The 287,082-nt window shown below is 45.5% G+C and overlaps 44 protein-coding genes across 44 annotated transcripts; 23 read left to right on the top strand and 21 right to left on the bottom strand.

Annotated features, from left to right (window-relative positions):
• Positions 1–5,690: 5,690 nt before the first annotated feature.
• J4E88_010113 (uncharacterized protein) lies at positions 5,691–6,345 on the top strand (the record flags this gene model as incomplete). Its single annotated transcript, XM_049403708.1, has 4 exons — positions 5,691–5,699; positions 5,733–5,841; positions 5,867–6,031; positions 6,083–6,345. The coding sequence occupies 4 exons, from the start codon at positions 5,691–5,693 to the stop codon at positions 6,343–6,345; spliced, it is 546 nt and encodes a 181-aa protein (XP_049250488.1).
• Positions 6,346–8,699: 2,354 nt separating this feature from the next.
• Positions 8,700–9,332, bottom strand: J4E88_010114 (uncharacterized protein; the record flags this gene model as incomplete). Its single annotated transcript, XM_049403709.1, has 1 exon — positions 8,700–9,332. The coding sequence occupies one exon, from the start codon at positions 9,330–9,332 to the stop codon at positions 8,700–8,702; it is 633 nt and encodes a 210-aa protein (XP_049250489.1).
• A 1,218-nt stretch (positions 9,333–10,550) lies between these two features.
• Positions 10,551–11,081, top strand: J4E88_010115 (uncharacterized protein; the record flags this gene model as incomplete). Its single annotated transcript, XM_049403710.1, has 2 exons — positions 10,551–10,563; positions 10,633–11,081. The coding sequence occupies 2 exons, from the start codon at positions 10,551–10,553 to the stop codon at positions 11,079–11,081; spliced, it is 462 nt and encodes a 153-aa protein (XP_049250490.1).
• Positions 11,082–13,390: 2,309 nt separating this feature from the next.
• J4E88_010116 (uncharacterized protein) lies at positions 13,391–14,453 on the bottom strand (the record flags this gene model as incomplete). The annotated part of the gene is made up of 2 exons (XM_049403711.1): positions 13,391–14,203; positions 14,268–14,453. 2 exons carry the CDS (start codon positions 14,451–14,453, stop codon positions 13,391–13,393), a joined length of 999 nt encoding a protein of 332 aa, XP_049250491.1.
• A 3,702-nt stretch (positions 14,454–18,155) lies between these two features.
• Positions 18,156–19,234, bottom strand: J4E88_010117 (uncharacterized protein; the record flags this gene model as incomplete). The annotated part of the gene is made up of 4 exons (XM_049403712.1): positions 18,156–18,285; positions 18,338–18,415; positions 18,466–18,873; positions 18,921–19,234. The coding sequence occupies 4 exons, from the start codon at positions 19,232–19,234 to the stop codon at positions 18,156–18,158; spliced, it is 930 nt and encodes a 309-aa protein (XP_049250492.1).
• A 714-nt stretch (positions 19,235–19,948) lies between these two features.
• J4E88_010118 (uncharacterized protein) lies at positions 19,949–21,607 on the bottom strand (the record flags this gene model as incomplete). The annotated part of the gene is made up of 4 exons (XM_049403713.1): positions 19,949–20,772; positions 20,860–21,053; positions 21,116–21,340; positions 21,405–21,607. 4 exons carry the CDS (start codon positions 21,605–21,607, stop codon positions 19,949–19,951), a joined length of 1,446 nt encoding a protein of 481 aa, XP_049250493.1.
• Positions 21,608–22,281: 674 nt separating this feature from the next.
• Positions 22,282–23,337, top strand: J4E88_010119 (uncharacterized protein; the record flags this gene model as incomplete). The annotated part of the gene is made up of 3 exons (XM_049403714.1): positions 22,282–22,290; positions 22,425–22,562; positions 22,624–23,337. The coding sequence occupies 3 exons, from the start codon at positions 22,282–22,284 to the stop codon at positions 23,335–23,337; spliced, it is 861 nt and encodes a 286-aa protein (XP_049250494.1).
• A 7,841-nt stretch (positions 23,338–31,178) lies between these two features.
• Positions 31,179–32,036, bottom strand: J4E88_010120 (uncharacterized protein; the record flags this gene model as incomplete). The annotated part of the gene is made up of 2 exons (XM_049403715.1): positions 31,179–31,839; positions 32,032–32,036. The coding sequence occupies 2 exons, from the start codon at positions 32,034–32,036 to the stop codon at positions 31,179–31,181; spliced, it is 666 nt and encodes a 221-aa protein (XP_049250495.1).
• A 401-nt stretch (positions 32,037–32,437) lies between these two features.
• On the bottom strand, positions 32,438–33,460 carry J4E88_010121 (uncharacterized protein; the record flags this gene model as incomplete). Its single annotated transcript, XM_049403716.1, has 1 exon — positions 32,438–33,460. One exon carries the CDS (start codon positions 33,458–33,460, stop codon positions 32,438–32,440), a length of 1,023 nt encoding a protein of 340 aa, XP_049250496.1.
• A 4,068-nt stretch (positions 33,461–37,528) lies between these two features.
• On the top strand, positions 37,529–38,299 carry J4E88_010122 (uncharacterized protein; the record flags this gene model as incomplete). The annotated part of the gene is made up of 2 exons (XM_049403717.1): positions 37,529–37,534; positions 37,679–38,299. The coding sequence occupies 2 exons, from the start codon at positions 37,529–37,531 to the stop codon at positions 38,297–38,299; spliced, it is 627 nt and encodes a 208-aa protein (XP_049250497.1).
• Positions 38,300–38,710: 411 nt separating this feature from the next.
• J4E88_010123 (uncharacterized protein) lies at positions 38,711–39,559 on the top strand (the record flags this gene model as incomplete). Its single annotated transcript, XM_049403718.1, has 2 exons — positions 38,711–38,718; positions 38,764–39,559. The coding sequence occupies 2 exons, from the start codon at positions 38,711–38,713 to the stop codon at positions 39,557–39,559; spliced, it is 804 nt and encodes a 267-aa protein (XP_049250498.1).
• A 302-nt stretch (positions 39,560–39,861) lies between these two features.
• J4E88_010124 (uncharacterized protein) lies at positions 39,862–41,055 on the bottom strand (the record flags this gene model as incomplete). The annotated part of the gene is made up of 1 exon (XM_049403719.1): positions 39,862–41,055. One exon carries the CDS (start codon positions 41,053–41,055, stop codon positions 39,862–39,864), a length of 1,194 nt encoding a protein of 397 aa, XP_049250499.1.
• Positions 41,056–41,574: 519 nt separating this feature from the next.
• J4E88_010125 (uncharacterized protein) lies at positions 41,575–44,556 on the bottom strand (the record flags this gene model as incomplete). The annotated part of the gene is made up of 1 exon (XM_049403720.1): positions 41,575–44,556. One exon carries the CDS (start codon positions 44,554–44,556, stop codon positions 41,575–41,577), a length of 2,982 nt encoding a protein of 993 aa, XP_049250500.1.
• Positions 44,557–45,268: 712 nt separating this feature from the next.
• On the top strand, positions 45,269–46,812 carry J4E88_010126 (uncharacterized protein; the record flags this gene model as incomplete). Its single annotated transcript, XM_049403721.1, has 2 exons — positions 45,269–45,811; positions 45,859–46,812. 2 exons carry the CDS (start codon positions 45,269–45,271, stop codon positions 46,810–46,812), a joined length of 1,497 nt encoding a protein of 498 aa, XP_049250501.1.
• A 3,408-nt stretch (positions 46,813–50,220) lies between these two features.
• J4E88_010127 (uncharacterized protein) lies at positions 50,221–51,138 on the top strand (the record flags this gene model as incomplete). Its single annotated transcript, XM_049403722.1, has 1 exon — positions 50,221–51,138. One exon carries the CDS (start codon positions 50,221–50,223, stop codon positions 51,136–51,138), a length of 918 nt encoding a protein of 305 aa, XP_049250502.1.
• Positions 51,139–52,290: 1,152 nt separating this feature from the next.
• On the top strand, positions 52,291–53,748 carry J4E88_010128 (uncharacterized protein; the record flags this gene model as incomplete). Its single annotated transcript, XM_049403723.1, has 1 exon — positions 52,291–53,748. The coding sequence occupies one exon, from the start codon at positions 52,291–52,293 to the stop codon at positions 53,746–53,748; it is 1,458 nt and encodes a 485-aa protein (XP_049250503.1).
• A 1,706-nt stretch (positions 53,749–55,454) lies between these two features.
• J4E88_010129 (uncharacterized protein) lies at positions 55,455–57,227 on the top strand (the record flags this gene model as incomplete). The annotated part of the gene is made up of 1 exon (XM_049403724.1): positions 55,455–57,227. One exon carries the CDS (start codon positions 55,455–55,457, stop codon positions 57,225–57,227), a length of 1,773 nt encoding a protein of 590 aa, XP_049250504.1.
• A 6,000-nt stretch (positions 57,228–63,227) lies between these two features.
• Positions 63,228–63,926, top strand: J4E88_010130 (uncharacterized protein; the record flags this gene model as incomplete). Its single annotated transcript, XM_049403725.1, has 1 exon — positions 63,228–63,926. One exon carries the CDS (start codon positions 63,228–63,230, stop codon positions 63,924–63,926), a length of 699 nt encoding a protein of 232 aa, XP_049250505.1.
• A 450-nt stretch (positions 63,927–64,376) lies between these two features.
• On the bottom strand, positions 64,377–65,630 carry J4E88_010131 (uncharacterized protein; the record flags this gene model as incomplete). Its single annotated transcript, XM_049403726.1, has 1 exon — positions 64,377–65,630. One exon carries the CDS (start codon positions 65,628–65,630, stop codon positions 64,377–64,379), a length of 1,254 nt encoding a protein of 417 aa, XP_049250506.1.
• A 1,572-nt stretch (positions 65,631–67,202) lies between these two features.
• Positions 67,203–68,879, bottom strand: J4E88_010132 (uncharacterized protein; the record flags this gene model as incomplete). Its single annotated transcript, XM_049403727.1, has 2 exons — positions 67,203–68,297; positions 68,361–68,879. 2 exons carry the CDS (start codon positions 68,877–68,879, stop codon positions 67,203–67,205), a joined length of 1,614 nt encoding a protein of 537 aa, XP_049250507.1.
• A 1,922-nt stretch (positions 68,880–70,801) lies between these two features.
• On the bottom strand, positions 70,802–71,974 carry J4E88_010133 (uncharacterized protein; the record flags this gene model as incomplete). The annotated part of the gene is made up of 1 exon (XM_049403728.1): positions 70,802–71,974. The coding sequence occupies one exon, from the start codon at positions 71,972–71,974 to the stop codon at positions 70,802–70,804; it is 1,173 nt and encodes a 390-aa protein (XP_049250508.1).
• Positions 71,975–74,176: 2,202 nt separating this feature from the next.
• J4E88_010134 (uncharacterized protein) lies at positions 74,177–75,444 on the top strand (the record flags this gene model as incomplete). Its single annotated transcript, XM_049403729.1, has 3 exons — positions 74,177–74,185; positions 74,254–74,670; positions 74,719–75,444. 3 exons carry the CDS (start codon positions 74,177–74,179, stop codon positions 75,442–75,444), a joined length of 1,152 nt encoding a protein of 383 aa, XP_049250509.1.
• Positions 75,445–75,841: 397 nt separating this feature from the next.
• On the bottom strand, positions 75,842–76,513 carry J4E88_010135 (uncharacterized protein; the record flags this gene model as incomplete). Its single annotated transcript, XM_049403730.1, has 1 exon — positions 75,842–76,513. One exon carries the CDS (start codon positions 76,511–76,513, stop codon positions 75,842–75,844), a length of 672 nt encoding a protein of 223 aa, XP_049250510.1.
• Positions 76,514–82,268: 5,755 nt separating this feature from the next.
• Positions 82,269–83,470, top strand: J4E88_010136 (uncharacterized protein; the record flags this gene model as incomplete). Its single annotated transcript, XM_049403731.1, has 2 exons — positions 82,269–82,738; positions 82,789–83,470. The coding sequence occupies 2 exons, from the start codon at positions 82,269–82,271 to the stop codon at positions 83,468–83,470; spliced, it is 1,152 nt and encodes a 383-aa protein (XP_049250511.1).
• Positions 83,471–84,852: 1,382 nt separating this feature from the next.
• J4E88_010137 (uncharacterized protein) lies at positions 84,853–86,567 on the top strand (the record flags this gene model as incomplete). The annotated part of the gene is given in 4 exon segments (XM_049403732.1): positions 84,853–84,858; positions 84,894–85,362; positions 85,381–85,645; positions 86,207–86,567. 4 exon segments carry the CDS (start codon positions 84,853–84,855, stop codon positions 86,565–86,567), a joined length of 1,101 nt encoding a protein of 366 aa, XP_049250512.1.
• Positions 86,568–87,135: 568 nt separating this feature from the next.
• J4E88_010138 (uncharacterized protein) lies at positions 87,136–88,602 on the bottom strand (the record flags this gene model as incomplete). The annotated part of the gene is made up of 1 exon (XM_049403733.1): positions 87,136–88,602. The coding sequence occupies one exon, from the start codon at positions 88,600–88,602 to the stop codon at positions 87,136–87,138; it is 1,467 nt and encodes a 488-aa protein (XP_049250513.1).
• Positions 88,603–92,781: 4,179 nt separating this feature from the next.
• On the top strand, positions 92,782–93,930 carry J4E88_010139 (uncharacterized protein; the record flags this gene model as incomplete). The annotated part of the gene is made up of 1 exon (XM_049403734.1): positions 92,782–93,930. The coding sequence occupies one exon, from the start codon at positions 92,782–92,784 to the stop codon at positions 93,928–93,930; it is 1,149 nt and encodes a 382-aa protein (XP_049250514.1).
• An 11,929-nt stretch (positions 93,931–105,859) lies between these two features.
• On the top strand, positions 105,860–108,396 carry J4E88_010140 (uncharacterized protein; the record flags this gene model as incomplete). The annotated part of the gene is made up of 3 exons (XM_049403735.1): positions 105,860–106,150; positions 107,099–108,115; positions 108,187–108,396. The coding sequence occupies 3 exons, from the start codon at positions 105,860–105,862 to the stop codon at positions 108,394–108,396; spliced, it is 1,518 nt and encodes a 505-aa protein (XP_049250515.1).
• Positions 108,397–111,461: 3,065 nt separating this feature from the next.
• J4E88_010141 (uncharacterized protein) lies at positions 111,462–113,084 on the bottom strand (the record flags this gene model as incomplete). The annotated part of the gene is made up of 3 exons (XM_049403736.1): positions 111,462–112,326; positions 112,374–112,743; positions 112,775–113,084. The coding sequence occupies 3 exons, from the start codon at positions 113,082–113,084 to the stop codon at positions 111,462–111,464; spliced, it is 1,545 nt and encodes a 514-aa protein (XP_049250516.1).
• Positions 113,085–115,325: 2,241 nt separating this feature from the next.
• On the bottom strand, positions 115,326–116,499 carry J4E88_010142 (uncharacterized protein; the record flags this gene model as incomplete). Its single annotated transcript, XM_049403737.1, has 2 exons — positions 115,326–116,404; positions 116,460–116,499. The coding sequence occupies 2 exons, from the start codon at positions 116,497–116,499 to the stop codon at positions 115,326–115,328; spliced, it is 1,119 nt and encodes a 372-aa protein (XP_049250517.1).
• A 4,393-nt stretch (positions 116,500–120,892) lies between these two features.
• Positions 120,893–121,651, top strand: J4E88_010143 (uncharacterized protein; the record flags this gene model as incomplete). The annotated part of the gene is made up of 1 exon (XM_049403738.1): positions 120,893–121,651. The coding sequence occupies one exon, from the start codon at positions 120,893–120,895 to the stop codon at positions 121,649–121,651; it is 759 nt and encodes a 252-aa protein (XP_049250518.1).
• Positions 121,652–122,075: 424 nt separating this feature from the next.
• J4E88_010144 (uncharacterized protein) lies at positions 122,076–123,002 on the bottom strand (the record flags this gene model as incomplete). The annotated part of the gene is made up of 1 exon (XM_049403739.1): positions 122,076–123,002. The coding sequence occupies one exon, from the start codon at positions 123,000–123,002 to the stop codon at positions 122,076–122,078; it is 927 nt and encodes a 308-aa protein (XP_049250519.1).
• An 11,269-nt stretch (positions 123,003–134,271) lies between these two features.
• J4E88_010145 (uncharacterized protein) lies at positions 134,272–135,644 on the top strand (the record flags this gene model as incomplete). Its single annotated transcript, XM_049403740.1, has 4 exons — positions 134,272–134,727; positions 134,824–134,950; positions 135,014–135,187; positions 135,223–135,644. The coding sequence occupies 4 exons, from the start codon at positions 134,272–134,274 to the stop codon at positions 135,642–135,644; spliced, it is 1,179 nt and encodes a 392-aa protein (XP_049250520.1).
• A 1,810-nt stretch (positions 135,645–137,454) lies between these two features.
• J4E88_010146 (uncharacterized protein) lies at positions 137,455–138,213 on the top strand (the record flags this gene model as incomplete). The annotated part of the gene is made up of 1 exon (XM_049403741.1): positions 137,455–138,213. The coding sequence occupies one exon, from the start codon at positions 137,455–137,457 to the stop codon at positions 138,211–138,213; it is 759 nt and encodes a 252-aa protein (XP_049250521.1).
• A 2,579-nt stretch (positions 138,214–140,792) lies between these two features.
• Positions 140,793–142,254, top strand: J4E88_010147 (uncharacterized protein; the record flags this gene model as incomplete). The annotated part of the gene is made up of 4 exons (XM_049403742.1): positions 140,793–140,800; positions 140,990–141,034; positions 141,470–141,512; positions 141,562–142,254. The coding sequence occupies 4 exons, from the start codon at positions 140,793–140,795 to the stop codon at positions 142,252–142,254; spliced, it is 789 nt and encodes a 262-aa protein (XP_049250522.1).
• A 5,681-nt stretch (positions 142,255–147,935) lies between these two features.
• On the top strand, positions 147,936–148,844 carry J4E88_010148 (uncharacterized protein; the record flags this gene model as incomplete). The annotated part of the gene is made up of 1 exon (XM_049403743.1): positions 147,936–148,844. The coding sequence occupies one exon, from the start codon at positions 147,936–147,938 to the stop codon at positions 148,842–148,844; it is 909 nt and encodes a 302-aa protein (XP_049250523.1).
• A 5,471-nt stretch (positions 148,845–154,315) lies between these two features.
• J4E88_010149 (uncharacterized protein) lies at positions 154,316–155,000 on the bottom strand (the record flags this gene model as incomplete). The annotated part of the gene is made up of 2 exons (XM_049403744.1): positions 154,316–154,515; positions 154,580–155,000. 2 exons carry the CDS (start codon positions 154,998–155,000, stop codon positions 154,316–154,318), a joined length of 621 nt encoding a protein of 206 aa, XP_049250524.1.
• Positions 155,001–157,438: 2,438 nt separating this feature from the next.
• Positions 157,439–159,133, top strand: J4E88_010150 (uncharacterized protein; the record flags this gene model as incomplete). Its single annotated transcript, XM_049403745.1, has 2 exons — positions 157,439–157,583; positions 157,635–159,133. The coding sequence occupies 2 exons, from the start codon at positions 157,439–157,441 to the stop codon at positions 159,131–159,133; spliced, it is 1,644 nt and encodes a 547-aa protein (XP_049250525.1).
• Positions 159,134–170,860: 11,727 nt separating this feature from the next.
• On the bottom strand, positions 170,861–171,385 carry J4E88_010151 (uncharacterized protein; the record flags this gene model as incomplete). Its single annotated transcript, XM_049403746.1, has 2 exons — positions 170,861–170,977; positions 171,032–171,385. The coding sequence occupies 2 exons, from the start codon at positions 171,383–171,385 to the stop codon at positions 170,861–170,863; spliced, it is 471 nt and encodes a 156-aa protein (XP_049250526.1).
• A 527-nt stretch (positions 171,386–171,912) lies between these two features.
• On the top strand, positions 171,913–172,878 carry J4E88_010152 (uncharacterized protein; the record flags this gene model as incomplete). The annotated part of the gene is made up of 1 exon (XM_049403747.1): positions 171,913–172,878. One exon carries the CDS (start codon positions 171,913–171,915, stop codon positions 172,876–172,878), a length of 966 nt encoding a protein of 321 aa, XP_049250527.1.
• A 16,103-nt stretch (positions 172,879–188,981) lies between these two features.
• Positions 188,982–190,835, bottom strand: J4E88_010153 (uncharacterized protein; the record flags this gene model as incomplete). The annotated part of the gene is made up of 3 exons (XM_049403748.1): positions 188,982–189,065; positions 189,598–190,242; positions 190,755–190,835. The coding sequence occupies 3 exons, from the start codon at positions 190,833–190,835 to the stop codon at positions 188,982–188,984; spliced, it is 810 nt and encodes a 269-aa protein (XP_049250528.1).
• Positions 190,836–260,763: 69,928 nt separating this feature from the next.
• J4E88_010154 (uncharacterized protein) lies at positions 260,764–261,357 on the bottom strand (the record flags this gene model as incomplete). Its single annotated transcript, XM_049403749.1, has 1 exon — positions 260,764–261,357. The coding sequence occupies one exon, from the start codon at positions 261,355–261,357 to the stop codon at positions 260,764–260,766; it is 594 nt and encodes a 197-aa protein (XP_049250529.1).
• Positions 261,358–271,275: 9,918 nt separating this feature from the next.
• J4E88_010155 (uncharacterized protein) lies at positions 271,276–271,746 on the top strand (the record flags this gene model as incomplete). The annotated part of the gene is made up of 2 exons (XM_049403750.1): positions 271,276–271,280; positions 271,449–271,746. The coding sequence occupies 2 exons, from the start codon at positions 271,276–271,278 to the stop codon at positions 271,744–271,746; spliced, it is 303 nt and encodes a 100-aa protein (XP_049250530.1).
• A 2,411-nt stretch (positions 271,747–274,157) lies between these two features.
• Positions 274,158–275,618, bottom strand: J4E88_010156 (uncharacterized protein; the record flags this gene model as incomplete). The annotated part of the gene is made up of 2 exons (XM_049403751.1): positions 274,158–274,918; positions 275,153–275,618. 2 exons carry the CDS (start codon positions 275,616–275,618, stop codon positions 274,158–274,160), a joined length of 1,227 nt encoding a protein of 408 aa, XP_049250531.1.
• Between the last annotated feature and the right edge of the window lie 11,464 nt (positions 275,619–287,082).

Here is a 287,082-nt window from a genome sequence, read left to right on the forward strand (position 1 = left end):
CCCCCCCCCCCCCCCCCGTTAAGCACGAGATGCAAATTGTGCAATGGCTGAAACCTATAGGAGCTTCAATAGTAGTACATAAGTCACTTTACCTTATCTCACGTACCAAAAGCAGTCAAATAGAGAGTTTCAAACTCTGAGTTTTGTCGACCAAGTTGACGTGCCGCATGCGCATGTTTACTAGGAGCGAGACCAATGTGTACAACAAAAAGCGCAGCGGATCGTGCAACAGGGGATTCTACTGCCCGCAGATACTAACGTCGTTCCTCTCACCATCCTCGTTTATCGACCCTAGAGGCGGTCTCCCACGTGCGTGATTCACCTCCCATGAATGTATCGAAGTATTCATCTTACCTCCAACCTCTACCGTCTCATCGCATCACGTTCCCACGCCTGTAGTGTCCGTGTCACAACCATCTGGTCTTGATCAACCACACCTTTGGCGAGAAATGCCACCTCGCTATCACCCTAAGGCTTTGTCAACTACTGAGGGTATGTTGCCTCCAGTCATTGATCAATTCACACAAGCTCGTTCTATTGTAGCGGATATCTCCAGCGACCGTCACTCACCTCGACTTTGCTTTCGGCAGGTGCGTAACCACGCGAAACGTAGGGACGCGTTCACCTCACCCGATCTGGGTGGCTAACGTGTGCATTCAGCTTTTGCAATTGCCCAAGTTTCCCCATCTCCACCGTCTATACTCGTCGCGGCGTGGCAAAGCGGGAATAATGGGTGATGATCACATGAAAACATGAAGCGTCCAAGCCGACCATGCGAGTCGGGACGCACGCGGCACACTCTCCAAACTACAAGGGTAAGATGCGAACCATACATGACCTCAGCCATTCGAAAGCACACCCATCAGACGGTATCAGTCAAACGTCTTTGATCGTGTCGTGATGTCAACTGAAGCAACTGCAAGAGCATACGTTGTCGGCTCGTTTGCAAGAAGTGCGCTTCGACCAGGGACAAGCACCAGGCGCCCAGCAAATCATCAGCACACTTCACAGAATCGGACCGCCGGGAATGAAGCCAGCGTATGACTCCCAGGTACTGGGCCAGCCATGCAAACTGGCATTATGAGGCAAGGGCCTCGTCAAGGAAACCAAGACTCGAAAGGTATACGCCAATCCCGCCACCGCCGCTCGACTCGTGGCGACCAGGGTCGAATCAACACCGCTAAACCAAGCTGTGATATCGCCCAGATGATCCGCGAGAGTGGCCTTGACAGCAGAGAAGAGAAGATGAAGAAGAGCCTCGAAGTCATCCACGAATGGCTTGATGGCACGGGGCTGGGTGGTGCAAATGAAGCGCCTTTACATCCCCCCGATCATCTGTTCGATGATTGGTCAAAATACAGAGACGTCTGATACCAGAACCGAGCACCACCTTAAGGTGAGATGAACAGTGTGCAGTCCCAACCGGCATGTGATTAACAGTCCATGGACTCGGGTATGCTATTATTATGTATTCAGGCTGGTGAAGACGGCCGAGAAGCATCAGCCAGTGAAGAATGGGCGAGGATTCGTGCGGTTTTAAGTGGACATCGTGGTGAAGCACGTGGAGCACGAATTCTCCAAAAGTTCTAGACAGATTAGGGTAGTTAGTTCACCAAAAGTAGTCCAACAAATCTTTCAAAAATTCTTCGACTGAGTTATCATGCGTTACATCCACATGGGCTAACAGCAAGGAGGCCGTTAGTCACTCCGAGTATACGTGCGTCCTAGTCATGGGACACGATAGTGCGGCTGCGGTTTTGTGGTGCAATCAGCTCATATCATATCGACAACACAAGATTGCTGAGGTTCCCACGAGCTAGCCCAGAGCCATGGCACTTCGTAGATCTCTACATTCGGCAAGCCCCAAAGCGAAGTCTTCCAAATGTCGACAGCCAGGCACCTTCTAGCATTCATGGTCTGGTAATCCCCAAAGATAAAGCGCCTCGTCTACGTTTGCGCCTCCGTCATTGTGGAGTAAATGCAAACATTAGTAGAGGGCCGACAGCCATGGAATATAGACTGCGAAGCATGAGAAAGCACTTGACTGATCTGGCCATCCTGGCGGACATCAACACTGCAGAAGAATTAAGACAAGCACGAAGGTCGGCCTGAGTGAAAGTCGGCGCCGTTGACAGCGCGATCAATGATCGATTGGTCGCGGGGAGGAGAGCCTCGACCTCGACGTGCTGGTGGATGTGAATGGAGAGAAGAGACGGCAGGCTGAAGTTGGTCTTGACGGCAACTCAAGACCTTCAATGCCCGGGAAAAGTACTTCAAATAGCTCATACCAAGCGGCGTACTAAAACCCAGCACCACATCCTTAGCCCCTTCCCCCACTCTTGTTCCTCTTTCTTCACCAACTTGCCTAAGCTCTGGTGAATACCGCCAGGAGGTTGTTGCGACCACAAAGTCGACATGGCATCACATTTTACAGTCGATCCACCACGGGTAGCGGGTGCGAAAGTCTGCGGCCGTGTCCGCTAGCCGGGGTCGAGAGGTCGGATGGTCGTTGGGGAGGCTTCCTTGCGGTGATATCGGGAGCGGGGGAACTGGCGCAAAAGGTTGGGGCGCTGGCACCCTTGGCAGGCTTCGGGCGTCCGGCGCGGCTTGATTCAACGACAACGTTGCACTCCAACTTATACAGCCCTTATGCCCTAGGCCTTTTCTACGCGTCTAAACTGCGTCGAGACGACATGCTCAGCTGACCTGGACGGCACCCGACCTTCAACCGGAACGCAACTGCCAGCACCGCGACGCGCCCAACCACCCACCCCTACTTGTACTCCCACGTCGCTGTCCTTAGGGTATCTCTCGTCGACATCACAATCGCCTACCCCATGATGACTTGCCTTCGCCCTTACCGCAGCCAGAGCTCGGGCAGTCCTTCTGCTATGTACGCCTGCCCACCCGTTTGACGTAGCCACCAAGGCCCCGCGCGCGCCAACCCTGGAGCGCGTCGCGCCTCAAGCAGCCCCCGCCAGCCTTACGATACATCCACACCCGCCGAAGAGACAGCCACTGCGCAGTCGCTCGACCCTATACGCATTACATGGCTATATAATGCGAGCGACATCGCAATATTCCTGATGTCCAAGAGTACATGCTCACCGCCCTATCCCCAAAGCTACTTCTGTCGCGACTGACACAACACCTTAGGACATGCCGCTTGTCTTTGGCAAGGCAGTGACGACGAGCGTTGCCAACATGTTGCCAACATATCGCCGATGTCGCATTCGACCTCACGACCGCCCACTAGCCGCCTTCGCTACCTAGGTACACATGAACGCCCATGCCGAAACTACACTCCACTTACATCCCGCCCGCCTCAGCGCTGCTCAAGCGACGACAACTTGACGCTCCCACTTTATTGCAGCCAGACTGCTCCCCCTCAGCCAATTCTCCCTCTCCATGAGGCGAAAAAGACTGAATCACGAGCATGTCTTCGAACGTCATTGCCGGACGCTCTCATCGATGAGCTATAAGTACGATCGTGCCTGATCCGCAGTCGCTGCCCAGCACTCCCACTTCTTATACGGTCATCTTGTGGCTCCCTCTTCGAACAAGAACATATACAAGTGGCGTTTGGAGGGTATCGCCATATCATGGTGCATGGAAGACTGGGCGGTTGTGGCAACCTCAATCGACGCAATATACGTGGATTTGCCAAACGTCGTTATCAAGGATGTGATGGAGCCCTTGCCGTCGCACTTTGGCATCACGGCCATGGGCGGTGCACCAACTCGATCAGGTCCCGACCCAAGTCGACCGTGCATTCCACCATGAATACCGTCGCATCCCTGTCCGTCGCAGCCCTCAGCCATCAACACGCCTCACAACGCAGGCCTGCCATTCCGTGGTTCTGCCAACCATCACGTATGTCGCATCCATGTCCGCCGCCAGGTCATCCTATTCGGCTCCGCCAATGCCTTCTCAGGTCATCGTGGACGTAGTCGTAGCTTGATGTGCCCAAGCCACTCATGGACGATGTGAAGATGACGTCGATGTGGGGCGGGGCAGCGATGTTGCTAGCAGCTTGTGCTCCCTGAGCAGTCGATGCGGCTGTATCGTGCGGGCACCGGGGTGACTACCTAGGTAGTTGTCAAGCTTGAGGATGAAGATGAGGACATGGATTCTGAGTGAGATGGGTAGTACAGAGACCGTGAGGAACGACAGCAAAAGGGGTGTATATGTCAAGCTGCGTCTCCAGTAGCACTACGACAAATGTACTTGACAGATCGAGGTCTTCTCCTTCTCCACGGTTAGGTGATCAGCTTAGGCTTAGTGCTGACGGATAGGAACTTAAATCTGAGTAATACTTGCCTCATTTGAAAACTGCTCGGTCTCATGAACATGATCATCTCCTCTTTTGGGGAACTTCTGCTAGCGTCTCCTGCGCATGAAAATCAGAGACACTCAACCCACCCGCAGCCGAACGCGCAGGTACACCACGACGAGCTGATACGTCCCTCATATCGACCAGATCAATGGAACGACTTCTTCTAGGCGTCGGGAATTCTTTCTAATCCCCGGCATCGTCGCGGACGATTCTTCAGTCAAGCTATGCTCACTCTTTACTGCCCGTGTAGCAACGTCTCACTCAAGTCACGAACGCTCAAATTCTCTCTAGCCTTGTCTGCCTCTGTTACGGCATATTTCAAACCCCATCGTGAAGAATAGCGTCGCGACCGCTTCTGGGGACGATACGCTTGTGCGTTCTCTATTTGTCAAGACAGCGACGAGAATAGTGTTGATTAGAGAAGCCGTCATGGCCAGCATTGCAGTGAGGGTTCGAGTAATAATCACTGTGCGCAGACGTCCGTCCGGGGTGTTGCGACAAGTCATCATGATTACATGGCTAGATACAAGTCTATTCGTGAGCGGAACCAGTACATCCAAGCTTCAATACGTCTATAGCCATGGATAATGTATTGCAGACAATAGCAGATCTCGCGGAAGGAAGTACGCAGGGATCACCCACCACTGGCTTTTTCTAGTCCGGATGTGTATCATCGCGAGGAACTTTATCTCCGCGCACGTGGGTGCGTTGCTTGTTTCGGTCTTGACAGCGCCCCCAAGAAAATCGATTACGGGAAGGATCTGGTACCCGGTTTCGCACGAAATGAAACCGGCGTGGCCAGTGGCGTCTTGTGTAGCTTCGTTGTGTCTGTGCCGCATGAGCCCGAAACGGCACAACTCGCGCGAGCACCAATGGTCGCCGCATCGCACTCTGGTCTTTGCGAACAATGAGCGAAGCGACAATAATAATGCAGCCTGCTGGATGAGAGTCGATCTGAGTATGCGCAGCTTCGATGATACCAGCGATGGTGCTGATGTCCGGTACCTGGACGCTCTGCTTCTTATGATAGAGACGGGAGCGAATCCTTCATGTCTCGGCTAGCAGATTGGGCCAAAGGTCGATTGAAGAAGTTCCAGAACACGGACAGCACTGAGCGTGGCCATACATTACCCAAAATATGGGTGTCTCTAAGCATGATCGCTGGTTTGGTTTGAAAGAGTATCGAACGTGCAACGCGGTCTGGATAAGAAGTCAGCTCCCCTCCACACCCTTCAAGCACGACATCAGAAATCTGTCCACGGCTGTACTCTCCTCAAGATATAGCATTCACCTTGTTTGCCCATTACCACGCACCCACTGTCCCAGATCGAAGACATTCTACCAACTGACCGTCATGTCGGGCGTCGGCAGCGTCAATAATTCACGCCACGAGGAGGTTTATGAGCTGCAACCTCTCTTCAAACTTGGCGATCCTGACCGGCTGTTCGACAGCCCGCTTGCTGAACGTATCAGCACGCTCTTCACCATGCATGCTTCCAGCGATGGTAAGTGACGATTCCGGTGCGACAGTCGTGCGTGATGGCGAAACTGATGTTGGGCCAGAGACTGAGGGAGACCCATACGACGATCTACTGCTCGCGGGCAAGGCAAAGCACCCATCGTCGAACCAGCGTGAGAAGGAATGTGAGAACGCGCCTTCTGCGGTCGACGCCCCGAAGATAGCGCCGGTGGAAGGTACGATATACCTGCACTTTTGCATACGTTTGCTTACATCTAAACTCTCAGCCGCCTGCCAGCACGACTATGCAGAGGCGCCAGTCCCCTCTAAGCGAATCGGATGTATTGACAAAGAGGTGGACGTGGCTCTAGCGAAAGCTAAAGCCAAGGTTGTTATCACCATGTTCTGCAGCGTGGTTATCAGTCAGGGTCTCGCCACGATTGTCGCAATGGTCATGGCTGCCGTGGCGATCGGACAGGCCCTGCTTCTCATGTTCTTCTCGCTCATTGTCATGATGTGGTTCATGAAGAGCATCATCAAAGACCTGTAGGTGGTGGACTACGGCTGGCGTTGGAATTGGGATGGCATGCTGGGCTCTGGACTTTCGTCTTTCCTTCGTACGGTTTGGGGTGATACATGGACCAGTATCTAACTCTTTCTCAACCAATGGATGCCACAATGTGATTTGACTTTTTTTGACTTCGTACCCGCACATGTGAATTGAAATCGATGAGTCCATCGTCTCCCGTGCCGTTTACTTCTCCATCGTAGTGGCTGACCTGTCGATTTTATCCGGGCAAAAAAATGGAGGAACATCGATTCAGCTGCATTCCTATCCCCTTCCAAGGTTTGAGACGAAGAGTCGTGCTTGGTATAGTGTTGTTGCCCTTCGTTGAAGTTCAGCGCGAACTCTCTAGCGCGGAAGTCAGCTGCCTTGCCCGCGCCCAACACGGATGCGATGCCTCTTGTTAGTAGGCAACAGCGCCGCCATTGGCAGATCAGGTGTTCTTGTATGTGCTGACGGAGCAGGGCGTATGGAGAGATGCGGAAGCACGCGCTGAGCCTCGAGTGCGGGCAGGCTGGACCCTGCCAAGCTGTCGTCACCACGTGCCGACTAGTCAGCTTCCACCCGGGCAGGATTGCAGCCCACCGCGCCCTCGAGTGCGGACATCGAGTGGGCCCGTATGCGCATCCGGTACGCGTCCCCCCAGACTGAACTTACGCTCTACACCACCATTACAGCGTCCCTCTCGCCTCGTAACATTGCGATGCGCCATTGGTGATGCGAAGTCACCAGCCATGTACGGCGCGGATCGCAACGCCAAACCACGACACTCAGCAATGCCAACCACGCCATAACCTCTAACCGTGTCCATATAGGAGATATGGCATCGAAGGTACTGAGGCTCGTATGAAGGCGCATTAGTCTTCACGGGGATGGCATTGCGATCCGAGAGCTCGTGCTGCGATCCCTATTCATCGCCGCCTAACAACGGTACAAACTGCCCAGGCTCTATTCATCTGGATTGGCTTCATACTGACTTCAGTTTTTCAGAAGCTTACCAGGCTGCGACTGCCTTTCATCTTCCGTCAACATACCCTTTACCGCATACGCACACGCACCAGTCTTCGATTCCACCCCGCATCAACACCCCTTCCCTGCGTAGGAGATCAGACAAGCCGACCGAGCGAGAAGGAGAAAATACGGCTACGGGCGTTGCATCATCAGACCAGTCTTTCTCGATTGCTCGTCGCAGGAGCTTGACCCGACACCACAAGATGCCAAGATATCGGAGCAGTGCTGGGCAAGGCCAATGCCATCAGATGAGATGTAGAACACAGCGCATCGTCATGTATCTCCGCGCTCGAAGATCTTGGCGGTTTCACTGCGCTACGCTTTGGCGGTCGAGGCTGCTGCTCCCGTCCTCTGCACATCGCTCGCCTCCAATCTCCATCCGAGCCTCCTCCCAGTCGATTCCGGCCAGCCATGCGACTATCTGCAGCATCTATTCCAGCCCGCAATGCGCCCACGATGGCCCTCCTCAGACTCTGTCCCCTCGACGACGTCCGAATAAGCGAAGCCGCTCTTTGCTATGCCGGCGGGTTGGTGATACACGAGGACGTCACATACATACACCCGGTTGCATGGTGTTGACCCCGCTGAGGTGATGAGCCTATGAGCTAGATCGTGGGTTGCGTCGGGTAACGAGGAGAGGCGGAGAGGAATGCGTAGAGCCCGATGGCCCCTCGACGCGCTCAGATGTGGCCTGTATTCCGTACCTATCCCAAGATTACAATACCGGTGCCGCGCCTCAGCAGGCAACAATGTCAATGTCAAGTTGAAAGGGAGGCCGACATGATGCCTCATTGTCAAATGGTAGCGACCCAAGCCGCCCGTTGTACCAGCCTTGGCTTGTATTTCCCGCATTGCTCGACCGATCGACATGTCGGTAGTCTTAATGTACTTGCATTCACATGCGCTTCTTAGACTACAGATCCAGGTTGGGAGTGAGGTTGAAGACCATTGGACTTTCCATTTCCCATGAGGGATGAGGGTCTCGTGTATCACCCTTGGCAGAGAAGACGATGCATCGCAATGAAAACATGTTCGTTGGCTTACTCCCATTCTTTCCGCAACAACTTCGGGTGAAGACAAGCCCAGTATGGAGAAAACAGTACACTAGCTATAGCTGAATCTTATCTATGACAAATCGCAAAACAGGAGACATTCATTCATTCCGGAAGGAGAACTGACAAGACGCTGGCAGAATCTCTGATGTGCTAGCTAAGTTCCTTCGCAGTAGCTAGTAAGATCTTGGACAGTGATACATGTATAGAGGAAACGTAACCTCCTCCTCGCCAACATCGCCAACAAAGTCCGGGCAGAAGAACATGGTACGTATCCTAGGTGTCTCGTTGCCTGAAAGCCGAGCGGATGATGTCCAAGCGATCAATGTACAACTCGAACTCATCGCCACTTTTCTTCCTCAGCTCTTCGATGGTGTTTCTAACCTCGAGCACACTCCTGATGGAAGCCATATCGGGGTCCTTGCGACCATGCATTCTGTCCAGAATCGCCATGATGTCGTTATTGGCGTCGGCATAGGCTCGGAGTGCGTTCAGGTTTGCCTGTATCGTATCGGTAGTAGCGTCCGATAATATGAGCTCGAATTCCTCGTCCTCTTCCTCCCTTCGCGACTCTCGACGATCACGCTCGGCGACAGCCAGCTCACGACGGGCTAGCAACATGCTAGACTTGAGCTTCTCCATGTCTCTGATGACGGCGTGTGCCCTCCTCATGATCATGATGGCAATCAGGATCATGACGAACCCGCCCAGAAACAACACGCGAGCATCTGTGTCCGACCTCGAGACATAGTTGGCGTCCAAGTAGCCGAGACTGCGAAGGAAGATCTTGGAAGCACAGACAATGACAGTGGTGAGGTTTATGAACAACACGACATCGAGCCAGATAGGTAGAGGAGAACGACGGTTGTCCATTGCGCCTGGTCTTTTTGAGTCAGCGGAGAAGCACATGGAAGAAGGGTATGTGGTTGGGTATGACGGACTTATGTATGGGTCACAGGGCAGGTCCGACTGATGTCTAGCGATATGGAAACCTTGCAACGGTTCTGGTCCGGTGGGTAGAGGTAACGTTCTGGGGATTGCGTAGGATATCTCACGATCATGACAGGGAGGAAACACGCGATATTTATCATGCCGTCTGGAACGGCCTTCGCTCTACAATCTGGTTAAAACCTTGATGAGGCGTGAAGCAATGATTCGTGGTCTTTGGCTTCGCTCGCAGTGCGCTGTGGATGGCATAAATTGCCTCGACATGAGTAGACAATGAGAATATTGGTAGTGCTCTCGATGCCGGTGGACCGTTAGCCAATAGAGGAAGCGATACATCAGATGCGATGTGAGCATTTACTTGAGCACGCAACTGAGAGTAAGGACGTTGAATCAGTGTCTCACATTTGCCTCGCAGCGACACAAATCCGAAGTGACAATACGAGCTAAGGAAAGGCCAAATGGAACGTAAGCTGGAGTCAACGTCTCTGTTTATGCATCCCTTACACGTTCTCAGCCTCTCGAGCATCTTTGTGGACGACGGACGGGCTGGACAGATTTCATCGACGAACACCACTGCAGACGAGTATGTGGTACCTTCATCATGATACCGAGCTTCTATCACGAAGATCTAGCGGGTGCGATATCTCATCTCGGACGACCTGAACATGGTGGCGTCGCCGGGCGAGACATGATGCGTTGCGCGTGGGGCTTGCTGGCGAGCTGCAAAACAGTGCCATACGACACCACAACCACGACGGGTAGACATCAGCATTGCAAAAGGCCATGTACTTCGAGATGGGCAATGCGACAAAGGATCCGGGGTATGGCGGAGATCGGATCGCTTTGCGGCTGTAGAGACGTGTGCGCAGCCATGAGACTTTGGGCCAAAACCGCCGCAGCTCACCAAGACCTCTGCACAGACAAGGACCCAATCAGAAACGACGTCAGTCTTTTCCGTTCTGGATGAAGGTGGGAATCTGTACATGGGTCGTCATTCTCATGCCTGCTGCGATAAAATACATGCTGCTTTCGCGTTTGCCGGTCTCGTCGTTGGAAGAAAGTGCTGCGCATCCTCACCATCTGACGTAGGCTCGGCTAGCGCACACAGGCAAATCTCCGGCCCAACCGCGATCTCTCTCGGCCACACCAGCAACGTAGCGCCCACGCTACCCCGCCACCATGACACGCGACGGTAGGACCCTTGCTCTGACCCGCTACCGCCATCCGCGTTGTACCTGATCGTCGTACTAACGTCGTGTAGGTGACAACTCCACCGCGCACACGCGCCGCTTGTCCCACCACTCAGCCGCTCGTGGCATAAACTTCTATGAGCCGCGCACTTCTCGCACTCGCGCGAAGCTTCGAATCCCGGCGGGTCACACCAAAGAAACCTACGAAGTCGACTGCCTCACACACAGAAGATGCCCAGAGAACTCCGACGAACCGGAGTATCGTGTGCGATGGGCTGGGCTAGACGAGAACGGCAATAAGTGGCTGCCGACCTGGCGGAATGCGAGCGTGATAGGGGATGTCTCGATCGCGGAGTATGAGGCTAGCCATGCGCAGCCTGAGCATGAGGAGATGGACGTCGATACTGCACCCGAGGCCTCCCCCGAGCCCGGTCTTTTTACCATCAACGCCGCCCGCGCCCCGGCACTTCCAGCCACGCCAGCTGTGCCGGCAAAGAAGAAGGAGAAATTCAAAGGATAAAGAGAAGCAGAACGTGATGAAGAGGGCAGTGCAAGACGATGACGACATGTGGTTGGGAGAGAGAGGGTCAAGACAAACAGAAGAAGGGCAAGGGCAAAGAAAAGAAGAAAGCTAAGAGGAGCGCAGGGCCGCGTTACAACGTCTTTGATCATGTTAGGAGGAAGGATGGACTCGGGATCGGAAAGGACAGATTCAAGGTGGGGGGTTACGCAGCGCAGACTCGCCGGCTATCCTGGCATTCCCGACCTTGCCATGCCTGATGTTCTTGGACTTTCCAGTCTCAGGCTTCCTGAGACGCAGGCTCATGGTCGTATCGATATCGAGGCCCCGCCCGGTGAGCAGATTGGATCATACTAGAAGACGGACGGAAGACGAAGACACGAATAATGACTACCACGATGATACCCATCCATATCTATGTATATCTAATAAGTTAATGACAACCTTGCTTGACATTATCTGTCAATCATTCATCTTCGCCGTGGTGCATCTGCGATGTGATGACCCGTTCTTGTCCTTGATGACGAGGTTGAAACTTCCTGAGTCAGATATAGGCAACAGATAGTAGTAGAAGTACTCATCATAGCATTATCTTAATCCAATACTTCGTGGTCGGTTCGTGTCATGTCTGCCTTTCTACACGTGAGTTATCGGTTCCGGGACGGGATGTATGCGTCAACTTCAAGTATACTTCCGGCTGAATTCCAAGGGAGGAAGGCTTCTAAAAAATCAAGGATGTCGTTCTGCCCGGGTAAACTTAATGGTGGCAGTGAGAAGTTCATTGCCCGCCTGGTGTGTTGAAGGTTGGAGGGAAGGAGCGCGGCAGCACGCCACACGTGGTGCAGTCTTGCTACCGCTCATCAGGCTGATTCCGTCTTAACACGAACAAGTCCAAGCTTTGTGAACACGGTCTTTACACCATCGCGATGTGCCGCACTCCATGCATCGCCGGCACAAGTGCAAAAACTCATACATGCGACGTGGTGCTTCTCCTATCGCCAGACACCGGACAAGATTCATGCCAATATCTTGATCAGAGATGTAGAGGGTGCTACATCACTTCTACAAAAAAGCTCATTCTGGTCCGAAATCGTTGATTGAGAAGGCATGGCGGCTGTGGGAAAAGTCAGGCCCCGTAGGTGATGGGTTGTGAAGTTCCCGGGCTGACTCGCGCCTCCGCCAATAGCGCTCAAGAGAGCGCCGCGGGAGTGGTCATGTCGCGATAGCTCCGTGTTGGGATCGCCAGCCGCGTCAAAACTCGTAACATTCATCAACACGCGCATCTTCTTCCCTTACGCAAGATCTTCCAACTCAAATACAGCTCATCAGTATAGGCGCGACGCGATGACAACATTAACAGATCTAGTTGGGCCCGGCTACCTCGTTCTGGAAAGACCATTCCGGCATGAAGGTGCCCGCCGCTCGGTGAGGGCAGGAGACGACTGCGCGTCATATCCGCTCAACGTGCGCGCCTTAGCAGCTGAGTATCGCAATGGCTTATACCCATCTATTCCGCAGAGGACTGGTCGCGATGGCAAGCCCGCGTCTGCCTATATCGACACTTCTCCTCTACCAATGTGACTTGATGCCTGCATGAAGTCACTCTTACAATGCGTGCATCATCAGCAAAACGAACCATGTGGATGTTGGACTTCCATTCGTTAGTGTATCCTACTGAACATGGCTATCCTTTGGACCAGTGCCGACAACGTCACAAGGACAATGTACAACCCACGCCTTCAAAAGTCATACGTCTCACATCAGGCAATATCTCTTCCAGGGAGATACATCACCAGCTCAAGCGACCAAACTAGCGAGATCACAATTGGCTGGAAGATACACCTACCTTTCCCATAGACCGAGGTAACACCCAAAGCTTGACTGGCGCTGACAAGGCATGCAGCACTGGGACATCTCGCTACACCTACCCAGGACCAACGCACGACGGACAAGATTGGGTGAGCTGTTCATTACTGGAGTCCATGCTTACATGCCTAAAACCATCGCGCGCATCAAAGTCATCACCTTCTCGCTACCGCTTGAAGCCACCATCACCAACTCGACAACGCTGACCGCAACATGTACAGCCAGCTTGGAGTGGTGCCTAGTAGTGATAGGTCGTGCGAGAAGAACAAAAAAGTATCAAGCCTTTTGACCTCGCCAGACTCCGACATCGCCTCACGACAGGACTGAAGACCAAGCAACACCAGTCCCATAAGACTACATCCTCGACACCATAGCCACATCTCTGATGGAGGTTAGCACGTCTTCTTCACGCTCCATGCAACAAAGGCCGGATAGTCCACTCACTACTCGTCCTCCGGTTTGTGGATGACTTCGATCGGGCCGTCAGACACCAACTCCCACTTGTTGTTCCTGCACTCTTCGAGCGTTTTGCCGAGATAGTAGACACCAACCGTGTCTGGCTTCCACAGGTCGTTTAGATCGTACCACCTCGACGGCGACATTTCGTTTTCTTCTTCGTCGTCCTTCAGATCCAGAGGGATGGCGTAGATCCCACTGATGAAACCGTTATCTCCAACCTGCCCTACGGCGGCGTATGGTGTTTGTTGCGTGTTGATGCCGCGGTCCTTGGTGTGCTCCTCGGCGTTGATGATCCCGATGTGTACCAACTTCGACTTGTACAGGTTTGGGGATTGCGCGTTCCCGGCTGCATTCGGGTCAGCTTCGAACCGCATCCACTTCGTTTGTTTCAAGGGTCCAAACGATCCTCCAGACTGTGGGGGTTGGGCGACATCGTCACTGCCGTGTCGCTTTCCCAGATGATGCTTGGCGTATATGAACGGGGTGGAGACCGCGTTGGAGTAATGATTGATCTCGCTGATAGCTGGAGGGGCGTAATGAGCGGTGAGCTCGGCTGGAAGAACCTCTAGATAAAGATGAACGTTCTTGTCGCGGCCCATGCCGTAGGTGTGTCGGCTGGATAGCTGCATTTCAACATCCCGCATACGAGTGACTGTCGACTCCTGGTTGAAGTTCATGCGAAGCACTTTATCCAGATCGGTCTCTCCGCCCGACTGAGACATCCGTAGTTCCGCATATTCATCCCATCTCTTCATGTATTCGTCCAAGATGTCGCCAAATTTCTGTTCATCTTCAATCTGAGGTGTTGACACAAGAAGTCAGTAAGTTTCTTCAAAGTAGCGCATACACCGTAGTTCTTACATCGACCTTAAAGAACTCGCAAATTTGTTGCTTGAAAGGAAGCGCGTGCTTGTCGTTGCTAGCTCGCCACCTCGAGAAATCTGCATATTGTTGGGCCCCAACGTGACGCGCTTTCTCGTTCGTGTCAGCCATCCTGCCAAAACCTAGCGTACGCAGGTGTGGACGTGCCTTTTTGTTCGTCGACATTCGATGATGGTTGAGAAGGCGGGTGGGGAGTGAGAGAGGTGTTGCACGCCGAAGAAGACGGGAGAATGCCATGAGCGCGAAGATTGTTGTGGTAAGTTGAGGTTTAATACCCAGGTAGATGAGGTACGCAGGCACTAGTAGAGGCAGGCAGGTGCCCGGGGTAAGAGGGGTTTTGATAGGCTAGAGGTGAGACTAGCGAGGGTCTAGCGCGTTGACTGTGATAGCAAAGGTCACGCCCAAATTATCAACGTCGCGATATTATTGTTAAAATCTCGGTAGTGAAGTCATTTCGCACGGATGTTGATCAACTAGTAGACCATTTTGGACAAACTGATCTGCCCAGGCTTCCGAGCGGAGAAATTCATTGTGCTATGCATAGCGGCTGCAACACCAAACATGGTTCCTGTGCGACTACGTCAAAGCGGCGAACGATTGTGGAAGCAAATTCACCAGACTGTTGAGTCTACAACACACAACTTAGATGATTGCGCACTCTATCCTAGTGGCAAGACGGTGACAAACGCCGCCACAACCTGCGGGTTTCTCCACAACAACTGAGCAATGTCGACACCAGTCTGCATATCTTTTTGAATGAATGCACAAATGTTTAGAACCAGGCAAAGAAAGCTCCAGTGCAAACATAATCTCGCAATAGTAACCTCACAAACATGCTAAACAAAGCGGTACCAAACGAAACACGAACAAAGATACCTTCCACCGACGCGAGTGTGTCAACATGTCAAACTCAAGAAGAGCCAATCGTGGCCCAAAGAATGCTTTCAGATCTGACGAGGGCAATCATGCTGAGCGCAAGCGGGTCTAGCACTGGCACAAGGAATGCTTCCAGACAAGACGCGCAGCAAGCATGTCGATTCGACGCAGTTCCAACGTCGCAAATCGACAGCGCAAGTTGCTTCTCGCCAGAGCTCATCAAAGAGCCAATGGCAGGTGTAGCAAGCGGTATCAGGTATTTGGGTCACAACAAAGTACCTGTAGCAGAGAGTTGGGTTGTATACGCATCTTGAACGGTTCACGATAAGTTTATTGCCAATGGCGCTCATGCAAAGATTGAATTCTGTATCAATCCATCGAAGATACTGCGCATCAATGCTGCTACCCTATCGACCATATCGCTCATTGCCTGCTATCAGATGCAAATCTACACTTCCAACGCCCCCAATCGTTGCTCTATCTCCCGATTGCCCTTTGTCCTCGCTGCATCCTAAACCTATTGTACCTTTCATACACCCTACTGGCAGAGCAGTATGTCCAGTTTGTGAACGTATCGCCTCAGTACATTTGGATCAATTTTTTCCGGGCAACAATACTACAAATGACCGCATACCATGCAAGTGCAGAGCAAGTCTTGGTATTGATGCTGTGCGGGATCTGCCATCATGGACGGCGAGGGTCAACCTCGATTCAATTCCACACGATCCAAAAGACAGTGCGGGAACATTCGCGCGAGACGCACATACGCTTCTTTCAGTTGGGAGGGCCATCCGGACGCTCGTAAAAGAGAAGGGCCATCTAGATCTATCGCCATCTACCACTCATCTCAACGCCGAATGGGCCAAAAGCGACCCGAATTCCAGCGTTGGAAGACAGTGGTACCCATACATTGACGACGTGACTAGAGCGCTTCGATGGCAAACGTATGGACTACTCCATCCGAGGTTTGTCAGTCTCAGGGCCAAAGCCATGTTCAAGAAAGATGTGCCGAAAATGAATGCGACGATGCAAGCGCTACGGGAGGTAATCAACTCGCTCCGAAAGCTATTACCAAGAGAGATCCGCCTTCGAAGTGTGGCTCATTGGCATGAGGTGCGAGCATCGCCTTCGGAGATTGCCCTCGAACTTGTTGCTCAAACTGTACATGCCGAAAACGTACATGCTGAACCCGGTATTTATCCAGAGACACCGGAACAATTCAAGGTATTTCGTAAGTTCGCCATAGCACCCTTCGAAGAACACTGGCTAACACTGAACCTAGTTGGGTCGTTTAAGGAGACGTTACAAGACCTTGGCCTAGGAAGGAGAGTCCTTCCCATTTGTTCTTATGTTATCTTTCCATCTAAGGTCGCCGAGCCAAAGCGAGGACTGCACTGGGTCACCGTCCGCTCCACGTTCATGGGGTGGAATCATGAGGGCCAACAAGCATTGCTAAAAAAACGCCGGGATGGCCTTGCAAAGTCTTTCGCTCACCTACCTGCTATGCAGAGCGCCAAACAAGACCTCATCAACAACTTCAAGGCCCATGACATTCCGCAAGGTACCAAGTCACCGTACAAAAAGGCTCCTCCATCTCTTAGTCCTGGTATCGCTTTCAACAATAACATCAAGGCCCGCTTGCCTTGTCAGATATGCGGGTACTTCCATAATTTCCACATCTCGCATAAGGTTGGAAAGACGAAAAGGATGGACGAGCGCCTTTGGAAGAAGGAAAGGGCGATCTTCTCGTGCGCCGAGCTGGGTGTCGCTGCAATTATGCATTGCGTTGACGAGTTCGACCGAAGGCGCGAGGGGTCGTAAACATGCTGCAGCCATGAAAGACGGGCTCTGGCTGTACGGAGAAGGGAGGACGTCGGAGTCGGTAGGAGAAGGTATGGTTTCTCGCTCATCGTCGGGTATGGTGCACTGGTGGATGCTTCTTTTGTGGCTTCTTGTTCAACGTCGTTTGTATGTGGTTTTGGTGTCGCTCCTCTCGTCTTTTCTCAAGGTTGGCCCCAATGCTTGTCGCTTGTTTTGCAAGTCAATGCAGACATTATCTTAGTGAGGATTCACCTGTCTAAGTTCAGTTGAGTGTATGGAGCGAAATACGATGCAGATGTTGGCGACATCAAGTACCCTGTTGCACAAATGCCATGTAGCTCATCGTTCATAGGGCATTGTTGTACTGCGTAATAAGCAGGCTGGAGGACAAGGAAGACAGGATGTGACGATTGAAGAGATGAGACGGGGAATAAACTTAGGTATACATGTGCCGTTCACTGCTACGACCTCGCGTCTCATGATGTATAATCTCCGAAGTTCGTTGCGTTCGCCTTAATCTCCATAGCATAGTTGCACTTTTCGTGGTGATTTCGATGAGGCACATCATGGGTAACTGGCATTGTGGAGATGACAGTACCACGCACAAACACCCATCATGATACAGCCACTTCGGAGGAAGATCTCGACACCCAAAGTGTGTGGCGATGGCTATGCGGGCGAAGTCGGGTTTCGCGCTGACGTGTTGAAGCCAACTAGGTACGAAGGTCATCGACGACTGATGTCTGTCCGAGAAGGCATGACTGGATTCAGCACATCAGAGCAGTTGCAGTGTCGGTTGGTGGCTCACAACGAGTCGCTGAGGGCGAAGCTTCTTAGCCAGGGAAGTGCTGGAAGTTGCGAAGGAGAAGGCGAGGGGGTGACGCGGCGTTCAATCAGCCTTGGGCTCGGGGCTTTCTCGGCCGCGCTAGCACCCGAAAAGGAAGACTTCCGCGGCGATTTCGAACTTCATGAGTTCATCACAGATGCGTTTTCGGGCAGTGTCTTTATGCGATCGAAATTGTATGGATCAGCTTACACACGTGAGTATTTATCGCGATCAAATATATGTGCTGAAGACCAAGCTCCTTGAACAACGGCCCGATGTCTGACCCCGTTTACCACGGGCGCTCCCCCAGTCGACCACTGACCAACGCAAGAAGGTCGATCATCCTAGTACGCCAAATACTCTGCGACTTCATCTTCATTAGGTATCCACATGTCCAGCTCGTCATCCTCTAGGCTGGGAGCGCTCATTTCGTTCGCGCGAAGCTTGTCAACCTCTTCGAAGTCAACAAGGTAACTACAATGCGAGCGTTAGCATTTTGTTCATGGAAAACAGGGAGCCTACTTACCACTTGCAAGTCTCCTGATCCCACATGATATTGTGCAGGCCACGATCGATTGGCACAACCCCACATTTCACCACGGCACTGTTAAAAAGTCAGCACGATAGGCCCGGGGTTGGTAGAGGAAAACTTACAGCCATGCCACTTTGAAGGCTTCTCGGACAACCTTCCTCTTCTCAAGAGCCATCTCACAGAACATGTCCATTGACAAAGTCACCCCAGGCAACTTGTTCATGAGCATAAGGACACGATAGCCTCCATCTATGGCTTCATAATGGAAACCCGGGCGCACCGTGCCTTCAGACGTACCACAGAGCCAGGGAGAATGCTGACATTTTTCATGCCCAAGACGGTCAAGAGCTTCTATCTCATTTCTTGTCGCGGGACTCGAGAGTGAAGTGGTAGGTGTGGTGCACAGCTTGAGGTGATCCTTGTATGCAGGCAATCTGGTGCCTCTGGTGTCGTTTTGATCACGTAGCTCCGCCTCGCCATCATCGATCATTTCCTGGTACTCCTCAACTGTACGCCTACTCGCGCGAATTCTGATACTGTTACTAACATGTCTAGGAGATTAAGGATTGTTACTTACTGGAACTTGACTTTGACTACACACTCGCCGATGGCTTTCCAGGGCTCATCTAGGCAGACACATGTGTAGACCTGGCGCGCTTCGCAGGGACTGTGGTCATCCTGGAACTCCAGCGTTGATAGCGGTGCGAGTATCTTCCATCGCGCATCCTTGGTGGTGCGGAAGATTTTGCCGACGTATGGATTGTCGCGCAGCCACTTGGGGGGTGACGGCCTTGGCTTGCGGGCTTTCGCATGACTGGGGGCAACATCACTCTCGGGCTTGTGAGAGTCGCTGGAGGAGCTCGAAGTGTTGGAGATGGGACGAGAGGTCATCCTGGAGAGATATGAACGGAGAATACTGCAGCGTGTACAATGATGCGGAGGTGGATGGATGTTAGGGCTTCAGTGTGTTGTTGCACCGGCCGACTACCTGTGCTCCAGTCGGAAATGCGCTAACTCTGGTACTAGCTCAGTCCGACTTAGCGCCATCATGGATCAGTGATCATTGGCCAATTCAAGGCTCCGCTTTCGAGCCTGGAGTCGAGACGTCTCGCAGTTGATATTGAATGTGTTAAACAAAGAGTTATTATTGCAGTCTCGAGAAAGGTATTACTCCCCTTAAGAACCAATTAGTAATCATCATGGAGGGCCGCAATTGAGTAAGCCAGAACAGCGAGTCTCGTAAGTGCCCAGGTGCCATTCATGCACACGAGAGCCGATCAGATCTACTCATGAACTCCGTCGCTCCGCTGCCTATACGTTGAGCCTCTTAGATGTACTGTTGGGTATACACCACTAAGATCTCCTAAGATCTGTTCACATACATCGATACGAAGAGAGAGCTCTGAAGAATGCAAAGTATTACCAACCCTTTTCAACGAACCGTCGTTCAATGTTCCAAAGCTGACTACGATATCCCAGGTCAGTGTCACCTACTGCGCCCGTGCTGACTTCCAACTCTGCATATAGCTGGGGCATCTCTAACCGCTTCTCCATGCCCGAAAATTATTCATAGCTGCCTTACTTGGCTCAGCTATGATAAACTCTTCACCTTCTACTCATTGGCGTTGGTGTACTCGGGTCCAGTCTACGCAGCCGAACAAGGTTCTCAGCCTGCGCTCCCGCTTCATCAAACTCATCAGGTCCATCAGTATCGTCAGACGGGTCAAAACCATCGTCGATGTATTCGCTATCATCGCCATCGTCGATATCAGCCACCTCAAGACTGCGCGCTGACTCTGTAACCTCGGAGTTCTCGGCACTTTGGGGAGGAGTCTTTGCCCAGCTGACCTTGCGCGGAGACCTGGGCTTTGGTGACGGGCTATTCTTTGTGTTCTGTGCCCTGGACCGCTTCAAGTTGTCTTTCAGTCCTTTTACCGTCTTTTTGATCGCATTCGCAGCTTTCATGGGCGATTCTTTGATAGGTGTCAGAACGTTTGAGAGCTGATTCCTGGAACGCAGTCGCCGAATCATGGATTTGGAGGGTAAGGGTGGTGATTTGGAGGGTAAGGGTGGTGTTTTGCCGAGGTAGGGCGACCCTACAGCTGCTGAGGGAGTGTTGGCAGCAACCGTCCGAGAGTACCAATCATCTTGCTTCGGAATATCGCTCGCTTTCAACCTCCAGCCTTCACCTCCATCATCGACGACCTTGTGTAACATAAAGAGAGTTGTGAAGCGGGTACCGAATGTGTGTACGTTGTTCCCCTCGTCCACACAAGTCGGGGTATCGTAGCGGAAGACGGGCGAGTAATAAAGACCATACTCTTCCGGATTGGATTTGCGCGGTTCGATCCTGAGAAAGATGGTCTCATTGTAAGTCGAGACGAAGCCGTACTTGATCTTGTGTTTGTACATATACTTGGCGGGCTGCCCTGTGATGGGGAGTTAGCGCGATCGAGGACGTTCAATGCTTGGTGTGGCAATGCTGTGCGGACTCGCAGAGACATGTCATAACTCACCAAGAAGGTTGCGCAACGATCCTGGGTTTTTAGAGGCGGGATCCTTGATCATCTTGGCTAGATTATGAGTCGTGCACATCTTGAATTCTCCTATGATGCGCACTGTCTCATCGCCGCCGTTCGAGTCGGAAACATTGAGGATGAGGTCGGGCTCCTGGTCTTTCGGGCGTGATTTGACATCCTCACCTTTAGAGCTGGGAACCGGCGGGTACAACGTCAGTGAATGTTTCACATGCATGTCGCGCAGTGGGCTTACCTGGAGCATTCAATGTGAATGGGCAGGAGCATTGCATCGGCTTCGGATCTGCATCTTGCAAGCGCATGTAAAACCGTTCGCACTGGCGTTGCCAGATTTTGCTTGATGCGCCCATCGACGTCGATTTCAGCCGCCATTGTAACCCCCTCGTCTGCGACGAAGTCTGGATGATATACGAGAATCACCGGAGTGTTCACGTTCGTCATGGCTGGGCAGTTATCGAAACTATACGCGGGTGTAGATGGTCAGTATTTGTCCCCAATGCTGCTCATATAGGGTTACTACTCACCTTGGCTTGATAGCAGCTAAGAAGTCCTCCAGCTCGTCTTGGATGTTCCACTCCCCCAAATGACCCTCGAACATGTGGCGCATGCTGCTCTTTGTCGTGCCCTTTCCTCCATTCTTTACTAACAGGAGCCTTGGAAGCGACGCACAGATAGTCTCCCATGCACTCTCGAAGATATCCGAGAGCTCCAAGGTTTTGGACGTCATGATTTGCGTGAGCGAATTTGGCCTGTCGATCGTGAGGTCGTAGTACGTGATTCGCAATAAGGACGCGTGCTAAGGAATCACAGCGCAGAGCCGTGTCGCCGTGGATGGTGCGTATAGACTTGTTGCCTAAACAAATTTGACTCCTAGGCGCTCATGATTTGCCCCACCGGTGTTTCCCTCTTCTCCCTCTCTCGCTATACCAATCTCCGCACCTTGATCCGTGCGCGCTTTCTCGCTCCAGAGGAAACCACAGTCACCGCTCCAAGAACGCTTCTCTTGAACAAATGTGCGGAAGTGATCCACTATGACTTCCACGCCAACCGTTTGACATACTGAGAACACTGCATACCTCCTTTATCATTACCCCGTGCACGCGAGCGTGCAGTTCATATGTCGGGCGGTATTGACAGTATTATAACTGTGTGGAGTATCTTAAGGCCGTCGCTCTAGGTCATCCGAACATTACTCTTCACCTTGCGCTCTCCCTTTCGCCCTGCGAGTCCGACCCACGTTCACTTTTCCTGCGGCCTTTCCACCCGGGGCGACAGCAGGGGTATCTCTGCTTGGCGCGTTCACTTCCACAATAAAATGGCGTTCCAGCAAATTCTTTCGTTGTCCTTTCTCTTGCGATTAGAATCAAGAGTATCGTTGCTTGATATATCCCATCAGTCAGCATGGCGCTGGTACGTTGACCCCTCGTTCGCCATTAGTCCACTCAATGCTAACAGGTTATGTAGAGCAAGTACGGGTTCAGAATCCGAAAACCGGTATGTAGGCGGCTTCATCAGCTTTGAAGATGTACTGATCGACGACATAGTCCTTGTTGCCGAATGCGAAAGCTGCGGCTGGATCTTCAAAGGGCAGTAAGGAGAAGAGCACACCCGGTGCGCGACCTGCACACGGGGCGCCACGCAGTCGTAACGGTCAGACGAAGAATCGTCCACTGCCTAAGAAAGTGAGTACCATGTGTCAAGGACATGAGCATTACCGGTAGCATGGAGCTGATGTAAATGCAGGCAGCGCCGTCCGTGGTGCCGAAGGGAAAGAAGACCGCTGGCTTCCGGACTAATGGCCAGCTTCGTATCACGCCGACCTCTCTGAAGTCGCGAGTAACTCTCGATAATCTTGCTGAGGGTACGCAAGCCGCGCCCATCTGCATCGACGACGATGGCGATGATGACATCGGGGTCGCCCAGCATCAAAAGAGCTCGGTTTCGGTCAACACCGACGCAAAGAGTCAACAAAGTCTCGTAAGAGCGTTTACGCCTCTCTCCATGATCGATCAAAATCGCGAAACCGAAGTTCCGTCTCTTCCCACATCTACACCCGAAGGCGCCGAGCTGAATGAAGACGTGCCTTCCGGCGCTTCGCGCGGCAGCAGCCCCATCGAGATTACCAGCGAAGATGACGAGCAAGCTTCGGACACGGAGCCTTCTTCCCCCATCGATAGGTATAAGTCTCCGCGGAGAAAGTGCTTGGTCAAACTAGGGCGCTACAGGGCTTTTCGCACAGGTCTGTACACGTTGTTCGCGATTACGAAACCGAAGGCGCGACAGATACCGTTCGACAAAGTCCTCAGAGTCATCAACAACAACCTTTCAGTCGAGAAGCAGTTCTCTCCTCTGGAAGCAAAGCAGGTCCTCAAATATATGAGGGAGAAATTGTTCGACTCGCTGTGCGCCGATCGGGTAGTGGACGTGAACCTGGAGGGGATCAAGTTGTATGCGTAAAGGGGATGAAAGGTTTGCGGGAGCAGGGGCGTCGGCTCTATCCCTGAAGCTTTGCATAAGACAAGTTGAGTGCGCCTTCACTTGGAGTCGATTGGATGGTCGGGGCGTCTCAGAAATAGTGTTTAATGTACCATTGCGCGATGGCATAACCACGCCGAAACTTAATTCGAATGCGCCATGACGATGAGTGTTGCGTCCCGGTTATCTTGCAAGAGACTACCGCCCTCTTGCGCTGATCTGGAGCCACGGTCCGACCTGAACAGCTCATCGTGAAAAGACCTTCTCACTCCGCGTGAAGTCCAGCCATATTCTTATGGTACAGCACATAGCTAGGCCGCAGTCACACTCCGCCCCTTCCCGTGTGTATAGTGACGCTGTGTACGTTGGAATTTGCGTCGTCTCGTCCGTCGGGCATCCATTGAGGTGTGGGTGGTTATGACACGGGCGCGGTATTGGTAGCTAATCGAGCTCAGCTGCGTCGCGATCTAGAAGAGCGTAACCCTGTCGTTGTTAGCATGGCGAAGTGGGAGATCCAGACAGTGACCTGCCTCGTGCCGTCGGAATGGGATGTCACTAGATACCCGATGGCTACTCGAACAGGCGCCATGCAGGGGAGACTGGAGATGCGCGTCCGTTATGATGCATACAGACCCCAACATCATCCATATCCAGCCTACGACGGCGTTCCACCAAGGCGCGATGTGGTCCAGCGTTCCAGACTTCTCAGCACTCCGGGCCAATCCTGCGGCTCCGCATCCCTTGAAAGCTCCACTGGCTTCTCCTCCTCATCCTCAGCCGGCGTAGTATATAGTCGGGCTCGTCCCGATTGCGCGTGCGAGCGTGCGCCAAGGGATGTCGGGCTTGAGGTTGAAGTCGTGAATTCCGGTGGCTGGCGTGTGGTTCGTCTTGGAGAATATCGATGCGGAGATATAAAGTGAGAGGAAAGTGATTTTGATATCAGTTATCAACTTGAGGTCCTACTCATGGTCAGTGATGGTGCATTGGAGGTATCTTATACCTTCTTACACTGGTGGTGGTCATGTCGATGATGCCCCTACGAGGGTGCCGGCACGGCTGCACAGAACGACGACCGTATCATACCAGTTTCGGCATGGGCGATGCACCTGTTGGATTAATCGCGACGAGTTGAGGGTTTCGCAAGGCGGCAATGTTGCGAATTGATGAGATAACGACTTTATGATGCATCGGATGGGACTGCACAGGTGCCCAAGTGGTGAGCAAGGAGCAAGTGACGTCGCGCGATTGGCCCCGCTTATCGCTTGTCGCGTTGTCACGTGGATCCTGTGCCGACTTCCAGCAACGATCATGGCTGACTTTTAAGCGATCTTATCCGGGCAGAAGCTGTGCCTTCTAGTTTTGAAGTACATCAATGCACGATTTGGCGTACTAACATGAGATCTCCCTACATAATGTCTCCTGAAAGCTGTGCAGTGGTCCCCGCTCATGCGAGTTAAAGACGACCGCATAGTGCGTGGTGATATGAATTTAGAACTGTAGAAATAGGGCAGCTCTAACACACAGAAGTAACAACATGCAGCAAGGTATGAGCATATTAAAATATGTAGATGCATCCTGAACTAAAGTTCTACGCCATCGATGGCATCTTGGCCGCTGAGCCATTTGAGGTGTGATCGATGCTGGAAAGAATACAAAAGAGTACAGCGCCCAGAACTGACTTTTGGCAGTAGATAATCACAGCATGATGTGCCTAATAAATCCTCGTAATGTGTCTACTCAGCTTGTCCATCCAAACTCGTCATGCTTTGACGAACAAGACCAAGTACGAGCACACGTTCGATTTGAAGGAAGCAAACAGAGGTTAGTCGCGTTTGGTATATCGCGTGAGGTTTGCGCATGCCTGGCTGGACGATCGTGCCAGGGAAGGACAGCTTGGTCGATGACAGAATTGCAGGAATGAGTCGAGAGTTTCGCGGGAGTCGTCAAGCTGCATTGGAGTTTCGGATGGGTGGCTCATTGATATGAAGTAGACGTCGTAACAAATACTAATTGATGGTCGAATGGCTACACTCCCTATAGTGTGATATTTTTCGGTAGATTCAGACTGAACGTAAACATGGTTGACGGCTATCGCACAGCAGACATGGAGCTGCCGATTGATGGAGAACCTGATCCTGCATTCATATTCGGTAAGTTGTGGTTCATGACGAACGCGCAATAGCTGCTGCAAAGCCATAAAGACGACACAGTAGAGCAAGAAGGCCTACTCAAACTACCTCGTGCGTGCCGAGTTTCACCACTTCCTGACCTGCCGTCTACGCCTACTTGATGAGCCCGAAGTCGCGCTGTAGATGCATTCTTGGAGACTATGGCCGAGCTGAGCGTGGCGCAATGCACCCTTATACCGGAGGGCCTCGTCCACGTTTCGGAAAGCGGTGGCCGGGCTTCGGCGTGATATGCCCAGGAGCGGGAGGGTAATCCAACCTGCATTCGACCTCCGAGCGATGGCCAGCACCATGCGACAGCCCAAGTCGCAGCTACAACCGCAAGTCCTCCAGGATTCCTCTGATTTTTGTCCTTGCACCCGTTACATTCGAGCGTCGCAATCGATATCGCAACCTGTCTAGCTTTGCGTCATGACGAAGAGGAGCCTGATGATTCGCAGAGGGTGGAGACATGGCGGTGTTCGTGGTTTGCGGTCGCATCGCCTTCGATAGCGTTCCATGCGAAAGAGAGAGGATGAGGAGAGCTGAGAGCTGCGCCAAACAGCATGGTTAGTATATGACTTCGGAGAGAGACGGCGGGGTAACTTACCAGCCAAGCAAGGTGCCATCTCCTTGAGTCAGGCCTTTCCCGAGGCGTTGCGCATCCTGTGTCCGCGCTCCGGCAAAGTCCGCTTCATGCTGTTGGAGTACGACCGTGTCAGCTTTCTTGGTGCGGTGTAGTCTCTTCAGTTGGGATGCCTAGAAGCAGCGACAAATGCGAGCTGCGCTTCAGGACGGCTCATGCACTCGTTCGCGTTTCGGAAAGTAGATGCGGGGCGTGGGCTTGAGGTGGTCCGACCGGTTGACGTCGATGCTTGATGAGAGGCGTAGATTCCACAGGAGAGTGGAATGCCAGCGAAGAGCCAACGAGTTGCATCTGGAAGTCAGCGCTCGTTCGTATGGCGACTCCCTTTTGTCGGCAGGGTGTTGTGCAGTTGTCCAACGCAGCCTGTGGTGCGCCAAATGAGCTTTCGTCACTCTGATATAGCGGGTCCGAGTGCTGAAACGTGTGAAGACCTGGCGATGAGCCCGAGGAGCCAGTTCTCGTTACATGAAGCCTACAGTAGATTCTACTACAGCCCCGGTCGAAGTCCTCGCTGGTGCTGTTGTTCCGATATTCGGGATCATTGTGAGTATAAGTCGGTGCCGCCGAATCAAGCGCAGCGCTGACTCCTGCGTAAACTGTTGTGCGCGGAGATGTGAATGGACTCTTCGCACGTTTGCGACTGGCGCGCAAGAGCTGGATACCCGCCGCCTCGAGCTGGTTCAGCCCTGCGCGTCCCAATTTGCGCAAAGAAGGGTGATGAGGTACGTGTTGATGACAGTGATAATAGGACAATGCGAGAACCCAGATCAGAGTCCGATGAGCGCGGTTCTAGTGATGTGGTTGGAGAAGTTGTGGTGAGCATCTCCAGACACAAAGTCTTTAAGGATATTTTAATGCACCTTATTAATTTCGCTAGAGGCTAGTCTAGTTAATTGCTGCCTTACTACTTTTAGCTACGCTACCTAACTTATATTATATAATCTATTTTTAATAATAATTTACTAATTCTATTTAATACTATATAGCTTATATAAAGCTAATAAAATCTTTTTTTTTAAGTTTTTAAGTATAAAAAGATAGTTAATATCTTATAAAAATAAAAGTACTAATATAAAATTATTATTACGTAGTATTATAATTACTATAATCTTAGTATTTTTTTTTATTTTTTAACTTAGCTCTTAAACTTTAGCTATTAGTATTATATAATAACTAAAGCGTTTTTTTTATATACTATAAACGTCTTTTTAGTACTAGATTCTATAATTATAATACTAAAGTCTACTTTTTTTTAAAGTTACTATATTAGTAGCTAAAATTATTATTATTTTAAGCTAAGTATTATTAGCTTTCTACTCTATAAGTACTAGCTTAAATATAATTATACTAAAGTTAATCTTTTCTATAGTTATATAAGTTAGTATTATAAAAGTTACTATTATAAAGTTATATAAAAAAAAAAAAATATTAGTAGTATATAGCTTTATATACTATTATACTTAAAAAATTTAACTTATTATAACTAAAGAATATTCTTTTAGAAGTTACTAGCGTTTTTTAGTAACTAATAGTATTTTTTTAAATTATTAGCTTTACTAGTAACTATAGTACTATAGTAATATACTAAATAGTACTTTAGTAAATAATATTAAAGCTATTATAATTATACTATATACTAAAGTACTATTTTAAAGACTTAGCTTAACTTAGAACTAGACTATAGTCTAAGTTAAAGGCGCACTCTATTCTTTTAGTAAGCATCTCTAGGTCGAATCTCCGGGGATGACGTCGGGCCACCGCGGGCTTGGCATCTCCCTATTGGCTGTGCGGATCTGACCACGGCAACACCACTTCCGTCTCGTCTTCTCCAGCGAGCCTTTCAATCGTGCATCATCTGCACTCGTTTCGCAAGTGTCCAGCAACTGCCAGTCTGATGAGGAAAGATCCTACTTGTGGATGTCGGGTGCCGCCGCGATCCAGTCGCTGACGTTTCTGCGCCCCTTGTGGAAATCGCGAACATTCATTTCATGTCGGCCAGTCAATCACCTTCGGGATTCATGAGATCAGCGAACACTCTTCGGCGGCGACGATCAAACCATCGGAGCCGAACATTAATGTTGCTGGTTGTTGGACCTGTTGGTTAGTTCCGCGATAGCTCATCCTTCGCTTGGCTACCAGCCGTCCTCTGGATGAAGATGTTTACCTGTACTGCGCACACTATACACATCCACCCGACGATCGATATGGAGTATCCGCATTGTGATATCGGCACATCATGTACAAGGTCGCTGGCCAGTAATTCCTATATCACAGGCCTCCACGGATCACAATTAAGGCTATGCTACAGTGGCTGACCGTATCAGCAGATCTGCTATGCTCGTACAACCCGATCAAGCAATCGAATTCAATTATACTAACCGACGAACGTAGTCATACCATCGATGTAACAACTCGCTCCCAGCCCTGGCCGTATTCCACTTCCTCGCGCCGGAAGCCTTGTGCTACGCACGCTGCTTTGGAGCTCTGCGGACTGTTTGCAGTTGATTCGTGGAAATGATAATAGCTCCAGTGGAAGCGACTGGCGTTCATCCGTCATTGGCTTCAGTAGAACTGTATATCCTAGTTTCGACCTCGTCGCACGTCAAGACGAGTTATAACGAAACTCCTGGACTTCGGCTACAGGGCTGGCTCGTTTCGTCTCATATTCTGCTTCTAATTTCCCATTTTTCTGATGCTTCGATACGGGCGCGTTAGCTTTTCTCTATATCTCTGATAATTATTCGCTTCAAGCTTTCAGTTGACTGCAACATGAGTTATCCATCCGCTGATGGATCTGGCATACGTACTTCACATGTGCTTGTATCGGGGGTTTGGTGCATCTGCTAAAGTTGTAGTGATAACCTACAGCAGTGAAAGATTGAAACCGCGCTTGGTGTGAAGGAGCTCGGCAGATATTCGACAACCGCTTCTTCATTCCTTTGTCAACACCAAAGATACTGCACGAGCGGTCTTTTCCCAGCAAGCGCTTATCATACAAGCTGCACCCACGTCACTTCACACATACGCACTGCAATACGCAAACCACCCCCGGCCATGCCTGCCGCATTGGGTAGTAAAAGGTCTCTACTTCTGGAGATGCGAGAAATCAAGCGCGAAACCGTACATGGCAATCACGCCTACGATGCATATCCTGGAAGCTCCCATCTTTCGATCGCAAGCAGTCAGACCGATAGTCTCGGTCGACGCTACGCATTCGATTGGTCACAACGCGTGAGCATCGGTATGCTCTTTCCAACGCCATCTTCATATCAGGCTAACGCGACAAAAGGGCGACTCATGGATACAGCCTTTCGCGACAAGACAATTGATCTCGAGAGCTTCAGCCGCCTGGTCGTGGAGGTCAAACAATCCTCGAATGTCATATCATCGAGAGACGACATCAGTCGCAATGGGCCAGAAGTGCAAGTCCCCTGCACCCCATCATCCTTCGTTCAAGTTCTCTGCACCCCAGACTTGGCGTCTACCTGCTCTTCCAAGTCTCTGGACGGAAAAGTGCAGGTACGCTGTACACCGTCATTCGTGGGATATTGTATGAGTACAAGTACACAAGGTATGGTGAAGACTCCGACATCGGAACAGTATGTATCAGCATGTTCTGGTGTAGATATCACAACTCACACGGGCAGTACACCCAATAGTTACTATGAGTGGGACTACGTCGGCACCAATAAAAAGCAATACGCAACATTCTCGTTCGTCGAAGATCCAAGGGGTGAGTAGTTTATCGACTATCACGAATATCCCGTCCCTGACAGTCAAATAGTAGTCGGCGCCCCGTCCGTAGCCCCGGCGATGACTGAGCAGTTATGCTCGCTCGATGCCGTCCACTGCGATGGGATACCAACATCCACCGGTTTCGTGTCACCCCTCCCAGGGGGACACCACGAGGAACTCGATGAATTTCACGACGATACACTTTCGGACGAAGACTTCCTGGCTCTTTCATAATTCACCGTGTGTCTCGTTCTACATACTACGGTCAGAAAGCATCCTCACTCAAACGTATACCAGGGCAGATCCTTGGACTGCCGACTCGTATCCTGACTTGCACTTTCGTCGTCGCACATTGTAGACAGTACTTGCTTTTGTCCCACAAATGGGGCAGTTCGCCGATAGCGGTGCCGTTGCTGGCGCCCCGGACTTGAGTTGGAGACGAGGAAACATCAACGTAGTGATTCCACAAACACGTTTAGAAATCCAGGTGGTGTTTATTCCAAGGGCATGAAGTCATCAATATCAGTAGTTGTGAAGCACGGGAAGCCAACAGCAACCAGAGGTACTTACTTTTGCTATTGTAGCCCGTTAATCCGTATGAGAGCCTGATATTGAGTGACGTGACACCTTCCCCAATGGGCCCGATATGTGGCGGACCTGCTTTGACATGGGCCACATAACTTCGCAAAATCCAGAGCGTTGAACGGAATATAGTCTGTAAACATGGTGACACACGCTTTACATGCGCATCCTCGCATCGGTCATTTCCCTGATGTTCTATCACCTACATATCACATATCAGAAAGAGCAGTCACCAAATAAGCATGTATCAACAAACAAGGGCACATTTTACCGTTGATTCATGGCGGAACGGCAAGTCTACGGATTACTCTTCTCGAGAGACAAGCGATCGTTGGTATACCCCTATCGAGCTGCATCGATATCAGCACCACGCAACATGGTCAACGCGATACTCATGCCAGAGATTAAAAAAGAAATATCGGGTATCAAATTCATGTAGTCCCTTCGGATCTGCTATCTAAGTGTGAGTGTGTGGATACAATTTGGTGTGTGCTAGAGCTCAGAACAGCCGAGTGCATGGGTAACACGGGTGTGATTTGCGCTTTCTGACCCCTCCGTCGGTGGATTTCCTACCATGGCAATATTGCAGTACGGCACAATGTGTGTAGGGAGGGCTTAGTTCGATTCGAATTTGCATGCGGCGAATTTGCATGAGACTTGTGGCATGGGCATTCTTAGCGGGTGACGTTATACATTTATAACATCTCAAGACCACCAGGATCTACGTCAGACAAGTACGCGATATGTTGGTATTCTTCGCATGCAGTGCATTTGCACGAAGGGCCTTCTGGTGTGGGACTTGCTGCGGTTATTGGTTCGCTGGGGTGAGATGTCGACAGATTATCGTCCTTATCCTCCAAGGATGGTCCGCAGTATGTTGACATGTTGGCAACTATGCCTTTGATTTTTTCGTCAAACTCCTGGAACTTGCGAATCTGAGCAACCCAATACGCGCGACGTTCTTCGATAACTTTCATCTTTCCGACCGTATGTTCGTAAGTAGTAACGCTTTCCTTTATGCCGTCAACGCTTCCTAAGAAGGTCTTGTCGGCCGAACCTGCATCTAGAGCAATCACTCCAGACCGCAAGCGCTCCTTGACTGCGGATACAAGAGTCTTCCATCCAGCAATCTCTTCGTTACATTTTCGAATCTTCGAAGCCAAATAACGGTAATGGTGGTTGCGTCTCTTGCGGGCGAGGTTGAGGGATTCGATCAACTGTTCTTCAATCGAATGTTGTGCCCTCAATTCTATCTCCTCGGCAGTCAAGTAACGTTCTCTTGGATACGGTTTTGTATTCAGCTGATCGGGCATGGTGTTGTTGTTGTTGTATGCGTTGATGGGGAATGTTGACTTGCTGTTTGGAGGAAACGACGGAGTACCACTACGCTTTATAGCGTTTAAAATACGGGAAGTGCGTTGTGAAGTGGTCAGACGGAATTACACATTGAACGAGATTGTGTGATCACATTTGCGATGTACATCAACACTACGTTGCTTCTCAATCGACACTCACTTTCGGCCTACACGGAAGAAGTTACATTGTTACTGCATGTTGAATGCAGCGACTCACCCAGACACCCCAATCTAGATGTCGAAGGCAAGGCGTTGCAGGCGGAGGGCTGTGGTATGAACCACCCTTGGCTTTAGCACTCGCAATATCTTCAGTTGTCCTAGAGTCGCGCCGCTGGCACTACGCTCGTTTTCGGCTCCTGGGTATCTTCTCTAAGGAACGCAAAAACGTTGGTCCTGATCCTTGATGTCGACGTTAGAAGTTCCTGGTCTGAGATCGTGCAAGCGGTAGGGGACGTCATCAATGGAGTAGATTTCTAGCGATTGATGAAGATAGTAAAGGCGAAATTAGCCTGGGGTTCAAACACACTTTGGGAATATCCTGCATTACATTACGACACAGGCTGGAGTTCCAACCCAGTCTAGCGTTATTGTTCACGGGGTTAGGCAACTAAGCACAGTAGATGTGGATCCTGATGCAGCTCAGGCCCACCGCTCTGATATGCTCGCAGGATTCCAGCGTTGCGTTCCTTGACGTTATTGATCATGCGCTCGATGGCATTAGTAGCGTGCTCTTCCAGGCGCTCCTCGTGGGCGGCGTGTGCCTCGTCCCGAATCTCATGCAGGCGCTTCAGCCAGTACATCCATCGCCACGGCGTAAATCCAATTGGCGAACGCATTCCTAGCTCAGATTCGACAAAATTTTGACCACCCTGGCTAAGTGTACTTGGGCAGTCGCTCCAGAAAGCGTCCGATAGCTGTATGAGGCAGTAGTTGGCCTCTTTGATCCAAGCGCAAGCAGCTGGCAGCAAATCCGCAACGGTGAGGCTGCGGATGTCACGAGATAGATCTTCATCGTCTGGCGTCTCTGGGCTGCAAAGGGCTCGTGTCTCCTCAAATGTGGATCGAAACAGGACGAGAGCGATCTGACAGATCTTGTGGTTGGCCACGCGGGTTGACGCCAGCTTGGCCAAGAAGGAAGCCAAGTTGAGGCGATGAACACCGGACATGGGCGCGCAATTGGTGACCCAGAAATCCGTCATGTCCGTGGCCAGGAAGGGCAAGTCATTCCACAGCGTGCCTTGCACTGTTCGTGCGATATCGATGCCGTAGTTTCCTGACACAGGCCTAGTCAGGGGGCCAAGTCCCTGGATGCGGACGATATCCAGGACCAGGCGGTCTTGGTCCGCGCTTTCGTGAGACGCCAGCCGACCAAGCTGATAGTAGATGTGCCATATAGAATGTAGGTAGCCTTCAAGAGAATCGACTCCGTCGCCCACAGCACAATACCGGTCGCTGATGATCCAGGTTCGGTTGGTAAAGGCTCCGAGGCGAAGCTGCTCGATCTCCCCGCGGGCGATGCATTCACGGACGTTCTGCCGGTCATGGGTGCTGTCGTCTAACTTTGTGATGTCCGATGGGCCCTTGGGAAACGGGCTTAGCAGTGCATCGCGGAAGGTTTCCATGCTAGGAGGGCTGTAGCATGAATGAACTCGCCGAACAGATGCAGTAGAGAATTGGAAAGGACAAGCGATGAAGAAGGCAGGCAGAAGTGTAGTCCACGTCGATTTTCGTACTGTCGTCCACTCATGTAGAGCTAGGTCTAGCAGGGTTATAGCCAATCAAAGGGTTGTGATGAAGAAGTGGGTTGTGGCAAAGAAGGCTCCACACGTCTATCGACACAGCCAGCGGCCTCTCACAATCCTTGAAAGAGGCGTGTTAGTGGGTCGTTTCCATGCTCTTGGTAGGCTATACCAGAACAATGAACATCAAGTAGATGTGAGGAAAGTATGCAGAGGAGGTGGGCATCTGGTAGCCAGCGGCCTGCATTGAGCACAGGTAGAACAGCTAGCACGAATGTCTACTTAGTAGTGCTGACGTGTTAAGTCGCAAGAGTCATTTGTGAACCCTCTCATGAAGGTAAGGCTACGGCACAGTTGTAGACGCGCAGGGTTCGTGGAGTGAGCTACCCAATGTGACCTTGGAAGTCGCGAGTTGAAGCCGGAATGGCGCCGAAGCTAGCTCAAGCTAGATTGTCCTCTCTTCATGCGGCAGTGCGCAGCCTCCAGGTCGCCAATGATTAGTGGGTCAGCTGTAGGAGCGACGATTTTGTTGCTGGGGTTGTGGAATTAAGGTTTCTTGCGCAATGAGGCTGGGGCGTGGGCCGCCAACCAAGCGGGGATCGTCCAGCGTGGCGCCTTCCGCAGACGCCGGCACGGCACGGCACGCCAGGGCACAGTCACGCGCCAGGCTCTGTCGCGGTAGCACTGGCACCCTCTCCAAAAGTGCGAGTAACTAGGCTTGCTGGTCAAGCGCCGCTGTTCTGCAGCTCGCTTGCGCGCGGACTACAAATCCTGCCTGGGTGAGGATGCGCAGGTGGTGACGACGCACGCCCGCCAGCCGATTCAGGCGTTGTCCTCTAAGAAATTGAGTTTCGCCCGGGAGCCCAAACAAAGCAACCCCCATTTTGGTGTGGCGGGAGAGTTTCTGCGGCACAAGGCAATCCAGTGCCCACCGAGCTTTCCTGTTTATATCCCACCTCCACCCATATGCAGCTTGTATTCTCCGCGGCCTTCACGGTTGGCTGGTGTGGAGCGGGGGGCTTTTCGACGTCGCCTGCGGGCGGGGTTTTGCGGATGATAGATCGTTCGAGAGGTAGCTGTCGATGAGCGTGTGCACGGGGGACGATGTGCGACCTCGGAGGCGGTACGAGCAAGTGAGAATGGAGTGGATGCTGAGACGATGTTAATGAAGAATGCGCCTAGAGAGAACGAGACGACATACCATGCCATGAGACCGGCACAGCGGCATGCAGCGCTCGAGTGTTGTCTGGGCAAGCCATCTGATCCAGAACGCTTTCCATGGCATGCAGAAGACACAGTCTGATCGCTCTCCACCTATCAACCGGGGTCGTCAAGCTCAGCCTAATCATCGTAGTGACAAATGGGGTGTATGTCTTGACCATGAACATGATCAGGCCGCGTGGTGACACGCGTCAACAGGCATCGTAAGTCTTGAGACGCGCGATGCCGTCATTGCGCGCGTTGAACGTCCCGAGGTCTGCAGTTGCTTTTGGAGGGCTCCTTCAGACTGCGGCAGAGTCCTGCTTGCCGAGGCAGCTCGTGGCCGGTGTCGTATTCGCGATACGACGTCGTTCGGCGTGGAGTGACTGTCGGGTGCATGGGTAGTGTTATTATAGCGTCTGAGTCGGTGGCCGGGTCGCAAGCCCGCTCGAAGGCTTGTATATGTCGGCGTTGCTCGGGGATTGATTGAAGCTCTGATTGTTAGCAGATGGTGGGTGAGTTCGCACGTTAGTTGTTGTCACGTATCAGCGGGTCGATGGGCCTCTTCGGAAACGTGCGGGCAAGAAACGATGTTATCAGGGCTGGCACCAAGAATGGTTGCACGACAAAGAGCAGCATGCTTCAGATGCGACGACATTGTATTACCGTATTCTACATGATAGTGCGCGGCTACCTTGCGGCGGAAACGTCGGAGCTTCGGTGGGCCGATGCCCGATGGCACGTCACGTGCCAGCGGACTGGCATTCATGGACACGGATTCGATCTCGTCAGTCTGTACGAACCAGCCGCGACCTCAGCGACCCCTCTACAACCGCATCCTTGTGTGACCGAGTTTCTCCCGATCGCCGATGAGATGCCAGGGCTGAATGTCGCTATGCACAACCCAGCCCTTGCCAAACTCGCCCAAGGCTTCGACCTTCTCGTCTGCCCACCATCTCGGTTCCGGGAACATTCTCCCCCACAAATTGATCAGCCAGTAATAATCAGGCAATATCCACCAAGGGTAGTCATATTGCCGGCCCAGCGCGCGGAGAAATCGTAACGGAATCCCTGGTGGAGTCTTGTCCATCCCTTTGATGTTCGAAATCTTGCCATAGTATCGGTCTACGCAGGCAGGCGGGATGCGCGACGGAGCATACGGCTGCAGGTACATTCGCAAGGTCCAGGGGCATGCCTCCTGCAGTGCCGCAAGAGTAGTGTCTTGTGACCCCGCTGACTTTCCCAAGGCAGCGCTCCAGGCTCTGGAGGCGTCGTTGGTCAACGCCCGCAACAGAGTCCTCTTTCCGACACAGGTATCCGCCAACAGCGCTCTTGCTTTTTTATATGTCGGGTCTCGCGCAAGGACAGAGTGCAGCGTACCGCCTGCCTGCCCATATTTTTCCCTTCTTGATTTGGGGTCCTCCCAATACGACTCGAAGCGCTCGAAAGCCTCTCGCATGAGCTCCCATACCCGCAGGCCTGTCTCTGCGTCCGGCAGTCCGCGTGCCTGCCACATCCGCTCGTTCCACGAGCGGTTTGCTTCTCGCCAGTACTTACGTACCTGCACCAGCGGAGGAACCCATCGGTCGTCAAGAGGCTCCGGCATGCTCAGCAGAGTGTAGGCGTTCTTTGCGATGGGTGCTATCGCGGGCTGTGCAGCAGTCAAGCAGGAGTAAAGACGCCAGCCGATGCAGCCGATGCAGCCGACGCCGCCGACCACAGCTGCTGCTGCTGCCACCTTCCGCCCGTGGCGTTTGACCACATTTCTTATCCGCCTTCCCAGCTTATGTCTGCGCCGCTCGTCCGAAGGCCTCGCGCCCGATACACTGCGTGTGGCTTCGTGAATATCTCGAGAGGGCAAGGTTGGCTCGCTTCTCGTGCGGCGGCGGTATTTGGAGGATGGCCGAGCAGCTGGAGCATTTGCGCGGTGTACGATGCTGTCCAAGCAGAAGCGCTCCACTGGAATGGAGAAGTCAGTACTCGTTTGATCCGAGATTATACGGGGGTATGGAGCCAGACGCACCGTTGCTGAGCCTCATGAATCGTCGCGTTTCGCTCATCACCTTGCCAGCCTCATCTCGCGTGACAACTGTCACCCAGGCTCTACTCGACGTTTGATGCGCCATCTCAAAAGATTGCTCGATAGATGTCTTCCGACTCGACAAGTTCAGAAGCTCGCTCCTCACGCCAATATAACAACGGTCGATGGTTGCCAAAGTTCGCGTGGGGTTGAGAGAGCAAACAAACCTCGGAACGTTACACAAAGAAAAGCTTTATGCCGACACCCCAAAAACCAAAGCTCTTTTATCTTCCTCCTTCCCTTTGTTCCATCACGTTTCGACCTTCCTCGATCTCGACTGCCCGAACAAGTGCAGCCGCTCCAATCAAGTACAGCCAACGCGTCCCACGAAACATCGATCATGGACACAGGTCTACGCCCACGCGAGAGTCACACGTAAATAGAGACGACTACGACTCGGGAATGGGGGCTAATAGATACACAGGGCGAGGGGCAAGACGCCAAACTTTTCGCGACGTCGCTCGACCGGATGGTGCAGCAGGGTCCTCGTCTTGCTCGTCTGCCTCTTGGGCGTGGTCCTTGCGGTCCTTGCACAGCCCATCTGGTCAATAGGCAAGCCGTCTTGTACTTGCCCTCTCATCGCATGCCCCGACGTATCTCTCCCTAGCGATGAATGCACCGATCCTGCAAGTTTCACAATGCTCAATATACGGAGCAGCCACATCCCGCCTATGACAGTCCGATTGTCCATTGAGCTGCGCTCAGATGGTCCAGCCTTTGGTGCCAAAGCTATCGACAGGCGTCTTGGACTTATCAACTCCCGCGCTTTGTCACTACACGACCTGATTCTCCACCACACCGCACAGTTTCATCGCCTCCAGACTACAACCGCCACTGCTATGTCTGATACTTGCTCCAAGATATGCCGCCCATACCGCTCATGGAAGTTCTGGAAGAACCACAACACGTCCACCTTCCTATCGCCTGACGTGCATAACACCCGTCAAGATCAGGTCGTGTTGGATCATCTCCAAAAGACCGTCCGCGACGCTGCACGGATCTACCACGACAATGTCGCCTCTAGTCTCGCTTCCGGTATTCACCCCCTCAACGATTCACTCGGCAACGCAATCTTCGAAGCGTACGAAGCTTGGACAAAACCACTGCCGTCGGAAGTGTGCCACGAGATCTTTGCAGCATCCTGTGATGCTACCGACTACTACAAGAAGAAACCTCAGATAACTTGGATGAATCAGTTATTTGTAGCTTTGAAGGGAGAGCAAGACGTACTGAGCATGTCGAAGCACGATCTAGATCATTACTTGGCAGCGGTCAACCCCCAGGCATGGACCAACACACTTCCGGCGCACACCAAAGACATGAATGCGGAGGACAAGAAGCAATGGATATGGAAGCTCGGCAAGCAGGTTCGTCAAGGCGTCAGCATTGGGTCTGCCGACATGAAGCCCCATGTCGATGATGGTAACGACGTTCTGCCATGAGGCCTGATACAAGTGCCCATGCAACCGATTTGAGACCCTTTCAAGTCTCCGGGACTACCTCGGTTCTTGCTTGTCTATTGTCGAAGGACGGGTGTATGGCGGCATGTCACTTGCCATGGGCAAGGTCTGTCTCATGTCGTCGAGCATTACTGTACGTATCTCAAACATGACACACAATGGAAGCTGTTGTCCGATATATCTCATCATTGTCGGACACATGTCGCAGTCATCCAGCACCACGGTCTTCGACTCATTCATGCTTCCAGCATGTGACAGGGCCTTCGACGTGACGTGAACAAAGGACAGCAAACCAGCTTGAGCAAGCGCAAGCTCGACATATAACAAGGCTCGATGCCTTCCCACTTACACTTCGACGTTTCCTGATATCGAAAAATCGCCAAGTCTCCGAACATGGAAGCGTACATGGCATGGACGTCCGACAATTTACGACGAGAAATCAACAGGCGTAAGCTGAAACCTACACCAATGCCAACTAAGAAGGTCGATCGAGCGATTCTTTTGGTCGCTCACGATGAGCGAAAAGCCCAGGTGGGGGCGAGTGGGTTGGTTGGAGCGGAAGAGGAGGAAGACAATGCGGACGAAGATGACGATGATTTCGTCGATGCAAATGAAGATGCTGAAACGAATCATCCAAAAGAGGGTGAAGTGGAGGCGGCAATACACCCAGCTAAAGGCAGAGAAGTAAGCATTGAAGACACGGAGCAAGACGCTGCTTCAACGTCATCCCCGCAGCCAAGTTATGGCGAAAAGCGTAAGCAACCACAAACAGAATTGGAAGACCGCACCACCAAACGTCAGCACTACAACGACCCGCCTGTAAATGTACTACTCAATCCAGCATCACCGTCTCCACCAAAAACATCACCGCCGTCACCTTCTCCACCAGAATCATCGCCGCCATCACCGTCCCGCCAGCAGCAAGACGCCGTGATCGCGCTAGACCAAGAGGACTGGACCGCTCGCGCCGAACGTGCCTTGGGCCCTGTTGACCGCTCTCTCACCAACCTCAATGCCTGGATGAACGATGTCGTTGGCTTAGGCAACCCTGCACCTAAGGACCCGACCCCAGGCCAGATTGTTAGTGAGGTGGCTCAAGATTTTGGACGCTGGGTGGGGCGGTGGGGTCGTGGGATGGATGCGAGAATAGGGCTGGTGGGTAGAGAGGTCGAGGACATGACTAATCACCAGGATGAGGAAGTTGAAGGAGATGGAGGGGCCGGCAATGGCAATGAGCTATGAGGCTGAGCGAAAGGCTGATCGATCTTCTTTCAGATATGGTATGTATGAGTAGTATGCTGCTATGGTTCATCGCTAATGTTCCGCGAGAGTACGTTGTCATACAAGATTGACACCAAGTCCAGCTTTTGATCTTTCATACCATCTACTGCGCTATCTAATACACGTGCTCAAATCCGTGTCCTTCTTCCAGCAATACATCATTTCTCAAGCTATCGCCGACACCCAATTCCATTCCACACCGGCAACCGCATCTTCTCAATCTGACCCTCCCCATTCCCGTCTCTTCTATCACCATGGCGACATCAAGTGAAGATGAACTCATCCTCAATGTCCTTCCCTTTGCTTTTCCCCCTCTGTCTCTGCTCACGCTTCTGATGCTTCGGCTTGTCCACCCCAGCCACCATCTCCAGCGCCTTCTCCAATACCTCAACCCGGAGCAGCAACTCACGTATATCCTCGGCGTTCTGAAGACCCGATCGACGCACACTCTCCACCTGCGCAGCGAGAGTAGGGTCGTTGGGAAGAAGAGGAACTGGTGCTCCGTCGAGGACCCGGAGTTCGGGCTGAATGTAGCGCGTACGGGGTGACTTTCGGGTAGGGGTGGCGGCGGTACGTGGACGGGTTGGAGGCGAGATGCTGGTTCTTTCGGTTGATGGGATCGGATGCGACGAAGATTCTCCCATCTCCGGGCTCCGTACTCGGCTCACAGTCTTGCTGGCTGGTTTCTTGGCGGCGGACTGCTTACCGGGTTTTGTCGTAGGAGTGGGAGGTCGGGAGGACGAAGCAACTACTGGGATATCCTTCGTGCCATCATTCGAAGGCGGAGGGAAAGATTTCTGGAGTGCGTTGCTGATGGCCTGGTTTGTGGGCTTCTTGGCTTTGGTCGAGGAAGATGCGACGGTACCGGGCTTCGCAACCTTTGACGGCGTGGTAGCAAGGGCTTCTCGGATTGCGTTCGGTTTAGCGGTATGAGCAGTGTCATCGACAACAGCTTTGAGCCGGTCGGAGACGGTGCCATATCGAGACGGGGTCGGACTTGGGAACTGGACTCGTTTGCGCGATGAAGGCTGAGGTGTGGCCTCGTCTTCATCTCCAGAATCAAGTACTACGGGGCGCTTGGAGGCGAGGCGTCTAGTACTGACAAATTCGTTGGGTTTGGCGGTATCCTTCTCTGGCTTTGGTGTAGATCGCTTCATGATTCCCTTGGGTTTTGGCGTATCCACGGCTTCGAAGGCTAGTTCGTCGTCGCTGCTGGTGTCGGTGATGATGGAGATACTTGTTGATGGTTTGCGTCTCCTTTGCTCGGTTGTCGCCTTCTTCTTATTGCCAGGAGAAGACGGCATGAAGCTGGATGAGGTTGATGCTGCGACGGGCTTCTTGGAACCTGATGGTGTTGGCTTTTTGGTCGGGGTCTTGTAGTCGTTCTTCTGGTCGACATGCTTTGCGCAACGGTTGGGGGTAGTGTCCATCGCCTTTGACGAGCCGATATCCTCCATGCCAACAATCCGCGTCGCATGGTTCCCGCATGGCGTTCCGTTTTTGCAAGTTCCACGGCAATGATGAGTAGCCATGAGGGTCGCTCAGAGGAGGTGAACGTTGCAGTTCACTGGAGAGACGTCGAAACTTAGCTGGGCTGGAGCGGGCCTGTTTATATAGCACTTGGTAAGCATTACAGAATGCGAACATATGCATGCGACGTCGCTCTTCAGGTGTGTGCACGAAGGGGTCACGAGGAGATAGAAACGACAGGACTGTGTGCAACACCGACTTCTCATGGATACGCCTCACGTCATGCTCGCACTCATGCATCTTGGTCTGGACGTATTAAGGTGCAATGATGCAATGAAGTCTGTGCTAGGCCTACGGGAATTATCCGCAATGCATGAGCTACTCACGTGATATCAAGGACTTTTGGGGGCTGAATCGCATTTCGTCGTATGGCGAAAGGAATACTTGACATTCTATACACTACTCGTAGCTATGATAAGGACTTGCTACAGCTATCGCTCAATCTATCACGTGTCGACAGTGCTCTCAAGGCTCAGCTCCCCCATCAAATTGTCGCTGTTCCACTCCCTCCCCGCTTGCAAATTCTCTATCGCTCTCTTCACCAATACCAGATCACTCCGCCCATGAAGCATGGAGAGATACTTCCGCATACCCTCAAGACCTTTAAAAAGACGTGCAGAGTCGTCTTCGTGAACCCTCTCTGCTTCTGTCCGCACAGCGTTCTGAGCTTGCAACGTGAAGAGATCAGTAGCAAGGTCCAGCGCGGAAGGAAGATCTCGCCCAAGGGCACCTGCACGAAGCGCAGATGGAAGGGTATGTCCCAAAGCATCGACAGGTAGTGCGAGCGAAGTATTGTCCGCAGGGCAAATAGGGGCATGATTTGTGAGGAGCTGAATATACTCGGCTTGCGACTCGACGAGTTCAAGATCCCACTCGATGGCTATATCGATCCGCTTGGGCATGAATTGCAACCGCGTTTCTCTCAAAGCATTGCGGCGTCTTTCACAGTGAAGCTCATGTGCCAGGTGCCGTCGATCAGATTCGGCAAAGAGAGCCTCAGCTTCCGCCATTACCCCGGAGATTGCTTCCCACGGGCGAAGCCATGAGCCATCATCTTCACAGAACTGCTCCGCTGGCGCTACATCAACTAAGGAGATCCTGTTGCGACCTCGTTGGACTGCTGCGTTGACCAGATACTTCGTGTTGACGACCCGTTCGTGGGCTAGCTGGGCTTCTAGGTCTCCGATGATGTGAAGTTCAATCTGGCTCTCAACACGACGAGCATCTTCGATCTGGACGAGTAGAAAATCGATCTCTTCGACGCCACTTTGACTAGACTCGGGGCAGGTGAAAGCTACTTGCTGCCCGAGAAGCTCAAACCGCTCGAGCACAGCCATATGATGTTGTTCCATCATTTGGATAACTTCTGGTGAGAGAGACTGAGCACCAGTGGACTGAGCAAGCTGACCTTTTGGCGCATCCAAAGTCATAACATTCGATTCCTCAACGAGGCTGTCGCCCCTGGCCAACTGACTGTGAATCTGCTCCACCATTGTTAAGATCTTGCCGGATACCTCACTTCGAGCCAGTCCTGATGCTTGCTCAGTGGCATCTTCCGAGGTTGGTATCCAATGAGTTTCGAGTCTCTCCACTGTCTTTTCGATCGTGCTAAGGGTCTGGTAGAGGGTGCGTTCATCTGCCGGCGGATCTCCAAGAGCCGAGCCAGGGCTTAGCTGGCCGTAGATACCTTGTATCATGGTCATCATGGTACTTGGATTGACCGCTAGACTAGATACGGTGGGCAGAGATCTGTCGTGGATGTCTTGCAGTTGTTGTGTCGAGGTTTCCTGGCCTTTCTGAACCAGCCTCAGTTCTTGTGCCAACATGGATGAGTTGGACAAAAGGCCGGCTTGAATTTGGCTTCCTTGATGCTGAATGGTTGCCTCGACTCTTTGCAGCTCACCCCGTAGTCCTTTTAGGCGAGATCTTACATCCATGAACTGAACGTTCTGACGCTTCTGGTTCTTTCGTAACCGCGACTGGATATGGCCACTTGCCGCCTTGATCGAAGTGTTGAGTTTGTTGGTCTGCGCCATGCGTATATCCGATTGGTTCTGGGACTGGGTCGAGATGTGTGCATACAGACTGGTGAGATTCTGGTTAGCTGGCACGACCTGATCACGTAACCATGCACAGTTCTCTCGAACCTGCGTGCTGATCTGGGATTGGAAGTCGCGTATCTGGCCATGGATCTCGGTGGTTGCCGTTTCGACTTTAGTCTCCAATTTTGATGCAGCGCGCGTGACTGAGTCGTCTGTCTTTTGGAACAGCCAGCCACCGGTAGACTGAAGCTGCATCTGCAAATTACTAACATGGCTGTGAATGTCTTCGACGGCTTCCAAGCTGGTCATTCGACGTTTCTTTCTCGGTTCCACCTCGTGAGTGTCATGTCTTGCTCGTCGCAGGCCTACAGGTGATACCGTTGGCTCTCGGTTGATGACGTTGACATGTTCAGCTTCTTGCCGACTGGGTTGGCCAGTAACATTAACGTCGCATGACTGCATAGGGTCAGCTCTGTCGACTGACTGCGCCTTTGTTCGTCGAGTATTGTAGTCGTCAATTCCAATGGGAGGATCAGCATCGGATGTCTGTGAAGGCCTAGACAGCATCGAATCACAGTGTTCTTCGGTAATCGGATGGTCGGTCGACTTGGCGCTACCTTTCGGTGATCTGACCCGCTCCTCCATGGAAGACCAGGCAGACGAAGAACGGGCGAATTTTGGCTGCTTCGTAACGTGGGAAGGACCTGACGTCGCCTGGATCGGAATTGACTTCTTTCGCGCGTCTCTTCCATGCGGTAAGTCATCATCTATTGTTGGAAAGGCACCAGGAACGGGTAGAGATGCGGTGACCGACGAATATGGACCCTTTTGGTTGACCATTTCTGGACATTCGGGGCGATTCGATCCGGCCCGCTCTGGGTTGATAGTGACAGTGGCGGACGATGGCTTGGTCACCGAACATTTCGAAGTGCTGGCTTGTGTGGGTGTGTTCCGCCTTTGAGTTATACGAGAGCTCGATTGGCGTTGATCTTGCTGAGCAATCTTGTACGGATGAACTGTTTCGTTGGACCGCGCGTTGATCTCAGGAGCAGTAGCAATACATGATGTTGGCGTGCGAACAGAGGGGCGAAGTATACTCTTGGGCAGATATGATGATCCAGTCACTACGGTATGAATGTCTTCGAGAGCCGATCGTGTTTGGGGTGATTGACGCTTGGTGTTTTCTTTGTCGTTATCATGCTGCCGAACTTTGATCCCTGATATAACCCGATGAAGTTCGGGCCACGGTCGAAGATCGTCCACAGTGTTCATGAGCTGGCGAATGTAGTTTGAGTCGGATTGATAGATCTGGTCCAGCGTTTGGTTCTTGTAGGGACCGAATGGGATAACGCAGTCCTTAGGACGTAATTGTCGTGTGCTCTCCATCGCTGGTCAGGAGAAGTGAACCTTGTACGCGAATGCGCAAAGCGCGTACATCTAGAAGATTTGTAGGACTTGAAAAGGGCTGTACAAACCTGCGTCATCCTCGCAGGAAACGAATGTATCTGATATGAGTCGAGGCCCAAGCGCGCTCTGTCTCACCACAGCACACAACCTTCACAGATGCACGCATATCGCCACGTGACTCGTCTTTCTTCCGTTGCGTGAACAGATCCATCGCAGCCGATATATGCGCAATGTCTCGGATTTGCTGCGCAGCGACGCAAATTTCCTGATCGTCCGCTTCCTGTTGACGGTATGACAAAGATCATGGTTCGCAAGACGGTCCGGCAGACCATGTCCCAGCTTTGATCACGCACCCCATCACAAACCTCGTCCACAAAAGCGTTTCCACGGATTCCAGGCCGCAGCGAAATCGGCTTTATGTCTTGCGCCAGCTGTTCCACGAGATGGCTCTTCAGGAGTTGCGTCCATGGAGTGCCTTCCTCCGTCGCCAAAGCCCGTCCAGCTCTTCTTGCATCCGGGGTTGCCCATCTTTGTGAAGCCTTCACCACCGTATCTCAACATCCTCTATCTGCTTCCATAATCATTGAATCCGCGAATAGTATTGCTGCCTCAATCATCCGGCGCTTTTCACGACTGCGATAGGCTACACACACACACGACATCCACGATGACTGAATGCCCCCATGGGATAATGGAAGGAGTGGGAAAGAATTCGATAGGCTGCAACCCGCATACCTCGAACGACTTGGAAGCGGACCCGACTATGGGTCCACCCTTTGACATCATCACTCCAAAGGATACGGCCGAAATTCACAGCTTTATGAATGAACATGGGGTTCTGGACACCTTCTCGCAACTAGTGGAACTGGCTTCTGGCGGATCATCGTCCACGGGCGACCAGTCCTTCCTTTCCGATCTTGACAGAACTGGATACTCCACGAACGCGGATACAAGCATAGTCGGCTGTGGTGGCCCAATCATACCACCATTCGAACATTGCCAATCAGGAGACGACGTGCAAAACACGCTATCTATCGATCAACAAGTATACCCGAATGACCTCATGGAGCTAAATCTCAGCTCCACGGTCGACGACTTGAGCATGGCTATTTGCCGAAGAATGCCGTCTGTTAGCTCGGGTGTGGACGACCACGCCACGTCATTTCTACTCGACAATACCCCAAGTGGTGTTAAAATCAGAGTTGAACAATTCTTCGAAATGTTCGCTGTGGATGTAAGTTCGCATCTCTTGCAGTGATTGATACCCGCTGATCCACATAGGACGTACTCAATCTTAAACATCTCAACTCGAACGACGAGTGGGACCCGCACACGGTGCAGATCGTGACAGCCTTGATGCCATTTGTGCTTCCAACGTGCGACCAAGGACCAAAGCGAAAGCGTGGCAGCAATGATGACGTTACGTCCCGACCTTCGAAGAAGAGAGACAAGAAGTCAATTGAATGGTGGAGAAGGTGGTCGAGGCTGACGCGCGAAGACATCGCACTCGACTCCGAGCAAGTGACCGTCGTGAACATGGGTCTAGGCGTCCTGCGAGACACCGGCGCTCTGGGTAAGCGAAACAAAGGTACTACCTTTATGGACGTCTACGCCGCGCATGTGGGCAATATGCTCGCTACAGAGCGTGTTACTGCGCTGACCAGCGTCCAATATGTGGTATACGCCATCTTTTTCCACATAGCCTCTACGATGGACCCTGCCAACTGGGTAGCGAAGGGTAACGCTGGTCAAGTAAGGGGGAAGTTCTGTCCCTCTGCGGTACGACGCTTGTTTTCCCATTGTGGCGGTTATGTGCCTGGTGGTATGACGCCGGCTATTTTCGAGGAGAAGTTACGCGGTTGGCAAGATCATGGGAGAAAGTACGAGTTCATCGGTGTGCACCTTGGCCTTGGAAGCATTGTGCATCTGGGATCGGTATTACACCACACGCAGCTCAAGACGATGACGAAGGGTGGCGAGCAAGCAGTCGATGGTATCAAATCGAGCGAGGTGGCCTTCCGTCATCTGCGAAAACTGGGATTACCGGAACTAGCGAAACAGTCAGGTGCTGATGCGCTGATGCATGATCTCCTCTGGGAGATCTTTGGGAGCTTCCTCGACTTCCCGAAGCGGGTGGGTGATTCGCAGTTTCCCGCATTCGTCGAACACGCCCCAGCGCAGCTAAGTGCTAGCATCATCAGTGACAGCGGCAGCGATGATGGCCAATGTGATTGAGGGTCGGCGATCAAAGTGCGCGGAGAGAATTCTTGGGCGATGTTATAAGGGCATGAGGGGTATGTCTACGAGGGAGCGAAAAGACGGAGGGGCGAGAAGACCGTCGGCAGTATTGAAGTACTCAAAATAGCAAGTCGTGGCACCGAGAAGCGAAGATATCTTTGCTCCCCAGGACCCTGAGGCATTGTTCCGGTACTGTGGAGAATGTTCTCGACGTCCTCGAAACGTCCACTTGTGTGTCCGAGCAAGCATCATAAACGCCAGCAAACTTCTCTTTGTTCACGACCCCATACTCATCGCCTGAAAGTCGCATTCTTCCCGGCCATACTTCCACCTCTTCTTTCAACTCCCCTGAAGAATAACAACTTTCGTCAATAAAAGAAGCCAACCAATAGGACTTAGCAGATATCTGTCTAGCATGTTGGCATCCATACTTGAACATGTCGGGAGCAAGGCCGCCATAGGCTCGGCCGTAGCTATAGCCGGAGGTTGGTGGGCGTATACGTCATCTGGCCGTCTTCGGGGATTCCTACGGGCCCTCTTACGAACGCGCTACGCCAAAGTCGCAGTCATCGTGGTGATTGTTCTAGTCGTGTTATGCTGCTCGGCTGATCCAGTCTCGAACCGCACCACGTCGCCGTCTCAGCCACGCGCTCCAATCAATCTGCATGATCGGTATCGCCGATACAGACCTTACTGGGTGCCAGAGAAGTATTCCGACGAACCTGACGAACCCGACAAAACCAATGCGACCAATGCAACCATTGCAACCGTCAAACCCAACGAGCGCGACGATACTGAAAGGGCGTAAATTGCGTAAACGTAGCTTCCAACAAGAAAGGCAGGATGCGAGAAGAAAGTTAACAAGATGCGCGCATGGTAGGAGGTTGCACGATCTTACTCGGGCAGTAAGGGCATAAAGAGGAGAGAGGAAACCACTGAAGCTCGTATGTAGTATAGCAGGTAGCAAAAGTGTAGTTCAAAATCGTTTTTGCCCGGGTAATATCGCGTATATTGCTGGAAAGAAGATATATGCGGAACGCAATCGTTGACGAAGACTCATTCCTGCTTCCACGTAAGTTCATGCGCTATGAACACAATGAGCGGTAAAGCCTCTCGAATCTCGGCATCTATCGCCATGTCTGTCATCATAAAGACGAGCCTGGGCGCACGTGTCTGTATCGTAGCGTCGTTCGCTGCCACCGTGGTCGCGAATATGGTCACGAACGGACTGCCATTTCTGCCGTACGGAGGGGAGGCGGCGAGATAGACGTTTTTTCTCGACGGGCGATTCCGTATGCGATCATCGGGTATTTCGTTCGTGGTTTGAGGGATGTGTGTCGGAAGCAAATGGATCTGGAGGAAGCTGAGCTCGACGCTAAGCCAGAGCTGTCTGGTTCGGACTAGCGCAGGGGCTGCCCCTCGATATCACGTGTCCCGAGCGATTCTCGAGGTCCCGAGGTTTGTTCTCACCAACCTTAATACCACGCTCAACACCATTCTCCGACCAGCCCCTTCCTAACGACAACATCGCTGGCTTGAGTTCGCCATCAGCGATGACTCAAGTTCTTATGAAGTCTTCCATGTTCGACGTGGCAGAGGAGAGCGAGGTGGTGGTCTACTTTCGATGAGTGTCGCGTTCATCCAGATCGGCAGACTCTACGCCGCGCAAGCCATGCCTCTTAGGGGCACCGCGACCCTCGGCATCCAGATTCACTCGCTGCGCAATGAATCGTTTGAGAACCTTAAGGATTCGACGAAGATAAACTTTCTCAGTCTTCCGGGATGGCGCGCCCGAACGCCGTTGGTATCGCGATCCGCCTGCATGGACCAGTAGCTCCACGTCAACCTAGGAAAAAACTGAACAGGTCTGGAGCCTACATCGACGTTAGGCTACCTACTTTGCAGGTTTCTACGTTAATGTAGGCTGCAGACCTGTTCAGCTTTTTTCTTGTATGAGGTGGCGCCGCGGGAGACCTTGATGGCGCTACACCCGCGAATTGCAACGCCGTCTTGAGGTGCAGGCCGCGCCAATGACCGATCTCGCTGAAGAACGCAATTCTTGCCAGCACTGCGCATTAAATTTAGGCACAATGTCAGTTGAACTGAGGCTTATCGCTCCAATCAAACTTCATCGTATTACAATACGAACATCGCGACTTCCGAATACATGCGCCACCATCGAGCCTGTCAAAAACTGACAACTGCCTAAGATGTTTTTCCAGCTGACCTTTCTACTGCTCGAATCTCACTCTCAGTCTCTGCCTATCCACGTCAAACCGTGTCTTCCACCGTAACCGCTACCATATTCTCCTACTCCAGGTGGCATCGGCGGCAAAGAGCCTCCCATGCCGAGCCAGCCTACCGAACCCTCTTGGAACCACATGAACTGCCTTGCCAACCTTTTTCCATAAGTCCCCTTCTCCTCGTCCGTCATCGCATCCGCAGCGGCATGCAGTCGTCCGAACAACTCTTCGATATACGCTGCGCGAGCAACTTCCGACATACCAGACATCCCTTCGCTACGCTCTCGTACAAAGATGACACCGAATCTTGCCAGCTCACCGCGCAACCTGGTAATCCAAGCCTCACGGTCAGAGGGCTTCATATCCGCTGGTATGGGCACGCCACGGAGGTACCAGTGGGGACAATTGAACGATGCACCATTACGGCCGAAGAAGTAGCCAAGAACAAGGACTAGGCCGAAGAGTAGGGTGTTTTGGATGCCAAGGTAGAGACCGACAGTAGTCGCCAGAAGACTGAACAGGCCAAAGAGAGTGTTGGGGTGCATGAGCCACCACAGGGCATCGATAAGGCGGAGATAATCCATGGCTGAAGTCAAGTCTGAATGGATGACCAAGGACGCGGGACGGTGGCTTCGACGTATAGGAAGCAGGCTTCTGCAACCGGAGGTGTAAAATTCCGTTCAGAGATCGTTCGCAAGGTAGCAGGGTAAACGCGTTCCTAGTTTAAGAGAAACAACGATGCTTTATGTTCCTGTAGGTTGTGTAGAAAGCGCCCACGATGGATGTAGTCAAGCTCTCGGACGACGCTTACAGCAACGAAAGACTCGCATCCGGCAAAATCGACGAGGCCGCGAGTCTTTCTGTTTCACATTTGCGTCGCAGCGAGGCAAATTTTCTAATGTCACGCGTGCCCCCCAGACGACGCTCCTGTTTTTATTCAGAGTGATAATATGTAATGTGGAACTACACGATAGTTGAAGCTTTGTTTGACAGACCAAGCTCCTGTTTTCCATCAGCGTGACTATATATTCCCGGGTCGAGGCATCCACGTCGCACTAATCCAATATTCTGGTTCGTGATCATTAACTATACCACATCCATCACATTAGTCTAAAACAAAGATACCATCCCTTTCACTGCGCGCATCGCCTCCACCACCAATATGGCATCATCAGGTTCCAAATCGTTCCAGGATCTCCAAAAAGAATTCCTGGAAAGCGAAGCCAGACGTCCCGCGAACGACACCCTTCATTATTATCGGCAACAAAACCAAGCCATCACCACACGCCTGAGCCAGGCTCTCCACAAGTTGAGCGAGTACGACGAGCGCATTAAGGAGGCCCAAGCCAAAGAGCTCGAGCTCATTGACGCCAACGGGCGCATCCAGTTGCTGGAAGAAAACTTCAAAGAGGTCATTCGTCACATCGATCCGATGGTCAAATGGGAGTCGATGAATAAGGCTGTGCAGGACTTTGTGACTGGGGTTCTTCGCGACAACCCGTCAGCCGACGACGGACACGCAGCAGCGAGTCGTCGTGATCCAGATCTGGGACGATTCGTCCGCGTCATGTTGACCAAGACTTCGGAATACGAGCATCTTCTTGAACAACAAAATGTCGAGATCGCGAACTTGAAGCTTCAGCACGGTCGGGTCAAACCCAGGACCACGGAAATCATCGAAACGAGGGACTACAAAGACGCATGTGATCGAATGCACAACATGGGCTTTGTGATGCAGTCTATATTCGAGTACGCCTACAAGGGCTTCCACCACCGAGAAAACGTCAGTCCCGAGGAAGAAAACTACATGAAATACCTCTGCACACTGTACGCGCGTATCGCACAGGTCATAGAGTTGGGCTGGAAAGATGACAAAAAGAGGAATCTGGGAGAACGCCCTTTGCGATCCGACTTCCACACCAACCATGTTGAGTTCAACGGGGAGGACGGTATGTATTTGACGACAGTGATCGAGGTAGCGCAGGAGGTGAAGGACGATGAAAGATGCGTGGACACTTGGAAGAACCCGCATGGGATCACGGCAGGTCTGGAGGCATTGATGAAGGTCGCGCAGCTGTAGGGCGACTTGAAGGAGGAGAAGACGAGGTCGTGCATGTGAGATGATCGCGGGATTGAGTCGTTAGGGGGACCATTCGTAGTTGATCTGGAGGCCGTAGTTGAATGAGAAGAGCACCTGTGCTACTCCCATGCTCCAACCGAAAGTTGCTTCAACGCAATGTACCAGTTGTCCGCTTGCGTCTTGGACATTGCCGTTATGTAGACCCTGTGAACTGAGTCTTTGGCCGGCGATTTATGTCGTAAGGCCACAACGCAATCCGACTGCCATGAGACGAGCATGTCTTTTAACAATAGCTGTGAGGGTATAGTCTTCCCTCGTTCGTCATCATCCTCCACTCGCAAGACCAGTCGCTGGTGTGATGCGTCCAGTGAGGCGAGCACTTGAATCGATAGAGCGCGGTCGACGACCGGTGACTTCGAAGCATACAAGCGATGATGAGATGGCGATGCCGATAGTATCGGAAGAAGAGTCTTTGGGTCGGTATGACGTTCCATCAGGTCAACTGGGCGCGGCAACTCTGCGCAGGCCTGCCAGATTATCGATTGACTGCGAGCTATAGGTAGCCAGTCTGGTGGATCGTCTAATATCTGCCTGTGTGAAGAGGGTTTCAGTGTGATGGTAGGATCGATTGCTTGAACAGCTAATGGTGGTATGGCTTCCTTCAAGTGCTTTAGAAATTCAGCGGTTGTTTGCGCGGTCATAATCACGACACGATGGCAGCAATAAGTGGGTGGTATGCAGATTTTATATGAAGTATGAACTGTGTAGATAGCTCAACACTAGGCAGAGGGCGGGAATAAGCGTGACAGGGTCGCCCTCCAACGTTGGAATGATTGTGGGGTGGCGGAGGTAGCTGCGCGGTGTGAGGACGCTAAGCCGGTAGTGGCTAGACACCTGCAGGGACCAATACCGGCTGTGAGCGTCACGACGCGTAACAAAGGCTCTATCAATCGAATGCAAGACCAGCTACTTACAACGATTAAACAGTTATTAAAGCGCTTTGATTCCTGACCGTGATCATGGCATTCCCATGTGCTTTTCGACATGGCCCTCTCCCGAGCCGACGCCTTCAGAGTCGCCAGGAGGGCCACGCAGCTGACGTGCGACGCGATTGAAGATGAGCTCTGTCGACGCGATGTACTTGAAAAAGATATGCAGGATCAGTTAGAGGGTCTCGAAAGACGCAAAAAAGAGTTGGAACGCAGGGTCGAAGAGAGTAATGCCCATATCATGAGACTGGAAGAGGACAACCGACAGCTAGGGCATAAACTCGGCGAACTACCCATCCAACTCGACGCAGCCAGGAAAGACGCCACTGGCGAGATGAACGAGTCGTTGAAGAAAGCCCGTCAGGCACTTTTCCGTCACATCAATCCGGTCCTGCTTTACTGCCGCGTGCGGCCCAAGTTGCCCGCCCAAGGATCTGCCAACAAAGCACCGTCGCAGCCCATCTCGAAATGGAAGTGGAACGACTTCTCTATCATCAACGGAGCGGGCGAAGCCTACAGCTTCTGGCGTGTCTTTGGCCCCCATTGCCCTACTGCCAACGTCTTCGATGAACTCGAGCCGATGATCCAGACCGCTTTACACGGACAGCACATCATGCTCATCACTTATGGCGAAACGCAATCCGGAAAAACGCACACTACCATAGAGCCTAACGCAGCTGATCCCTCACTTCTTGATCGCTTTGCTGCTCTCGCTTTCCCGCAATACCAGATCTACGTCTCTTTCGTGGAGGTGTGCTGCAACACGCCCCATGATCTACTGAGACGTGAGGAAGGCAAGCTTGTAGTAGGCAACAGCGAGTCTTCGCGGGCCGATGTGTTTCTGTATTCCAGCACAGGCCTCTACTTCCGCTACCAAGGAAAAGGCGGCGGGTACATGACACCCACGGTGTGCGACTCCGCCGAAGAACTCAAGAAGCTACGAAGTGAATCTATCCGGCGCCGCGCCAAACACCATGACAAACCTACGTCTTCTCGTGGCCCTTCCTGGCTCGAGCTTCGGGTACACGATCGCAACGACGGCACGCTTAGGGGCATCCTTACCATCGTCGACCTCATGGGCGCGGAAGACTCTGCCAACCAGCTGGGTAGACACAAGAAAGAAGCAGAGACGGGTCGAACGGTCAACTACAAGGTGTCAGAGTATCTCAAGAGTCTGCGCGACCAGCATCGAGTTGCCCGACCCTCCACACTACCTGACCGTACTCCCACACGGAGAAACAACGCTCATCGTGAGCATCCCGACAACTTCATGCGTATTCTGATCCCCAGTTTCGAGGGTCAAATACTCGACTCGCCAGACCTGCCGCGCGTCGCTGTTCTGGCGCATATATACGAAGCTGCAGAACATGAGAAGCAAAATCAGACCAGCATGGACGTGATGGAGGAATGGCGGACCAACCTGTTGGATGATAGGAGGAGAGGTGGAACGCATGAAGCATGCAACGAATGCGAAGCAAAAGATAGAGAGAATGCGCTTTTGAAGCAACAGATGTATGAGTTGGAAGTCGAAAGAGAATCTTGCAGCGAGCTGGAGGATGTGCCGCGCGATGTGAAGGAAGAGAAGTCTCTGAGGGAACGCTTCACCGAGCAAGCGAAGTAGATATGAGTCCATCGCCGCCTTTTCCGCATGTATGACAACATGAACCCCATGTCGTGTTCATGCTCCTTTGCAGCCGTCTGGTGTTGTAGTAGTCTGGAAATTCTCGACAGGAGGCCAGTCCTCAGATCATGTGATTCGATCGACGTTCGATGATTCACTTGCTCAAGGTGCACTAATGAGTCAGAATGTTCACCACCAAACTTCCTATGCCTACAACCTTATTTTGTATGTAAACAGTGATGAGAGCCCTGCAAGCACAGTGGAGAAGGGCGGTATCTACAAAAGCTAACGTAATGCTTCCAGCCAGAACTCAAGACAACATCTCTCGAATACACACAACCAACTTGATCGTACCAAGGACCAGAAAAGCACGATGAACCAAACAAACTATACATCCCTAGGGAGCCAGGTGCTCCACGAGGCTCACGAGCAGGGCAGGCAGTTCGCATTACTCATTGACGTTCTTCTTTTGCTCAACATGCTATGTTGTACTTTACACCACACATCACGAACCCTCTCTTACTTCAGGATATCCCTACATGAATATCTCATACAAACTGCTAGAGGCCTGAATGACTGGATCAATAAAAAGACAGGACTAGACAAACCAGCGGAGGGTTATAAGAAATACTCGGGGATCGAAGGGTTGGCGCTGGACATCTGCAAGGGTGTGGAAGTTCTGGCGCACATGAGCAATTTTTGTTTTGTTGTTGCCGGTATTGCCTTGGGGCTTGGCATCGACGTCGACCGCGGTACTGTACGCATGTGCATACTGTGTAGCTGCATGGCTATTATGGTCTACGCAATGGTCGAAGCATCCGTGTTGCGTCGTCTCAATCTCCCGGAAGAGATACGCATTGAAGGAAGTAGGATCGAGCGCTCCATGCTTTTTCCAGCGCTTCGGCTAGACGAGCATCCAACCCATCCACAGGATGATACTTCTTCCACCACAACTTCCAAATCACAAGCCGAGACGAAAGAGAAGACGGAAGCGCGATGGATACCTGTAGAAGCGGACTTCGGCACAGCTTGGGGCAGACGTTCTAGAGGATCGCAATGATTCAGAACCGGGCGTTACGTCAAGGAAAGTGCTGAAGTTTCTCTCATGCCCGTGTAGCGGATCATGGACCAGAACGATGACGGAGAAATCGCGTAGTAGATCTACGCTATCTTACTCATCGGCAGCTCTTCGTGATCTGTTATCGAGTTTGTCCGCTGTTGAGGCCATACACGACGTTTGTCGTTCCGAATTTCCGGAAGGGTGTTATACCGCACAACCTACATTCACGTAGCATTCTCAATTAGTATAGCGTCAAATCAAATTACCTACTGCAATAGTTTTCCTTGATCGTAATCGTAAGCCATGTGACTTCTGGTCGTAATTGATCTGTCAGATATTGACAACCTCGGGATGTTGAAGGGTTGCCAAGCTTCCCGGGTTCAGTCATGTGCGCCGCACCATGCCCATGGCGGCGATGGGAGTATCGCAGTCGGCGTTGATAGCTATGCCAGTGAATTTCCAGGCAGCAGTGTGCTGGAACAATGTGGGCCGTGGTCGCTTCCTTCGTCACAGAAACTGGCGAGCGCAAATCACGTGGGGAGTCTTGGCACGATCAGTCGAGCTTGTGCAACCTGAACTCCACCCTTCGCTCCCACCACGGTCGCATGCAATCTCTACTGTCACAACTCTTTCGAAAACACTCACGATGCCCCCAAAGAAGAACGCTGGGCTTCAACGGCACACTGCCGACATTGATGTCACCGCCGTCCCGGCGCGAAGGCAGCGCGGGCGACCACGTAAAATCATGGAGGATGCGCCCATAGCTTCGCCCAGCTCTCATCTACCCAAGCGACGTGGGCGTCCGACCAAAGTCATGTCAGTCGAGCAATCGCCTGCTGCAGTCCCTGCAGTCCCGGAGAAGCGTGATCGACCCCAAGAGAAGGCCCAAGACGACTCGTCAATCATCTTGTTAGGCTACTCCAGGCCACCAAATCCACAGATGCAACCGGCAGAGAGCGCCCCAGAGAAACATAGTAGAGGTTTACCAGTCATTCCAGCCCCCGCGGTTCCCAATAAGCGAGGCCGACCGCCGAAAGTTGCGCCAGGATCGGAAGCTTCACCAGCTGATTCGACTCCCCTGATACCGCGAAAACGAGGTCGTCCGCGGAAAGCCATCACCGAGAAGGAAGCCGCTGCTCCAGCCATTGCAATCGCGACGATACCAAAGAAGCGCGGTCGCCCTCCAAATGCCGCTCGGGTTGAAGAATTTGGGATAACCGCGGCCGTTCCAGTATCCATGGGCGCAAAGAAGAAAGGCCGGTCGCAGAAGCTCGTCCCAGCAAGTGAACAACCTCCACCAGTCGCGCTACCTAGGAAGCGCGGGCGGCCGCGCAAGGTACCCATGCAAACTGAGCAGCCGGTCGATCCAATACGGGATTTAGATCCGGTAGCAGGGAAGCCTACTAATAGGAGTGCAGCATCTTCCATGATCATTGTCGATCCATTCTCTATCAGCAAGGATGGGCGACCTGCGAAGCGCAGGAGAATGCATCATGGGCAGAGACCACGCGCTGTCGAGTCTGTTCCCGAAGACGAGCGGCCAAGCTGGGGTACCAGATTTGTTGATGAACTTGGAGAGCATGCTAAGATAAGCGATCAACGCGGTTCGCCGTCACGGAAGGATACCGATACGGGAGGTGATGAGGTGCAGGCGGATGTGGAGGTCGATGAAGATCTCGTAATGGGCGAAGATCAAGTCGTGAATGTTCCCGGGGGCATTCGTGCGGAGTTTGAGGACAGCGAGGACGAGACGTATCATACTCCAAAGTCGAGTGGAGTGAACCCTCGACACTACCATGAAGACTCCGTCGTCAGCTTCTTCGATCCGGACGTTGTAAACGATGGAAGCTCACAGGCCGTGATCTATGAGGATGTTGATATGGGCGCCATCGATGTTGCCGAGCAGGACGTCGATGGGATGCGACTCGCAGAAGAGGCGGGGAAGTTGTCGCAAGAAGAGGTCGTTAACCCGAGAGGCGTCCGTCGCGACCATTGGCCAAACAAAATCGAATGCGAGAAGCGTCCCATTTCCACCCCGCAAAGATCCCGCGAAATTCCAGAGACTCAGGAAGAACAGATGTCGCCCAGAAACTACCACCAGCTTGCGGAGGTCAGCCAAACTGTGCCAGATACAGCGCGAACAGCGCAAACCGCCACGACCAGCGTCCAAGCGAATTCAATGCCCTCACAAACCTTGCTAAACGACATCGACCGCCAGACTGCCTTTTTGTCAGTCCCAACGGCACCGCTCCATCCAGTATACTTAAGATCTCCGCAGTACCTCCAGATCGCCGTACCAGACATCGATGCCGCAGCTCATCGGGGGACGCTGATCGGGCCTTTGGTTGTTCAGCACGACGAGTATCGATATCGCATTACAGTGCATGTAGTGCGAGAGAAGAGACCTGATATCGCGTAGTCGTGGCATGGTAGAAGGGGTGCTTGTGGTTCAGAGAGGGGGACAATGGTGCGAGTGAATATGACGGGCTAGTTGCGGGACTGGCGTTGAGGGTTTCGGGTCGCGGAGGAGGAGTGGATCCTTAGTATCGAAGACAAAGTCGAAAGGGTTGGGGAAAGGTCAATCGGGATATCGTATTCGGCCGCTGGAAGTGGTATATCGTATGTCGTACGCTCTTCGTTTAGAAAAAAGAGGCCTATAAAACACGAGATAATGGGTGCGTCCAATGTCCTCTCTTATTGCATATGTGAAGGATGAAGTGACTGTGGGTGAAGAGAACTTGTCTTTGGGTACCTTAAGAAAGGAGCGAGATATCCTGAAACCCGGAGGTTTCCACCAAAGAACTCCTGCACTCACTCGCCATTGCACCGAAGTATGAGACAGAAGACCATGGTATCAGAAGAGGAACATCCAGCCTGCGGCGGTGTCCCGCGACCACATACACTCCGGCGTGCCAACTCCTGTCTCCTCGATGCGCCTCACCGTCATGTGCCTACATACTCAGTCTTGATGGGCCTCAGTATTAAAGGTACGGCGTCATGATGCTCGGCGTATCGATCGCGCGTTGTCGGTCGTGTTCGTGGTCCTCGGCGATGGGTTCGAGCTGCGCTGCATGCAAGTATTGGAAGAGTGTGCTGATAGAACTGTCAGCATGGATCGTCTGATAATGTGCGAGAATTTACTCATGGAATGGGGGGAACCTCGAATATTGCTAGCATCTTTCGAGCCAAAGACTCATGCTGAAGTCTGAACAGCGGGAGGTGCACGCGCCCAAGGATGGTGTATTGTGCGGCTGTCTCCAGTTGTGCCAACACCACCAGATCATGCAATGTCTGGATTCTGCGCGACTGGAGTTAATCGCTCGTTTGTCTTCCATCTCGTCGCACCCATGGTGTTGTATTAGCACATCTCCTTGCTGTATGCACCCCTCTTCATCGGCGCATCTCCATGTCCAAACCAACAAGTGTCTTGTGCCATCCAAAAGCTCTTGCGCCCCTCATCGTATGACTTCGCTCGCGATTCCAGGCAACCGACAACTTCGAACATGCTGCCTCTCGTGTTCCACCACCAGCTGCAATCGAAGAAGTATACACCGGGGCATTGCGGCCGAAAGCCGATGTTCACGCGGTAACGTTGCGTTATAGCTTCGGCTCATGCGGGCGTTCATGCGGTAACCCAATGCGTGTGAGGGGTATGGAACTCTCGCAAGGTGTATCGGTGTGTATCGCTCGCGTGGGGCTTCGTTGCGAAGGGGCCGGAGGGCATGGCGTAGGGTCTTGACAGTGTTATTGCGACAGGCTCGTGGTGGACGGGGATGCTCTCATCGAATCACAGCATGCGACATCGCGAGTGGTCTCCGAGTGAGTGAGGATGTTGTATGAGGGGTGCTAGGTTCGACGATGCGAAGGATGCCTCGAATGGGGGCTTGCTTTCATTCCCAGCATCGCTCGTGGTGGCTACTGACCCGTCATGCGGATTGCGGACGTCATGTAGACATCAACCGGGCAAGACGTAAGGTGTCTAGAAAAGAAGGCCAGTTCTGTTGTGTCAGGGAAGACTCGTTGACGTGGCTGGAGTAGTTGACGATGACGATGATGCCGTCTGAGGGACGCTAGATTTGGGGATCCTTGGCGCGGGAGCTGTCATGTCTGGTGACGCCGGTGGTGACAGCGAACGCCATGCAAATATCACCCGGGCGGAATTGGTGTATGTGATACACAAGAGAATGTAGATTGTCTAGAAGTCACTCTAAATGACGTAGTATCTCGTCGCAGGTCGCCCTGATGTTCCCCCAATATGGTGTCTTCTGGCTATGAGAGAAGAACAAGGGAATTGCGACGATGTGACAGCGATGTCAGATATCGGATGTGAAAACTTGCATGATGGTATCAACGAGCGCTAAATTTGGGGCGGCCGGAAGCCATATGATTGTAGTAGTGCGTATGGTCATGCCCTAGTCAGCATGATGGCATATCTGATGTTCATTCCCAGCTTAGCCTTTCTACACAAAGCAGCCTTCCTCCGCACACGATCTAATGTAGCCACCCGACCCAACCCAATCTCCAGATCCTCCTGTGCTCGTGTGTCCATCATGCTCAAGTTCATGCGAAAGTCCGATTGAGTGGAATGCCCGACGATCCTTTCACACCAGGAGCTGCCGCCCGTGACGGCTCTCTCCCACATCCGGTCGTACCACATCCACGTTCCGTTGTATATAAGAATGTGATCTTCATCGCAGCCTCATCGTTCATATCATTGGGACTGTTGACCATGCTTCCATACGTGGACAGAGAGTACGTGTACGGAAGCGTTCGGTGAATATCGCGCGGTATCGACTGCGTTTGAATGGGGAGGAGAAGACCGCAGGATCTATGTGGTCACTTCTATTGCGCATTAGGTCGTGGAATGGTAAGAGGGGATGAAAGGAGTGTACCGGCCACTTGGCCCCACATCTTCGCGTCTCCGCCGGAGATCTCGGCTTGACCATGGCTGGCTTGGGTGGCATCTTGCTGCTGTAGTGTTGGTGGACAGACGTGCTCCTAAATGACCGATGTGAATGAGATGGTCCAGCGGAGTTGGTTTGCTTTTGAGTGTCTGGCACCAAGACTGCATGTGGTTGTGGCGGTTCATCCTGAAGATGTGATATCGGATGCAGCTGTCGCGATTACCGGCGCGGCGCGAGGCCGATAGAACGCCTGCTGTGTGTTCGATGACTGGTAGAAGAGGTCGGGCTGGGGAGGTGAGTTGCACAGCGCCTCATGCCCCCTTTCCACCATGTCATCCAGAGCGAGGTACGCCATCGCATAACCTGGGCAGGTGAATAAGTCGCGCTTGAGGTAGGTCGCGGCGTTGAATTGTGTATCTTCGGCCGATGTCGATGTCGTGGGAGAGGAATTTGTCCAGTGTTGATTGCACAGCTGTTTCTAGGCGGGAACGATTGCAAGAGGCATACTGGAGCAACGAAGGCATCTGAATGGGCGGGACCTTGATCTTTTCATCGCGGTGGTGATTCTTCGCTGGCCGGATTTGCCAAGGTCAAGAGGATGAGGTCAGCCATAATGAGGGCTACGGAAGATAGCGATAGAATGCCTGGTGCCCCGCGCGTCTGCAATGGCTGCTGGGGGAGTGGAGTGGTAAAGATACTATGGTGTGTTGGTGGAGGGATAGAACATGGCGGCGTTGTTATCGCCGGGCGGGTGTGCCATCTTAACTCCGGGCGCCCTCACCATCAGCCTGCGCTGGCTCGGTACGCCATCCACGACCTCGCGCGAATCCTGCTGCGCATCGCTTTTGCGGTGTCGCGATAGCTAAGTTGGCATCGCATTGGAGTTTTCATCACGTGCAGCCATCATTCCCAAGACGCCGCCCAGAATGCGGCTCCGGGTGTTGAGGCCTGCGATGTGCTGTGCGACCTTCCGTATTGGCCGTATAGTTTCGTTAAGGGTCGCCCTTTGACAGCAGACACGCAGACTCTCAACCACGCCGCTGTGGAGCCCCGACGCTCTCCATGCACGCCACGACTGCACATTCCTGATCCCCAGACTCCTGCACTCTGCGCATATGTGCTGCTTCGGTCGCAAGCGCTCTGCGACTTTCAAAGACAGACCACGGTACCAAACATGCGCTTCGTCGGCCTTCTCCCTGACTGACAGATTCAGGACCGCGTCATCCACCGCAGATTGCAATGTACGCCTCGACACGCCGAAATCAGGCCAGCCCAATCCCTCCTTCTCGACTGAGTCGCACCTCACCGACACGCCGGAGCAAATCATAGAGCGGGTGGGTGGCCGACTCGTCATCCCATACCCCGAACAGGACGGCTGGCACGAAGGGCTGGATTGGCGCGACAAACGAGACACTGAGGATCTGGTGACTCCTGACTACCAGAGGGACCTGGGGGCGGACTGGGACAAAGAGTATGAGGCCCTGGCTGGATACAGAGAGCCGGAACGACAGCCATCAGACGGCAAGAAGACGGCGCCGGCGGACAGCCTTGCGACGCTCAACCCGCCCGGACGCGCTGAAGGGAGCCAGAGTGTCCGGCTAGGGGCAACAGTGAGATCTCTCGTCCCCTCTTGATCTTGCATCCAAGTTGACCATCTCTTTCCAGCCAGGGCACCAGCTCGCGCCCTCCGCCTTCGGCGCATCGACCGCACACTTCAGTCATGACTCGAGCATGACCACGGCGACATCAGCTCAACACAGAACGGGCTGAGGTATGATGCGCACGGGGAGAGGTTTTGGTGCGGCGTGGATCGATCAGGGCATCCGCTTCGTGGGTTTGTTCTCGTAGAGTATTGCAGTAGAGGCGCGAATCTATAGACGTGGCAGCAAGAATGCAAAGTTTAGAGGGATCAAGGCAGTAATGGGCTCACGGGTATATCTCGGGGCTATCGAAATCTGTTCTTCACGCGGCGCTTCGTTACCACAACGGGCTACAGTGCAATGCAGAGCATCCTGAATAGGTACGCGGACCGGTCCGAGGTTGCGGAACTCCTCTCGCTCGCGCATGCTGCAGTAGTGTAACTGGTGGCATCTTGTGTTGTTCGTTGTCCAATCCTCGCTCGTGATGTCAGCATTTTGGGTGGGTGCGGCCACGCTAGATCCATCATCCACGTGGCTTCCAAGGTTGGATCTTCAAGCCTCACGTCATCACCCAACTACACCTCATCACAGCTTTGTTGAGTCTCCTGGCTTCTGCGTATCGTGCCACACCACACGCAATATCACAGCGCACGTCGGTAACACGGGTAGCTGGCCTTTCAGATGTTTGTGTCGAGGTGGTCGAATTGGGTGCCATGCCACCAGCCACTGCCTACAAATGGCTACAGAAGTTATCCGAGCAGATTTACCTGGGCAGAAACGTCACGAGTACCAAGCTGAGAGGATATGAGCTTATTACCGGCACGAAGAGGTCTGTTTAGCGAGCTTTGATACATACTGATCGCCGTCGGCCGGCAATTTGGCTGGCTGGCTGAGTAGGTACACAACGATATGCATTCCACACACTCCCGAACCTGAGGACTCGCTCATCCGCTAGACTGTGTGCCCTTTCTCATCAGCTAGGAGCTTCACAGCAGCCATATAGCGCGATAAAGAGATATACGGGCCTCTTGTTCGGACATTTGATTCATCATGTCTGAAGGATCTCAAGACTCCCACATTATTCGCATCTTTCTTACTGCTTGCCATCAGCGGGCTGTGTAGAATATCATCGATCCAGTTCGGACCACATTCTAATACCATCGCCATCTGCATGCCAAACCAGAAACTGGTGCGAGAGAAGATAAGTTTGGACATCTTGGAAGGCGCTCGCTCGTGAGTAGAAGTACTGTCTTCTTATTGACAACATCAAGGGCTTTGTGCAGCTTATCGCCGCCCTCTTCACAACATACTTCGTCATTCTGACTGCATCTTCCAGTAGCGATGAGCTGAGCAGGAACATCGAGCTCGGAACGATGGAGATTTCCCCAAGTACCATGACAGGGAACTCTGCAGGTGTTATCATGTCCAGTATTTCTTTTGGAAACTCTATCTTCTTGGCCTGGAACTATATCTGTCGAACCTGGCATCTGCTACCTGAGTGTTACTTCACTCAACTCGCCCAATCTGGTTAATCGTTCGCGCCAACACGAGCCACACTACACGCTCGTCTTCAAAATTGCTGGACCACCGGAAAGAACTCATACTCCGGCGTCGCATCTCCATTGGTGTCAGATTTGCCAGACGGTCAGTACCCAAACAAGACAGCACTGCACTTCCCCGACTTGGTTTCCAAACCACGACATTCCATCCGTCCGTCGCGCCGACCGATATCCTCGTACGTTCATTCCATCTACTTCACACTTCCGACTCACCCACTCACAGTATCGCAGGCGAATCGATCGCATCAACAGACGAAAGGAGCCGTCCCCTCGGTTTTCTCCATCCTCATTCGCCATCGTCACCATATTCTTCGCCATGTCAGCCAACAGCACCCCGAAGCGCGCCGCCAAAACCGCGAAACCCCTCCTACCCGCCCCTTCTTCGCCCCTGAGCCTCGCTGCGTCTCCCTCCTCCAGTCCAACCAAGATGACCTGGGACGCCGCCAACGACCGCAAGCTCTTCCTCCTCATCTTCGGCCGTACCGTCACCCCCGCCGAATACCCGCAGCTATCCAAGGTCTTCCCCGGCTCCAGCGTCGGTAGTATCAGGAACCGTATCACCGCTCTTCGGGCTGAGGCGCGCAAGGTGCAGGAGGGCTTGGGATATGAAGTAGGCGCAGGCGCGGCGCCCAAGAAGGTCGCTGCTGCTACCCCCAAGAAGCGAGGTGCAGTGGTGGTCAAGAGGGAGGCGGATGATATGGATATGGATGAGGAAGACGAAGATGAGGATATCGTCCGTGACCCGAGCAAGAGGATCAAGGCCGCTGTGCGCAAGCCACAGGCTAAGAAGGACGGTAACTCTAGGAAGAAGGGTCGTGGAGGCGCCGGTTCTAGCATTCTTCACCATGGATCGTCTGACAGCCAGGATGAGCTTGCCTTGATGGGTGAGGACAAGGTCAGGCGCAGGCCTGTGTCCGCTGGCGTCCCATACAGGGTGGTCGGAGAGTCGATCATCAGAGATCCCAGGACTGGCGATGTCATCGTTGATGACGAGTATGATGAGAACGAAGTCTAGCGATGTACTGACGCAGATCGAACATGCGCTCCTGGGTACTGATGAGAAGGAGGAGGTGGAATACATGGCGGGTAATGAAACAGATGCTTCCACGCAAGTCACCTTATCGTAGCTTACTATAGCATTGCTTTCCAAATACATCACCTGTTTCATGTGGTACCATCTCTTGAACTATCCGTCTGACACCTGTCAATCTTCTCTGCAGCTCTATCACACGTCTTCACCCAAATGAGGTTTTGCCGAATACAACTGCGTCGGGGGGTGTTCAAGACGATAGAAACCTTGTACGTATGCTCATGGGCTCATGCATCAGAATGAGAGGTCATGGTATTATCGTGGTCATTTCATTCATTATCTATCGTTCATCAGAGGGCTGCGCCCGGGGTATCAAGTCTAGTCTATGGAAGAATATGCGAAGGCCGCTTTCATGGCGAGCCAGTCGCGGGGTGTCTATTCTTTTAGCTTCTTGATCACAACACTTGGAGAGGCTGCGCGCTGGTGGGCATGGGCAAAGGCCCAGTCCACGTTCTCCTCTCCGGTTGTTGAACGCTTCCTCTTGGTACTGCCGTGTGTATCCTGCGTGCTAACCGACGTTGCTTCATAATCACCAGTACTATCGTCATCTTGTTCCGGACTGGATGAGTCATCGGAGTCAACGATCTCGACATCCTCTTCAGGGAGGAGCTTGGCGGCTTGTTGCACTTTCAGCGCATTCTCCGCCTCCACCGTAACGTCATGCAGCTCTTGATGAGTGATGTCCAGGTCCAGGTTGCTGAGATCAACTCCATCCGACCGCACAAAATCGGCTAATGTTAACGGAATTCGAGAGTTCGCGTTCACGACACCACTGGCGTCCTTGAACGCTACGGGATCCGGGCTACCATTGGCTACTGACAGCTTCTTGCCATCCATTCTCCGGCGGAATATATGATAGGTACACCATCGAGTGATACTGTCATCGACTTGCCGCTTTGCGAGATCGCGATATTCGATGTCGATACCCACCATGGTTCGGACTTTACCCTTGGACCTGAGGATGTAGCTCTTGGATATTCCGCGGAATTCCAGTACGCCCCTCTGGCTGTCGGCAATTTCGGCCATGAATGGAGGTGGCCACAAGCCTACAACCCCCATAGCAACGTCAGGTTCGCGTTCTGAGCCAGTGTCGAAGTCAGTTACTGGTTGACCATGGTCCTCGAATTGTTCCAAGACGAAACCTGGCGGAAGCTCTGTTGCACGGGCTCCGTGAAATGCTTCCAGCTTTTTCTCTAGTAGCTTCCTGAATCCGACTTTGATCTTCTCGTGGAGCACACCGGCGGGCATCTTGACTTCGAATGTGCTTTCGTCGGCGTCGTAGTGATAGTGCAGTTTATCGCCTGCCCACGCTCTGGTTTCACTGCTGATGATATCGCCTTTCAAGAAGATCTCATCTTTCAGTTCACACCAATCTTCGAGCGCGACAGTGAATTTTCGATTGCCCGCTGTGCGGTCTGCCTTTCCCTTGCTGAGACGATGGAGAAGGTTGTAGATCTTGCGCAACTCTTTCCTGCGTACGAATTCAGGAGGAGGAGATTCGGGCGAAGGATACACCTGAGGGGACTCGACAGAGTCCGCCCAAGGCCAGGAAGACGGAAGAGATGTTGTAGAAGAGGGACAGAGAGACGAGCGCTCGCTGTCGCTGGAGGTGCGCATAGTAGAGTCCATGGTGGGGTATCGCGCGGAGGAAGTGCGAATTTGCGGTATATAGTCGGTGGTGCGATGCGTACTAGCCGTAATAGTGCATATGTAGTGAAAGGCAGCAATGTTCATGGGTGGCGTTTTGTACTTGAGCGGCTAGCGCGAGCGTGCTTGGCGTCAACAACCCCGCCCTGTATTCACTGAGCGTCGCACCCACCTTATGCGAAAGAAAAAATAAAAAGGTACGGTGCGGTATACATTGGGACGAGACTAAAAGTTTCACCAGCTCTTGAGACAATGTAGCCTTCCCGCCTCTACAGATCGTGTTGACTGGCAATAAATAGATTGGCGAACACGAAGTGACCAAGAACTTATATCCTCGTTTCGTCGCTCTCGATTAGGGCCCAGTTCCTTCGTTTATCTCCGCATCTGCCATTCGACCCACTCGAATTCATGTAGTCCCTAGAGCTACCGCAACTATGCCGTGTGCCAAAGTGACTAGGTACAATCTCAGTAATCCAGCCCGAAGCAAGACCAGGGCGCATTCTAAGGTAGTCAAAGGCGCACTCCCTTCTTTTCGAACTCATGCAGTATGATGCATGGATACGTGGCACACTCATCCCAGAGATGCCAAAGAAGTAATGTGTACTTTGAGAGCATAACATGGTCTAGTACTTCAGTCCAAGTGGCGTGATAACAGTACCTCCTTCTGTAAGACAACAGAACAAGTCTTGTCAAACGACAGCTTCAAGGTACATACAATACCTAGAGCTAGATCTGATAGAAGAGTATCGCATGCGCATCGAATAGCAAAGAATACCGGAATGAAATTCAGCGCTAGAGATATCTGTCTCTTGAATCAAAAGCCATATCACATCTAACACGGGAGGCTATGCGATCAACGACAATGTAAAAATCGTGTAGAGAGCTCAGCCATCGCCACGAAGCTGCCAAGATGTACGAGACTGCGTCTTTATGATTTCGGTCATGATATTAATAAAGGATGTTCTGACCCGTCAAAGTACCGTACATCGCTTCTGTGCATGCATGCAGTCAATGCGGAAGCGCACATCGATAACCCCAGCGGTCCTCTCCACTGCGTAGCCCCTGTCTTTACGACATGGAAAACCAAAGCATAACTGCTCACCAAGTTCTGCGCTTTTTGGTATATACTCCAGCGTACGCCTGTAATTATGAAGTCTCAATTTCCGTATTCGACATAAACACCACATAGCATAACGTATCGCAGGGATGTTGCGATAAGTGACGCGCATTCAGAATGTTGTTATAGGCAAAGTCTATTCCCTGATTGTGACCTCACAGCCAAGTATCGCGCCTTGCGATCGCGACGACCCATCGCAATATTGCTGAATGCCAATTTCATCGTTCCGTTGCGCTTGACAGGGATTTCCAGTATGAAGGCGATCACAGCATCTGGCGAAGGAGACAATTGGTAATCGATATCGGTATCAATCGTAGCGAGCACCCAGAAGCTGCCCAGTGTGTACATGTGGAATTCACGAGCTTCATTGTTAAGCCAGGGGTATAAACATGACGAAATCGAAACAACAGGCTTGACGTCTAACACGAACTCATCATCTACTCTCCCTCCAGTGGTTCCTTGAGAAGATCTTCCAGTACTTCAATGGAGAGTTTAGCACTTGGTTTGCCCAGCCACAGCTCCGCTATTCGCATCATATCATCCGCTGTCAAGAGGACTTGATTTGCCTTTCGAGAACAATCCTTCGCCTCCTCTACCTCCCTCGTTGCGGCGCCCATCTTCTCAGCCCACGCTCCATATTGTGTGACACGATGCTCTATCTGCCTGATTTCCGCTTCGCACGCATCTTTCATGGCTTCTAGTTTGGTCACGTCCTGGGTCGCCGAGGCTACCCCCAAGCGGGCGAAGTTGGTGATCGCCGTGATGTCTCCTGCGAGATGGTCATTGTAGTCCTGGGTAGCCTTGAGCTTAGCGGAGAATTCCGTTTTGATTTGTTCCAGGCTATCTTCGCTTGGCAAGGTACTCAGCTGCAGTGCTTTCTGCGCTTCCAAAGCATGACTACGAGCGGTCTCTTGCGCCTGGGCAAGATGAAATGTAGCTTGAGAGTTGTCTTCCTTGGCTGACTGGATTTCTTTCTTCTTCTTGACAATGATGTGCATGACCGCGCGGAAGTCCGGATCCTGCGCGAGCATTTTGAGTGACATGAGGTCTATACTATGGACCGGGGTGGATGGCTGGATGATATCGTCGCCCCCGAATGACGGGTCGTCCTCGGTGACACGAGAAGTGTCTAGGTCAGTGATGCTGTTACGATGGAAGGGACTCTCCTGATTGTTGAGTGTGTCCTGAAGGTCTTCTTCTTGGAGTGTGCTATCCTGGAATGACAGTGAGTCTCGATGGTCTTCAAAGAGGCTCGTGTCGTCGTCTGGTAATTCTGATGGGCCCCGTCTAGGTCGCTCGACTGATTGCGAACGCGAATGATCCCGAGGATTAGCTGGTGTCCTTGGTATCACTGCACGCCGTTTGCGATTCTTCTTTCTGTCAGGCGAGTTAGATAGGCGATTTTGACGCTTCTCAAGGCGGCGCGCCCGCTCAGAAGAGACGTCTGCGGCCAGGGTGTCGTTCGATCGCTTGTCCCTCCACGCGATGAGGTCCTTGAAAAATCGCCACGACTTGCAGTCCAGACGCTGAGCCTGTGAAGGTGAGAGCACGCTGTCAGTGCATGTGACAGGTCCAACTGTGGCTCAGATACGTACAGTCTGACCGAAGTAGGTCGGATTAGTAGGATCGTATCTCCGCTGGACACTGATGAGATCTTGACGCCTGACCTTGTCGAACGCCTGGAGCTCAGCGACAACGTCTGAGAGCGGTTGCGCAGCTTTCGAGTACTTGTTCAGGTAAACGGCAAGGTTGAACGACGGTACTTGCTGGATCCGGATTTGGTGTCGCTGGAGGACGGTCCACCAGTCTGCGCCCCAGTGTTCGGTGACACCCTTGATATTGTGCCAGACGTCTTGGAAGCTCTTGCAGCCACCTGTCTCTCCGAGTGAAGTTTGAACGCGCTTCTCGAAAGCCTCAAGGTCCTCGCAGTAGTAGTCCTGGAATCCCAGCACGAGCGCGGCAACGCAGACAGCCTCTTTGGTCCATACAAGGTCGTCGAGGGTCCGCAGATCAGCCAGCGGCGTGGGCGCGGCGGTTCGGTCGTGCGGGCTCAGCGCACTCTGGGCAAGGCGAAGCTCAAACACACGGCGGGCGTTGCTGGGTGTGTTCGGCATGATAACGCATGTTGTTCGTGTTGTGAGATGAGGTCGCGTCGCGGCCGATGGCGACCAATGAGAAATACACGCTAACTAAAAACGGACTAACGCCACGATCAAGAAGAACAACGGAAAGAGCAAGTGATAGTGGCTGCTAAGGAGCCTGTAGCCGGGCAGATATTACAGCAAGAGTCTCTAGCGCTGAGGTGAGGAATGTTGAATGCATAGTCAAACCAGTCTGGGGTGCGGGGCGATAAACATCAGTCGCACCGTCCATTTCCTCGCCTCACCCTATAATCAAGATACTTCCGACAACTACAGCACATGTACCACTCCCCACCACTCGGTCGGTGATCCCGAATTTACTGCGACGCTCTTCGCAGGTCGTATGGCCACGGCCGCCTATGCCAGCTCTCACACAGGCGCGCCCCAGGCCGCCCTCAACCGCCTCGCAAGCTGAATGTCCTTCTGCTGAATCGTGACGCGCTTGGCGTGAATGGCGCAAAGGTTGGCATCGTGGAACAGGCCTACTAGGAAGGCTTCGCTCGCTTCTTGCAATGCCACGATAGCTTGACTCTGCCAGCGCAATGGGCCATCGATACGCGAGACGCTTAGGGCAACCTCGCGGACTACCCGCTGGAAGGGCAACTTCAGCAGCAGAAGGTCGGTAGATTTCTGGTATCGTTTGATCTCGCGCAGGGCGACGGTGCCGGGCTTGTAGCGTCTCTTTGGTCTGGGAGCGGGTGGAATACCGTGATGATTCCGTGGTTCCACGCGGGCTCCTCGGGCTCCTCGGGCAGGCCTCCTGCTTCCAGTCATTTTAGAGATAAGCGTTTGGCGTATTTGATAGCAAGGTATGGGTGACAAGAGAAGAGAACGGCCTGGGTGTCTGTATCCGTTATGCCGTGCAAGCAAAAGATCAAGTGCATGGGATCATTCTGCGCGTAAGGTAGACATGGTTCGTGGTCCAAGTACTGTCGCGTTCTTTGTGTCTGCATGCGTCCATGGCGTAGCCAAGGCTGGATGTATACCAGGGATGTGCGGATGCGGAGGCCACTGGTCTTCGTGAAACAGGGTATTGTGACAATGGCCGCGGTATCATATGCATCTGCCATGTTGAGCCGACCCATGATATAGGTTGTCGAGACACAGCCTTAGAAGCGCGCAACGCGAATGAAGGTCGTGGAGGCTGGTAGAAGAGACCCTGTCGTAAAATTAGAGCTCGAGATTGAGCGTGTCGCATCGGTGCAGTATTTGAGGAGATGTTCTGGCAGCACAGCGCTCCAACGGAGAGACGCTTGTCTTCATATTGCGGTCGTGCGCGACAGCACAAAGCGAAAACGGGATGGATGTCAAGACGTGGGCCGGCGAAGTGACGCGCTGAGGTGGGAGCTGCTCCGCGCTAGATCAAATGCGGCGGCTGCTCGGCTGAGCCGAGGCCCTTCCATCACCTCGCGTGCGCGTTGATTCTCCTGCGCCTTGGAACTATCTCATCACGGCTTTGGCCAGATGAAGCATCTACGAACTAACGCTCAGGAGTGACATAGACACGTCAAGTTCCGCGTGTCCGGTAAATCTGGGGCGGGCTGAAGGGTACGCCTGGAGGCATTCTCTCATGCCACGCGCGTTGCGGAAGAATGGACAGGTAGCGCTGGAGGTTCTCACCAAGGCTTCCAGCGTCTTGGAAAATCTCACCGATAACCCTGGAGGTATTTGATGATGCTGCGATAGTCACGGAAAAGTTAGTATGAAGGCCTGAGGGTATTTACTGCCTTGTCGAATGTGGGATAGGTGCTGTAAACATTGTGGTATTCTTCAAGTGCTCCTTTCATTCAAACTAAAACATCAAGATCATATAGGGTATCATCAAGTCCAACGCCTTCCTCACCAGGTTTATCCTTGCACCATCTCCCAAGTCCGAGATCTATTTCCCTAACCATTCACTCACCCAGATACCTCTTAGTCTTCACCAGAGGCCTTCCCGACCTTCCCACTGGTGCGGGCACAGGTTGGGAAACTACAGGCGGCGTCGAGGACGGGGTCGGCTGACGCTTCTGCTTCTTTGACGGTTGAAGAGGTTTACCGGGACTGAGAGACGCCCTGTCCACATCTTGCTGCCGCTCATCACCTTGTTGCAGGATATCGCGGAGTTCCTCGGCAGTAATCTCGATGGCAGGGAACTTGAAGTCCTTCGGAAACTTCTTGATCTCCTCTATAGGAAGGAAGTCGGCCAAAGTAAGGCGAAGGGTTCGCGTGATTTGCTTGCCTTTTGCTAAGTCGAAGAAAGTGAATGTCTTCTTGTCGTACGAGTCTTTGGTGACGCGGTAGATGGATATAGCCGCCTTCGGTGTACGGGGATTGTCGGCTCTCGTGGCTGGGTTTTGGTATTGCAGATCAACGGTGATGACCGTCTTTGTCTTGCGGCTGCTGTCTTTCATCCAAGATTCCGCCAACTCTGTGAGCTCCTCGCCAACTTGAGAATTGCCGACTTCGATGACGATGGGCATGTTGGAACGATGGCGAAAGTAGAAAGAATTGTCGGGCTGTCGATTGCTCGTCAGTAGGATGTCGACATTGGGGTCACCGGACTTTTCTGTAGCATGAACGATCGCAGGCGATGCAAGATTTGCGTATGGACCCTTGATGTTCGCCACGAGAGCTTTGATCTCAGCGGACACGTTCCTCATCCGTTTCAGGGCGACGATCTGGTCGCGAAAGGCTAGGCCTATCTCTGCGGCGACAACGTCGTGAAGGTTGCTAGGCGACATCCTGCGCAGAATGATCTCTCCGGTGAGGGCGTTCCAATCGTATGTCAAATGGTTCACTAGCCACCGGCGCAGCTGGTCGTCGAAGGACTTGATGAGATCAACGAACTCAGAGGGAGTCACAACGGCTCGGTACCGTTCCAGGTCGCGGAGAGTAGGATCTTCGAAACGACCGGTATATTGACCGCGAATGAGATCCTCGACAACGGTGATCTTAGACACAGGCTTGCGGCAGTCGCTTTCGTCAGTCGACCTGGATCGCTTGCGCGACTTAGGCAGCGGGGAAAGAGAAGAGGTAGAAGGGTCAGTCGTCATGAGTGCGAGTTTGGCGGGGTCGGAGACAGGCATGGAGAGAAGATATGCTCGACAAACGCTGCGAGCGGTGGGAGAGCGGCGGCGAGGCTGTCACAAGATTCTGTCCGGGTGAGACCCGCGGGACGGATGTGTTGGGCTCGCGAGTTTGCGATCGCTAAGTATGGGCTGTATGTAGACGTGAAGTGTCTGTTTGCGCTTAGAAATTGGTATAGCGTGCGGCCGATATTCGATGCGATTGCGACGTTGGTAGTCGGTGCCGCAGTCTGGGGTTGGTGTGGGTAGTAAATACACCAGTGGCGGCAAAGGCCCGTTACCGAATGCGGCTAGTGCGCCGGCTCTGTTCGCGGTGGGCAGGATCATGGATACCAGCCCAACCCGCAACCTCACCGTTCTACCTGGGCAGAGATTGAGTTGAGTAGATAAGAGAAATGACAGGTCTGTCGTGAGATAGTTCTGCATTGCGCACGCGACGGAATGCGCGAGAATGCGCGATGATGACTCTCAAGATCCTTCCCAAGACGTAACCCTGCCATCTCGGAAAGTCCTGCGCGGCTGCTCAAACGCAAGTAACTAATTCCAGAAACCTAGTCACGAGCAGACCCAACTTTGTCATCATCTTCATCCTCACGCCTGCCGAGCAAACATCTTCGCTCATCCCTATTCAAATAATCACCGACTCAACCCACGCTCCAATGCATCGCGTCGTGCGTACTTTGTCTCGCTCGGGAGTGAACTCAACGCTTCATTGCTGTTGAAGGTGATACCGCATCCACCTTCAGGCACTGACGTGATCGCGGTAGTGATTCTGGGGGTATATTCAAATCCCTTACACGTTCCACCGCAAGCCCAGACCATCATGTCTACTTCAGAGCCTCCGAGTCTCGTGACAGCAGGATGAAGCAGCCAACGATGTAGCAGAAGCTGTGGACTGCGTGCAACGAAGCGAACCGTCGGTATGAGTTCAGTAAAGATTTCCGCCCGGGTGTCATGGTCTGCATCGAAGATTACCCAACCTCCTCATGTATGCTGTCCGTCGATCCTGCTCATGCTTGCTATTGTGTCTTGTAGTACCGTCATCACTGTGATGCTCACCCACCTACGACGCGCTTGGCTCTCCGCCCCGATGCATCCAGTTCCCAAAACTGCCTCTCCGTAGCTCGACTTTCTCTGGCTCGTGAGCGGCGGAGCATCGTGGAAGATGGCTGTATGGAGGATGACGATTGTCTGCGGCGGGATTTGCGAGCAGCTGCGGCGTGCTTGATAGGCGATGCGGAGGCCGAGTGCCCGCGCTGGGGTGACGTCTCAGGCGGAGTTGGAAAGGATGGCGGACTGCGATAGGAGCGTTTGGGCGGTGGTGAGGGCGATGGAGTAGGTGTAAGTTGTGGGGATAGTCGGCCCCAGGCGAGTTCGGGTGTTTTGGCATACGACGCCCGTTTGGGTGGTGCGTCGGTGGTGCCGGCCGCCTGCAGCTGGTCTTGCAGCTTCTTCAGTGCCGCCAGCAGGGGCTTCGTGATGTACTGTTCCTCGTAGATTCTAAGCACCGCATCGGGTATGGCCGGCGAGCGCGGCGGCGATGCCAGGTCGTGCTGTAGCGACGTCATGCACAAGCGGTCGGTGGCAGGGTGTTGAAGGGGCGTGTCGAAGTCGTCCCAACACTCCAGGGCTGGCGGCTATTTCACTGGCCGGTCTAACCGTATCGGGTAACCCCCGCCCGCATTACCCAACTCCATACATTCCGAGGCCGCCCCTGACCTGTCCTCTCCTCTTATCACACCAATGTCTTCACCAGGGGATACTCTGCCAGATGTAACTTCATGGGAGAACGTGCATCATGGAGTGTCAAATGGTGACTTCGCGCGATTGGTGCCGCATTCTCCAGCGGCACGCAGACTCTTTGGCCAAGTCGTCCGCCTGCTCGAGTCCGATAGCAGCAAGCTGCATCATGTGCGCCAGTACATTCACTACGAAGTCACGCTGTCCAGCGAAAGTACTGCTGAAAGCAGTTTCGCTGCTTCTACCCCTTCACCCCAGCATGAACCCCTCCAAGAATTTTGCGGTTACTACCGCCTCAACATGTCCATTCCTCCTGCGAGTCAAGGCTTAGGCTGGGTTGTGGGGAGCTCAAGACTGAACAAGCCAGATCACTTTGTAGACTTTCTTCTTGCTCCATTCACCACTGAAAATTCTCTTCATTCACGTCATTGCAGATTGCGACGTCAGCTTGAAACTGGCGTCATGGTTGCCGTGTCTGATGGCAGAAAGGTATTGCCCTGTGTCTCTTCAGGGGCGCGTTTTGCTCATGATGGTTGCAGATTACTGTGGACAGCAGAACCTTTCAACGCGACGACAAAAAGCCGCAGCACGAACGAGATTTCCAAGCTACCCTTCAACATGGCACCAGCATCCGGCTGGGTGATCTTACTTACGTACTCGTGTACACCGACTTGAGCCAGGAGCAGAAACAACGAGAACTCGAAGAAGCCCTAGCACAGGTCAACGCTATGCCTCCGAATTCCGTGATGCTGCTTTCGCCAACACCATCCAAGCCAACTATTGACTACCACGGCTACAGCATCTATGATGCTAATCACCATGGCGCCACGAGTTCTGTATCTTTGGGCTTTGACAAGTCTAACGGCAAGCCAGTCGCAGTCAAGATGGTCAAATGCACCGCCTCGCAGTTCGGTGACTTAAGAAGAGAGATTGGCATCTTGAGCCGTATCAGTCATGTATGTTATGCGCTGGATCCGATGAAACGAAACTAAACTTTTGTCTAGGAAAACGTATGTAAGCTCCTTGAGGTCGTAAACTGGGACGCGTCAGCCAATCCACATGAATGGCGACAGAATGAGTGTCTGACTGTGGGTCTCATTATGTCACCGCCGGCAACTTCCTCCGCGCTGCAATTACTCCCAACCTGGACACATCTTCCTGAGTCTACTACTTTCCTTCGCGAGTCCATACGCCAGATTGGATCCGGTCTTGCACATATCCACAGCCTCAATATACTTCATCGGGACATCAAACCAGAAAATATAGGCTATCGCTCCGAAAGCCCAGTGCACGTCATCATCCTGGACTTTGGTTGCAGCGATCTGGGCCCGCACAGCACTCGCCACAATCGAGGGACGATGACATATCTCGCTCCTGAGGTCATGCGAATAAAGGAAGAAGAGTCTTCGGAGCCCTTCTCGTTCCCATCAGACGTGTGGAGTCTTGGTGTCACTCTGGTCGATTTTCTCACAGGAAAACAAGTTCATCGAAAACTAGGCCAGGCGCCAGTCTACAAATCCTTCAGAGATATCATGGACACAACCGCAGCCAGAGTAGACGACCGAGGATTCTGGGATATTGCGGTCGAACTTTTAGCATGGGAGGCAGAGCTCCGACCGACGGCGGAGCAACTAGCTCAACGCTTTTCCCACGAGAAACAAAATGAATCGGAAGTCTCACGTCAACCATCCCAGAGCGAAGAACCGTTGGCCAAGCGTGGGAAGGTATAGAAGTAGAGAGTTGACCCTCTTTCGTTCCCATTTGGAAGTACCTCCAGTCTAATGAGCTGTTTCTGATTTGGGCGTATCCCGGTCTTACATACAGCTTGGAGACAGATGCGATAGATTCAGCTTTATCGATATGCCGGACCGACACCCGGGACTGGTACATGACAGAAGTCCTGCTCGATACCGCCCTGTCACCTTCCCAGCTCGATATCTCATGTTGTGCCGCCAGCTCCGTCATAAAACATGTCTGATGCATCATTAAGCGACGACCGGGGACTCATATAATCCTTGCGGCAGTGACGAACGATAATCGCCGGAAGTGCCAGATAGGAATCAGATCTAGGGAACCACAGTACGCCGAAACGGGGAGCGGCTTGATATCTAACCCTCATGGGCCACACTAATCGCCTGCACCGCTTGCTGTAGCATGAAAGACCCTCTCACCCGTTAATCCACAGCCAATGCCAGTGTCAGATCCGTTCTCATCTTCGCAGACCGTCATGCACGTGTTCGGGTCGACCAAGCAGAACTCCTCCAGCAAATACAGGGTAGCGTTGACAACAATCTTCGTCTTCTTGCTAATGCTGGTGGATGCTCCATCCGAGGCGCGCAAGTCCCTAATATGACCTTCGAGAGTGTCCGAACCGACGCTACCAGGGGCATTTCTCTCGATCACTGCAGTGAAGCACTGGAGAAGATGGATGGCGGCTGCGCGGACTACATTTATCTTTTCTGCATCCGGGAGGTCCTTCGCACCAAACACAGCGTTGATGTGACTCTTCGTGCGCATACGTTCGCGGGGATGCTTCTTCGCGCATGCAGGGCCATCGAGCGTCCAGAAGCGCTGTAGAAGATGAGCCATGGCTTCACGGACCGCAGCGATCTTATCCCCAATTGAAAGCTTCTTCGCCTCGACCATGGTGTTGATGTAGACGACCGTTGCGTCTTCGGGTGGGATCTTACGATCGGAGGGCCAGTCGTAGAAGAGCTCTACAGTGGAAGGGTGGGAATGGGTGTCAGAAGATTCGTTGGGCGACTTGCGCTTTCCGGGAGTGGCTGGAAGTATCTCCATTCTCAAGGATGATGATATCGGATGCTCGAAGTCGGCTATGGAGGAAATCGAAATGAGAGAGATGGAAGAGATGATGGCAACAGTATACGGGAAGTATATTGCAGGAGTCACGAACACGACTGCAAATGGAAGGTCATGCCACCTTTATCAAATCTGTGGGAAACCCATCTCGTACGATCGCCTGCACGTCCCTTTCCAATCAACGACAGCGTCAAATCCACCTTACCCATGCCACATCGTCTCTTCACCCGTGTGCCGGATGACAGTTATTGGTCGGATTGTCGTATCGCACATGCAAGTCGCCGTAGCACTTCTGGGTCCGCGAATGGGGATCTCCATCACTCGCCACAGCGGGAGATACGAGATCATATTGCTTGGCGTAGCAAAGCGTCTTGAGGTGCTCACTGCTCGCACACGCCTGTGTCGCTGCGGGTAGCATAGTCTCAGGTACCGCCCCAACGTGTCGCTCCTACCTATGTACCACACACGACGATCATTGTTACACAATCGGCATGGTGGTCACGAACTTCACGCCGCATCATCATGTCTATTTCTTCAGGCGTTGCGCTCATCATGTTGTTTCTAGTGTTATTGCGACGAGCAGGCTTCCTTATTCTACGGGCTATTACCCTATTATAATTGTAGTTAAAGCTTTGCGCAAGTGCGGCTTATGTCTTAATCTTATCTCTACGTACCGGCCACAGATGTTCTTGTTGTGCGCGTTTCTCCGCAGCGCGGAACTTAATACCTATTATATTTACTTACTATCTATACGTTTAAGGCACCTTTGTTAGGCTTATTATAAAACTTAGTAACTAGATAGACGATTTGTGCGTGCAGATAGCATAGAGGTAGTGCGCTACTACCTAGGTGCTAAGCACTACCTGCAATTCCTTTTAATAACAGCTCTAGTTTACTTATATTCTATGTATTTGCGACTACCTATATAATTTCTCTTAAAAAATACTTATATTTGCTAATACGCGTTTTCTTGTTTAGATTTACAATTAGCTCTACCTAGCTATACTACTAAGTTAGTCTATAACAAGTATTGTAATCTAGACTAATAAAGAGTATCTGCAGCGATTATAACAATAGTGTTCTCGCCTACCTAGCGGAGCTCTTTAAGTAGTAATATCTCTTATCTAAGAAACTTAGCTATATAGAGGTACTAAAATATAGAGATTATAAAATACTAGTTAGCTAAAGGTTAGTTCTATATAGCTAAATATTACGTACTAATTCTTCTTTCTTATTAATACGTTCTAGTTAAATTAAGTTAGCCTAGCACTAACTAGAACTTATCTATAGATCTACCTAAGAAAGATAATTTATTTAGACGTTACACTACTATAGTAGAACTAGATTATAATAACTGTATACTTCTACAGCGCGTATATAACAAAAAAGATTTGTAGCTTATAACTAGATTAAAGACATTCTATTTTCTATTAATACTAGAACTATTACTGCACACAAACTACAACGTTAACTATTCTTATTAACCTACACAAACAAGCTAGCTCTTTAATTAATATATCGTATTTTATACTTAGAGTACAATAGCTATACCCGCGCATTAAAATAATAGCGTTCTAGGTCTTACCTCTCTAGTAGAGCTATTAGTAACTACTCTATCTTATAAACCTAGTTATAGTTGCACAGAAAGCTATTAATTGTTTAAAAAGGTTATTCTAGAAGATGTACGGTCCGTTAACGTGTGCTCTTAATCTTCCCGCAGAGATTATCTTAATAATTGTAGCGCATCTTAATAGATGCTCTCTAGCGTCTCTTTTGTTAACCTGCAAGAGCCTCTATAGTCTCTAGAACCTATGCGGTATGCCCCTAATACTATTAGACTAGAAGACGCTCTTGCTGTCGCTTAAAAGAGACATTCTATACATCTATTACTGTTACCATTGTACGAAGCTGCATCGCTGGCATAGGCGCTAGAGTAGATCGATAGCTCTGTTCTACTTAGAGCGTCTACTATGCAAGCGAAATCTAGACAACTACTTCTACATCCTAATTACCTGCCAGATTCCTTACTATTATGCGCGCTTAGTCATAAACTGACATCTCTACGGACGCAATTACGGTTTGCCTCTTCACGTGCTTAACGAACAAGCCCGGTCATCCCATCACACAGATGGAGTCATAGACTCGAGGTTCCAGCACGCACGCATCTTCAACCAACAACTCCTGATACTATCGACCATATCCATGACTCATCGCCGAGGTGACCCGTTAGCACTCCGAGACCACATCGACCGCGCTGGACACCTAGTGTGCAAACATCTTACTCTTCAGCGAGGATATCCTGATTCATATCCCACACCACTTCCCCAGCTGTAAAGGAACCGGCCCAGACGCGTTTCTAGCCTGCAGCCTTGTAGATGGATCATGTAACTCTTGTCTAACAGACTACACCATTGACATAGTCTGGCAAGGTGCAAAGAAAGGGTACAAAATCGAGGTGCTTGTTTATCGCGGGTTGGGTGATTGTCGCACACCGTTCAGCTGGCACTGGCGTACCGCTTCGCGGCTCTTTAGAGATGAACAGCCACGGCTGGCATATCTGCCAGAGTATAGACTCGGGGGAGTTCGAGAACAATGGAATAAAGCTGGCGATATCGCGTAGATCACTGGTCGCGCATGACAAAGTATCCATGATTGAGATTTTCCTCGTTTATAAGGAGTGCATCGCAATCCTCAGACTCCCCGTATCTGCGGTGGTTGGTGAGCAACTTCGCGCACGTTTTCACATGTGCTGTAGAAAGAACGAGAAACTTTCTGAGCGCTTCCGCGTCACGATTCCATTGAGAGTGCAGGAACGCATGGCACACTTCTTCTCATTTTGTTTCGAGCGTACTACACGATTCGAAAAAGCCAAATTCATCTTCAGTATGAAGCGAGGCTGAAAGCCAGGATCGTACTTCCACCCCATTCAAGGGAAAAACCGAACACCCAAGAGCCTACATCAAGATGAAAGCTTGCGAAGGTGGTGGCCTAACGGCGACGTAGGCTCCTGGGTGTTCAGGTTTTCCCCTTGTATCAGGTGCTTCTGCAGAACAGGCTCTAAGATCGCCTGCTTTCACCAGATGGCACATGATGTTGCTATCAAATGTTATTGTATTGCTCTTCCTATATGCTTGGGCCTCGCCAGACATGTTTGTCAAGCTTTATAACTGCCGCAAAGCCGGTTGCATGCCTGGGCTACATGCTGTGAGTATATGCGATGCCGTTTGGTGTGTTCGATGGATTGGAGTCGTCAAGGTCGTGTCAGTGGTCGTAATCGTCGTGTATGTGTCGGCGAGGGCGTCTCGCTCATAGCTGAAGGTTCGCGAGTGGTTGGTTGCAGTTCGAACTCTTGGAGAGGCTGTCGGCAGTGCGCACACACGTCCGGTTTGTCTGCGCGCTCAAGCCAACTCCGTAAGCAGTTGTGGCAGCTGAGCTTCCCTGGTACAGTCAGTCAAGGTGTTGGTGAGTAGACGGATGGGATACATGCCGCAGCAACGTAGCCTCTGGTAGTGAATACCATCCGCTTCAAAAGTCTCGACGCTATCGAAACATATGAAGCATTGACGGTCCAATTCCGTGTTTGCAGCGTTTCGCGCCGACTCCGCCATTACCTCCGCCATTAGCCGATGTAATGACTCAGGCCGTCGTATAGGTGGTGAGCTAGGTGGTCTGCTGTATGGGTAGGGCTGATAACGGTAGACAGCGGAGCGCGGCGTAGGTGTGAAGATGGGTGCCGTCGTCTGCCTAGCACTGAGTGTATACGGTTGTTCGGTTGAAGGAAGAGGTCGATCGCAGGAGGGTTGGCGAGTACGACGCAAGGACTCGTAAGGTTGATGTAGAATGCGCATCGCGCGCTCTTCGCGCCGGGGAGTTATTGGTTGATACTCGCGCGCAAGTGTGAATTCGTCGTCATCAGAGGCTTCGAGTGTTGCGACCGAAGGAGCAGCCCCGCCGGCGGAGGGAGCGGTGGCAGTATGGGGGACGCGACCATCTGGGGCTTCCCGAGCAGCTTCATCCACCCGAACGCCTTCAACGATATGACCAGCCTCGGCGGTGCGCTCAGCTTTAGCTTGATGAGTAGCTTCAGCTAGACGCTCGGCTTCAGCCTGACGGGCAGCCCCGGCGGAACGCTCAGCTTGAGCTTGACGGGGAGCTCCAACCTGACGGGCAGTACGAGCAGCGGGAGCATCTCGGGCCCTACGGAGTCTCTTCAGTCTCTCCCAGTCCTTCTTCAACGCCTTATTTGCTCCATCGGCCGGGATCCAGCTGGGCTCGTGGCGCAGACCAGTCTTCGGATCGGTGCCAGCCCATTTGACCTCGTACCACAGTACGCCATCTTCCCGACGCTCCTCTTGAAGGACGCACTCGGCAAGGTGTTCTTCGTCTTCCGATTCTGGCGACGGTTCGGCGTAGTCGAAGCGTGTGGATCTGCGTGTGGAGCGGCGTGGCTTGCCCGAAGCTGGTGTATGTTAGCAAACACGATTGCGCGCCAACAATGAAGACAAGAAATGCGGAAGGGCTCGTAGATGACGGGAGGGGTAGCGGGCTACGTGCAAGGGCGGTTATACCAGGCAGGGTCGCCATAATGCGATAGGGCTGGCGCCGGCGCTACTTTGCTGGTGTGGAACGATTCTCGTGTTGGTTGGTTCGGAGCTTTGCTAGTCAGGGCGCGTGCCGTCATCGCCAGGGGTTAAGCGAGCTCAGGTCCGCCATGCACGTGACTACGCGTTTCGCCAATGAACAGCTGGAGCGCCCATGCACGGCACATGCGATCTTCGTTCCATCCCTCGCGAACCTCCAACTAGTCTGTAACGCAATGAAGTGGATGCCAAAAGTATTCGTGGCGCCAGTGTCGTGAGTGGAATTCTTGATAGATAAAGATTGTTGACAGCGGAGGGTTCGCGAAGGCATGTCGAGTGCCCGTAAGTCTGTAAAGTGGCAAGCGACGCGGATTTGACGCTAAGAGAGCTGGCACCTCATACAAGGGAAAAACTAAACACCCTAGAGGCTACATCAAGAAGAAAACCTGCAAACTAGGTGGCCTAACATCGATGTAGGCTCCAGACCTGTCCAGGTTTTCCCTAGGTTGAGGTGCTGGTTCGAAGCGAGAATAGTCGAGCTCTGAGGTCGTGCCCGGCTCGATCGATGCCTGCATGTCAACCAGCTATCTGGCGCCTGTTGGAAGGCGCAATGGTGACTTGCCTCGGCGATGCACTGCGCTCACTGTCCACATTCCGGCGTAAGTGTCCACACATAGGTTGGTGGTGCGTGCTGTACAATCTTGCCCGGGTCAATGTCGTTCATCTCGAGTGGTGTGGTAGTGTACAGGTGACGCGCACTAGCTCGCTTGGCGTGTGCCGGGGGCTCCCAGGGTTGGCGCGCAGCGCGTCCTCCTCCACCCCACAACTCCATTCCTAGCCACCACTCTCGCATCTCAAATCACTATCGTCCATGATCGCTTGCTACGATATAACCACAGGCACACTTGCTCCTTCGTCCATTCATACCAGAAGATCCGGTCAGGCTTGCGAGAACGACAAGGCGCCTTGCGGAAAGCTGCAGACATCGTCCATCATGGGATTAGCGCCATGTATCGCTCATATCTCTCGCGATCGCGCAAACAAATTGCATTTTGCAACCTTGAGCTCAGAATGATCGACGTGACTGCTAGACAAGCGCCAGCCAGTCATCGATCTTTTCACTCGCCCTACTGATCTATCCGTCCTCGTTCAACATGGCACCCCCAACCACCCCGTCCTCCCAAAGGTTCAGGCACACAATCAACGAGCTAGTCGAACACAACCTGATCGTCGACTGTGCCGACAAGGCGTTCCCACAAGAGCTGAGTGAGCGTGTGGAGCAAATGCTGAACGCGCCGGTCATGCCTGAACAAGCTCATGCTGCACAAGAGATCGTCTATCAGCATCGGGAGGCCCGCTCTATGGACAAGAAGAGTGCTGTTAACATGATGGAACCGCTGCTGCTCTTTCAGGGAGAGCGAACCGGCTACGCACGTGGCATACCCAACATCGATATCAGCCACGACTATACCCTGACGACAGACTTTGTCCCAATCCTACCAAGTTCCGATTCGGAAGCCTTGAGATATAAACCGGATCTCGCCATTGGGTACTTGAATCGCCGCGATACCGAGACCCGTGTAGACTCAGGGTTGACGGAAGAGGATCACGAGCTCCTGGAGAAGTGAGTTGACGATCACTCGCCAGATTCCCATGCTGACGTTAGATTGCTAGTTTCAAGCTGAACCCCGAACTATCCTTCCCGTTCCTCACTGCCGAGTGGGAAGCAGCAGACGGACATTCCATCCTTAACGCCATGAAGAAGTCTGCTCTCCACGGCGCGACGATCGTAAATTACCATCGGCAATACTTCGAGTCCGCGTACGGCGATACCACACCTGCGACTTCGGCCTACACGATGCACATGTCCGTTACATGCGATGTGATGCTGCTACAGCTCTGGCTACATTGGAGCGAAGGGGGTGACAATGAAAAATACTTTATGAAAGAACTGTACTCGTGCAGTTTGTCTATGGAGCAGCAGATCGCGAAGGCCCAAGCGATCCTGAGGAGCCACCTGGACTGGGCGCTTGCAGATCGGCTCCAAGCTATCAAGGATGCACTTCCCCTTTGGCAAAAGGCTCGCGCTATAGAGAAGGCGAGTCACGAATTGAAAGAGGCTAGACGCATGTCAGCACTCGCTATTCGCGGATCGGTTTCTGTCCGTTCTCACACCACCCAAGCCACGGCAAATCCAAAGACGCCTCGCAGGAGCGTGGCAACACCCAAGTCGACCTCAAAGTCAAAGGCCACCAACAGCAACCACACATCAATACCACGAACCCGAAAGAGGCAGAGGGATTCCGCTGAGAGTTACGTTCCGCGAGATCAGATTGACGAGCTCTCACAATCCTAGAGGAAGTTAAAGATCACGGGCGCCACAGCTTGCCTGGAAACGCGGGTGCCAGTGGTAGCGCGACTGCCATCGGACGCAAGAAGACAACGACCACAAAGCCAGTGGCGGAGGTGATGGGGACGAAGGAGGTCGCGCAAGTTGTTCCGGATGTTGCCCTGCTGCTCATCGTGAGAAGCATGAATGCCGCTCGATTGTGAGCTCCTCTTCAGCTCACGCCTTGGAGTAGGAGATTGAGGTCCCGGCAATGTGTTATATGGCACCGTTTTTGGTTTAGTCTTCATATTATGTAAATATGAATACCAGCACACATTGCACCGAGCTTCTCCCAGTTTCTTCTCAAGATGCCCTGGCCGCAGTCCGCACAAATGAAGGTGTCGTATGCGCCCTTCGTTGACTAGCATGCAATGACCCAAGTTTTTCCAAATCCATTGCGCATATCCTTCCTTGCATTATCGTGTCCATTTGTGACATTCATGTGTTGGGCTGAACACGTGGTGAGCGACGATGCAGCTGCCAGAAATGGGTGAGGCTCGGAAGACCGGAGAGAGCATGCCACCTCTCTGCCCCACTCGTCTCCCACATCGAGCCATCGCGTCTACAACGGTTTACTCGACTCGCGTTGGAACCGGACGAAACCAAGCAAAACCTATTGCGACAGACATCTGCACGGCGCTCCTCAACCTTCGCCCTCACTGGTGGACTTGTTGGGATGACTGTCCTCGACCGGGCGGGGCCGCAAACGCGGTGCGGGCCGTATGCTGATCTTCAAGCTGCTCAACGGCGCGGATCTAGCTCGGAGTGGTTTGCGATTGGCCATCATGCGTAGCACGGTCACGGAGCTGCTGACACTCGCTCGAAAGCTGTGATGGACCTTTTCGTCGCGGCATTGACCGGAGGAGTGGCCCTACACGCACCAAGCAGTGAGATAACCTCTCGACCGACCACATGGATTCTCAACATTGCGACACCTCTAACATCGTCAGTTCCCCAAGTCGATTTCGCGAGCGCGACAACAACAGCCCAAAAAATTTCCGTCGATAGACGGCCTTTTAACTACTTGTTGTACTGCCGACGCACGGGTGCTGCTCGTGCGGCAATCTGTCTTCATTACCGACAAAGCGAAAATTGGCACGTCGCTCGGTTCTCGACCAGTACTGCGACACGGCTGAAGCGAACGCTGAAGTCAACACTTTCGTCACATGCTAGAGGCCAAAATAACCGGACTGTGTGGCTTCGGAACCTCCGCATATCGAACCCCAATTTCTACACCCTGACGACTACAAAGCGACAAAGACGATCATGAGACGTGCTGAAGTGTGTTTTGGAGCAGACAAGCGGTTGAGACGCAAACATTGCTGCTGGGTTGGGTCAACGTCGTCTCCATGGTTGTGGATCGCAAGACTGCACACTCGAACATGGCAAGCGGGCGTCAGATCCTTGCACTGAATACTGGGGATCGCATCGTCGACCGCAACGGTACCTCTCCTGGGATTGGGAAAGTATGGGCCTGGATGATATCGGGGCAGGCCTGTATGCACTTACCACAGAATATACCTTCGAGATTGAGCATCGGCTCACCCTGGAGAAGATCAAGGCCGACCACCTGCGCGTTCGCTATCCTGATCCGCTAAGCAAGATGGCCAGAGAAGTGGGAATCCTCAAAGTTCAGGACGACGACAAGCACAAGATCGAGGCCGCTTTACCCCGGGTAAATCTCCACTACTACGGAGCCAACGGGCATTCGCGAGAATTTGATATGGAGAGGGAGGCCACGCGTGTCTTCCAAATAAACAGCCTGATACAGCAGAGACCAGGCATCCGCGTGTACAAGGAGGGTTTCACGACCGGCAAAACCTTCGGTATCCTGACGAACATACACTTCAGCATGAAAGGTGCCTAGTATGCACCAGTGAAGCAGGAGGTCAGAGACAACCCCGACGAAAAGCTCAAGATCAAGGATCTCGGTATTCCCTTGGAGAAATTATGGTGGCACGACATGCACAAGTGGGCCGGCATCGTTAACTGGATCGCTGAATGCACCCCGTTCGCCGCCCCGGGCGACAGTGGTGCTCTGGTATGTGCAGTCGAAGAGAGTCAAACGGTGCCCTTGGGCATACACATTGGTCGCCTGACGTTCCAGGAAGACTGCAGCATTTTGTTGGGTCTCGAAGCTTGGTTCGTGGAGGGGGAATGCCGTCAGCTCAAGTTGCACTTCTGACCAGCTTGCTTGTCGTCGACATCGACTATCATCCCTCAAAATACACGACACCCAAATACCCATTCATAGACTTAGATGATTTAATAGCACCGACTGAGCGGCAGACGAGAATGCTACTAATGGTTTCCGCACTGAGTCTCAACTTCGCGTGACCCTCGTTTGGCCGTTACACCAATGTTATACTAATATGAGCCTAGCATCGAACAGATGTTTGAACAGGGTTTATGCAAGCCCTGGTCTTGCGTTCACGCAGGCGTCAAGCCACGTGGCGAATCACATAAGAGGCTTGCCGCATATCTGAGCATCCTAGGTTACACTGGCGATAAGCAATTTAGCATTGCAGGTAGCAGCATGGTATTGGATGCTTCCCCTATTTAAAGATCAAGGTGGAAGAGCGCTCCGTACGCGCTCAGGTTGGCGATATATTTCACTAGGCTCGATAGAACCAAGACTCCTACACTCCACTTCCTACCCCATCAACTCATAACTCTTATTTCACACCCACGAACCATAATCAGCCCTGGAGCTACGGCCAACAACAACTCCCTCGAGAAGCTCATCAACGGCTTCTACGGAGTGCCGCTGCCGCCACGACCTCCGCCCGCACCAACCAAGCGTATCTCCGACATCGCATGGAGAGGTGACGGAGTGGATCCGGTTTCCTCGGAAGACGGATGGTCAACAGAAGCGCCGGATCAGATGCAATCCAAGAAGATCTGTCGTCGTCGCGCAGACCTCGAGTACCTTCGCCATGGGCATCCTGACTACTTGGACCTCGCCGTTGTGATCGGCCCAAAGTCCAATGGGAAGGACTGGCTTGAACGAAGGGGGGGCAATGAAGCAGGAAGTGTCCATCATGCATGGCAAGCTAGCCGGTAGGCAGTCTTTCATTGCCATGACTCTCGAGGCTGATATTTCGCTTTGCAACGTCAAGATGAGCACTCACGATTATCACCAGAGAGTCCTTGAACTCGGAAACTCCCCGCTGCTCGTGAAAGCCCTTGGGCTGAGGTCAGGTGTATGAGCCACGCTCGCACTTCTATCTTCGGTCTTTGAAGTGTATCATCGAAGACATCAGCTTTGGTATTGATTGAGACTTTACATTCAATCTTTCGGTGAAGTCGGGGTTAATATTGGATGAACCTGCTACCTCATTAGCACTGATGTCACCAGGAAGTGGGCCAAGGATGCATTGGAACCACTGTTTACCCGGAAGAAACACGGTTGAAACGACTGTCTGGCTCAAAGTCAGTTTATTTCGTCACACATCTAGCATTACTTTTTGTTCACCCAAGTCCATGATGTATATCTATATATGATTGTACGGTTCTACAGCCACCACTAGTCTACTCGATAACCTCTCTTCATTCATGTCCAATGTATACTGTCTGTTCTCGAATGAACCTGCTACCAATGGAGCGAGCTAAGGGAATTGAACTAGTTCCGCTTAGCCCAGAACCCCGCGAGGACGGTATGCAGTATATGATGTTGGCTCTGGGCTGACATCGCGGAAACTTGCGGCAGCCGACGAAGGGCGAAGACGGTCCCCTTCCCTGGAGTCGGGATTCGAGGAAGAGACGCAAGATGTTTCATCCAGGAAAGGATTTGTCGGGCTGACGGCATGACGACCTCCGGCACTCTTCGGTACGGGATGCATTTCCTGGTTGTCTTCCAGATCCGAGTCGTCTCCTAGGCGTTGATGATGAGGTCCAGCGTGGCCAAGCTTACCATTGCAGTCGTCGCAACGACGTTTGCCACAGCAGCAGCAAAGATGACGTGACAGCCACGAACGCGGCATCTTGGCGTCCGGGCCACGGATAAAGCGACCAGGATGGACTATGTTCCACACGAAGATGGCCAACCACATTGGAGCTGACTCCAAGACGTACAGGAGAGGCTCGTTGCTCGGCAGAGGGTTGCTTGCGCCAAGACCGGCGGAGAACTCGGCGAGACGGTAGATGATGCGAATAGTGATAGCCAGCAAGCATGCGTACAGCGCGTACAACAACCATTTCCAGCCACCGATCTTGTCCGTGGGCAAGCGTCCCACCCTCCCCGCCTGGAGCTGGTCGCGGTGAAACTTGACGACCAATCCCAGGAATAGAACAATGAAGCCCTCCTGCATACCAATACCGCCCATGTATATGTTCAGGCCCTTCTTTTGTGCTTCTGGACTCGCGCCTGGACCTGCCATTCCACCGCCGACGAGCTGAATGACAAAAGAGACGATGTCGAGGGTGACGAAGATGAGTGCGAGGATGGAGGGGGAGAAGATCCAGACCTTGCGAGTGGGTGAGTAGAAGTGAACGATGCGGGCGAAGACCATATAGGCGAAGGCGTTCATCCAGATAGGCGCTACCAACACCAAGATCTGAGCGACCGTTGCAATGCCAGAGGATTGTTGGTCCTTGGAACCAAGAGCGCGAAACGCATATGCGCCAGTTTCCCAAAGAGCGGCCATGATAATGACCCAGCAGAAGCCATTGCGGTACACTATTGCTTGAACCAGATGTGCGATCGTGAGCATGCCAAACAGCACGGAGAAAGCTACTGCCGCGGCGAAGTTGGGAAAGTATACCCACAACGCATTGCATGCCTCCGCAGGCACGTAGCCATCGAGCCCGGGAGTCGCGTATGAGCTGAAACCAGGCGTGCAGGTCTCAGGTGGAAGGTCGAGTGAGAGTGATGGTATGGAAGGTTCTGCGATCGATATTGTGGGGAGGTCTAACGAGAACGGCGCAATGTCTGGTGCGAAGTCGTCATCGCGACGAGAAGGCGGAGCGGTTGCTGCTGGCACGGAACTTGTGACATCTCTAGCGGCAGTGGCTGGGGAGGGTATTGACGTGGGTGTGGGTGAAGCGATGCAGTGGAAGGGCAGTAGGAAGGCGCTGAGAAGCGCAAGTGTATATCTCATGGTATGAGCAGCACGGGAAGCAGATGTAGATATCGTGATGTTTTGTGCGGGCAATGAACCCACGGGGCATTTCACCGTTATACATATTGACTAAAGGAAGCTGTTGTTGATACATACGTAGGCAGTGCTGCTCTAAGGCCGTGGACAGCGAGGCTGAGAATGGAAGACGTACGCACCTCGCAAGCCTGTCTCGATCGGGCGGCTGAGACATGTACTGTAGATGTTGCTTGCGGATGGGGCGTAAATGGCTTGCATAGCGTGGCTGGCGGCTGTAAGCAGCCACCTCCCCATGTTTGATGCTGGAGAGTCGCTTAGCCCCTGGTAGGGATCGCGCGTGCGAGAGATTTTGGGTGATAAGATGCAGCTCGTGCTGGAGAATGAATTGCCGTCGACATGGTGGTACAATGGGTCCGGTGGTGAGAGACGTTGACCGTGCAACCACTCCGAACCCATGTGCGTGTTGAGCGCGACACCAGGGTTGCACCCCTTGGAGGAATTCTCCCAACTAACCTGGGAACGAGGCGGAGCGCTACGGTTAATGCGTAGGGCGCCTTACCAGTTGGGCGACGTTCGCAACCCCCTCTCAATGTTCTGCCGCACATTTGAACATGTCCTTCCTTCTGGAAGTAGAGCGGAGCAGACGTATCGGCGTAGAAGGTAGGATCTAGAAGCCGTTATGCGGACGCCGGTTGCGTGGCCGTTGAAATTTGCATGGCAGGGACAGGAACACGGCGCGGACAGGGGTGAGCGAGACGGACACCCAGATGAAAACCAGCGCAATTCGAATGAAGAGCGCCGCGAGCCGCGGAGACCGAGCATGAGGGAGAGATGAAGATGAGGGTAGGGCCTGGAGGACGAGACGAGGGGCATCGTCCACGCTAGTCCGGTTCTGGCAAGGTCTGTACCGGAAAAAACCATGGTGTAAACAGTGGTTGCAGAACACATCCGAATGCCACCCTCCGACCGAATACCATAAGTTATCCTGGATGTACTTGCAGACACCGATTGACGCCACAATAGAACGCCAATTCGGCGGTAGCGTTGACTGCTGTCAATGTCGCAAGTGGTGCCATGATGTTTGTGTTGCGCCCTTGAACATGGGAAGAGTCATCTGCGCGTACTGAAGCTATTGTGCCTCACTCAGACAGAAGTCGCGGTTTCGATCAAAAATTGAGCGTTTGCAACGGTCACCTGACTCCACCCACGGCCCCACTCCATAAATCACATTCGGGAGCTGGAGCGGCGGCCTAGACGGCATCAATCTCTACACGACCAACGCTTTGATTCGCAACCACCCATAGCTTCCTCACGATGTCCCTCGGCAGCCTCGATACCGATGCGGTATACATGGCAGCGCAGGTAGTTGCAACACAAGGCCGCTGCCTCATCACTCGATCGGCTACACCGGACTGGGCCGGGTCATACGACTTTGACTTCGTCCTGGATCTTGACGAGAGTCTACGTTTGCTCCTTGATCAAATGGAACATCGAAGAGACCACTACGGCCGTGATGCTATCGAGTCGCGTCCTGCCCATACACCGGAGGCGATCTTGGCGAAGCATTGCGGCACCGAACATGGGAAGGCGCATCGCGAGGGCAGAATAGCCATGGGCGCTTCTACACCGGAGGAAGACTACGTGCGGGATCTTTGGGAAGGCGTACCTACCAGATACAAACAAAAGATTCCCTTGCCACAGCTCTACCCCGACTACACTAGGAGCGTCGGCGTCGCAGCCACGGCACCCCCTTCTCACCAAACCAGCGAATCTACAGTCATCCAAAAGCACTCTCGCGGTTCAAGCAGCAGCGACACTGATGATCAAGACGCCGTCTTCTCTCGGCCACAGCGAGGTGACTGGACCGTGTTGATCAGGCCGTCCGAAACCCCCAGTCAAGGTACCCTTCTGCACGACTCCACCTGCGTCCCGAGATTTCCCGCGCGTAGGGTCAAAGATGCGTCTCCATGGGTGACATCTGGATGAAACGAGCGAAATCAGAGTCTGAGTGTCCAGCGCACACGATATCGATACTTGCCGAGCTTCCGACATCTGTGGCCGATTGCGTCAAGAATACCAGCGAACGATGCGCCGGACGGTTCACAAGCATTTGGGCAAAGATTGGTACACAGCACTTGTTTCCACAATGCTATTATGCTATTACCTCCCTATGTCTCCATTTCCAAGACCAGTATGCGGCGGACGTCAAGTGCCAGGCGCGATCTTTCGATACAGTCGAGATACGGCATGTCATTGGGTCTGGCTCACATGTGTGCGAAGAAAGTGAAGTTGTTCTCTTTCTACGACACTCTCAGCTAATAGTTGCGCTTCCTACGCGATGCTATACTGAACTGTATCGCTTCATAGCCTTATCACTTGGAAATAATTGGCAGTGGAGATAACCCAAAGATCTCGCCAGTACAACGCACAAAATAGTCACATGCTATGAATACAAGAGATCCAACAAGCTCAAAGCCACAGAGCTATTCAAACCATGAACATGACATACATGCACGTTAACTAAGAAAAAAACTGAACAGGCCTGCAGCCTACATTAACTTGTAAGCGTACAAAACAGATGACCTAGCGTTGATGTAGGCTCTAGACCTGTTCAGTTTTTTCTTGTATGAGGTGCATGTCTCAGCTTCGTGAACTACTGGTGCGTCATTGTGGCCATTAAATATCAATAGAACCGGATAAGCTCACACAATGTATACGAGATCGCGATCTTAGCTCAATAGTCAAGGTTGCCCAAACTTTTCTCGTTTGAGGAATACGAGAAAGCGAAATACTTTCGGCATCACCTGATACAGTATTGTATCCAGGAACTGTCTCCCCATGTACGGGTGGTGGTTGTGCCCTCAAGATGCGACCAACTCCCAGTCTTGATCCTTCTCAGCTCCTTTTGCATGTCCATTCACACTCGCATCCAAGGACCTGTTCACAGCGTCTCTGCTAGCCGCCTTAGCACTGCCACTATGCGCCGACGCCATCACCGCTTTTCCATCCAACTCTCCAGCGCGTCGCCCTGCATCCGCGGTGTCAAAGGCGCCGAGCATCCGCGCGTACTTGTTGGCTCCCTCTGCTGTCTTCTTCTATCCACTGGGTCAGTGCATATAAGAAACTGGGTGGACCAAGTCCTTACGACGATGGACTCCACCCTGCGTCGGATAGGCAAGCGCCGTTTTTGTTCCCCCAACGAGTGTCTGCAGTCCATGTGGAAGATGAATTCCTCTGCGTCGCGCTGAACGGCCCGCAGTTCTTGCCTGATACGCAGCGCGCGTTCGTCAAACTCGTGTAAGAAGGCGCGATCGCGCAGGGTCGCGGCCCGCAGTGCCGTTTCTTCTGCTTGACACTTGGCTTCCAGCGTCGCAAAATGGTCCTGGAGCTTGCGGCAGGAAACACTGTCGTCGGGAGCTGTCGCCATGTTCTCGCGATGCACTTGCAGCACGCTCGTGTATGCAGGTCTGGGGTGTTTGGGGAAGAATGTGTCTCGAAGAGAGAGAGAAGAAGATGGTCGACACTGATAGAAAGGAGAGCTCAGGAGGATAGAATGCAGTAGCTGTTTGATCCCATCGTTCAGATTGGATGTGTGTGAGGTGAGTGAGGATGGAGAATGCCGCGTAACGCTTGTCGTTGTGTAGCAGGTGAAGGTGATGAGTGAGCCGTGAAGGTACCCTCAACTACGGTTCCACCCCGTGGAGAAAGGATAGACTGCATACTCAAGTACTGGGGTCAGAACAGGCTGGAATAGACGCAGTAGTAGTAGTAATAGGAGAGAAGAGCACAGTATTTATTCTTCGTAGCTACAACTACAACGTCGCATTCGCGCAAGGGCTGTGCGTTGCTGCCTTCACATGACAGCAGCATCTATTCGAAGAAATTCTTGCATTTCACCGAAGCCGAGTGTAGTAAGCGTATCAAATCGCTTGTCGAGATCTTCTCATTATGTCGTTCATTTCGGTAGACACCCAAGAAGATGCACTCACTGTCGGAGGTCGACCAGATGACGCTGACCCAAAGCAGCCTAGCTCGGGTTGCCGTCACTGCCATCCAGGAATGTTATCGTGGCCGTGAGCTCCTTCCCACTCATCCAAGCACGCGGCCCTTCTCTCACTTCTCACCCCACATCGTCCAATCCGCCAACGATGGGCATTCACGGTCCACCTTCTCGCGTATAGCATGGGTACCTCGTTAGCGAAGGATGCCCGAGCACTACAACGCCAGATCTCTACCTTGCACGCAGACTCGGAAGCCACGCTGATCACATACTCCAAGCTACTGCACAAGTACCCCGAAGACCGTCGCGCCTTGCTCGGACTGCTCGACGCGACCGCACACAGCATCATCGAGGGGTGGAGGCTACGAGCGCTGGATGACCACACGAACGCACGAGGAGCCTTCAATAGCCTGGAGAAGGGACGCTGGAAAGCGTTCGGCTGGCTTGAACTTGACATCGCCTTCGCATCGGTCTGGATTGACAAACCAACCTTTCTGATTCAACTGCGAGCGCTGCACGACAAGACCAAGCTCAACTGGAAAACAGCCGTTGGCCTCATCGCAACTGCTAAAGGCAACGCTCGCGACGTCAAACCAAAACACATCAAGCACGTACTAGAAGAAGCGCAAACAACCGAGAGAAGCGCAAGGGTCACGCACAGGAAGACGGCTGTTCACGGTGATCAGAGAGAAGTGTACGGGCCTGCGACTGGCGACTGGGAGGAGCAGGAAAGCAGTGCAGAGCTGGACGAAGACGGAGACGTAACGCTCGTAGAACACGACCCCTCGACGCAGAAGAGCCCTGATCACCCACCCATCACCCAGTCTGATCCCCCAAGCTGGGGCGACGACGACACGTGCTTAGACGACGGCATTCCCCCGGTAGAAGAGATAGAGCGCCAGCATCTCGACAAGCAGCGCATCGAAGCGCAACAGCTCGACGGAACGCGCCTGAACACGATGGCTACAAGCAATGCCGGAAGCGTACAGCCCGAGGATCGGGTCGAAACCGTGAGACGGTGGAAGCAAGAGCTCGAGGACAGTCGCGCGAAGGCGAGACAGTCTCGAGAAGCAAATGTCGCTGCCGGAGTATACCTCGAGGAGATTGCCGATATGACGAATCTCAACGCTCGCAAAAGGGTCGCGCGTGTGGCGTTCGGTATCCCAGATGATGACAGCCAGGTGGATGATCAAGCCGCTCGAAAGACTGTGGCGGATGCGACGGCCGAGCTGGAACGGACATCGAGCGCGTGGAAGGCCGATCGAGAGGATACTGCACGGAGAGAAGCAGAGTTTATCGAGATCACGCGTGTGATCCTGGAAGGGGCATGAGGGTCAACTGGTGATGGCGCGACGCTGTGGTTGCAGAGGCTAGGAACAGGACCAACAAAAATTGGGGGATGTAACCTCACGCAGTTCGCATCTGCAGCGTGCTTACCGTTTCGGAATGAACGTGATTCTATATTTGGTGTAATAATGTAACCTCATGTACCTAGCAAGACTCTGCCTTTGGTGTTTCTCCTCGGCGTCGCATCTCCACCCAACTCACCACGAGGACAGGCAGTCAGATCTGCTCTGGGTCAGACTACGCGTAGCAACAGCTATATGACTAATTGATACGTTTCGATCTCGTCCTAGTGACCCCTTCAACCTCCCCGGTCTCGGGCCCTTACTATGCTCACCTGCACCCGATACAAGGAACGTGCTGAACGGCATTTTTGCTTACACTCGCCTGAGACACATCTCAGCGCAGCTACGATAATCCGGCTGCCCTCATCACCATGCCTACCCATGCTGTGCAGAAGATTACCGTAGCGTAAGACGCTGCTGGCTTCGCCAAACGGAAAGTATCCTTTGAGCACCATCAACGCTGTGCACGTGTGTTTCCCTGGTGACATCGATCGACATTGAGGGCGGATGGCTGGGTCGGCGCAATGTCGTTGCTTCTGATATATTCGCATCGCTCCGTCCGCTGTATAGTATATCTGCTGAGAGCTAAAGTTAGCGTCGGTGCCTGGGGGTGTCTTCATGAACTGGAAATACGCACCGGAATAAGCTCGCTACTCAAACAGCTCTCGGCAGTCCATCGGCGTGGCTCTCACGCATCCTAAGCGCAACGAGGCGCACATATCTGCGACTGCTTCAATGGACACAAGGACGTAGGTGTTGGCTACCGCATCCAGGAATGACCCATCGTGAACAAGATGGGGCGACCGGCGATGCGCTCCACGCGATAGGCACTTCCTCGGCCGTGGTCTGTTGTTGGATATGTCGAGTGATCGGCATTGGTGCCTGGAGACGTCTGCACACCCGCTAACGCATGGCCGTACTTCTGTCGGCACCGTGCTTTTCGCACCCGTGGTTCTCGTGGCGCAGTATAGTGGAATTCGATCGCGGCGCCTGCGAGAGCGTGTGTGTCCATGCGTGAGTGTGCGTCAAGTCACAAGGTGGGGGTAAGTTGGGTCTAGGATGAGGTGCGGCCGAGGTCGACAGATTGGACAGGGATCCTCGACATCGTTGGGGAGCACATGGAAAGCACGTGGTAGCGCCCTCAAATTAAGCAGGTGGTGCTCATGTATACTTTCGTCCCAATGCTTCGTCGTAGCATGCGATGCAGAATGCGATTACCCCTAGTGACGCTTCTGTCGAAGCCGAGTGGTTTGCACTCATGACCGTAGCCATGACCAGATCATCGCCTGGTCTGCGATCCATGGCGGTTCGCATGTGAAATGGAATGCAAGAAGTTGCCCTGCGGCGTATGATCGAGGGAGTCATCAGTATCGACTGAAGAATAGTGAAAGCTTGTGATATCGGCCATGTCCCCCATATTGCTCACCCTCGACCCGATCAAGTGTCCATCTTGGACATTCTACGTCCGTCATGCGCGCGACCATGTCTATGCTAAGGTCCCGGAAGTTGGCTCTTACTTCCATCATCGGTTTCCAATGCCTTCCGGTTGTCCTCACCGCCATCTTTTCCGAGGATATGGCATTGGTGCAGGTGCTGGTCATGTTTTCTCTCGGATCCATTGGAAAAGTCTGCTGCCGTCGCGGCGCATGTCAAAAGTTGGCGTCCTTCCGTTGTCGTGCGATTGGTCATCGCCGCTGGTTGAGTCGCACAACAGCGTTGCGAATGGCCAGGATAGACTTCGGCAGATTGTGGCTGCCAGCGATGGCTTCAGGTCGCGATGACTTCAGGCCGCGATCGTAACTTTATTCTGGTTGAATATGGCGAGTCTAGGCTGGCAGCGACGCGTATCGCTTGTGATTGAAGATGCTGTGTCGCGATGAGGTTGACGCGCGGTGGGGTGGCTCGCGCGTCATCGGGCACGGCCCGCTCTCATTGGCTGATCAGCAGGTGGGAGATTTTGCCGACCCCGCGAAACTCGAAGCCGCCACATCTCCTTCACCTCACATATGCATCCTCGTTCCAGTGGTCACTCCCATTAATTCTCGTAGCACGCACGATGCCTTTGCTTTAGTCTCCGGGGCAGAAATCCATCATCCTATTGCGCATACGTGGCCCGCGCGATGCCCATGTGTGACAGGGAAATTCCACCCACGTCCGTTACCCTGTCTAGTTTCTGCATCCGTCCAGCGTTATGTTGATTCTCTCTGTCATTTCCTATCGGTCGACTGTCGCGGATTCCATGTTTCGAGCCAGTCTCCACGGCCTTCTTGGTGTCCCCAGGACCGGAACACGTTCACGGTACTGGTCGCGTCAATGACGGGTTTCGATACATGCGCCTCAAAATGAGTTTTCCTGCGACATTGATATTCTCTGTATCACTTCCTTATGGTATAGAAAACACTAATTCGTGTGTCGACTCAGCATATTGCCATGTATCACCGTACTTTAGCCTGTTACCACATTTGACCTCACACTTGCTTTAAACGCAACGAGAAGAAGCCACGTATGACGCCAATCGGTGGAATATCTGCGTCTGTATTCATTGGTAGACGGCCGCCTCTTTGCTATAATGTCGCGGGTGGAGCTTCGTCGGATGCGGGTCGTTGCGGCGCTAGCGCCAAGGATGTTAGGGCATGATGCAGGTACACAAACAGTTCGAACGCGCACTTATATCAAAGTGAAAAGTACGTGCGAGCCACCCGACACTCGCTTCCTCTCGCGCTTCCAACCGTTCACTGTCATCGTAAAAGACACTAGTCAACGACACGACTAGTTCCTTTCCAAGGTCATTGACATGGAGCGACCGCGTCCGCAACAATCACGTCCAGTCAACGATATATCGCCCCAATCCGGCAAACGAGCGGTCAAGTGCGCAGAACATGAGAGGCTTGAGAGACATATCATGGTGAAATCTGAGCAACTAGAAAGTGCGTCAATATTAACCCACTTTCTCTTCCCCAATGCTGACCTTTGGCCAAGTCAAGATCGGAGACTGTCCCTCATCACCGCCCGTATCTTCCCACGCACACATCGGCTCCTCGTCTTCAGAAGCTAAAATAAGCTCCCCGTTATATTCAAGAGATCTCAGCACTCGTGCGTCTCTACAATCTTCATTTCGGCCAATCATCCCCACCACCTACACAACATCTCTGAACAAGGGCGATACGTGCATCCCCACTGCCCAAAGTCTTCGAGCTGCCGGATTCCTTCACCCCTCATGGCCCGAAGCTCGATCGCGGGCACCCTACGTCCTGCCCAGGGGCTGGTACCGAGCATCAGATGAGAACGGCAATACGTACTTTTACAATGGCTTGGGCGTTGCGACCTGGCTGCGACCGACGGAGGTACCAGGTCCGCTTCCGGTCACTCAAGACATGGTAGACCGATACAATAATCCACGAACCTGGGCAGAGACTTCACTGCACACCACCAAGCCGACTGAGACACCGAATACCCCTCCGATCACCCAAGGTCTGGCGAACAAGTACAATAGTCGAGCCGAGACAGAAGAGGCAGGAAGGTCACCGCAGAACCTCGAGCAGGCTGACGTGCCGAATGACCAGCCCGAACCTGAGGAGATCCCACACGCGCAGCAGCCCACCCCTTCGGGCTCTCGAGGCGCCGTTCAAAACAACGCGAGCTCAATGCCATGGGCACCCCGCCGCCCTTCGCTGCTCCGCTATGAAGCCTCTGCCAGATTTCCAGAAAAAGGAAACCGTCACGCGCCACCGGAATTACGTCGCTCAAGATCCCCACGCTCCCCACCGCCAGCCCTTCGTAGACCTCGCTCCGTCGAACGTGGACGCAGGGGAGTTCGTTTCGCCCTCGATGAAGATGAACCCACCACCACCTCCACTACCATTGCTGCAGAGACGAGGCCAAAAGTCTACAGCAAAGAACCATTCAGCCACCAAAAGGGCAAGGAACACATCCAAACCTGTTATTTCTGGAACCATCCGACCATTCCCCGCTGCGCTAACGGCAATCGCTGTCGATTTATGCACGAATGTAGTCATTGCCATAGTATGGCTCACGGGCGCGCTCACTGCGACAGTGATCTTGGTGAAGGTTATCGACGTGGTCCACGCCGAGAGGGGAACGCATACTCACGCCGCTGAGATACGTCATGCGACCGCGCGTCCAACAAGAGAAAGACAGAGGAGGCGAAGAAGCTTTGTCGCCGAGCGCAAAGGAGGGAGTGTACCGACCCAGATGCGGATGATAGCGGTCAGCGAGAGGATATGGTGGTCATCTTGAGAAGATACGCGGTGTGGCTTCATAGCGGCGAGTGTGTAAGAAAGCCGAGGATTTAGTTATCAGTTTGCCCCGTGGAATGATTGATGAACTGTAATCATGTAGAACGAACTTCCCGATTTGTCTCAAGGCAGAGCAGATACAACGCGTGTTGTTCGTTGATCTAATGTGCTGCGCTCTTGCAGGCCTCCCTTCTCCGCGTATTCACGTCACGAAAGCTCTCCCGTCACTTCGCGTCCCGACCGACACGTCACTGTGTTGTTCCTTTGGTAGCGCGGCTGGGTTTCGATGCCGAGATTCCATGGGGAGTGTGGGAGCTTGCAGATTAGAGTTTGAAGTTTTCAGGCCTGCCGTCTGTCAGGGTTCTGTGCAGCAACCTCGGCTGATTAGTAAGGCTCCATCCCGCCCGTTATGTTGTCTTGGAACAGCCCCGGGGCACCTTCCAAAGTCACCAGCAACATTTTGCCAAATATACTATCACACCGAATGTCGCATTCAACTTACCCGAGCACAAGTGCGACAGAGCTGGGATAAGCGGTATACTTCCGAGTGGCATGTTGTTAGTCGATAGCTTCGGCAACTTGGGATGTCATCATCTCCCCGCGACGCGCTTGCGCTCAAAGCGCGCCATCACGTGATGACGACGCGCCGCAGCTACACGCCCAACGTTTGTCTTAGAGGTACATGCCAGTTGTCATCATGTCGCGTGTCGCATCTCTTGGGTTTCAAGCTCCAGTGAGGAGAATACAGCTTCGTCAGCTGCAGGTTACGTACCGGCTTGACACGACACAGTTGCGGAGATGCGGGAGGCCATGCTGACCACACACTTGAGATGTAGATGGACAGATCCGGAACGCCACGCAAATATTACAGCCTTACAAGCTACAGATACCACATGCTGTACAATGGTTATTTTGCCCGGGTAAACCTGATGGATGGCGTTCTGTACTCGTTCTCCGCAAGCGGTTAGACTGTGGAAGCTGCCTCGACAATGTGGGGAGACACGTTCGACTTCCGCAGGCGTGCCTTGACTCCACCATACCGCGGACACTCCTCCGGACCGCTTCGCATTGCGCCATTGCATCTCAAGCTCACACGTCACACTCTAACGACTTCATAATGCTGCGCCGCTCACGATTCCTTCGTGTAGCGCCTTCGCTATTGTGGCCACATGTTCTTCACAATCATGTCTACCGTCCTCCATGCCGTTGTGCGCTCTACTGTAGACCTCAGACGGACCGGTTTCACTTACTTCAATTAGGACGTGGTTCACAGCCCAGGACGCAAGAAGGTGAGAGAGATGGCAATGGCTCGCAGTCAAGATCAAGGCGCTCATGAAGAAGATCATTGATTGATACGTATAAGCAGAAGCCCAAAACGCTTCTTTTGGAAGGATATTGTAAGGGCAAAGTCCTCTTGCTAGCGACAGTGGTCGTGATCAGACCGGCCTAAGAAGACACACCCATCCTCTTCGAGCCGCGTCGAATGAGTAAAAACGTCCTATTCGCTTGCTCCCTGCAGTCGCATTTATGAATAACCCTAATCCAGGTCCGCAAGATCACTGGCAACCATGTCACCGTAACATTGGCTATGGTAGAGCCCTTGACACCACACTGATCTCAACCATATCGTCAGCCCAGAGCAAGCCCATGAGATATCGCATGTACTTACGACCGCTCCGACCGCTTGTAGCTCGATTGTATCCACACGAACAAGCTCCAGCATGACTCAATAAGCAATGAGCACTAACGATGCGACGAAGAGCCAGTGGCGATGCGACGGCTCCGGAGCTTCTGCGAGCGTGTCTTGAGTCCGTTCCGGAAGACGGCGAGCATGGTGAGAAAGCCGGACCACTGAAGCCTTAGCCACTTCCTGAGATTGGCTATGCGGGACGGGCTTTTGGATTGCGTAGCGTGGATATTCTTTTCGTTCATGATAGCGGTGTTGCGCCTTCAAGGAACCGTTGTTTTAGCAGTAGTCGATGATAGCGGAAGAAGCCGATAAGTAATTCACCAGGCCTCCCTTGAACGTTAAGAGGTAATACGTCAATGGCTGACCTGGTTGAAATAGGGATTGAGTGCGCGATGAGGATCGTGAGTAGAGTGTGGTATGGGAGTGAGCGTCGGAAGAGCAAGGCAAACGAGCGCAGATTGGAAACCTATACCGTTGCCTTCCACTAAATCGGGCCCTTGCCGGTTGTGTCAGACAAGTCAGCTGTTCAACTGGCTCGTTTATGTGTGCACCTGATCGTCCTGCCTCAAGAGATTCATCACAGTGGAAGATGCATGTCATGTGTGAGGACAAGAGTACATTGTGCATCACCAAGGAGCTTCTCGCTCGTGAGGTCTGGTGAAATGGCGGTACAGGAACACAATGACGAGATAAAAGTCACGATTTAACAGTGTCGCCCAATACCAATTTAGGATTTCTGAATTATGAGTTGATGCGATGTTACGAGATTTGAGTGATACCCAGGTAATGTCGGTCATGACGCGTCGCTGGTGGTTGCGGCCAGCCCTGTGCGACGTCACAGCGCTACCTATGGCCTACTCTCATTCACGTGATAGCGATGCACCTTCTACGAGACCTGCAGGGCTTGGGGAGATATTGACCGTAGATGCGCGTGTCCAGCCTCAATGCTTCGGATACCTCGTCGCATGTATCTTACGGCTAATAAGCCCTCTGTTCTTACACCAAAACCTCAGATCCCGTATGCCGTTGGCAGAAGTTGCTGATAACGCTCTTTTCCCGCCCGTCGATGTCGAGCTTCCGGCATTGTACCCGCGATCGAGTGCAAAAGAGCTTATCAGAGTGCGGCTACTTTCGTTCGGGACGATCGCTGGCTGTCTATCACGCTGAGAGCGACATCACTAGCGAGTGTCGAAAGTCCCGCGCATGAAGCCCGCTTCTCCGGAGTGCACTATCATTCCCCACAAGGTAGCAACGAAGACCACCCCAGAAGAATACTAGATTCTCATCTACACCATCGCTTTATATGTCCGCCAATGCGCTAAATACTGACTCAAATCCAGCGAAAGCACAGCTTCGTCCACCACTACAGCTATATACTTATCAACGACACTGGGGATTGACTTGCGAAGCTTTAACCAATGCGTCAAGGCTAGGCTTGTTGGCGTAATAGGTTTGGAATACTGCCGAAGATCAACATATTTGCTTGTGGCTATCCACTTCAATCACGTAAACATGGTTATGATTTGGCGACGTGAACATGTGTTGCGAAAGCGAGTTTCGTGACAGTCGGTTCACCCCAAATGTGTTCGTCACTGGCGACGGCTAGAATAGCTTCGCTATGCCATCTTCTCAATAGGCGTTCTGCTAACGGTACGCTGTGAAGACGAGTTCTCAGACAACTGGGGCCGTGGCTTCTACCTTGTCGACCACCGGGTCGTCTGTTACAACGTGCGTATATGTATGAAATCCATGTATCCTTCCAGGATATCAGTTCGCTCATTACTGATACTTCTCAAACAGCGGTTACCATCTAGGAAGTGACCCTTTGGAATGCATGGAACCGCAAAACAAAAAATGAAATAGACGAGAATAAGTGATTCAAGCTCGGGCGCCTGAATCGATCAAGATACCAGCGGAGGAGCAGAGTAGTGAAGTAGGCATACTTAGCTGGGGACAGTCCAATGTATAGTCTGGCATGAGGGCGAGAGGATAGTGAACAAGCGTGAACAAGCGCGACAGGCTAGATAGATCCAGTAATGAAGACAATGGATAATAGGTATGCCGTTCATCGGCTGAGTGCCGATAGCGACGTAGTGGAGGCATGGAAGTAAATGGACTTCGGCCTTTGCCGAGAGAATCCTTGTGATAGTCGAGCAACTCGCGCAGTGCTCGGGGGAAAGCCTGTCACGCGCGACATCTGCTTTCTTGTCGTGTATCACAAGACGCGAAAGATACACGCGGAGCAGGGCCTATCAATCGCAGCAGCTCCAAATTGCCAGACGCTCATGTCGACAATGCCTTCAGACTCCTCACTACTTGTGTATTTCTACTCATTTAGACGGCAGCGCATCTGCTCAGCCTCTTGTTGGAACGATACGGTAGAGGCGGGTATGACTTCAGATCTCTTCCCCCCTCAGGTACCAAGCAAGCTAGGTACTCCAATGGGGTACTGACCGAGGCCCATACGGCGCTGGATTGACGAGCGGTAGTAGCTCCGACCCCGCGCGCAACAGCGGAGGAGAGTGTGTGAGGCTATCGTACGCCCTGAACGGAAAGGGGACCATTTTCGCGCCATCATATGTTCTTGTAGTCTGCACTATCGCTGTCTCTCTCGGCTGTTGGGCAGCTGATCTACAGCGCCGATTGTTGACATCGAGAGACGCTCGACGAGTGGTGAGTGAGATGCGCCGGTGGAATTGTACGTGCATTGTCGAACCGCCGTTGCTTGGAGCTGGCGCATCATCCCCTCGATGCGGGGTGGGTCGTGGAGAAAGGGTCGTTGTTGCCGATGGAAGTAGCCTGCCCATGACCAGATAGTGCTCTTGTTGCAGTGACACGCAAATGCGCCGTTCACGCATCCTCCCGCACGTGTAGAGGTTGTGTCCATTGGTGTAGGGGGTCGGAGGCGATCGAGGGTGGCTGATGATAGGTTGTATGGCGTTGAGGAGGCTCTGTGGCGTGACTGGAGCACAACAGGGTGGTTTCCTCCGGTACGAGTTGGTCTCGTTCATGTCTGTAATCGCGTAAGCCAGTAGTTGCCCATGAAGACTTGGGCATCTGGTGACCTCGGCCGCGCAGCCATGGCCGAATGCGATGTGGACGTGCCGGTTCAGTGGGCGTGGATGGGTTGACCAGCCGATGACGTGATGCGCGATGCCGCTGTTGAGATTCCAGAACGTACGGCCGCTGGTGGTAACGGTAGAGGCGGGCAATGTGGTGCAGAGACAGGTCGATACCTGGACAGCCTTCTAGTGCGGCTCTCGGTCGGCCACGTGGGGGATGGTGGAAAGTCTGCTTGGCACGGCGCACAGACCCCCGCGGCCATCGTCATCATCGCCAACCACCTCGCCCTCCCCATCTCAATTACCACCGAAGATTCTCTCCACCTTCGCGCCAAACCCATCTGTTCCTGCAAATGTGTTGGAGTGCGACAGATCTTTCATCTCATATGACCAAGAGCTGACCCTTCGCCACCCTTAGGTGCAGTGCTGTCCTCTTCTTCACAATGGCCATGAACCATCCAGTTATCTGGTCTCGACCCGTGCACCCTCTGATACGCCTTACACACTGAACTACATTCGACACCTCCTCAAAGAACATCGCCTAGTCGTTCCACTTTTCATGCAATGCCACGAGCACGCGGCTGGGTTGCAGGCCACAACGCAGTTGATGCGATCGATATGTCCCAAATATTCGGATCGAATCTACAAACTCTTACCATGTTCATTGCATCAGAAGGACAGGTATTTTTGCGACTCGCTTGTGGATAGAGCAGTGCCTTCACCCCGCTACTTGTCGCTTTTCACTTCCCATGTTACACGACTGATGGCAGGCTGCATGTTTCAATCTCAACCACGCAATGGCATCTTGGCACCGGCGCGCTCATCAAGCAAGTAAATCCGTCATATCCTCGATCGTTTCTTTCTAACTGCGAGCCCGCCATTCGCACGGCCTATATCGTCTCATATACTGTGTCGCTTTCTCCACACTCTCGGATTACTATTCAACAGCGTTTGTTTGACTTCCAGACGATTCACGCCCTTCTGGTGAGCCTACGAGAGTTTCCAAGTCATGTCTGGTGCTGTAAACGCATCCGTCAGACACATTAAGCATTGCCTGTTACAATGCGACCAGTCAATGGGAAGTACTAACAACAATCAATGTAGCAGTCCCAGCGCCGACCGCTTCCGTCATCGCCATCGATGCGTATCAGCGCGCAAGCATCAATAAGCCGCAGCCGACCACCGACGATCGGGTATCGTCTCCTCTCCCACACGCTCGGTGCCTCTGCAAACCCCTCGCCTCTTTACCTCCACCGTTTCCATCCCTTCGACTACCGCTACATATCGATAGTACTGCATCTCCACCTTCAGAAACATGCCTGCGTATCCGCGATTGTCACTGGGACCTCCGGCAGATACGGTGTCGATACCGGAAGTCACGGCGCATCCGATCGATTCTCAGACACCTAGCTTTCTCAACCTCTCGGGTGAGGCACGTAACATAGTCTACGAGCTGCTCTTCGAATTTGAGCAGCCGATAGCACTCTCTGTCCCGCCATCTGCGCATGCATCTTGGAATTCTGTACCTCCAGTAGCCCTACTTTCGACATGCCGGCAAATATATCATGAAGCTGTCGGCATCTTGTACACCCGCAACCGTTTCCTTGCCGCGACCGCATCGGGTTCCACATGGTTATCTGCCCTGAACCACACAACTAGTTGGCTTTTGGGACTGGGATCACAAGCAAGGCATCTTCGCCACCTAATCGTACACGTCGTTCACCGCGGTCGCGACCTGAACGAGCTGCAATCGTTTCATCCGGTTACCACATCAAACGCACGGCTTTTCGAGGTCCTACCCCTGCTGCGCGCGCTCTGGGAACTTCGCTTGGACTGGTGTCACATCAAATACGCTCTTGCCCACCAGGATTATGCCAATGATCTCGATATAGACCGGTCAGACGCGCTTTGTGCAGCAGACGCCGCCTTTGCTGCTATTGCCTATGGACCAGTCGCTCTGACTACACCACGAAAGCTGCTCGCTAGCGTCCAAATTTCTTCATCCGGCACTTGCCTTCTTCGATTCAAGAGCTCAACAGAAGGGCTCGTGAGCTCCATCGAGTGTCTTACGCCAACAGGTGCATGTCCCATGTCCATCGAATGCCTCCCTGTTGAGCTTCATCCTCACCCTCATCTCGCCAGACACCCAGCAAAGAAGAGCCAGGCGAGATTGGCGGGTCTTCCCTTCAGCGTACAAGGTCGCATCGTCTCGGCGTACATGGCGGCTGCGGAAGAGCCGTCTTCGGCAATTGAAGTAGACCTTGGTATGCGCCGGATACGTGGCCTCGAGCACCTACACGCCTTGCTCGCTCTGAATCGCTCCTTTCGACTGAAAGCGCTATCCTCCATCACAATGCTGGCCGAGCCAGTAACGGTGCGCCTTCCGATGAATACCACCTCTAAGGATAAGTCGGGTTTCTGGGACCTACTTCGCTATGTACGCGAAGATGCCGGAGGTCCAGATCGCTTCGATTGTTTGCACTGGGCATTGTTACGTAACAGGCATCTGAGCATTTCTGTTACCTTTCAGCTCACCCCCACGACGACCCTGCAACGTCGAAATGGATGTGCATGGCTTACTTCAGATCGAGATGCGTCGCGAGTGGTCGTGGCCTGTGGACTTTCCTCGACCGGATATCCCCATCCGTGTGCAACTTGTGCATGTACCTGGCAAACACTCCGGCCTCCAGACACTTCACACACGTCAATTTCTCCTTGGCCAGTTGAATCAGAAAATGCTGTTGCTTCTGCGCGACGCCTTCCAGACATCGACAATTCATTACCGCCACGGGATCAAAGTCAGCACCGATGGCCACGGATCAACTCCGCCAGTCAATCCCGCAATGTCGGAATACTGCAAGAAGTTTGGGGTAACGGCGCCCGACTGGCTTCTCACGAGAGGCGTTCTGATCTTCTGGATGGACGGATTCGGCGAGCCTTTGCGTGCAGACTTTGCTACCTCTGCTGGTGATGTTGGGTTCTCGGTGCCCTACTCGCATCCTGTACTAGCCGATAAGGCGATGCGCAACGAGGTAGACCGCCACTTGCACGAGGAGTGTAGTCACTTTGCCAGAGATTATCAAGAGGGCGTGCACGCAAGTCTCTACAAGTTGTATCACGCACAGGCTGAATGGGTACGTCTTCACTGTCCTCGGGTTGGCGGTGGTCGACATCACTAGTAGCTGCATCTCGTTGCAGTCGGCTTTAATGGGTTTCCTTCGTATCAATTTTCCTTCCCTTTTGTCTTTCTTTCCCATTTTTCATTCCCTTCTGTCTTTCTTCTCCATCTTTGCTTTCTTGACGTTCTTTCCAGTTGGGGGGTCGGATTCGCTTCAAAGTCGCAACCGATCAGACTGTATGTTCCAATCGTTATGTGTACGCATAGTCTGCTTTATCGTTGGAGAAGATTCGCGGGAGCCAGATTGAATAGCCATACCTGGAACTTCTCTTCATCACCAAGAGTATATGCATATCAACGTCGCCACTCGCAATGTCAGTGATTGGGATAGACATCTGAATACTTTCAACCACGCCTCGCATCAGATGTCTCCTCCTAGATGCCATGGGTCGTGCCCGCAATGAGCCAACACAAGACACGTATGCACCCTGCTCACAGTCTGCCCACCCTCATACCTCTGCGACGGTCACTTCCTTGTCTTGGACCCAGGCTGACCTTAGGGCTCGTTTCCTATTGTGAGGTGCGCTGTTTGCATGTGAGTGATTCAAGTGCTACCTTGGTCACCGAGCAAAGCTTACCCCGTACCCATGACACGGTGCCCGCCACCGGACTGCCACAATCATGGGGGGCGCGAGATGAAGCCCGACCTCCTCATGGGTCGAAAACCATGTTCTTCCTGCCCCAGCTCTGGTAATTTATGAACGCATTTAGTCGAATGTTCTTTGTTTTCATGAAAATGGCCATGTCTTTGGCTGACATGGGGACTTCGCTTGCGCGCATGGGGGTCAAGTGTGAACACACGCTAGTCATGAACGTCTCACGATCTAGCGCCACGACCAAGGCAATACTGTGCCGCGAACTTCGCTGGCCTTGATCTGGATACTTGACAAGTATAAGTATATAGACGCACATCGGGACTGAGGTAGCGTTATTCCCGAAGATCCTGAAGGGCCAACTCTCGCCTGCGTTCATCAGCGATTCCATAGAGCAAGCCTCGACATTGCCAGTCCACTCCATCGCTGACACAAGTACGAAAGATCTCATGAATCTGGCTGGCCATGACCCTTTCGCGCCCGCTACGGGCACCCGTTCCATGCAGACAATGGAGCCAACGAAACCTTCCACCAGTCCGCAAACCGACACTGAAGACTTCGATGACATCGCAGCAGCGATCAGTCTGATGATGATGCAGACTGCCGACTCGGCCAAAGACAAGTTCTCCTTGGACAACGATCACTCCGGTACCCTTGAAGCTCCCGAAGCCCCCTCAATACGGGTGACAGAACCGAACAAGAATGACATTTCGTTGGAGACCAAAGACTTTGGTAGTTTTATCGCAGCTACAACAACAAGAAGAGCGCGCCCAATTCACATCCCTTCCATATTCACCAGTCATCGCGTTGCTGCTGGCTCTCCCACTCTCAGCTTTGCGCAACAATCCACTGTGGTTGATGAACAGCTGCCACTGGCCTGGCTCCAAGACATGTCCAACAGCCCTGAGTTCGGTGGCGGCGATGTGACCAATTGGGATGACCCCACACCGGAATGCTTTTCCGCACCGCCGCCTATACTGGAGCGGACTCCAATGTTGCCAACGCAAGCGGCTATGAACTCAACTCACGACATATGTCTTCCATTGGACAACGCCACTTCCATAAGCCTGTGGCTCGACGATATCAGCAGTGGGTTCACACCTGAGTCCTTGAGTTCTTCTCTACCATCACCGGAGGAGCGCGCAGCCCCATGTTCGAGCCGAGAGTACGACTCGTCAGGGCTATCTCAACTATGCGAATTGCCTACGGTTCCACCGAAGAAGCGCAAGCGCTCGTCCTCCGTCTTATCAGATGTCCAGTGCGCACGGCGCCCGTCCTGGAACCAACCTTGGCCCTCATCATCCATCTTACCGGACCATGACGTTCCAGTAAGTCGTCACAGCACGGTCAGCTGGCATCTCTTTCTCCCATTATGGGTCATTGCTAACGCAGCTTGCAGCAGTTCGCCTATCCCGATATGGCAAACGATATGCATGCGATAGAGAGCCTATGGGAGGGCCCAACGTGCGTGGAGCAGGCCGGCGACGACAACCACCCTGTGAACGAAGCCTCCTTGAACCATGCGACAGGTACGGTGCTATTCGTATCAGAAAGCCAGCTTCAGCTTGGGAGCGACAGCTGCTACACATCGGCTAAGTGGCTGGTCTAGAAGGGGGGCGAATCGATTGTACAATACCTAGGTAGTCTCCTTTTTTTCTATAGGTATCAATGTCGTTTGATCGTATCCGGGATGGTTGCAACAAATTACGTCAAATTGTGAGTTCCGTACTAATTTACTTGCTCCCCCTTCGTTGCTTTGCCACATGCGAGACGGTCATCAGTGAAGCGCCGACAATCTGGGCGATGAAGAACCCGACCGTATCCTTGAACCGGGATACAATCTCATAGAGACAAAGTGGCAGAAGCCGAGAAGTTCCAGCCGGCAGTGAACCTAGAAGCTCTCATCAAAGCGTCAATATGATCGGGGACGGATGCGGGCATTGCTGCGGCATTCCACACCCAGCTCTACTGGATGCGGCAACACCGTCGTCCTTTGCAGGAGCCCATCCTCGCAGCCATCATGTTCAGGGGGGAATTTCTGGCTTGCTGGCGCGATGGAAGTACTGTCAAACCCGATAGATACTCAAAGCAGTCAGGTAACGGGCCATATCAGCATTATCGTTCTTTGCAGGCTGTCTACGTTACGAACAATTGCAAAGGGCACGTGGCATGCATTATGCTATGCCGTAGTCGTTACGTACTGGTATTCCTAGATTATCTGCTCTTAATGTCTCGCATTGTCGTCGCAGCGACGCAAATTCTGAGTCGCTATAGCCACCTGTACAGTCGTCCCCGAAATTCCCTGGTTCTCACTGAATCGACCCCCTACACCACCTGGGCATGCGTAGTGCTTGTCAGAGTCACTCTCGATGCGTCGGGGAGATCTGGTGTCTTTGTGCAGAGCGCACACGATCGCATAGAACCAGGATGCGCAACAGTAAAACCCCTTACACGCGGTCCCAAAGTTGTCGGGCTCATAATCGGGCCAGGTTTCAGCGCGTGCCAACGCCACATCCGCCATCGTCAACAGAAGACCCAAACTCGTCACATGTTCCTCATTGATCAAAATACAGGCAGTCTGCCAGCCGTACTAACTCGCTTCGATAGACCATTTCGTTGTTCCTACTGCTCAGGCTGGAGCGCGTGAATCTCGGTGGTGTGTTGAACGCCATCATCCCCTGGCTCAGCCATGACCGTGGTAGCAGCGCGCAACCCACTTAATTGCCGAAGCGAACCCGGGCACCCGTACTTTTCCAGGCGCGCCTTAGCGTGGGGTCAGCCGCCAGCTGCATCTTCAACGTCATCTCATCATCTTCAGCGAAGCTTACGCCGTATCCTTTCCAAGATGTCTCGAACACGCTCAACCTGTGACCAAATCCCGGTCCCCAACAGCGATACTCCAAAGATGCGACATCCAGCTCATCTGTCTCCTGATCTCACGAAGCACATACAATAACACGCGCGAGTGTGCGGCGAGGAGACGAGGCTTACATCCATACGACTGGGCAGCATTAGTCCATGAATACATCCATTTTCCGGCTGTTTTACCAAGTAAGTACCTTGTTAAGGCTTACGGTTTGCTCTTCGCTGTCCATTGTAAGCTGCAGGGCTGTCTAGTTTCTGCCTTGTGTCAGGTATCTAGATCTTCCACCGATGCACTAGCGTCCACATCGGGCGCCTTGAACACCATAGGAATGGGATATGGCTCAAGAGAGGCACAACGGAGACTTCGATGTGCAGGTGAACCAAGATCTCAAAGAGCGCTTCTGGTTCAGCGCGAGAGGGTGAACCACGCCCGAAACCGTCCCCTTCACCTTTGGTCTTTCATTCTGGGCATTCCAAAGCGATCTGGAAAGATACCAGAAAGAACCGAACATATGCCACATGCGACGCTGATCGTGACTACTTAAGCTTCTACTGCTCATCTCATTACCAAAGCCTCTGGCGACATCATGAGCACCACTGCTACCATCACAATGCAGGCGTCTGCGCAACATCACCCTGTAACTACCCCAGATCCCACTTCAACCACAATCGACTGCGCAATCTCAAATCCGAGACGTTACCTACGAACATCTCACAGAGAGAGAAGACACAAACCCGACTTTGTCATCTACGCCGACAACTTCACGACGAATTTTCGGAGACCGTTGCCGCAAAACAAGGGTGCACGCGTCCCGCTGCGCGAAAAGACCAACCTCGCGAATGCGGTGTTGGTACCTGTGTATCGCCGTGCCGACACTCCTTTCGTATTCAGTGCCGCCGATCCTTTGTGGGAAGATAACGAGAACTACACGAGAGACTACATGGCGGGTCGTCTTACACCACCGCTGCATCGCACATACGCAACACTACCGTCGACCGTCTCGACTCGCTCCAGGTCATCACGACGGGTGAGTAGGTTAGCACCTTTGTATACCCCAGCTTCCACCCCTCATCGCCGCACAACACGACGTCAGATATCTACACCAAAGCCACCAGTCGTACCGATATTCATACCAATTCGAACTGCGATGCACGGCCAAGTCAATGCTTCCTCGTTTGAATGCACGACCTCGTTCACACAACCATACATACAGCCGGCGCAACGCGTTCATCATCCCATCAGCCCCTCGAAACCGGTATCCAATGGTTCATCATCCTCTCTTTTGGCTCACAACGCCACGTCACCATCAACACATCCTTCCACCTACGAGCCTACTGGCGATCGCGAGTTCCGCCCGTCAGTTGTCTCTTCGCCGATCGAATCTGTTCACGAAGCTCCGGCGACGTATGCTCGGGGGTACAACTAGCTCGGTGCAAATCAAGCATAGGAGGACGAGTGTATAGCCGCGGTTCTAGTTCGTAAAGCCGCAATCGCAACGCGAAGGGGACAGGAAGAATTGGAGGATCAGGGATGTAATCGCTTTCTTATCGACAAAGGTCAGTTGCGAGCGTGCCTCTGATGCCCGCGTTAGATTTCTTGGCGACGACACCGTTTATAATGATATTCGTGCTATAGAAACGTCTTGTACTGGGAGTTGTGATGTAAATGTGCCAAACTAGCGTCAATTTGTCATATTGCCAACTTCATTATGTCTGTATTGTTCACTCTTATCGATGCTAATCATCGCACAACAAAGACACTGGGTGCTTTGTATTTGTAAGAGCTAACTTCCCTGCCTGGAAAACTACTCAAATTCTCTCAAACTCTGCATGTTCACTGGCCATTCGCATCATATCCACCCATTCCTCTTTCGTCTTGCCCTGAAACCAGCGTTCCTGTGGCAAAAACCTCATTCCGCCATCCATGTTTCGTTGGATCTCATCATCCATCTCTTTTTGAAAAGCGGCATCATTGAGTCGCCAACCTGATGTAGCCGGCATATCGTCTTGGAACGGTAAGAATTTCTTGATGTGGTTGTACGCTGCGGGCGAGTCTGGCCCCCACTTTTCGTGCCCACTGTTACCAATGTATAGTTGGTTGCACAACGACGGCAATTTTTCGGCGACATCGCTCCACTTATACCCCACGGTAGCGAGATAGATGTACTCAAAGCGAGCATATCGCAATCGCGGCTGTCGGGATAGAAAGGTGATGAGAGACGGTGTGTCCAGGACCAAACTTCGTAGCTTCAAAGTTGTCAAGGCCGGAAAGACTAGCGGTGTGATGTCTGCTGAGTCGGTGGCATTGCCGCTACCAAGGAGCCTTGCGATTTTGTGCTCGCCCACATCCGGTAGTTGGGGATGTGATGTGGTCATATTGCGGAACTCGAGTGTTTGTAACGTTTCCGATGAGAAACGAATCAAGGTAGCGAGGGATTCAGCTTCGTTGCTGGATGAGTCAAGCATGAAGTCGACACTCTCGGCGTTGAACGAAAGTGCAGTGAGAGAGCTGAACATGTGTTCCAAGACGGCACTTGTCGTGATTGAAGATGGATCAATCTTGGGGAGAACCAGACTCTGGATGCGACTGTTCGACGCTTGAACGGCGGAGCATAGGAGTTCAAGGTGCTTCCAGGTCGTGCCGCATCCAGAGAACTGCTCGTCCACTTCATCGCTGACTGCGTTAGTTTGGTGTCATGCAAATCATGTGGCCATACTCACTCGCCGCCCTCTTCGAATCCATAATCACCCAAGTCACAATGCCACTCTTGGACTTCGATAGCTTTCAGGCACGGCATATGTGCGAAGAGCTTGACCATTGCTGCTAGAATCGCGTCTGCCCTTACGCGCTGCTCCTCTACCTTGGCGGCCCAGATCGCTTCCGCCTGCTCGATCAATTCGCGCTCTCTATCGGGTCTTGCTAGTCGTTCCGCGGCGAGACGACGAATTCCGGCATACTCACCTTCAGAGTCTGTCTCAAAGTCTTCTTCATCATACATTCGATGAAAGTCTTCCTCGTAGTCTTGCTCGCGCTCTAGCCAATGGCGATACCTCGACCAGAACCCTGGGAGAACGGTCAGTATCCGCCTGGCTTTGGATAATTACCCATCGGCTGAACTTACCATCTACGTAGAATTTGGGACTAAACTTGAGCTTCCGAACATGCCGCGCAATGTCGTGCGCGATGAGCTCATCCACGGTACTTTCCACAGAAACCAACTCTACCGTGCGTGAACGACCCGGGTACATGACACACTCGTTGTTCTCCATCCTGCCAAATCTGCTCTGGCGAGAGCCATCTAGATGAATTGTGGCGAACATCAGCGGCCTCACAATGGTCGCAAAAGCGCGACATGTTTGAGATACTGAGCGTAGGTGGTGCTGGGGCAAATGTGAGAAGATCTCGAGGTAAAGTTCATCGGGCAGTTCCATGGTGATTTGTGGTACTAAAGACTAGGAGAAGACAGACGAGCGATACATATAAGAAAAGCGGGCGGTCAGCAGCAGCGCAGGCGTGACTGCGCGATGGTTTCGCGATATTAGCCTGTTCGCGCAAGGCACTAAGCAGCAAGGCAGCAATCTCGAAATGAGACACTTATATTGACGACGCGGCCCGATATCATGAATGCGTGTGTAGAGACACGATTATTGGTGGGTGGTGCATCCAGTGTTGGTGATGAGGACTTGGTGCCAGGCACCAGCAGCGCCTAAGATTCGGCGACAAGGTGCGGGGCGTTGGTGGCGCATTGCGATAGTAGCGGCAATTCATGCGGCAAGTCGAACACGTGCCTGCTGCAAAAGGCTGTGACAACGATACAACATCTGGGCAGATAACCCTGATGTATGCAGCGCTGGATAAATTCCTGGGGTGTTTTTCCATGGTCTTGTAAGCTACAGAGTAGAAGAAATGTGTTCACACCTCTTCAACTTCCCCCAAACACAGGCTGGCGCCGAAATCAAGGTTTGCTGATATTGCAGCTCGCGCACGTCGTCCGTCACAGCACAGCTGTCCTTGACAGCTCGATCATACTCCTGCAGTTACGACCATCTGCATGCAGTGAAGCACGACAAACCGCGAAATGATTCCGACGTTCGCATCTCGATGGGTGCAGAGAGTCTGCTGTCAGGATGTTGTTCGCGCGCCTGACCTACACCCCCAAATGACCACAGCCCCTCCAGGAAGCACAACACAGTCCATGTAGACAAGAATCAAGCAGGGCTGGCACTTCCACTACGGTGGGAAGCGTGACATTCGGAAAGAAATGGTCGTCCTCCCGACTCCAATCCGTTGTGAATGCTGACGGTGTTGCGACCATTTCGTTGTCGCCAGACCCATGTCCACGGCGCATGCCATCTTCCTTGGAAGCAATGTGATTGCGACATGCTCTCGCCGCGCCGTCCTGATTGTCTGCAGGTTGAAGAATAGTGTCGAACGTTGGGGTGGTATAGTGCGATCGTCGAGCGCGCCGATGTACGTGTAGGCTTAGGGGGTGCTTCAGTCGCGGTAGCAGTTTGTTGCCTACACCATGTCAGCAATCTTGCAGCGTCGCGTCACGCGAGATATCTACTTACGGGGTTGGAGGACCTTCTTCCGCGTCCAGACTATCCCAGCTTTGTGCAGCGTGTTCGTCGCAAGCGGTCATTTGCGAACCGGCCGCGCACGCCAGTTCCGAGCTCGAGAGCGGCAGGCGAAGTAAGTCATTTTGTTGAGACCACCACAGTCATCCTGGCGTGATGATGTCGTCACCTAGAGCAGAACATTGGGTGCCAAGGGGGCGTTCGAGAGACAAGAAGCAAGAGTGCCGCCTGAGAAGAGAGTAGGGAAAGGCTCCGTGTACGCCAACTTGTTGTCCAAGAAGGTCTACGATATAGCAACGACAATTCCATCCCGGTGTTCAAGAGAGGAGTGTTGTCGATGTTGAGCATGTTGCCGGGCCAAAGTGTCGGACGCTGCGTCCTCGCAGTCAGGCGTTAGAGACCGCGAATATCTCAGAAACATCAATCTGGTTTGGTTTATGGCGTTCATACTGCACTGAAGCGTCGAAGAGAAGCTTGAGCCATGGTCATGGAGACAATATGCTGAGCTGGAGTGTCGAGCGGCGCGGGTCAATCTGTCCAATCGGAGCTCGTGGAGATTTCTAGCGCGGCCCTAACTGGATCCAGCCCACCACCCTCCCGAGGTCTGCTCAAACATCACACGGCCCGCAGGCTACGTGACTGACATGTCTGCATCTCTCCGGCAAAGCTCCATCCACGCGCGCCTCATCTGAATTGCTTAGCAGCTGATGTATCAACACAAAGCCCTCACACCAGTATTTTCCTCACGTTATAGCCTCTCTTAGCCGGCCTTGCGGACTTGACGCCAACAGTAAGGAGCATTGCCTCCCATTTTGTCGACGGTACCTAAGTATTGATCCGCATGGAGACACATCACTGATAAGCCACATGCCGCGACATGGTGAGTAATGCAACGAGATAACACCAGAAACCGACATGCATGTCATGCAAATCTTCTGGCATGTTAGATGGCCAAAGTGAGAAGAGATTGTACCATGTATTAGACTACCAATGACTACCTTCGCCGCGTTCTCATTAGATCCACCAATTCACACCAACGTGCAAAATTATACAAAGTTTCCACCGATGCGACAGTCTGCCCCAACACACGAAACGTTACTCCTTCTTAGCCTTCTTCATCACTGGTCCTTGGTTGGCAGAGCCCACACGAGGACCACTGTCACGAACCGAACCTCCTGATGCTGATGCCGTCTCCTTCCCAGGCGCGGATGATGTAGCTGTTGTGCTTTTCACCTCCTCTGCCAGCTCCTCGCGCCATCCCTGGAGAAAACCCCGAAGGTTCGCCTCGCCGCTGTTGACCTCGTTGACGTGAACGTTCGGAAGCATTACGTCCGGTACGGTCGCTGTAGTGGCTGCCCTGCCTGCGACGACATTGGAGCCACTTCCAGCAGCCTCTGGGTAACGACTTGGGTCGAGGAGTGTTCCTGGCCCCCTCAGAGGCGACTCTGCAGCTACTTCCTCATCGTCCGCTTCCTTGTCTGGTTCTTCCACCATCTCATCTAGCGCCTGGAGTAGTAGGCCATCGACCTCTTTCTGACCCTCTGCATCGATCTCTACTACCAGTTCCTCAGTGCCTTCTTCCATGACATCTCGCCGGGGTTTCTCTTCTCCCGTACCGCCCATCTCATCCTTTCCTCCTCCAGCCCCCTCTTCTTTGGCCACTATCGTGACGTCTTCTTTGCTCGTACCAACAGCTTCACCCTTATCATCTGTATTGTCCCCTTCCATGGTCTTTTTGCCTATCGCCTCATCGAAGCTCTGGTCTCCCTCCTCGTCGTCATCTTGTCTCTTCCTCTTTACACCTAGATCGCCACCAGTTTCGACAGTGTCAATCGGGTCGTCTTCGCCAAGATCAATGTTGAGATCATCTTCCGGCAACACAAGGTTCTGGTGGGGTACTGGGGTTTTGACAAGAAAGGTGGTATGATCCCAGGTTGTTGCCGAGGAGCTCGACGCCTCCGGTATGTTGAATTGGATCAGCGGGTCCGCCATGGGGTAGAGAAGTGACCCAGACAAATCCAAATATCCGCCTTTGGGCATGGAACGGTTGAGCGGCAGCAGTTGTGGGCCCGCTGGGAGATCGGAAGACGTCGCGACTGGTGGTATGGGGTGTGATGCGGTAGTAGGGGGGGCAGGTTGCGGGCTCGGGCTCGGTGTCAGTGGTTTGTAGTGCCCTGTGGACAGGTCAGCATGAGCAGTATTATTGACAATTGCTGATCCAATACTTACTTCCATTGCTCCTACCCTGTGTGGGTGTCTCGTCCGCCATAGTCAGGCGTGTGTTGAAGGTTGACTGGGCGGCGTTGGATTCCAAGGTGTGGTCCGCCGGATTGCAAAGAGAGGGAAAGTGTCAAGGTCTTTGCACGCGCAGCTGAGGGAAATTTTCTGTTTATGTGTCGTGCGCAGTGCGCGTCACTTCGTATGCAGGTAGCCATGCAGCAAACGCTCACCGCGACGCGTCGAGAGAGAGCGCAAGTCGACATGTCATCTTCACTCTCACTTTCACTTTCACCTTCATTGCGTCGGCATCCACGCTCTATACAGCAAAGCAAATCTTGTGGAGAGCATTACTCGGAAGCATTCACAAATCTGCAGTCGCTTCTTCCTCTGCGTGCTATCAATGCGGTGAGTGGAGAAGCACGAGTGGTGACCAAGTTGGGGTTAGCGTAAGATCGGTACCCGCTAGCGCGCGGGAAGGGGAGAGATTCACGTGGGTGTCTCTGGAACATGAGAAGTTAGCTCATGTGCTGCATTGACGACGTGATTGAGGGGAGGTTTTCGTTCGGCTTCGTGATGAAGCTTCCCTGGTTCGGCTGAAGTGGACGTAGTCCAGTGTGCGCCAGTGCGCCCCATCAGGTTGCAAAAACTGTCAAGCCGATCGGGATGCGGGTATGTCTGCACAACAAATTCCTCAACACAGCGCATCATGATATAGTGGCTCCTCCTGAAAGCTGCAACTGCGATCTCGGATTGAGGTCGCCTTCTAATGGTTCAAGGCATGAGTGGTCTCATGGAGCCGCGTGAGTGGTACCTGAGAGCATCAGAAAGAACGAATCAGGCCCAACGTAAGCATAATAATAACGGCAGCTCGCCTGGTAGGGATTGCAGAGATACTGAGTTCCTGCAGTATGCAGTACCTGATGATAGTCGGTCCGGAATGTGATGCAGCTGAAAGCAACGACGTCTGGAAGGAGGAAGCGAAGCACATCTGCTACCACCGATGTCGCCACTACTGTGTGTAAATCGTGGAGCCACCCCAAGCTTGCGTGGACGTCGCACGATCGCAGGTAACGGGCGAAGACCTCCGTATAAATATGACAGTGACGTTGCATACTGTCTCCTGCATCTAGCATCTTCGCGATCGGTGTTTGGCAGCCCTTTCGTGGTGACGAGAACAAAGGGATTTCCTCGGAAGGATTGTAATGGACGGTTAGGCAGATGTGGATAAGTTCGCGAACGGAGATGTAAACAGCGGCCACTCGGGTGGTGGTCGCAGCGCTCCACTCGTTGACCAGCTCATGACAATTAAGGCCGCTCATGTTGCCATCATATGCATGTTCAGGCGTTTCGACTTCTGTCAAACCACCTTATCTCGGCTAGGGCATGAAGGAGTGCAGGGCGTGGCTGCGTGATGAGCGTGAAGAGCATAGAATGGTGTCAGAAGGAGGAAAGAGGAAAGCAAGGGGAGCAAACAGAGGCAGATTAAAGCACACAGGGAAGATAAGAAAGGGCTGAAATGAAGACAAAGAGAAGCCAGAGGATATGAAAAGCACGACAGAGAGCAAGGGAAGAGCAAGAAGAGGTCAGATATAGTGTCTGGCGTTCAGTGCACAACGAGAGTGCGCACGCCGGACAGGCCGCTCGAGAAGAGACGGCCGATCTCAAGATGCTGTTTTTCTGGTTTCGTTTGAAGCGATGTACAGCTGCTGTGAGTTCTGGTGCACTATCGCACTATCCGGCGGGTCCGTTCCAAGCACCAACAGCATGGCGAAGTATCTACACGGGACATGTCGTATCACATCAAATTTGTCCAGGAACACCCCTCCTTACTTACCATTGCAACCCAGATCTTCCCAAACATGGCAAGATACACTGTACCTTTGGCGATGCCGTACTGACAAACACCTGCACTATTCCGCCACCAGGATTCAGGATTATGCCTATGCATTGCGATATGGCCCGGAGTCGCAAAGGCGCGATGCCCGATCATGTATGTGCCAAAGTGACTTTGTCCGGTGGTTGACGGCTTTCCGCTCGGTTCTTCAGAGCCCAGATCTAAATCGCTTCGTGGCCAGTCCATGATAAGACCCATGTGGTACGGTGGCAGAATATCTTGTCAGACGAGCAGCGGGACGAGTAGCCCATGCCACGCTGGACGAAAACACGTGCTCCCATAAGGATGCCTGCCGTCAGGGCTCGTGTCTGCAACTAGGCCGTTGCTCAAAGTAGTGCCGGCCTGCGCCGCTTTGTTGTTCTTCAACCACGTTGTTCGTATCCCGGTTACGACTCCCTCTTGCTTCCTCCACCAGTGCTTCTTCATATGCTCTGGGTATCAATGGACCAGGCCCTGTCGAGTCGTATACGTTGTGGATGCGAGTGAATGGTATGTGACGCGTTGTGTAGGGAGGCCGATAGCGGGATAGTTTCGTGGGGGTGAGGCTCTGTGACAGCGTTGTTTTCTGCGATGACTGTTCCAGTTAGCAGATATACCTCAATGTGGCATGTCGGACTCACAGGTGCCCGTTCGTGCTCGTTGCGAAAAGATTGAGGACAAGCTTCGTGATGTGTCCACGGATCCGCCGAAATTGGGGTTGGCGCACATGGGAGAAATGCGCCGTAACTGTAGTTAGTGGGATGTATACAAATCTTCCATCCTGTTTGCACGAAGCTCACATTGACTTCCATCGTTAGAACCGATGGGCGGCGTCAAAGCTTGTAGGTCGCAGGCCCTGACTGCCGAAGTGCGAACCCTGGGGTGAGAGCACATGTGCTAGGCGCGGGGAGAGGCGCTCATGCGCATGCATTGTTACCACGCGCGAAAAAATTGCAGTGGTAGCATCGTCAACACATCGTGTTTGGTGGGTGAACGCTGCGTAAGCCCTGCCCGGGTAAGTTGTTCAGCGCGGCCACAAGCTCGACGGGGGACCTGCGCTCGTGATCTTTTGTGGGGTGCATGACGCTATGCCTGTCATGGACTAGACCACGAGGCAGTCAGCGCCCCACTGGGCACCGAAAGTTAGAAGAAAGCGCCCAACTAAGTCAACAATGCGAAGCTCAAAGAAAAGGTCAAAGCCAGGCATATTCGCACGACGTTGACCATTTGGTGGAATTGGGTGATGTTGCGACAACCCAGCAGGAATGTTCCCTCCTCAGCCGAGTTGGCCCCGTCGCTTCTTGTGCCAAGCGCAGCATCGTCGTCGAACATATAGCGTTGGCTTTTACTGGTCAGGCTTGGTAGGGCTTCTTTATGAAGTCTTCACCATCTCGACAAGCCCGGCCTTGTCGTTGGAAGTTGGGCACTCGGACAGCCAGCGGAGGAGAACGTACGACAGCGTGGTGGGCTGCTATATGACGGCTCTGGAGTGATGCGATCTTGTTCAATACGTCACTCTCCCAGTGGACACACCCCAAAGCATACGGCATAGTGAAGGTCAGCTGTCTGACTTCGTCGAATCAGAGGCGTGCGCATCATATCGATCGGCTTCGCGTCTAGTCGACCTTGGAGGCAAGTCGCGTTAGCATCGCAGTCGTCAAGTCAGACGAGGCGTGCGTCGGTTGGCTCATGCAGAGGATTGATGTCCAGGTGGGGGCTGGATGAAGTGGGAGGACTCGCGCTGACTCCAGGTCTCGAGTAGAGCAACTTGCAGTCTGCATAATTTGGCTTTGATGATAACGGCAGTGGTGGGCACGGGCTGAGTTTCCTTGTGAAGTCCGAGTTGCGTGGCACCGACAGGTCGTTACGTAATCACTCCGCCACCACGTAAGCAGCCGCCTATGGCTGCCAGTGACCAACACCATCATCGACCATCACACTTCTCGCATCACAAGCACGTCTTTCGTTGGTACTCACTTGCAATGGCTTAGCTCCGAAATCCCTCACACTCTTCTCTCTTGACAGGATCGCAGACTAGAGAAGGTTCTTTCTCAGCCGTTGTCAAGAACATTCCTCGAAATGCCAGTGATCATTCGATTATCATGAGGTTGCACTTGATGCACTATTCTCCAGTCAAAACTATTCTGCATTCAAAACAATGCACATATTCAGGGTTGTGGAGCCGTATCAATGGATTAGCAATCTTGGCGGGACTGACGCGGTCATGCAATTTAGCTGTGCAGCTTAGGACCCAATTCGTCAAACCGAATCGAAGCGACACAGTGCACTTAGCGGCTTTGATAACCTCGATGATTGACAGCAATTGGTATATGGTGGGTACTTCAATACAATGCCGATGAGGTCGTTCTCACTCGCCTTTTTAGCCCCCTCCTTTACCAACAATGATTCACACTATCCATAAGTTTCAAATTCATTATGCAAGCGTTCTGTGTCAAGATGTACACAACGATTGCATTGGACCAGGTATAGCATTAACGTTTTCTTCCTCTCTCGTTCTCACGACAACGAGTTGTCGACCACGAGATCCACACGACACACACAACACACAATGGACACAGCAAGTTGCTCACTCGAGAACGGCTCCATAGAAATCGAACACCCCACTGACCGCATTGCCGCTCTGGAAAAGCTAATCTTAGAGCTTCAGACCACCATTGCGTCTCTGACAACTGAGGTCCAGACACTCCAGGCCGAGAATCGCCGTCAGCACAAGTTGACACTAGACGCAAAACAATGGTGCTGCCAGACCTACGATCAGTGGATGGAATCTCTGAAGGAGCTTACTGGCATAGAATCCGAAGCTAAGAAAGACAAGTCTGTGCTCCGAGAGAAGATACTCGAGCTTAAGGCCAAAAATGCTTATCTCACGAATGAGATCCAGACACTTCAGGCCGAGGATCGCCCTCAGACCGAGTTGAAAATAGACGGAGCACAATGGTGCTGCCGGACCTACGATGAGTGGATAGAATCCTTGAAGGATCTTGATGCCGTGGAACCTGAAGCCGAGGAAGACAAGTCGGTGCTCCAAGAGAAGATATCCGAGCTTGAAGCCAAAAATGCTTCTCTCGCGAGTGAAATCCAGACACTCCAGGGTAGTCTTCGCGATATTTGCGGACAGAACTCTTTGTGCACACAAAGTGCAAAGGAACTCGACGATCAGGTGATGCAGCTTGCACGCGCAGAAGCCGAAGCTCAGCAAGAATTGTCGGCGCTTCGACTCAAAATATCCGAACTCGAGCAAATCATCGCAAAGCACGATAAAGAAGACACTTCAACCGCAGAGCAGGAAGAAAGTGTTAAGGCGTAAGCAGATGAAACAAAAGCCTGTCGTGAAGTCGGGGCAAATCCACAAGATTTAGGACGCATCCACAGTCACACTGATGGCAAATATGGAATGCTTGATTTCGCCTTGACACGATCTATATTCCAGCGTAAGGGTCTCATGATTGGATGCTACTCTCTTTATGTGTTGATCTTCGGCAACTCTGGTGTTTGAACAGATCGGGCATTTGTATGAATGCTCCTACTACAATAGTCTAGTGAATACATGCAAGACACAACTTATGCCAAGGAAATAACTGTGATACATATGGAGATCCTCCCGCTGACACCCAATAGATGATACCATTACGCACCTTCGCGTCCTGGCCGCTCTTGACAACGTGTCTGAGCAGCATGACAACCAAGGATGCTTGGCTGCAACAGTACCACCATCATGACCCGCTGCGCCATCAACGGGTCATGACGACAGCAGTCACAGGTTTCGTAGTGATAGTATTCTTCTTTCCTTGTAGCACGGGTTTCTTCCCCACTTGCAGATCATCCTCCTGTTGCGCACCCGATCGCCTTCCCTCTTCATGCCCGGTAACATCAGCCTGCATCATCTGCTCCCGATGCAATGCGACTGCATCTCGAACTTTCGCATCAAACTCCTCAGACGCGAAATAGCCTTCACACCTTGCTGCAGTTGCATATTCGCAGGATGGTGGCTGCCAGGAGATGAGCTGCAACCTGAGCATGTCCAGGTCCTGAATGTCACGTCTCTGCATGTCACACACAGTCAATAGCAGTATATTGACAGCGAGGAGGATGGCGATGCTGATGCGAACATATTGCCATGACAAAACCGAGAACATGATCGTGAAGAAGATGCCGAATGTGCGCCATAGGTTGACGTAGGAGTCGAGAAAAGCGTAGATGTTGTCAAGCATGTTGGGAAGCTCGGCGACGAGACACGAGGCATGATCTGATCCAATACTGAGTGGACGAAGAGGAAGACAGAGCAGCACGTTGTATAGGTCGTAGGAGATGTTTGGAACGCTGGAGACGGATTTCCAGACCGCGCGTAATCCGTGTTCAAGGGGAGGTGGATCGAACAGTGCGGCGAGGGCGATGGGCAAGAAGAGCAGGAGGCATTTGAATCGCCGGAAGTACGAAGAGGGCGTAGTTGCATCGTGGTTGATCCCGTCTGAGCTTGCAGCTACGTGGCTGACTTTGTGCAACTCAATGGTGTTCTCTTTGTCCATCGATTCGCGCGGGGACGTCTCGCCGGAACGCACGGGCCTTCCAGTGAGGCCTCCGGTCGTTGCAACCACTTCTTCATCAGATTTGGCCGGCTTAGTCTTGTCATGGTCCGCAGTGTCGAACTTCAGTGGCATGGTAGGGTTGTAGAGGCGTGGCTGCGGCGTACCGGATGTTGGTGAGACAATTCGTATAGCGGAGGCTTTTGACACTGGGTAGTATTAATGTGAGTGGAATCCGTGAAACTAGCGAATCCAAGGCACATACCTTGCGCCTGACCATCGATTGGAGTACCATGACCAAGCTTGCGTATACTTGGGCGAGATGGGCTACTAATCTCATCACATGCTATACAGCTTGACTCGATAGTGTTCTGGGAAGAGAGTTGATTAGACAGCATGTGAAGCTGTCGCAAGTATACTGACCTTGGCTGGTCGTGGAGTTTCAAATGATGACATCGTAGATAGGGTAATGCGACAACACGAGATGCGTGGGCTTTGACAGGAGACGGAGAAACAAAAGCGGATGATCGGTTGTAATGCGATGAGGAGAAGACCCAGGGTACAATCTTAATGTGGTTGGTGGGAGGAAGACAGCGTAGTATGGAGGAAGCGGGGGCTTATGTACCGTATTGTTCAAAGGCCGGCCCTGGCCATTTGTTCTGATTGTTGACTTGGGCGATAAGAAATGAACATGAGACAGCTCGGAAGCCATTCGCCGCATAATGTGACGGCCTGGTTTGGCTGAGACAATGAGCGGACTTTGATTTACCTGGAAAGCTACGATCGAAAGTCGTGACGATGAACAGCATGTGTGACATGCGTGATCCGTCGGCCCTGATGCAATGTACGACATGTAAGCTGAGTGAGACAGCCACATCTTCACCCTTCACGGACCGTTACTGGGCCTGACAAACCTTTGCCTACGCCATGATGAAGTGAATCACGACACGAAGCGTACGCCAGCGAAACCCACGTCGTGGTTTCTGAGACCGCGCAAACCAGTGTGCGCCATCCTCTGCACTGAAGAGGTGCTCACGTACGCTTGGTCTACCTCAATGCACCCAGACCATGCACGCGGCTGGTTCCATGTGGTAGGCAAGGCCTGGGGAAGCGCTCACTGGCATTCCATAGCGGAGAGTATATAGACCGCCGGCTCTTGAGCTGTGAGCAATGAGGTTATGCTGTTGGAGGACATGGGCGGACGTCGTGGCGTTCTGGGTCGCTATCGCGCATGCTCCGGTACTGCACCGCTCAGTCAGTGCCACCGGCCTCTTTGTTCGTGCTCATCGTTGTGCAGGAATCGCTCGATCGAGTGTGGCTTCTTCCGAATGCCAGAGGACGGTACGTGCGTGTTCGCGCCGGTGGCCATGACGATGCGCCCGGGTGTCTGGAGTTAGGCGGCGGACAAGGCGAGGTGGAGGGACGGGTTGTGGTCGGATTGCGATGTGTCTAGGTAGCCATGCTGGGTGATGACGACACGGCGGTGAACAGGGATGCGCATAAGGAATGGGTCCAGATGCATACAGAAACCAGGTGAATCTCGCGACGCTGCAAAAACAGTGCCTCTACCTGGCCACGTTGCTGCGAGCAGTGAAAGTGGAAGAGGAAGGCTCGGCGCGTCGGCTACAACAGCTAGCGGCAGGATGAGAAGTGCCCAGGTGGGTTCGGGCTCAGAGTGCACTAGCGTCCCCTTCGCGTCGAGTCTGCCCATCGACTCCATCATTATCATCCCTGGCCGAGAATTCGATACACATGTCTACTGCGAACGCTCTCCTCCGCTTTCACTGTCAAGTCTGCTCGAGCACGACCTAGCCCGCATGGACGAATCTTCCACTTCGAAGCCCTTGAAAGCCGCGCATCATCTTCGACCCTACCACGACATGCATCGCCGCAGCCCCATGTATGCTCCAGCACGCCGGCCCTTTTTCTGCTGTCGCCCTTGAACTGCCGTGCTATTCGCAGTCTCTTTGGCGCCGTTTGATATACACGCAGGTCAGATGGCTCTGCGCTCGTCACGCCCCTTGAAGGTTCCGTCAGACTTGTCGTCACGGACCGGAAGCGAGATGTGACTGTTAGGTACTGCATCATCGCTGGAAGATCTGATGCGGCATCTCGTAGTCGAAGATTGATGAAGGTGAGAAGACATCTACGCGGCGATGCGCTCATTGACAGGATTGTCGAACCCATGCACGGTTGACTCGCGGGGAACCAATGGCAGCTGCGATAGGGCCGCGGGGGTGGTCATGCAGATTCCGGCCGAGATAACTCCGTCCGTGCCGAAGCGACTGAGCTCCAGCCACGCCATCTTCCAGCTCTGCGGGGCGGCTGCGACTTTCTCTCTCTGGCGTGTATAGGCAGAGGCGACGCCAACTATGTGTAGTGTGCATTAGTACTACTCGCACATCTATCGCTTCTATGTGATCAGTCGACTGGGCCTGCTCCTCACGTTGCTACCGTTGACGGCAAATCCTTCATTGTATACCCGAATCGAAGTCTTCCAAGGTTGTGAGCTGTATCCGGGTTTATGCATAGTTTCGTAATGGAACCTCCTACAGTATGATCGCAATGTGGAAAGTCATTCGATAGGTATGTAAGGTCCGGATCGCAGCAACGCCAGTTTGTGAAGTCGAGAATATGTGCATGTGGTTGCAATACAGCCTCCTGGAATACGTCTCCATGCCGATAAATTCTGCTAGTATCCAGAAACAGGACCTCCGAGACCTGGAGTAAGACTTAACCGCATAAAACGAACGTCATGGTATGGAGCACGATTTCAGAAGATACATGGCTGATGGACGATATACGACTCTTCGTTCCAGAGGGTGATGCACAAATCAGCCTCGTGTAGTGAACATGGCCACGGCCGCCCACTACGCTTCTGCTCAAACAGCCCTTTGGCGTACCTACAAACGCCAAACTAATATTATAGAGAAGAACCTCAGAAGCGCAGTATACGTTAGTTCAATGCTATTTCAGATAGCAGCTCGTAACAAGATACAAACAGGAGGTCGTAACTGCTAGCTCACTAGTCGCCGAGTAGATAACTATGCATTGTTGAGAGCAGGTAGATGATAGACTCCTATAACATGCGTTGCTACTACGTTTCTGTTCAATAAACATTGCCATCACACGGTGTTGCTTAAGATGAGACTTTCCTGCAGCCAACGCCATACTCCCATTTGTAGTCCGGCACCATGCAGTGCCCTCAAACTGTCAATGCTTGCTCGAAAAGCAAGCTATACCAAAGGACTCCCAACTAGTATTGACCCATCATACTCGTGTGTATCCTCCACGCAAACAAATTCTGGTTGACTCGAAGAACTCGGAAGGCCTTGTCTTTGTCATACTACTAGTGTCAAAGGGGCGAAGTTGCCTTGTTTGTGCAGCGGATACCCATCGATACTGGCTCTTTAGCGTGAAAGATCCTGTTATAGATGTCGATGGCTGTTGTTTTGGGCCCGTAGCACCAGCTCCGGATGTTGTAATACATTTCGTAGGACTAGACGGTGCTATCGATTGTCACGATGTTGTCGTCCTTCAGATTGGAAGGTGGGTTGATGACATGATGGCATGGTCGCTCCTTCCTTCCTTCTTCATAATCCGTGCTACGGCCCCGGGGAGCTCTCTGGTGGCCGTCCGGCTGCGCTGCAACCAACATCGACTGCCAACGTCTTCTGAACACTGCACGTCCGCATCTCGCTACGTTGTTAACGCTCTGCGTAGCATGAGGCCGCTTCTCAGGCCATGGCAGCATGTGATCTCGCCATGTGAACGGTTCCCCTATGTTTCTGCCCGGGGAAGGTTTCGTGTCCCCGAGGTCGAGATCATGATGCGCTACTCTCCGTTCCATCTAGCGTCTTAGCGCGGACATCTAACGTCGTGGCGCGGGGCACCGTGTGCACGACAATATTGCTCATCAACACCAGAAAGAATAGAGTGCGCCTTTGACTCAGACTGCGGTCCAGCCCATTCATCAACACCAATGCTTGCGCCGATAGCGACCTTGTGATTACGATGCAGTGAGCACAGCGTAGTTGTCGCGCATCATCAGGATCTGATCCTCTTGCACGTGGGGGTCTCTTCCCTGCGTCTCGAGCTGCGATGGTGAAATCTGCACTACCTGAGAAACATACCCGGGCAGAACCAACGCAGAACAACATGACCAGAGGTCGTTCTCAAGAAAGGTCAGTAGGCCAAATGTAAAGAGTCAAACTCCAGATATTCTCATTGCAACTATAACCCAAAATGCCCTTGCTGCTTGTCCATTCTCTTGTGTACGCCGTCCCATCCCGGTCGTCCGCAATCGACATGCATAAGACGCTGCTCACGGGGCTCATGCGCCGTCATCGCATGTGAGTTGGACGAAATTCCCACACATCGCCATTCTGAAGACCAAAGCCGCTGTCAAGACGAAGGTCGGGTGTCATACGCAGATGCGTGCTGGCCGCGCGGGTCGTGAGCCCAAGCCCGCGCGACGTGTTCCAGCAATGGTACGTTATGATTACCGCTTGAAGACGCTCGAAAATAAACCGTGGAAGATATGGATGCGCGAATTCTGTATTGGAAAGCCAGGAAGATGGTGGTTGAAGCCATGTAGCTGTCACGCAGGTCGTTGGCGGTTCGTAACCACACGGGTACAGGAGCAGCGACCGGCGCAAGCACAAATGTCGATGCTTCGCCCCAAGAGCTGACACCTTGTGAGGAGGACGAAAGTGCCGAGTATGAACACGTGGTCTTGTTACTCAGTGAGTCTTGAAGCAGATAGTACAGTATGTTCCGGGTCCGAAATCTTCTATTTGCCGTGCTTTACGAGCAGCGCACACCTCGCAGCGACACCTGCCTGTCGACGGTCAACATGCCGTAGGAAAAGAAAGAGCTACAGGGTGCTTACTACAGCAGGACGTAGGAGTCAGCGCGTTCAGGATCGCAATGCTCTCGTGACAAACGGCGCACTTTGTGACGGGTCGTCTCTGAGCCTCTTGCTGCTCCGTGTTACAGCTGTAAGCGTCCGCGTGTCCTACGCGCCTCGTCCTTCCCTCCCAGATGGTCTTGGCCTTGGCGGAAACGACACCGGCGGGGCGCCATTCGTTCATGAACGAGACGTCGTGACCTCGCTTGGCCAACGTCTGAACTAGGTACCTGTTTCCATGGGTGGAGCAACTGATGTCTTCTCCGATAATGCGCATGATGGTCGATTGCGCGCGACAGACTGGATACGCAGACGGCAATGGTCGCTCTTATCGGCCTGAAGACGTGAATTTGGCGTGTTTTGAGGTGGATGGTGTGGATGGTTTGGTATCGTCGTGTGAAGATAAACTTCAAAGTAGAAGAGGTGGTGCTATTTTAGGACACCCCGGGCCGTTTCAATCTATCGTGAGAGAAGGCCATGGGATCAAACAGAGGTGAAGGAGAGAACCGAGGATATGGCAGTTCTCGGTGAAGCTGGAACAGTGAAAACGTCCTCCGGAGTCGTCCTTGCTAATTCGCGTTGCGGTTCCTTGTCCAGGTGTGCAACGTCGATGTTGTACCTCCTCGTATTGCGTTCTACGAAGTCCATGGCTTCTGATTGCGAATCGGCAAGGCTGATCCCTTCATCGAAGAGTCTCGACTCTGGCGTCGGTTTGTACACGTCTGGCATAGTAGGCGAGGCTTCTGTATCCATCACCGGGATTGCTGGTTTCACTGACGGATCCTCTCCGCCACCATGAGCAGACTGGCAGAAAAGTGAAGGCATAGCCTCATCGGTGCGATTGCGAGAGTATGGCGATCCAGGCTACGTCATAGGCCGTGAGTAATCGGGAACGCAACACCACATTGACCGAGCCGCTAAATCACACGCGGAGCTCTCAATGTTAGACGGCCCACGCACACTGTACGTCGCGCTCATTGCGGGGTACGCTCATGCAGGCACTCCCGAGGTCGCGCTCTTTGGGTGCCCCTCGGTCCTCCGCGACGACACCACCAACATTAGATCACGATGCAGCACCACCAACGTCACCCTCCAGATTGTCTGCAGCAATCGCGCTGCTCGTCTTGTCCGGCTTGCGCGATGAACCATCAGACGCGACGATCATCGGCTAGCCCTTCCACCACGCACGTCACGACCACCATTCCATCAACTACAGGCGACGGCAGCCGCTGATCAACGCGTCGCAGGCGCCATATCTCGTCCAAAGTTGACATGCTTGTACAAACCGGGACATGCACCACGCTTCGCTATTAGTGAACGACGCGGCCAGCTCGCTTGGGTCCGACACGCCGTCGCGTCTGCCGTTGTGGGCCGAAGCGGGAGCCACTTCAATGGTTTGTATGCCTCCGGAAGGGACGCTTCAGACCTGGGCGGGCAACGACGCGCTCCGGTAGCTTGAATCACCCCGGCGCATCGCAAGACACAACGCTACTTCCTCTTTAGTCTCACAGCACACAGGCTTGTTTCTCTTGATATACCTAGCGTCATTCCCGTCCTATTCAGAGGGCGCGTCGCTCCGAAGACCCCAAGCATGCCCACCAGCGCACGGCATGTCCTAGAGTCTACGCTACCCCTCACGAACGACCACGCCACTTCGCGTCATTGACAACATCGAGAACACCCGACGGTGCACATTCGTGTCTGCAACGAGATGGACAAGGCTCAGACACACGGTCGCTCTCGTAGCCCGTCAGACATCCGCTGCTACGGCATGGCGGTCCACTGCGATAGCTTCGGGTCGCCCGACCACTCTTTCCGGTATATTGGCCTTCATCCGTCGCAACATGGAGTTGATGACGCCCAGTTGGCCACGAGCCTTTGGCGTGGAGCTACTCGATCGGTCGCTCACCTACAAGTCTTGACTGAGACCTCACGGTAGCGGATGACTGTGTACCCAGAACGCGGCCTGATGTACACTGACTCGACCACTCTCACCAAGCCATTCACAACGAGTCCCAATGAACCAGGCGAACACGCACAATGTCGGCGGCTTGAAGGCTTTCCGGCGCATCGCCCCCACCAACGGAGCAGCCTTCATTGTTCCTATCGCTCTTCACGCGCCCAGGGTCGAAGCACATCATGGAACAGGCCAGCATTGCTAGCGGACATTACCGGTGAGGAGGCATGGATCTGACGCTGTTGCTCTGCCCGACTGGCCAGCCACAAGGGTGTCGGGGCTACTGTTTGCTCCTGCAAACAGTTCGACGACACATGCGACAGCTCAAGCTCAAACTCGCGACCGTATCAGCAGCATGTGTCGGTCGCGACCATGTACATAACACCGCCCTCCTTTCCGCACATCCCCGGGACGCCGACTCGCGCACGAAACACATTCGCCGCCGCCAGCCCAACGGGGGAACACGGGAACATGGAGAGGGAGGAGCCCGGGGCCATACCTTTTACGCGTCTGGACCCTGCCATTGCGTGGACGCGATCAAGGGGGACTGTCACAGGTGAAGCAACGACGTAGGTATGGAGCTAGCGACTCAAGGCGGCACTACAGTCCCTTGCGACCGAGTTTGATACGGTGTCAGAGTTGCAACCGCACTCGCTGCGAAGCATGCCTAGTCGTATGAGCTGAATGCATGTTCACATTGCCAGCTCAGTAGCTGCCACGATCAGCTCATCAACCTACTTCACATACCTCTCCCAGTTTCAACGTATCAACCTCGTCGACCCATAGTCACTCTAGTTCGTCCGATTACGGACGCGTACCAAAGCCCGCTACCACTGCGCAGTGAGGACACAATGGCTGACGGCTGCAGCATACACATGTCCACAATATAACAGGCGGGACTACCGCGACTGCAGCAGTAGGCGTTCACGAGTAACAAACTTACCCGGCCTGGTCATTGGAAAGCACGAAAGAACGAGGCAGCCGACGCCGGCTGCCCTGAACGACACCGCGACATGCAAAGCCTCCAAACACCCCACAGTGTCTGCACGCGATGTCGAGCCGGCTCGGCAAGGCTTCAATCTAGAAAACGCTCTTTGGCACGCGCTTCGCAGCATTTGATTCGAGAAGCAGACTTGGACGTCAAGCTTGGTCTCAAATCTCATCTGGGCTCTTTTGCGGCTGCGGTTCCTTCTGCGCAATCGTTCCTGTTTTTGTTGGCATGGACTTGGCAAGCTTCTCGCACGCCTTCCGCTCATCAAACACCTCCGTCTTCCAGGGCCATGACGTTGTTGGCGACATCCAAAACACCAGGATAGGCTGAAGTTGGGTACGCACGTCGCACCACTCAAGGATTACAACACCGCTACCCGGCGGTCGATATTGAGATACCTGCAAAGGCAGTCCGATATCTGGTTGTACAACCCACCAGGCCGAGTTCGCAGCGGGTCAACCAGGTCCATCTCGCACTGTACCCGTGGATGACGATGACAGAGTATTATAGTTCCTACTCTTTGGGGCGGGACCTGGGCCGGGGACGATCTCGCCGAGTACCTTTGCCGTGCACTTGGGGAACACACTCCGCTTTCGAAGACTTGGTGGGTGGAACAAGAAGTCGTCACCCTGATTCGACGCCGTCGGAATCATCTGCGAGCGGCAAGTCAGGGTCTTTCGCTCGTTCTCGGGCTTGCAGACGTCACTGTACGACAACATTGGCCTAGAGTTAGCTGTTATTGCGAGTCTCCTCGTCCCTTTCCACCGCTACGCACGATGGTTCCTATTTTTGCATCAACACCGCAACTAGGGCTTATTGCTTGACCCGCGTCGCCTACGCACAGCCTTACTACCTACGGCCAAAGCCCCTGATGTTCCTAGGGAAATTCTTCGTTAGATGTGTAATCCTGCGGCTCAACGTAACTCTGACGAGGTAGGAGGATGATTGGCGACTATACTGACGGTTCCTTGTTGAGTCTAGCGACCACCGACGACTGCATTTGGCCTCGCACCTGTCGCGTGCATATCTGGTGACCTTGGGTGCCCCACCATCGGCATCGCCACGCGCTCCATCCCTTGGCTCTGGAATAGGTCAACTTTCGCCCTCCGACCTCCGGCACTGCAAGAGATCACGAGCTCCTTATTCACGGCTAGCAATCCGGTATTTGCAGTGATAGACGCGTCTCTTACAGCATGCCACTATTATCTATACACAATGCAGTGGCATCTCTCATCTCAATCTCGCTGATCCAGCTGTGTAACGCGCGTGTTGTGACTTGTGCTCGCCACGGCATCCTTGCTATGTTTCCGTTTACTAGTAACTTCAACGCGATATTGAACCTTGCGGCCGTTGAGACTCGTGTATTACAAGACAACGCAAAGGGATAACGCCTGCTAGATATCTGGGGTTCACTGAAGCCCACAAGGCTCTTGGCCAATGCGTCGCCGTTATCCACCTTCCATCATGTCCGCTTTTCTTGGTCGCCGTCACGCCACTGGCCTATCATTTGTCCCTTGAGCCGCCTGAGATCTTGACTCCAGTCACCTCCCACACTTGCATCCATCTGAACACCTAGGCCCGCTCTATTCGATTCGGCCAGTCCAGTGAGTCGACAACACGCTGTCTTTTCTAGCCTCTTGCCTCTAATATATCACCACAGTATCGCACGTAGCTCAAAATACAATTCGCAACGGGTTGGGCTTTGTTTGACTCTTCTTACAATTCTCTAACGGTATACGGATAGATCAAGTACTGTTGATTGGACGTGATCACTTCCCGAGTTAGCGCAAGAAAGGCTCACACGCCTATAGCCGGCTCAAGCTAACGATGGCGACGGAAGAGCGCGTCGGGGGCAGTGGTAGCAGCCGAGTCATAAGAAGGCGTAAACATTCAGCCCCACGTCCCCAAGCTTCGGCGTGAGCTCGGTCATCTGGTTTATCGGGGATATGCGCACGTTCCCTCCGGCATAACGACACGTTAAGCACACCCTCTACTACTTGCAACCCAACACCGGTCTCGCGATTAACGCATAGCCAGTACCTGTGCCGCAGCAATCATAGTGTTGAATTCTGAAAGACACGAATGACCTGCATCTGAGTCTCGAGAGTGAGCGACTCCTTCAGCAACACGGTCGCCCTGGACATTGCAGCTCGATAGGTGCGCGAGAACATCGCCAGAGGCATCGAGCGGCCCGGCATACGTCTCACCACCAATGCTCTCGAACGGGATGCTGACCTCTCCAGCCTTGAGCACCACTCCGTCTCCAGCACCACTTCGCGATTTCCCCGTCCCATTGCTTCACCATTCAACGCACGTCTCCTTATCGCCCACACTTCAGACACATCATGAGCGAGTCGCGCCGTGGTGAATATCTGGTCACAACCTCCACTGGCATGAGCAGCAGGAAGGCCTTGCCGAGACTCTATCGGCCCCGGTCCGAGTGGACCCCATCCCAGCTCTTGAATACGGTTGTCGCACTGCAACGGCCCCGTGTCCAGGCGCGTCGTTCCAGCTCGTTGGCGGTCACGGATGACAGCAGGGCTATGAGGATACCCTGGAAAGTCTTTGCGAAGTACTAGCAAGCACCGGCTAGCGGAACGCGATCTCGCTTTCTCTGGTGAGTCTATGCGTGGAACCAAGTGCGACATGTCACTCCGCCACTCGCCTCGAGCAATCTCACCGATCCGCGAACAATGGGCACGAGCCTGCTTGGACCCAAGCTTCTACGGCAATACCAGATCGTGTGTTCCACTTCACACCGGATCCGGCGGTAGCTAGGTGGATTACATCATCATCATAACTCGAGCAGCGCCAGGCTTTGTAGCCGATAACGCGGCAGAAGGCCCTCGTAGAGCTCTAGCGACCGAGCTTCATGGTTCTCTTCGCGAAAAGGCTAGCTAGCAACATGGTGGTTGAACGGGCCATCTTCTCTCTGGGGTAGCCGACAGCTTATTGCACCATGGTCGGGCTCATCCCTCCACATCCACAGCTTGTCGTCGCATGGCGGCAGCTCAGGCTCATTGCGACAGTGGCTGCCCCACTATATGGCGCGATGATAACACAAGTCCAGCCGAACGTTGAAGGATCTAGGAGCTCACCTGTTGCCTCCTGCAACTCGAATCTGTAATGCTACGGGCTCGAAGCCGTCAATTGCATGGATCCGCGCCGTGCCACAATCTTTTGCAGCTGGTGCAGCTGCAAGAACAGCCCTAGAGCTCTCGAACGCGCTGAAATCTCCCATCCTCTTCTACATACATCTCACTACTCTTCATTTCTCTCCTTTGCGTCGCTGTAGTTTTCTCCGTGACTGTGTGAACTGGCTTCTGATCAATCTCACTTGCCTCCAAATGGCTTCCTGAGGCTCACACATTACATTCGCTGCCCGTCAACCGGGGTTAGCCCTAGAGGGCCTCGCGGGCGCGCTAGCCCACCGACAGGGCGCGGCGCTGTTGCCTAGCACCGGAACTAGGAGTGCTGCTATTCCCAAGCCACCGACTACACAATCTGCGATTGCGAACTGAACCTTGCATCCGCGACACTCTCCGCCATGCGCGTGACAAGGTCTATGGCGAGCAGCGAGCAGCTGTTACCTTCCTCTGCATCCAACCGGCCCCTCGATCAACCCTCCTCACACACCCCGACGCTACCGGTGCCACACCTCTTGCCCAAACCGAGATACCATGAGATTTACGACTTCATCCAGGGACTTCACGACGGCAAAGAATCGGTCAAGTATGGGGATCATAAGTTCGCCGTCGCAGTTCGACGTCGAGACTGGCCTTCACTGGAGAATGAGCTGTTCGAACCAGGAGTGGAGAGCGAGAACCTGAACCGGCACACTGCTGGTTGGGCAGGCGACAAAGTCTACTACAACTACGATGACCGCACAAGATCTCTTACCATCAAAATGCGCGGTTACGCGCTTTACTGTCGGGTCACAGGAGGCCTTAGGTCCCGGCTGTGTGGGAAGTTGGCCAGTGTGAAGAAAGACGTGGAATTGGGTGTAAGCATACTTGATCCAGATCATAGAACGCTTACATGCTCGATCATCGATGATATCGAGTTTGTCGGCCGGGAACAAACATATATTCGCCCTCAGTCCCTTCGCACGCCTTGCATCGCTTTCAACTACGCACACAAGAATCTTCCAGGATTCGTCATTGAGATTTCGCATGGTCACATGGATCTCAGACGAGCAGCGCATGATTACATAGCTCGCGGGAAGGGTAAGTGACATCGCTTGTAAACTACGTGTGGGATATACACTGACATCAAACACCGAGTTGCAGGCAATACCAAGACATTCGTCGGGATTGAGTTTGAACATCGTACGCCTGAGCAACAACGCGTGTTGCGCGAACAGCCTCACTGGGCCACCTACCAAGTGTTTCGTTTCCGTGTCAAGGACAAGAACCTGGCGGTTATAGACGCCGGCACTCGTGTCAAGTTCCGAGATGCTAATGGTGTCATCTCGACGCTAAAATCCCGTTCTCTGTAGCCGACTTTGTAGCCGATTCTGCGCAGCCAGATACGGTCGATCTTCATGCTCTACAGCTGGACTTTACGCATCAAGAGCTTCACGACATCTTCTCATACGCAGAAAAGTATTCACGCATCGTAGACGAGTATAGCGACAAGATGCGATCTGAAAGGAGGCAGGAGTATGAATACGCGGAACCGAGCGATGCGGATAGTGACTCCAACACTTCTGATTCTAAGGATGTCGGCACCGATGGGAACAACAAGGACCAGGGCGATTCTGATATCCTCAGCCATGTCGATGAGAATCTCAGCGAGTATGGCAGCCCCAGCGCCACGATTGCCACTTCACCGGCCCCTGCACGTGGCTCACCACCTCTCAAGAAGCGGAGGCGCGATGGTCCTGGCAACATACAGATTGGCGAGATCAGAAAGAGCTGAAGGGTGTTTGGACCCTCTGGGTCGGGCGTACAGCCTCTCGCGCGTGGGTGATAATCACGCTTATAACCCTACTGGCTCGTCATCAAGGCGGCCTGTTACACGCTTCTTTCTGTTACACGATACCCAGAGTTCGACTTGAGCTCAAAAGGCGCGACTCGCGGATCATGAGGTACCTGATACCATGACGGGATTGTCACAGAAGTTTAACTTTCATATGATATCGCGGTGTCCACATACGATGGGTGACTTCCACAACGCAGTCCATGACGTGCGCCATCAAGGGACAACCTCTTTCTCATCCCTTCCATTATTTAAACGGCGGATTCAGTCATCGTGTATCTCGTGTGTGTTGCGGGGGTCATTGCGACACCGACTTCTACGAACAAGTCTCCTCTTCAACGATAAATTGCTCATGACATTTAGATGTGAGCCTGGCACGATCTTTGCCCCGTTACCAAGATGTGAAGGCTGAGCTGTCACATGCTTATCGGTAACGGCAGTGGAGACAATGTTGATCAACGCCATCATATTGTTTACGCTCTACTCATAGACAAGTTTTTATAATTGGTGACAAAGAAGGAGATGCTTAGACTGAAGGAGATCTTGAGCGAGAGGGAGAAATTCGAAAGAGAGCCTACGTTCCAGGAGAGTACTGGAGCAACGACAAGAACCCGAATCGAGTTCTGCGCTTGGACGACAGAAGACGCGATAGTATCACAAGAATGGCTCGATGGAAGGCGACGCCAATCGGAGGAAGGAGCTGGTCGGATCAAAGAGTCATGACGCCACGAATTCACGAATGCTTCACTGATAGGGACTGAGAAGGTACTAGAATCTTAGTCATCGCCATCAGCGGTTGGTGAGCTCTCCAGTGCGCGTACAAAAGCGACTGCACATAGGCCAGCATCATACACGATAGATGTTACACGACATGTATCGAAGACCCTGTGTCGCGGTCGGCGACAGCGTGTCGACACGCAAACCGTAGACATCTCCTCCGTGCCTCCATATGAACAGAGTCAACTTTGCCTTGCTAGCATACTTGAACCGAAAAAAAGAAAGGGTTTTGCTGCATTAAGCAGCACTAGGACGTGGTGATTGGCTTTGAACAAACAGTCCTGCGACGGGATGAAGAGCTTACCGCGCGCCCCATCGTTACTTGCGCATCCAGCCGACGTCGTTTGAGAGCGCTGTCCGGAACGAGAGCACATCTGTCAAGCCAGACGCCCCGCTTTCCAAGCGTCACGAACTCTCTCCAGATGTCTGATGAGCTGCCCAGACTCTGCTTCACCTACAGGCTTTGCACCCATCCTGCCACGACTCCCGTGATTTGCACAAAGATGGGGCATGACATGGTCGTGCTCATATCGTGGTCGTAATGAGGGCATACCGTGCGTCGCAGTGCTTGAAGCGGAGGTATCATGTAGTCTTTGTCGGGTGCGGCAATCGAGAGCTGGCTGCGGGGATACGGACGGGCATGTAGGGATACTCGTGTTGGCATATAAGCACGCAGCGGCGTGTGATGTGAATGCGGGCAAAGCGGCGGGTTGTATGTGACAGCAATCGCGCAAACTGTAAGGGAAAGCAGCTACATGGAGCATCCGTCGGCGAAGACGAGACCGAACACAACACGTGTTCCTGCGATCCCAACGACACACCTCTACCTGAGCGAAGGTCTGCCGAGTCCAGCGTCGCAGAGTCCATCTCTTATGACCGCCAGTTTCTCCAAGGTGTGCTCCGACAACTACTGTGCGGCCCTTACACCGATCGCGAAGGCGAGAATCTCGCTCATTCGAAGACTGGGATCGATATGCTGCGAGCAGTATTTCCAGCTCTACAAAGCTTTGCATCAGATCAGCCACATGACATCGGCGAGAAACCGGCTTCCCTAGATAGCGCCTCGAACCTCTCTCGCAACCATTGGGTTTCCACCTCTGCTCAAGAACTCGGTACTTTCCTCAAACAAGGTCGTGCTCTGAACGCGCATACACCGACTTTGCGGATCTCCAATACCTTTGAACGTTTCCAAGATGCTGAAGCAGCTTTCCTTCGCTTCGCACAGCACCGCGAAGTGAGTTTGATGTACCAGAATTGGCAGATTCTTGGCGGTAGTACCCCAGAGATGACCGCTCAAGACTTTTGCAAGCGATACGAAGATCGCATGTCAAAGGAGAAGCGCGCGACCTCCGACGAGTTTAGAAATTTTTTGAGCATCTCCGGAGCAGCTCTGGAGCACGTCGTACCAGGGCCAGACTTTCTTCGGGACCTTGGATACAGCTTGCTCAATGATCTCAAGGTTCAGGTTCATCTCGACGAACAATCTCAGTTTGGACCAGCCGGAGGCAAAGAGACAAAGACGCGAACAATCGACTGCGAGGCCTGCCTTCAGTTCGTGTTTTATGGAGAGCGGTTTTCATTCTCCGGGTGGCACCTGGATGTACTAAATGGAACGTGGCTGACAACCATCACCGGCTTCCGTGCCTGGTTCATATATACTGGACCATGGACCGAGAAGGAACAGAAGGAACTAGAAACCTCGGGGGCACAGTGGAGACTAGCTGCTGAATAGGTTGAAATTATTCTTCTCCGCCCCGGCGACACCCTTGTCATGAGACCTGGTTATCTGGTAGTACACTGCGTTCTTACATTGGACGACTCTGTTGCACGAGGAGGCATGATTTGGTCAGCAGCCGACATCGGCAGAACTATTAAGAACATTAATTACATCATCCAGTCGCTCATGGCTACAAATGAAGACATACCTCGGCAATTCTGCAATTACCTGGATGCGCTGTATCGTCATGTTCAGGAGTGGACACTGACAGATACGAGCGCGGAATACGCACGTTGATTACAACATCCGGTGTACTCTTCTAGCGTCCTGGAAAGCATCGCAAACCTTATTAAGTAGCTAAAGAACAGCAAAGTTCTATCTTGCGCTTGTGCAAAGATATGTAAGATCCCGTCGCAGAAAGACTTTGACTGTTGGGAGAAGCTTGTGAAGCAGGGCAATGACGAGAAACGGAAAGAGGATTGGAACAGATTCTGTCCGTGCTGGTGTTCGGGAGAACGTGTTCATGCTTGGGGCTGCAATAGGTGGTGTTATGCAAAGAAGAAGCTTGCTTGCATGGTGTAACGGAATGCATTCGGATCAGTGCGCGAATGCTCGTAAATAAAGATGCTCAAACCACTAGACTCATCGGGTAAAACATACTCAGATTTCCTTCATCCCTCTTTAGTGCAATCTTAAAGTGCACTGTCTGGCTTCGTTCTTGCTCATCGCGACACGTCCACTTCTGAGCTTACTACTGAGTGCTTGCGCTCCAACACGTCCGCCATCAACACGTCCGCCATCAACACGTCCGCCATCAACACGTCTACCATCAACACGTCCGCTATTAACACGTCTGCTATTAACACGTCCGCCATCGACACGGCCGCTCGTTGTGAAGGTGCTTCGTTGCCGGCCTAGTGCCTGTCAGAACCTTGGAACGCTTCCACGTCACGATATTCGCCATTCGACCGTTGGCGCCACTGGGCTCGTCGCCTGCAACTTCCCTGTCCGTTCGCACCTGTCTCTGCCTTACGCGTAACCATGTGGAAGGTGATGGAATCTTCGTCTCCCGAGATATTGGTGTGGTGTAGAAGCTCATCTTCACTCTTATCGCCAAGGTCGGTGTTTCGCGGATCAAAAGTACTGACGTAGACCAGTAGTACGGACTGATCAGCCTCATATCTTTCGAAACAACGTACTGGTTGCGGACGAGCGTTTCCCTGCCCCCGATCTTCCTGACCCGCCATTGTCTGCTACTCTCCCCATTGGCGAGGCCTGAACCTCGATAGACCGCCGTTGCGATGTTGCGCGGGTCGGCGTCGACGCTTGGCGGTTGCATCAGCGCCGAAGCCTGCTGGCCACAGCTTGGTTGTAGCCCGGACTTGCGTCGACTCGAGTGTCTGAGATGCCGCTGCCATGGGCGTTCTGAACACGCTCGTGCTTGACCATGGTAGCGGGTCATCCTTCGACGCTGTGAGTGTGCGCGCGCCCGTCGTCTGCCATCAAAGAGCTTGAGAGGTGGGGTGAAGTCAACCAATAGGAGCCAAGCTAACCTCCGGGGTCCATCTGGGTGGGCTACCAGTGCGGAACCCCCCCACGCCTGACTTGTTCTCTGTCTTTCGCGCTCGAGCCTGAGGGATCTTTTCGCCACATGTTGGACGGCAAGGTGTATTTGCTACGATGCTCATGTGTTGGCGTTCGAGCGCTGCGCAGCATCTACCCCATTCTGAAGACTCCGAGTTACAGTTTAGCGGCTGGCCCGCGCGGCCCCGCGCTGACCGCGAACGCCCAAGCCCGGACACAGGTCCAGGCACTCGCCTGATATCCATCATCCGTCCATTGTTTTGCTACACAGCGTCCTTTATCATATGGCACAACCTGCTCGCGACGCGTCAGATTGCGAGAATTCCATCTGGTCAAAGACCCACTCACAGCTGACACGATAAGGCGATCACACGGCGCTGGAATGGACTCTCGTGCGTCTGTCCTAGCCCACACAGGTTTCGCATGAAGAGTATTATCATCTGTTGGTAAACTGGCCTCGCTTTTTTGGGTATGGTAATGTCGTATGCCGAATTGAACTCACGATCCACTACGCAGAAATTCTGTTCTCAACGCTAATCGCAGTCCCAGACACGAGCCCTCTCTATGAACGGCTGCAGTCTCAAGCCCCGATTCTCCCCACAACGATCACCGGGCTCGTACACCCACAAGCGAGGATGCGGCAAAGCGGACATCCCGCATGGGCGGCCATTGTGGAACCAGTGCTGGGGGGCTCTTTGCCTAGGATAAGCCGCGATTCGATACCCCTTGATGTCATGAACGTATCTCGCTGTGAAGACATATCTTGCTGGGTGATTAGTCCGGTCAATGGCTTTATCGAATTCGGGGCAGGTAACAGATGTTTTGGAGACATAGCAAAAGAGTTTATCGAATGTCCGATGATGTGAAGAGTACCGCCGCTCATACCCTCGATACGCTCTCGTAAGCCCCTATGCATTTTGGCCTCTGCTCGCGGGATCTCGGGACAGTCAACGACGGCAGCCGTCTTGATGGAGCTCACACGGCCTTCGTCTTGTGCTGCAGCATATGTCATGAGGATGTCCATGACGAATGCAACGGATGCTGCTGATCACGAGCCTTGTGTGGTCGAGGCTGCGAACCTCTTATTCAACAGAGGGTACTTTCTACCTTGGGTAATACGTTAATTCCCTGCCCGAAAACGTCTGCTCTGTCCAGCAAAATTATTGCCGTTTGATGCAGGTCTAACGAAGCCTGTCACAACCACCAGGGAAGTTGCAATCGAAAGCGTCCGTCAAAGGAATAAGGCCCGACGGTGAGATCTGTGTCAAATCACACGGCTTTCTATGCGAGAGAAGTAGCCTTGAAGGCTTTCCCATTGCGTTCTCACCTACGAGACGGTCTCATTAGGACTATCAGTTTGTAACAAACGCACCCCTCCACGTCACCTCACGCGTCACCGAGACGACTGCATCTTGATCCGAGCCCGTCTGTTCCTTCTTCAGTATTCGCGACATCTCTTCGCCAATACTCTCTATGTATTTTGCTGAGGAGCGGCACATCGTTGGCCTGCGCACTGTCACTCACCCGCATCTCACCGACGGGATTTACAACCAGGCTTGTTCTCGCTACAAGCAGCACAGACTGGAATCAATTTACTTTACGCCATCTTGCGCGGTATTCAAATGCAGGCGAGCAGATTGTCTCATTCTCCATCCTGCACCTTCTGATCACGAACACCAATTACTAGGTGGTTCGATTTCATCTCGACACCCTCTTCTGTCGGGTTCCAGGTAAGATGGCAATGCCGATGCTTTACCTTTTGCTGACGGTATTAGCCAGTCACTGGGTATCTGCACGCCCGTAGCAAAACACTTCCCCCGGGCGAGCATCTCGCATTTCGTGCAGGATGGCACCACTCGGTACCCCACCTCTGATTTGGTCTCGCTCGAGATCATTCATACGAACCTAGAGGATATCGCGGTACAGCTGCGCGCTTCGTGCCCGCAGGCCATCATGGATGAATTGTCCGCGACCCTGGAGCACCTTGACCGATTGATCCATGGAAACCAGGAGACAGAGACTGTCAACGACGGGGCCAGCATCGGCTCCCTCAATCTGAGTGACCTTATTCGGGAGCCGTTACCCGATCTAGAGGTTGCCGACAATGCCAGCATGCACGCCTCGGATGACGAGGAAGTTACTCTTTACGAGGGCGAAACCCAATACCTTCAAGCAGTAAACGGTGGGGCCACCAATGAAACCTGCAATCTCGACGACGTGCTCATACAGTCAGACTTTGAAGACAATGCCAGGATCCTCGAGCTTGGTGATGCGGAGATGGCTGCGTACGAGGGCGACACGGACGAGCCTTCAACGCTTTCACTTGATTACGACTTCATCTACGCCGACGACATGGACGCCCAACCAGTCCAAAACCAAGTCGATGCCAGCGCGGTGCCTACACCATCCAACACCGGCCTTCTTCAGCAATTCGAATCAATGAACGTTAAAGACTATGGAGAAGAGGTCTAGTCCCCGACCAATGGCCCACTTACCCCTCATGACCATCACGGCCCATCCGTAAATCAGTCCCTCGGTACCGACAGCACCGAGTCTGAACTTGGGCCTGGATCTGGCGACGATGAAGCCGCCATGTCGCACTCTGACCTCAACCATGACCCTCAGCGGAGGCATCTTCCCGTGTACGACATCCGCCACCATGTGTGCACTAAGATGAATATATAAGCTAGTGGGTATCATCGAAAAGGTGTCCAAGTCTAGTATAGCCCTCTACTAGTATCAAAAAGGTCGTAAAATAAGAGTATGCAACATATCCTCGGCCTAGGGAAGCTCGGGCTAAGCCTTGCGGCTCGTCGGCACCCGAGGATTACCCGGCGAGCCATGTGTGCACATCAAGGAACGGGTGGACGTGGGACTAGTAACCTTCTACCCACCACGTTCGTGGGTTGTTTGTCCAGAAGCCTGCAGTGCGAGCTAGATTGGATGAGTGGTTGACATGCCATGCGCGAGTTCGGGTAGTACCTAAGCTGGAAGGGGTGAGGGGTTTGAAAGGTATACAAATTGCGAATGGGAACGAATTCGACGGCAGAGACGGCGTTAGGTGCTCATTGGCGTTGGCGTTGGCGTTGGCGTTGGCGTTGGCGTTTTTGCTTTCTCGATCAGAAGACATGTAGCGTGCGACGGAACAGGAAAATGGTTGTAATGGTACTCAAGTACAAATGTAGCATGTGATCTCCTGATACCTCTTGCGTTGGTGTACCAGCCAACGTCATCTCGTTGGTTTGCTCGGAAGCAAGCCGCACTTCCGCATCTATCGCCTCCCCCGACCTCGCAAGGCTGTCTTCATCACTTTGCGCAAAGCATGACTCTTATTTAAGCAAGCTTTTATATAAGTTCCGTGCTGCTCTTTTGACTAAGACTTGGAAGATGTCGAGCAATATGGACCAAATGAGATACGCCCTCTCATGTTCTGGATGGCTGATACCAAGAAACTCTCTTGAACCAAGATGCACTACACTTAATAGTCGACCGTGTTTCTGCGCACAAGTCGCTGCAACCTTTTGGTGGCGAATATCGACTACACAATGCAGACGGCGAGGACCATGTAAGCGCGACGAGCTCATTGAGCTAGAATCCGAAAGTCAGGCATGGAGAAGAAATTGATGGTCGAAACAGCCAAGTATCATCATGATAGAACCTGATGCCTATGGATAAAAGGAAAGCACATGGTAAAGTTAGGACAGAAAGCTGACAGCATGACGGGGACGGGAATGGCGTTCAGATGCTCAACTGAATTCGTGCTAGATCTAGAGGCAAGGCTCATCACTCGAACGGTCTCTGGAAGCCCCACGCAAGATTCTGGCATTGGAAATGTTCCCATTTTTAGCCAGTAAACCTCATGTTGCTAGCTCGTCACCCTGCGTTTTCCTTGTACTGCATCATGAGATGGTCGGCACAAGAGAGCGGCCGTGGATCCAAATCCAGGAGGATGCGTGAGAGTAGCATGGTAAGTTCAGTAAGCGTTGAATGCATATGCGCTCTTGTTACTGCAATCTGCACATTTGCAGTGCCCTGCAACTTGTAGTAGTCATGCCCTGATCTCAGCAATGACCGCTTCGAGCATGCATATAGTGTGGCCATGTCTGCGACATAGCAATCGTGCATGTGGAACACAAATTGATGGTGTCGGCGGATTGTTGAGTCAGTCCAGAGGTAGCGGTAGCGGCAGAAGCCGGCTCGGAAGCTCCGGGTTTGTCGGGCCATTAGCAGGGACATCTTGAGTTGCACGGTTCGGAGGTGCCTGAAACTCCGAGTAGACGTTGAGCGTCTTCAATACAGTCTTCTTCAATTCCAATATTGGACACCGGAGTCTCGGCGCCATGATCTCAGTCCTCCCAAGCAACCATCCAAAGCGAAACTCAGACGACTTGTGCCTGTTGTCTTGATCTCAGCCGATGCAAGAGTGTATTTGGGGTATAGTCAGGATCGTTGGTGTCGCGAGATTGTGAAAGTGTCGTTTCGAACGAGACTTCGCGCACGCTCTGGAGAGTAAGATCGCGAACCGATTCGCGGGAATGTCGTAGCTTTGGGCCGCTTCATGAGGTGTTCGAGAGGGTGAGCCGTTGGGGTGCAAATGCCTGGTGCGGTTGCGCGAGACTGTGGCGGAAAGTGGCTATTTCGTGGCATTCTCGTCAACCGAGCAGTTAGAGATGGTACCGTACAGCCTCGGAGCTGGGCAGGATGTCATCGCATTACTACTCGGAAGAGCTGAGAGCAAGACCGAGTCAACGGCGACGTGCTAGTTTCCAGGTCGCAATCTAATACCCGTGTGTCTTCTCCTGTTGGTTGAGCTAGTGCCTTGTCCATGACATGATGAAAGACCCGGTGCCAGCTTCCTGATTTGCGATATTCATAGACCAGTATCGTTTCTTGGCGTCGACATGTTCCTCGGAGAAGTTGGAGTTGTCGGTCTGTGTCTGAAGCCTGATGTCGGCCTCGTGCTGGGTTCACCGAGAATGGCAGCAGTTGAGATTGTCTTCGCCGGGGGCCACATTTGGCGCGCGGTCGCAGTCCAGGTACGTTGCGCTCGATACGTGTACGATATAGCTGCATGAGATGGCGTCACTCATACGCGGTTCGCAAACCAGTGGCGGCTGTGGCTATCGGCGCAAGCACTGCATGTACCGCTCTCGTCCAGACGCGATAGAAGTCTCACACGGGCACAGCCTTACAGCATTCAAATAGCCACTTGTCCGACAAGGGTCGCGTATACCGGCACAAGCGCTCCAGCTGCCATGATAGCCCCGGGTGTGGTCGCACCTCCTCATCTGCTCATGACGGCCGAAGGCTCAATTGCTGCCGATGGGTGAATGTGCCAGGTGTATATACATGGTGTTTTCGAGGTTGGGGCCGTGTGGTGACAGCTGCGGCGGGCTGCATGGGCGATGGAATGCGCCTCTCGATTCAGCTACAGCATGCGAGGCGGAGGTATGCGAGGCGGCGATATGAAACAGGCGGCGGTGTAGTGAGGTATTGGAATATGAGGGTCGTCGTGATGTCGCGGGGTAGTTGGCGCTTTCTCCGCGCGGCTGGTGGTGGAGGTGGTGGTGCTGGTGCTGATGCCGCGGAGCCAGGAGCCTGCAGCTGATCTGGGCCTCGGCGCGGGGAAGGCCACTAGTCTGCATCGGAAGTGTGCTCGAGCCCTAGAGGTCGCGAGTTCGCAAGCATGCGGTGTCTTCCCAGCAGTCTTTCTATGGCAAAAGCAAATAAGGCGGGAAACGTTCTAAACAATCGCCTCCTCGGAAATCCCGTCGCAAAGTTAAAGATCAATTCTACTGAGTACAATTACGTTAGATCGCTAAAAAGAAATCCCTGGATTTCTGACCTAGAAGATAGAACAGGGTAAGATGTATCTGAGTGACATGTTGTGTGTGCTACGGGTGTTGGTTGCGCTGAGAAAGGATGGTGAGGTTGGGAACCAGACGAAGGGGACCTTGGAAGTGCTGGTGTTGGGGTTGCGCGGCGGATGCGGGGCAAGCCGTGATGCGAGGTGTCACGCTACTCCTAGAGCGGCATGGCCTTGATCATCCATCATTCACACGGGACCCGCATACGTCTTAGTGATATCCGCCACATCTCATCCTTTCTCCTGTAGGCGCGCTTCGTACTCGCCAGGCTCTCCGTAACCTTCATACCCCCTCGCCGACGACGACGACGACGACAGTCTCCAACGGTCAACCGCCCCTACAGCAATACGCCCCGCCCGATAATTCGTCGCACCCAATAATGCACTGTCTGGGAGAACTCCCATGCCCACATCGTGTCCAGGTACTGGCAGCCATGAATCCCTTGCCAATGATGATGGCGGGGTGCAGCATCCCCTTCTTCCATGACCACCTCGGCACGCGTCCTGCCATCTTTGACTGAGCTCGCCTCCCATGGCCTTCTTGAATGCGCGCCAATCCGTATTACTCGGGCTGTCAAACCCGCACAACACAATACGTCGCACTGGTCTGGTCGCTCCAACGATGCCGCTTGGCAGCACTACTTGTACAAGTATCCGTGAACGGCCACCGACCCATCTCGAGTCCATCTTGCTGACGATCCAGCCTAGGCCTCACCACCAATCGCACACGCTCCCGAACGGCTTCACGAAAGCCATACGACTTTCGCATCAACCGCAGAGCTCCCGCACACCAAAAACACCAGCGCCCATGACTCCTCCGACAGCGCCGATCGAAGGCACAGCCAACACCCCTCACACAAACTTTGTCGCGCGTTGACCGTCTTACGGCTTGGGACGATTGGCTGGCACACTGAACATGGAGGTGAACCATAACATGTCGAAGCAACGCGTACTGATAGAGTAGCCTGCTTCAGTCCAAATCGAAAGCACAGTCCCCTAATCGGTGAGGCCAGAAGAGCAAGGCCAGCATGCATGACTACTTCGTCTCGCACCACCCTATTCGCCAGACCCGACGCCGAGTGGAAGGTCGTCTCTGCTTCTTTGAGAAGAGCACACCGGCCACATCAACTTTGACGACTCATACGAAAATCGGTGTAGTATCTTCTTCCGCTCGCTAGAGGAGTAGCGGACCGGCTGCATCAACTTGGATACCTTACAAGAGACATACTGGGCTGGTTTGGGAGTCGGCTTTTCGCTTTGGACTCGTGCACCTCCAAAGATCATGTGAATGAGATCTCGTCGTCGGTTCCAAGTGAGTCACGGGCGAACAGCTATCACTCGCAGACCTGGGGCGACAGGGTCCGTTGTTCAGACATGGAAAGAAAAGCGTGCGCATCACGCTCGATCGCACCAACAAGGACGGCTTTTAGGACCCTCCCGCGAGGGCATCTCAGTTTTGCTTCGAACTCGATGCGTCCCTCGCCCCTTGAGTGTATGCTCGATGGCATTCGCGCCTTCGAATGATCGAACGGCTGTAGCACGAATGTTCTGCGAAATGGCCCACGTGGTCGCGGTCGGGGCTACGGCACAGCCAGGTGTCGGCTAGCTCTTGTGGGCAGTTAATGAAGGCTTTCAGGACTCGTGTCGAGCTTTCTTTGGCGGGATGATCTCGCATCTTTCGCGCGTCGCATCTCTTAGTCGGCTTTCGTGACGGGTCAAGAACCGCGATATCAAATCGACATGATCGACCACCACTTCACTACGCACGAAGGGAACTGGAGTGTCGAGGTGGAACGTTGGGGCGGAGAGCACGGCCCGTTACGAGCTGAGGTGATGTTGTCATGTATGTGCAAATGATCGCATCGTCTCTTGGAACGCGCCCTGCGCGATAATGGCGACTTTTCGGGCTTCTGGATCACCAATAATGACGAGCAACGAGCAATGTCCCTTTACTCACTTATGTATTGCAGTCATGTCGTAGATGCTGTGACATATGCTGTCAAAGCCGATGCAACAAATTGTCGTAGCGTTGGTAGATACGCTGTCTGTTTCCGTCTTCACCAGGGCATCCCGCAATTGAAATTAACCTTCGTTGCTCCGACCCGCGCACTCACCGACTGACGTTGTCTGCCGACCCTTTCTAGTACGCTCACTAACTACGCTAAGCCTTCCTGGTTGCCAGTTATCCTCTGTCACCTCACGCGCTGGTCTCTTCTCACCATTATGCGCCCTCATTTCGCTGTGCCACCACTCGCGACCTGAACCATTGTGAAAGCCCTACCGCATCATGAAGCAAGAAAATGCGACCAGCAATCTCGGACACCAAGGGTACATGCGCAACAGGCTAAAACATCTGATGAAGGGATTCAAGTCGACCGCCCGGAGGCAGATCAGCTTATCCAATCGGGTTCCGGCCTTCCTTGCAACGAACGAGACTACAGTCAAGGAACCCGAGCGTGACACTGGGGATATTATGGATATGAGTCCAGACCGGCTCTTGATGGAGGCAATCAACAAGGTGACTCGTGGCTACGATCATGGTGAAGTCTACAAGAACATGACATACGGCTTGGCCGGCGAAAAGCGCTACCAGTTTGCTCGCGCTACTTCAGGCCTCTACAAGATCGAGAGCGACCACCAAAAGGACTACAAGTGCGGTGGTCAGCTCCCGGTCTGCGGCACCCCCCAGCGTGACCGCTACGAGGAGCGCGATCCTTCGGCCCACCACCAGGACACGCTTCAGCGCGAACAGCCTATCAATTTCGATGAAGAGACGAAGAACCTCGACCGCTTGTGCGAATGGCTGGATAGTGTTCCGCTGGATCATGCCGCCTTGAGCACGGACACGGAAGAAGATGGAGAGAATGAGAAGCCCAGCGATTTAATCAAGAGGCATCTGAACGATGACATCAATCGAGTGACGAGAGACTACAGACCTGGTGAGACTATTGCCCAGATCAAGGATGTCATGGATGGAGGCCACCGATACCATCGCGCTCGCCAAAGCGAAGAGAACAATCGTGCCACGGGCAATGATCAGGCTGCGGTCAACTATTCAGTAAACAGCAACCACCAAGGTCCAAGCGACAGTCATTGCGCATTCCAATATGGCCACGAGACCTGGGTCAACAGCAGCAGCGATCAGCGTGCAGCCTACGAGCATCAACATCATGAGTTGTACTACCATGCTCGGTAGGAGAAGCGCACGCTCACGCGAACACATCCTGTCTACGGGTTCGACTACGATAAGGACAAGGAGGGTTGTGGGGAGGCCGTCTCGAATGAATGTAGGTCAGGCTTTCAGAAACGCTTCGATAATATAAAACTAACTCCAAACTAGCCTGTTCATTGCCTCCGTCTCGTCTACATCTGTTCTTCCAACTTTTCGTCTCCTGGCTCGACTCCAACACGTACGGAACGGCGGAACTCTGGCTTTGTTAAGAACATGGCAGCATATCGCGGACGAGACGGAATGCGGGACAAAATTAGGAACGCTTTCTGTCATCTGTTAGAGGAGCTCAAGTTGCGCGAAATATGATGGAGACTGGGTGCAGCGATGAAGTCGCGCTCACCTTGGTGGTTGCTGGAAACGTTGTCAATAGAGACGGAGGTGTCGCAACTGTAAGGGACCCGACACTTGACAAGGCAGCGCATGCACATCTTGGAGGCGAAGAAGCCCATGATCTCAAAGTAAAGAGTCACTTGATTGGCCACATTCGTCATTCCAGAAGGGAAGTTCTGAGTTCACTGTCCGTGATGTCGCTCTTGCAAAGCGCATTCTTGAGCTTCTTCTCCTGGTTGTCATAATAGGCGTGTCACTGGCAGCATGTCTAGGTGGCTCCAATGGCGCGCTCCGGTAGCCAGACAAACGTGCTCGGTGTAATAGTCCCGGTCAAGTTGATCGCGAAGGCCCAAGACGCATGCATCGATGTAAGTTTCCTGTCGGACAACCCGCTCATCTCACGATGACAGACCCATACCAATCCGCTTAAGGTTCGTAGAACCAGTATAGGGCATCACGGTCATTGGTGTATGCTTGGGCACGGCAGTATTTGAAGTTCCTCTCGCTCTTCCGGGTCGGTGTCGAGTCGTGTGTGAGCACTCAGTCATATGACAGCCAGTCGCTTGGCGTTGTCGGAGTAAAGGGGCTCGATGGGACAGGTGACGTCGGGTCGAAAGTGAGTAGCGGCTGCCGGCTCATGTTCGAGAGCAAGTGGAGTGGTGTCTGCCCCCGAATTAAAAGTACTTGGAGGCTTATGGTGAGTCGGATGGTGGAAACAGTGGTGGCCCAGCAACTGGATGTCGCGACGAGTCATAGCTCATATCCGGCCGGAAATGTTGTTGCGCGTGTAAGTTTGGTCGAGGTGGGGAGTCGCGGAGTGTTGGGCGGTTGCGCCCGATCGAGTGAGCCGTCCACGCTAACGGCATAGCGTTCTCAGGGTTGCGCCCGCAAGCCGAGGTGAGGGGGTGAGACCGCGCAGGCCTGAGAACACACATCGCTAATCCTGACTCCGATGCACCACCCGTGGACGTCGGCCTCGCTGGAATGCGCAGCACCAGCAGAGACGAAGGCACTGCAGCTATATCTCTGCGCGCCTTTATGCGACGCATAAAGCAATGGACATCACCACTGCGGCACCCAGCTGTGCTATTTACGGGTGAAAAGCTTCTCAAACGCCAGCCTACCCGAGCGGGGTGCAGCCTCGCAACCCAGAGAATAGCCCCACAGGAGACGACCCGTGGAGGTGCAAGAATGTGAATAGGCATGGTGAATGGGTTCCATCGAAGGAGGCGTTCAGCGCTACTATTGGGGTCTTGCACGCAACGGTGTCTGCGGCAGCTGCTTTGAAAGACAGGCTGCCATAAGTACGTTGCCACTTTCACGAAACGAGGCGTGAGGGAAAATGATGTGAATGTCTCCCGCAATCGCATGTGCCAATCGAACTGGATGGACGTAGTGACTGCTACTACTACTGGGTCTATTCCAGCCCGTTCTGACCTCAATATTTGAGTATGCAGGCTCACGTAGTGACTGCAGTGCTATCGTTCGCTAGGGACAGTTAGGGCTCCGCCAATACCGTATCTGCTTCAAGTGTGGGTACCAGCGGCGCATCATGGCTCGCGTAGCTGCTTAGTGAACGACATGTGTATAGGTAGGACTACCAGTCGCCTTGAAATGCAAAGCTAGAGTCTCTCCCCCAAAGCTCGGGATTGCCGGGTGTATAGCAGTATTGTCATTGGTAAGCAAATCGAGCCATCGGACTATCTATGCTACATCCACAGCACCCACGCACAAAGAACTACAAACAGATAAAGCAAAAAGACCTTGAGGGCTGCACAAATGGAGGCCGAGTACGACTATATTCCTGTCTCGATAGTCCGCCTTCAATGAGAGTGAAGACAGCGGTGCAATCGTCCATGGTTGCAGAAGCTTTGTGCAGCCGTTATCGCCTTGCGCGAGCAAACATAGCGGATTGGAAGGCAGCTCCGAAAGCACAAGATCAGCCCTGAACAAGAGAAAAGACGGACTCTGACGCGCCACAGGAGAAGCTCAGAGCGTGTGTAGTTCTGGTAGCGGTGGACGCCTCACTCCGCCCAAGGCAAGGCAGACACCACCTCTAGAACTGCAGACGCAGTTGAAGCTTCCGGTGCGGTTGAAGGTGGTGTTTGCAGAGCGGGGATGTCCGTCAGGCGCAAGGTGATGAAAGTTGTGCAGCGAGACAGGAAATACTTCGACAGTTTGACATCTGCGTCGACTGTGAAGATGAACACCGCCTGCTTCATCGCAGTTAAGCGTGTGAAAGAATGCTGAGTTATGTCCTCCGTGTGCTTGTAATGTTAGCTACGTCTGATCTCTCTCTAGTGTGTGCTTACATGAGAGATTAGAATGCCGTTCAAAAATGCCTGGTAGGGCGCTACCGTGTGAACGTCGTTCCCGATCACTACGGTGAGGTGATCTGGCGTGTACTGGAGACTTTTAAGGCGAGCAAAAAGATCCCGTCCGTGAGCCTCGGATCCAGTGACCGAGAGGCAGGTGGTCAGCTTTCCGTTCAACGCGGCCATGGTAGCGAGCCGGCTTGCGAGATTCTTTGCGTACGTCCCAGCATTAGTTCCTGTTTCCGCCCGTACTACTACCATCGTTCCGTCATGAGGCTCAATAGCGGCCAAGGTGCTGTCTTGGATGTTATGTGTGGTATCAGTCCAGACAGGATCTGGTAGCATCTTTTCTTCGTAGAACGGTCGAGGCGGTGGGGGTAGGGACGGCCTTGACATCACGATTGACTTTGTTGGGCTGCGCTCGGCAAGCTGTTCCAACTCGATTGGATACGACGAAAGACCTGCCCGCTTTAGTATGGCTCAGAAAGACGTCTTCGAAGTGGAAAGAACCGCAGACAAAGCCGCAGACAAAACTTACTCGCTACTATGTGGATGTAACCGTCGAGATGAGAATTGAAATTTGGACGTGATGGTCACAGAATCACTGATTCAGAGTAGCCTAGGTCGATCTCAGGTAATGAGAGGTGTCGCGCTCAAAGATCATGCGTCACTGAATAGAGTGGCAGCTCGCGATATGAGATTATCGAGGGTTCTTTTGATCGTGAGTGAACGTTACGTGTCTTCATTCCTACCTCTTATAAGAGTGAAGGATGCGGTCACATAGCGACAAATCTGGGCGGGATGTTGATGGGGCGAGTCCGAGAGACAAACGATACCGAATGAAGCCAAACGGATCTCGTGCCACACAGTCACGGCACCTACTTCCAATTTCTTTGACTTCATCAATTACTATGGCGGATTAAAAGACTCCACCCCGCTTAGAGAATCGCCTGGCAAAATAGCCTCACCAGCGATGACAACTGGTGGCAGCAGGCCCTTGCGCAAACGATGGGACTAATGGACAGATGGGCTCGCGCCGCGTTCGCAAGTTCTATGCGACGTACGGCGGAGTCCTTGCAGCACGTTTCGTTGGAAGACATGTGCCTGTGCAAACGTCGTCTTCTACCGTACCGTTGGACCTTCTCTTAGAATTGTCTTTCGTCGAAAAATAGTGTCATATGAGACACCACCGATTGTATGCTTGGGGATACGCCATCCAGTACACGTGCGTTTGCTCTCTTTCGGGAAAGCAGCAAAATATGTCCCGGGCGCTCTTCATCACAGAGAAGACGCGTACATATTTGACCATACATACTATAGCGCAATGTTCAAGATCAGTGACTCCAACCAACAGATACATTCTTATGTAGAAAGAAGCATTCTCGCTATAAGAACTGGCAATCCGCGAAAGTCTTGAAGAATACCGAAAAAACTGAGAAGTACCGGAAGGTCGCTACCAGATTTGGGAACACCAAACTCGCACTATTACGTCTAGGGCTACCTTTCACGACATAATTGCGTCCATATGCTTGCTTACTCGAGGAGCCGAACGCCAACTGTGGACGCGTAGCTTGATCTCGGATGTCTGGGCAGTCGCAGCCAGAGAGCATTGATGCACCTCTACGCCATGTGTGTTAGCAGATTGCATGGACGATGAGGCCTGCGGCTAGACAGGCGCGAATGAAGATTCTTTCGATGAATGCGTGGCAGCCCGAACGGAAATGCTGCAGACTTCGCTCGAGATAGCAATATTGAGCCCGACGCCAACCGGCGGGGACGCTCATGCATCTAAGTATCAGGACGACGCTGGAGGTTCAGCTCGCAGTCGGTACAGGGGTTGTGCAGCGCTGGAGTGCATGAAATGCGACGTGGTGGATATGCGATCAGTGAGGCGTTGGGCAAGCAAAGGGTGGTGGACGTTGCCATGGCGTGGGCGACGGTGGGATGGGTGTTGGTGTTGGTGTTGGCGTGATGTGGGGTACTGTAGCGTGGGGCGGCAGGACCTGCCAATCGGCGGCATCCGGGTCGCGCCTGCCATGTCGAGTACGAAGACGCGTTGGCCTGCCCTCCATGTCCACGACGCCCGACCATGTATCGCCCGCGGTTCATTGCCGGTCGAGATGTATCAAATGACTAAGTCGCCGTTGACAATGTAAGACCAAAAGGTCGCTCAGCTCTCACAGGCATCTCAGCGTCTGCAGTGAGTCACATCACCTGACCATCATGCGAGAGCCGGTACAGGTACGCGCACAGCGGTGGCGGTACTGCGAAGAACGCAAAGCTGACTGACGGCGCAGTACATAGCTATGGATTGAATGCCGGCACCTCGCTTTCTCTCTAGCCACGACGCTCGAGAGTACCATACGGAGGCCGGCAAAGAGAATGCCTCGCCCAGACGACCGTCACGAAAGAAGTACGCGAGATGCCGCGCACCCCCACCGAGCAGCGCAACGAGAATGCGGGACTGTGCCAAGCGTGCGACAGGCAGAACTCAGCGAGGCTTGTTTCGTACCCGTTCCACGAGCCCTCATCGTTGTCGGCGACGCTTCCGCCACACGCGCTCGAATTGATGCGACCCCGCTGGCGTTCCCGGTTCTCCGCCGTTCACGTAGCGACCTCAGGGCTTGTTTCCCTCACGACGCACCTATCTACCCCAACATCCTCACATTCACTAGCAACAGGACGGACGACGAAAGCAGCACAGAGTAAAGATTGGAAAAACTCATGTCATTTGTTACATACATTGCCTGGAACTCCATCACCACCCGCGCCTCGTCAGCACCCGCCCGTCTATCCCAGTGAGCGCATTTCTCTTGTAATCCCCGCCCATTCCAAATCATCAAGGTCGCTTCCGTCTGCAAACACCCCATGGCCGCTCTCGTCTCTAGATTCGTCTCCAGAGGCCTCTGGTTCGTCGTGGTTGCCCTCGTCTTCAGAGTCCTCTGATTTCCATCTCTCTTCCTCCTCCAAGACGGAAAGGGTGCTCGGGCCTTAAAAGGTCGACGTACGAGATTAGCATGGGTCTCGTACGCACTTCGTAGAGTCAGGACTTACCATCGGTCGTTCTCTTGGACAGGCCGCCAATCTGCAGGAGGGCGTCCCTGTGTGTGGCCAGCTTTGCCAACAACTGGCCGCAGCGACGCTCCGCGTCTTGCTGTGCGTTTTGCGCCGCGAGCCTCTCACGCTTCTCGTCCACCACAGCAGCATCGCTTCTGCTAGCCCTGTCGCTCCATCGCTCGCACTCCTTCTTCCAGTGATCGATCTCGGCATTGGCTTCCTTGGCGGCAATCTTCCAGTACTTCGTTGCGGCGTTGGTGTAGTCCAGCGCGCGGTTCATGACATCAATGACGCCTGGTTCAACCGCAGATATGTTCGAACGCGTTGCTTTTTGGACACTGTCGGAGGTCCTCATGCGCTTGGGGGGAGGGGTCTGCGGCGACGCAGATCGTGGAGCGGGTCGCTTCGTTGAAGGCATGCTAACGAAGGGAGGCGTTCTGAATATTTTGCAATCTGATGGGACCCGAGAAGATACAGTACAGATGGTTGAGGAGTGGACTGGAAGACCGGGGACGAGCACAACTGTAGCAAACGCCTTGAGGTAGGGGAGGCTCTACCTCTTGCGTCTCGTCAGGGCGCCCTTCTTGTAGCATGTATCGGACACCCACTACAATCGCCCCTCGTTTTGAAACCTATTGGGGCGCAATATCTCAGAGTTCATGAGCACGTCCCGTGCTGCGACTACATTTTCCACTATCACCCCAATATCCGCGCGACCAGCCGCATGTCTCTGGTCTGATACCGACGCCTCACCCCCACATTACTCTGCACATTCAGCCGAACTGGCTATACATCACGTTTGGAGAGGCTACACCATGGGTTGCCATTGCTGTCGTCATGTCTCGGTTCGCTATTGGCTACGCCCTCAGTCCCAGAAACATGTCTGAGATAGCGCTGAATGGCTCGATTGGAAGAAGACGAAGGATCAAGATCCACGAAACAGCTTGCATGATACCCACTCGTTGACATGATGCTTCTCATGTAGCGGTGACCTGGTGGCGTTGCTGGGCGTGCCTATGCCGATTATCAGCGGACCTTGTGCTACTGTCCATGCCACATCCCGTGGTGGAGACAACTTTCTCAGTGGGTCGATTTTACGGTTGGGACGAGCGTCGGTGGGTGCGAGATGCGGGAGAGTCCCGTCGCTTCCTCACTTTGGTCACGGCTCAGACGCGCTTTCCGTCTGCGTCAAACGTCGCCTCTCCAATACACTTCGCCCTTTACCTTCACTCCCCAATAATGCACTCGGGCAGAATGATCATGGGTCTTTCCTCTGTACTGCCAACACACTAATGAACACGGCGTAATCCGCAAGCTTACTCCACACGTCTCAGTCCGCTCCCGTCTTTGGCTTCGAAACATCTAGACACAAGACGCAGTTCACGACGTAGTCGCCAGGCTGCATGCTTGTCACATTGGCACTTTAGCTGCAGTCCCGGCAGACCAAAAGAAGCTTTACCAGAAAGCTAGCTCGCCATACCACTCCGACATTTTCATCACGTTCCCATTACGCGAGCGGCATTGTCGCTTTACCATGTTCACTCGCAAGTACTGCGCACGGACGTGGCCATTTGGCTCACTTTGCACGACTCATCACTTGGAACATATGCCATTCGGACCCATCACGCAATTTCCAGCCGCCTGGTCTCTGAGACCCAGTCCCCACTGTTGCTTCTGCTCACCGCGTCATTAACAAGCTCCACCGCTGTTTCTGCGAGCGCGCGACGTATCACTTCACGGCCCGCCGTGTGTAAATGGGCTCAGAATGCTGTGTAACGTTTCCTTTCAAGCCGCACAGACTCTTGCATGGGTTCGGTCGACCCTAGAACTCGCCGACTGGCTGTCTTCCCGGGTACCCGAGAGTCGGCCCAAGGTTTGGGCGAGTAACACTCGCCATGATCTCTGCTTTACAGCCACTCCAACCCGTGCCCCGACTGCCGCACCCCCACCTCCGTGCCTGAATAGCTGACACCCAGCCACCACCCCAGGAACCGACGCCTTGCATATCGAACAAACGACAACTTCAAGCCCAGCGCCCTTGTCAACATAGTAGTGACACCTACATCCTGATGCAGGTAGAGGTGGCGCAAGTCTGATCCGGAAGAGACGGCAACGCTGCTTCCATCACAGTCACTCCCCACAATGTATGAGCGCCAGCGCCCACGGCGCCCACGTCTATCACCGTTAACGTTCACGTGGCTATGCATGGTAGCTGCATGTCACCCGCAGATGGCAAACCCGAGGCGAATCTTCAGCACGACATGGCTGAACGCGTTGTTAGTCACAGACAAAGTCACTGCGCAGCTGATTATGGTAGCGGGAACCCGTCACACAGACCAACCAGTCCATTGGAAAGGGCAACGAGGCTATACCCAGTAAGATTGCGGCGGAGAAACACAATGGATTTGACAACTCCTGGACGTCGAGGAAACACACGCAAGCATCGTCATAGTAGACCGTTATCCTTTGCTTATCTGGCCGTGCGGAAAGTCAGTATTGACGTCCAATATCATTTCCGTCGGCACATCCGCAGTTGCAAACGCCGGTGCCGGACGCAGTCCGCGTGGTATCGGGCGCTCGCGCAGTGGTGATTTCGAAGAGACGGCACTCCTTGTCTTCTAGACTACGTCTGAAGAGTCGATTGTATTGTTCCAATATCATGGCCTCTGCAACGGCGTGGGCTTGTGCTGTCTTACGAGCCCCTGGCATCTTCGCGGCGAGCTTATCATCGGTCCTAGGTCATGATAAATATCACCCCATACTCAGATACCTCCATTTCTATCGTCGAAACGTCCCGTCCATCTAATCATCATCCAACCAGCCACTGTTTTCATGCCCTTCTACTAGGTACCGAACATGTACCGAGCCAACGAACTCAAGCGCTCGTCTTACCACTACCCTCCCACCACTCAACACATATTGCCCCGCGAGGATTTTGTGGACCGTGATCAGCAACGGGCGCAAGACCACGTTGAGAAGCTCGTCCTTCGCGCCGGCAATGGTACGTCTTGCACGACCTTTGGCACTTTCATCTCATCTAATAGCATTTCAGGCTCGGCATCGACGGCTTCACCCACACAAACCCTCGATCGCAGGCCGATAGAACTTCCAGACCACGTTGTCATCGCATGTCCCCGGCGCATCCACTCTTCCGCGCGCGCATTTCGCAACGATCCAAGCGACAAACAAGAGAAGATCAATCGATACCTCGATGAGCTGGACGCGGCGGTAACCGGAATCGACCAAGAGCTAAGGGGCTTTTACAAGGTGCGGCCTGGCGGGCAGGTAGCTCCATGGCGTCTGTCACATAATGGCGGATCGAGCTTGAGGTGGGGTTTCCGGACCGAGGAGACGCAGCCCCTCGAAAACCTCACGGCCGTTTCTGGTGGGCTTCAGTTGCTCCTCCGCAACGGAACCGAATACTGGGAGCCTGGCTTTGGGGGCATCATCGAGGCTGGCCACACCGTCCGCCCAATGGGCCCCTTCGGATCGTCGGAACCCGTTGATACTAGCCACCAAGACACGACTCAGAGCCTCAATCCACCTGTCACTAATCGCCCGTGGGGTGACGAGGTCAGCGACCGCCCAAGTTCTGAACTAAAGCGCTCGGTCAGCGCTTCCTATGGGCCGCCATATGGTGAGCTACCCAAGCATTGGGTAGAGAAGCTCAACCATTCGGCTGGTTCGCATTCTCGCGCTGATGAAGACGACCTGTACCGTCGGGACTCTTTCGGCAAGAGGCCATATGCGCCCAAGGTGTTAGTCCACCCCCAGGAGGATGACTACAAGCTTGCCCAGTCTAGTCTTAACCCAAGCAAGCTTGGCCAGACACGCCACGAAGAAGGTGAGCTTGAACAAATATACCGGCGGGAACATCTTCTCACTGGCACAGCTGCGGCCACCGTTGCGCTTCCACCTAGTCCCTCTGACGGCCCCGACGACGTTGGGTTCGAGGCAGATGATGAGCCCCTAGCTGGTTTACCCTTTGACGAGGAGTCTATCTCAGATCCGGCTGTACCTGGGCTAAATATGGATTGGGTCTTCCCGATAGTACCCTCCACACGGATATTTGAAGATCCAGTGAAGCACGATCAAGGCCAATTCGTCGCCCATGTCTACGACGATGCTTCTATAAGCCCCTTCACCTCTGCACCCAGTCTGAGGTACACGGAGAGGGCTACTGTTGAGGCGTCGACTTTCTCGGACTTGTACCCTTGCAAGACGGTCGTTGCTTCATCCAACACCATCGCCTCAGACTTCCTTGAAAAGATCCAGCCGACACACGATGTAGTCGGTCCTCAGCCTACTTGGCCTCGGCTTCCGACGCGCCAAGATGCCAGCAACGACTTCGTCGTGGACATGTGCGAAGGCGCGGAGCAGGCGCGCGAGGGAGCGAACTGTCGGCCGAAGGATGTCTTCTCTGTCATCACCTTTCTCAAGTCCATCGGCAACTGCTTTGTGAAGTCTGTTGTCGTGCGTCTTTATCACCGCCCTCGGGACCGTTCTTTTCGACCAAGAAGAGATGATAGAGCCAACGTGAGCGGTTGCTGAGGATTATGGCATTTTGAAGAGTTGGTGAGTGCATTCCGCACGACATGGTTTCGGTGTTTGGGTGGTCTCTGCAATATTCACGGGGATGGTGATCATGTTGGAATCAAAGTCGGTCTTCTTGTTCAGGGCATAGCCATTGGTATCATGCAGTGTGTGAGTTGGCGCGCGATGTCATTCATTTCCTAGCTTGGGTCACCACCTCAAGCCTTTACGTTTCTTACTTTCAGCGCATCGTCAATGTAAAGTATATTGCCCTCGCTATGGGGCTTGAACTTCGCGTGGTATTTTACGATTTCCCGCTTCAACACATCTTACTCATAGAGGCGCTGATGTATTTACCTTACGAGTTCCCGCCTCCCGCTTCACGCTTCCTGCACACAGTAACGACCGTTTATGGTCGAATAATCAGCACACCGTGGTGATGTCTATCTCGGCGGGTGGGAGGCGAGGGTCCGAAAGCAATAGCTTCAGTCAACTCCACGTCAGAACCACTCCTGCATCGTTGAGTTTTGTTCGTTAGCTACAAAGTCACGTCGCTAGACCACCTTCACTACGGGCGCGCCCTCCGTGGTACGCAGGTTGCACGAATTGCCACTGGCCTGCCGTGACACCTAACTCAGCACGTCGCATTCCATTACTACCGAAGAATATCCATTTTGCAAATCCTTCTTTGCTCAGGTGACGCATCATACTCATCGACTCACTCCTGCGGCCGTACCAAGGAGTGTGCGTCGTCTTCTCCGTCGATACAGTGTTTGCAGCCGTATGGGTGACTAAACCAACGGCGCCATCGTCGTCAGCGCGCGGAAAGAGCGGACCGCTTGTAAAGTCCCGTCTCGACACGACAGGCGTGTGGTTGTGGTTGTGGTTGTTCTGGGCTTGTTGGTGGGCGTCGTCGCGGGTCGAGTTATCGCTCTTCGCTTCGTCTTGCGACGTACGCGCATGCCGGGTCTGTATCGGGGTATCGCTGGCACGTTTACTTGACAGCGCGCGTTGTGGGCCGAGAAAGGGTGGAAGCCAAGCACCGTGACGGCCAGCGTCGAGAGTGAGGTGGTGCTAAAGGTGACGTCATCGGTGCCATAATGGGCCGTCGACAGGAGGACTGTCGCGTGCACGGTGATTGCAGCGAAGCGGTCGTGACTGAGGCGACGTGCTGGTATGTGAGACGAGCAATGTTGGCCAGGCAAAGTATAAAAAGGGAAGGGGTAGATGTCAAAAGAGGGACCAGAATGCATCGGGAGACCAACCAGTGCAAAAGGGCAAAGGCGACATAGCTGCTTGAAGCTGGGTCCTGACTAGCTCACTCTGCCCGCGCGCTTGTGGCGCCCGCCAAAACTAGATCCCGCTAGCGCTGCCTACCCCACACGTCTGCAGCGCTCGAGTTCAGAGTTCATCAATCCACCAGACATCGCTGCCGACCCTGGAATGAATTCGTGCATCGTCAAAGTCCTCATCAGTCTGAAACACGAGATTTGTTCTTTATTAGATCAAGCTTCACGACAACAAACGCGCGAACCCGTGCATGCAGATTAATCATGTCATTCTTCGCTTCTCATCGCAGAGATATCTCCTTGACCATCTGTACATTGGCTTCTGATGCGACCAGCTTCGCAGTCGTCTGATCCAATCGGCTGATCAATTGCTTACACCATCTCGCCTACCTTTTCTTTGATACTTGTAGTTCTGTGTTTGAAGTGTCTTTCTTCTCCGTCATTTTGGACTACCAAAAGTATGGGCGATTATCGACCTTCACCACCCGGGCGGTCGAAGCTCACGAGCCATTCGTTCTCCCTGCACTATACACTTCTCAACTCCCTTCTTTGTCGTCCAAGCGATGTATACTAGAGCCAGCACTGATCGACGGACTTTTCGCGTATCGCTCGAGACGGCGAGTGACGTTGGCAACATTGTTCTCAAGATCAGTGGTATTCTCCCCGATCCTACGCACCACCGACTCGGCCCTAGATTTCAGTGATACCAGTGTCGGGCTGGGCGTCCACAATTCCGTACCATCAGTCATTGGATGGGGTCTGATGGTCGACGTCGTAGGGAGATCTTCACGGCTGACGCAATGTTGAGGCTCAGGGTTCTCAATGCGACATTCGTTCCTACAGCCAAGGTGACAAATACCGGACGCAGGTGCTGCTGGCCTCGCCTCACCATCCACAGGATCGCTATGCGTGTGATCGTGACTAGTAGGGGTGTTAGCGCGATCCGCACCCTCGACTAAAAGATGAATCGAGTGGCAGCAACTCTCGCGTGCCGCTCGCATCATGGCCGTTCCGTACTCGCTCAGTTCGGCCTCGGATAGGTCTTCTGCATGGCGGCACGGGCTGCGCGTGGTTGGTTGAACGTTGCTTGAGTCGGGGCAGTCCGCCATGGCCACCGTTTGACTTGCAGGAGATCTTAGTTCACGTCTGCGATCTGCCGGGACAATGGGCGTTGGCGGGCAGTATTCCTGCTAGCAAGATACGTTGATAAATCGCTGGAGACTCATCATCTAGCATAGTAACGCGATTGTCTGGGACAATCATGTGTATGATTGTGAGATTGGCAATCGCACGGTACAGCACGCAACATATCGCGTACATGACCTTATGCGAGTGCGTTGGTAAGTGAAAATGAGCAAGACAAGCTTCAACGACCTAGCAAATGATCGACCTCCCAGAAGAGGTACTTGAAGCCATTATAGGAAGGCAAACAGTATCCGGAGAATCCCATGGCGAAAGACGTGAACAGCCCATGATGCACAGCGTCGACGTTTGCGTCGCGGAACTCGTGAACAAAGGGCAGGACAATCCAGCCGAATGCCCAAGGTGTCAGACTCTTGCAGAGTTGGTTGCGCGCGAGATGGCAAGAGTGTTGATGGTTACATGTGATGTGGTGAAGGTGTGGTGTTCTACTCGAGCAGGGTGGGGCTGCGACGCTACGCCCTAAAACGATCAAGCGCCCCAGAACCTTCAGACCATCCAGATGTCACGACGTGCACGACATCCGGCCTACATCTCATGTCTCCGAATTCTGCGCGACTCCTGCGCCCGTCGCGCCCACGGGCGCCACGTCCCCCCAATTCTCGTTGCTGACTTCAATGTTCACATGAATGTGGCATGGTGTCTCGATCTCCAACACGTCGTCTTCGGCAAGGTAGTGTCTGCGTCGGCATCAGCACCGGGCTACACATCCTCACGCCGTCCAAGACTCGTATTCGGGACATGGTTTCCTAGCACGTTCAGGAAGCGCGTCATTGCCACAACGGAGATGTACGACAACAACAGCGAACTTCCCCGCGCCTCATCTCGGAGCCGCTATCGACTTTCTCACATCTCCTGCAACCTTGCGATCGAGCACAGCTTTACATCACACGTGGCGCCTTGGACAGTCAACCTCTTGAGGACTCCAATCTACTGGCGCAGCAACAACTTCGTCTACCGCAACTTGAGGTGACGTCACTTGCAGCGCATATATTCGATGGGCCTCTACCACAATGTTCTCCATTCCGTGACGACTTCGCCAATCAGCCACGATGCCGATGCGAGCGAACAGCAGCCTAGCTGGCACCAGGAGACCGACGCCCTCACCTTGGTGGTCGACAGCCATGCTATCCGGGCGTCATCCCACGCCAGCACCGACCGAGCCTGTCTTTCTGCTGGCGAGCGCAGCGCCGGCACGGACTTGGCAACCGTCAAGCTTCCCACAACGCTCGAGGCTGGCAAAGACACAAACGATGAGGTCGGCGACAGAGCGCACGACAGCGCAGAAGTGGTCGGTATACGACATGTCGTATTCTTGGCCACGACAGATCGCTGACACTTGCGCAGATACTGCCTATCTCCTCCTTCGCGACAAACGACCCTGTGACGAATGCACACACGCAGACCACCGATATGGCGATCCATACAGACCAGTCCCCAGAATACAACATACACATACACAGGGATTATTTGCCAACGGGTCATGCAAATAACCAAATTGCTCTTCGTTTCTTGATGAGCAACTTGGCTGGGACAGGGAAGAAGAGCTGGCTTGCTCTCTATTCTTCCTGTTGAAGCCCTGAACCGCGCCTTGCCCGCCGACTACGCGTCCGAAGTCGCTGTTATTCTGCGCGTGTCCTCCAACACGTGGGTGTCTCCTCCGCTTCCAGCGTCCGTCCTTGTTCACCATACTTTCTCCGGTATATTCTGGGTATCAGGGACCGCGAAGCGATAGCGGGGCCTCCCGCGGCAGGGCGCGCATTCAAGAACATGAGGGCAGGATGCGTTTACGGGCTGACAACAGCCGCCTACCTTTCAAGCTTGCGGTACCCGCGGTTTCCACTGTCAAGATTGGACGTTCAGGGGGCATAAACGCAGGTGGGAGCATTTCCCGCGCCTCAATCTTGAGTTTCGCCTCCATTGCATTCGTCCGGAGTCTAACTGACACTCTTCATAGCATCGCCCTTCACCTCGAACATCCAGTCCTGAGCGCCTTCCCCGTTCATCTCCGCGTCCTCGCTACATTTAGTTACTCCGCCCCAATCAAGCGAATTTCTTCACCGACGTAACCCTCGATGCGCCGACCAGCATGACAAACGCTGCGTTGTACCATGCGAAATCACCCGTACAATGTGGATCATACACAACAGGACGATGGAATCGCAGTACAACTCGGTCAAGCATATGCGAAAAGCCCCTCGTTCCTTGATGAGCAGCCAGGCTGCGGCAAGGGAAGTGGAGCTGGAGAGATAGAGCATGGCTTTGCTACAGGTACTACTCCACCTCATCGCACGCCGTGCGGACAACTTGCTGGTTGGTCGGCACCACGACGCTGCAGATGGAGGCTGAGGGCTCTGCGTCTCGCTCACGCTTCACATACGGCACATGGAAAGACCAAAAGCAACATGGAAGCATGGAGGATCAAAGTTGACGGATTCAAGGCCTCGGTACATGAGCTAGGCGTTGTCGTCGAGGGAGAGGTCTTGCAGGTTGTCGAGCCCCCTAAGAAAATCAACACCAGTCATATCGCGAGAGCCGAGATCAATACCAACTGTCGCGGTCGCGAAACAGCGATCTTCGGCGTAGAAGAGAGAGATCAGGCGGATTAGATTATCAAAGTCGCAGCAAGCCACTCGTGAGTCTGACTATTGCGACAGCACCTTCTACTTTGACTTACACCTACTCGCAGACTGAACGCAGTCCCATTGAAGGGTTTCATCACACGTACTGGGGCTCTGGCGACCCGATTGATTACCGCGGCGCGCACTTCCCGGGCGCCTGCCATGTCACTTGCGATGAAGGAGTCTCCCGCGCATACCACGTTCCAGGCTGCTAGCACGAACTACGTCTACCCTCGCAATGCTCCTCGGGATACAAAGATCCCTTCCGTACTTACACCCGCGGTGTCGTCACTGCTGGTAGCGCAGCCACGTTTCGAGGCTGAACCACCCGTCTGGCTCAACTGGGATTTTTGCAAAGACTAAACGCGAAGACTAGTCAACAGCTGACTCATTTCAAACCTGACGTTTCCAATCTCTCTGATTTAAAAAGTATCTTTGTGCAGGGTAGAGTCATGGATTGGGGTAATTGTGAGCGGCTCGTTGGACTCGGCATCGGACTCGCGCTGGGGGAAGTGGTCTCCTACACATTGGAGAACAATCCCTGTGAGGGGAGCTTTGCGATTGTCTCATTGCGGACAACGTTCATTCGCTACGCGTATTCAACCCTGTCTGCTTACAACTCTATCGAAAGAGCTTGGAAACTCCTGAACACGGCTTACTGGCGCTGCCCCATTTGGACATTGTTAACCATGTACACATCTGGAATTGATTATACATTAGCGGGCCTTCATGATCTGCTACTCGGCGCTTGATAGCAGCGATGAAGGTGAAGGTGAGAGCGATTTGGGGCTCATCGTCCTTCCTTCCGCCTCGTTTGTCCACACTACCTTTCCTTGATTGCTGCGACCATCGTCTTCGCCCCGCAACGACTCCACAGAGACGTCTGCTAAGCGTAACACGCGCAAAGATCGGTGCTTCAACACGCAGTCTAGTCAACTCACTCTCACGCCATAGAACTTGATTCCACTCCTAGCAAGAGCGCACACCAAAGCGTCTGGCGACATGTGTGTGCAGAGGGAGTAGATGAAGAAGGCCGATCGTCGAGTGCCTGTGCTTGGTATGATCACCGAGACCAGTGAGGAGCGCCATACCGACGAGACTGATGAGAACAGTGGTGAGACGCGTGACATCGGTGGAGAATGGAAAGTGAATGACTGGAAGAGCATTGCCGGTACAAACGACTGTCCATGGAACGAGCTGGATTCCTAGACGGGCGTCTGGAAGCTCTCGGTCAACGATGCGCAAGTACTGAAGACAAGGACCAGCTATAGAACAAAGACGACATACCAGCAAGAAGTCTTTGTGATAACGCCGCGCAGTACACGTCATGCGTTTAGTAGCCCTTCACGACCTCCATACCTGGGTATCGGATGATGTATGCTCCAGGCTTCTTCCTAGTAGTCGTACTTGCGACGCTGGTCCGGACAGCATTTATCGCTGATCAAGCCATGCACCACGCGTCCAGACTTATGATGCCGTTGACTCACAGAACTGACCATTCGATCCAGAACCTTCCCCCAGATTGTCTTCATCTACCTCTTAGGCCGTAGGCCTTCGCAACACTTCCTATCGATCCAAATATCTCTCATGTACCACCGAGACTTCCGTTATCCGACATGCTCGCAGAGGGCGACCTGCTCTCATTCTCTGCCCCGCGGTGGCCATCAGAAACAGGTCGCTAGGGTCCGCCCTTGGCGTTTGCAGCTCCACCGTGGTGAGCGTGAACGTGGGACCAGAGGTGACTGAGGAAGCGCGTCTTGGCGTACAACAAGTCTCCCACTTCTCGCAACAAGTTGTTTGCTCATCCTCATTCTACCGCACACCAACGCCTGCAAGCCCGTACTCCTGCGAACAACGAACGACGAGACCGTCGCGATGAATTCCGCAAGCGAGGCCACCGTGATAAAATCAGAGAACGAGCCCGCTACGGTGCAACGCGCAACCCCGGCGCAAGAATGTGCGTTGACCCTCAGACACCGCGTTCAAAAGGATACGGTGCAATACGACCATCCCAAATACCTACCGATGTGGGTAATGGGCCTCATGGCTATTGTCGAGGTTGAAGAGATCGATCCTCTCAGTCGAATCGGATCCGGGGATAAGGCTGACCTCTCTGCCCAAGTTGAGTTGAGTGACGAGGCGTCAATCTGTAGCGATACCAACTGCTCGAACGAGCCAGCCTTTTACTACGACGAGATCGAATAGAAGCACGAAGGAGAAGCCTCCGGCTACGGCGCTGATATCTGTGACGAAGCCGAGACCATCGTTTCCACAGGCGACGAAACGGACTTCAAGGACCGCATTGCAACGGATCTCATAGCAAAAGCTGTGTACGAGGAGAGTGGTAGCGATACGGTGAATTGCGGGTAAGTACAGCTGCCGACTCACTGCGTCATTGGCCTGGCTAATGACCCCCCTCACAGACTCGATTCAGATCGCGCAGACGGTCTACCACAACGATTAGGAGCCACAGCTCTAAGGTGGATCCAGGTTAAAATTCTCGCGTGTCTTCTATCCTCCCGCAAACGCACATGTCCAACGCCGCCTGCCTCAACACCAAAGACCCCCGTGTCAATCAATTTGACGCGGTGGATACGATACTGACAGTCTAGACTGGCTTTTTGAGACCACATACGACGACTGCGCGGAGACCACAGGAAGATAAATCATCAAGGAGGCGTTGCAGTTCACCTTTCCAGAACATGTTGGTTCCCTGGTGGACTACCAAACCTGCGTTTGCCATTTGCGTGTTCAGCTCCAGGTTATCATGGGACCAAGAAAGACTCGAGCCAGAGATGATGAAACTGGACAATCGCGAACACCTCGCTTCGTTCTCCACTCTCAAACCATACTCGATACCAATGAAGAGGAGGAAGAGGTATGCAAGCTCAAGGCGTGAGAGCATGATGCTCTTGGGTTGGAGGAGTACGAAACAGTGCGAACCCAAGAACAAGAAGCTGCTCAGGTAGAAGGAATTGACTTTGTCAAGGCTAGAGGTCTCGGAGTGATCAAAGCCCAGGGAATCAAGGTTGCCAGAGTCAGTCTTAGCCAAGAGTGATTACGCTCGCAGCACGTATGTGTTGTTTACTCGCTTACATGATCTATCAGATTTAATCTCAATCCTCTCTCCACGCTTGTCATGGACCTTGAAATTTGAAAACAGTAATTTCCAACGTTAGCTACCGTTACAGCAGCACCCACCCAGGCTCTTTTCTCTAGATCAGGAAGCTATACGCGGATCCGAGAACCAATGCAAGAAGCAGCAGGTCACGCCGAAGAACCAACGTACCGAGGACCCAAAGACTGCCCGAATACGTCGTACCAGCGACATGACAATCTTGATTACGACACAGTCAACGACGTCTCGCACTAAATTCTTTCAAGAGCTCCCAGTAACAACCCGAGTTCTTTCCACGGCTCACAATACCCCATATATCTGTTGCGGTTCACACGGATTCATATGCTGCCTTCAGACAACCGAAGGTCCGCGCCATTGTCACGCAGGCTTTCTTAGACCGTCATAATCTAGAGAACTCGAAGAAGGCTCGCGTAAACATACCCATCTTGTCTGCGCCCTCACTCTCCATCGCAAGTCAGAAGCCTGTTCATCTGAATTGGGGGTATTGCAAGGAATGATGGGGGTAAGCATCTCGAACGACTTTGCATCAACGGCGCAGCCTCGATTGTGTGCTGTAATTCAGGACACTATGCCCGCTGGAGATTCCATATAAAGAGTCTAGAAGAAATCCTGAGCTCTCATTTTGGAAAGATAACGGTGCATGTTCCACAGTCCCAAGCCGGTGTCTTGCGTGGGCTTTCTTGCTGCCGACAGAACGCAGACATCGAGACAGTAGATTAGGGTCCAGCATGTCCGCTGAGTGCTAAACCTATCGCACTAATGTGTAGCTGTTGTAGCGTTCTCGTCAACAACGGACGACCATTGCGGTGTCAAGGCGACCATAACGCATACGATCGTGTCGACCTGAGCAGTCAACGGCCTGCGAAGGCCAGCTGGAAAATAGAGTAGAGGCAGCGGTGGACATACTTACGAGGTATCAGTATTCTCGTCCTCGTGGTCGTGGCTTTCGTCTTAATGAAGATGCTCTCACAGCCAGTGCTGTCCTCCTCGTCTCCCTCAATAAGAGTGCTGAGCTTCTTGAGACGGCGCGTCTTCCTGTCCCACCAGCGCTCCATCTTTCGGGGAGTGATCGGATGGCACTTAGGGATGAGGACATGTATGTTAATCTGCAGGGTAATGGTGAACTGCCTTGCGGATCCGGTACATACCATGCTGACGTCGTGCAATATCTTCTGAGCTGTATATCTGTGGTAGGGAAGATAGCTTTCCGTGAAACTAGGATAGGAGCGCTTGGGCAAAAGGAACAGATTTCTGGGTGTGGAAGACCTCGGTTGGTGGTCGCTTCCGCATTCACTTTCACCATGAGTACGCACCAAGCGCCAAACCCCGGCGGATGTTCGTGTTGGCTCCAATAGGTCTCACTTCCTGGGGTTCGAAGCGCGTGTTATTAGATTCGCGCTGAGATGGTATTCCGCTGAGAAATGTGGTGGAGCTCGATCTTGATGCACGTTGGCATTTGAATGTCGAAGGAGGAGAGATACGGGCGTCGTGAGATGGATGACATGAACTTTCCGATATTCCATCTACCTGCAGGCTAGCGTGAACGTAACAGACCGCGGGACATCTTCTAACATTTGTACGGCTAATGCCGCAACTGCTTCAGATTTGATGCAGACCTCCAAGTCGACATGAAACGTGATGGCGACCCGTTTGTCTCGGTCGACCCGATCGCAGGTGCCAGGGAAGCTTCTGGTATTCGATCTCGGATGGCAAGACTAATTTTGAACTTTTCGTTTCTAACCAGCGATATCGAGCGATTGGGGCCGCTGTCAATAAGGCGCTAATTCCCGCCGCCCCAATCTCACACGTAGCTCTTGTGTTGACGATACTTCTCTTTTCGAGAGGACCTGATTGGATGGGTGCATATGGAATTCGGAAGTTGTGAGTCGCTCGTTCGCTTCGCGTCACCGCAGTACCATGGTCTCACACGTAGCAGTGAAGGTGAAAGGGACAGTAAGCGTGGAGAAGTGTGTGTCGTAGCGATCTTTTGCCAACTCGTACTGGCCAACATATCGCACTACTCCGACTCCTCCGACTTACCACCACCACTCTCACCACTCCCGAGCGACGCGTCGCAGTCCCCTCGGCCTGTCATGCTCATCTGTTTGATCGCCCACCAAAGCGTAGCATTTCCGAGACTCAGAAATCGAAGTCTACAAGGCCCCAACCCAAGCGACCGTTCGCGATGAGATTGTTAGTTGCACAGGAGTCCGTCGGTTCGTGAATGACCTGTTGCTCCATCTCGTCCATGCTCCGCAAGCGATGAAAAGGCGTTGGGACCAGTGCGTCCGCAATCTGAAACGTCGATTCAGAGAGCTCACCACGAGAGACGCGGCGGATGAGGGCAAAGAAGGCGGGGGCAGCTCCGTCGAAGAGGCCCAAGAAGGCATCGATCCAGGCGGAGAAGGCTACGATAGTATTGACGATATGAGCGATGGCGACCACGTGGTCAAAACCATTGAGCTCGAGTGAGTATATCCGCCGCGTGTTCGCAACTTGCCTAAGTGACTTTCATAGGGCGATCATCGAGTGGTTGGAAAGCATTCAGTGTGAGCTCGCCGCAATTGACCGCGCAAGAGCAGAATAAGCCAGAGCGAGACTTTGTGCAGACCCTCGAGCCCTATGAGCGACGCGACGAGAGCAGCTTTCGGCAACGCGCGATCTATTAGATGCGAAGTCATGTGGGGTCTGGAAGAGGAGCTGGATATGTTGGCGCAAGGGCGTTGCTGGGCGGGGTTACTGTACAAGACTAGAGGGTATTCGTGGTTGCGCGCTGAGCTTGGATCTTTTAGAAGGGCTGTCATGTTGCGACAGGAAGGCAATTGTTAGATCGCGTCTCGATGGAGTTCGTAGGTAGTCGTCTCTAGTGGCGGCGCCTCGTCGTGGCTATACTGATGCAAGGGCGGGCGACCAACGCATAGTCCGACTTTCAGGCGTGGATGCGCTTGCGAGAAGGTCCGAGGTGTTGTTGGGTGGGCGGCATGTCGTGTTTCCGACTTCCGCCCAGAGCCGAGGTCCAGTCATGCGCATGCCGCCCTTGTGTCCTCCGCGTACACTCAGCGCACTGCTCATCCCAGCCTGAGCTGGTCAATAGGAGGGCTATCTTGTTCCCACTTTATGGGACTCTGTCGGCTATGCGCGGTGTGGGCACATGAGTAGCTCATGGGCTGCATATGACTGATTTAGCGCGGAGGCTTGATTGCACAACAGATCTTCTACACGTTTGAATAAAGGTATATTGGCGATACAAATGCGCGCATTTTTATCGCATGTACAACAATTTGTCGCGTTTTTTGCAGTTCAGATGGCTGCAGCTTCGCTGATTGGACGACACGACCTTCCCCATCGATCCGCCACATGCTTCCCATGCTCGAATGCTTACACTGAATCAGCTGGGCACTCTGATGAGATGACCCCCGGACTATCCATCGCTGACTTGGCAGAGAAAATTCTCACGAGGGTTGATACAAGCTCCATACCAAGAGCGTTGGCGTGTTCATGCCTCCTTGTAGCGCTTTGCTAGGCTACTCAGTGCTGAACTGGGCGCGCCTCGTTTCCTCAGGCTGCTCAAAACTGCGAGGAACAAGAAGTCCTCATCGGTTTCGTCCTTGATCTTGTCATTTGTCAGCCCTACCACAAGATGCAAGGACTAAGTCTTGCGACTTACGTCCTTGCTCTCTCCGCCTTTCTGTTCCTTGGCCTTCTTATCATCCGTCTCATCCTCGCTGCTCCATCCGTTCTCCATGTCTTGTATGATTTGTAGCCCATATGAGGCGGGGGCATACACTTCGTTGCTCGGGGGTGCCATTGTAGTTTCTAGGCCGGGTATAGTCGCGAGCTTGAGGTAAAACGCGATGGCTACGTCCGGCTTGACGTCGCAAAGACGGTTAGCGAAGTCTGGTTTGACATTATGCTCTGCTGCAAATCTGTCTAATCCCCCTGCCTCGACCCAGTCCTTGTACGCTTGCAGCTCTCGAACCCGTCTAATCCTTGGGACGGACTGCTGCTGGGAGGATGACATCGTGTAGGGTGCGCGAACTGTAAGTGCGTGTGCGGGTATGCTTGTGCGTGATGGTGTGTATGCGTGTGCGAGTATGTTTGCGACTGTGCAGTAGATCGAAGGGTTTTAAGTGCAGTGGCTATGTACCTCTAGAACCATGGTTCTCCTTCCGCAACATCCACAAATTGAACCAGCACTATTAACAATCCATTCATCCTAAACTTCTTAGGGTTCTTTTTGATTGGTATAGTTAGCGACGTCTGTAAGCTTAAGTCCAGGAGATAGCCTTGCTGAAAAGATTAGTTGAGAATCATAGGATTATAAGGAAAGAGTATTGAAGTACACGTAGAAGGAATCAACGTGAAATGTGTACACGCGTAACCTACGGAAGTTGCACACTGGGTAAATGTTTGCCATGCGAGGACCGTTGTCTTGCTCTTTGTCAACCACCGACGGGTTGACCAGCGCCAAAAGCTACACACTTTCGCAATCGCATCCGCATCCCGACGTTTTCATCATACACTCGTAGACACACACACATATACACAATGACAGACCTCGAAGCAGCACAGTCTGCTTACGAACAAGTCTGGGCGTCTTCAGACTACACCAATGTCTTGAACGCCAAATACATCTTGGCAACAGCCATGCCGGCTGCAACGCAGCCGTGGAGAGAGTTCCTCCGAAGATGCGATCAACTGCTAGAGAATGTCGATCCGAATACTAGATGGGACCTCGCGGGAAAGCTGCTAGGCAAGAAAAATGGAAAGTTGTTCGGGGATGTCAAGCCAGAATGGACAGAACCTCTTCCTCCCTATCTTTGGACAAGCGGCATCGGACTATGCACGTCCTTTGCGATCGCAACAAACGAGCATGCGAGCATCGATGCCGCTTACATCGAATATCCCGCAGCACATCGCATAGCAAGCAAGTCCGATGAATCCCAATCGGCCGTTGTCATCGATTCTGGTCCCGGCTATGCGTTTGAGCTGGCGGAAGGGGAGTCCATCAGCAATTGGGAGAATCGCTCCGGAAACGTCTGGTGGAGGAACGGCGGTAAGATGATCGAGCCTGTCAACATAGCGACAGCCGAAGAGGCCATGAAGCTGTGTTTGGATCAGCTATGGAAAAAATGCCGATGCCTCTTGGTTCTTCACCGAGGCCCTGTAGTAGATGCCTGCGGCACTTGGGGAGCTATGACAATGTTTTCTGGGTTTCACCGAGCTTTCAGACTTCAAGAAACCGCTCGAGACGGATTTGTCTCGATAAGATACATTGTCTTTAGTAAAGGCACTCTGGAAGATCTGGACGACTGCATGGCTATCCTTACTGACTGGATGATGCTGCGTCGTCCGCTTATGGAAGAAACAGCGAAGCGTCTCTTGTCTGAGATGCTAGAACTGTTTTCAGATGCATCAGACATTTGGGGTAGTCCCAGAGTGTCTATTGCGGAGAGGGTGACTGACGACGGAAAAGCGCATCGAAGTTGGCCTGATGCGAAATTCGAGGAGTAGTGAATCAAGCGCGTTTGAGGAGATTGGTGGGTTACCTTCATGTAGATCTTTGTGGGTACGTTGAGGACGTATAGCTAGCAGGTTCTTTTTGTCACAACGCCGTTATACGCTCGATGCACCACCTTTCGCAAGTTCATGGAGTGCATCGAGAGGTTGAGATGGTCTGTCGTCTGATGTCGCCCGAGGCCCGCCCGTGAGACGCGGCTATGCCGTGCCGACGCCAAGCACAACACGGCCGACGCCGCAGCCAACTTGCCCGCCCTCGCCATGCCCAAGAGCACCGACACAGCTCTCCTCCTTCCCACTGCGGCGACCAAACACGCGCACTTCCCAGATTCGCTCAATTCAGTAGCCACAGCCCCATCACGCAGGCCCATCGAATGTCCACAGCAACACGATGACGCCATATGTCTTCCGCTCACGGCACCACCGACGTTGCATCGGCCATCAACAACTATCGAGCACCGCGAACGCGCAGGCATGGTCCTAACGTCTCTCGCTGACCTTATGGCTGTCCGATGTCCTCTGGCGACAACACGCGTCAGAGGAACTTGGTCGTCTCTCTCCACAGTCGACGTCATCACCGTCCTCCGGTACCTCCGCGCTCGGCTGCATGCTGAAGCGCGTGCGCAAAGCTCATCTGTGCTGAAAGCGCATGTCATGCGCATCGACAATGCTGCGCCTCATAGAACAGCTACATTCAACTTCCGCAGAACCGTAGAGTTGTTTGCCCATCCAGTGTCGACACCAAGGGGTGCTTCCGTTATCGAACTAGTGCACCCCAGCCGTGAACTCGAACCCGCCTAGGCCCCGAGAAGGACGACATCAAGTTCATGTCGACCAAGAAGCTTCTTTGCACCACTATTGCAACATCAATGCTGAGGCCACGCTCCAGTGGCGCGGACGCGACGATGTCACGATTACGATGTTCGTCTCGGGATGAAACGGCAAGACTCCATCCCCATACTCGAGGGCGACATAATTCCATCGGGCTGATGCAGTGCCGGGCGTATCACCATGCCAGAATACCACCACAGGTCTGTTCAGCGAATGTCCAGTACCTCGAGATCATGCAGGTCAACCCCGTAGACGTCGACAATGAGGTCTCTGCCGCACCTGGCAGACCGTAGTCTCTTACCACTGGTGGAAGATCAACGTACCGTCAGATCGAACGTTGCATGTGATGCTTCTCCCGTACAACCTCTGGACACTTAGGTTCCCTCTGCCTACCACCACTGACGCAAATTTGTCCGGGGCCAGAACACTGATCAGACCACCGAGGGAGTGTACCACAACAGCGAAGGCATGCCAAACCATTACGCTACGGCAAACTCTACTGAGCGTCAGCGTCAGCCTTGGACGTAGTGTATGCCCTTTTGAAAGATATCGCCCTACCGCCTCAAGCACGCGGTCCTTGGTGTCACATTCTGCCCAACTGCAGCCGCGTTCTGGCAGCTTTGCCATCACGAATGCGCCCCTCGAACTACGATCGAATTTCGTTTTAGCCATGGTCGCCTTTGACCCAGGCCGCGGTCTGATCCATAAGCTCGAAAATCCCTCAGTGGCGGCTTCGGAGGTCAAGCGCGCTGGCTGTACCAGCTACACATGCTTCTCACACCTCTGACGCCGCCGTAATTGGTCTCAATCACTGGCGGACTGCTATAGTGCGGCGCGTACGTCGTGCCCCCGTTCCGGTTAGTCTTTTCTCTTGACTCGGATCCTTCACTTGGTTGACGTGTGTCCTTAAGTATGCTGCCCCAACGAGAACGAACCGACATCCTCTACCATCTCCGCTACGTCACCTGATGGATATCCGCTGCAAACCTATAAGATCTCCGCTGTCGTCCCTGACGCCAACAGCGTTGGTTATACTTGAGCTGCGCAACACGATGACTTGGTCAGAAAACCTACAGCACAGAACAGGACGCGTCACATCGCCCATGTAAGTCTGTCGGTACGCGTGCCAGCCTCAAATACTACATAAACTAGCAATTCCGGGTGGTTGGTAAAGGCGAGGTGACTTGGAAGGTTGTTCTCCTGCGCACTTGGCGGCTTCACCCACCCAACGCCTGTCTTCCCGGGCAGAAGTAGAAAGCACCTATTCGTTATACTGTGCATTTCCTTGCATCACCCGTCCACGCACTGGCATCCCGAATCCTCTCGCTCCAGCTGCCTTCGGCACACTGCCATTCACATGGGTGTCGAAATCTACAATCACCTGTAGCGATGCAGTCTTTCTCTCTCTCATCTAGCACACCGTCTCGGCCTTTTGTCCAAAAGTAGCCATTGCGTTCGCATCATCAACCTGAGGGAACACTATTGAGAGCGAGCGTAGAAGCCTATGGACGTTAGCCAGACCCGACAGCGCGACCTCTTGTTAAGAGTACTCGGAGACTGGTCAACTAGACTTTTGTCTCTGCGGCTAGCAACGAGCAAAATTATGAGGGTGTTATCTAAAGGACACGCGGTCAAGAGGGAGGGGACGGTTTCAAGGTCCGGATCACTCTTGCCCACTCGCCAGTCGATTGTAGTATCGAAACCAAGACATATTCCAACTCAGCGCAACCGAGCCACCTGATCGAGGTCACTAGGACGCGTTTGCTAAATGCACTATTTCTTCGTCCACAGTTCGCCAGTTCTTTGACCGCTGTTTGCACAAGTCTTTCCTCTGCTCTTCGAACTCCCAATGCTGGGATGTCTCTTCTCCGCACTCGGTGTTTGCCCCGCGCTCACCCTGATGCTTTCAATCGGTCACATTGCACCACGCAAAAGAGCAAGCTAACGTCGGTGTTGCAGTAGATAGGATAGCCAACATCCCCAGCGACACTGTTCCGCAGCGCTCTAGACCTTGTCGTTTGCCTGAGATTTCGACAACCTTTACAGAATGGACCAATGCTCATCGCCGAACCTGGCCTTTTTCCTGGCCTGAATAAGTGGAGCGGTCGACGTAATCATAGGTCAGACACCACATCCTGATATATCACCTTCGGTGCGGACCAATGCCATCGTCAAAGGCCGCCATGTCTACGTACCTGCGCGCCGGCGACCGCGAAACTCCGCTCTGAGCACGATGCTCGCCTCAGCAAAGTCTGTCCCTCGAAGACATCATGCGATGCCCTAAGGACTCCATGATGGGGCTTGACAGGCGTCGGTAGTCGTGCTCGATGCGAATAGGGACTTCATGACTTCGCAATAGTCCCAACTTTCTGCTTTGCAGCTTTTGGTTCCATGTCTTGCTTTCTATTCCAGGATGTCCATTCTCTCTTGTCTCCCATCTTGTCCGCAGGCGTACGTTGCAGAAGATCCTGCCAATGATCGTGTGGTGATGACAATCGGGTTGAAGAGGGCAGTAGGAATGCGCGCAATGGAGCTTCAGTGAGGCACCGCCATATCATATCACTGCATGAATAACGGCAATATCGAGATCAAGTCGCCGGCGACGCATTGCTTGCCTATCGACGAATACAAACACCAAGCATTCACCGTACAAGTCCCCGCATCCTTTTCTTCATGGATGCTTGCAACTGGCGTCGCCATCGCATCAACCTAGATGACGCTGCTCGCAGTTTACTTGGACGTAGTCGGTAATCATTCCATCTCAATAAGGAAGCGACCCCATCAAAGGAACCAAAATACTGTACTCAGAGATTTCTTGGTGGCTTGCCTTGAATCTCGGCAAGGCTACCTGCGTTGGCACATGTGTCCATCGCAAGCGGCAGTCGCCGCTCCTGGTGTCACTTTTGGTTGGTGGCTAGATCTGTGTCATGTGGCCCTCTGGTGATGCGAGGGAAGAGGTTATCTAGGACTACGCATGTCAAACCTGCTCGTCTTCCCTGATGACCAATCAAGCGTTGGTATAGGCTGGCTCGGAGTCTTCCATGGCTTCGGTGCGCTACGAGACATTCCCGGACACGATGCTGGATTCGACTACCCGCTAACAATTATGCAGACACTTGTCCAGCACATCATGGCGACGATTGAACAACGCCCGCAAACGTGCGCGCATAGAGCATGGTTACGACTGCGCTTGTATGACAAAGCGATCGAAGCACGCGAGCCTGCGACTGGCGCATACGAAGTGGTACTTGCGAAGTGGCTCACCTCGCGCGACACATTTGCAGTGACGCATGGACAGAGCGCGGACAGAGCACCGCACATACAAAAACGCATATCCTCTGCTGTAGCTGGTGCTTGGTGGAATGACATACGAGCTGGGCAAGTATCTTGCTGAAGCGTCCTTCGTCCCTTGGTGAGCAACCTTGTTGCGACAAGGGGAGACGGACTGGCTTGGCAGCTGATGCTTTTCCATCACGAATGCTACTGCCCACATGCATTGTTGAAGTGGGTTGCGCAGCCATTGGCACGTCATGAGCTACTGGAGCGTCTCAGGTTACAGCCCACGACCGCTTCAGCCTCGTTCGGATGCGAGCGGCAATCCCGTCTGGATGACCCATTGGGTCAGCTGATCGCGCGTCTTCCACCTGGGTAGGGTTATACACCATACTTGGCTGACACTAGCGCGATTCGTGCACTAGAGAGGTGCCCACAGCATGTTCGATGAGTATGGTTTACGCCGTTGCGATCGGCCACGTTGATGTCGCATGCACCATCTCGCATTCCTTCCAATCGTTATTCACACCTACCTAACCACGGCGAGCTGCCGCTAGCTGCCGCTCCCGCAGCGCGCGCCCCAGCTGTCCCTGTCAATGCTTCGCGCTAGCCGTCTATCCCGCCATGCTCGAAAGGACGACACCTCAGCACAGACGGGTCTTAAAGGCTCACATAGTCGCTGTGACCCTGCGCCACTCGAGACCAGCCATATTGTCTCCTGTCACCATTGCTGCCTGGCAATGCCGGATGCCAGTATTGTGCTTTACTCACTCAGCTGCCCCATCATCATGAACGCCGACCAGCATGCATTCGGTGCAGATGTAGGGTGGCTCCGCAAACCGCCTCTATTGTCAACGAGGAAGGAGACAGCTACCAAGTATTGACTGGCTTTGTTGCAAGCAGGCCAGTCGCTTAGTACTACTTACCGCACAAAGCTGAGGATGCTTACACGCGAATGTCTCACAGTGATCCGCATGTGCTGTGAAGCAACTGCACCGCACTCCTGCGGATGGTTGTAGATGAGTACGGTCTCATGCTGGTCGGATCGCGATACAGCTATGCGCTGGCCGCCATATTTTAGATTTTATTAGGTGCGTTCCGCACACAATTCCCATCTTAATTCGGAGCAGAAGCAACTTTCGGGTAGCGACAATCACAAGGTGCAGTAAGCTCTCAAAGTGCATAAAGTTAGGAAAGCATGATTCCAGACGTAGAGTAGTGCACATGCATGCTCATCCAACTCGCAGGCTTGCGAGCCAACTGGAAACACGACTACATTCGTACTAGTCACATTTACCTTGTCCATCCGTAGCAGCTCTTCCCAACAAAACCACTCTATCTGTATCAGACCCTGCATGAAAGACTTTCACTTCCAGCTCCGTAACAACAACTACCGAAAGACGTTTACCACTGCGCATGTGGTCGTTTCGTTTCGTCTTCGTCTCCGTAATCTTCGGCGGTTTTTTCGCCTCCCTTGGCAGTGCAAGTTGAAGCCGCTTGTCTGTGTCAACTCTGCTGACATGAACATCGGCACGTTCATGAGCGTCCCAAGCAGGCTCTCGAGTTGTCGCGTTCTCCACTAGCCGTTCTGCCAATCTTCGCTACACTTCCGGATGACTTCAACCAGGACGCGCTGGTCTGCGCCCTAGTGTCTCCAGCTGTGCGCATGCTGTCTTCCCCATACGTGTTCGGGCGTTGTCTCAACACGGGACTGTCGACCTCGTTCTTCGAACGCGGAAGCGAGCAGAATGTATCACGGTGTTAGCGCAATCCTGAGGAGCTGAGCCTGCGACACGGTACATTTCTCGGCAGCTGTTAGAGTGGATGCGAGAGTGCTGCTTTCCTGTTAGTTGTTTAGAAGAGAAGAGCCCCTTGTACATTCGCGTTTCATCTGTCCCTCTGAGTACAGCAAACCGACGCCCGTTTCGTGTCGCGTCACTTTGCCGACCCTCTTTTAGCGCCTTTTCAATCTAACATCTGCACTCAGTCAGTGGGTAAGTCGGCTAGTCTCTGCGTAGTTGATGTCTGCTTATTTCGTGTTACTCGCAGTATCGTCTCGCCTTACCGCTTCATAAGCGACCGGTGAAGGGCGAGACATGTCTTTGCTCAGCTTGGATGCGATGTTTCGCCTTTGGTTCTGGCCTCATCAGACCAACCTCATCCCCTCTGATCCCCACTGTGTGATATACTTGGCATCACACTCATCTCCCCACACTGTTGTCCAAATGGCGACGACAGGGAACTCAGAGCAACTTTCCCCCTACCACAGCCTCTACACCGGTGACACGACTTCGCGTCATCGCGCCTTCGTGTGCTTCTTTCAACGCTGCAAGTAGTACCAAGAGAACCGCTCCGCATGTATCATCGCCTATATTCTTGCCCTCGAGCAGCAGTTCCTGGTGGAAGCGCTTGAATTGGCCGAAAAGTTCGACGCGCCGAACGGAATACGCGGAGTCATTGCGTCTCGACGTCCCGGTCCAAACGGTTCCTCAGAGCGTATATTCGTTAGTCTGCGTTCGACTCGCCATCGGTGGAGGGCCAGCTTTTGGTCGCTGCTCCACGACACGGGTGTGTACTTCCCCGTCAGGCTCTCGGTACACTTCTCCAGTCTCGTCGCGACCCTTCTCAAGAAGTACAGTCTACAGCAGGTCGTCGGCGCCCTCGTCGCGCCTTTAGACTGAGCCTTACAGTGGTCCGAAGAACGATGACTCGCCGATTCTATACGAAAGTCAACGGTGGGCGCGAGTAAGCGACCTGCTCGCTGCTCAAGTTGCACTGAGTGAAGCTACGGCTATATTAGGGCTATCGACGTATGCAAGCGGGCATGTTTGTTCTGATGTTGGTAGTTGGGTTGTCGATCTTGGTAGTGCAGATGTGAGATGGTTGTGCGGAGTTGGAATGTTGTATGATTATGTTGTATGATTTGGGAGACCTTTATGCGCTGGTACCGCCCGTGGGACTCGGATAAGGTGACAGTGCGACGCTTGTTACCCCGACCTTTGTATTGACCGTTTGCCATGGAGACAGAGGTGATATTGTTAATGGAACAACAGTGCATGTCTGCGATTGCTGTTGAAGCTGGGCGGCAATGAAGCTGACGGCCGAGTGTTGGTGGTCTTGGTGAAGATGGCGATGACGTTGATGACAAAGCGTCGCTAGCGACCGTGTAGGCTTAGCGGCATCCGGCCTCGGCCAGCGTTCGCTCTGCCCCGGTGCCAGCTCTCACTGTCACACGCCCGATGCACGCGCCATAGTCCACCATGTCTTCGCAACAGCGCATCGCACTCATGTCATTCCTCGACCCTATATCGCCGACGTGACATATTTCGCTGCCCTCCACGACACCACTCGCCGTGCGACTCGCCTTCGTTGACCGGCTCATCACCTTCCTGCATGCGACACCGCCCATATTACACACGGAATCACGATGGCAGCCGCACCTTGGACACGTCCAGTATCGCGGCGGCCCTGCTCTCGAGCGAAGTAGTGCACACATGTCCCCACATACTGCATATCCCCCAAACATCGCCCATGTCTAGTCGCAACCAATGGGCAGCCGCTGCCGTCGTCTTCACAACAAGACACGACTAGTCGGAAACTAGGAGGACGGATGCATAGCAGGACAGTGGATGATGGGCCTGGTAGGATCTGCTGCGTAGAAACGCGCTCAACGCAGCCGACGACAGCCTAGTTGAATCCGACGGCATGATTCCAGGCCACCACCTCTGCTCGACACCCAACATGGACCCCGTGGCCCAGCCTTCACGGTACCTGTCGCGCGCAGATTCGGCAGAACCTTGGACTATCTGACCACTGCGCACGCCCGGCTACTGTCTGGAGCAGCGACTTGCAGCCACCTCCACTGAGGACGTTACTTGGGCCATGGAATTTGGCGGAGCTGGACCAGCACCCCGTCATCGCCTGCCCCGCCCTCACATTGACCGCGCGAAGCTTGTCGTCAGTTACGAACGCGTGCTTATGTACCATGCTGCAGCAGAACGTTATCATCCTCACGATGGACCGAGTCCGCACGACGCCATGTTGCCAGATCACGTATCGCCCGTTAACGGAACGTCAATCGAGGCTCCAGCGGGTTGCCCTTACGCCATCCCTCCGGCCTCTCCACATTGCGAGGACGCGTTCTACACCTGGCCACACGATATCATACGCGTCGCGATAGGTTTCCGTCTCCACGACACACATGGCGATCTCGAGAGAAGATGGACAGGACAACAAGGGTGGAGTACAACAGGATGGGTGTCACGGGGAATGGCGGTCGCTCCCCGACTGTGGGAGTTTAGGAATTCGACTGGATTGGCACGAGTAGGCTGCAGGTCAACGAAGGGTGAAAAGGCTGACGGCTTCTTACTCAAAGACCGAGTACATGTTGTGGATGAGCAGATCTGCTGCAAGAGTTTGGATAACCCGACGCCTGCTGGTGACTACTCTGAGATGGTTAGGTGTTCATATAGCAGTTCATAATGTTCTATTTGCAATAATAATAGTCTGACAAGGCAACGTACCACTATTTACCACGCAGTCAAGCACCCTGACCGGAATCTAAAGGATCTATCCTGCCTATCTCCTCCGCGTCAACACGACTATTGGTTGTATGCGCGAACTCCGAACGAAAGAACGGTATTGTTGTTGCTACGAAAGACTGTCTAGTTCCCATCAGTAAATGAGACTTGGCCGATGATCGTCCAAATGGGATGCCAACAAGTCAGCGACTGTTGGTGGGGATGGATCAGGTCCGAGAGGAAAGCAGTATTCACAGTGGTAGTCCATTGGGCTGATCCTGGTTACCCGGCCGTTCACTCGGTTGCGTCCACGAGCTACCTTCGTCACACATGTGGTACATACCGGATGACCACACGGAGTGTCGAGCAACCCATCGTCTCCATTGCACATGCAGCATTCAGTATGGCTGGACCGGAGGGGGTGAAGCTGCTGAGGGCCTAAAGCGAGGTGCTGGGGACAGTAGACTCGTTGGTCGCTGTCGCGACAGGCATTGAAGCATTGCCGGCAGCAGATGCTCTTGCATGTGCTGAAAACGAGTGGGTCCGTGTCTGGGTCTGTGTCGTGTTCGTGGACGCACTGCGAGATATTATTGATGCTATCTTGAGGAGTATCCATGCTCTCTTGAGTATCAATGCTCTCTTGAGTATCAATGCTCTCTTGAGGAGTATCCATGCTTCCTTGTAGATCAATGCTCTCTTGAGGAGTATCAATGCTGTCTTTAGGAGTATCCATGCTCTCTTGGGGATCAATGCTGTCTTGGGGATCAATGCTCTCTTGAGGAGTATCCATGCTGTCTTGAGGAGTATCCATGCTCTCTTCAGGGGTATCCATGCTGTCTTGAGGATCAATGCTCTCTTGAGGAGTATCCATGCTGTCATGAGGAGTATCCATGCTCTCTTGAGGAGTATCCATGCTGTCTTGAGGATTAATGCTGTCTTGAGGAGTATCAATCCTGTCTTGAGGAGTATCAATCCTGTCTTGAGGAGTATCGGAAATGCTCCAAAGCTGTCGCCAGCTTTGCTTCGTAATGATTATGCAGCTCCTGAAGAAATCTCCATTCCCCAAAGAAGGCCAGCTCTCGATGGTGAAGATGTAGACGGCCACAAAACAAAAGAAGAGAATGAGACGAACGGATGTCTCGACGACAGCATCGTGGTCGCAGGCTTTGCGAAACGTTACTGGCCAGAAGTAGGTACCGAGCGCGAGATACATGAGCGATTCGACAGACCAAAATTTGGCGGAGTGATATTGCGTGCGGAATAACGCTCGTTCAAAGTAAGCCAATAAGTCCGCGCCTGCTACTAGCACCCACCAAATACTGAAGATGATAAAAAGTCCTTGACCGACGCTTGAACGACAGTAGCATCCCTGATGTACTGTCTCCCAATCAGAGGCTCTGGGCGTTCTTACAGAATCTCTGGTAACCAGCATGCCTATGTATACGGCATCAGTAAGGGATTTTCGTAGGGCAGGACCGATGAACGCAACCGCCCCAGAGTGGTCAAGATAGTATCGTTGGCACTTCCAAACCCCTTCCGCAACCATGCGCCTTGATTCATGCATGATTGATACGATCAGACGCCAGCCCTCGGATAGAATTCCAACAAGAAGACACACTCCTACCATGATGAGGTAGATAGTGAGGCAGGTAGCGATCATAATTCCGCACACAGGCAGGAACATGAACAGGATACTGAAGTTCTTTATAACGGGACCATCGTATAGTAGCATCAGGAACCCCGTGATCGTGAACAGCAAAAGTCCATAGAGGCCATTAAGGAATTTTCCGTCAATCTCTTCATAGTCCCGAGATCTATCGTAGTCCTCAGAGCTAGACATGGTGTCGATGTAGCTTTTAATCAAGCTTACAGTGGCGAATGCGATATCGAAAGGTACCCAGGAGGTGATGTAATGTGACAAGAACTTTGTGTGTATACAGAGTGACGGATCGTTTGTGTAGATATTTGTAGGTGTGCTGAGTACGCGTAGATAGTTGTAATGTGTTGTAAGTCTTTGTATTAAGTCGATAGCTGTACTAGAAGGTTTACAGACTATATACAGATAAGCGAGCATAACTTCAAGAGAACGGCATACGGTGTTCTCCGACAGAGATTTCTCCTCAGGAGTAATGACAATGCATTGTGTAAAAATAGAGACCAAGCGATGTCTCGAAAGAAGTCGACGACTTTCACTGGAAAGAGTCACCTTAATTGCGCTCTCAACTCGCTTCCAGCGCGAGCAGGCGCTGTGAAATGTATCGCGATGTACACAGATAACCTTGGAACTGAATTAGGTCGGAATGTGGCGAAGACCGTGAGCATGCGCTAACTTTGGTAAGGACGAAGTGTAGTCTTAGTCAAGTTGGACATGTCGAGCATTAGCGTGACTGACATCTTAGAAGAAGATGTCGACGTAGACCTATCGAGGAGGTGATGCTGTTGCTCGATAACCATGTAGCAGTCAACTTCGCTCGTGCTTCGTCGATAGATAGTAAAGCAAGCGTCGACGCTGGTCGCGCGCGAACTACCCACTGCGTCTGTCTTTTCTTTTCGCCCATAACCACCTCAAAGGTATGCTTGCACATAAGAAGCTATGCCGGTCTCGAGCAAAGAGAAACTCGAACGGCGGCATTGCAGCAATATTGATAAGCAGCACGGCAAAGAAACTCACTATAACCTTACGAACAGTCGACGTGCAATTGAGGCTTGGCTGCATGAATAAATTTGTTCTTGCTTCGCGTCTCAAAAACCCCTTGCAAGATTAAGCCGGACTATCTAGGTAGGATCACGGACAATGGGACGAGTGGTGTAAGGTCGAATGCGCAGTTCGAGATACGTCCGTAGATCTCTTTGACAAACTCGTAGATACATCGACGAGAGAGCCACACCCAATACTTATTGAGTTCCTGGGAAACGTTCAGGCTTGGTAGAAGAGTGACGAACCGGTCCCATCCAACATCACGCTTTGAGATAGCCCCGTGCGCACGTTTGCATCTGGTCCCAAAGATAGGGCAGATGCGCCGGTGCACGCGACATGGCCATGGGCATCTTGTAGCGTGAGCTTATACATCAACCGCTCATCTTTCCCCGTCCTCGCAATGTAGGCGGACCCAGAATTACGTTCGATTACGATAGCCTTTCGATAGAAGTACGATGCAACAACCATGGGCAAGGGGACGGCGAGGGCAATATGCAGTGCTTGACGTACTGCTTAGAAACCATGTGCGAGTAGCAGACGTTGCAACAGTTCCTGGAGATAGCATGGAAAGAGGCGCGAGCATGGTTACTTCAGGATATGTCCTCACTGTTTCGTCCCAGCCTCATAATGCACAGTTAGCAGTTTGTGGGCGAGAGGCATGTAACAAAAGAACAGATACTATCAGCGTTGGACATCGTTCGGTCCAAAAGGGTGGAGGGTAAGGTCCCCAGCTTCCTCCAATCTTCATGGGTGGACATACTCACCCATGGCGACATTAAGAGGCAGTAGACTCTGGAATTACGAACCTTGTGGCAAGATATATCAGGCTTCTACCGCCACCAGCGAACGCGCCAGCGTGCGCATGGGACTGGACTCGCCATCTTGGAGGTTGCGCTGGGCGAGATTGGAAGTCGCACACCATCCAAGTCCTTGAAGGTCACCAGGAACCCAGTGCCCTTCCCACAGGCCAGAGGGATCGTCGGGTGTAGCGATGACTCCGAGAGCCAATCGTCTGAGGCGTTTCACCTGGAATGAGCGACCTACCTCCAGTCCAGACTGGGAAGCAAAGGTACCCCGCGCCATGTTCCCACGAATTTGAGATGGTCTATGCACAGCCACGCTTCCTATCTGCGCATGGCTCAGTTGGGGGCTGACAAACGGGTAGCACAGCAAAGTTGGAGAGGCGGCGGCAGCAGCAGGATCCAGGACTGTGTCTGGTAACGCTCTGACCTGCTGGTGAGGCGCTGACTAGACCAAGATAGCTCTAGTCGCAGGTCAGCGAGGGCGGGCCGCGGAATCCTTGGATGCTCTCGGCCCGCGTGCCGTATTCTTCGCCTCCGCGTCAAGGCGACAAACACAGCGAGTTACCGCGCTTGGGTTTCTGCTGCCCGGTCGTCGGAATGACTAGTGAGCGTCACACTCCACGCCGACCGTACTGAAGCTCGAGCATGACGTTCCCGGCTATTGCGCCCCATTTGCAACGGGACGTCCGCGCGAGGAAAAAGTGGGAGGCCGCATTTCGACGCTGGAAAATCGTAGTGGATGAGGTTATCGTGTAACCATCTCCGCAATAAAAAGGAGTACCGAGCCCGCCATTTTCAGGTAGAGAGTTGCATCTGCGCACACAGCGCGAGAACGGACCCCCTGACGCCTGTACTCCACGAAGCGGTGAAGGCATCTACGCAGCAAAGTGGACGAAAACGGATATGATGCGCCATTGAGGGTCAAAGTTTTCCCTGAAGCCGGTCTTTGGTACCGGCCCCGAAAGGTGCGATGATGGACGTGTTCAAGTTGAACTTATTCAGGTATTTAGTCACGTTTCATGCTAAGGGACATACTCTTTTTGGCTACTCTGAACTTGCTCGCATGGTCTGTGACCACTATCGATGGGTATACCCATGAACTGTACCCAATACAATCGCGATGCGAAGCCCCGATGCATGTCCTGCCACATCCTTTCCCACCTTCTTTCTAGTCTTTGCTCAGCTTGTTGCAGAGTGCATCACTTGCTATCGGAAGATGCAGGCCAGGCCGCCAACGCACGACGTAGGACATGAGCTGCATGTGCAACGCTTCAATTCATCTAGACATGGTGCTTTGTAGCATTGCGCACGCCAGATCTGTGAAAAATCCATATTGTTCTCACCGCATCTTGACCCTCCCTTCATACTAAACGGCATATCACCCAAATTCCATTCTGATGCATGCTGGGATAGCTATCAGTGCACTCTCGTCCCCACAGCGAAGCATCGGACCTACGTCAGCTCTTCAGTGCTCCACAATCAAGACTGTATCTCAGAAAAACAACATCCAACGTCGTGTCCACCGCGTTTCACCCTACCGCCTGGATTGTCAGCGATGCGGTCGCGTTGCTAGCGCGGTAGAAATACTTACGGGAGGAGCTCAAGTGCCGTTGTATCGAGCTTGACATCTCCTCATGCTTACACCCTAGTCACAAGTTTGGCGAAGCAGAGCACTGTACCACGTGGTTCATCCATACCTAGGTAATCCCGATAGCATTACATCCTCCGAGATTCTCCCCAGCGCCGCTACCCAACCCACCATCCATCTCTCCATCTACGAGGAAAGCCAAACGTCTCAACAAGAGGAAGATGTTCTTGAAGTCACTACGACATTACCAGACGACGTGAGCTGAGTGCCTCTGCCGCCGTCACCAGCCCACCCCTCGCACACTTTCTACTACCACAGAGGCTAGTCGCCTCGCTCTAGCGTGGGACATCAATTGTCACTCTAAAACCCTTGTGTCTCTCGTAGGGACTTTCAATGTACCCATGAACCCACGCATAGCAGATTCGGCACGATCATCGCGCACATGATCCACGCGGAGACGGCTTCTATCAAGACAAGTTAAGCCCAGAATGCCACTACTAGGACATCTAGTTCAGCACGTGTTAAACTTAGTTAGGGTTAAAAGAGATGGTGACGGTTATGGAGTGGTTCCAAACTCAAAGGACTCGCTAGATGCGACTAGTTCGACCTTCTTGTCTTGTATCTCGTCTTTCTCATGTCACTTCAAGATCGGTAGCTATGTCACGTAAGAGCGAACTCACTGCTGGCAATGGGTTTTGAGAGAACTAAGTCACAAGACAAGACATTGTCACATTGTCTTTCGGTGTATCATTCAGTATCAAAAACGAAAAGCCTCGTTCACCCCTACTGCATTACTACCGCAAAAGTAGATCAAGAACCAGTGACTGCAGACTGCATGTGCACCTGGGGCTCAAAGCTTGGGCAGAAAGTACCGCGACATTGCACGGGTCTCGGACCTGTGACCGAAGAATGCATGTTTGGAGAACCTAGATCGTATATAGACCTATATCAAAACCTCGTGAGGGCACGTGAGGGGGATTCAAACAAGCCTACTACTTTGCAGTTGCCACCCCTTCACTGTGATTAGATCACACACTCCAACGCGTGTAATGTTCTTGGCCTCCATGACAGCCAAATGAGCGGCTACACTACAATGCGAAGCCATTTCCAAACTACAAACGACCCCCAATTCAATATTGCTCTCTTACGAAAACTGCCCAATGAAAGACGGAAAGCCGAGTTCAGACATGCTCACTACTCCGCATACCACGTTCTTCCCGCCCATTGAAGCCATTGATGGAACAGGTAATCTTCTCGTCGCTTCGGAGTTCGCACTGGCAGGGTGCGCGGCGTCCTGGCGTGCGTCCCGTTGAATACGGACCTGTTGATAGAGGTAACATCCCCGGGAAGCACCCACCTAGGCGTTCGGGTACGCATAGTAGGCGTAAATATTGCCGCGCGGACTGCTCGATGCTGCCTTAATCAAAGGTATGATACTCAGGCGCCGAAGACAAAGAGGGCTGTACAGATAAGGAGCGTATACATTGCGAGACACGGCAGCAAAAGCACACGTCCTTCGTGAAGCTCTGGTGGCTGTTAGGGCGTGGGTTGTCCGGGTGGAGATGTCTTACGCGGTTATGATTGGATTAGCACACGTGTCTCGGAAGGGACAGAAGAAGCTCTACATTTTCGGCGAGCTCCTTGATAAGTAGCTGGAGACTGAGGGTCTTGTTCACAATGGCGGCCAATGATTAGCGTCGACCCCATGAGAATCTATGAACTCTTCTGCAGCATCTACTTCGCACCGTCTTCCGCATTATCATTGGGGGGAGCGTATTGCTGTTGGCTGCCTCTTGCTCGCCGTGGGCCAGCCCACAAAGTTGATCTGGGCCGAAAAAGTACATCGACGCCCCCACGAATACCGATATATCAATGACAATGCTAACCAAGAGCCACCAGTTCAGTGAAGAGTAGTACGTTGCCACTATCATGCAAGCCCATGTAAGTTGAACGTTGCTCCCGATAGCGCTGTAGCGTATTGCCAGGGGTCTTGAAAGTAGTCTGGCCGACGAGATAATCGCTCCGCCAGCCACTTGGAAGGAGCTAACCATAGGAACGGACGATGCGTTGCGATGAATCTTGCGAGGAGTAGCGCGATGAATGCGATAATGATCGTAATGATGATACTAAGCACCTTGGAGAATCGGAGAGACATGAAGATACCTTTTGTCGAGGTTCAGGCCGGAGTCTGCGTTTAGCGCGGTGGGTTGTGTAGGTGAGGACAATGCAAGCACGATCAAGATGAGAGTTGATTTCGGGGTTGTGGATTGCAAGCGCGGAGCGCGATGGAAGCGCGCAATGAACTGGAATGGGTTGGCGTGATGGAATAGTTGGAAGACGACCCCAGACCCAATCGATATCGTGAAGATGGTCGGACGGCAGAGCTAGAGATGATGGACTGATGCTGCAAGTGCAGTGTTGGCTGCGAAGAGGCCAGCAAGGGTTACGATAAGAGTGTATGTACTGACCTAGCGAGCGAATGGTACGAAGATGTGTGAAGAGATCAACAGAAGCTGCTCATGTTCGCGGCGACGGAGGAAAAGACTAGTGTGCAGGCAACCAGCTGCGTACGCATCTTACAACGGAGAGAGCGCGACAAAGAGCGGAAGTCATTAGATCGACGCAACGACAAAGGTGGGAAACGGGTGTGAGCAAGCATAGCGGCATTGTATTAGTATTGCCGCCAAGTCCCGCGTTGATGTCGGCTGTTTCGACTTCACCTGTTTCATAACCGGCAAGATCGCTAAGTACGATGGTATCACAAAGATCATCAATATCGTCTAGAAGTAGCTCCCTATTCTCGCCCATGGCAACAAAGTCGAAGTAGATAAACCGATGCGAACGTGACGAGCTGGGAAGGTTGCGTGGGGTCGTTCTGCATCGGCGGGCTTTAACGCATCGATGTACGAAGTTCATCGCAGCCTCGTGAGTCTCGAGCTCAGTGTGTGATAATGCCTGGCGAAATCTACTTCCCTTCCACTTGTCACGACGCTTTGCTACCGTTGCTCGACCTTTCTCGAAAGTATATACTTCAATCTTATTCTTCTCGCCTGGACATATCTCTATCAATCGTCCAACAACAGCAAACTCTGGTGGCTTGTTCTTGAAGAGCAGTTCGGATGTGCAGCCGATCACAGACGTGTCCAAGGTAAATGGGCCACCTGCAGCGTCGCCCGTCATCACCCGCGTCTTGCCGAGACCAGAGAATCCGAAGGCAAGAAGAACAAGGCAGTGGTACTTGCGCTCTGCCAGCTTCGAAGAGAGGTGGAGAACCCATGGCTCCAGCTCAGCGAAGATGTCGCCCGGTGTGGCGTCGTGGGAGAATAAGCGGTCGAGTCGAAAGGACTTGTCATCTAGTGTGACCTTGTGGGTACGGAGATCAGGGACAAAGCGCTTATGCGGCGTAGGGTTCGTCTGGCGCCAGATGCCCCAATGCGCGACAGAACATCGGGGTTTCTTCAGCCCATCGTAGCGCGCCTGTATCGTTTTGGCTGTCTCTTTCGGGAGATCGGGTTCCTCGCATCTGTCCTCTGCGCCGAGGTTGTGGTCCAGCGTCGGGGCGTTTGATGTAGGGGCTTGGGGCTCTGGACGGAAAGCTTGCCCTCGCCCGGAGACTGTTGTTCGTGGTCCTGTCGGGTTTTGAACCTATCCCAGAGGCTGTAATTCGCCATGGTTGGGGGTCGTAGGGGACCTCGCTGCGATTGGCTGAGTCGAGAGAACACAAAGGTTCCTGGACCTCTTCCGAAGGCTGCTGTGCGCGGCCATGTTGGGTCGTCGGGAAACTCGGTGCAGGCGGCTGCGGATGTTGTTCGAAGGCTCGATGCGCGGTCAAGCGCTCTTGGGTTCGGAGGAGGTCATCTATACGCGCAATCGCCTCTGCAATCTGTTTTGGTCAACGGTCGCGTTCCTATGGCCGTACAAGCACATACCTGTCTGTCGTCGGCATACGCGGAATGGTCACTCTCTTTGGTTCAAACGAGACTTGGCGTGTCCGGCCCTCAGCAAAGACGTCCCGAAGCCTGGCCTACGTGATGGCAGTATAAGCAAGGCGGGCCAGGGCGATAGCAGCCAGCTGCTCGACAGAAGGCAGGCCCTGGGGCGCGTTGCTGTCTTGGTCGGTCATCGCTGCGCAGGCCGAGACATGCAGCAGCACGCACGTTGCCGGCGCCGTTGTCGCGGCGGCCTGGGCTGCTGCATCCGGCCTTGGAGGTGACGAGAAGGCACGACGAGCATGGCATGTGTGGGTTGATGCGCGCTGATGGGTATGAAGCAATGGGAGGAAGAGCGGCTAGGGCCACAGAGCTCCATGGTCTTGTGCTGCGCCTGGCCTTCACGCGCGTGTCGCGACCCGTCAACGTCGGGCGATGACGCACTAGTGGAAGCGAGACTGCGCCACGCTGATTTAATACTAGCGTCAAACCTCCATGTATGCTCGATATAGCACCCCTACACTCACTCGTGACGAACCAGTCCATAGGCTACGTACCATCCTTTCTTTCGACGCTTCCCAATCTTGCGCCGACTTCAGTAATCTAAGTGTTAGGCTCAGCAACGGCTCCGTCTGCCTACCGAGTGCGTCCACAACATTGGGCATTTCTTCTGTAAACATTATATATCCACAACATCCTTCTTTATCAGTGCAAGGTCGCGATAGTCGCTGATTATAGCCCTCGACTCCTTCCTCGTCGTCGGCGTTAATATCTTACGTGCGTATCTATGTGCGACTATGCGGTTGCGGAGCAATTAGGCCCTCCTTTTCCCCCTTTCCCCGATGCTTTCTACCATCGTCCAATGCTGGGCTTGTGTGATGCATTCTTCGATATCGTCAAGATAGTTTTTCATGTCGCGCAAGATTTAAAGCAAAGATTTGTTCGGCTTGCGGGCTTGTCGTAGACTCACTGCAGTGCTTTCTTCTTCCCCGGGCCTGTGGGAATCGCACATTCGTGGTGTAATGCTGCTCGATGGGCACGCTTGGAAAAATACTGTGATTCAGATGGATCGGGTTGAAGTTTACGGCCAGAAGTGGGAGAGCCTTGGAAACATGTCGTTTGCCCGCTGGGGCCATTGTCATGCGGGTACGGACGTGGTTGCTCTCGTGCCACCCAGCAACACCGCAATCATGTCACACGGCTATGGATTGCTCACCGTCGATCTCTTCACCTTTCCTCCGCCCAGTTTTACTTCAGGTTACTTCTCCCCACCTTCCACAACACGCACTTGGACATCAGTCTTGCGGTCGCGGTAGCTTTTGACGGTTACAATTGTATTCATCAAGCTTAGATCATCCAAGTCATAATCGCCGCCTGCTACTCATCACACTCTGGCAGGATAACTGTTGGTCAAAGCTTCTGCTCGACTTGCTTCCAATAGTGGTGTGGCAGTTCGTGACTAACGCGCTCACCTTCAACGTGCCTGTCCAGGCCGACAGCGACAGTGTCAGAGGTCTCCTGGGCTTCACATCGGCGGCATACGTCGAGGAATAACCTGACCAGCGCCAACCATGAACATTATTCCTATCCTGCCTCGAGCTGTGAGAAACAACAAACTAGCAAGGTACGGGCTTGACGGTCGAGTGGACTACTGCGACAAGCACAATTGCCGACATCGACAATCCGATCTGCCAGGTTGTTACAGCCCTGGTATTGAGTACAGATATGCACTTGAGTGGAAGGGCATCTTAGATCACCTGGATTTCACACGTAAGGCAATAAGGATTCACCTAACACTTTCCTCAGTCACGTTTAGCGCAGTTGAGCTCAAGTAGTCTGCGTCTTTTGTCCCAGATCTCTCGTACAGCATACTACTTAGACTCTTTCGAGATAAATACATTGTTACTACGTAGATTATAACAAGATCTAGAACTGTGCTGTGCTCTATCAATTCACTGAGAGTGCTTCCGTGGAATGGCTTGATTGACATTGAAAACTGTTATAACTGTGAAATCGTTGACTTAAATAAGGGGGAGCTCGTCGACTGGAAAGAGCCAGTCTGCTGCGACAAAGACGACAACGACTACAGCGATGATGTAAACCAAATACGTGATGCCAAGTAGGCATATTCGTACAGGGTCGAATTCGGGCTCGAGATTGTCAGGAGGAGAATCTAGAGGCCTATAGGACTCGCTCCGCATGGACTGAGCTCGAGCATCTTGTCTATCGTGCCCAAGCGGCCTGTCCATCCTGCTCTCCATGTATGGATCTGGGTCTCTTTGCGCATCGGGTTGAAGTGGCCCGTCTGCGCCGGTCATTTCGTACGTATCTTCTCTTTCCGCATCAGGTTGAAGTGGCCCGTCTGCGCCGGTCATTTCGTACGTATCTTCTCTTTCCGCATCAGGTTGAAGTGGCCCGTCTGCGCCGGTCATCGTGTACGGATCTGGATCTTTTTGCGCATCGGGTTGAAGCGGCCGGTCTATGCCGCTCTTCATGGACTGCGCTAGGAACTGTCCTGGATTTTCTTCCGGGTATTGCTCTGGCGGCTCGTGGGACTCGTTGTCGTTAAGGGCAAGAGGACGAGTTACGTTATGGTGAAAGTCGTTATCGTGCATGTCAACAATATTTGGACCCCGATCGAGACGATCTTGGCGTTGTTGATGTAGTGTCTCCTGACTCAACGGAACAGGCGCACTTGCGAGAGATCGAGAAGACAACAGACCCTGTGCTGGGTGTCTAGTTCTCGATCGTTCTGTCGACTCGATCAATAGTTCTAGGCGATCAAGTCTAGTCATTAACAGGTCTGCGGACTCTTGAAAGGGGCAGTCGGATACGGGTGGAGTTATTCCAGTCGTCGACGGAAGAGGTTGTTGAGTAGCAAGATTAGACTCTTGCCTTCCCAAGTTGCTTTGTGTGCCCGTGTAACGATCGGTGGTAGTTTGGGTGCCGTCTTCAGATCTGGCTCCTCCAGGTAATCCGGGTCCACCAGTAGTACCCACATGACCGGCACCGAAGTTACCCGATTCGTGATGCGATGTCGCATGTGCGCAGGTGCAAGGCATGCCTTCTATATAGACGCCGCTGGTGTCGTCGAGCTCGCTGAAGCCGATGGTGGTGTTTCCCCCGGTCCTGTTGATTGTAATGCGAACCATTGTGTGGAAAGGTCTTCAGGTGCGGCAGGCGATTCAATGTCAGCAACTTTGCGGGGTTGTAATTGAGATGAGTTGTAAGTTTATGGCTACTACTTAGCGGGCAGTTCTTTATACAGTCTGCTCCCGCCGCCGCTAAATAAAGTTTGCTGGTACCTGATTGCCTTCGACGCTGTTCGGAAACTCAAGGTGAATGTCTCCAGTAGTTTCATCATTGTTATCGACATTGTTTGTACCCTCGGCGTGCGCGTTTCCAGCGATGTATTCACTATTCCCGGCGTGATAGGTGTGGTCAGCATGAGCCTTTCTGACGACACTGCTGTACTGCACAGCATGGGTAGTATCTGTGAATTTGAACACGGGGTCTCTACGGAGGGGCTGATTGAGATTCGCTCGATCAATGGGCCACGTCCAGAGCTGTCTTACATTCTCTCGACGGTTGAGTTCAGACAACTTATTGGCGTCAGCTTCTTTCCTGCAGAGATCATGAATCAGGAATTACTGCTCGTCAATTGCTGCGCCATGAGAGACGGCGTATCCCACACCTGAATGCTGCAACCATGTAGAATCTTGTCAAAGTCCGACGTGTGTTTGTCTTGCCACTCCGTCTGGATAGTGAGAAGCTTGGTATATAGGTTCTGTGCCCTTCCGGCATGCTGTTGCACACCTGAAGCAGGCTGGCCTTTCGTATCTGAGCGAAGTTAGCAATCAGATTGGTCAGGAACAGGTCGTCTACTATGCTGTCTAGGCTTCGGCGGTCCCGCTGAGCGGAGGAAGCTATTTCTACATGCAAGAGACGCTGAGCTCCTCTGCGCCCTTGCATCGCCGTGTTTAGACTTGTCTTCTCTCGTGTCGAGCTCTGGGGAATCGATACCCTCGCGCAATGAAGGTGCACATAGATGACCACTTCTGGTATGACTTTCTCTGGAACACTGGGCAAAGAGCAGTTTCTTCCTAGCAATGTCAGTACGTGAGCGAAAGAAACGCTTTATACTCGCCCTCGGGCTTGGTTGAAGAACTCAGGATAGGCGCAATGCATACGCTGCTGGTCCTCAGCGTAAAAGAAGGGTATTCTGGTGAATGCAGATGTTACATGATAGTGTGAAAGGATTGAGAGACTGAAAGAGGGAGCAGGCAGTAGTATTGTGATTGCAGCTAAAAGCGTGTGTGCTGCTGCTCAAGCTGGCGAAACATGGTGAGAAGGCAAGGTGCACAGTGACCTCTCATGCCTCTTAATTCGGTCCAAGGTACCTTACCAGCGTTGTCGCTCCACAAATCTTGTAATAATGAAGGGTTCCCGTCCATAGGCTTTCCTCCCTAGTGTTTGTCCTTTCCCAACAACAGAGCGATGCAACAGCGACTATCTAGCAGGACGAGACTGTACGAGTATAGGCACCCATAGACTTGCCGGCGATGGGTGGGAATGACCAGGAGACATCTGCATGTGATGGTGAATATCATGTACGCATCACACCGCTACCTAGGTTGTGATGGTGGCCCACGTGAGCGACGCTGGACCTAAACCACACAGCCTGCTGCTCTTACACGGGACGGTGCATGAGGAATTATGGCGGTCTTCCTGAGTTGCTTTCCCGCTTTCTGTTGCCCCAAGCCAATGGTTAGACTGTGTTAGCCAGACGGTGTGAAATGACAGGGGCGCGCAGCTTTGGTGTGCGTGGCCGTGCACGCGTAGCGGCCCTGAAACTGCGCAGCGGTAGTGGTGGCCGCAGGCGCATCAAAAGACGTGCCTCTGCTAATTTCGCCAAGTGCGGGATTATCGCAGGTGCAAACGTGGCCCGGGGCACAATCCGTGCACTACCAGAACGCGTGTCGTTATGGCACCTGACCTGCCACAGTACAGCGCCTGCACACAGAACCTGTACCACACACAGCACAGCTCTGCATCGCCCTCGCCATAAAACTATCGACTACATCGCCTAGTCAAAGGAACAAACGCGTGCCAACATGACCGCATGGCAATATCTAGTGTCTCAGCCACTAGCAAAATGCGCCCAATCGACCTTGGAGAAGATGCGACAATGGTACGCGATGCGCAGGCTGGGGCTTTACACAGGCTTGACATGTTAGATAGGCGTTAACACAAGTTTCTTGCTATTACTTCTATTGCAAACTTCCCCCCATGAAGCTTTGTGTGAAAGTCCTCGACTACAACAAGGCCTACACAAGTACGATAAGTATGTAACGCATTTCTGCAACAGTAATTAGCTTACACGCAAATGATGCATCGTGTGTAGCATGCGGTTCTTTCCGACAAAGCCTGTAGTAAGCTACTAATTTCTTATGCTAGGCCCGAAGACTAGGAAAAGCCTATAGCCTAAGACAGCAAGAGAAGCGAGGAAGCCGCAGTAGATAACAGCAACTCTTTTAGCGAAGATAGCCTTTACAATAGTAGTTCTACTATTTAAAGAAATAGAGAAGAGAATATTTCTATAGAAGATAATAGATATTACTAGTACTATAGTCTATAATATATATATTAAATATATAATAAATATAATAAAGTTATTTAGACTTACTATAGTATCTATAAGTCTTATCTTAAAGATAGCTATAAGTAATTAACTATAAACTTATAATATCTAATCTTATATAGTTTTAAATTTAGTGTCTTATATCTAATTTTATAGACTTTATTTAGTAAAAAAATATTAAAAAATACTTAGCTTATTATCTTAGAATAGCTAGAAGATTTTAAGATTTTAAGATATTTAGTATATATTCTTATTAGTACTAATACTTATATAGACTATAACTATATATATTAATATACTTCTAAAAAGTTTATATAGTATTTAAGAACTATATAATATAGTAGTAATAGAAATACTATACTAGGCTTTATAGTATCTCTTCTTTAATAACTATAATATAATAACTATTCTTTTAGCTTTTAATAAAAGTTATAGTAGTTTATTATAGCTACTATTTAATAAATAGTATTTTACTATATAAAATAATTTATAAATACTATATTTTTACTATTCTAGCTTTTATTACTTTTATAAAGTATTTTAGCTAAAGTATTTTTTTATAAGAGTATAGCTTTTTATAAAGCTAAAGAGAAAAATAAATTTATTATTTTTTATACTTTATATACTTATTTATAGATAATAATATAGTAGATAAATAGTAGTATTTTATTAGTAAAATTATTAATAGAATAGTTTTTCTAGTTCTTTTCTCTTATAAATAAAAAACTATAACTACTAAAAAGCTTATATATTTTACTAATAAGCTTTTAAAAAGTAAGGCTAGAAAAAAATAATAATAAAAGGTTTTACGCTAGCTAAATATATAATAAAAATAATAAAGATAATAGAGATAATAAAGATAATAGAAATAAAAAAAATAATAGAAATAAAAATTATTAGAAATAAAGATAATAGAAATAAAGATAATAGAAATATTAATAGATCTAGTATATAGCTTTATACTAGTAAAGTAGCTCTTTAGAGTACTTATAATAGTCTTTAGTATAGTATAAATATAGTTATTTATAATAGTCTCTATAATAGCTTCTAGAATAATAACTTTAAGAAAACTTATAGAAGTAGTAATAGTAATATATTAAAGAGAAGAATAATTAATATAGTTATAATAAAAGGCTTAATTAAGCTTTAGTAAGGTAGTAAGATAATATAACTAGTAATAAAATTAAATTTAGACTTACTAATACTAAAAGAACTTATAGAAGAGAATATAGTTAAAAGCTTTTTTAATATACTAGTATAGCTTTTAGTATTAGATTTAAGCTACTATTTATATCTTTAATAAGTTTTTAAATTTCTAATTTTACTATAAGCTATATAATAAAAATAGAGATAGAGAATAGAAAGTGTATATATAGTAGAAGTATAATTTTACTTACTAAAAATTTTAGTATTTTATTACTTTATAATTTTTAGCTTTATTAGTTATAAGCTATTAAGAATATATAATTATATTATAATTCTCTCTACTATAAGTAGATATTAGTATTTATAAAATAGTTATCTTACTAGCTTAAATTTTAGAAGCTTTAACTACGCTAGAGATAGTAGCGCTAAGAATCTAATCTTAGCTTATCTAACGCCTACACCTCTAAATATAGAATTTTAATCTTTTTAGAAATATATTTTTTTATATACTAGTAATAAATCTTACTTTTTTTAGACTAGTTTACGCTATAGAATTAGTTTACTAATAAATATAGTTCTAGATTAACTCTTTTTTAGCTAGATAAGTATACTTAGCTAGCTCTTTATATATTATATCTAGAAAATATTTAAAAGATAATATTAGTAGTAGTAATTAATCTTAATAACTTAGATATAAGTTTATAAGTAGATATAAAGTAGTATAGCTTAGATAGCTACTCTAAGACTAAAGTTCTTAGTTAGATTATTCTAGTTAGAACTTTAATATATCTATATATTTTTAAGTCTAACTTTATATATTTAAAGATAATAATACTAGTATTCTTTAAGACTCTACTTATCTTTATATATTTATTAATTTACTTTCTAAGTAATAATATTATACTAAAGTAGAAATAGCTACTCTTTAGTAGAGTATATTTCTTTTATTAAAAGTAGATAAATACTACTATAATCTTAACTATATATTAATATTTAGTATCTTAAGTCTAATTTATAGTTATTTTTAATAAAAAAAGATATTAATAAGCTCTAAGCTAGTTTCTTTTAGAACTACTAGAATTATTTTAATATTAATTTAGAATATATTACTATTAGTAATAAGATTATTACTAGTCTATACTATAGACTTACTCTTTACTTCTTTATATAACTTTTAGTTTATACTATAACTAAAGATAACTAAAGATATCTAGTAATAATATAATATATAGTAATAGAATTACTACTAATAGAACTTACTATATCTATTCTTTATTAACTAGATTCTTATATCTATTTTTAAAGTAGCTAGTACTATTAATATAAGAGCTACTACGTCTAAAATAAATCTTATTTTAAGTAACTATAATATACAACTATATTAGCTTTTTTAGTAATAGTACTAGGTAAGAGAAAATAAGCTATAAATACTTTATCTTTTGGATTTTTTTTTATATTATCTATACTTACAATTCTAGTTATTTTAAGTCTTACTACGTGTATAAATCTTAAAATATAGATAGTAATAGTATTTTATAACTTTTTTTTTAGTAAGCTTACTAATTTAATAATCTTTTACTTAGCTTATACTAATAGAATAGTTTTTATAAAAAACATAATATATCTCTTTAGTAAGTGTTTTAAAAATAGATAATAGAAAATAAATAAAGAAACTTTTATATTAGCTAGGTATATTTTTATAATAATAGAAGTAAATATAATATTAATAAGTACTAGAATATATATACTTAATGTAGAGAGCCTTAATTATATCTCTTATTATATAGATAGTATTTTACTCTATAGCTACTAATATCGCTATAAAGATAGCTTTTATAATAGTTTCTTTTCTAGTAAATATAAAGTAGCTTAAAGAAACTTTTATAAAAGTAATATAATTTAGAGAAAAGTAATTTAATAATAATAAAATGTTTTAGTATAGTATTAGTATAGTAGTAAGATAATATAACTAGTAAGAGCTAAGTTTTATATAGACTTAAAATTACTTAAAAGACTTTTAAATAGTTTAAATAGTATAGTAATTAGTATTAGATTTAAGCTACTTTAATATATCTTTAGATTTCTAAAAGTAACTTATAAGAAGAAAAAAGCGCTCTTTTACTAAAAGAGATTTTAAAATATATTACTATATTAGTTATAAGTTAATAAGCGTAATTAAATATATTATAATATTATAAGAAATTAGTATTAAAATTTTCTTATAAAGTACTTTAGTATTAGAAAAGCTTTATAGTAAGCGTAAATTTAAAAAGCTTTAATTACTTTAAAAGTAGTAGTACTAAAATCTAAAACTTTAGCTTACTTAATACTATACTCTAAAGAGTAGATAAAACCTTTAGTTATATATTTTTTAGTACTACTAATAGATCTTACACTTTTTAGACTAGCTTATAGACTATAAAATTAATAGTTTACTAATAATAATACTTTAGTTTAACTAATATTAATATAAGAGTATAGCTTTTAAAATATAGAAATATAATATTATTAAAGATAAAAAATTAGAGATTAGTTATTAGCTATCTTATATACTTAATATTTTATAAGCTTAAAACTTTAAAACTATAGTAAAGGTAATATTAAAACTAATAGTAAATTAAGTTTAGAAAAGTATAAAGTTTAATTAGTTAGTTTAGAGATATATAAAATAGTAAACTTTAAATATTAGAATAAGATCTTAATTTTAACATAAAAGAGATAATTAAATAAATTAGAGTATAATTATTACTCTAATAGATATAATTATTTCTTAGTAATATATTCTTATTAGATTAAGTAAAGTATAATAGTTTACTTTTATATATTTAGTTTTCTAAAATATACTATCTTATATATCTATTTCTATTTTTAATTAAATATTACTACTTAAGTAGTTTTTACTATACTATAAATAGCTAGAACTAAGAGAATAAATAATTACTAATTAAAAGATACTTACTAGAACACTAAAGTTTTAATAAAATATATATTAAGAACTATAATCTAGTAACTCTAAAAAATAATGACAAAAATTGTTTCTATAAATATACTAGTCTACTATAGTAATAGTAATAAAGAGAATAGTCTAGTATTTTTAATATCTAATTTATATTAAATATCTATCTCTATATATATATTTTTTACTTCTAGATAATTTTTTAAATACTACTATAAGAATATAATTATTAAATCTAAATAAATCTCTTATAGCATATAATAGTAGAAAAGTATTATTAGTACTTTATAAAAAGTTAAAGTATATACTATTAATCTATTAAAAGTAATACTAAAAAAGTATATTTAAAGAAATCTAGAGTAAAGTAAAAAGTAGTAAAAAGCTAATAATTATATTGTATTAAAAGTTGTATATTCTAGTAGAAATAATATAAATTATATACTAGAAAGTATCTAGAAGATAATAAGCTAATAGAATCTACAAAACACTAAGAAAATAAGAATTAATAGAATTCTTATAGTAAAGACTAGAAATATAGTTAGTTTATAGAAATGTTTTAGAATATAGTTAGTAAACAAAGATATTAAAATTCTTATTTCTACTCTAGTAGATAAAAATACTTTAAAAAAATAATATTTTAAGTTAATTAAATTTTTCTATAATTAGGTAGTAGAAAAGCTTTAATTACTAATAACTTAAACTATTAAATTGTTAATAAAAATTTAAAGTATAAATAAATAGAAAGTTAAGTAAGAAGTTATTAATTATTCTATTAATAAACTAAGAAACTATTATATATATAGCTTAATAATCTAAGTATTAGAATATTTAGTATATATAAGTTAACACTTAACTACTACTATATTGTAGCGAATTTAAGGTATTAAAAACATATATCTACATTATAATTACTATCTAGTATTAGTAGACTAAGTTTTATTAGTCTACTTTATATTAGTATTCTACTATAATTACTTAAGATTTAGTAATATTATCTATATAATAAAATTAATAGATATTATAATTAAGAATATTTAAGTAATTAAGAGATCTAGAACCTAACATTAAAAAATAAGAAAATTATAAATATATTAAGAGCTTAATAATTATTTATTACAAAAGCTAAGCTTAGAGAATTAAAATTAATAATTAATTAAAATAGTTAAAGTAAATATTAAAGTAATAATTATAATAGCTCTATTAAGATTAAATGTCTAGAGATAAAACAATCTTTATTAGAATAAAGAATCTTTTTTAGATACTTATATTAGACGTAGCTTATACTATTACTATAGATTAGAGCTAAACTTTATATTTTCTCTTTCTTAATATTAGTATAAATAGTAATATTAAATATAAAGAGTAAAATCTATTTTATATAAGATTAAAGAAAAATTAAGATTAGATTTTAGTTAATATATAGTTTATAAAAGTAGTTACTTTTAAAATATATATCTAATCTTCTAGTTAAAGTAATTTTTTCTTTAATAATTAATCTCTTTATTAATTTTATTAATATCTATACTTTCTTTTTAACTACTTATAACAAAACTTAGAATTTAATATAAAATACTAGAATATAATGTCTAAGAATTCTTGTAAGTTTTAGAAGTTTCTTACTAAAAGAAAATTATAAATATTAATACTCTATACACTTTATATCTATAAAGTGTAAATATATATAGAAGATACTATTAATAATTAGTGCTCTAGGTTTTTTTTAGGTTTTATATATCTATAGTCTCTTAAATTCTAGTAGTATAAGAAACTATAGAGAATGCTATATATTATACTTTAAGAAGTAAAGTTTACTATTTCTACTTAATAATTTATTTTTTTAAATTAGACTCTTATAAATAATTATTTATAAAACAAAAATTATTTTAATATCTTTATATTAGTTATATTTAATAAATATCTTCTATACTTATATTTTAAAAATATATTAAAGAGTTTACTCTTAATTAGTTAATTAATTACATAATTAAGGTAATAAGAGAAAGATTATTCTATATTACTAGATCTTAGAATATTTATAAGAAAGCTTTAAGTTCTAGAAATAGATATATAATATAGAACCTATAACTAATATCTATTATATTTCTGTCTAGAAGTTTTTTAACTTTTATAGAATTAGTATTAGCTATTCTTATATAGTACTAGAGTAGTAGATCTTAATACTTATTTCTAGAAGAGTTAAGACTTAATACTAGAGTAAAAGCTATTAAAGAGTAGAAGTAGTTTATAAAGTTATAAAGTTAGAGCTATATTTAGCCTATATAATATAGTATATTAGTTATAGTTTTTAATACTAATAATATTATATTATTTTCTAGAATATTCTATAGTATTATTAACTCTAGATAGTAACTTATAGTAAAGTTATAGTTATATTATAATTTAGTAATCTTCTAGTACTATATAGCTTAACTTATAATAACTACTCTATTACGCGTATATAGTAAGTAAAGTCTAGATTTCTTTATATTAATCTCTTTTAAAATTTTATATCTTATTCTACTTTTACCTCTAAGTTTTTTTCTCTTATAGCTACTATATTTAAAACAGAAAAATTTACGTAAGCTTATATATAATTACACGTAAAATAGTAGCTTATTTATTTTAAAGCCTATTAATAGTAAAGCTTCTTCTTAACTTATAGATTTAAATTATTTCTATTATATTATTTTAAGCTTACTAGTACTTACTACTTCTTTAACTAAAAAGCTTATAGAAACCTATAGAATAGTTAAACTATATAGAAATATTTCTTAAAATAAAAGAATAGTTAAAAACACTAACTTATATTAATACTTAAAGACTAAAAGTACTAAGATTAAATATATCTTCTTAAAAAGCTTAGTAGTATTAACGTACTAAAACTAAAATAAAAATTAAATTCCTCTAGTATAGTAAAGACTAAATAGCTATATAAATATTTCTTTATATTTATAGTATATATAACTAAGAAGCTCTTAATAAGTAGTTTCTTAGTACTAAATAGGTAAAAGTACTATTAAGTAATAAATAATAGTTTCTAAAAAACGTTCTAAGTAAGTATAATTTTAATAATCTTTATACTAATATAATACTATTACTATAAGAGAGCTAGCTTCTAATATAGAATTAAATCTAGAATTAAAAGTATTATTTTTATTTAAATTCTTATTTACCTATTTTATCTTTACTTATTAATTTATAAATAATATAGTTATACTTTAGATATTCTTAGTACTTTTTTATTCTAAGTATATATTTAAATTAGAAAACTCTACCTACTAATAGTTAGAGTTTTTTAACAATCTCTTTGTATTAATATACTAGTAGTTATACTTCTATAATAAAAAGTTAGAAGAGTAGTTATTAGTTTTATAAGATTAAGAAAGATATTATTAAATAGTTTAAATAAAAGAAAGGATTTAAATTTATAGGCTTTAATAATCTAACACTATATCTCTAGTACTAGATTTTAAAATTTAAGTAGAACTTGTTTAAATTATCTTAATATATCTAATTTCTAGTAATTCTATAGTTTACTTTATAGTACTTAAGTTTTATAAATTATATAATTTAGTATTTCTAATAGTTTTTCTATTCTAAATATAATTTATCTATATAATATTTTATTTTTACTATATAAAGAAATTAGAACTAGAAATTGTTTATAAGCTATTTAAAAGAATTTTAAAATTAGAAACTTAGAGAAGAAATAACTTAGCTTAAGAGTTTAGAATATCTTAGCTATATTAAAAAGAGTAGAGAATATAGACTAACTATAGCTTAATAGTTAAATAAGAAAGACTTTTTAAGTATATAATCTATTATAGTAAAAAATCTATATAGAGTTAAGTAAAAAACTATAGTTTAATAAATCTATATAGTAGTCTTAGTAAAGATATATATTCTAGATATTTTATATTTACTATAAAATAGTAGTAAGTATTAATAAAACTTTTCTATTAGTATTTACTATAAATATATATAATAAAAATATATTTATAATAAGTAATAGTAATAGAAGCTTTTTTAGTAGACTTAGAAGTAGTAATAAGTAAGCTACTAAGCTACTAACTATTTGTAATATTTTAGAATTTCTAGTTTTAAAATAAAGGTTCTTTAGAGAATAGGTTTTAGAACTAAAGTAATAATCTTAGTAGAGAAAGTAGAAGTAGAGATAAAAGTTAAAGTAAAGTATAATATAACGTTTCTTTTAGCTATAAAAGTAGAGAGATAAAAGTCTAAGTAGATATAGTATATTGTAGATAAACTCTAGGTCTAGAATTCTCTTAAACTATAGTATAATAGTATTAATATTAATAGCTTTATAGAGATTAATACTATATTTTAGAAAGTAGCTACTATATATAATATATTATATTAAGAATCTATATACTTAAAAAATACTTTACTTAATATTTTATTCTTCTTTAATTTTAAATTATCTTAACTTAATATATAGCTATCTTGCTTTCTAATTAAAAATACTTAATATAAGTAAACTTCTTCTCTATAGCTCTATATATTATTTATATTCTTAATTATATTAATATATATATTATTATACAAAACGCTAACTTAAATAACTTTACTATATTTTAAAAAAGTTTAATTACTATTATAGTTTATACTAGCTACGCTAAAATAGCTATTATAAGAGCTTAAGATATAGATATATAGCTATAATAGCGCTTAAGTGTCTACTTTAACTTAAATAAAATTAATATTATAAATTCTATAAATAAACTTTTAACAAAACTTTAAAAATATATATAAAGCTTATATCTTTTAGATATTATTAGAGCTAGAGAGATAATTACTAAATAGAGGTTATTAAGTATATTATAATTATAATTCTATAAAAAAAAGTTAGAATTAAATCTCTAGCTATATACTAAGAGCTAAGTAATTTACGTATTTATATTTACGTAACTATAACTACTCTCTAGCTTTATTATATATATATCTTTTTCTTATAGAAAAATTTTTTTCTCTACTTTTATAATTACTTTAAAGTACCTTTAATAACTCTAAGTACTAGATAGTAACTTTATAAGTAATCTAAAGAATATACTAGTAATAGTTAATAAGTAAGTATTTTGTAACTTTATAATAGATACTAGATTTAATTATTAAAAGTTAGTAGTATATTAGCTAATTAAAAAGGCACTTAATAAAGAGATAGTATGCTATTAGACTATATATAGATTATAATATAATATAGTAGCTAATTATTAGATTCTAGGTCTAAAGAGTCTAGGCTAACTTAGTACTAGCTATAGATACCTTAGAATTGCTATTATAGCTTAGTAGTAATTTATCTCTAGTTATTTTAAAATAATATATCTAATTATAGTCTAATATTATATATCTAGTATTTAACTAACTCTATTATTTAATATTTAAATAACTCTACTTTATAATACTTTTATATATACTATTTAGATATAATAAGCTCTAAAGTAGGTTTTTTAGCGTAATATAATATAGTAGTAAGTAAGCTATATTATTCTTACGTATAATAGATAATAATTAAAAAGAAATTAGCTTCTCTATCTTTAAAGATAGTAATACTACTTACTAAGAAATCTAGAAACTTATTAGAAGCTTCTTTAGGTATTACTAACTTAGATTTAATTATTAAAGATAGTAATATATTATTAAAGCTTATTTTAGAGCTAACTAAGCTTTTATAGTTTACTACTACTAAAAGTAAAAATAAATAAACTACTTTAACTTAGAAACTTAAAAAGTTATATAAGTAGAAATAATTAAAGTGTACTTATTAAGATATAGCTTATCTTAATAAATTAAAATATAAAGTACTTATAAATAATTACTTAGATTTTTAAGAGAATATTATCTACTATACTTTAAATTTAAAAAGTAAGTTCTAGTTAAACTTAAAAGCTCTTTACTTTAAGAACTTAAAGATATTTACTATATATAACTACTTATAGTATAACTATTAAGTATATAATTATAAAACTATCTATAAAGAAGTACTTTTTATTTTTTTAATAAGTACTTAAAAGATAGACTTTACTATAAGATTTCTTAATAAAACTACTTACTCTACTTAAAAGACTTACTTTTAAAACTATATAAGGCTTAAGATATTTTAGATACTTATCTAAAAAAAACTTAAAGTAGTTATACTTAATATACTTAGTTTTAAGTTATTATAGTACTTAATAGTTTATAATAAACTTAAGTAAGCTAAATAAGATCTAGATTAAAATTCTAACTTTTTTTTTAGTTTATCTTAATATACTTTAGAGTAAACTAAGTAACTACTTAAAAAGGTAGCGCTATATAAACTTTAGAAGCGCTTTTTTTACTAATATTTTAAAAGAACTTCTACTTTAAACTAGAAAAACTATAATATAGTTTTTAAGCTTAATACTTTAGCTTACTACTATTAAAGTAAGCTAAAGTATACTACTATACCTTTTAAGTATTTAGCTAATAAAAAAAAGTTTTATAGCTATTAAGCTTAGAATTTTTTTTTAGAGTCTTTTTAGACCTAGAAAAAAACTAAAAAGTTTAGTTTAGTAAAATCTAACTTATAACTAGCTAAATTAAACTAAAATAGTTTAAAAAACTTTAATATAACTTATTTTAAGTATAATAAAACTAGATACTTCTAAAGAAACTATTTAAAGTCTAAAAGAAATTCTAAAAGCTTATTTAGTTAAAGATTAAAAAAAAAGTAGTAAGTAAAAAAGCTAAAGTTTTTTTTAGCTATCTATATTACTCTAGACTTAGTATTTATAACTTATAACTTTTTTATAATACGCTTTACTTTAAGCTAGTAAAGCTACTAATAGTAAAAGTATTTCTAAGCTAATTAGAGTTTATTAAGGCTTTAGTAGATAAAAGTTTCTAATTAAACTTTATTTTAGTATTACCTACTATAGAGTAAGGCTTACTAGTTTACTTTTTATCTAAGCTATTAGTAAATAAAGTAAATTATAAAAAATTTAAATTTAAACTACTACTATAGTAATAATAAAGATAGTAGATTCTTATAGAAAATAAAAAACTTAGAATATTCTATATATTATTATAAAAGTTTATAAGTATAAGATATACTTAAGTTTACTTTAAATAAATATATATTATTTAAAAATTAGCTACTTTATATAGAAGCTACTCTTTTAGAGTATTAAGTTTAAGAATAGAACTATCTATAGAAAGATTATACTAGAAAAGACTAAGAAGTTTAAAAAGACTATATATAATTTTATAGTAGATATATATAGCTATTTTATTACTTTACTATTTTAGTTTAGTCTAAAAAAAGCTAAAAAAAGTAGTTTACTTTTATAATACGCTAAGTTTACCTATTTAGAGTTAAAGAATAACTTAAATGTTTTTATTAACTATAGTTTATAAAACTTAGTTATTAACTTACTACTAAAGACTATAGCGCTTTATTAGCTATTATTTAATCTTTCTAAAATAGAGATAAGGCTTTTATATAAGTACTTAGATAAGTATTAGTATAAAGCTAAATTAAGTATAGTAAGTTTTTAGTAAAGGCGTTTATACTCTTTACTAAAAAGAAAGATAGTAGTATATATCTATATATTAACTATAAAGGCTTTAATAAAGTAACTATTAAGAATTAGTACTTTTTACTACTTATTATAAAGTCTTTAAAGAGATTAGCTAGTACTAAATTTTATACTAAACTTAATATAAAAGAAGCTTACTATACAGTATATATTAGAAAGACTAATAAGTAAAAGACTACTTTCTATATAAAATATAGTAGTTTTAAGTATACTATAATATCTTTTAGCTTTATAAATACTTTTATATAGTTTTAGACTTATATTTATTAAGTTTTTATATAATTAATTAGTAAAATCTATATTATATACTAAGATAATATTTTTATTTTCTCTAATATTAAAAAGAAGTATAAAAGCTATATTAAGAAAATCTTATATAAATTACGTAATATAAAGCTATTTCTAAAGCTTCTAAAGTATAAGTAGTATACTTAGTATACTAAGTACGTTAAGTATCTAGTTTTCTCTAAGAAAATATAAATTAATAAAAATAGAATTAAAATAATCTAGAAATAGTCTAAACTATATATAGTATATAAAATTTAGATATTTATTAGCTTTATAAACTACTATAAGTAGTTTATTACTAAATTCTTTTAACTTACTCTACTATTAACTAAACTAATCTAAAAAAAGCTAGAACTAGCTAAAAGTAGCTATAGCTAGTAAAAAGAAAAGAGATAGATTTTTAATCTTAATAAAAAAGCTAAAAAAGCCTTTTAAAAGCTAATAAACTCTTTTCTAAGTATTTTTATTTTAACTTACTTTAAGTAAGATAAAAAAACTAAAGCTAAAATAAATACTTTAGATAGCGTAATTATAAGTATATTAAGCTAATATATACTAAATAAAGCTAAAGAGTACTAATAGTATCTAGTTAACTTCTTTTTATATAAATATATTATAGTAAAGTATAATTATAATATATATAACTAAAAGCTACTTATAATAGTTAAGAGTCTAGAGTATTAGTACTAATATTTAGAGAGCGTACACTTTAACTTCTAGACTAACTATTAGAATTTAAAATAGTTTATAAAGACTAAATCTCTTAACTATTAGTATATTAAGTTTTATATTATACTATCTAAGTTTAATTTTAATATTTACTATAAGATAGAGTCTATAAACTTTATAAATAGACTATTTTACTACTTTAACTATATAGTAAAAGTTTAAAAGCTAACCTAAAAGTATAATAAAGCTTCTATTTAGCTTATAAAAGACTTTATAATCTATAGTAATAAAATATCTCTTTAAGTAGCTATAGTATAGACTTACTCTACTAAGCGCTCTAAGAAATAATAAGACTTTACTAAGAGTTTAAAAAGCTTTAACTAAACTAGTAAGTATACTATACTAGAATTTTAGACTCTAGAGAAGTATAATAAAATAAATTATACTTTTTTAGGTACTTTAGATAAGTCTAAGTCTAAAAATAACTAATCTAGTCTAAATAAAGTTAAAATACACTATTATATAGTAAAAACGCTAGTAACTACTAAAAAAAAGATATAAGCTTTTTAAAAATATTATAATAACTTTTTTATAAGTTACTCTAGAGTAAAATATACTTTAAAAATACTATAAAAATATTACTTTTAGAAGAGTATATATAAGAATATAAAGTAAAACTATAAGAATTACTTTTTATATAGAAAGTCTACTTTTATAAAATATAAACTTTATAGTCTACTATAGTCTTTTCTAATACTTAATTACTTTTAAAAAGAAGTAATAATAGACTTTATTATAAAACTACTATTTAGTATAATTTTTAGTATAAGGTATAATACTATATTAGTTATTATAGATAGACTAACTAAAAAAGCCTATTATATACTAGTATAGACTAACTAGAATAGTACTAACTTAGTATAGGCTTAGATATATAAAGTTATTTAACTTTATAGTATACTAAAGTGTATTATTTTAGATTAAAGCTCTTTAATAAACTCTAAGTATTAGAATACTTTTTTTTACTACTTTAATACTAGAAAAGTTCTTACTTTTACTTTTTATTCTTAAACTAATAGCTAGATTAAAAAGTATAACTAAACTTTAGAGTAGTATCTTTACTACTATTACTCTCTAAAATAAAATAATTAAACGCGCTAGATATTTATTAGAAGGTTTATATATAATAATAGTATTTACTTTACTACTAGAATTACTCTCTTCTAAGTCTACTATAGAAGATACTTTTATAAAGTAGATTAGTTTAATTTAGCTTCTAGTAAAAAAAAAAGCTTTATAAAAGCTAGCTTTACTAAATAAGTAATTAAACTATAGTAAGAGTACTATAAAAAAATTAAAATAGTAAATACTTACTAGAAAGAGTATACTAATAAGTACTACGCACTAATACTCTTTAAGAAAAAAGACTAAGTCCTAGTCTCTAACTAATATATTAGAAGTACTTACTTAAAGGAAAAGCTAGATTAGAAGTTTTTTAAATCTAAAATAATTATAGACTAAATTAGCCTTTAAGCTATTTAGATTAACTTTCTAAAACTTAATAGTATCTATCTAGTATTTTATATATTACTTTTAGAGCTTTTTAATCTAAATAATACTATTTTATACTTTAAAGTATCTAAGTAAAAAACTTTAAGAAATTTAGTAATAATATATATAAAGTAGAACGTATTATTAAAAAATAGTATAATAAAAATAACTAATAAAAAGATTTAATTAAATAGATTAGATATTTAAAGAAAGAAAACTTATAGAAACTAAGTCTAAATATCTTAGCTAATATACTATAGAAGTTCTAGAATAAAAAGAGTATCTAGTAGTGTAGAAAGTTTTTAAAGGCCTAGTTTATAAAGTAATACTATAGATAGCTTTATAAAAAAAAAGAATAAGTTACATTAAGCTATAATAAGCTATTTTAGTATAAACTAAAGTATATTTTTACTTTTCTTCTCTATATAGAGTTTTTTAGAGTATCTAATAGTATTTTAAACTAGAATAGCTTATAACTATCTAACTCTAACTTACTTTTTAGCGTAAGAATTATTAATTATTTAGGCCTTATAATTAGTTTTAAAGAATTTAAATATTATACTTTAGATAAATTTATATAGATAAATAACTTTAATTATAAATATTAATCTTTTTATATTATAAAAGTAGATCTACTTATAGATATTACTCTAAACTAAACTAAGTTATATTAGTTTATATAGAGCTTAGAAGAGTTAGTCTTAGTTAATATCTTTTAACTCTAGTTAATTCTATATAAAACTTATTAAACTATACCTTAATATACTAAAAAAACCTATATTACTTTAGAATAAACTAAAATAGGCTATAAAAGACTATTAAAAGTTATCTAAAAGTAACTTAGAGAATACTAGCTTTAAAATACTTAATTTTAATTTTTTATCTTTTATTTACTTTCTAAGCTAGCTCTTCTTATTAGAAGAACTTCTACTTTTTAGTAAACTATTAAGCTTCTTTTTTAAATCTTAGATAGCTTTTTATAAAGTATTAACTTTAAAAATAATAATTTAAAAAGTAGGCTTTAAAGTAGAGTACTATAAAATAAGTTAGTATAAGCTAAGATAAGCTAGAATAAGCTAAGTAGAGATAAAAAAGAGTAAAGTAACTACTAATAATTTATAATAAGCTAATTAGAGTAAAAAGAGCTTAAAAGAAAGTATTTTAGAACTTACTAATTACTTAAATAGTAATCTACTATTAAGCGTACTAGTAACTTTAGTAGCTTTTTTCTTAAGTATATAAGAAGTACTATTAGTAAAGCTAGTAACTATAGCTTTAGCCTTAGTTTTATTATTAAAATATATACTAAACTTAGTAGTAGCTTAGCTATAAAGCGTACTAGAATTAAACTATAGATAGTTTTAATTAGAGAAGTAATTTCTACTAAAGCTAGTTAAAAAAGTTTAAAAAAAACTATTATAAACTAGAATAGCCTATTTAGACTTTATAAATACTCTACTAACTTTAGAGAGAATAGAAAAAGCTATAAAAAGCTAAAATAAGCTAAAAAAGGCTAGTATAGAGTAAAACTTATATAATAATATTATTATAAACTCTCTTATATAGGTCTACTAAATCTATTTTTAATTTATATAGTTTACTATACTTAAAGTCTTTTATAGATAGTATAGTAACTATTAAATTATTACTAGAAGCTTTAAAGTATAAAATAATAGAGTTTTTACTAGAAAGCTTCTAACTAGCTAATAACTTATAGATAAGCTTGTAAATAGTCTTTAAGTTAATAAAGTCTTCTAAAAGCTATATTAGTTAGTATTAGTTTTAAATAGCCTAAAATAGGCTAAAATATACTAAAACTACTTATTTTAAAGCTATTTACTACTATTTAGCTTTCTAAAAACTAATAAAGAGTAATAAAAGCTAAAATAGAGTAAAAGAGAGACTTATAGTAAAGTCCTACTTATTTATAATCTAATAGTAGCTATATTATATAGTCTATATAATATTATTACTAGACTTAGACCTAGTAACTTTCTTAATTATACTAGTAAAAATAGCTATCTTTTTCTTAGTATTAAAAACTAGAAATATATAGCTATAGTAGTTAGATATATAAAGCTTATTAAGCTTTTTAAACTATAAATAGCTAGTATATAGTATAAAGATTATCTTAAGAAGCTTAGATATATAGAAGTAGCTTATAAAGATTTTATAGCTAATAGTTATAGCTAAGTTAAAATATAAAAAGCTATTAAGGCTTAAAATAAAGTAATATAAAGTATAATAAGTAGATCTAAGTAAGAAGTAGATAAATTAGTATAAATTATATATTAATAGTTTTAGATAGAGTTCTAGAAGCTAGTTAGTAATAATTTAGTATTATTTATACTAGAAACCTTTTATTTAGACTAAACTACTCTATTATACTCTAAAATAAGCTATAATAGATTACTTTAGACTTTCTTAGAATTCTAGAAATAATAAGTAAAAAAAAGCTAATACTTATAAGTATAGAGTAATTAAAGAGATTAAAAATAGAAAAAGAAATAAACTAGTAAGAAATATATAAAGTATATAGACCTACGCTAGCTTTACTAGTATAGATAGTAGCTTTATATATATCTATATATAATTTTCTAAAGTTACTATTTTCTATACTAAATTTTAGTCTCTTCTATAAGTATAATATATCTACGTCTACTTAATATAAGCTACTATAGGCTAAAAAAGTCTAATATAGGCTATAATTACTTTATTTAGCTTATTAATTAACTTTAGAAGTAGATTAAAAGTAATCTACTCTAAAAAAGAGAATAATATTAAGTTCTAGCTTTAAAGAGCTTAAGCTAACTTAGTACTAGCTATAAATATCTTAGAATTGCTATTATAGCTTAATAGTAATTTATCTCTATTCTTTTTAGAATAATATATCTAATTATAGTCTAATATTATATATCTAGTATTTAACTAACTCTATTATTTAACACTAATATAGTTATACTTAAAAAAGAATTTGTTTATAAGATATAGATTACTAGTAATTATATAGATACTTATAGAGATATTCTAAATATACTCTATATAATCTTAAAGGCTATATACTTACTATAAGCTTACTATAGCTTACTAGATTACTTTTAAGTATTAGTAGCTATATAAAGTACTCTTTAATAATAAGTAGTTTTTATAGCTATTAGACTTATTTTAAACTTAGTATAGTTAGTATATTATAATTACGCGTAAAATAATTATTATATTAGTAATATAGTTAAAGATCTTATTTAATATAGATTTAGACTTATAATATATATATTCTAATTAAATTCTAAGTCTAAAATAGTAACGCGTTTTACTATTATTATATAATCTAAAAAGAAGTACTTATAAGCTTTATCTCTTAGGTCTAGAGAAAAGGTATATAATCTAATATCTATACTTTATAATATAAAAGTAAAATCTTATATAGCTATATTCTAGATAAGTATTAGGTAATCTTATATTTATTTCTATTATAAGAGTTTAAAGATAAAACTTATAGTTCTAATAAAAAATCTTAGTTAAAAAATACTTTTTATTAAATATCTTATAGATTCTTAAAAACTATAATATAATATAAGTAAGTTTAAAGTTCTTTCTTTCTAATATTCTAAGACTAATAACCTTCTATAAATTCTTTCTTAGTTTATAGATATAAAGTCTATATATATATAAATATCTTCTTAAACCGCTTTTACAATTAATTAAATTTCTTATTATCTAAAATATTAAAGTATAAATGCTAGATTCTATATTATTAGTTTTATTTACTACTATTACTAAAACAAGTTTAGAAAGTGTATTTTAAATAAAAAAGTAGATAAAATAGTATATATTCTAGTTTTAGATCTAGATTAACTTTAAGAAATAAAATTTCTAACTATAAATTATACACTAAATAGACTTTATAAGTTTTTATAAGTTTTATTAAGCTCTATAAAACTTATAGAGCTTTTTTCTTAATATAATAGCCTTTATTAGATAATTAAGTACACTTTCTAACTTATTATTTTATTAAGAACCTCTAGAATACTATTATTATCTAAGATATAGAAGACTAATAAATTTACAATTAAGGTAGTTTCTCTATTAGATCTTAGAAAGAATAGACAAAAGAATCTTATTATTTCTAGTACTAAATACTAATTAAATTATACCTTTATTCTTATAGAAAAGAATTAAGTATACTATATAATATATTATATACTAATATTATTACTTAAAATAATAAAGTAGAAAAATTATATATAGAATAGGTATAAAGTATTTAGATATAAGATAATTTTATATAAAACTATTAGAATAAAAATATATTTTTACTTCTATACTTTTTACTATACTAGTAATAAGTTTTAGACTTAAAAACTAGAACTCTTAATTTTAGACTTAAGAATACTATTTACTAGTAGAATCTATATAGTTATAGTAATAATTCTAGTATTAAAAAGAAGATAAGCTTATTTAAAAGTCTAGTTTATCTAAAACTAATCTTATCTATATCTACTATTATAATAGATATAAAATCTATATAGTATATTAATTATTTTATATGTAATATTATATAATAAAACGTAGTAAATAGTATTATTATTAGTTGTTAAGTATAGATATATAGTAGAAGAAATAGAAGAAAAAGAAATAAAGTATAAGAGACGTTAATAGATAAGATAAATATCTAAAGTTTAGTACTAAGTAGAATACTACGTATAAGTTAGAGAGAGCTATATAGACTAAGCTTTAATACTTAGTGTATAGGCTCTCTAGTAGCGTGTAGGTAAGTAGAGGTTATAAGTTTAATCTATTATATAAAGTATTATTATTCTAGAGTTATAAAATAATAGAGTATCTAATAGAAATAAAATATATTATAACTTTTGTAATTTAGTACTAGCTTAAGTTAAACTTATTATAGCTTAGCTACTTTGTATATAAAAGAGTAAAGTAGTAATAGCTAAAATAGAAATAACTACTACTATACTAACTAGTAAGGTAATGTATAGATAAGAAAGAAGAGTAGAATAGATTACTCTATCTTATAAGTTAAGTTAAAAGTTATCTAAGAAGAAAGAAAAGAATTTATATACTATAAAATAAATAATCTTTCTATCTAAAGAAATATTCTACTTATAATCTAATTTTATAGAAGAAACTATTTATATAATCTTAAAAATTATTATATTATAATATAAATAGATTATATTATATTTTAATTCTAATAATTCTCTATCTAATATTGTTTAAAAAGCTTTAGTTATAATAACTTTATCTAGTTATAATCCTACTACTAAGGTCTATATAGACTATAGTATATATACTTAATTAAGATATTTCTATATTTTGTAAGAATAAGGCTATCTATTAATAAGTATAATAAAATTAAAGCTTCTACTTAGCTAGAAACCTTTATTAATATTTTATAATAAATTCTTTTTTATATAACCTAAGCCTATCTCTATAAAATAAGAATATAGCTTCTTTCTAAATATATTTAATACCTACTTAGACTAATACTAATAGAATAGTTCTTATAGAGCGCATTATAAAAATTAATAAAGTTAATATAGCTTTATATAACTTTTAGAAGAAAAAAGCTATCTATACTAGAAGAAAAATAGCGAAAGAAGTAGCTAAAAGATAACTATAAGTATCTCTTAGTCTTTAACTTTATAGATTTAATTATAATAAAAGTATAAACTATATTAGTACTATTCTATAAGTAAATAAAAAATTAAACGCTTTTACTAAACTTCTTTATAAGTTTAATAATAGTAAGAAGTCTAATATAAATAAGTAGTATTAAAGAAACTAGTTTATAGTGTAAAAATAATAAGGTATATTTTAGGCTATACTTAAATTTAGAGATAAGGTATTATATTTATAAACTAACTATACTATATATAACTAGAGTAAATATTATTAAGAGATAATAATATTAGATATCTTATATTATTTATTATTTCTTAGAAAAGATATAGCTTCTAATCTAAACTCTAGAATTACAATAAGAACTACTTATCTAGACTTAGCTACTAAATAAAGCTATAAAGAGTTTAAAAGCTTCTTAAATCTAGTAGTATATATTAGCTAGTATCTCTATAGTTTTTATCTATTAAAATTAATATCTATCTACTATCTACTATATATATATATATATATATATATATATATATATCTTTTGTTTAGAGTCTTACACTTTACTTATTAGAGTATATTACTATTCTATTATATTTCTATATTTTAAGTAATAATAAGTACTTTACTCTATATTTATAAGCTGTAATAAAGTAATTTAAAAAATCTATTGCTTTAGTATATAGTAGATAGTATTATTTAAACTTATACTCTTAGATTCTTCTATTTTTAAGACTAAAGCTTTTCTAATTTAAATACTAATTAAAGCTTTACTAAAGCTTTACTAACTAGAGCTAAATACTAACTTAGTAATAAGACGTACTAGAGCTAACTAATATACTACTATAAATTAGTATCTAAAAAGGCTTATGTACTATTAGCTACGTAAGCGTAGTAAGAGAATACTTATATAGAATCTAAATATAATTTTAAATATAGTATAGTTATTTAGTAGTAATATAATTTATTATATATATATTAATTAACTTAGATAGAACCTTAAATACTTATAAAGAAACTCTATAAGTAGAAGACTTTATAAGTTAATACTACATAATATAGCTATAGAATTTTCTATAGTTATAGAAAGTATAGTTAAAAGGCTATTTATATATAATTATTAAAATTTAGTAGTCTTTTTTTTTTCTTATATATAGTAGTAATACTTTAATTTAGTAAAAACTTACTAGATTAAGATAGCTACTATAAATACGCGTACTTAATATAAAGAAACTTAGAAGTATATAACTTAAACTAGTATTTCTATAAGTACTATTATTTAGTTTATACTCTAACCTAAAAAAGTTTACTATTATTTAACTCTCTAAAATATATTTTAGCTAAACTTAGGTTACTTTAATCTAATATATTATTTTTTAGTATATATTAATATAAGTATCTAGTATATTAAACTTTTAAAATACTTTAGAAATAAAAATAAAAGTATATCTTTTTAAAAAAAGCTAAAAAGCTTATATAGTATAAAGTAGCGCTTTAAAAATAGCTACTATCTAAAGCTTTAGTAGTAGTAGTAGTAGCTTATTAAGTTAACTATAGCTAGCTTAAGTAGCGCTTTATTTATAAACTTTTTAAGTCTCTATACTTAAGTAAAGACTATTCTTATATAAAGATATATCTTCTTTACTTTATAAGTATATAGACTTTTCTTTTATCTTCTAGAATACTTTACTAATGTAAGTAGTTAACTAATATAGATAAGCGCGCGCGCGCTTATAATATATAACTTTAATAATATATAGTAAAGTATAATAGTAAAGATTAGAGAAATAGACATAGTAAGTATTAATATAGAAGAGTAGATTAGTAGAGCGTATTAGTAAAAAAAAGAAAAAGATACAATATTATTATTATTAGTATTTACGTAGTTATACTTATATTATAATAATATAATAATATTATAAACCTAAATACTAAGTTCTTAGTACTAAGTAATAAGAAAATACTACTACGTCTATATACCTTAAACAGTAGTAACAAAGCTTTAGTAGATCTACTATATATATATATTATTTATATTACTAATTATTTTGTAAAAATATTACTTCTATATAATCTTTATACTATTCTCTTTATTTATATATATATACTATATTTATTCTATTATAGAAGTAGTTATACTAACTTATATACTACAATACTAAAAGTAATCTATATTTAGCTATCTTTATAGAAATACTACTTTAAATTTTAAACTTAAGATACTATTACTTTTTTCTATTCTAGTATAAAAACTATATACTTATACTAATTTTATTCTTAGTACTATTAATATACTTTATACCTTAGTAATTATCTATTATATTATAGTAAGTTTAACTTATTAAGTATTCTTATTACTAGTATAAAAACTTTAGAGATTTACCTTCTATTTCTTTCTTTTTAAGCCTTAACTTTCTTTAATACCTTACTTTATAATTTATCTTACTTTCTAGCCTTATAGATTATACTTCTAGAAAAATATTAGCACTTCTCTTATACTATTAAATTTACACTATTATACTTACCTCTAAATATTTATATACAACTTAACTAGAGTAAGTATTATATAGTTAAGTTTATAATATATAATTTTAATAGCTTAACTATATTTACCTATAATATATAATAAAACTACTACGTTTAGTTTTAACTTTTTATTTTAAATATTCTTATAGTTTAAGAATTTAATTCTCTAAGATCTACTATATATATAAATTAGTTTTTCTTTTTATATAATCTTTTAGTATATAGATATATATATACTTATAATACTTTCTAGTCTTTTTAGATAACTCTATATTAATATTTTCTTTACTCTAGCGTACTTTACTTTTCTTCTCTTTATATTCTAATTATAATCTTAACTTTTTTAATACTTAAAAGATATTATTTTTTAAAGAGTTTTACTACTATATAGATAAGATTTACTACCTATAGCCTTTAAACTCTAAGTACTTTAGCTACTATATTTTTAATATAAAGCTCTATCTAACTTTAAATATCTATTTCTCTTTTTTACTACTAACTTTATCTCTACTATATATAAAGATTATAATAACTTAGTTATTATTATCTTTTTATTATTAAGCTTTTTTAAGATTGCACTTATTATTATTTTCTTAATAAATTAAAAAAATTCTAAGTAAATCTAATTACTTACGTAATTAAGATTTTAGTAGCTAGTTTAAATCTACTATACTAAGAGATTCTAAAATACCTCTATTTATCTTAGCCTAGTTAATATTAGAGTTATTATATAAGATAATAACTCTTATTCTCTTTATCTCTCTTTTTATAATTACTAAAAGATCTAGTAATAAACTAATTATTAGTCTATATAATATAACGCATAGACTAATATAATTAGTACTAGTCTAGATTATAAATCTAGAAGATAAAAAGAATTTAGTAAACTTAGATTATAAATCTAAAAATTAAGTAGATTTAATTATAAATTTTTATCTTTAGGTAGAAATAGAAAGATATTTATATAATTATTCTAGTAGCTATATTCTCTAAAAGAAATAGTAATTCTCTAAAGTTATTCTTTACCTAGTAATAATATTATTACTTATTACTTATTATCTACTTTATAATTACTTTATTGTAATCTTTATTAGTTATACTATTTATTATAGTATGTAACTACTTTATTCTAATAAAGCTATATTCTATTATTAGAGAATAGTTCTTATTACTTCTCTATTCTTTACACTATAAACTAATACTCTATTAGTTAGTATAGAAAATTCTTCTAATATAAAATTATATCTTTATAAAATTATTCTTCTACTATATCTATCTAAATAGTAGGTAGAATACTTCTATAGTACTACTTAGTAAGTAAGAATACTTAATCTTTTTGTTTTTCTATCTTATAATAATAGTACTAAAGTAAATAAAGAAATATTATCTATTAAAAGAATCTACTATATACTTATAACTACTACTACTATCTTTTTTAATCTATATCTATAGAAGTATAAGCATAGATTTATAGAATTTAAAAAAGCTCTAAGCTTAGAACTTATTAACTCTTAGGTATATAATTAAGCGTATAATTTTTAGGCCTTAATAAATTATTATAGAGTTTTAGAGAAATAGTATTATTAGCTAGAACTTTATTTACTCTTTTGTTCCTAAAGAAAAGTATAATAAAAGTAAGATATACTTTTATTCTTATAATAGAACTTAGTATTAAAAATCTCTAAACTTAAGATTTTTATTAAGTAAACTACTCTACTCTTTCTATAGAATATATATAACTATATAGAGTTAATAAATATTAGTACTTATATAGTTAATAATCTTAATAAGAAACTGTTATATAAATATAAGAGTAATAAAAGTAGTCTATAATAGATTTATAATAGATCTCTCTAGTTTTATATATCTTATCTTTTAATTACTAATTTAACATAGAATAACTACTATAGTTATAGTTAGTATTATTTCTATATTAGTCTAATAACTATTATAGTAGCCTTTTATATTTAAAGCATTCTTAGTTTTACTTAATATAGACTATAAGAATTCTATCTTTATATAGCCTTTTTCTTAATCTTTAACTTTCTATAAAAAGAAAAACTTATTAGTAGAAAGTTTTTTTAAATATTAATTCTAAATAATAGATCTTACTAAGTAGAAAAGCTAAGAAAGTAAGATAGTTACTTTATTTAAAGATAACTAATAAAGCTTTATATTCTTTTATATCTTTCTATACTTAAGTTAAGAATATAATTATAACTTCTAGATATCTTATTTATTAAGAAGACGTAAGTTAAAGTGTAAGAATTTAAGATATAAATAGATAGATATAATATAAGTATATACAAGACTCTAAACTAGAGCCTTAAACTTATTAAAACTTTTAAAATATAGTTTCTTTAGAATTATAGTTTTGTCTATTAATTTTTAAACTTAAAGTTTTTAAATATACTCTAAGTACCTAGATAATCTATTTTAATTAAGTTTCTAGTAGTTTATAATAGTTATAGAAAGTAGAATCTAAAAGCTACTACCTTAAATACTTTAATACTTATCTAAGTAGATAATAAAAGCTATTTAATTTCTTTTTATTAACGATCTAGAGTTACTATAAAGATAGAAAGTATTATACCTAAAAAAAAAGACAACTTTTTAGAGGTTAAAACCTTTTCTTATCTAAAGACTAGTATTCTGTATATTCTTATCTTAGATAAAAACCTATTATAGAGTCTATAGTTACGTTCTAGCTAGTACTTTAGTACTAGGTTTATTTATTAATTTCTTATTATCTAACTTTTATAATTTTTAGAAATCTAATAACTTATCTCTATCTTATAGTAATATAATTTTTAAGATAGCGCGCCTACTAAGGCTAATCTTATTATCTAGTATATACTATAACTTCTACTACTACTATATCTTATTCTATTTCTACTTAACTACAAAGCCTAAAGTAGTCTTACTTTAAATTATTAATATCTAAGTAAGATATCTATAACTAAGTAGCGTATTTATAAATATCTATTTACTTAGTTCTAACCTAATTAATCTTTTCTTATTTTATATTCTTCTAATAACTTACTCTTACTAATTAGTATATAGATCTACTAACTTAATATCTCTATTATTAATCTTAATAACATACTAAAAAAAGTTATAACTAAGTAGTATATTAAATATAGGTACTAAGATTAATTAGCTTTAAACTTCTATTTTAAGATAACTAATAGAAACACTATTTAAAAGAGAGAGTAGATTAGAAGGTATACTAGAAGGTAGTGTAATGTATTAGTATTATAATTATTATAATTATAGGCTAGTATTTTAAGAAATAGATATTAAGGTTAATCTAGAATATAAAGAAGAGAAAGAGAATAAAAAAAATAAGAGAAAAGAGAAATCTTAATATAGACTTTTTTACTTTTTAATTCTAGGTAAAAGTCTAGTATATATATACGTATAAGACTTTTCTTTAAAAAATCTTATATAAATCTCTTTTACCTACATAGAATATTTTCTATATATTAAATTTAAAGTTACTACTATATATTACTATTATATAGCCTTATTCTAGAAATAGCTTTAAATACTTTAGACTTTTAGCTATTTATTACTACTTCTCTATTGTTATAGATTTCTCTACTCTATATATTTATATAGAGCTTCTAGAAAGTAATTAGATATATATATAATTCTTAATTACTTTTTAGAAAGTATATAGAATATAATAATTATATTCTTCTTTTTTCTATAGAGATTAAACTAGATATTAGCTATTTATCTATATATTCTTACATAAAGTATTAAAGTATTAGACATTATAGCTTATATTTAATTTCTAGAACCTATAAAAATTTATATACTACTACATACTATAAAATAAGATATTTAGAAAATATACCTATTCAAAAATTATATTCTATATTATATAACTAATTTATATTTATCTTTTAGCACTAGTATATTTAATAAAGTAATAACTAAGTAGTATAATTTTAAGAGCCTTTTAAGTAGTAACGTATACTTATATTATCTTATTATTTATTTAATATAGAATAAAACTTATACTTTTTAGTATAAATTATTTATTAAATAATAATTATACTTAAAATTATAAAAGTAAGCTAACTTTTTACATATTCTCTTAAAGAATTTACATATATCTTTAATAATTTTAATTACTAGAACTATAAAATTACTAAAAGCTATTTTTACTAATAAAGATATAAACGTAGTTAGTAAAGGTAGTAGTTTTAAAAACTTTAGAGTTAGTAATAATTATAAAATAAGATATAGTACTATCTTAGATTTCTAGGTAATATAGTAAAAAAAAAGTAGAAATAAATATAGTAGTATTTTACCTTATTAAGTGTATATAAAGACCTCTTTCTTACTACTTTAACTACACCTTATAACCTAAGTAATACCTTTCTTCTAAAAGACTTTATAAGTCTTATAGTTTCTATTTTAAAGGTATTTTCTTATTATTTAATAATCTTTCTTCTTTTTAGGTTAATTTAAGCATTTTAGTCTAAATCTATTACTTTAGCTTGTTATTATTTATAGTAGATAGAGAGTCTATTTTCTTATAAATTTTACTTATTTAGAAATTTGTAAGCTTTAGACACTGTAGTATAATTTTTTAAAATTAATAAAGAGTTCTAAATAGAGAAACTAAATAATAGTAGAAAGTATTTATTAAGATATACAGCTTGAAATTGCATTAATCTAATATTAAAGATAGAGTAATTACGTAGAATAATAATTATGCTAGATTACTTTATACCTTCTATTTTAAGATATTATAATAAGAGCTATAAAAACTCTTAATTTTATAGATAGATAATTTTCTTTTAATGCTTAAAAGAGATTAAATATAATATATATATATTCTAACTTTTTATTTATAAGTTCTAGTATATATAACTTTTCTAATATATAATAAGAAGATAGTTAGAAATTCTAGATTTAGAAAAGAATCAAGATACTAATTTATTCTTTCTAGATATAGAGTTAAGTTTAATCTAGATATAAAGTAGTATTAATATAATTTATATATTTATTTACTAGTAGAAAGTTATAATATAAGTATTAGTATAGCTAGATAAAAGTACTAAATATATATTATGTGTTAAAGCATTAAAGATAGAAAACACTTCTAACAGTTACTTTATTCTCTTACTACTTCTTAGAAAAAACATTATAATAGTTCTAGAATTATATTATAATTCTTATATTTCTTTTAATCTATAGCAAACCTTCTATCTTAATAAGCTATTAGTAGATTAGAAAATTTAAATATTTTCTTTTAAGCTTAGTTTTTTAATACTAAGGTAAGAGTTTAGTATATTTAAATTTAAATTATAGTATAATATCTTTCTTTAGTAGTGTTTAGATAAGAAATCTAAAAGAGAAAACAAAGTTTTACTTAAATAGCTACTATCTTTACACTCTATAAATATCTACGTATAACTAAGTAAATTATTGTTTTATTTTCTATTTACTTTTTATTTTCTCTTATCTTAACAATTTAGATATCTGTTAGCTTTTAATCTAAGTTTTCTAAACTTTAATATAAAATTTATAATAATAATAATGTGTTATTATACTAAAAATTTAATATCTTCTTTAAATTAGGTCTCTAGATATCTATATTTAGAAGGTTAGTATACCTTAAAATGTTTTATCTAATTAAAACTTACTATAAATAATTAGAACCGTTCTTCTATATAGCTACTAATTTTTTAACTTATTAATCTAGAAATAGTACTAAATAGTAGTACTAGTAAGGTTTAATTTCTCTATTCTTAGTTTATATAGATATTAGATTTACGTAAGATAAAAGATAGACTAGATTATAATCTAGAATAAGTAAATTTACTTTTATAAAGGTAATTTTATAGTATATAGACTAAGAATCTAGATAAGATAACTTTAAGTATTTTTAGTATAGAGAGATATAGATGTATACTCTCTACTAAAGAAATAATTCTAGAGGTCTAATAATTATTTATTTTATCTTAGTCTACTATAGTAGTAAAATAGCTTTTTAAGAATATTCTAATTAGTAGAGAATTCTTAGGTTTTAAGCTACTAGTACTAATTCTTTATAACTAATTTTAAAAACATTCTATAAAAAAGCTTCTTTAGCTAAAGAAAATTTATTCTCTACCTTAGAGTATATAAACATAGTTTTTTATACATAGATTATAGTCTTATAAAGTAAATAAGCTAATTAAGAAATATATATAGATTATTTATTATTTTAAAATATATTTTATTTTCTTATAATATTCTTTATATAAATAAATAAGAATAATAGTTTAATAAAGAAAAGAAAGTAATAGAAGACTTTAGAAGTTTTATAGTTTTATTTATTAGTATATCTATATAGTTAATACTATAAATAGATTATTATTTCTTACAAGTAGAGACGTAAAAGAAATATTTATATAGCTATCTTATAAATCTTAAGAAATACTAATTTAACTTTAAAATATCTAAGAACATAATATATCTTAGAGTAAATAATATTTAATATACTTAATAAGTACTTAGCTATATAAAAATAGCACTACTCTAGAATAATAATAATAGAGATATTTCTTATATTAACTTTATTATTATTTCCACTTTTACTATTATTTTTGTTTAATATACTAAGACCTATTTACTAAAGTAGATCTTATAATACTTTTTTTTTAACTTAGACTTATATTATAAAGAAAGAGACTTAAAATAGTATATAAAAGAACAATCTTAATACAATAAAAGTTAGTTTTCTTACTAAGATATAAAGTCTAAGTTAGAGTAATTTCTTAGATAATATCTACTTAATATAGCTTTAAAACTTTTTAGTCTACTATAGCTTTAAGCGCTCTAGATACCTACTATCTTAAATAGTAGTATTTAGCTTAAACTTCTATAAGTTAGTTAAATCTATTACTAGATCTTTCTACTATATATTATATTTTATATTACTTAATATATATAAAAAGATTTCTTATATATCTCTACTAAGTATAGTATTTAATTTTACTAGTTTTAGTAGATAATATAGATTATCTAATTACTAGTTATAACTAATAACTATTACTTATACTTAACACTTAGAAAAATATATATTATAAGATCTCTCTACGTATACAAGACTATTTCTAGAATAATATAAGTAATACTAGTATTAATAAGTTTTATAAAGTCTAGCTCTTAAAGACTTAAAATCTAACCTCTAGTTAGCATATTTTTAGTAAAAATTATTTAAGTACTAGTCTTACTCTCTAGCTAGTTATTAGCTTTTTAATTTTAAGATATAATATGTATACTTTACTATTTTAAAAATAGAAGTAATAATATCTAATCTTTAAAGTACTAAAGTAGAGCTTTACTATTTTCTATATAAAAGTAAGTCTTATAGTTTATATTTTATACTATACTATTATTATTAGAAAGAGATCTTTATTTTTAGATCTTCTCTTAAAGTATAATCTATATTAGCTAGTAAGTATAGCTATATAATATTGTTTTATTAATATAGCTATCTTAGCTATAGCTATTATATAATATTAGAGATATTATTTTTTATAGCCTAAATTTACTTTACAAATCTAGTACTAGATATTAGATTTACTTTTAACACTTTTACTTCTTAAAGTACTTTAGTATATATTATACTACTTATAGTAGAGAAATTCTACTTAGTCTAAAGTACTTAAAAAAGATTTAAAATCTTTTTAAAGAACGTCTTTTCTACTAATTTAAAAGTTTTAATCTTAATAATAGAAGAATAATAAATAAGAAATTTATATATTCTTTAATAGTTATACTTCTATAATACTAGAGAAGTAAATTATACTTTGTTTTATATAATATAAATAATTATTATAATACTAGCTTAGTATATACTTTTAAAGCTTATATTATAATATTTGTTTTTTAACTATTATCTTAATTACTATCTTTAATAACAAACTACTCTAGTTGCTTATTAGATTATACTAATCTTGTTATCTTTATACTACTTATATTATTTACGCTTAATAAGTCTATAATATAGAGCTATACAAAATATATATATTTACTAAAGTTATTTTCTAGATAAAAAGAAAACAAAAATATTTTAAAATTTTACACTTGCTCTAATAATAAATCTTTGTGTATTAATTTTATTTCCTAGAAATACTATTCTACTTTTAATCTCTGCTACTACTATATCTATATTTTAAGAATTTACGTTAATTTTAAATTTTATAATATATACTTAAGTTTATATTTTCTATTATTTAACTCTTTGTCTTTTAAAAGGTAAGAATTAATAATAAAAGCTTTTATACTCTATAAATTAAAATATTATCTATATCTTTGTTATTATTTTTAAAAAGTATATATAACTTATTATTTACTACTATATCTATAATAAGAAACTTAAAGACTACTATATTTCTATTTCTATTAAATTAGATATATACTACTACCTTTTTTTATACTATAGAAAGTTTATACTATTACCGAAATAGGTAATTAAGTACCTATTATAATTAAGATATATATTCTTTTCTTTATACTAGTGTTTTACCTACTTCTCTATAGATGTTATATTACTTTTATCTATTCTAATAAGAGAGATAGTTATAATTCTAATTACTTAAATCTATTATTTCTAGCTAAATTCTCTTTCTACTTATTATATACTATACTTTTATAATATAAATAAATTATTTTACTTTACTATTACACTTATTCTATTTTATACTTAGTTAAATTTTAGTAATATTAGAGATAAAAGAACTATTATAAAACTCTAGAGTTCTTACATTTTATTATTATCTATCTTTACTACTACTTATTTATAAGAATTTCTAATTTTTAAAGTATATAGTATATATCTCTATTTTAAGTTTATAAATTATGTATATAAGTAACTTATCTATTTAGATATTCTTTATTATTATAATAATTAAAGCCTTAATAGTATAGAGCTAGAAGATAAATTATAATATAAATAACTATCTTAGATTAAAGTTTACTTTAAAATAAAGATATATTTATTATATTATATTACCTTGTTACTATCTTAAAGCCTTACTACTTTTATAACTATATGTTTTAGTTCTACTATTCTATAAGGTTTTAAAATATATATTATAAAGAATAGAGAGGTAATAAGAACTATTCTCTAATAATAGAATATAGCTTTATTAGAACAAAGTAGTTAAATACTATAATAAATAGTATAACTAATAAAGATTGTAATAAAGTAATTATAGAGTAGATAATGTATCTACCTTAGAAAGCTTGTTACTACTTCGAATTCTAGATAGAAGATATTTTAATATTTCTACAGCTCTGCAGCTCTCTTATTACTACTTCTAAGTCTACCTCTAAGTCTACTAAAAAAGCCTTTATTACTGTTACCCTCTATAAGCACGTTATTATTATTAATATTTATAGCAAACGTTAAAAAAAGAGTTTTTTTAATTTCTATAGTTATATATAGTAAGTATAAGGTGTTTAGAAAATATACCTATAATAAAATTACTATATAGAGTTACTAACTACGTATTATTACTCTACTCTACATTAATACTTTACTATAATAGAGTAGATAATAAGTAATAAGTAATAATATTATTGCTAGGTAAAGAATAACTATAGAGAATTACTATTTCTTTTATAGAAAATAGCTACTAGAATAATTATATAAATATCTACCTATTTCTACCTAAAAATAAGAATTTAGAATTAAATTTACTTAATTTCTAGATTTATAATTTAAGTCTACTAAATTTTTCTTATCTTCTAGATTTATAATATAGACTAGTACTAATTATATTAGTTTATGCGTTATATTATATAGACTAATAATTAGTTTATTACTAGATCTTTTAGTAATTGCAAAAAAAAAGATAAGAAAGATAAAAGTTATTATTTTACGTAATAACTCTAATATTAACTAGGCTAAGATAAATATAGGTATTTTAGAATCTTCTAGTATAGTAGATTAAAACTAGCTATTAAAATCTTAATTACGTAAGGAATTAGATTTACTAGAAATTTTTCTAATTTGTTAAGAAAATAATAATAAGTGTAATCTTAATAAAGCTTAGATAATAAAAAGATAATAATAACTAAGTTATTATAATCTTTATATATATATCTATTCTTATGTTAATAAGTATAAAAGTACTAAGTAAAACTATCTATATATAGTAAGGTTATCTAGTAATTATAAAAATAAGTTTACTTTACTTTAATAGGTTTATCTAGTACATCTAGTATACTTTCCTAGTAGTATTCTAGAAAGAAAAGAACTAATTATAATAATAGAGACTTTTTTAATATAATCTAATAATAAAGATCTAATAGTAAATATTTATAGATAGTTTTACTTTAAAGTATAATCTACTGTTATTTTCTATTAAAACTTATAATAAATAGTAATAGATAAGAAGTTATAAAGCTAAGCTTAGAGTAAACTAGTTTTTAAATATAAAAATATATAACTAGAATCTAGTATAATATCTAGAAGTAGGTAGAATTATACTAGCTAAAGGTTAAATAAAACGTATAATTATATAAAGTATTAGTTACGTAGCTAAGATAGAATAGATTCTCTTACTTAAGTTAAATAAAACTTATTCTAAAGTTAACTAGCTTAAGAGTTATAGCTAAAAAAAAACTTAAAAATTAGTTTATCTATTAAAAGAAGATAGCACAAAATAATATATTATCTTTAATAACTTTAAGATAAGAGAAGTGTAATTAAATATATAATTAGATTAGAGAATAATTTTAAAGTACAAAATAAGCTATTAGTACAATTAATAAAGGTAAATATCTTAATTTAGGTACGTAATAGTTTAAAGGTATTCTTATAGTATCTTTTTATATAGATATAGTCTAGAGTAAAAGAATAAAAGAATACTAAAATTAATAAAAAAGAATAGATAATATTAAAATATAATATATATTAAACATAGTTAGACTTCTAATAAGAAGAATCTACTAGAAAAGAAATTTATAAAGATAAGAATAAAGACTAGTATAGAGTAAGTGTATTAAATGTTAGGTTATTACTAGCTTCTATTTAATTAATATAGGCTTTATAGCTTTTAACTTTTTACTCTTTACGTTTTAGTCTAAATAAGTAAAAAAAAAAGTATTTGTAATAGTACAGTAAATAGTTTTTTAGTAGAGTAATTAAGTCTATATAATAATAGTTAATAGATATTAAGACTAATAGATAGCTAGATAACGCTAAAACTAAGGTTATCGAGATACTAAGAATTAGAAATATATTATTTAAGAAATAATTCTAACTTGTGTATTATTTATAAAGTATATAGTATTCTTTATTAGTTAAGAATTATTTTAGTATTTAATAAAAGAAGTAATTTATTATAGTTTTATTTAGAAAAACAATAAAACTATAGAAAAAAACTAGTAGTTTAATAATAATATTACTCTTTAAAACTATTTTTATTATTCTAAGTTTAAGATAAAAAAACAAAGTATGTAACTAAAGAAAGCTATCTACGTGTAATCTAGTATTTAAGATAGTTTATTATATTAGGCTCTAGCTAAAGAGTTTACTATATAATATCTTATAATACTATTCTATATTATAGAGATTAAGTAGATATACTTAAAAACCTTTATAATTAAGCTTAAACTTTAATATATCTTACTACTTATATATACTTTTCTTCTTTTTTCTATAACTTTATAATAGTAATAAATAATCTATATTTATCTATATTTTACTTCTATAAATATATTTATAAATATACTTTACTTAGTAGTTACTAATTTATTATAATAAGTTTTTAAGTTAAATATTCTTAACGTAAGTTCTAATTTATAACTTATAATACTAATATTTATACTACTTCTACTATAAAAATACAAGTATCTTTTAATGTAGTTAAAGTTAAAAAAGTACTTAAGTGTTATTATATATTATAATACTTAATACAAGTATTTACTACTACTAATAACTTATTTATTAATATATACAACACTAATTAAAGACTAAGTAAGTCTACCTTTATAAAGAAGTTTTGAAATTAATCTAAAAAATTTAAATAACTATTATATTATTTCTATATAGTAATTAGTAATCTATATAAAATATATTTTTTTCTAGTAGTAGCTATATTAGATATACTACGCTCTTTCTTAGTATAATAACTTTTTGTTCTACTTATTTCTATTAATTACATAGTTTAGTTAAGTACTATACTATAGACTATCTCTTTTAGCTAGTAAAACACTATCTCTATTTATATAATTAAGATTCTAGTTAGTATCTTAGTATAAAATCTTAAGTATTAATAAGTTATTTAAGATGTTTATAACTTTAGTAATTATATCTATTCTTAAATGTTTTCTCTACATTCTACGCTACTATAGTTGATTTTTTGTTAATACTTACTAAGGTAACTTAATACTTAAACTTTCTATATTATTATCTTAATATAAGATAATTACGTTAAAAATATATTAATAATCTTTGTTCTAATAATATACTACTTAAATAAAACTATAGACTTTTTTACTATATTTATTTATAGTTTTAAGTAGCACGCTACTATAATAGTAGTAAGCTCTTAACTAACTAAGATAGTAACTAAAACTTATTTTATCTTTCTATTATAGAAAAATAGTTATTTAGTTCTATTACTACTACTAAAGCTTTAAAATCAATTGTTTAGTTCTTTTATCTAGGTCTACTTACTTAAGAAATTACTTTCTAAGTATTAGATAAAGCTTCTTAATTATAAAATCCTAATTACTTAAATATCTTATAGCTTAGATAAATTATTTCTAATTTAGTTACGAATACTAATTTTAAATAATAAGATCTATTATAGTAAAAGCTATTATTAAAGATTCTAGATAAATATAATATAGAGAATATTTTATAGCTTTTAAATTAGTAAAAAGAGTAGTAAAAGTAAACTAATATTACTAACTTAGTATTTAAAATAATAGTAAATAAATAAAAGAGAATTAGATATTAGACTAGAGCTTTATACGCTAAAAGACCTCTACTATTAATTACTATAATAGTAATTTCTAACTTTAGTAACTCTCTATATATAAGAGAGCTTAGAAAGTTATATAGTACTTAAAAGAAAATTATTATTTATTATTAAATAGAATTTTCTATTAATAGTCTATTATTAGACTTAGCGTTAAAAGCTTTTACTTCTATCTTGTTTTTACTTTAGATAGAATAAAGGTCTTCTTTCTTATAACTTTTTCTATTAAGAAGTACTCTTTATAATTTTAGAGTCTAGTATAAACTTAATAATTATTTCTTTCTAGCTAAAGTAAAATATTACTAACTAAATTTTAAATTAGTTTAAGTCTATTTAAGGTTACTAATATATCTAATAGCTAAGCTAGTGTATTATCTAATAGACTAAGCTAATAAAACTATCTTTAAGAATTAGAAATAAATTAAAAAAAAAGCTATTTAGATAGTAAACTATATATATCTAGTATCTATAGCTTTTATACGTCTCTTTATAGTAGTACTTAAGTCTCTTTACTTTTTACTATTCTAATAAAAGCTTTAAATTTATCTACTTAATATAGCTTAACTTTATATATTATCTCTTTTTAAGTTTTAAATGTAAACTAAAAAATAATAAAAACTATAGAAATATATAGTAAAACGTTAAGAAGAAGTATATCTTTCTTTAGCTAATCTTATTCTTTTTATAACTTAAGCTTCTATTATAAGTATAAGATATAACTTTAGTTTAATAAGTTTCTAATATATAGTAAATAATTTACTAGGTTTTTAAAAGCGTAATTAATAATTAAAAAAGTATTTAATAGAAAGTAGTATATAAAAGAAATTTAAGTACAAATAGTTCTCTATTTAGTGTTTACTCTTTATACTATAGTTTAAGTATTTAAAAATCTATAGTTTACTTATATAGATACTATAGCTTATTAATATTTATACTATAGCCTTTAATTCTCTCTAGATCTAATAGATAGAGCTTATAGCGTACTTTTTTAAATACAATAAATATATAATTCTAGAATTTTAAAATTATATAATAATACCTTACTTTATTAGACTCTAAACGTAGGCTTAATTTATTTTAAATATAAGTCTAGATTTAGAACTTATAATACTTACACTTACACTACTACTACTACTACTACTACTACTACTACTACTACTACTACTACTACTACTACTACTACTACTACTACTACTACTACTACTACTACTACTACTACTATTACTTATACTACTTCTATTACTACTAATATAATAGTTACTATCTTTATACGTACTTATAATAGACTAACTACTTTCTAGTTATTAAATATTACTTATAGCTATTTAAACTATTAATTAGTACTATTACTAGTCTAATATAATTATATTACTCTAAAAAGTAACTTAGTAAGTCTACTGCTAGTATAGAGCCTTTTAACTAACTTAAAATACTTATATACTATTTTAATAATTAACTTAGATTTTGTATATAATTATCTATAAGCTAAGCTATATTAGAAGCTCTATTACGCTATTATCTAGTATACTTACTATCTATTTTTCTTATTATTAAGTATCTATAAGAATAATTTAATACTATACTATATATATACTACTTTATATAGGTAGTAAAGTACTACCTATCTTTAGCTAAGAATATATTACTTACTATATTTTAGATAAATTTAAGCTTATTTTAGGTTACTAGTGTATTTACTACTATAGCTAACTTCTTATCTAATAGACTAAGTTAATTAAACTAACTTTTTATTATTATTAGAATTTAAAAAAAAAGAGTTATTTAGATAAAAAAAGATATATCTTTAAAACATTAAGCTAGAAGACGTCTTTTACTAATAATAATTACTTTTATTTACTTTCTACTATTTTATTATAAGCTTATTTTTAACTTAATTTTTATAGCTATATAATACAAATCTTTTATTTTAAAGTTTCTAGAAAGAACTATAAGTTTAAATATACTACGCGTATAACTAGTAAGATCTACTAAAGTAGTATATTCTATTATACTAGATATTATAGTTATTACTATAAGAATAAGAGCCTCTACTATAAGTATAAAAGAAGCGCTTAGTATAATAAGATTTTTCTATTTAGTAGTAATATTAGTAGAATTTTAAATATATATTAAAGTATTTAGAAGAATAAAAAAAGAACAAAAAATTCTTTATATATTAAGTTTTCTATAATTTTATCTTAGCTACTACTTTCTTAACTAAATTTTAACTATTAAAAATATTACTAAAAATATAATAATATAGTTTTATACTACCTTAGATATAGAGTTTACTTACTTAGTAGATCTAAAGTTTAACATTATCTTTAGTATTATTCTTTATTTACTTTAATAATTAATAAAGAAGCCTCTATTTAATTTAATGCTATATTTAACCTTTTACTTTTTTAACTAAGTACTTTCTATAATTAGTATAAGTATATATAATCTAGAAAGATTATTTTTATATTTAATACTAAGATTTAAAGTATTTTAATATTTCTATAGCTCTATAGCTTCTCTCTTACTACCTCTAAGTCTACTAGAAAAGTTTCTATTACTTTTATTCTCTAGAAGTATATTAAAATTATTATTATTTTATATATATTACTATATCTATAGTTAGTATTATAAAGAAACTTTTTAAGTTCTACTATTTATATATAGTAAGTATAGAATATTTAGAAAATGTACCTATATTAAGATTACTATATAAAGTTACTAACTACGTTTTATTACTCTACTCTATATTAACGCTTTACTTTAATAGCTCTTTACATACTTATCTAGCTAAGAATAAAGTTTTTCTTTAGTCTTATACTATACTTTATCTATAGCTACTTTACTAAAGTTTTTATATTATTTCTTCTAATATTTATACTCTAGAAAGCTTATCTTATTAGTAATGTTAAAGTAAAATATAACCTTTTATTTAACTAAAGCCTAATTACTATATAGCTTATCTATTACTAGTCTAAAATTTACTTTAGTATCTACTTTTAAGATTACTATATAAGTATAGTTTACTATTTTTTTATAGAAATTACTTAATACTATTTATTAAGTACTATATCTATACTAAGTATTAGAAAAAAAGTTCTATTTGCTACTATAGCTATATATAGTAAATACTAAGTATTCTAAGAGTATATCTATTATCTTACTATTAAATAAGGTTTTAAATAAATATTATAGAACTCTACTATATATTAATACTTTATCTTAATAATTTATTTTATTTATATTAGAAGAAGAACTTATTCTAATTAATATTAAAGATTATTACTTAATTATAGTTGTATTACTAAAATATACTATCTAAATCTACTTAGAGATTTATTACTCTATTTAATATACTATAGACTTTTTATAATATAGTACGTAAAATATTTAACTACTTGTACTAGACTTAATTATTTTAAATATTAATTATACTCCTAGTAGGTAAAAGGTTTTAAAAAATAAGTCTATCTAAACTTTTTATTTTAAAATTTAGAAGTTAAATATTTATTCTATATTATAAGTAGATACTAAGAGATTTCTATTAATAATCTTTATTCTTAATAAATAAATAATAGTATATAGATAGACGCTATTAAGAACTAAAAAGTATTCTTTATATCTAAACTAATCTTAACTATAATATTAATACTAGCTCTCTAATATATTATACTAATAGTATAGAAGAAGTCTAGAAAGAAAGTATATATAGTTAGTATTTATATTATTATCTATTTATCTTAGTTTTCTTAAACTAAGTTAACTATAATTAAATTTACTTAAGAACTATATAGCCTAGTAATAAAGATTAAGATTACCTCTAAAAGAACTAAGAGTTAAGAGTAGTAAAAAGGCTTAAGTAAGCTAGTTTACTAAAGTGTTTATCTAAAGAGATTTATATATATATTTTATAAAGCTCTAATTTATCTACTAAAAGAATAATATTTAGTCTAGTTATATACGTATATATTACAAATCTACTTATAAACCTAAAGTAAAGAGAAAAGAAAGCTATCTATTTTAGCTACCTCTTTTCTAATTTGTGTTTCTTAAAGTAGTAGCTAGACACTAATCTAGTTAATATACTTATAGAATCTTAAAAGTTTTAAAAAGAATAGTATAAGTATAGATCTTTATTTTTATTAGATAGTAAAAAGAAAAATAGAAGTTAGAAAACAAAGCTTACTAAGTTTAGATATATAGCTTTAAAAAATACTTTATATACTATATAAATAGTTATAATAATCTAATATAAAGAAAACTGTTTTTTCTCTCTTTATTAAAATTACCTAGTACTACTTATTTAGAACTAAAATATATATATTAGTTAAAGATCTCTAAACTTAGAGAGCTTAAGTATATCTACTTAGTAAATATTAAAAATTAACAACGTATCTATAATGTAATAATACTATATCTTTTTAAGTTTAAGAGTAAAGTATTTTATTTATCTAATTTAAATACTTTTTTATTATTATTACTTAAAAAGAAAAAAACTAAGCTAGGTAGTTAGAGTCTAATAAGAAATATCTATAGCTTATTAATATAAGATTATATAACTTAATTAACATTAATTATATTTATTTATATAACTAAAATTTCTATTTATATAAATATAGATTAGATTATAGAGTTTATTACTAGTAAAAGAAACACTATATTTACTTATCTAAAGTCTAAGCTTCTATTAGAAAGTCTTTCTATACTAGAAGAGTAATCTTATTATAAGAGATTTTAAAGTAATACTTATAAATATTAGAAAACTACTCTATATAATATTAGTTATATAAGAGGTTTTTCTTAATTTAAAGTTACTAGATCTTTTTACTAGTAGTACTTTAATTCTACTACTTATAATCTTCTTACCTTTAGGTATTAAAACACTTTAGCTACTAAATAGAAAGGTTTAAATTAGTAGCTCTACTTTCTTAAATAGAATTATATTATTACTTTACTTATATAATTTATATAAAGAGTAAGTAAGAATTTAAGCTTTAATTTAAGCGTATAGCACTTTCTATCTATAGCAAATATTATAAGTATAAAAGCTAAGTTTAGTTTTTATTTAATACTAGAAAGTAAGTCTTTCTAACTATTACGAGATAGGCCTATTATATTAAAGAATACTATAACTATATTCTTCTTAAATACCTATAGTTTATTTAGAAAATAGTTACAAAGAGTAGATTTAAGGTATAGAGTTATTAATGTTATAGATAATATACAAATAATATATTACTATAAAATATAGTGTAGAAATCTTGTATAATAAATTCTAATAAAAAATTTCTTATTAAAATTACTTCTAGTACTTAAGATTCTACTAAGTTTATTATTACTTTATAGTCTACTTAAATAGATATCTTAAGAGCAAGGTTATTACTATATTTATTAAGAAGAAAGATAGAAATAGAAACTATTTATAATATAATACTAAAAAAATAATATAATATCTTTATTAAGGTAAAAGATATATAGATTAAGATTAAAGTACTTATAGATTAAACTTTTAAAGAAAGTAAAACTAAATTTAAATAATATTACCTAGTTAAGCCTTATAGAGTTAGATATATTAGTACTAAAATAATTTTAAAAAGAGGAAGTTATAAAACCTTAGACTTTTATTAGAATTCTAGATTAAAAGTAATATTATATATATTAGTCTTTCTACAGAGTTCTTATTTAAGTATTTTAATAGATTTTATTCTTTTACGTTATAAATGTAAAATTAGTCTACTTTATTAAAATTTAAAGTTCTTTTTAACTACAAGAACTTAAAAGATTATATACTTTTATTCTATCTTTTAAGATTATTAGCTAAAGGTAAGTAATAAAGAAAAAAAGTAATAAATTAAAACTATAATAAAGGCTTTATCTAGATAAAAAAAGTGTTATAAGATATACTTATTATAGAGATTAAATAAAATAATAGATAATCTTGTTTCTACGTAAATAGAACTTATATCTCTCTTTATTACTATATTATATAAAACACTAAGTAAGTATTTAAAGTTACTAGTACTTCTACTTTTACCTACTTTAAAAGCTTAAATACTCTTATATTTTATCTTTAAAGTACTACTCTCTAGTAGTTTTATCTACTTTTTAAAATATTTATAAGTATAAATATATATTATAAGAGTTAATAAGTAATAATACTTATATACTAAAAGAAATTACAAATCTAGAATCTTAATACTACTATACTAGACTTAGGTTTATTTCTTAATGTATATTTTATTAATTTATAACTTTTCCCTAAGCATTAAGAGCTTAGAATATTTAAAGTATAGCTAAAGACGTTTTTAATCTAAAGTCTTTATTTTGTATTAGAGAAAAGTAGAAAACTTTCTATATCTATATTAGTATTAAAGATTTAATTCTATAATACTAATTAAATTTACATAGTAATTAAGAATTTAAGGTATTAAAATACTATTTAGTAGTCTAAAGATTAAAATAAGATTACTAGAATAGATATATTTTTCTTTAAAGCTCTATAAAAAAAAAAAAAAATAGTTATCTAATAAATCTAGTACTCTAGAACTAGGTACAAAACATTCTTTTTTCTATTTTTATTTAATCTAGTAGAGTTAGATTAAACCTTAGAAAGATTAAGATTTAAAAAAATTATTTTTTTTAGATAGTAGAATCGAACTTTATATTCTAAATTAAAGCTAAAAATATCGTTTCTATTTTAATAACTTACGCTTAAGACTTAACTTATAGTTAATAGTGAGTAGGTACTGTTTATAATACTATATTTAATAGAAGCCTCTTCTTAATTAGCTTATAAGTATTAAAATATAATAAATCTAAGATAAGCTTATTATTAATTAGAATTACCTAAATATTATAAACAATATAGAAGATATCTTAGCTAACTTAAGTAAAAATCTAGAATATATAGAGTAATTATATAAAAACTATATAAGTAAATATCTTACTAGAATAATACTTATTAACTTAGGTTTAGTACTATATATTATAGTATTATAGAGAATTATTAAGAACAACACTAGATATATTAATATATACTTAAAAAACTTTAATTAGTAACTCTTTACTTTTTTATTTCTATACCTAAGAGTCTATAGGTTATAGGTAGAGATAAAAATTAAAATCTAAGAAACACTAGTACCTCTAAGAAATAAATAATAAAATTTACATTCTTTCTAAAAAGGTTTAATTATAATTTATTATTCTAGATAATAGATTAAAAACCTTAAGCTAATATTAAAAGTTAAATTTAATAATACTTACTACATAAAGATTATAAATTACATCTAACTATAAGAAATAATTTCTCTATATATAATATACTAATTCTACATTTAGTAGAGACTAATATATAACTAATATTTACTACTTATTATATTACTTATAATAGTAGATTCTAAAGCTTAAAATAAAAGGCTTTATTTTTAATTTTTAACTATTATATTAAGCCTTAATAGGTAAGGTAAAGCTATTCTAATATAAAGATTTTTCTTATCTTCTTCTAGAATAATTTTTACATTTATGTTTAAACTAAAATAGGTTTAAATTAGCACGCACTAATAGAAAGATAATTTAGTAATTTTAATCTTAAAATATTTAAAGTATATATAATTATAAAAAATTAGTATACTATAGCTTTATAATTTGTTCTAAGCTTCCTAACTTATAGTGTAAGTTATAGTTTATTAGTATATACCTTATAATCTTTATACTATATAGTTTCTTTAAATTTCTTTTAGCTATATTATATTTCTATATAAGTATAATAATCTACTCTATAATATATCTACAATATTTATCTTAAGATACTTATTCTTACTACTTTGTATAATATATAATAGAGTAGTAACTTTATATATTAGATTATATTAGATTAGAACTTTATAGAGACTTATTTATAGTCTAGATATTTATTTATTAATCTTAAACCTACCTAAGTAGTAGCTAAATAGAATATTTTATAATAATATACTAGTATTAGGAATTAGTTTTTTTTAAAGATTACGTTAAATTTTATTAGCTTAGCTAATTAGATTATAAACTTTGTTTATAGATTATCTATTAATAAAATACTACTCTTTTAAAAGTTAGTAAAGAAGAAAAGAAAGAAATAAAATAATAACAATAACTAGCTTTATTACTATTATTTTTAAATACGTAGTAAGATAGATATTAGATTAAAAAAGTAAAGTAAAAACTTATTTAGTATTAAGTACTAAGTAAAGAACGTAATAGGTACTAAATTTCTTTTACTTAATTTATTACAAAAAAGGTATTCTAAGAAACTATTTAAATAATTTTACTATACTATAATCTTACTCTAGTACTCTAAATATAAAGATATAAAGCTTATAATACCTTTTATTTCTATTTATTTCTAATAATAAACTATCTTTCTATAACTATTATTCTTATATAAAATAAATATAAAGTTCTTAATAATATTTAAATATTTTTTTTTAAAAGCCTATATATATTAGAATAGATAATATCTTTATAATACTATAGGTATATATAGAAATATATAAAATTAAAGAAAGACCTTCTTTAAGAATTAAGTTTATTTTATCTTACCTTTAAAGATATAAATTCTTTATAGTAATTAGAAGAAACTCTTTATTACTAGAGTAAACTAATATCTCTATAACTTTCTTATCTATCTTTAAAGTTAAAAGCTTATTTCTCTTAGCTTCTTATAATAGTAAATATATTACTTTTTTATAGAATTAAGAAATCTTAATTTCTTACTTACTATACTTAAATTAAATGTCTAGGTTTAATTAATTTTTATTAGATTTTCTAAAAATTAAATATTCTTTTAGAATTATAATCTTTGTAGAAACAGAGTATATATAACTTTTACTAAAATTAAAAATTACTTAGATATTATGTTTCTAGCTTATTAAGAAAGAACCTTAATATAAGAATATAATTATACTTAATATATATAAGAAACTTTAAACTATAGTAAATTTTGTTCTAAATATTATTCTTAAGGTGGAATAATAAGCTACTGCTAAACTTAAGCTAGATACTAATATCTATCTCTATTATCTATAGAAGTCTATTTTATACTAGAAATATTATAAAAATAGAGTACTTAGTTTTCTAATAATAATCTAACTCTTAGTATTAATAATAGTGATTAATAATTTAATAGAATCTTTTATAGTAGATATTTATAACTTTAATAAGATTTCTAAATATTCTTATTTTACTATACTTTTCTAATAGTTTCGTACTAAGATAAATTTAGAATAATATTTTCTTATTTAGAATCTTTTTTATTTAGAAGTATCTTTTAAGAAAGAATTCTAGTTTTTTAATAATATAGAGACTTAAAAAAGGTTTATTTAGAATTTATAAGTTTGACTCTAAGTAAAAAGTAGAATTTATATATTATAATATTAAAAAGAGTTATTAATTAGTAAATAAAAGTTAACTTAAAGAAAGAATTAGAACCTTTATTTTACTAGATATAAGATCTTAGTTTAATAGTAGATTAATATTTAGTAGTAAAAGACTCTAAGAAGACTCTAGAGTAAAATTAATTAGCTTTAACGTTATAGTACACTTACTAGCTAGTCTTTTTTATAGTTATAGTAGCTAAAACTCTATCTTATTAAAATAATAGTTTTAGTAGTTAGTTCTAGATAAGAGGTTTAGTAATATTAAGAATACTAGTATTTTAAAAGTAGTTTAGAAAAACATAATAAATAGCTTTTATAAAAATAGTATTTTTAGTAGTAAGTATAAATAAATAGATAATAATTTTTTTAATAGAGATTATTTTCTTATACTTTTATAATTAAGAAGTTTTTAAAAGATATTTACTATTTTTTATATAAGTAATTAAATATAATACTAAGAGAACTTATATAAAAGCTTTAGTCTAAGTATATTCTTTAACTTAAACTATATTATAATTTATCTATTTAGGTTTAGATAAATTCTTAGAGCTTTTATAATTCTCTTTTTTAAGTTCTATATATATTAGTAAACTATAATACATAGTTTAAATAAAGCTATTTAAATCTAACCTCTTATTTAGTAAAGTTCTAATATAGATAGAATAATGTTATATTATTTTAATTTAAAGATACTAATATAAACTTAGAAACTACTTAACTAAGTAAATAATATTATTTTTACTATTACTAAAACTATAGACTTATTTAGTTTATTTAGAAATAGCTAAATAAAAAAGAGTACTTATGTATATTTTTTATACTATTTAGAAAGACAATTTAAGCTTTTTATAAACTATTATAAATCTTAAAACTATATAAGTTCTTTATATTAATTTCTTTATATAATCTATTTTAAAATATAATATAACCTATTATTATATATAAGTCTAGGTTTAAAAAAGAGTCTAATAGAAAGTATTCTAAATATAGCTAAACTATTACTAACTATAGTCTAGGTAACTTTAATAGTACTATTTAGTTAATATACTACTACAAAATCTTTATAGTTAGGTTACTCTTAGAAAGCTTTTATATATAATATAAGAATATTAATTTTTTAAATTCTTATTTCTTTTCTTATAAGAAGATTAAATTATTTTTATTCTTAAATATCTATTACTACCTTACTCTCTTATTTCTAGATATTTTCTTATATATAATTTACTTTATTTATAGCTACAAAAGCTATTAGCTAGTAATAAAAAGTAATCTATTATATAGAATATATCTCTACTATAGTATATTAATAACTTTGTTTTCTAAATTATAGATCTTTTGTCTTTTTAATAAGTATAGCTTACTAATTTACTATTGTTATAAACTTTAAATTAAGTAAGACTTATAATTATTTAACTACTAATTAAAAGCTTATAATTATTTAAGTATAGCTCTATATTATAGTAGTTTCTATAATACTATTATCTAATATACTAGCTACTTTACTACTTAGTATTTAATATTAGTTACTTTAATTATAGAAGTTTTAGTTTTAATATTTTATAATAATATAGCTTAATAGTATTAAAGTTTATAAAGCTTAGACTTTACTAATTAAGCTTATAAAAAAATATAGAAATATAGTACTATAAAAAAAAGTAGAAGAGAGTATTATTATAGAACGTACTTCTAGCGACTTTTATAGAGTATTACATGTAATTATACTAGTATAGATTAAGATAGGCTCTCTAGAGCTTTACTACTTAAGAAAGCTTTCTAAGTAAGCTTATAATATAATAATTTATCTTCTATTTATTTCTATACTTCTAGACGCGATAGGTATCTTTAAGAGAACTTCTTAATATACTAAGTTTTTGCTTTTAGAAACAAAGCTTTTAGAATAAAATAGTCTTTTATTATAAAAGTAAGTATAAAGTAAATACTATAAATATATTAATAAGTATCTTAGTAAAAGTAAAATATCTCTAACTAAATAAGCTAGAGTAGACCTATTCTTTCTCCCTAGATAAAATATAGGTTTATCTAAGTATAAATCTTAGTATTTCTATTACTATTTTAAGATTAGTATATCTTATAATATTCTTTAAGTTTTAGTTTATAATTTATAATTTTATTATCTTAAATATAATAGCTTAATTATAATAGAGCTTTAGTTTATATTAGTAGATTAGAATATTATTCTTTTAATATTAAAAGAAAAAGCTTCTCTTAATTATTTAGAGTTAGTATATTAGCTTACTAACTAAAACTTAAGTTTAGAATAAATAAGTAAAAAAAGAAATAAAGACTTTATTCTTAAAGAAATCCTCTTTACTATTTATGTTTTTATTAACTAATATATAAACATACTCTTATCTACTATTAATACTTTTATCTTAAAGTAAATTTATCTATTAGGTATTTTCTCTACTATAAATAATATATAAATTTAATTTATTTTACTTTTATTAAGTTATCTATATAAGATATAATCTTATACACTTCTACTAATAAAATTAGTAGAAGTTATTTCTTAGAAATACTCTAGAAAGATAGTCTATTACTAAAGTACTCTAGAGTAAATATAGTAAATTAAGCACTTATAATCTTTTCTTAATAAGCTCTATTTACATTATAGTCTATAAATAATTAAGTTCTAGGTTTAAACATTTTAACTAGTAAAAAGGTACTAGAGTTTTAATATATCTTTTATTAATATTAATAATTTCTAAACTCTAGATTCTATTCTTAATAAAGTCTTTAATATTATAGAAAGTATAGATTATCTATAAGGTATAGAACCTAGTAATATTAGATTTAGAATTACTAGAATAATACTATAACTACTTTAAAATAATTTATAAATAAAAGAATAAGCTTTATAAATTTAAGAAAAACTATAGTATATTTTTCTAATTTTAAAAGAAGTCTTTTTATTAGATATTTTAAACTATAGCTTAAATCTAGTAAGTTATAATATTTTACTAGAAGAGTAGATATCTATTTAAAATAGAAATTTTATAATTTCTATATTTCTCTACTCTTATCTTATAGAAGATAGGTATGTTTTAAGATAAAAACTTTATAGGTAGTTTAATAATATAATAATATAATATCTAAGGTTTTTCTTAGAAAAGAAAATAAGCTTTAACTAATCTATACACTAGATACTATAAAAGTAGTATTTTCTAAACTTTTTCTATATTTAGAGTCTTTAGCTTATTAGTTTTAGAAAATTTTACTATTCTAGTATTCTTTTATATTTTAGAAATAAAAATTACTTTACTTTAGATTTATAATTATTATATAAAATAATAGAAAAGACCTATTCTTATAGTAATTAATAGATTATTAAATTTAGCGTTAGACTTTTATAAACTTATATTAGATACTAATAATAGTTTTATATAAGCTTAATGCTATCTTTACTTTACTATTTAAGTGTTAAAGCTTAAATAATATTTTTTTTACTTAAGCGTAATACTAACTTAATTATAAGAGCTAACTAATAAACTACTCTAGAATAGAATAAAAGATATATTCTATCTTAATAACTAGATTAAATAGTATTTATAAAAAATCTAAATAGTAGTCTTTATTTTATCTTAATAGTATACTTATTTAGCAGTAGAAACTTTATAAGATATAGATTAGTTAACCTAGATAGTATTATTAAATTTTTAAAAAATAGTATAGATAAGTTAAGTAAAGAAGTATTTATCTCTATAGATTTCTAGTATATAGTATAGCTTTTAATATTCTATATATAAGAGAAATATATAGTTATAGACACTCTATATATAAAATAGAGTAAGTTTTTACTATAGACCTTTTGTAGTATATAATTAAATCTTAATAATACTATCTATATTAGAATAGCTATTATAATAAACTTAAAGATCTAATATAAGAGATTAAAGAGATTCTAAGTTATACTAGTACTTTAGTAGGTACTACTATCTAGTAAATACGTTTACTTCTAAAGATCTTCTATTATTAAATTAAGAAAAATACCTTTTAGCTAAATATTATAAATTCTAATCTAGTGTTCTATTCTTAAGTTATTATTATTATAACTATTTAGTATAATAAGATTAAATAGTACTTAGAAAATAGTATTACTAAAAAAAGCTTTTTTATTAAAGATCTAAAAAGCTAAAATACTATATATATATATATCTTACTAATACTTCTTTTTATAAGCTTTAGTAGTAGTAGTAATAGCTTTTAAAGCTTATAATATTTAACTAAACTAACTTATTCTTTAGTTTATTAAGCTTTTAAACTTTAGTAAAAACTAATTTATATTAAAAGAAAAGATCTTTTTATATAAACTATTTTATTTCTAAGTGTTATTATAAATATAGAGTATAATATTAAAGTGTAGAATTAGAAGAGTAAAAAAAGTTTACTAGTAGTATTACTATTAATTTATAGTATTTATAAAATTTTATTCTAAGTTTTATAATATTATAAATTATAAAATAATATACTAAGTTCTAAGCTCTAAGTTAGAAATATAAATACTACTACTTTTAGATACCTATAAAGATAGTATAGAATATATATTAGAAAATAGAGATATAACTAAGAATAGAAATGTATTAGAAAAAAGTAGAATATATTAAGCCTATTCTAATAGGTACTATCAAAGTAAATATTTTCTAGTCTACTTCTAAATACTAAGTTAAATATATTAAGATAAGTTTAAGTATACTATATAATATACTATATAAGATAAGATATTCTTTAGCTAGATAATCTAATTTTAAGAGCTATAATTAAAAAATAGATATTTTATCTTTTAATCTATTTCTAAGAGTAAAAAAAAAGATACTAAGATTTTTTAGAATTATATTAGTTTAGACTATATTATTAAAAGACTAAAGTTTCTTTTTCTTAATATTTATTAAAAATATCAGAGAAGCTATATTAAGAAGAGAGTTCTAAGTATAATTATAGTAGCTGTAAATATAATAAAAAGCGTTTAAGTAGTAAGTATAATTTAGATAGCTAGAACGTAGTAGAGATTCTAAGTTAATTTAAGTTATATATATTATTAGAGTGTAGTAGCTAAAGAGCTAAAGTAAAAAAAAAAGCTTAAAAAGTAAGAGCTAAGAAGGTAACCTAGTTATAAGAAAGTAGTAGTAAGAAAGCGTATATTATTTATAAAAACTTTAAGATAAGAAAAGTATTTTTAAATATTTATAAAAATCTTTAAATAGTTAAAAGTATTAAATAATATAAAACTTTTCTCTATTCTAGAACTAGTTCTAACTAGTAAGTACTCTTATATTATATATATATAGCTAATAATAAGTAGTATTAAAAGTATACTTAAATAGATTTAAAGAAAAAGTAGATTTTACGTCTCTAAATATAGAGATAGTAGTATATAGAGAAGTAGCTAGTATTTATAAAAAGAATAAGAAGAACAAGAAAGCTTTTATATTAGAGCTAGTACTAAGACCTAAGCTATTTATATATCTTCTTAAGAATATAAAGAATTAAGTAGATATATAGTATAGATATATATAGCTACGTAGCGTAAGCTTATTAAAAATAAGTAATATAAATTATATAAAGAAGGTGTTTATAGTAGAGTATAGTAAGTAACTAAATTTATTAAGCTATAATATAGATTATAAAGTTAACTTAGAAGCTTATAAAACTAAGTTTATAAAAACACTTAAAATATAAAATAGTCTAAAGATATACTTTTATATTACTTAACTAGCGCTTATAAAGTGTATATAATATATTAGTTAAGTAGTATATTAGTCTAAGTAGTATAATAATATTACTACTAATAGTATTTCTATAAGAGTAGCTAAATATAAAGTTATATTAAGTATATTAGTATATATATATATATATATAATATAATATAATTTATATAGTATAGAGTAATTATATAGTATATAAGGTAGTGTATAAAATAGATATATAGTAGGTAGGTATAAGTATAGATATATTATAAAAGTACTAGCTAAGTAGCTACTTAAGATAGTAGGCGCCTAAGGCGCTATATAGCCTTAGTAGGCTTAAAAGCTATATTTTATAGGCGTACGTAGATAAGTTATTCTAACTTAGACTAGAAAGTCTAGGTTAAGAGCCTAAAGCTATATTAACTTAGATATCTCTAAGTTATTTTACGTAAAAATATTTAAAAGTTAATTTAAGTTTACTTTTATTTTAAGTATAGAAAATAAAATTTATTTTATATATATTACTTTATTAATTAGTATTTAACTACATCTATTAATATTATTATATAATACTATCTACTTATAGAACTTATCTTTTCTTTTCTTTTATAAATAGCGTATTTACTAGTAAAGATATCTATAGACCTAGTTATAAAATCAATATTAAGCTCTATTTAATAACTACTATTATTACTATTTAATAAGTCTAGATTTTAGTTATTAAGTAAGAATAAAAATTATAATTAAAAGCTTTATTTATAGATTTATAGTAAGAATAGTTTCTATATATTTTTTTAGTTATCTTTAAGTAGCTAAAAAAAAATATTTATTACTTTATATAATACTTAATAATTTAAAAAAATATTCTATTAAGTAGTTATTATTCTTTCTACTAATAGAATAGTTTTAAAAGATAGAAAATAATTATTTTTTAATTTTTTATAAACTTCTTTTAGAACTCTTCTTAGATTTCTATACTATATTAAACTCTTTTACTTATAGATGTAAATTCTTTTTCTTATTACCTTATAGTAGTATATTATATAATTCTATTAGAGTAATACTAATAGTATTATATTATATACATCTCTTATAACAAAACTAATAGTAGTAATTCTATTTTAATCTTTATTTAGTATTTTTTACTACTATAAAATTACTCTATTTAAATAGTAAGGTATTTTATACTTACTTCTAAAACCTTTCTTATATTATATATTTTAGAATTTCTAGATACACTATTATATAGTAATAGTAATATAACTAAAAAACTTACTATATAAACTAGAGTTTAGTATTTATATAATATTAAATAGTTTTAAACGTTATTAACTTAGTATAAGAAATTTACTCTAGAGAGTTTTATTTTAATTTATACGCTTACTTTTAGAAACTTAGAGATACTTAAATTATCTATAGATTTATAAATTAATTTTATAAGAAGATAAAAGTAATTAACAAACTTATAATTACTTAAAAACTTCTAGTTCTAGAATAATATCTATTAGTAAATTACTTTTAGTTATAGGTAAGCTAGTATAAGTTCTTTTAAAATTCTAAAAGTACTTAAAAGTTTAGAAGTACTATTAATTTAGAATATATAATTCTATTAGATTTTTAATAAGTTCTTTTTTACTTAAGATTTATACGTTATTAGTCTAGAATTAATCTATATATATATATTATCTACTAATAATCTATCTACTATATAATTTAGTTCTTAAATAACTATCTTTAGTAAGTATATAAAAGAATAAAGGAAATTTAACTCCTTTTAACGTAGTTCTACTAGAGACTAGAGTTTTAGTATATTTAATAGTATAATTTAAATATAATATATTAGATTTACTTATATATTTATTAAAGCTAAGTAGATAGTTTAGATTTTATTAAAACGTATACTTAATAGCTATAAGTAATACTACTTAAGATTTAAACTACTAATTTATTAAGATTATATTTCTTTATAACTATAGAAAGATTAGACTTTTTATTAAAAGGTAAGAAATTCTTTTATAAATCTTTTAATAGATTTACCTTTTAGTATTACTAAATTAAATAGTAAAATACTTATATTTATAATATAAATTCTTTTCTAGCTAAATAAGAATTCTTATACTTTTATAGTTAACACTAACTTAATATATAAGCTAGAAATTAACGTTTCTTTTATATAAGAACTTTTGTTTTATATAATCTACTACTTATAGCTTTAGTACTACTACTCTTAAATTTATTTCTACTTCTAGAACTTAGATTATAAAGAGTTTAATTCTATTTTAATTACTTTTAGAAAGTTTTATTATTATAATATCTTTCTAGTATAATAACTCTAATATGTATTATATAATAAAAATTTAAGATACTATATATCTTAGTATATACGTATTTTAAAAATCTATTAATTTCTTAGTTATTAGAAGTTAAATATATAGCACTAAATTTTCTATATTAATAATTTTAGTACCTTAAGTCTAATTTAGTGTTATCTTTATAGTAAAGTAATATAAAAAATTATTAAAAAATGTTAAAAGATATTAAGCTACTCTCTTTTAGAACTACTAAATAATTTTAATACTAATTTAGTATATATTACTATAGTATTATAGTTATTTTAGTTTATAGACTTATTATATAATTAACTATATAACCTTCTTTATACTATAAATAGAAGTAACTAGAACTAATATAATATATAGTAATAGCTTTACTAGACTTACTATATTTATTCTTTTTTAACTATAAACTATAATATAACGCTATATTAAATATCTATATAGATAGTACCTAATAATAATAATAATCTACTTATATTATAATTCTTAACTATAAAGCTTTATAGTTATTATAGTAGCTATCTACTTAAGTATAGTAATACTTAAAAAACTATCTATAAACTCTTTCTTATTAGTATTTAATATACTATTAAGATAGCTAATACTTCTATTTAAAGCTTTATTCTATAACTTTATAGTATTAAAAATAAGTTAAAAAGAGTCTAGTTCTGTAGTTAGTACTAGTCTATATATAAGAGTATAAATATAAATAGCGTAGGCTTTTATTATATCTATAGTAATAGTATAGCTCTAATTAATATTAATAATAAGCTTAGAGTAGCAAAAGAACTTATATATATTAGTAGTAAGTTCTTTAAGAGTAAAACTAGTAAAAAGAAGAACTACTAGCCTTACTCTAAATAAATATATTTTATTAGATAATTATAGTAATAAAAGCTTTTAAGCCTTTAATAGTATTAGTAAAGTAGCTTCTTATATATTTTATAACAATTCTTATAGCACTTAAAATATTAAGTATTATATTATAGATAATATCTTATTCTATAGCTACTAGAGTAGCTTTAAGAATAGTCTCTTTAATAGTTTCTTTTCTAGTAGATATAAAATAGCTTATAGTAGATATATAATAGTAATATAATTTAGAGAAAAGTAATTAAAATAAATAAGTAAGAACTTATTTAGTTAAGTGTTAGTAAGGTAGTAAAGTAATATAACTAGTAAGAAATTAGTTTTATTCTTAAAAATGCTAAAAAGACTTATAAATTATTTAATATAGTAACGTAGTAATTAGTATTAGATTTAAGCTACTTATATCTTTAATATATCTTTAGATTTCTAAGAGTAACTTTTAAAATAGAAAAATACACTTTTACTAAGATTTTAGTATATATATTCTAACTATAAAGCTATAAAATATATATTACTTAATTAGTTATAAGCTAATAAGCGTATATAATTATATTATAATTCTTTTATAAAGTGTTTAGTATTAATAGAATAGCTTTTTAGCTAGTCTAAAAGATTTAGAAGCTTTAACTAGTTTTAAAATAGTAGTACTAAAGCTCTAAGCCTTAGCTTACTTAATACTATATCTTTAAAAGTAGATAAAAGATTTTGTTATTTATTCTATAGAGTACTAGTAATAGTTTTTATTTCTTTAGAATTAGTAGCTCTTTAAGCTATAAGTATTACTACTTAAGATTTAGATTTCTACTTAATAATATAAATAATTTTAATTCTATTATATATTTTTCTAAATTTAGATAAAGATTTTTTATTAGTAATAGTAATATAATTTAAAGAAAAGAAATTTTCTAATAGTAAAGTAACTTAGTAGAGCTATAGTAAAGTAGTAAGAGAATAAAACTAGAAAGAGATAAGACTTAGTTTAGAAGTTATAAAGAAGACTTATAAATTATATTATATACTAGTATAGTAATATATCTTTAGATTTTAAAACTAATAGCTTATAGAAAAGAAGAAGTGTATATTTACTAAAGTAAATATTAGTATATATTTTCTAACTATAAAGCTTTAAGTTTTATTACTTTACTAGTTATAGACTAATAAGTATATAAAAGTATAATAAAAATCTTCTAGAGATTTTAATTAAAATTCTTTTCTAGAATACTTTAGTTTTAAAATAGCTTCTTAGCTAGTCTAAAAGATTATAAAGCTTAAACTATTTTAAAAGTATAAGTACTAAAGCTCTAAGCTTTAGTCTCTATACTTCTTAAGTACTAAGACCTTTTTTTATATCTTTTTTAGTATACTAGTAATAGATCTTACTTCTTAAAAGCTAGCTTATAAACTATTAAATTATTAGTTTACTAATAGAAATAAAAATATATAAGATAGTTCTTTATTTTAATTTATATATTTAAAGATTTAGTATACTTTTATCTTTTTTATAATATACTTATAGAAGTTATTAATAATACTATTTGTAAAGCTTTCTAACTTATATACTTTACTAATACTTACTTATAGAGAATACTATATCTTACTAGAACTTCTTACTAGCTCTTAACTTTCTACTTAGTCTAGATTCTAGTAGAATACTATTTTATTAGTAGTTATTATAACTTTCTTAGTAGTAGTATTAAGATATATTAGTTTATAATCTTTATACTAGCCTTTTAAGAGTATATATATTATAAAAGTTAATATACTATCTTCTCTCTATTTTAGATTTTTATCTTACTTCTTTAATATATCTATTTAACTAATTATTTATTAATAGATAGTTTTTAAAGTATAGATAATAAAAGTAGTAATATAATAAATACTAAGCTAGCTATAGCTAGAGAAATTTAAAATAAAAATATATAAGTAAATTTCTTTTTTTATAGTACTATAAAAGGTATACTTCTCTTATACTTAATAATAAATAAAGTATATAGTATCTATTTTTTATAAGTTATTAAAGAACTTCTCTAGTATATAGTATTAAAATAGTAGCTTTTATCTTCTCTAACTAAGATACTAAAGTAAATCTCTAAAATAATAGTAATAATATATAGAAGTTTTATATAATCTAGAAAGATACTATAAGTTAGAAATAGTACTAGTAGCTTAGAAATAGTAGTTTAGATATACAATTAGCTTAATATTAAAAAATATATTAGTATATTTAGTAGTAAACTAGTAATATAAATTAATCTTTTATATAATTCTATAGTAGTTAAAAGATTTATTATACTAAAGCTAGTCTTATAATAGTTAGTAGTCTTAACCTTAGTAAAGGTATATCTAAGCTTATATTATTTAAGTCTTAAGCTTATAATATCTATTTAAAAATTAAGAAATTTAAAATATACTACTACTATTAGAAGTATAGAAAAAGTACCTATTAGTTTATAATAGGTTAGATCTAAGACTATAAAGTTTAATATATATATAAGTAATATATATCTATTTTTAAGTGTACTAATAGTCTATTCTAAACTACTATCTAAAGCTAGAGAACTAATAAAAAAAGTTACTCTAGTAATTCTTATATATAGTATTAGTTAATTAATATAATATAATTTATTAGTATACTATTAACTCTATAGTCTATAAGCTACTTCTAAAAGAGTAAAATTAATTATTAGTACTAAGAGTTATATAACTAAAGGTTTTATTTACTTTTTAAAGTATAGTTTTAAGTAAGCTAAAGCTTAGAGTTCTAGTACTACTATTATAATAGTAGTTAAAGCTTTTTAATCTAAACTAGCTATAAAGCTATTATACTAATAAAATATATTAGCAATATCTTTTACTATTAATTTCTAAGAGAATAATTATATAATTATATATACTTATTAGCTTATAACTAATATAGTAATTTATCTTAAGAGTTTATAGTAAGAATATATATACTAAAATCTTACTTAGTAAACGTACGCTCTTTCTATTCTCTAAGTTACTTTTAGAAGTCTAGTAATATATTTAAGTAGCTTAAATCTAATACTAAATACTATACTAGTACTTTAAGTTATATAGAAGTTATCTAGATAATTATAAGTTTTAAAGTAATTTCTTTTTAGTTATACTATTTTACTATTATACTAAGAAGCTTTCTAAAGTTACTTTATTATTTTTATATTAAATAATTTTGTAATAATTTTATTACTCTTATAAAGCTTATATAAGCTATTCTATTTCTACTAAAAAAGAGTTTATTAAAGTAGCTATTTTAAAAAATATTTTAGTACCTATAAAGTAAAATACTATTTATATAATAAGAAATTCTATATAAAGCTATATTTAGAGTTTTAATATTACTCTAGAGGTATATAAAGTCTAATTTAAAATTTTATTAATACTTATATTTTTTGTAAATATTATTTAATTAGAGTAAAGCTTTTATATATTTATTCTTTTAGTCTTATATTTAAAAAGCTTTCTAATAAGATATTTATTCTAGAATAGTAAGTAAAATTTTAATTTTATTAAGTTAATAGAAGTATAGCTATAAATATATAGAATAAAATTAAAATAGTAGTATACTTATAAGAGTAAAAGCTTAGAACTTTAAGAAAAAATAAAAGAAAATAGACTAGATAAAACATTATCTAGTAAGTAAGCAAACTAGAAAAGAGTCTATAGAAAGTTTCTATTATCTTAATATCTAGAGCAAGCTCTATACTAGTAATAAAAGATTATTACTAGAATTCTATATATAGAAGATAATAATAAATAAACTACTAGTAATAGAAGATTTATAGTATATCTTTTCTTATTTAGTATTATTATTTAAATAGAGACTTTAGTTATATATTATATTTATTTAGTATAATATCTATAGAATAAGAATATAATTATAGTTAATAGTAGATAGATATTCTAAGTTCTATTAGTAGTATTTCTATTACTAGATATATTATTTTATTATAAGATATTTCTAGTTATTTCTAGTTCTAGTATAAACTAGAAAGTAATATAGAGAAGTATAGAGTTAGTTTTTAAACTAGTAATAATCTTATTACTATTACTAATATATTTTAAACTAATATTTAAATTATTCTAGTAGTTCTAAAGAGAACTAGCTTAGAGTTTTTTAATACTTTTTAAAAGTCTTTAATATTTCTTTACTATAAAGATAACTTTTAATTAGACTTAAAAATACTAAATATTATACTATAGCTTTATATATAGTATAAGAGCTCTTTATATTCTTTTTTAGAAAGAATCTTCTTATATTAACTTTATAGTTATATTATATACTAACTAATTTAGATTTTTCTTAGCTATATTCTATACTATATATAATAGTTTTACTACTATCTTAATTATTTCACTTCTAGGTTTAATTATATATTATATAAATCTACTATAGTAAGCTTATAAATTACTAACCTTTTAAGCTATCTAAAAATTTAATATAGTTTAGTAGCTTATATTACTTAACTAAAGCACTAATAATTCTAATTATTTTATTATAAATAGCTAATTTAATCTTATAGACTTAATTAATTAGCTTAGTATTACTATATATATAAGCTTTAGATTAGAATAGTTATATTAGTATAATTATATTAGTAGTAATAGCTCTATTAGTATATAGTTATTAAGAATAAATTATATTATATAATATATATACCTAAATATAATATAGTATAGAGTACTAGCTTTTAATAAAACTAGCTTCTTATAAGAATTAATAAATTATTTTAAAAGATTTATAAATTACATTTCTTAAATACTTAAAGTTAAAGATATAACTTTCTATACTTTTTATAAGTAGATATCTTAATAAAAACTCTATTATAACTTCTATAGCTATAGTAGTAGTATTTTATATTATTTCTACTAGTATTATTTTCTATTAGTTTCTTTTAGACTCTTTATATACCTTAGCTAGAGTATTTATTTAAAACTTATTTTATAGTAATAATTATACTATAATAATACTTACTTATTATAGAGTATAGATTAAGTAAAAGATAACTAGTGTTAAGAATAATAAGATAATAAGCTATATACCTAGAAATATAGACTATACGTAATACTTATAGTACTATTTATATACTTTTTTTAATACTTTTTATTTTTATAATCTTATAAAATAGTTAGATATAAAGAAGTTTCTTATACTAAAAGTATAGTAGTAAGTATAAATAAGTAAGTATATATAAAGTTAAGCTAGTATAGTAGATAGAAATTATAGCTTATCTCTAGTTAATATATCTACTTATATTTTATATTTAGATACGCTTTAAAAGTTTAGACGTATACACTATATCTATATAGTTTAGTATTCTTTTAACTAATAGTTTTTACTTTATAAAAATATCTATTTTCTTTTAGCTATTATCTTTTTCTATTACTAATTATCTTTTTTAGTAATTTTATTATAATACTTTATATATAAAAGCTTTTCTATCTAACTATAATATATTTAGTTTAGCTTAAAAGTTTATTTATTATTCTTATCTAACTTTTCTCTATTACTATAAGAGGTACTTAGTAGTAAAAAATAAATAAACAAAAATAAAGTAGAATAAAACGCTAGGTCTACTATAAGAATTTATAATAACTTAATATATATAATTAGAATTATAGTAATTACTATATACTAGAAAAGTATTAAAAAGATTAAATAGTAATTACTTCTTATATAGTACTATATATTACACTAGTAGATATAATAAGTTATAGTAAATAGTCTAGCTCTAGATAGAGTCTAGATATATATTTTTATATAAGAAAGCTACTATATATAAATTCTAAGAGGTAGTTACTATTACTATTACTCTAGCTATAGAATTCTTCTACTATACCTTATAGTTAGATTTTACTATACTTATATTAATACTATCTATTAGTAGTAATACTATATTATATAAGTCTTCTAGAGACTAAATTAAAGTAATATACTTTATAATAGATAATTTAAATAGCTTTATATATAGTTTAGAGTAGAAGAATATTAGTAAATTATAGTCTACTATTTTATATTTATCTAGTCTTTGTCTACTCTATAACCTTCTCTAGCGCTAGTGTTAAGTATCTAAACTATACTTACTAATACTAGCTATAATTATTATATCTAGAACTTAGTAATTATCTATATATATATCTACTATTAATATTAGTTATAGTATTAGCTAGTAACGCACTAAACCTTAGAGATAGTTTTATTACTAGTTCTTAATAACGTAAAGCTAATAATTATTAATATTATAAGTATAAAAAAGATATAATTATATCTATAGATTTACTTAGATATTCTATTTAGTGTATTACTTAGTAATAGCTTTCTATTTATAACCTATTAACTATAGTAATCTATTCTAGTATTAGATTATAACTCTTAAACTATAGTATTACTATATTATCTTTACTAATAGCTACTTATAGAAAGTACTATAGTTTACTTTATATTTATTCTATACTATACCTTAATAGTAGTTTATTATTAATATAGTATATTAAACTTAAGACTAGATCTTACTCTAGATAGATACTATAGTAAACTTAGATTAAAGACTTTATTAATAAAGAATAAGCTATAATTTATCTATTCTACTATAAGTAATAGAATCTAGTATAATACTAGATAAAGTACTTTTTCTTAGTAGCTCTAGCTATAGAACCTTTATTCTTTTAGAAGTAATACTAATAAAGAATATAGATAAAAACGTTTCTACTATTAATACACTAGTATCTTCTCTACTACTATATTTTTATATCTCTAATATATACCTTCTAGAATATACTACTAGTTTAAGATCTTCTAGTTATTAACTTATCTAAGTAACGTTTATATAGTCTAATAACTACTATAAGTAACTTCTTACTATAACTTTACTATTAGACTTTATACTAGTTCTATAGATAGCTTATATATCTAGTTTACCTTTATAGAGGCTATAACTACTACGCACTATATCTATTATAGTAACTAATTTAGACTACGTAGCACTCTCTTAGAACTAGATAATAATAGCACTTATAGTTAATTAGAGTTTATAACCTTCTAAAGGTTATAAGTAGTGTATAGAGACTGCGCAAATTGTTTATTGCAGTATAGTTAAGAGAACACGCACGGTACACGTTATGAGCTGATTTCGTCGGCGTTATTCTCTACCCTACTACGTGGATTACCCGGTCGCCTTTGATGATCGGGCAATGCAAGCCTTGCGCAATAGTAAGGCTCTTATAGATGAGCGTGGTGCTCTAGGTGCGTTCGCAACCTTGGCCTGCATTTCGGCGGCCGTCGGACGATGGTGGACCTGGATACAGTGGAAGAGTAGGCAATGCTTGCTATCCGAAGACGTCGAGCCTCTTGAATAGCTTCCCCCACAATGCCTCCTCGCCTTAGGCGCCTTTGCCTTTGTCAACCCGCTGCCTTCATTCGTCTACGATTCATGGAATGCTCTTCGCAGTACTGATCCTGTGACGAACAACGAACTCGCCGCCGCTACTAACGGAGTCATCTGAACAGCTCATTTTCGAGCTCTCATTCGCTTGGGGGTTGGATCTCCGCGGTGAATGCTCTTCGCGCTCGCCACCAGGGCCGCCACATAAGCTCTATTTTACCAAGGGGTCCTGGTGATGACGATGATGATGTGTACTGAGCGGAGCTGTGACAGCGCTGTAGCGTGTTTACATGTAAAACATTGATTTCAACAGCAAGAGCACGGAAAGCACCGCTTCCGGTCAATAATAGACCCGGCCATCGGCATACTTGGTCACCACCGCATGATTGGTAGTGCTGGCGCGATCGATACAATCCTTGGTATCCAGTTTGCGCAATGCTTCCTTTAACTCTGTCGCCCTCCTTCATCATCATGTCATCTTCTTGTTTATGATACTAACCAAGTTATCGATCCATCACCTTAGGCTATTTCGATCCCTATCATCGACGGCAGCATCTTTGTCCACTTTCAGCAATCCACCTTTGCGCATGATCTTGTTTTGGACACATATCCGAGCGCTCAACGACGATTATCTTGGTAATTACTAGAGAAGCGTCTTCCGCGCCTATCAATCCCTGTCCCCAAGTATCTGGGGGTCAACGTTGCCGATTCTTCTGCCTATTGCATACGATGATGAAACATCCCACACTATCGATCGATGCCCCAGCTGAGAGGAGCGTGATACCGTCTGCCAACAGCCACGACCCTCCTCGCATATCAGCTGCGAGGTCCGCAACAAAGCGGAGAGCCTCTCTGCGAACACCCCAAACATTCTCTCACGAAGCCAGTTTCAGCTCTGGTCAGACTCTGTTGAATGTCAATATCGCGTTCACAAACGCTTCGAACGGTCTAGGACCGCGTTTTGGGGACACTGCTTCACATTGCTGCCGACTCACCTATAGATCCATTTTGCTCTTGGTGTCTGCGACACAGTGTGGACTCCAGCCTTTCAGCGTTGTCGATACGCCTTAATCAGGTCAGTGTACGCAAGATACGGCATGTGGCAAAGCGTCCCACACGGAAGGTGCGAGCGCGAGCCGCTGGTAGGGGCAGCCGCACGCATGCACTGGAGCGAGAGAGTCTAGCGGACGTGCCAGCAATCGCTTCTCACGTCCATCAGGCCGTAGTCACTCGTCTATTCGAGCGAGAAAGCTCTTTCGTCGTACCAGTCGTTTAGCAGCTTCACCATGCGTAGCAACGCCGGCTGACCGCGACGCACACAAGTCACGCATCAGATCGATCCGGAGATATTCAGGAGATACCTTGCACCCATGTTCATTGAAGTCAAAGCGACATGCCTACTCATGGACACATTCGGTCTTGTTCTTGATGCTTTCACGACCATTACCACACCACACATCACCAACTGCTAAGATAGAAGGCAATGCAAGGAACATATACTGGGGCTGTAATCCACACTATTCTCAGAAAAGTTACGTTCAGGAGATTTTTCAATACATGCTTCGAGTGACGAGAGACTACCTTTATCTCGTCCTAATCCAAGCGCTCACTGAGCTCCCCTTCTGGACCATCGATTCATACATTAGCGGCGCGGGCATTGACACCGTCGGGGGAGTTATCTCACGCGGAGGACACGTGATGGATGTACTTCAAGCTATTGCCACCTCTACCCGCGGGCCAATTATGGTTCAACATTGGCGAATATACCGTATCCGACTCTTCTTCGATCAATGCTCGATCGTGCCATCATCTTCGCAAATAGACCGCGAGATACTGGCTCTTGTTCGACCGAGTAATAAATCCAATCTCGTATAAGCAGCGAAAGCTTATTCAATCTGCATACGCTTATGTCTCTAGCTGTGCAAGCGAATCGTTGTAGCGAGCTGGACTTACCGGTGAGGCAGTATGTTTGTCCGACCGCTTGCATCGCCTCACCGATGACCGCTTCACCGTATACTTAGATGTCCTTTTTGCACTGATCATTCGAGAAAGGTTGAACGAGAACGGTAATCCGTTTGATAGTTAGCGCGATCATTTGGGCGTGACATCGAGAGAAGCCCCCATCCTGAGACGATCCACTGATCACCGAGCCGCGGATCAGACTGTCCCAGTGCAGGGAAGCGACGCGTACGTAACACTTCTGGACGGGTTCAAGCTTGCGGGAGAAGATAGCCAGCAGTTGAAACATCTTATCGATCATCAGCTCACTTTCAGCGCAAGGTGAGCTTCTTAGCCAGTACCCGACTGACTATCTCCGAGCATATGGACGATCTGGAATGGTGGGAGGCATGAAGGCAGACATCTTACCGGTACGGGGATGATCTGGCTGGTACACAGGCACGTTAGCGGTGCGCGAGATTATCCACGCCCATGTCACCACATCTTTTCAGCGTTCAACCCATGGTGTACTGCTACTATCAGGTCTACTCTAGCGTTTCATTCAAGTGCGTAGTGGCATGACATTTGGCACTGCCTGTCACGAGACATGCGTTGTTGTCTCAGATTTGCCTCGCTGCGACGCAAATTCTGGCCTGCATGTTGGTCGAACAACGGTCAGACTTTGTACAGTCATGCCGCATCGACACCATAGTTCTGTCAGATATATTGCCGCTGCGATGAAAACTTCTATTTCGTTGATGATGCTTGACCTGGGGTTTTGAGCCCTGGAATCTTGTGCGCGTTTGCTCAGTCCTCTTGTTACTCTGGTACAGGCAAATCTAATGCGACGAGAACAATGGCTCATTATTTAACATACACTTTATGTGAGCTCGGAAGGTCGTGGAGACAATTATGGCCAAAATGGTGAAACAGCGACTTCGTACGGCGATAACACCCTTGCTTCCTATCCAGGTCAACTGCACAACGGTGCTGGTGATGGATCTTTGCTCGCATGAAACACCCGAAGGCTCTGAGCATTACGAAGGCACGCAGCTAACGGTCTGTCAAGTCTGACTAGTATCTGGCTAGGTGTGCTTTGTGCAGAGGTTGGCACGCTGGTCACGCTTCAGCATCTCGAAGTGTGTTTTGAAAGAGACTGAATGACATAGCCCGCGCTGGAATCTTTGATCTAATCCTCTACCGAATCTTTGGTGGTGAAATCGAACAACACGTACTCCTTCCGGTCATCTTGCGTTTGATATGGAAGCACTCACTTTTTGCACGGCAGGGCAAGCGTATGATCTGCTGCGGGAACCTTATCATCACACCTGTTCGTCACCATTAATCAAGAGCAACTGTGGAGAATGTATGAGTAGAACTACTCAAATTTGTAGTGACATTGAGGCAAAAGAGCTCGCTGGCACTAGCAAAGGCGCTTCCGGTACAAGAGCAATACGACAAGATTCCATGGAACCCTTCTACCTGGGACCGGGAGACTCCATCGTCAAAGCCGTCATCTCGCGCGCATCACCTAGTTCCCTTATCAACAATGTGACAACTTCTCACAGATGTTCCACATCCCAAACCAGGTACACCTACTTTTCCTCATCCTCTCCGCCCTTGTAAAGCGCCATGAAGCCCTCTCCAAACGGGGTCTTCTTCTTGGGAACCTTCGTCTTGGTCGGATCCTTCCACTTTGGACTCAAGCCCAGCATCGTCCTCAACTCTGGTGCCGCGAACTGCAAAGCTGGATCCATATCGCGGTTGAAGAGGTGCTTGCGCCATGCATTGTGGAAGTTGTAAATGTGTACAGCGGGATCGCGCGGGATGAGTGAGGAACCCTTCCTGAGGATGGCCGAGCGGTCGGCTTGCTGAGCTCGCAGTTGAGACATCGGGATTGTGGTGACCTTGTCGAACGGGATGATTGGCTTTGTATTCTTCTTCCTGGGACTTTTGGGGGTGGACGATGGCGGAGGTGGAGGTGATGGAGGTGCCTCGTATTCGTCGTAATGAAATGGCGATAGCGGCCGAGCCGGGGGCAGGCGTACGGGAGATTGAGCGACCGTGGGTTGTTGTGCCTGTTTCGCCGTCTTAGAGGGCTTCTTGACACCGGCTTTGTTGCGCTGCGCCGTAGAGAAGATGGGCGTTTCGGTGGCCGTGGGGAGAACGCTCTTCTTGCGCGGCGCCATGATGAGAGCGGTAGCTCCAATGGAGCGCTTGGAAGACTGAAATCTTCTCTTTTTATATCTTGTGAGAGCGGTGAGTAGTTCAATCGAATGTGGGAGCGTCGAGTTTGTTTTGCACGCGTACTCCCGTTTGCTAGTGTCTTGGCGCTGTGTGAGCGTGTTTGTCCATCGGTGGATGAGACAGTCTGACTACTGACATTCCTCATGCTGTGAGACAAAGTCCTTCCACGGCGTGCGCCCGCTGTGGCATATGAACGTGCTCATGGGCCGTAATGGATGGCGTCTGCATGAGATGGACTCACTGGGTTCATCCGCAGAGACAGTAGATACTGCGGACAAGTCTTGAAGTTGACAGGCGGTAAGAAGCACTCGAGAGCGCTGCAGTTCCGCACTCAGCATCATGTAGATCGGTAGTGTGACTCAGCACACTGGAGAGACTGCAATGAGCGTGCATGAGGTAGTCATGTTCACTTCACCGACACGATCTGTTGACTAGTGCGGGAGGTGGAAAAGACAGTGCTACCTTAAAGTCTCAGGCGCGCGCATGATGCAACGGACGCGTCGGTAATCAAGAGATAAGCAGCCGCTTTGTAGGTCAACAGGTGTGTGTAAGGTCGTCTAGAATGCTATCATCGCATGTATATGACTGGACCACGGCTGGATGGCAGACGGCAGTCTGTTGTTCCTGTTGCCTAAGACACATTAACTTGTTGGATAATCAAGATATGAGCTACCGTCCACAGCTACATACACCAGGAGTACCGTGTGACGCGGCTCACGATCTTTGTCTCTCAAGAAATCAGCACTTCCTGTGCGGCCTTCTGCTGTGCTTTTTATTTCGAGAGAAGATTCAGTGGATTGGGTGTTCATTCTTCAGGTAACGATGCAGATGACCGAGATGTACCTGATCGCGTAGTCATGTCAGGGCCATATCGCGAAGTGCCTCCAGAGAGTCCACTGAGGCCTTTCGATCAGCGTGTCTGGCTTGGGAGCCATGGCCGTGTCCTCAAGCCGATATACTCCTGGGCTGTACGTACGCTATACATGCGCTATATGTATAGCCGGTGGTTGATCGATGTTAATCAATAGTTTCCCGTCTTCCTTTTGATGTCGTATTCAGAGTAAAGTATTCGGTTGTTGTGTCCCGGCAAATGATGCCCCGCAGGTATGCGCTCTCAGCAGGGATCACAACGAAGATGTTCGGTATCTGACCATGACCATACGGGGTTTCCTGCAAATTGCTTGTTGCGGGTGACTGCGGTATATGATATGACCCTGCATTGCGGGGTCGGCAGGGAGAAGCGCTATCATTCCCAGACTAGTCCAAAGATCCGAGGTAGCGATGTTCAGAAGAGCAACTGCTAACTGTACCCATCACCTCTGCAATTGGCCAGCTCTACCAGCAATTGCAGCAGTTAGTTTTACGGAGTGGCTTGAGATAGCCTGCCGAAGAGGGAGTCGGGAGATGCAACCGCGGGTCCTAGGTACTTCGGCGGCGGCGAGAATGACATGTGCGGTGGCCAGACAAGCCCGTCGCTCAGTGACGGCATTTCAATCTTCCAATACCCGTCCTCGAGAATAGCATCTTGTCGGATCGGAAGCTGAATTGGAAGGAGTTTGATCCTGACGCGTCGTGTCATTTGTTTGAGTAGGCTGGGCAGCAGTCCCCGGACAGGCGCCACGCCATACACTGTCGAAGAGAAAAGAGAAGATGAAGCTTTGTGTAAGTGCGCGCTATTGCGATAAGCGCACTGCGACTATGAGCTGCATAATTAATGCGTGCAGACTAACATACTGAATATAGTAACCACATGGTGGAGGAACCATCCGCTTCCTTGTCCCAACGAGGTTCTTGACGTAATGGCATGAACGGTGCCTCCAGTGGCATTTGCCTCAGACTTCGCATCAGCGTGATAATCGTGGCTTGGCATTCTTGGGGGAAATAAAAGGCTTCCTGGGAGAGCTCAGTTCTCTCGTGGGCGGACAGCCGTGGTCTTGAAATGGTAGACGGCAGAGGGCAGTGATGGGGGCGGGGTTGCGTGCGTCACTGGAAGCATGCCGAATGCATGTGTCGCACCGAAGTTTTGCCGGCCCTTCCGGCTTCCAGTGACGTAAGCGACCTTCCTACTCTCCGACCGCTACTACTGCAAACATCTACTCCAAGGCTCACAAGTTCAGCAACATCTACAAGCACATCTGCCGCCGCCAAATGCCACGGATGGCGAGTACGACTCGTCAGAACATCTCGACCACAGCCAATGCGCATAACTGGCAGCTCCCCACTCACGCCACATAGGATGAAGGCGTAACCCTCGGCCTTAAGCAAGTAAGAAGACCAGGAAGATCCTGACTCCTTATTTGTCCCAGGGCATGTAACGAGGTATTACTTTAACATGCCTAAAGGCGAGTTTACCCCCATATCGCGATTTCGTATAACAGCGACCCAAACCGCCCCACACAAACAGTCCCTATCAGCGAATGCATATCAAACTCTTAAAACGCAAGGCATACAGAGTGCTTATTTCGACGTCCTAGTAGCGGTTATTGTCAAACTCATGAAGCTTGAAGTCGTTGGGCAATGCCCTCTTGTTATAACGCCGGCATAGTGTCGTTACCACTAACGCTTCATTCCCTCGCCGGGCAATAATGTTCGATTTAGTACCTCTCATCATTAGCCTCGTTCGCGTTCTAGTGGCCGACGCGCCTTCGGGATCAAAAAAGATTATAGTGTCGCCCCTCCAGCCTCCCGACCAAGTGTCGAGGTAGATGCCATCATTCAATAGTTGTGACTCCACGATGATGGCGATACAAGGTTCCATATCGCAAGCAGTTGATGGGGTACTTCCCGATTGATACGAGTAGAGGCATAACCGGTGGGGTCTCGGTCTCATAGAAGAGGCGTTGCGACCGTACTGACACCCTCACCTCCACTGACCGCACGAATTCTCAACTCCACAGCTGAGGTACCAGACTGCGCATCGTATCACATGAGCGTAAGCGAGACTACACCTCCGTGTCTGGTTCTCGCAAGCTACCCCGGGACGCAAAGGCCCTCTTCGATGACCTACCACTTACCCAAGCCAACATGAGACTTCTCCAAAACTTCTTTGGCCTGTCAGCAAAGACTGGATCGGTGTCATCGTCGTCGACGAGCGAGTTCATCAACGCCCACGCTTTCAAACGGGCCTACCGTTGTCGCGGTCTTCAGCTGGACTACCTGATGATGAACGCCCACCCGAGCTACAAGCGCATCTGGAGGGTCTCGAAGAAGCTTGACAGTATCATGCCGAGGAGACTCAATTCATCAGCTTTCACGCTAGAAGCTTCTCAAAGTCATGCGCGTCCGTTATATGTGGGGAAACGAGGCCGAGATGCTACGCCGCTGCTTTCGACACCTAACATTGGCGAAACTAGAGCCTCCCGGGGGCCGTAGACACATCAGTGTTTAAATCAGATGCCGGCTCAGTACCCTCTTCATTCCGCTCCTGTTGAATGAGAAATATGAGCAAATGCCGAACGCATTCCCGCGGGCTCAGCCGGACGCTGCTTGCAAATATTGTGTGTCTGCTCATTAAACAGTCAAGGAGTTTGTACTTTCTACCGCTGAGGAGATATTCTGGATGAAGAACAGAGAAAAGTCTCTGCATGCGGACGTTCTACGACAGCGCCTACCCTCACAGAACTTAGCAACACATCAGCCCTAGTACTAAGAGTTCTTATCTCACGGCGAGTTACAAGCGCAATAAGCTAACGGAATGTGAGAGCGCGCGCGACTGCACCGTCATGATCAACTCTCTGCGTCGACTGCCAGAACGAGCCGCTTTCGCAAACGACGCTGAATGTCTTATCAACACCAGCCACATCTCCATGACCGTCGTGTCGAACCGTTATGATCTGCTCATCCCCCGGTTCTCAGAATCGGACAAACGCTTCAAGATGATTTGTAGGGCTCTGGGGAGATTGAACACCGTGTTGGCATGTCTCGAACATCTGACGAAGATTCGCAACTTGCAAGTTTGTACCATGGGCTAGCGACTACAGAGTATCAAGAAGGGTTTGGGACCTGGAAGTACTATAGAATCAGAGTCTTCGGTGGGTATGCGCAGCAGTCGGCGATCTAGTCCACAGACTGGATAGTTGCGGCGTCCGGTCACGCGGAGCCACAAGGACAGCAGAACCATTGCCTTGAGGCTTGGACTACAGAGCAAACTTCTATCAAGAGGAGCTGCTACCTTCTATTGTCTAGCTCAAAAGCGGGTCTATAAGAGGTTGGGCAAGCGTTATGCGTTCATGAATGTTTGTCGGGAATGCATGTCCCTGATTCTGCATGGTGGGAACAGACTGGTTCACGTACGCAGGTGTTGAGGTTAGCACGGGTTGCGAGAGGCGCAATAGTGGTGCTAATGTTTTCCCTCTCGCTACTTGAGGCCACTAGAGTGTCTGACATGCGACGGCTTTGCTGTGCTAGCCCAGCTTTCAGTGCGTAGTATCACGGCACTGCGAAGTTCGCAGCCCGTCCTCAGTCGGTGCAGTCTTTACTCTTTGTCGCCTGGTAAATAATGCGCATGTTACTTGGATTGTTCATTGTATACTGACAGCCATTTGTGATGTTAGATTCCTCGATGTCATTCATCCAGTCCGACCCCAAAGTCGTGCCCGCGTGCCACGAGGTCGCCCAATCGAGCGAAGCGAAGCAAATGACTGCAGATACGTAATCATGCTCAGCCGCGTACCCTTCTCGCGATTATAAAAGCATGCTACATTTGTTCGGAGCATGGCCGCAGCGCAAGAGGCGGCCCTCAAGCAGGGTCGTGCAACCTGGCTAAAGTGCTTTGCGCCTGGCATATGGCGTCTCCCCGCGCACGATACTTTTGTCGATGACTTTCTTCATCGCGACGACACGAAAGCGGTAGAGACAACAGCAGGCGGGCACATGGCCTGGGGTCGTCGAGACTGGAACTGCAGCATCGGGGAGACAGTGGTAGTGGAGACAGCTAATGCTTCTCTTGCTAAGTTTGTGCAGTATGCACATGGGCATGTAACGCCGAGCTGGTCGAGCTATTGGGCATCTGGTTCAAAGAGATGGGCGACGGTGCCTGGCTGTGGACGCTGGGATATGCACATGTGCAGTCCAAGATGCGACGGCGGCATCGCTCGGTGGTCGGCCATCATGCTGTGTGCTGGCCCTTGCTGTTCTTTCCTGGTTCAGTCGGATCGTGATCAAATCTTCACGGTTTCGACGCCAATGGAAGGCGCACGACAACTGGCGAAGTGTGCCTGCAGCTGCGCCTGTCGGCGGTCCGTGCCGGGCCGCGTTGGAGGAACGCCGCGCCAGGCCCCGCCCTCAGCGAGCCACCCTCAGTAAGCCGCCCTCACCATCACACATCAACATGCCGACCCCACCTCGAAGCACCAAACAAGCCACAAACTCATCGCCATAGCCGTCAATGCGCATTCAATCGCTACTTGTTGCTAGCCATACGCATCGCTCACAAACATGGCGTCATGGTACCCAGCACGGCGGTTGACATGACCTACCATGGCCCACCCGCTCCTCTCACTCGATATGTTCAACTCTCCTTCCCCACACGCGTACGCGCAGCCTCGTCCGTCCGGTCGCGTGACTCGAGAGAATTGCGACGGCCAGAGGGCCCTGAACTCACACGCCGCCCCGGCCAGGACCACCCACCCGACTGCGTACACCACCCGATACACCGACCGCACACTCACGCGACCCAGGATGTCGCCTACAACACATGGTATCGCGCTCAATAGATCGACGTACATCCCATAGCATTTGGCTACCCTAGCGGACACGCCGTCGCTAGCACCATCGCGATGCCAGACCCATAGCGACAACACGCGCAACCGATACCGCGCCTCTGCGTTGCTCATACGCCAATGTGCGAGTACGCTCACATGCTCTTTTGCATCACCGCAGCCTTCACCCACTCGATGCTTCTGCCATAGCCAACTCTCGAATGCCGCGCGCGACGAACACCATATCAAGGCTGTTCTTGTCTCCTCGGGTCTCGCATCTCTCTCTTGGCTGGACAAGGTGCGCACTTGGAAGCTGGGTACTGCAACGAATGCAACGGCCACATAGCGGGCACGCCGACCCGCCGACCCATTCCGTCGCCCAACAACGGGCTATGCGCCGGGCCTTGGTACCGGACCGCCGCCTTACCGACGACTCGCAGCCGGTGGACGTATAACCGAGGGAGCTGCAAGATGGCGCAGTCAAGACACAGTCGCATGCGGTCATTGTGCCGACCCGGCTGTCGTTTGCGCATCGTCAGCAAAGGCTGCCCTGCGGCAACTTTCACTACAAGCCGTGCGGCTCAGGGTACGCCCTCAGCACGACCTCCCAACGGGCTGACGCAGAGTTGCGGCGTTTGTCAGGGTTGCCAGTGCAGATGCTTGTGGTTGTTTCGACGGCATAGGAATGAATCCAAGGCTTGGGCGATGCAATGTGAAGCAGGCTATGGACGAAGCACAGTGGGCTGGTTCATGATGACAGGTAAGGGTTTTACATGGCATCCAATCCTTGTTTTCGTCGCTAACATCTCATCAGGGAAGAAGTCACGCCGCTGAATCGAACCTCGCCGACGAGTCCCTCTTACCGACACGCATCTTGCCCGATCCGTCGCATGATCACAATACAATAGCGCGATCCTTGCAGACCGGCACGACCACGCCCAGCCCGACTTCCATGCATACAACTCGGAGGCGAACATGATAGGCGCGAATCTTTTTGGGGAAGCAGAGTGTGGATAGCTCATCGGAGATCCAGGGGAGCATACTAGGCCTGGAGAGCGGCCCTTCGGCTTGACAAATCTGGTGTCATCCTCACACAGTGCTCTTGAATGACGCCGAGACAGGCTGCCGTGGCGCGCAGTCCTCTCTTCGTCGTCTCGCAACACTGTTCAAAGACAACCGCCACGATCTAGTGCTTTTGGTAGACTGTGATCCTTTCTTGTCACGCTCTGGGTTTACGTACACGGTCTACTACCGGGGACAACGTGTCTGGACAATGCGCACTCACACATACACCAAAGCCCGATGCCGCCACCTCCATGAGGAACTCATGATGGATGCAGTTGCCAAACAAAAGGTAACAAAGAGACATCGAGGCGGAACGCTTCCAAAGAAACGTCTCAGCATTCGCATTTGGAACCCTTGCCTGATGAACAACGGGGCGTAGCCTGATAGCCGTTCAGAAATGCCTACGCAGCTGGGAAGAATGTAGACTTCCCGAGTGATGACGATGCTGTGCCGGAAGCCTTTCGAGGACGGCATTGTTGCGATGAATGGAGTCTTGGAAGTCTTTGTTGCCGCCGAATCCGTACTGCCCGAGTGCGCGGTCTCTTTGTACCAGATCTCCGCCACTCAATCTAGCAGGGAAGTTACTTTGCTTCAGTATAGCTCCCTCGTGGCCATGCAAGTTGAATTGATCTTTTCATGACCAATATGATGTTCTGACAGAGCCCCAGATCTTGCTACGATTCGCATCAGTCAGAATCTAGCTCATTCTCCCTCTCTCCATGGCGATTCCTCTGTCAGATCTCCACGTCGCTTCGGAGTTCGTGTCTCCACCGATCAGGAACGCAAATCGTAGGCCCAGCATCCCAAGCGTATCGAGCATGCACGATGATCGAAACAATACTCTTCAATTTCCCAGGTACAGAAAAGCACTTAGTATCCCGCTCGACGCACACCAGCTGGCCTACCTTGACAGAAACCCTTTGCCAACACTGCCTCTACTAGCAAAAGTTCGTCAATGTTGCACACGGTTCACCGATAAGCTCCCCAATCACAGCCCACCGCAACTTCTCAATAGTGTCTGGCACGTCGGAACAATGAGTTTTCGCATTCTCGGTGTAATTGTAGCGTTTGTTGGTGGTGTGGCAATGAAGGGAACTCGATGGCTTATCTGGAGTAAGCTCATCACTACCCAGTTTTCTCGCCCTGCAAACCAAGTCCCAGCATTGCTAACTATTTTCTAGAACGACCATTCGCTAAGACGATTGTATCTTGGACTATTCTGTTATTGCTGGGCTCCTTTTCCTCTTCACTCGATGCCGGCAACCTCACTACACCGACTAGAAATGACGCTACTGGCCCTTTGTCCGGCTGGACGTCAGCTTGCCCCCCGACCTTTCTTCATTCTGATCCAGACCTCATACTCGGCGGCTATTCACGCGTCTATCCCGACCTTCAACAGCCCTGGAAAGACGCATATGAGGGGTGGAAACATTTCAGGAAGTGTTGGGCTGGTCCAAGTCCAAGTCCCCACAACCACCCAAACTGGACCAGTCTGTTAGCCCCAGGTAGCCAGCAGCTAAGCGTACATTCCTCATTCTGTATGATTCTGCGCATGCATGGCTGACTGGATTAGGAATTCGAGATTAGATCCCAGATCTTCGAGCGTGGGCGATATGCGTGGGAGATACTCAGTCAATGCCACGACTTTCCCTGCTCTGCCCAGTATGGGAGAACAATTGATTCACGACCACTTGCCTCCGCCCCTTGGGAGCCGCTTCGATATGAACCTCCGGACGACGACCTCGCTATGATCAACAGGAACCGTACATGTCCTCCGTGCCGATTGCGGGACCATCTTTCCACTGCCTTCTCAACTTCTGGCTTCGACCTCGCATCGCTACCTGCTTCATCAGAGGAACTTGAGACCTGGTGCCCCTGTAACTTTGCTCTGGCCTACAAAACGACGCTTCATTTCCTCGCCAATCTACCGTTCCCGTATATCCACCCGTTCTACTCATCGCATCACTCAACCCTCAACAAGCGCGATGACATTCTGTCGATACTCATTCGGTCGTGGAATTGGATGAACAAGATCTGGAACGGAGGACGCATGCCAAGCCAACAAGAATTTGTAAAAGCTTATGCGGAGGGTTGGTGGAGTTACGAACTCAGCAAGACGCATTGCAGCGGGAAGGATTGTCCCCTTCTTAATATTCACGAAGTATATGCTGCGAGAGGCCTACGTTTTCGCAGAGAATACCATGTTCCGTTTTGGGCTCAACCCCTTGATTGATGATTTCCTACGAGCCTCCAGGGCAACATAATACATGCCATTGCGAAAGCGAAGGTGTCGTAAGGCGCCAAGATAGAGCGGATTGCCGCCCTGCGCCGTTTGACAATCTGACATCATGTTTGCCGTCATTTTCAGTATTGCCCTGACTGTGCCAGGCAGTTGTTTGAGTATCACGACGAGCTGGTACACATAACTATAGGAAGAGCAACCACCGACTCAGAGAGAAGAGAGCAGCGCGAGCACAACGCGAGGTCGGCTGCCGTCCGCATTGAGCGCGTTCACATCGGGGACTACTAGTTCATGCGGCAGGATGATGTTCATCGCATCATCGCATACATCCATATCACAAACGAGAGATCCTGGAAGCGTAGCAATTTCGATACCGCGCACACTACAATCACACGTACGCCTGACCTCGTACAACAACGGATCATGCAGAAGAAGCCGCAGAACAAGATGATGCTTATGCCCGAAGACTAGGCAGAATTGCATGCACCACGTCGGCGCACCATGCAACATTAGCCGCGGCAGTCACGGAAGTCTCGGGTCATTTCGTACATCGTATTCGGCGATACCGCGGGGGTAAGACGTCAGGATAAGCTTCCACATCGAGCCGCACACCGCTATTCATAGAAAGATCGCTGTGGAAATAGGGTATACTAACGAGGCAGGACGTAACGTGCTCGCGATCAGCTTACCAAGGGAGCTAGTCGCGCAATGTAGCGGTGGGTAAGCGTAGAGTGGTCGCCAACGTAAAGACCTCGAGTTATCCGTATCTTACCTCTTCTGATCTGTCCATTTGTAACAACATCGGAAGAGCTCTCATCTCCCTTCTAAATCCATACCTCCTCCTCCCAGTCATCATGAGGTTCTCCGCTATTGCGTCTTTCTTTGCTGTTGCCGTGGCCAGCGCCGCAGCCGATGTCACGCCTCGATACGATGTCGACAACTTCTCTGCATACTGTGTCGCTGACGGCGGACTGTGCTAGTACGTCTTCTTTCCTTGTCACTCGTGACCCATCTAACAAGTGCGCAGCTACGACTTCGAAGTCCGTCAGCATGCGAACGGCGAGACAATCCCCACAGAATGCGACACGTCTGCCAAGGGCGATGGAGCCCTTCCGAGTCTCTCCGAAGGTACATGCAAGAGATCTTCGCGCACTTTTGCCGTGATCAGGGAAGATGATGGCAGCCTCAACTTCTCCGTGAGCCAGCAGATCACACCGATCTCCTTTACGGTCGGCAACCACACCATCTCCGCGGACCAGATCGAGAAGAAGGACGGGCAGGAGACATACGTTGGGCCGAAGAGCTTCGGGCTGTACAGCTCTTAAGAAGATGGGGAGAGGAGATTGAGGGATCCGCGAACAGAAATGAGCAGACTTTTACATTGACTTCCTTCCTTAAGCCGTACTGCCTTTTAGTCTGCCTTTATGAATAAACAATTGCCGCAATAATCTTGTTTACCTAGAGCTAGAATCTCCGACTTGTGAGAGGGGGTCTTGGCCGTTCGCACTTGCTGCATGTTCAGCCGCGAGTGTCGATGATTACAGACCCGGGTAGGTGTTAGCGAGAAGTCGCGTTCTATAAAGGTTTCCCGCCTGACGACACGCGATGGAAAAGTACACATTGGTAGCGTTCGCAACGCCCGTTGTGTGAAGGCCGCGGCATCTTGACTGGAGAGAGACACAATTTTTCTATTATCTTGGGGATTGGCATGTGCTACAGACTTCGTAACACGGATGAGCTTTGTTGCTCCTACCGCGGAAGCAGGACTAAGAGTTAGTCTGAATGCTGAGTTGAGATGGATGTGGCGTGGGAGGTTGGTGTATATGGTGAACACGGAGAGGCATGATGAGTGCCCACTGCTAGTACCTCAAAAACGTTACCTGGGAACAAAACGTGGCCTTCAAACATAGTGATGCTACTCTTGGTTCTTATGATAACAGGTTCTTCGCGTCTGACGACGTATTTGATATGTGGAGGAACAAGCGCAAACAAGTACGAGTAGGACATATGCGATTCACAACAACGGCTTCGTTGCAAGCAGTAGTTGTAAGGCGGTTCTTGAAAACGTCCGCGAAGTACAGGATCGAAAGATACGCACGATCGCTGACAAGAGGAACTAGCGTGCTTTTGAAAAGGGTGCTTTTGTAAAGCAATAGCGTATGGAGACGTAGCGGTGACCGCATACCTGATGTAGACGAAAAATCTTGCGAGCAGGCGAATAGACTGAATATATACTTACACTACGCCGGAGGCGACACTAGCGTTGAAAATAATAAGTGCTCGCCTCCGCCGGCTGCGTCAATTCGGCGGCTCCAACGAGTAACGTAGAATTCCAAAGGTTCAGAGCCGCATCTGTAGCCGCTGGATGCACATCGGAGGGTGATGTTTGAAGACCCGAACGCTGCAGCCGACAACAAGGTGCTATGTCAGAAGTTGGGAGAGTGACTATGCCGACAATCATCACCATCTGAACAAGACCTGACCCTAAGCGCTCTCTCCATTTCACCACCCGGAGTCAAGTGCGACCTTCGCCAAAGTCAGGGCTTCTAAGCCCTCACTCTCAACCTGATCTGACGGCAGCCTGCAGTGTTTTCCTGAGCGAGAGCGAGGTTTTGGAGCGCGATATCATGATCGAGAGCTGCTACACCTGGATGCGAAGACTTAACGACCTGCGCGGACATGAGAAGCACATGGTCTTGGTGGGTGCGACATCGTATTCGGGTCATCGCGCATGCCGGGAAGGGTGAGACGAGCGTTATTGCGGCCGTTCGTTCAATTACTAGTCGGACATATTGGTAGATGAGGCATTTGATTCTTCCGCGATGTCGCTTTCCTAGAGCTTATATCCTCATCCCAGCTACACCGTAACAGCTGCTGGCGTGATCATGTGTAGTGATTGGCGGAAGACCTCGTACATTGACGCGGGCAGCTGACAAGATGTAGAGCAGACCTTCGGGCTCGATCGGCTTTCGTGTGCAGCGTGAGATGAGGCGGACTATACGATGCGACACAAGTCGTCTGGCCGGGCCGCGCAAGCTGGAACGATCTGATGAGGTTCGTTGTGGTCTTTTGCTCCAGCCGATGCGAGGGGCTAACCAGACACGTCGCGCCTGTCACAGAGCCAACGCCGCGCTGCTCCTTCGGTCTGAACAGTTATCTCAACATTCATTGTGCCTTCCGTTTCTGGCGGCATGAATTGGCGATGCTGACGAATGTGCTCTGATCGCACGAACAGCCACGCTATCGCAATAATACCGTATACCAAAGTATAACGTCGATGACCAGCTCAAACCAGGACTAGACAGGGGTCTGAATGGAAGATGCAGTCAGCCTATTGCATCATCCCTGATCGCACGATTGCGATAGTATGAAGGCGCCGACATCATTTCAAGAGTCCGCTAACCACTGCCATGATGTGGGACCAGTGAAGTCTTTGAGCATAACGTTGCGCAAGGCTGAATCTACGATTCCAGAGTTCGTAAATCCGTCTCCGCAAGCCCAGAAAGTAGCTGGATCAGAAAGTGAGCCCTAATTGCGAAGAACGCTGACGAAGATGCTTTCGGTTAGGGGAGCGCGAGACTGCATAGGAGTCAGAAAGCCCCCGTCACATGCGACTATGCGACGTTACCAGATATGTGTTGTATGATGAGACAAGAAACAACGTCGAGGAGTGCATGGCAGTGACATCACAATCAACAGATGGCGATCCATCGTGTAATGATATATTTCGTGATGTTCAGTCTTGACTCGTCGACATACGATTGCGGTGGCCTTTCCCTTCTCTCAACTTTTTGAGTGAAGTAGAAGCTATCTTCACGAACTCTTCAAGCCCGTCGCAAATGTCGTCGCGAATTTCACCGCTTTTGGTCCCTACTTCTTCCACGGCAGTTTCGACAATCTCCTCGGTTTCCTCTTTGAACTTGCACAGCTTGTCGTCGACCACTTCACCAAGCTCTCGTATGCAGTCTTCCTTGATTGTGTCGACATCAAGCTTGTGGTCGGCAACCACGTCCTCAAACTCCCCCTCAGCTTGAACACGGAGGCTGTACGCTTGGTCATTGGCATCGGCGAAGATCGAAGTCAAGTGATCCTTTGCCAGAACTTCCAGGCGATCGGCTATGAGTGTGCCGAGGGAAGGCGAGGGTTGGGGCGTACAGCTGGCTCTAGGCGGAGGCGACGAAGATGGTGATCGTCTGGGAGCAAGGGATCTATGGAGGACATCCGGCAATATGCTCCTGAGAATGTTGGGCAACATGCTTTCGACAACGGCTGGAAGCTGAGCCGCGACGGCCTTGTTGACGACGTCTTGAAAGGCGAGCTGGGCACTGGTGTGTAGAGATGGGTGTGCACTCGTAAGTCCTGCTTCCTCCTTCTCGAATGGCGAATGATGGGATGTGCCCGGTGGACAAGGTGAGGATGTTGCGACTTCTGTGGGCGACCCTTGATCGTAGTGCGGACGTTTATGAGGAGGCGATGCAGGCTGCGAGGGTGGTGTAACTATCTGCGTATGAGTAATCGTCGAGTAGGTGATTGTGGCACGAGGTGACCTACAACGCCTGGGTCGCTTTTGTGATGCACCTGCGTCTACCGCGTTTGTGTACGAAGGTGGTGGTTGGTGGTCTTCTTCAACGGTACAGAAGATGGCCCAATCCGCGTATACACATCCATCGGCACTCTCAGAGACCCCCGAAAACGCTCCCAATTCTTTGAACAGGCGTTCTAGAGGAAGACGATTGTTGGCGTGCACCCAATTGTAGTCAAAGGCGATATCGATGGCTGTAGCTTTCGCGAGGGTAGTCAGGCGGTGGAAGGGGGCCTCATATCCGCTCTTCGATGTGAAGGTAGCGGTTGAAGAAGGGCACCTGATCTTGCATGGCTTCGCGAGCGTTAAAGCCAATACTCTTATTTGGGGATTTCCGGCGCGTGCGATGGAGGTCAACTGGTCGTGGGAAAGGGACGTGGTATCATTGCCGAGCGTAGTTGCGTCGCGCATCAGGTTGTCAGCATCATAGATCAAAGTAAACGTTTGTTCATCATCGAAGCCATTAATGAAAGTCGTGCATTGTAAATGGAAGCTAAGCTGCAATGGCTCCTCGTTGTACTTCACGACCAAGACACATGGTGACTGTGCAGCAGGGTCCGATCTGACGCTTGCCAACACGGGCACACCCTTCTTGGAGACAAGCCAGCGGACCATGGTGCAGAAGTATCACTCACAAGTGATATCCCCCTTGCGATGAAGCAAGCGCAAGGGAAACCCACCCGCCCGGGCTTTTGACGCGTTGTGCGCGGAGAGCAGCCCTGACTCGTTGTGTCCAGCTCGGCGAATGGTGCTGGGTGTAACGGAAGCGCGGTGTCGGCTCGTGAACTGCTGTCCCCGTCGTGTCCGCACAACCTGTGACTGCTTGAGAACCGCCCCTTTGACGCGTGAGTCGCCGACGCGTGGGCTGTAGGCCGACAACGCCGCGCGCACGTCAAAGGTCCCGGGGGATGGCGGACTGAGGCAAGGCGACAGGTAGGCGAAGAGGATCGGGGGCCAGGAGCTGACGAGAGACGGTGGCTGCGATTGAAGACGGCTAGCAAGTGAGGTCGAGATGGTTAGGGATGATGGCGGTGATGGCGGTCGAAGTGGAGGTCGCGCTCTAAGCGTGTCGGTGGCGAGGGCTGCATCTTCCGGGGTCGGATTTTCTATTTCCCCGTGTGAACGCTAGGCCTTCCAGACTAGCGTGACGACACCCCCGCCGTTTCTCGATGCTTTGTCACACATCAAGCCTCGCCATCCCTAACAATGTCAACGGCAACGATGCTTTTTACACGCTCAGCGCCCTTTAACATCTCTAAGTGACATAACGCGATATGTATCGTACCAACACGATACACACCAACATATTTGCGGCCACGCGCCGCTCGTAGTGCGCGAGAGGCAGCTCTGATTCCAAGTGCAGTTCCCAGCACATCGGCGCATATAACAGCACGCTCGCGCGAAGAAGAATGGGCCACTTTTCTTTTCGCCCTATGACGGCTGGCGCGGTATGGTGGGGAAAGTCTCAACAGTCGGACGCGCAGCAAAGACAGGTGAATATTATGTGTAACTCTTATCGGATATGCGTTCTGGATCTACTGGACGAAGAGCCACATCCCCAGCTTGGATCTGAAGATTGGAAGCGTTCCTGTCGCAACACGGTCATGAGTTATATGTCCACCCACCAGCTCTGTGGTTGCGAAGCGTCGTGATGGATGTGATCTGAATCTTCGGCTCGACATGATGATGCGACGAGAATGAGACTTGCGTCCTTCCAGCGCTTCCGAGGCCAAGCAGCGAACGACAGTGGGAAGAGAACGCACGGCATCATGGCAGTATCGCTGACACCTCAGCACCGTTCTCAGGTCTCCTCAGGGTCGACAATGGTCATGTGCTCCTCAAACATTCTTCTTGAGGAATGGTCAGATACGCACATGTATCTGCTGTCTCGCGACACCACTTCCCATTTCGTCCGGAAGATAGTGCATCCTCTCCATCGTGTTCACACCGTTGAGTTCTTGCCGCGGTATCTGGACGGCGAAACCAATATCATGGCATACATATTCTCGTCCCACAATAAGCGATAAGATTTGGTTCCTGAATGGTACGCTTCTCCAAGACCACAGCCTACGCCTTCGAGATTACACAGGGAGCATCGAATTATCTCATTTCACCGATGTAAGGTCAATTGAGAATATCGTCATCGATAAACTGCGGTCTCATGATGCTTTAGCACCTTTGGGCTCTAACAATTGTGATCGCTCTTATTCGAGTTGAAGAGTACTTTTGCGTTTGGGATAGTGATGGTTTCTTGATTCCCATGTCCAACTGTCTGCGCTCTTTTAACGCGATTGAGAGACGTTTAAACTTGCTTCTACTCTGAGATATCTGGCGTTCATCAAGATGTTGACGATTGATCGTGCCTGTCACAATAGCGTAGAACTACGAGTCGGTCAGACGCTTCGCACATAAACCTTCAGACCTGCGATCGGGATGAACCGACTGCAGCAGCGCTATATCGGTTGTATGCAGGCTTTGACGGTGCCTCAGGGAAATGATTGAATGCATGTTTTGACAAACTCAGCCTCCAGCACTGTCATTCGTTGTGCCAACATGAAACCGACTCCTTTAGGCCGAGCCCTAAGTGCGATCAGACTAGATCAAGTCTGCAATTCAAATCGCCGGTAACTGGTCACTTCAGAATACGAAGAGAGAGAGAGGGTGCAGAAGCATGACGAATATAGTGTGGTCCTGATGCGTGCTCCGATCGAAGGGTGAAGTTAGCTTCAAAATAACTGGAGCAGTGTAATGCAGATCAACAATACATGGTTGTAGAGTGTGGAGACAAGAGCGAGGCAATATTATAACCTTACAGTTATAGGTTAATCTGCTGTTTCGGGGACTGAATTGCGGTGCAATAGATGCTATCATGGAAAAAGCGATACCTCTTGGCTGGACAGGTGCGTTCAAGTTACTTCATCCACAGTTGAAGACCACGAAGATGTAATCGTAACACTAATGTGCGACGAAGAAGAAGAAGGAGCTGGCAGTAAGAGGATCGTACAAAGATTGGCAAAGTGATGGTATGAGAGTCCAGAGAAGCGTGACAGGGCAACATGCGCACGATGTCTCGTAAATCAGCGACGTGTTCAAGAGTCCCCACAAGTATCGAGTGCGGCAAAACTCGGATCCAAACGGTCACAGGAATCTCTGCACGTTTTACTGTCGCCGTGTCACCACCAGAGAAGACGAAAAGCACTGGTCTTTGCCTGTACCTTGCACTTCTTTTCGGGGTGAGCTTTCTTCGTCAGCTCGTCTATCATAACGCATGCTAAAATCTCCTCCTTCGTGGAACTGCGATTTGCTTCTGCCTAATACGAAACATAGAATATCTAGCGGAAGAGCTGTGAGGTCCTGCATGTTGCGTCAAACTTTCGCACTCTTGCATCAGCAAAACAAACGACGAATCCTGAAGTCTCAGACCTGTCTTACACCGCCCGCACCGTTATCCGAACTGTTAGTGAGCTAGGCTTTTACACAAAGAGCTTCTCGAGTCCAGAATGTCTTGCACTGTCGTGATGATCCAGGAGCACAGATTTTGTCGGAGAACCTGAGACGCTGAGGTACGAGAAGTGTCCTGCGCTTCGTCTCGTGAGCAAAGGCCACGCCATAGAAGCTAACAAGGACGAGTGTAGTTGACACTCTTGGACAGCATGGCTTCATACGGCAATACCTGCGGCACGGTCACTATGTCGGACGGAGATGCGATTGCTGAGCAGCGATGCATACAAGGAACAGCAACAGCATCGTTCTCGGGTGAGTTACAGACTGCACAGGTACTAATGGTCTATTGTCTTTGGGTGTATTCTTTATTGTTCCGACACATCTGCACATCTGCGGGCTGTTTCTACGTCCCGGATTTTGTCGCTTGTCGTCTCATGGCCGTGAAACACTCAGCCAGACCAGACATTCGCTTTGGTGTCTCGAGCGTCGCCTTCACCGCTCCCTTTTCTTGGTGTCTTCCATGCTGAGACCCCGTGAGGAAGAGACGCCTGCCTGACCAGTACAGGGATGCTGATGTTGAGTTAGTCCCTTCGGGGCGTGGTGGTGTAGCACGAGCATGATGTATGGATCTTCGCGTAGGCAGATTTATCGCTTCGCGCGAAAAAGGAAGGCTTTTCTGGCGTCACTGGTAAGTCTGCCTGCTTGATGGTCAATGTAGGCTATCACAATTCGAACAGTGTGACGTTTATAGATGCCTACAGCCGTCACGCAAGCCAGCCCTAATTGTTTCTAATAGTCTCATCATCCAGCAGCGACTATGCTGAGTTTGACAGTGACAGCTTGTTCAAGTGATGTCTTCACCATCACTCACACTACCAGTACTACTGCATCTTTGACCGCGAAGCGCTGCCGCGCTACCACTACATGATATGCTGCGAACACGCGAAACTTTCCACATTCACGTTTTCACTGACCCAAGTTAACCGCTTGCAGCGTTCAAGATATGCATATTCTGAACCTTTCTGTAGTCAATCCAGAGCCGGGGGAGGTATCAAGACTTCCTTCCGCCCCAATGCGGCGGCTCATGGTCCCCTTTGTCCACTCGCAGCGCATTATGGTGCAGGTCCTTGATGGCCAGCATCAAAGATCTTGCGACTATGATAGGCGCGCGTTATTATGACAGCACCTCTTCTCGCACCCTGAAAACTCTCGGTGGGGAAGACCTCTTCACTCTACCTCTTCAATTGCACTTCTCGGTTACCATGTAATCCAAGGTGGAAGTAATCGAGTGCAAAAGGTTCTATAGCGGTGTTGTGTAAGCACGAGCTCTTCCACCTAGCTGGAAACAAGGCTGATCGCCTCCAGAATCTGGACAAGATTACACCCAGGTATCTTCTATGGAAGGCCTTGACTTGTTTTAAAGCTGTAAGCATTAGCGTTTTGTGTAAGCGGTGCGCGCACAGTTGGCCCGCTGCACAAAGCGGATGTTACGTGATATTATGGAAGAAGAACGAGACTTCAAAAATTGGAGCTGGGAAAAGGTTCAGATACCATGATGCTATAGAAGTCTCGAAAACATCGATACCATCTGCACGGCTAGAATGGAAGAAAGCTGATGTGTCAAGACATCATGCGGACGTGCCGTCTCTGGCCTTGAGATCAAGATGTCATATGTGGTGGGTCTCCCGTCGAAGCCAATCTCATTTCTAGACCCCCAATTGACCATACGGGGTCTTTACAGACCGGCCGTTCGCGAATTTTGCGCAGCAAGATATAAGCAACGCAAAGATAATGTTGTTGGGGCCACTGCTATCTATCAGCATTTGCATCGCGGAATTTGAAGACACTTACTAGAATACACCCATGCACACGTCGCTAATGGTCCCGACGTAGAAGCCAAATGCCGTTGGCTGCCCATGCTACGTCAATCAAACTCGTTCCAATGACATTCCTCTTGTCCATTCGCCGCACTCCCTCGGGTCATATCCTTGGCAATGAGAGGTATGTCGATGGAGTCGTTTGGTTATGCCGTCGGCCATTCCGCTACCAGCCTTCCTTTCATGGCTTCTCACTATTATGCTGATCAAGGTCTGGTGCCCAGCCCATGGCCTGAACATTCCCATACGTCTCACCGGCCGGGCTACGATGCAGCAACATCTGCGTTTCGGATGCTTGGTCGTCCGTCGTCGGCCTCGACCTCGGCGGTTCGCGCCAAGAGGAGGGACATGCCAGACCTAGGGCAATGGTGCACTTGCAGAGAAAGTAATGTGAAAGCTGTACAGTGATGTCGCCCGTGAATAAGAGTACCGTGTTTCTCAAGTGAGTCAACTGCTCCAAGTTTCTCTGCACCATGAAGGCGTCGTGCTTTTGCTGATCAGCTGTATTCATCTTTGAGGATTGCAAATCGCTTGCCTGCGCCATAAGGCTGGCTTGCATTTCATGACCGTACGGTGCGACATTCTGCGCTCCACTAGCCATCAGGACGAGCCGGAGGTTGTCGGTTTGGCTCAGCAGACGCATGCGTCGGAAAAGCACTTGACTGTGGACTGCGGGCCCGTTGGCAGAGAAGACTACCGTGGGCCGGCCTTTCTTCGCATTCACTTTGGCGATAGCATCAACTGCAGCCTTGGCCAGATGAATGGCGCGATCGGTACTTGTTTCCAAAACCAGCAAAGGCTGGGGCGGAAAAGGTGTGGACAAGACCCGGTTTACCACGTCGTTCACCTCGAGCATTTTTGCTTGGTCCTCGATTGTGTCCTCGGTCCATTGCGCATTAGGGAGAGTATCTTCGGTGAAGAAGATAGAAGTGTCAGTGCCCATGCTGACGATAGCCCTGTTGTTACGTCTAATGGCTCGGTTGTTCACCACGCGTCGTTGAGTTGAGTTGGGTAGACGTCTTTTGTAGTAGCTTGTTTGGATCAAGGCATTGCGGTCAAATGTCGCTTGTCTACGCGCTGTAGCGGTGTGGCCTCTCACCATACCAATACATCAGGCTAATTACCGAACGCTATGCTGAGAGTCAGAGGGGTCAGAAAGCGGATACAGGAAGAATCAGCTCGTATCGGATTTTGGCTTCTCCGCGTGCGTGTGCGGGGCGTGAGATCGTAAGTCTCGGAGACGATTGGCATCCAGTCGTTGTCAGGTAGCCGTGACACTGATTCAGGGACGATCGAATGCTTTCCTTGCTATTGCTGAGTTTGTCCTACTGCCGTGGTGATGTAAACGCGAGTATCAACAGGCCATAACGGCGGTGAAGAGGTCCGCCAGACAACGAGTGATCAGACGTGTTGCCTCCACGCGGGCCAGCGTTCGATAAAACGGTTCCGTGGTCCAGCCACGATGCTGGTAATACGTCCCCACTGAGCTTCAAAAAAGAGTGACTAGGTGTCTGATCACGCCAATCTCTTTGGGGGCAGGCGACACTGACCTTGCAAAAGATGGCTATGAAGATCCAAGTAGCAGGGTGTCCTCCGACACAGTTGTGCATTGTGCGCTTGAACTCACTACATCCATCGCCTACCCGTGTTCCCGCCTTTTAAGGGAGCCCGATCAACCGCGAGACTATTATAGAGGGAAGACTCGTGTTGAAGAGTGTAACATTGGCCTTAAAAGTAAAGCAAAGCCACACGACATGATGCCGAAAACTACGCGTCGTACGAATGACGAGCTAGGCTATACCTCAGATCGCATTAGTATGCCCTGCCGCTCAAGGTATTTCTCGATGAGTGGACGAGTCCACCGCGCACTACCCCCACAATCTAGCGATGTCATTGGAGAGTTGATGCCGCGATGAAAACACAGACTAAAGTACCACTTGGCCTACTGGCAATACTGTCAGGCGAGATGCAGACAAAAGTCTTTTTTACGCGAGCGCGAGGTAGAGTAGGATAATCACGTAGTTACATCCTGTCAATCGGAAGGCTCGCATTCTACCTATCCCAAATACTTCGTCCTGCTTGACCGCTGGTTTCAAATTGTTTTCCGTCAGCCTGATCTCGTCTTGGATCACTGTCACGGGAAAATTCTCTGCCTTTGGACAGTGACAATAGGCCGGAAGAACGCCTGTAATAGATTGTGGAATGCATCCCTTCCTCCTGCATTCTACGCAACGCAGATCTCATTCCTGAAAAGCTCGATCTCCGCTATCACATGTTAGCGACTACGCAAAGCTGTCAAAAGATAAGGAATTCTCACCTTTTCGCAAGACGTCAGCTTTCCCAAGCCGCCTCTCGACGCTAATACCCCGATATCCGTACGCAAAATGTCCATCCACGTTCTTGTTGTCTTCTAATCGCAGCTCCAATAAGAGCGGCAGTCTCAAACAGCTGCGCGATCATCAATGACGGTGCAGCGACTAAGGAGTTAGGGGGACAAGCAAGCATCGTGGCGGCTTGGAAGGAGAAGTGTAGCGCCCGCAACACCAAGCAGTCTCTCGAAGCTCCTCTGGGTCATCGCTTCATTCGACTCTCGAGTAAGGTGGTGGTACATGGCGCTTGAGAATGGAGCCACGTCTTCCAGGTCTGTCGCAATGACGATGACACAAATATTGTCGTTGCAACTCAGTAGCTTCACCCTCTTACGCAATTCGCAACTGTGGATCTGAGAGCCCTGTACGGATAAGCACACGGTTTGCGTACCCTCCCTCATATTCTGCATAGCCATCGCGTCGGCGATTTGCCTCAGAACCACCAGAGCGTTGTGTTCCGTCGAGTCCCGAAACAGCATGGTCTTGATTGGAGTCTTGACTGCCTGCAATTGTGCCCGAAACTTTTCCAGACCGTGTTCTTGAATGTCGGAAGCCGAGTCCCCGTCCACGGCGCGATCGGGAGAGCTGTCTCATGGAAGTAGATTGATCCTTGTGCTTCCGAAGGCGACATGCGTGAAATCTGCTGTTTGAGTGGCGCGAATGGCATCTTCCGTCCGTGAGGTGCTTGCGTGAACATGCCAGCTCTTCGTGCTGATTGTTTTTATTGTGGGGAGACACGCCTGGATTATCCCGTTGAGCCACTCTTACGTGGCTACCGATTCGAGAGTACTCCGACCGCCAAGAAATGGCTGCCCAAATCTCACTGATGTTGCCCTGCCGGAAGAAGTGGTATTTGCCGTGTCCGGAAGAAATGAAGCGGTAGCTGGAGGTCGAGACTTTTAATCCTGATGCAGTGGGAGATGCTAGACAATGGTTTGAGCAGGTTACAAGACTATGTATCTGTGCCCCGTGTGGTGAGACAGCGTCTGATGAAGTAGCGGTCTGTTGTCTAGCAGATAGTGCCAATTACCTGGGACATGTGGACGTGGGGTCGAAAGACTGGTAAGAGGGGCCGGGTCTCTCTTTATACTAAGGGAAAGGCAACAACTGATAATCCCTGACATGTCATGGCGCGCTTGGTGAGACGTATTATGAATAAAACCTGGCATTTGCTGCGCATACCTTACCATGGACGCGTGGCTTACCATGATGCTGAGCTTACTGAGTACAAACGATTGGCGGATAGAGCGCATGTTCTTCGAAGCACCTTGCGATCATTGCACAATAGTAAAGATCGTGACATAATTCATCTGACTTTGATCGAGTCGCTGCCTGAAGGATGCTTGAATTGGCTTAGAGCACTTCAGTCGCTTTTGAAAGCTAAGTCCGCGTAGGTGTGAGGAAGAAGAATGGTCTTGCATTGAGAATGATTCGATAGCGAGCGGTAGAGAGGTTTATGAACTAAATGCGTTCTTTGCACTTCGCAGTCAGACGAATTGATCGTCTGCGCTCGCTGTATGATACCTAGGTATAGTCCAGCTCCGAAGCTTCGCTAAATGCTTCCACAAATTAGCTCATGATAAATTGGCACACCGCACAAGTCTAAGTTGAACTTCGAAGCACCTCTTCTAATTCAACACCCTTCGCTACATACAAAACGAGGATTCCAGTACAAATACTAGAGCTGGGTTCGAGGAAGAGATTGCGTCCCTGAACAGCGTTATCCAATGCAGCAAAGTGGCTCATATGGCTTTGTGTAGGGTGCGGATTGACATGTTGAGACCATTACAGGCTGGAATAGGCGTGAATACTCACGATTTGAGTCCAACGTACGCCCAGCGTGACGGGATGAGGAGCGGGGATCTCGCCAGTAAGACGTGAGATCATGCGAGATGCCAGCGATATCACCTGTTCAATAGTGTGATAGTGATACGTCCAAACAAGAAGCGACTTGACAATGTGGAAGTACGACATGAGCTTCAGCGATGCTGGCGGCTCGTCGCGACGCGGGCGAGGCTGCGACGGAGTTAGGCTTTTTCGAGATTAGCACGTCGATCTCCCGCAGAGCCTCAAAGCTTGGGCAGCCTGTCATCATACCTGCAGACGGCATGAACAACGTCGCAACAGACGGCATGGAGAACATCGCAAGTCGGATTGGTCTTACTTGTATCGACTCGGGAGCGTGACAGCGGTCCTGTCGTACGATGTGAGAGCGCCTTTACTTGCATGCCTGAGATTGGCCAATATCGCGCTGACCGCGCGCGGAGGACGCCGAGTGTGGCAAGCGTGTGGATGATGTAGCCGAGCCACAGCAGTCATGACTCAGCGCGGGCACCCAAGCACTCCTTCCGCGAACGTGTCAGCTGCGACTTGCGCCCACTCCAACACCTTTCCAACACATTCTCACTCTTGCCAGACCTCGAGGTTACCCTTGGCTTGCGTCATCAGTTGCGGCTATATATGCGCGCCTGACCAAGGGCCACACGCAAAGCTACCCCCACAAGCTGCCCAAGCGGCACCTGCAGCGCTCGCGCATCGCCTCCAGTAACGCCAAGACCCACAGCCGAACCTTCCTGGCAGCTTCAACCGACCCAACGGCTGTGTGCGCCATGTCACGTTTCACTCGCCAATCTGCAACAACCTCCATGATGCCTGCACCGTCATGAGCAGCGGGCTTCACGTGTGCGTTCATCGAGTGCCCGCTCCAGCGCCTGACTGATGCGTTGCAGTTGTCGTCCGTTCACCAGCGTGGCCGACGCTTCTAAGCAAGTCACAGCCTGACCTCCCACCGTACGCGCGCATTCGATGCCGACGAACGAACACCATCCACACACAAAGTCTCATGAGGATGTCGCACACGTCGGGCTTGCAGAGGGCTACAGACGCCCAACGGCTCGCGCGCGTATTTCTCACAATGCTACGCCAATGCGACGACGGGCAGCTATCTACGCCCCCCAAGGGCGCAGGCGTCTCATGCGGTCTGAAGGGTTACATGCCTTCGCCGGTCGCTTGCACCAGCGCGCACCTTGTCCATTCCTTGCAGAACAAGCGCATAACCGCGAGACAGTTCGACATTGATGCGGCGTGAGGGAGGCAAGGTTAGCGGATACAAAGAAAGGCGGAAACCCACGATTGAGTGCGGCGAGCGCGGAGAGGTTGGTCTGATCAGCATCAGCGAGGCTTGCTGCGAACTGTCGCTCCTCGCGAAACACGCGCTGTCACTACACCGATGCCTCCCCAGTGGCCGCCTCTCGCACCTTCTACCGGAACCTCCCGCGCCTCACCCAACAGTCTGCTCCCTCAAACCATCGATACGAAGTCCGCGCCTCCCGAACAACCTGAGCCGGACACTTTGGAAGTACAAGAGGGTCACATCAGCGCGGACCTTCCTACGTCGGCCCACGAGGCCGATCGGTATCGTATTCGCCTTTCTGTGCTTCCCAGCTGACTCACCTCTTGGTCAGACGATGTGATGGTTATTCGGCTTCAACGCGACTGCCAGCACTGCAACGAGCCCATGAGGCGCACTCCTCTCGCCCATCTGCCATGGGTGGACACAAGGCAGCCCTGTCTCGACCAGGCCTTTCAGCTCCGCCACCATTTCCAGCGCGAACGTGTTGCTCTTGGCCAAAGCCTGACTGCTGTTGCATACCCCGAGCAGGCTGCTAGGGCCTCCATTCCAGATGGAGTATCATGTCTTCCCTCGACGGCTACCTGAAGTACGATATCCGCCATACGTCTGCCCGATGAGCTTTTCGAAGAGCCGCAGTTGTCGTTCACGCTTGTCGCACACACCCGTCGCGCAGCGATCTCGTCGTGGTGTGAAGGGCCAGCCGCGGTGCCGCCTGTGACGCACGGCATCTCGCATTATTCCCCATTGCTTCGTCGGATCAATACCCTTGGTGAAGCCGAGCAGTAGCGGTGGTGCATTCCCGCGTCATGAGGTAAGTGGGAAGAACATCAGTCCGATGACGTTGCAACGACGCGATGAGTTCCCGGCCAGTCATGGAGCTTGTAAGACAAGACACCTAATGTTGTCTTGCCTTGTTTCGGTGAATTCAGATGCGCAAAGCCACGGGTATTCGGTTAAAGAGGCAGCAATCAAGGTTGACTCAGACCAGGCGTCTCTGATATCAGATCATTTGAAGATTGCGCGATCACTTCGAGCCAGCGATACCCCTAGATCCATGCATTGATGCAATATCTCCATTGTGCTCATATGAAAGATCACTGCTTTACTGACCGCCATCTATTCCAGCACAGCATGTCCGTTTCTGTACCTGAATAGAAGCCCACCTTTTGCATTCCTTGGTGTCTCATTTGGGGTGGTGTCAACCTGGCCGCTCAAAGTACGAGACCCTTCTTTTCTCAGGCTTTACTGCCGATGGC

This window comes from Alternaria novae-zelandiae (genome assembly GCF_023758075.1).
Source record: "Alternaria novae-zelandiae strain BMP 2774 chromosome Unknown scaffold_29, whole genome shotgun sequence".
NCBI lineage: Eukaryota > Fungi > Ascomycota > Dothideomycetes > Pleosporales > Pleosporaceae > Alternaria > Alternaria novae-zelandiae.